The 273,066-nt window shown below is 44.8% G+C and overlaps 37 protein-coding genes and 6 long non-coding RNA genes across 89 annotated transcripts; 23 read left to right on the top strand and 20 right to left on the bottom strand.

The window, feature by feature from the left end:
* Positions 1 to 18,271: 18,271 nt before the first annotated feature.
* On the top strand, positions 18,272 to 19,859 carry LOC133393883 (zinc finger protein 91-like). Its single transcript, XM_061660831.1, has 3 exons — positions 18,272 to 18,554; positions 18,615 to 18,748; positions 18,812 to 19,859. The coding sequence occupies exons 1-3, from the start codon at positions 18,426 to 18,428 to the stop codon at positions 19,836 to 19,838; spliced, it is 1,290 nt and encodes a 429-aa protein (XP_061516815.1). The 5' UTR covers positions 18,272 to 18,425; the 3' UTR covers positions 19,839 to 19,859.
* Positions 19,860 to 20,143: 284 nt separating this feature from the next.
* On the top strand, positions 20,144 to 21,730 carry LOC133393884 (zinc finger protein OZF-like). The gene is made up of 3 exons (XM_061660832.1): positions 20,144 to 20,438; positions 20,498 to 20,631; positions 20,701 to 21,730. The coding sequence occupies exons 1-3, from the start codon at positions 20,310 to 20,312 to the stop codon at positions 21,692 to 21,694; spliced, it is 1,257 nt and encodes a 418-aa protein (XP_061516816.1). The 5' UTR covers positions 20,144 to 20,309; the 3' UTR covers positions 21,695 to 21,730.
* A 387-nt stretch (positions 21,731 to 22,117) lies between these two features.
* On the top strand, positions 22,118 to 27,823 carry LOC133393882 (zinc finger protein 135-like). 4 transcript variants are annotated; one of them, XM_061660830.1, is made up of 7 exons: positions 22,121 to 22,476; positions 22,536 to 22,669; positions 22,741 to 24,624; positions 24,687 to 24,820; positions 24,895 to 26,366; positions 26,434 to 26,567; positions 26,668 to 27,823. In XM_061660830.1, exons 5-7 carry the CDS (start codon positions 26,238 to 26,240, stop codon positions 27,734 to 27,736), a joined length of 1,332 nt encoding a protein of 443 aa, XP_061516814.1. In that variant the 5' UTR covers positions 22,121 to 22,476; positions 22,536 to 22,669; positions 22,741 to 24,624; positions 24,687 to 24,820; positions 24,895 to 26,237; the 3' UTR covers positions 27,737 to 27,823. The 4 variants fall into 4 exon arrangements, 2 of the variants coding, with proteins under 2 accessions (XP_061516814.1, XP_061516813.1); XM_061660829.1 differs by having other exon boundaries at positions 22,732 to 24,624; XR_009766456.1 differs by lacking the exons at positions 26,434 to 26,567; positions 26,668 to 27,823 and having other exon boundaries at positions 22,118 to 22,476; positions 24,895 to 25,948.
* Positions 27,824 to 27,900: 77 nt separating this feature from the next.
* LOC1277979 (WD repeat domain phosphoinositide-interacting protein 2) lies at positions 27,901 to 55,353 on the bottom strand. 4 transcript variants are annotated; one of them, XM_061660825.1, is made up of 5 exons: positions 53,635 to 55,351; positions 32,903 to 33,071; positions 31,868 to 32,813; positions 31,581 to 31,712; positions 27,901 to 31,031 (listed from the first exon to the last, which is right to left on the bottom strand). In XM_061660825.1, the coding sequence occupies exons 1-5, from the start codon at positions 53,703 to 53,705 to the stop codon at positions 30,919 to 30,921; spliced, it is 1,431 nt and encodes a 476-aa protein (XP_061516809.1). In that variant the 5' UTR covers positions 53,706 to 55,351; the 3' UTR covers positions 27,901 to 30,918. The 4 variants fall into 4 exon arrangements, with proteins under 4 accessions (XP_061516809.1, XP_061516808.1, XP_061516811.1 ...); XM_061660824.1 differs by having other exon boundaries at positions 30,622 to 31,034; positions 53,635 to 55,352; XM_061660827.1 differs by lacking the exon at positions 31,581 to 31,712 and having other exon boundaries at positions 30,622 to 31,034; positions 53,635 to 55,353.
* Positions 55,354 to 56,364: 1,011 nt separating this feature from the next.
* LOC1277981 (uncharacterized) lies at positions 56,365 to 62,143 on the top strand. Of its 3 annotated transcripts, XM_061660835.1 has the most exons (5): positions 56,365 to 57,668; positions 57,729 to 57,910; positions 58,752 to 58,885; positions 59,139 to 59,799; positions 59,879 to 62,143. In XM_061660835.1, exons 2-5 carry the CDS (start codon positions 57,907 to 57,909, stop codon positions 60,067 to 60,069), a joined length of 990 nt encoding a protein of 329 aa, XP_061516819.1. In that variant the 5' UTR covers positions 56,365 to 57,668; positions 57,729 to 57,906; the 3' UTR covers positions 60,070 to 62,143. The 3 variants fall into 3 exon arrangements, with proteins under 3 accessions (XP_061516819.1, XP_317501.5, XP_061516820.1); XM_317501.5 differs by lacking the exon at positions 57,729 to 57,910 and having other exon boundaries at positions 56,368 to 57,668; XM_061660836.1 differs by lacking the exons at positions 56,365 to 57,668; positions 57,729 to 57,910 and adding an exon at positions 57,919 to 58,648.
* Positions 62,144 to 62,222: 79 nt separating this feature from the next.
* Positions 62,223 to 65,033, bottom strand: LOC1277982 (cysteine-rich with EGF-like domain protein 2). 2 transcript variants are annotated; one of them, XM_061660834.1, is made up of 4 exons: positions 64,875 to 65,033; positions 63,667 to 64,668; positions 63,487 to 63,582; positions 62,223 to 62,476 (listed from the first exon to the last, which is right to left on the bottom strand). In XM_061660834.1, exons 2-4 carry the CDS (start codon positions 64,496 to 64,498, stop codon positions 62,343 to 62,345), a joined length of 1,062 nt encoding a protein of 353 aa, XP_061516818.1. In that variant the 5' UTR covers positions 64,499 to 64,668; positions 64,875 to 65,033; the 3' UTR covers positions 62,223 to 62,342. The 2 variants fall into 2 exon arrangements, with proteins under 2 accessions (XP_061516818.1, XP_317502.4); XM_317502.4 differs by lacking the exon at positions 62,223 to 62,476 and adding an exon at positions 62,581 to 63,230 and having other exon boundaries at positions 64,875 to 65,032.
* Positions 65,034 to 65,357: 324 nt separating this feature from the next.
* Positions 65,358 to 67,948, top strand: LOC1277983 (inactive selenide, water dikinase-like protein). Its single transcript, XM_317503.4, has 3 exons — positions 65,358 to 65,971; positions 66,081 to 66,615; positions 66,698 to 67,948. The coding sequence occupies exons 2-3, from the start codon at positions 66,109 to 66,111 to the stop codon at positions 67,379 to 67,381; spliced, it is 1,191 nt and encodes a 396-aa protein (XP_317503.4). The 5' UTR covers positions 65,358 to 65,971; positions 66,081 to 66,108; the 3' UTR covers positions 67,382 to 67,948.
* Positions 67,949 to 68,093: 145 nt separating this feature from the next.
* LOC1277984 (ATP synthase subunit gamma, mitochondrial) lies at positions 68,094 to 70,055 on the bottom strand. 2 transcript variants are annotated; one of them, XM_317504.4, is made up of 3 exons: positions 69,636 to 70,055; positions 69,190 to 69,355; positions 68,094 to 69,091 (listed from the first exon to the last, which is right to left on the bottom strand). In XM_317504.4, exons 2-3 carry the CDS (start codon positions 69,351 to 69,353, stop codon positions 68,362 to 68,364), a joined length of 894 nt encoding a protein of 297 aa, XP_317504.4. In that variant the 5' UTR covers positions 69,354 to 69,355; positions 69,636 to 70,055; the 3' UTR covers positions 68,094 to 68,361. The 2 variants fall into 2 exon arrangements, with proteins under 2 accessions (XP_317504.4, XP_061516805.1); XM_061660821.1 differs by having other exon boundaries at positions 69,190 to 69,358; positions 69,636 to 69,817.
* A 15-nt stretch (positions 70,056 to 70,070) lies between these two features.
* LOC1277985 (tudor domain-containing protein 1) lies at positions 70,071 to 72,030 on the top strand. 2 transcript variants are annotated; one of them, XM_317505.4, is made up of 4 exons: positions 70,071 to 70,247; positions 70,338 to 70,519; positions 70,593 to 71,693; positions 71,774 to 72,030. In XM_317505.4, the coding sequence occupies exons 2-4, from the start codon at positions 70,343 to 70,345 to the stop codon at positions 71,906 to 71,908; spliced, it is 1,413 nt and encodes a 470-aa protein (XP_317505.3). In that variant the 5' UTR covers positions 70,071 to 70,247; positions 70,338 to 70,342; the 3' UTR covers positions 71,909 to 72,030. The 2 variants fall into 2 exon arrangements, with proteins under 2 accessions (XP_317505.3, XP_061516799.1); XM_061660815.1 differs by lacking the exon at positions 70,071 to 70,247 and having other exon boundaries at positions 70,379 to 70,519; positions 70,706 to 71,693.
* Positions 72,031 to 72,102: 72 nt separating this feature from the next.
* On the bottom strand, positions 72,103 to 74,280 carry LOC133393880 (probable serine/threonine-protein kinase clkA). Its single transcript, XM_061660820.1, has 2 exons — positions 73,897 to 74,280; positions 72,103 to 73,831 (listed from the first exon to the last, which is right to left on the bottom strand). Exons 1-2 carry the CDS (start codon positions 74,071 to 74,073, stop codon positions 72,956 to 72,958), a joined length of 1,053 nt encoding a protein of 350 aa, XP_061516804.1. The 5' UTR covers positions 74,074 to 74,280; the 3' UTR covers positions 72,103 to 72,955.
* A 280-nt stretch (positions 74,281 to 74,560) lies between these two features.
* LOC4578407 (uncharacterized) lies at positions 74,561 to 81,813 on the top strand. The gene is made up of 6 exons (XM_061660804.1): positions 74,561 to 74,867; positions 74,938 to 76,101; positions 76,170 to 76,280; positions 76,373 to 76,422; positions 76,488 to 76,763; positions 81,041 to 81,813. The coding sequence occupies exons 1-5, from the start codon at positions 74,646 to 74,648 to the stop codon at positions 76,744 to 76,746; spliced, it is 1,806 nt and encodes a 601-aa protein (XP_061516788.1). The 5' UTR covers positions 74,561 to 74,645; the 3' UTR covers positions 76,747 to 76,763; positions 81,041 to 81,813.
* On the bottom strand, positions 80,015 to 99,202 carry LOC1277988 (sarcoplasmic calcium-binding protein 1). 3 transcript variants are annotated; one of them, XM_317508.4, is made up of 6 exons: positions 99,096 to 99,202; positions 97,692 to 97,791; positions 91,449 to 91,615; positions 89,146 to 89,226; positions 81,086 to 81,238; positions 80,015 to 80,946 (listed from the first exon to the last, which is right to left on the bottom strand). In XM_317508.4, the coding sequence occupies exons 2-6, from the start codon at positions 97,741 to 97,743 to the stop codon at positions 80,824 to 80,826; spliced, it is 576 nt and encodes a 191-aa protein (XP_317508.3). In that variant the 5' UTR covers positions 97,744 to 97,791; positions 99,096 to 99,202; the 3' UTR covers positions 80,015 to 80,823. The 3 variants fall into 3 exon arrangements, with proteins under 3 accessions (XP_317508.3, XP_061516807.1, XP_061516806.1); XM_061660823.1 differs by having other exon boundaries at positions 99,017 to 99,118; XM_061660822.1 differs by lacking the exon at positions 99,096 to 99,202 and adding an exon at positions 99,012 to 99,030.
* LOC133393881 (uncharacterized) lies at positions 92,753 to 95,799 on the top strand. The gene is made up of 2 exons (XR_009766454.1): positions 92,753 to 95,645; positions 95,715 to 95,799. It is a non-coding gene; the product is annotated as an uncharacterized LOC133393881 (long non-coding RNA).
* A 6,417-nt stretch (positions 99,203 to 105,619) lies between the features above and the next one.
* On the bottom strand, positions 105,620 to 108,150 carry LOC1277989 (protein-serine O-palmitoleoyltransferase porcupine). Its single transcript, XM_317509.2, has one exon. The coding sequence runs from the start codon at positions 107,420 to 107,422 to the stop codon at positions 105,935 to 105,937; it is 1,488 nt and encodes a 495-aa protein (XP_317509.2). The 5' UTR covers positions 107,423 to 108,150; the 3' UTR covers positions 105,620 to 105,934.
* Positions 108,151 to 108,411: 261 nt separating this feature from the next.
* LOC3291621 (bridge-like lipid transfer protein family member 1) lies at positions 108,412 to 135,468 on the top strand. 6 transcript variants are annotated; one of them, XM_061660796.1, is made up of 21 exons: positions 108,412 to 108,560; positions 109,579 to 111,119; positions 111,304 to 113,613; positions 113,682 to 114,347; positions 114,638 to 114,785; positions 114,858 to 115,430; positions 116,625 to 116,726; positions 117,667 to 118,259; positions 119,149 to 121,066; positions 121,132 to 121,254; positions 122,415 to 122,637; positions 123,481 to 123,713; positions 123,792 to 124,863; positions 124,929 to 125,067; positions 125,136 to 125,507; positions 125,583 to 127,806; positions 130,175 to 133,355; positions 133,430 to 133,636; positions 133,714 to 133,844; positions 133,915 to 134,399; positions 134,471 to 135,468. In XM_061660796.1, exons 2-21 carry the CDS (start codon positions 109,678 to 109,680, stop codon positions 134,688 to 134,690), a joined length of 16,362 nt encoding a protein of 5,453 aa, XP_061516780.1. In that variant the 5' UTR covers positions 108,412 to 108,560; positions 109,579 to 109,677; the 3' UTR covers positions 134,691 to 135,468. The 6 variants fall into 6 exon arrangements, with proteins under 6 accessions (XP_061516780.1, XP_061516778.1, XP_061516781.1 ...); XM_061660794.1 differs by having other exon boundaries at positions 123,319 to 123,713; XM_061660797.1 differs by lacking the exon at positions 122,415 to 122,637 and adding an exon at positions 121,721 to 121,739 and having other exon boundaries at positions 123,319 to 123,713.
* Positions 135,469 to 138,077: 2,609 nt separating this feature from the next.
* On the top strand, positions 138,078 to 163,222 carry LOC5668197 (nucleolin). Of its 3 annotated transcripts, none has more exons than XM_061660817.1 (3): positions 138,078 to 139,753; positions 161,174 to 161,927; positions 162,001 to 163,222. In XM_061660817.1, exons 2-3 carry the CDS (start codon positions 161,217 to 161,219, stop codon positions 162,358 to 162,360), a joined length of 1,071 nt encoding a protein of 356 aa, XP_061516801.1. In that variant the 5' UTR covers positions 138,078 to 139,753; positions 161,174 to 161,216; the 3' UTR covers positions 162,361 to 163,222. The 3 variants fall into 3 exon arrangements, with proteins under 3 accessions (XP_061516801.1, XP_061516800.1, XP_061516802.1); XM_061660816.1 differs by lacking the exon at positions 138,078 to 139,753 and adding an exon at positions 160,767 to 161,089; XM_061660818.1 differs by lacking the exon at positions 138,078 to 139,753 and adding an exon at positions 160,783 to 161,102.
* On the bottom strand, positions 143,557 to 147,215 carry LOC1277993 (peroxisomal acyl-coenzyme A oxidase 3). Of its 4 annotated transcripts, none has more exons than XM_061660803.1 (5): positions 147,034 to 147,184; positions 146,253 to 146,364; positions 144,500 to 146,031; positions 144,272 to 144,426; positions 143,557 to 144,208 (listed from the first exon to the last, which is right to left on the bottom strand). In XM_061660803.1, exons 2-5 carry the CDS (start codon positions 146,276 to 146,278, stop codon positions 143,810 to 143,812), a joined length of 2,112 nt encoding a protein of 703 aa, XP_061516787.1. In that variant the 5' UTR covers positions 146,279 to 146,364; positions 147,034 to 147,184; the 3' UTR covers positions 143,557 to 143,809. The 4 variants fall into 4 exon arrangements, with proteins under 4 accessions (XP_061516787.1, XP_061516785.1, XP_061516784.1 ...); XM_061660801.1 differs by having other exon boundaries at positions 147,071 to 147,160; XM_061660800.1 differs by lacking the exon at positions 147,034 to 147,184 and adding an exon at positions 146,479 to 146,716.
* Positions 148,206 to 159,102, bottom strand: LOC1277995 (choline/ethanolamine kinase). Of its 8 annotated transcripts, XM_061660806.1 has the most exons (9): positions 158,482 to 159,044; positions 158,045 to 158,409; positions 155,923 to 155,967; positions 152,608 to 152,946; positions 151,479 to 152,035; positions 151,261 to 151,401; positions 150,917 to 151,187; positions 149,571 to 149,819; positions 148,206 to 149,493 (listed from the first exon to the last, which is right to left on the bottom strand). In XM_061660806.1, exons 2-9 carry the CDS (start codon positions 158,063 to 158,065, stop codon positions 149,368 to 149,370), a joined length of 1,749 nt encoding a protein of 582 aa, XP_061516790.1. In that variant the 5' UTR covers positions 158,066 to 158,409; positions 158,482 to 159,044; the 3' UTR covers positions 148,206 to 149,367. The 8 variants fall into 8 exon arrangements, with proteins under 8 accessions (XP_061516790.1, XP_061516792.1, XP_061516789.1 ...); XM_061660808.1 differs by lacking the exon at positions 155,923 to 155,967 and having other exon boundaries at positions 158,482 to 159,063; XM_061660805.1 differs by having other exon boundaries at positions 158,045 to 159,038.
* Positions 159,281 to 160,616, bottom strand: LOC1277996 (zinc finger protein 271). Its single transcript, XM_317516.5, has one exon. The coding sequence runs from the start codon at positions 160,401 to 160,403 to the stop codon at positions 159,312 to 159,314; it is 1,092 nt and encodes a 363-aa protein (XP_317516.5). The 5' UTR covers positions 160,404 to 160,616; the 3' UTR covers positions 159,281 to 159,311.
* Positions 163,223 to 163,284: 62 nt separating the features above from the next.
* Positions 163,285 to 167,181, bottom strand: LOC1277998 (E3 ubiquitin-protein ligase RNF10). Its single transcript, XM_317518.5, has 4 exons — positions 166,332 to 167,181; positions 164,462 to 166,257; positions 164,280 to 164,396; positions 163,285 to 164,207 (listed from the first exon to the last, which is right to left on the bottom strand). The coding sequence occupies exons 1-4, from the start codon at positions 166,399 to 166,401 to the stop codon at positions 163,788 to 163,790; spliced, it is 2,403 nt and encodes an 800-aa protein (XP_317518.5). The 5' UTR covers positions 166,402 to 167,181; the 3' UTR covers positions 163,285 to 163,787.
* Positions 167,182 to 167,753: 572 nt separating this feature from the next.
* On the bottom strand, positions 167,754 to 171,713 carry LOC1277999 (3'-5' RNA helicase YTHDC2). Its single transcript, XM_061660799.1, has 4 exons — positions 171,522 to 171,713; positions 171,050 to 171,409; positions 169,865 to 170,980; positions 167,754 to 169,783 (listed from the first exon to the last, which is right to left on the bottom strand). The coding sequence occupies exons 2-4, from the start codon at positions 171,243 to 171,245 to the stop codon at positions 167,826 to 167,828; spliced, it is 3,270 nt and encodes a 1,089-aa protein (XP_061516783.1). The 5' UTR covers positions 171,246 to 171,409; positions 171,522 to 171,713; the 3' UTR covers positions 167,754 to 167,825.
* A 495-nt stretch (positions 171,714 to 172,208) lies between these two features.
* On the top strand, positions 172,209 to 175,756 carry LOC1278000 (ubiquitin-conjugating enzyme E2-24 kDa). 6 transcript variants are annotated; one of them, XM_061654982.1, is made up of 5 exons: positions 172,209 to 172,339; positions 173,283 to 173,722; positions 173,797 to 173,944; positions 174,019 to 174,103; positions 174,592 to 175,756. In XM_061654982.1, the coding sequence occupies exons 2-5, from the start codon at positions 173,321 to 173,323 to the stop codon at positions 174,602 to 174,604; spliced, it is 648 nt and encodes a 215-aa protein (XP_061510966.1). In that variant the 5' UTR covers positions 172,209 to 172,339; positions 173,283 to 173,320; the 3' UTR covers positions 174,605 to 175,756. The 6 variants fall into 6 exon arrangements, with proteins under 6 accessions (XP_061510966.1, XP_317521.4, XP_061510971.1 ...); XM_317521.5 differs by having other exon boundaries at positions 172,265 to 172,537; XM_061654987.1 differs by lacking the exon at positions 172,209 to 172,339 and adding an exon at positions 172,569 to 172,703.
* A 1,345-nt stretch (positions 175,757 to 177,101) lies between these two features.
* LOC1278001 (uncharacterized) lies at positions 177,102 to 179,528 on the bottom strand. The gene has a single exon (XM_061662292.1). The coding sequence runs from the start codon at positions 179,484 to 179,486 to the stop codon at positions 177,102 to 177,104; it is 2,385 nt and encodes a 794-aa protein (XP_061518276.1). The 5' UTR covers positions 179,487 to 179,528.
* Positions 179,529 to 180,232: 704 nt separating this feature from the next.
* LOC4578411 (malectin-A) lies at positions 180,233 to 182,006 on the top strand. 2 transcript variants are annotated; one of them, XM_061654981.1, is made up of 2 exons: positions 180,233 to 180,629; positions 180,714 to 182,006. In XM_061654981.1, exon 2 carries the CDS (start codon positions 180,773 to 180,775, stop codon positions 181,709 to 181,711), a length of 939 nt encoding a protein of 312 aa, XP_061510965.1. In that variant the 5' UTR covers positions 180,233 to 180,629; positions 180,714 to 180,772; the 3' UTR covers positions 181,712 to 182,006. The 2 variants fall into 2 exon arrangements, with proteins under 2 accessions (XP_061510965.1, XP_001237938.2); XM_001237937.3 differs by having other exon boundaries at positions 180,234 to 180,596.
* Positions 182,007 to 182,341: 335 nt separating this feature from the next.
* Positions 182,342 to 184,793, bottom strand: LOC133392855 (uncharacterized). Its single transcript, XR_009765845.1, has 2 exons — positions 183,731 to 184,793; positions 182,342 to 183,290 (listed from the first exon to the last, which is right to left on the bottom strand). It is a non-coding gene; the product is annotated as an uncharacterized LOC133392855 (long non-coding RNA).
* Positions 184,794 to 184,867: 74 nt separating this feature from the next.
* On the top strand, positions 184,868 to 190,967 carry LOC1278003 (WD repeat-containing protein 75). The gene is made up of 5 exons (XM_061654967.1): positions 184,868 to 185,164; positions 185,230 to 187,655; positions 187,860 to 188,020; positions 188,120 to 188,320; positions 190,447 to 190,967. Exons 1-5 carry the CDS (start codon positions 184,989 to 184,991, stop codon positions 190,846 to 190,848), a joined length of 3,366 nt encoding a protein of 1,121 aa, XP_061510951.1. The 5' UTR covers positions 184,868 to 184,988; the 3' UTR covers positions 190,849 to 190,967.
* A 224-nt stretch (positions 190,968 to 191,191) lies between these two features.
* LOC133392849 (uncharacterized) lies at positions 191,192 to 192,848 on the top strand. The gene has a single exon (XM_061654968.1). It carries the CDS (start codon positions 191,192 to 191,194, stop codon positions 192,755 to 192,757), a length of 1,566 nt encoding a protein of 521 aa, XP_061510952.1. The 3' UTR covers positions 192,758 to 192,848.
* On the bottom strand, positions 192,808 to 195,050 carry LOC133392854 (uncharacterized). Its single transcript, XM_061654976.1, has 3 exons — positions 194,432 to 195,050; positions 193,926 to 194,360; positions 192,808 to 193,852 (listed from the first exon to the last, which is right to left on the bottom strand). Exons 1-3 carry the CDS (start codon positions 194,585 to 194,587, stop codon positions 193,190 to 193,192), a joined length of 1,254 nt encoding a protein of 417 aa, XP_061510960.1. The 5' UTR covers positions 194,588 to 195,050; the 3' UTR covers positions 192,808 to 193,189.
* Positions 195,051 to 195,392: 342 nt separating this feature from the next.
* On the top strand, positions 195,393 to 197,569 carry LOC1278007 (uncharacterized). The gene is made up of 2 exons (XM_061654972.1): positions 195,393 to 196,854; positions 196,947 to 197,569. Exons 1-2 carry the CDS (start codon positions 195,951 to 195,953, stop codon positions 197,399 to 197,401), a joined length of 1,359 nt encoding a protein of 452 aa, XP_061510956.1. The 5' UTR covers positions 195,393 to 195,950; the 3' UTR covers positions 197,402 to 197,569.
* A 966-nt stretch (positions 197,570 to 198,535) lies between these two features.
* On the top strand, positions 198,536 to 200,104 carry LOC133392852 (zinc finger protein OZF-like). The gene has a single exon (XM_061654971.1). It carries the CDS (start codon positions 198,536 to 198,538, stop codon positions 199,985 to 199,987), a length of 1,452 nt encoding a protein of 483 aa, XP_061510955.1. The 3' UTR covers positions 199,988 to 200,104.
* A 10-nt stretch (positions 200,105 to 200,114) lies between these two features.
* Positions 200,115 to 202,958, top strand: LOC133392851 (uncharacterized). Of its 2 annotated transcripts, XM_061654970.1 has the most exons (3): positions 200,115 to 201,306; positions 201,418 to 201,519; positions 202,185 to 202,958. In XM_061654970.1, exons 1-3 carry the CDS (start codon positions 200,415 to 200,417, stop codon positions 202,655 to 202,657), a joined length of 1,467 nt encoding a protein of 488 aa, XP_061510954.1. In that variant the 5' UTR covers positions 200,115 to 200,414; the 3' UTR covers positions 202,658 to 202,958. The 2 variants fall into 2 exon arrangements, with proteins under 2 accessions (XP_061510954.1, XP_061510953.1); XM_061654969.1 differs by having other exon boundaries at positions 201,418 to 202,958.
* LOC1278009 (sodium channel protein Nach) lies at positions 202,883 to 205,521 on the top strand. Its single transcript, XM_317530.4, has 5 exons — positions 202,883 to 203,010; positions 203,091 to 203,285; positions 203,355 to 204,013; positions 204,085 to 204,360; positions 204,444 to 205,521. The coding sequence occupies exons 1-5, from the start codon at positions 202,883 to 202,885 to the stop codon at positions 204,584 to 204,586; spliced, it is 1,401 nt and encodes a 466-aa protein (XP_317530.4). The 3' UTR covers positions 204,587 to 205,521.
* Positions 205,522 to 205,709: 188 nt separating this feature from the next.
* Positions 205,710 to 207,763, bottom strand: LOC4578421 (uncharacterized). The gene is made up of 2 exons (XR_009765844.1): positions 206,804 to 207,763; positions 205,710 to 206,469 (listed from the first exon to the last, which is right to left on the bottom strand). It is a non-coding gene; the product is annotated as an uncharacterized LOC4578421 (long non-coding RNA).
* A 69-nt stretch (positions 207,764 to 207,832) lies between these two features.
* LOC4578424 (uncharacterized) lies at positions 207,833 to 212,395 on the top strand. 4 transcript variants are annotated; one of them, XR_009765841.1, is made up of 10 exons: positions 207,834 to 207,941; positions 208,110 to 208,230; positions 208,419 to 208,584; positions 208,774 to 208,951; positions 209,142 to 210,695; positions 210,799 to 211,039; positions 211,091 to 211,272; positions 211,381 to 211,846; positions 211,946 to 212,195; positions 212,283 to 212,395. It is a non-coding gene; the product is annotated as an uncharacterized LOC4578424 (long non-coding RNA). The 4 variants fall into 4 exon arrangements; XR_009765840.1 differs by having other exon boundaries at positions 207,833 to 207,941; positions 209,142 to 211,272; positions 212,286 to 212,395; XR_009765842.1 differs by having other exon boundaries at positions 207,833 to 207,941; positions 209,142 to 211,272.
* Positions 212,396 to 212,576: 181 nt separating this feature from the next.
* On the bottom strand, positions 212,577 to 224,510 carry LOC1278013 (synaptotagmin 1). Of its 4 annotated transcripts, none has more exons than XM_317535.5 (9): positions 224,297 to 224,510; positions 223,940 to 224,102; positions 223,115 to 223,395; positions 222,733 to 222,831; positions 222,436 to 222,630; positions 221,809 to 221,985; positions 217,869 to 217,986; positions 217,568 to 217,701; positions 212,577 to 214,946 (listed from the first exon to the last, which is right to left on the bottom strand). In XM_317535.5, exons 2-9 carry the CDS (start codon positions 224,088 to 224,090, stop codon positions 214,755 to 214,757), a joined length of 1,347 nt encoding a protein of 448 aa, XP_317535.4. In that variant the 5' UTR covers positions 224,091 to 224,102; positions 224,297 to 224,510; the 3' UTR covers positions 212,577 to 214,754. The 4 variants fall into 4 exon arrangements, with proteins under 4 accessions (XP_317535.4, XP_061510957.1, XP_061510958.1 ...); XM_061654973.1 differs by having other exon boundaries at positions 217,869 to 217,977; XM_061654974.1 differs by having other exon boundaries at positions 223,148 to 223,395.
* A 544-nt stretch (positions 224,511 to 225,054) lies between these two features.
* LOC1278014 (serine palmitoyltransferase 2) lies at positions 225,055 to 227,333 on the bottom strand. The gene is made up of 8 exons (XM_317536.4): positions 227,191 to 227,333; positions 227,009 to 227,126; positions 226,866 to 226,921; positions 226,632 to 226,786; positions 226,400 to 226,545; positions 225,779 to 226,323; positions 225,440 to 225,702; positions 225,055 to 225,368 (listed from the first exon to the last, which is right to left on the bottom strand). Exons 1-8 carry the CDS (start codon positions 227,281 to 227,283, stop codon positions 225,152 to 225,154), a joined length of 1,593 nt encoding a protein of 530 aa, XP_317536.5. The 5' UTR covers positions 227,284 to 227,333; the 3' UTR covers positions 225,055 to 225,151.
* A 986-nt stretch (positions 227,334 to 228,319) lies between these two features.
* Positions 228,320 to 233,152, top strand: LOC1278015 (reticulon-3-A). Of its 4 annotated transcripts, none has more exons than XM_061654977.1 (6): positions 228,320 to 228,929; positions 229,534 to 229,569; positions 231,528 to 231,735; positions 231,799 to 232,007; positions 232,113 to 232,218; positions 232,288 to 233,152. In XM_061654977.1, the coding sequence occupies exons 1-6, from the start codon at positions 228,320 to 228,322 to the stop codon at positions 232,340 to 232,342; spliced, it is 1,224 nt and encodes a 407-aa protein (XP_061510961.1). In that variant the 3' UTR covers positions 232,343 to 233,152. The 4 variants fall into 4 exon arrangements, with proteins under 4 accessions (XP_061510961.1, XP_061510964.1, XP_061510963.1 ...); XM_061654980.1 differs by lacking the exon at positions 228,320 to 228,929 and adding an exon at positions 229,291 to 229,427; XM_061654979.1 differs by lacking the exons at positions 228,320 to 228,929; positions 229,534 to 229,569 and adding an exon at positions 230,333 to 230,734.
* Positions 233,153 to 233,607: 455 nt separating this feature from the next.
* On the top strand, positions 233,608 to 238,004 carry LOC1278016 (glycogen phosphorylase). Its single transcript, XM_317541.5, has 5 exons — positions 233,608 to 234,125; positions 234,959 to 235,190; positions 235,277 to 235,573; positions 235,716 to 237,322; positions 237,406 to 238,004. Exons 1-5 carry the CDS (start codon positions 233,883 to 233,885, stop codon positions 237,553 to 237,555), a joined length of 2,529 nt encoding a protein of 842 aa, XP_317541.3. The 5' UTR covers positions 233,608 to 233,882; the 3' UTR covers positions 237,556 to 238,004.
* A 69-nt stretch (positions 238,005 to 238,073) lies between these two features.
* Positions 238,074 to 241,790, bottom strand: LOC1278017 (NF-kappa-B inhibitor cactus). Its single transcript, XM_317542.5, has 5 exons — positions 241,019 to 241,790; positions 240,564 to 240,904; positions 239,526 to 239,614; positions 239,206 to 239,451; positions 238,074 to 238,774 (listed from the first exon to the last, which is right to left on the bottom strand). The coding sequence occupies exons 1-5, from the start codon at positions 241,402 to 241,404 to the stop codon at positions 238,703 to 238,705; spliced, it is 1,134 nt and encodes a 377-aa protein (XP_317542.5). The 5' UTR covers positions 241,405 to 241,790; the 3' UTR covers positions 238,074 to 238,702.
* A 264-nt stretch (positions 241,791 to 242,054) lies between these two features.
* LOC1278018 (large ribosomal subunit protein uL4m) lies at positions 242,055 to 243,221 on the top strand. The gene has a single exon (XM_317543.5). The coding sequence runs from the start codon at positions 242,345 to 242,347 to the stop codon at positions 243,146 to 243,148; it is 804 nt and encodes a 267-aa protein (XP_317543.5). The 5' UTR covers positions 242,055 to 242,344; the 3' UTR covers positions 243,149 to 243,221.
* LOC1278019 (uncharacterized) lies at positions 243,173 to 244,187 on the bottom strand. The gene is made up of 3 exons (XM_061657525.1): positions 243,803 to 244,187; positions 243,478 to 243,732; positions 243,173 to 243,407 (listed from the first exon to the last, which is right to left on the bottom strand). Exons 1-3 carry the CDS (start codon positions 243,894 to 243,896, stop codon positions 243,247 to 243,249), a joined length of 510 nt encoding a protein of 169 aa, XP_061513509.1. The 5' UTR covers positions 243,897 to 244,187; the 3' UTR covers positions 243,173 to 243,246.
* A 758-nt stretch (positions 244,188 to 244,945) lies between these two features.
* On the top strand, positions 244,946 to 260,458 carry LOC133393728 (uncharacterized). Its single transcript, XR_009766346.1, has 4 exons — positions 244,946 to 245,529; positions 245,643 to 246,149; positions 260,171 to 260,255; positions 260,328 to 260,458. It is a non-coding gene; the product is annotated as an uncharacterized LOC133393728 (long non-coding RNA).
* Positions 260,459 to 263,175: 2,717 nt separating this feature from the next.
* LOC133393084 (uncharacterized) lies at positions 263,176 to 264,395 on the bottom strand. The gene is made up of 3 exons (XR_009765996.1): positions 263,857 to 264,395; positions 263,716 to 263,787; positions 263,176 to 263,555 (listed from the first exon to the last, which is right to left on the bottom strand). It is a non-coding gene; the product is annotated as an uncharacterized LOC133393084 (long non-coding RNA).
* Positions 264,396 to 273,066: the final 8,671 nt, after the last annotated feature.

The raw sequence follows: 273,066 nt of genomic DNA, 5'->3' as shown, positions 1-273,066 counted from the left end.
ACCAGCGTTCCTACCCTGAAGACTAATAAAATCTGGCTGATGTTTGAATCGTTCTGGAAAAGCCATCACATTTTTGGTAAAATAAAACAAACAATCGTTTTCCCGAACATACAAGTAAGATGTCTGGCACTGTTCATAACTTTCAATTAAACAATGTGGCCCACTACTCAATAGCGGATTTTTACTACGACGCAACTCCTCTATCGCTCATCTAGCCGTAGTTTGACTCAACCGTCCTCCTATCGCTTTATTTGTATACTTCAGAAGCAGTGTCCCTAAGATCGAGAAGCAAATTTCGGTTAGTTCAGCAACCGTCCAAACAATGACTTCTTTCACGCATTCCCAGACCAATGAAATAATGATTTGACGGTTAGATGTAATGAATTATGATTGAAAAGTTGAAGATGACGCCATACTGAAGCACACAGAAAGGCTCCGTTTTCTAATAGTACTGCATCGTTGACAGGCATGTGCCAGATTTGACGAAATCATCAAAATAGTCTTATTTCAATCATTCTAAACCCTGGAGGATAAATGTTGTCCCATAGCACTTGTCCTCGCCAGACCTCCAAACTACACCGTGTCTGGAACGCAACGCCATAAATTATGGGTTTTAATACATCAACAAACCACTTGTTGCCGTACTTGCGCAATATATAACTCAAAGTGCGCACAGAAGAGGCTGTAATTACTCACAGAAGAAAAGAAAAAAGAAATGCACAAAGCGGAAGCAAAATAACAAATATCTTTCTTTGGTTTCATCGCTCAACATTTCGATAGCTTCTTAGCTTCTAGCGCCCTTTTAGATGTACACACAAAACCTGTGTGTTTCAATTTTTCTTATCCCGCGCTTTCTTTTCGCTGCTTGAAAACGACAACTCGTTCTTCACACGCCGTACAGCAAAAGACTCTTCAGCCGAGAACCTGATAGATAGGCAGGACGCCAGCGATTTTGTCCTTCGTCCTTTATCTTATCCCAATTCTGTCTTCTCCTTAGAACAAGACTCTTCGTCCAATTCGTCTTTCACACTTTCAAAGTGGCTTTGGTGACTTTTTCATACACTGTCTCCAGTCCCGATGGTGCAGGAAGGCAACCTCCTCGCTGGTTCTACCATTTATCAACATCAGATGGATCCTTCTGGGAAATACCGACTAACCTAATTATTCTCACATTTTTACATGTCGTCATCCTATTTTCAACCATCAAGCTTGTTCGATTTTCTCCAAAAAACTGTATGTAAATAAAAACAAAACTGACATAGAAATGAATCACGGCAGGAAAAGACTGATCAACAAGTGGAGTGTTATTAACCGTGCATAATTAGAGGTGCCAAAAGGAATGCCTAATGAAGCATATTATTTTGTAAACATTCATATAATGCGTTTAATTTGGTTGCTTCTGTGAAATTTAAAATGCTAAAGAAAAATTAAATGAGTTTCAAATAATTTTCATTCATTCCTAACAAATATTGTTGTACATCAATCTTGAGGGAATGTTCATTGCCCTCAAGAAATGTCTCCCTAGCATGACCCGGTAAGTCACTTGTAAAGCAAACAGCCAATCACGCAACCGTTACCCAACCCGTTGGTGGTATGATTTATTGTACAGTTGCATGTGCAATGTCACTAAATATTCCACTCCACGTCATGTTGTTGGTCAGTGCACATGTGCGCACGCGAAAGCCCCAGGAACCACATCGTCGACGTCCGCGGGGCCTGCTGGGAGGGTGGAAGGGTACGTACGGAATTGTCAAAATATTTGCACAAATCCCTAATTTCCATGGTGTTCCACGAGGTCTGCAAACAGATTAAAACCTCTCCATACGCTCGATGCGGATAGGCGGCGGCAGTCGATAATGATAATCGGCACGCGATTTCGTGCCGCTTCTATCGGCAACCGGCACTTGGTAGCCCCTGACCGAGTGAAAAGCGCCCAGCGTCGACCGTTGGGCAGCAGTCGACGAGGGACCGAACAGGCCTGTCCTGGGATACACGTTGCCACTGAACGCGAAAGCTACATCTCGTGCTATTGCTGCTGGTGCTGGTTGTTGCAGCTTGCCCCTTAACCAACGATCTCTGCCCGCTGTGATTGAATTAATGTTCGATTTAATAAGCCAACGCACGGCATGCGACGTCACGACCATGGGGCTGTAGCAAAGACCCGGTGCATCGTCGGCGGCTGCGGCGTCGGGCGTGCTTTCCACACTGCGCCACACGATTTTCGATTTCGGCGATCGAATTCAATCAAATATGTTGGACCATGTTTAACATCGGTTCCCACCACTTTACCGCCACGCCAATGCCTTCGTTTCCTAATGGACGATCACAAAACGTTCAAATCAGATCTGATGGGACGGCGCTACTTTTTTTCTTTTCTGGTCAACGATTTTGCAAGCGCCAAGAAGCGCTGTAAGATGCGCGATAATGGAACACATGTTACTACCGCCGTCGGACTACACAGTGGCCAATTTGTTAATGCAATCCGTCCCATTCTACTCTGCGGCGCTCTTTGTAGCAGCATGTACTCGGGCAGCAGCTACTCGACACGCGCGACTTGTGTGTGAAGTGTCTACACAAAAGGAAAAATAAAACATTCAATTTTACAACTCCCCAGTACACAACACTGCACTACCTTTCGAGATGGTAATGAGGAACGATATTTGGCTGTTTCATTGCTGCCGGAACTAATTAATGAATAATTACTCGTGCTGCTACATCGTATCGATACCGGATGGCTACTGGAATCGCTGATGATTCCTGGGAATTGTGATGCAATGATAGGAAGGACTCAATTGATTGCTTCTTTAGGCATGCGTGACTTCTGTTATTTTTATATATTTTAATTATGAGCGAATCACAATTGTACATGACATGAATTTCTTCCGTTTCTTCCCGTCTAATTCGTAGTAAATAGTACATTTTCTAGAAAATCCAACCAAGAAGAATGTAATTTAACAATGGCAGAGCTCCCGTTACGGAAGAATGCTTACTCAAAGATTGCCCTCCCAGTTTGCATCCTTTGCGAGAAATGTCTGCCACGCGCATGTTTCTAAAAAATCAATATGGCAGCTATTTTATGTTCCACCCACACAGCAATGTTTACGATCCCAAAAAAAAGGAAGACGATAACATCTCGTACGCAGAAGCACCAGCACCAGCATCCAAAGTAGCTAACCGTGGCATTCTTCGTTGCTATGCTGCGCTCACAGAAACAATACTCACCGTTGCTAGTAGGAATGAATCTTTTGACTCATGGGGAAATAAAAAATAATTGCTCATCTACCGTTAAGCACGGAGAATAAAACGTGGCGATACACGTTCCGCGAAAATCAATCGATCATTTCCGTAGCAGGATCGAACCGTTGTCGTCCAAGCCAGAACTGTATCTTCCTTTCTATCGCCCTCACACCAAGCGACAGCCTCATCCACAGCACACACGGATCGTAAACTTTTATTAATGTCAATATAAACAGCAACGAACCTTTCTCGACCGACTTCTTCTCGAGCCGTGCCGTCGCAGGGCATGTCGACACACATAGTGATCGGGTGCGAGCATCATGGTCTTTTGCCTTTATGCCAACAAACAGAGCCGGGGTATTCCAAGGGTATTTCGACTCCGAGTTCATGAATCGTCGTTCACAATGCCAATGCTTCTTTGCTCGCTTTGCAAAACCCATCCAAAATTAGCCTACATCTTCGACGTTCCCGGATCATACGCTGGAAAGGTTCTCGAAGGCCCAAGAAAGAAAGTCGTAATGATATAAACAATTTTACGAGCCCGATGGCAAACGTCTTTTTTTACGATACCAGTAAAGATGCTGACGAACGGGCCCAGAACCCGGTTCCCTAGCCCCCGTTCTTCTCCAACGACTGGGTCCCGACTGGGCCAAGGCCGAGACGACCGTCGAGAATGATTATTACCATTCCGCCGGGCGGCACTCCTCGGCTCTGCTAGCATTTACTCCATGCTTTAGGTCCTGTCGTACTCTGTTCTGTCCTTTGCTACGCGACGCTTTAGAGCTGCAGTCATTATAGGTCGCTTTGAGAGGATGCAAAATAGAAATTAAAAGCCCGGTAGGTGGCAGGCAGCAGCACAATGCCATTTTACGGGACATGGTCACACGTCCTCCGTGTCATGGACGAGGCCCAACAGTGTTTGGGATACTCCGGACGCACCCAAACATTCACTCTATCTCTCTCTTTATCTCTCTCTCTCTATCTCTCTCAGTGATCCTAGCAATTAAAGCCCAAAAGGTGGAAAGAATTAAGCAGGTTCATTAAATCACAGGTGGAACTCATTCTTGTCGCAAAGCACTCTCGCACAGCTTCAGGTTTATCTTCCTAGTCTACCTTCGCGACGGGAACAGGGCGATGGGAGAATGGCGATACTTTCTTCCAGCCCGGTGGGACGATTAGTGATGTGGGATTTTTGGGTCGATTAGTGGACGGTTTACCTAGAGATCCTCGAGATGAGCCCCCCGGGAGAACATTGTATGTTCCTTTTGGTACACGAAATGGTTCTGATGGATCTGTCCGTGTTGTCTTTGTGTCGCGGTTTACCGAAAGTACCGAATCGGAGATGAGGTGAAGGTGACAACGATCCTAATTTTGGCAAACAAACGGACGGACTCTACGTGCTGAGGGTATTATTACTTTTCCTAACAACTCTTAGTTTTAGTAATAATGAGCATTATTTGCAAAAACACATAAACAACTGGTTCATTGTACATTAGCTAAAGGAAGACGTTTTTGCACCTCTCTTTCTCCGACTCTACCGCTTCAAATATGAGTACCCTCCTATCTGATCCAATGACAACAGCCTTGTCAACCGTAAGCCGATAGGTACACACAGGAAGCAAACCGTTTGAGCAAACAGTTCTGACAGCTACGATTCTGTAATATTTACTCTAGACGTAGCGGTTTCGTTAGCTTTGAGCTTACCGGCGTGTGCGTGCTTGTCACGCCCGGTGTTGGCCCTCCCCGCTGCCCACAGTCGGCATCGATGCACAGAGCATGTCAAGAGCTCCCCCAGTTCGTTTGGCGTTTGGAGCTACAGCAAAGCAAAATAAATTGGGTGCACGGTGCCTCACAAACGGGTGAACACAGTAATCGATAAGCCGATCGTGTTCGTTCAGCTTCTTCGCAAAGCGCTGGAAACCAATCAAACCCACCCAATTGCCCCCAATATGTTTACCGATGGACTAAAGCCGCCCGAAGCTCATAAATTCCATTCGCGCCCTTATCGAGCCGACGATTGGTGTTGGTGGCAAGCGGGATCGATTAGACACCACGGATCGGAACGCCGTAATCGTCGATTCACGATCTACTAAAACCCCCGTCCGACTGTGCTCCATAAATCCTAAAGACGAATTGCAACCCATTCGCCTTGGCCTAGGGGCGCGGGCTGTTTCGTTCTTGCTAGACCACCCTTTTTTTGATGTTCCGCAGCGCCCCGACGAGTAGCGTTTGCTCGAGACACTCGAGAAAGTCGCTGACAGGGCCTGTGTGGAGCTGTGAATACGGTAGCCCTCTGACAAATATTCCCCCAGTCCCAGGAAATCTACCGAGCCCCCAACCGACGCCGCTCGCGTGAGATCGAACATGGCCTCCAGTTGATAGCTTCGCGCGCTTCGGTACTTCAATTTATTTGATTTCCATTATCAAGCACCTTGTTGCGTCGAGAGGGTGAGGTGTACTGACCCTTTTCACCCCTTTTCCCGCCCGTCGTTACTGAAACGATGACCATCGATCAATCCGAAACCGAGATAGGGTGCTGTGCTGTGTGCGGGATCGCAACAAGAAGAAGCTTAATTTAAGAAGGTACAAGTAGCGAGCCACATGTCCGGCTACCGTTGCCGTACCGACCGTGATAACAGAGTTGTTGCAACATGTTGGCGGAAGTTAGTTGCTCTTCTGCTGAAGGGCTGATGTTACACCAGCTACAAGTAATCCCTATCAGAACGAGACTCGCCAAGAGCATAAACGTGACGCGATTCCTCATTCGATAAGCGCAGGCGACCGCAAGACGATCCAGCGTAGATCGCATTAGTATCGCATGCATTTGTCATCTCGTTCACAGATGACCGACTACTGTCCGATGTAGTGCGAAATCCTCGCACAATCTTATCAGCTCACGAGCAAAACAAATACTATTAGTCGGTAGCACATCTAAACGCATCACTTACTGGTCCCATAAGTGGAATTATGCAATGAGCTGTTGTAAGATAAGGGTGGAAAAAGGTGTCCTCGTTTACACGCAGCTTAGGGTTTGAAGTTGTGTATTAATCACCGGTAAGTTTGTTTTTTCCCGAAATGATCATTTCATTTAAATATTCCAAATTAAGTTCCAATTAACGTAAAACTCATTCCAGAAATTCAGGTTCCATCGAGATCTCATTTAAAATTATAACCACATTCAGCAGGGCCTGTGCGCACGTCTTCCCTTGCCGTAGACAGCCTTCAGAGTGAAACCAGAAGTGTGCCGTTTGAGTTTGATTTAAGGCTTCATCGCGAAAGATTTATTTCATTCATACGACCCATCCAAACTTTTATCCACCGATGGGATGATGACGATGGGGTAAAACTGGGGAAGAAAGGCATCACTAACGTTTGTTTGTTACGTCTTTTTTTTCAAAACTTCTCCAGTCCGGTACGAAAACTCAGCCAACCGTGCTGACCCGGGTGATGAATGGGCATTCCGATCGGATCGGAAAAGATCGATGTGAGGTCCGAACGGCACCGTCTAAAGTGCACCAACCAGGACGCAAGCGTCACCGCAGGTGAAGAACCACAACGAAGCCCACGAGAACAGGGTCGGGTCTGGTGGGTTTGCCAAACGGTCCCCTTTTTTCGCTCCCAACACACCAGCCCTTATCCCGCGCCCTCAAAACACACAAACACACCCGAACCGGGCGAAATATGTTCGTGCGCGCGCGGGATAATCAATATATCAATCAATCAACTAAGCCCTCCCTAAATGGGGCTGATTTATGTCAGGTATCGGACCTCGATCGCGTGTTGTGCCCGAAAAAAAGAGAACCTACACGATTTGTTTTTTCATCCCCCCTTTTCCCGCTTCATTCTTCGATTGACAATCGATCGCGGAAAGATCGCGAAAACGGCCACGGACGAAGTTGCGGAGGGTGATGGTGTCCGATGGGGATTTAGATAAATTCAATTACTAAACCATAATCGATTGATCAACGCGCCATGTCGTCAAGCGTCGTTGAATGGGGCTCGTTGTAAAACCACTCGATCTTTATGACGAGGGCGACGAGGGATTCGGAAAAGGATCCGATGAAACCGATTGACGAGCGCGAAACAAGACAGATCCGTGGGTCTGGAGACGTCGTCAACCTCCCAGCATAATCTCTCTTCGCTCCCATCCTGCCAACCCTCCTGCCCGGGGATCCACAGGATTAGGGCAACACACACACACACCAGTCAATGAGATCATCCCCCGCCGGGTTGTTGATCGTGTTGAGGTTTAGGCATGGTGTTGAACGAACTCGTATTCCACTTCCATTCATAAAACTCTCTTCTACCTCTTCATTCAAGCGGCCACAGCTTTTGTGTTGCCAGCTACTTCGGGGCCCCAAGACAAGCCTCCCGCGGGATCGCAGGCCTACATGCTGTTGCTAATTCGAATGAGAATGGAAATTTATGTCCCTATCGGATGGATGACGGCTGTTGAAAGCACCCTCTCCCTATGCCCAACGCTTCCCCTCCTCTCGCCCGGTATGTAGCTTGATATGCCTTCAATCGGAACCGGGTCCGAAGACAAAGCCTGCTCTACCCCATCTACCAACCGTCAACGACGAGTGTGGCATTAGTGTGAGAAAATTGAAAAACGAAATCTATCCGCTTGTTAGTGCGCCTCTTATCCGCGTGCGAGTGTGTGTTAAATAGAAGATTTTTTTTTAATTCCATGTCCGACCGATGTTTTCCTCCGCTCGAAAGACTCTCAATCTATAGATTTGGATGATCCAATCCACCGATCTGGCCCCGTACGCCCACTGGATCCGCCTGAAATGCGGGACGTCCGCTCATCGGTGCCAAAGAAGATGAAGGATTTATATCCCGAATCGAAGGATTTATCGTTCATTCATGCACGTTCGTCTGCGTCTAATGAACGAAAATATTTTATTACCACGTTTAATGTCAAACGCTTCGATGGACCAATAGCCCCTGAGAGCCCCTCTGATCAAGGTGACCCCAGTTCTTCAGAGTGACACGTACGTCCCTGAGCCGAGTGGCCCGGAGGTTATGGTTTAACCATTTCCTATTTGCTTACCACCCACGCGCGCACGTTATTTCCATGCCATGCCAACGACACTCCAGCCAAACTTTCCGAGGACGTCGATTAAGCTCGACACGTCAGAGTTCGAAATGGCCCCTGGCGTGCGACCAAAGGACATGTTCCCCAGCGCGCTCTAAGTGCCTAGCGTACGATCAGGCCCCGAGCAGAGCATCGGACTCGTCCTCGTCCTTGAGCGTTCGACTAATCCATCAAAATATTAAGCGCACTTACTCTTTTCCACCTCGAAGGTGAGGACATACACACAATCTCTTGCTCACAAGGACGCGCTGAACCGATATTCAGTGGATGATATCCAGAGCTCTGTAAGCTTGGGAAGAGTAAGCACTCACAAAACGTGCTGAAAATGTGTGTGCTCTTATGTTCCACCTACAAAGCGCATCGACACTATGTGCATTTGTTTATGTACATGCGTGTGCTTGTGTGTGTGCTACACACCTCTGTGTGAAAGTAGAAATAGTCAGAAGCGAAAGGCCACAATACGCACGACACACCAATGGTATGCAGATTGTTTTATGTTTTGATGATTATGATGTTTTCGTATTTCCACCCCAAAGCGTGCAATCGAAGCGGTGGTGCGTACGACGGCCGCACGAAGGCTCGAAGTTTACGAGATGGCAATTTAGGCATCATCGGGGACGAACGGCCTCTCCCTCACGTACTCCGTGCCGGCGAAGACACGTTCAGGATTAGGTGCTTTCGTTCGTCGAAGCAATTAGCTTTAATTACACAAATTTTCTCTGGTCGTGTGACCTATGGCCTTGGTTTAACTATTGTAGGTTTTAGTGAGGCTGCTCTTTTGAGATTGAGCCGATGGTTCGATTGTGGGATTATTAAATCGCTCGGCACATACCAGTAAAGCCCTCCAGCATTCGGTTCCAATCATCCGATATTCTATAGAACGACACAAATGTACGGAGCACGCCATCGGTATCGTAAACTACCTTTCAAAAAACTACCGAATACATCCAGGAAACATGTGGAAGCTATTGCAATGGAATAAATTCTAACTAATGGTAGCTGTATTCGAGAAGCCATTGCATATAAATTGAGTAACAACGCATCAATCGTAAGAAAAATCAAAGATCATGGCAATATGATTTAGTTTTTATCTCACGTATTCTCTCCAAGGAGACATTCACACTTGACTGCTTAATCCTACTGTCCCAAAAAAAATGACCCTAAATTGCTAATGGTTGCTTTGCGCTGCTTTAGAACGTTTTCACATGAGCCGCTTAACACTGTTCGACCACCAATGTGGACACCGCTTGGTAAGGTTAACCACATTTGCATTACGCAAACGTTATGCTCCGGATTTTCCAGGAACTCCAGAACGAACACACAGCCTCCCGAAACGATCCACACCGACCGGCAGAGCTCGACAAATTAAGACTTTTATTGTGTGCCGCGGCGGTTCCGCCGCAGACCTACAGCGTAGCTTTTCTTCAACCGTCAGCCTCCGGGAGTGGTGCGATGATGCAAATGTGATGTCCCAGGTTGAAGAAGGTGTCGACAGAACCTAATAAAACAAGCGACCTAACGGGCAACGGCGCACGGGCAAGCAAACACCCAAATCCAGACCGATGTCGGTGGTAAGTATCATGTTTGGTGTGGCGAGAATTTATGTCCGTTTTAGATTCGTTTTTGTTTTGCGCCGGCTCCGGTACAGAAGAAGAAAGAAAGGATTTAATTTTACGACTACATTAAATTAAAATGTTTCCCTTACCGGTTCTTTACCGGGCTGTTCGGGTCATTTGTATGGGTGACCTCTTCCCAGATCCCAGTCCAAAACGGCCGTTATGCGCCGCCCAACTTTAAGTGTCGTTTAGCAGATCTGGTATCTCTATCAACTTTCAGCCAGACAGATTCCGCAGATTCCCCAAAGAGTGTATCCTCACAAAGTTTGACACATTAGCAACATATCTGCTGCATATCCGTGTCCAATGTCACACACACAAAAAATGATCATCACTGGACAAGGTCACAAAACAGTTTGACTAACTTCCAGGATACGCATGGCCTCGAACGAGCAGACTCAACCACCTCGGGCGGTTGAATGTCAGTTATGTGTGTGTGGTCTTGACCTTCCTGCTAACGAGCCAGTAGAAGCGCGATCCGAATAATTACTGAAACATTGATAGAGATACCAAACAAACGCTCCCCAGGCCCGTAACACGAACGATCAATTTCGTTCCTAATTTTGGAAAATCACTTTCAAATCACTCTTCCCAACAATGACCCTGGTTGTCTGGTTGCCAGGGGTAACATAGAGGACGAGCCTCATTTCACGGCGCGTCACTACTGGACAGTGCTGCGGAGGCTGCGGGCAGCTCAGCAGTAAGCAACACACCGTGACGCCATTGTTGTGACAGCTCGCCTATCGCAAACCAGAGGACTGACCCCTGATAAGGTCCCTGATATCCTGCATGGCGTTGCTAACCAAACCTGGTGGTCGTCGCACTGTTGCTCTCCCTGCTGCTTACAGCATCCCGCTGCTCCGTTTTGTTGCACTCCCGTTCCCCAGACCCAGACTCTTTCTTCTGCATTCTTTCTGCATTCGGTAAGGATATTTGTTGGCGTTTTTTAAGATAATTTCGTAGAATCATAGCGGGAGCTCTCATACTGGTAGCGTTTGTGACGTGTTTTTAGACTACTTATGGGCACCCGGGACGGTGCGTGCCGAGAAGCAGAATACACCCACCCAGGGACTACGCCTGTGGTCTCCGAAAGGTTCAGGAATAGTGAAACTTTTGGTTTACCTCAGGTTGATCGTCAGTGGTTTGCATTGTTTCAGTCTCATTTTCCGGTTTGTTTTCCACCTAAAGCAGCCCATTGGGTAGCAACGATTGCAAATCAACATTCCTGCAACACCCTTCTTCGTTGGGATGAGTTCAGCGAAGTTTAAGCGACAGGTAGTTTCTGTGCTGGTTCCTGTCGTTCGTACCGATCCGTATACCGTAGTGTTCGGAGAAATCAATTTTTTTGCACAACTACCTTGCCTTTGCGACGCCATCGAGTGACACTTTTGGTCTGCCCGGCATGGTGCAATCGCTGGGAGGCGATCGTGGTGTAATGGTTTACCTTCTTTTGTTATCTATTTTGTTGAATGTTTTAGCCATTGGGCTTAAGAGTGTAAATGAATGAATGATTCCATTCACTTTATACTTTTGTTTCTATTTAACTTCTAATTTATAAGAAACGCATCGCTATGTTTTGAGGTTCTTTGAACTCAAATATCGTTCGGTTGAATTCTATAACATCACATACCATTACAAACAAGCTAATTGGATCTTTTTATTGCATCTTGTTGCTTCGTCCCCTTTCTACAAAACTAAACTAGATGTCCTTAAAAATCAATTCTTAAACATAATACCAAAAGAGTTAAACAGGAGAACAAAAAATGCACCCAGTTGAACCCAGCCCTCTAGGTATGGGCGTATCGGAATTGTTCCAGTAGCTCCAATAAAAAAACTGCTATCCATTTATCACCGGCCTGCAGCTAAGCATCACTGTGCCGAACCGACGGTTCACATTCGGAGGTTTTATAGGACCAATTCACTTGCCTTTTAAGAAACAGCCAATTAAAAATTACAAGCCTGCTCTAGCCCAAAATACGGCATACCGAAAAAAAAGGATGGAAAAAGTACCAACCAGCACCAACGGAGGTAAAAAAAATGTTTCGTACAGCAGTGAGGGGAAAAAAATCACACACCGAATTCAATATTCAACCTCCCTTAGTGTGATCGCTCGGGAGCTAAACTAAACATTGAAGTCATTTTTCCGTTCACCGACATTCTATCACCTCTATTCTGGAGCTCGATTACCCAAAAACCTTTCAGAAACGGTTTCCTTTCCCCGATTGCTCAAAGTGTGGCTCGCAAAGGACGTGCAGCACTCGTCGCATTGGGAAATTTTATCGTTTTAGAGCCGAAACTACCGACTTTACCAAATTCCGGAGGCGGAGGCCGTAGGTTCCGAGCGCAGTTGAAATAAAAAATAGAAACAATGTTCGATTGCAAGAAGCTTTCCTTTCCTGCAGCAGAGCGATATTACAAATGCAGAAGTTATGATAGATTCGTGTTTTATTGGCCCTGTCGTACGCCAGCTCCAGTAAAACCCGAACCCGGCCCTCGACCGTGGGTCTCGAGGTTCACCCGTGGAAAGTCATTATAGTTTAGGATTGAGAGGAATACCAGATTACGGCCCCGGTTCGAGCGGGTGGACTCGGCCGAACGGTACACGGACGGGATCCTAGCAATCGATGGTATAATAAATGGGTTTTTACAATTGTTTACTGTCGAGCGGCACAATAAACCATCCGTTTGCCTCTCCAATAAACTTACCAGCGCGTACACCAGTGCTCCGTACAGCATGGTTTGATCTCACTCGCTTGCAGCAAGAAGCACACGGGCCGAAACATTGGAAATGCAAATGTCCAGCAACCAGCTACACCAGCTCCAGCCACATCCACCGGAAGGTTCTTTTACAGCGCTTATCCGCCCCGCACACCCCGTCCAACCGAACCGTGCGATAAAAGGCGAAGGAAGCAAACCAACCGCTCACGCGACACCACTTCCTTCGAAGGGGCAACAGAACGTCGCTGGCGCATGGCTTGGTAGCCTATCCTTTCCGGTGGTACCGGATACCGATCAAGACCACTCCCGTTATTCTACCGAATACTTGCCCGCTGGCAAACGAGCAAAGAAAAATCCCTCTCACACACACATTTATACAAACTTGATTCTCAAACTCAATTGACTTGTGTGGCCTTTCGCGAACGATATCCCTTCAACCCCTTGGTATAGAAGGCAGTGGCCACGCTCCCTTCAGCAGCAATTCCGGGCGCTTTATAAGCGATGCCTATCATCACTGACAAGCTCTTTGAAGTCAAGCGTATCCCCGCCTAAATGAGTTGCAAATTTCAGTAAATCAAAGCACCGTCCTTCCTACCCGCGGGCAACCTGGCACCGTCCGCGCCGTTAAGTTCCGCGGCTCTTGGACTGTGCTTGCTGCGAAAATAAATGCTTGGGTAAATGCTATTACGCCCAACATGCAAATTGAATTGTCGAAACCCACCCAAAAGCGAGCGGTGCCGCACATTGGGGTGACAGATTATGTACATAGCTCCTCTTCGCAGCCACCTAGAATTCTGTCAGTTTCGCTTGGGCAATGGTTCTTTTTCCGAGATTTTTTACTATATTTTGCTATCAAAAATCGCATGGAACTTTTTCAGGAAGTAAGACATCATCAGTAAACTCATCTTTGTCATAAACTCATTTCTACCATTCCCTTCCTTAAAAAAGGGGTGGAAAATCGGCCAACCGTCCCTCGTTTTCATTACTATGCAAAACGCACTGTTGCTGCGACTACCTCAAGCTTAGCTAACTGCCTCGTTTACTGTGTGCCATGATGATAAGATCAGCGCGGGTTTTTCTTTTCCATGAAGCTGTGTTCATAATCGCGAAATGATGGTGATAAAGCCGAAAATTGACTGGCGTATTATGGCATCACGCGGAGAGAAGGTATTTTCTCCGAAACAAATGGCTAAATTAATTATTATTCCTAACCCTCCGGGTTCTGGAATTAATTGGAGTACAATTTTATATATTATTACATTTTTACAAGCTGCTAGAAAAAGCGGGAAGTACAAAAGGACATTCTTCACAGCGCAGACTGTTCAATAGCGACCGGGCAGGCAGGTGAAATCACTTCTCAACGCTGACGCTGGAAGGTGTTTTCTACAGCCGTAGTACAAAAGGTTCACGCGCTTGTTTCGGAGGGTTGATTAGCAGCTTGTAAAACAAATGGGTCAGGGTTCGGTGCTTGCCATGGAGGACACCGATTCCTTCCAAATCCCAATGCCCCAGCACACATCCATCCACTACTACCGCATGGTGTGAAAGCAATAAAACACTCACCACGCGCGGGGCTTTTCGCTCCCTTTGCTTTGTTCAAGCGGACAAGGGATATGCCGATCGGCAACACAGCTCTTTGTTGCTCCCGGGCTACACTTGATCGAGAGCATGCAGGGGATGTCATAAATTTCGCTTCTTTATTCGTGCCAAGCGCAATCGGGCGCGCGTTCTGAGAAGATGTGCCTGCACCTGAGCCGATCAAAAAGTCGGCCAACCACCGGACAGCTACAGCAAGGATTTCCTACGTTTGCCTACAGCAAGTTCCCCGTCTCATCAGCCCGACCATCCCGCAAACGCTTTGTATTTGGCTTGGCTAAACAACGTCGGCGGCGGTGGAGGCGTTGGCATGCTGCTTTTGTTAGCTTTTGTTGGACAGTTGCAGCATCTGTTCCAGTTGCACGGAGCGAGCACCAAACCGGAGCGAACTAATTTTTCTTCACCACTTCCCCAGTTTGTCCAATGGACCCGGGTGAGATGTTCACTCGCAAGGCAACCGCATCATTCGCCTTTGTTGTTTGACGAGTCGTAAAACTGGGACTGAAAATTATCCGCCCAACAACAAATTAATTTCCACCTTTTGTTCAAACCGCACCGGCTAAACAACGAACGAGGGCCGGGCAGGGATGGATTTCGTTTCGTTACCCTTACGGGGCATTCGTTCGTGTGATATAGTTTGTATTTTATTAGGCTTTGCTTTTTCTTTACTTGTTGTACGCCATTATGCAACATATAATGGCTTAATCCCGTATGTTGATTCTCATTTTACCTCCTACCACTTTACCTACACCATATGATGACTTAATCCCGTATGCTGGTTCTGATTTTACCTCCTACCAATAACTTTACTGAAACCGTGCTGTATAAAGAAAAAAACACTCACAGAAACTCTTTCGAATTATTGTGCCATCAATTCAAGAGCTTCACAAAGCCATCCACTTCATTTTTTGATTAATTTATTCTTTTTCCTATTTCTATTCCTCCGTACAAGATAACGCACAAAAGGCTTCCAGAAATCCTTACCGAAAATGCATTACATTATCTGCTCTGGCTCATCGGTTTGGGTCGAGCGGTTGGATAAATTATTAGGCAATAACATCCCTGCAAATAGCAAAACCGTCTCCAGGCATGATTCCAATCATGGTTTATTACTCTACATCAGCTCAATTCAGCTCTACTGAGGGCTACACCCAAGCACGGGAAGGATACAAACCCAGGTGACCTCACAATCTTAACCCGGGGTTCCTTAGAGTCCAATATCGTACCAAAACCACCATAGGTCACCCTTGTTGTAGTTACCACCTGCCGTGTTTGTGCAGAACCACACAAGGAGAAAAATCAAAATAAAAGACACAAATAATCATTGTAGCTAGAAGACAACGGGCACGACGGACCTCAAGCCGGTAGCCAGCCGTGTGTGTGTGTGTGTGTGAGATCGTTCTAAGAAGTGACGATTCTATCGCCTCGTCTTGGGTCTTCTTGCACAAAACATCGTTCTCGTCCAAATGGAAGTCTCTTATAAACCCATCAATCTTAATTACCCTTCATATCTCCATTCGAAACATGAACATGACGCACCCAGGACGCGCATGGACACGCACCGGGGTTTGCTGGCGTGCGCAGTGAAAGCAACAGTGTCGCCCAACTAAACAGGCTCTTTTGTGTGCTTCATTCTCTCAATGGGAAAGAAAGCACCGTGCAAACTCCACTCGTGTATGGCAGAAAAAAAGAACAATCGTTGAGGTTCGCAAACAACGCCGGACAACATGCCGGCAGCATAGAAACTCTGAATGAAAATCGTTCCTTTTGTCTGTTTTGCGAAGGTTAATAAATTTTAGAAAACACACCGATAATAAGCTGCGGGATGGGATGTTTGCTGACGCTATCGGTGGATTGTGTTTAATACCTTTGCAATAGAATCTTCCCCATTGATGACATAATAATGGTAGAGAAGATTTGCAGCTTCACGAGGTTTTCAATTTTTCAAATTAAACCGCTACTTCAGAGTCTTCAGACCTCATCAAACGAACATATTACAGGATTCTGTTTCTGACTACAAAGACCCTGACTACTTCAGCATACCCATTCAAAGTTGTAGCCGAATGAAGAAACGTTTAAGCCGATCAAATTCATCCAAAGTCCTGTTTATGGCCTATAAATGTCCATGACTTTTACTGAGAGTTATGCTGTGAAGCAACATAAACTTTGTATAGCTTTTTAATATACCAATAATCGATTTAAATATAACAAATAGTTAAGTAATTAACAATATTGATTTAAATCTATCAAGCGTCATTAACAGACACCTTTACAGAGTAAGCTCGGCAGTACGTCTGTACCACGTGCCATTTCTATACAGTAACATGTCTACCTTTTCCAGGTATCTTTACATTTCGATAATAACCATCTAGAACATCTGTTTTGCAGAAAGCACACTATCCTCTAGCAACAGGCCCACCAGGCCCACCTGCATGGACACGTGCATCTTGACATCATTTAGAAACAGCATCGCCCTTCCAGACTGACCATCTTAGCTTTATTCTAAACATCGTTCTCCCTCTATAGATCTAAGATCTGTTGTAATTGAAGATGATAATGAAAGGCGCATCTGTCCCACGTCCACGATCACTCCTTCTCGGGAACTCAAAGGAAAACTGCCCAGACTGCCAGGTTTATGGGTGGTGTAATTGTTGCACCGCGCTCAATGTTTACACGCTTGTGGTTCGATCACCCATTAGAATAGCTAAGGGCACATCATTACTAAAATTTTGCCCTCATTCAGGTCCTGGAAAAAAAGGATATTTCTCAGAATTAAGTCATCGTTGCAAATAAGGCTAGCAAAAAAAATACAAATACCAAAACCACCAGCGAAGCCCACAGCCAAGCCTCCCGGGGCAGGTTGTATGCGAGACAAACAAACGCAGCACGAGCCCAAACACATCCTGCAGGATACGAACGCCCACAGCCTACAGGGGTATTGGCAGAGCGCTCAATTCTGCTCTTAGGTGGCGCATAAATTAAACCATCTGTTCCGGAAGGTTCACCGCAAGGGGCCAGCATCTTGTCATCCCTGCATCATCGGGGAGCAACTGCGATTCTTGCCAGCTTCCATGCAAGCAAACGGGCACGACAGTGTAAGGCATTCGAATGGAAAGATTGCTTAATCAGCATGGTGCATCCTGGCCTCCCGTATCATGGACGGATGGGTCAGTATGTACATGTGTGTGTTTGTTCGCAGCTTGTCCTCAGAAAGGGTGTTAGGAAGAACCGAAGAAAAATACGAAGAAAACTAACAGGGCGTCCAATATGCGGGTGTCAGATACAGCATCTTAGGACCCTTTAATGAATCTTCCGAGATTGGTATCAAATCAAGAAAAACTAACACCCGCCAAGAGGGTTTTGTAGTGGAAACGAGCCTGTCACGAGCCGGGACCAGCTGCCGCTCTAAGAAAAACTATCACCACCATGTAACAAAAGCCCAAAGTCGCCCCAAAACAGTGTTATAAGCAGCAGTATCTTCCGGATTATTCAGATTATTGTTTTTTTTTTTTTTATAATTATTCATTGAGCATTTGTACTAATTCTAATGCAATAAAAAGTATTTACTATCTTACCAGAGGTACAAACGTTTCGTGGTCTTGATCTACAACAGAATTATCCGGAACCGGTCGTCCGGATAATGTGGCGCCACTATCCGCCAATACATTACATATGCAAGGTACGTACTAATTACGCCAATCTTCTTGAATTATAAATAGGAATTAAACCAGTCCAGCTTGATTCGTTTCACGTCAGTGAGATCATAGTACGATAACTTCTCTGTTCTTTTGATTACTGATTACTATTCAAACGATTTAAACAGCTTTTGTTTCTTTCAAAACATTTTCTCCGCATGCTAACCTAGTGCAACAAAAATTGTAAGGTCACAAACGCAAACACTACTGCGATTCCATCTGAACAACCCTGTGGTTGCTGCCCACCTTTAGATACGTTTCAATGCGGAACGAATTTAGATGCTATTCGAATCCCAGCTGATTTCCGTCAAAGTTGTATGTAAACAAACTTACCAGTGCGTTGCAATCGTACAACAAAATAGTCGCTATACATTTCATTTGCATTTACAAAAGTATTTCAAACATATTCATATACAAGCAGTGCCTCAAGACGATCCAAATTTCGTTCCTTCTCTTGGAAAGATGTTACCAAACATCTTTTGTCGTGTTTGTGCCACTACTGACACTGCGCTCGATTTGTTGGACATTTTTGAGAAAGAAGATGCATCAGAGTGTGTTGCGGATATGCTGCTAGAGGTGGCAGAAGTCAAGGTAAGTCCGCTCTGTGAGCATTTCAGTACAAATACTTTACGATTCGCATCCCTTCATCAGGTGACGGTTGATGATGGATTCCCCCAAAGCTGCTGTAAACAATGTCACACCGATCTCGTTCGAGCTGTGACCGTGAGACGGAAATGTATTGAATCAGAGAAATTGTTCCATGCTACGGTTGAATCTTGCTATAGGTAAGCATATTTTGGGTGCAAAATTTATAACGAATGAGTTCTTCATATTCTTTCCCGTTACAGTGTAATCGACGAGCAGTACGATGATCAATCGGATAGCTTGTCCATCGCATCGCCAAATCCCGAGCATATTGCTCTCGAAGAGAATTTCACGTACCGCTGCTGCGAATGCTCTATAGATTTCGGCGATTCCGAAGCCCTTAAAATACACTACGAATCAAAGCATGCCAAAGTAATTCACGGTTGGGAGAGCTTTGGACTCAGTGAAATCTCTCTGTTCGACACCACTGACGAAGAAGTAGAGGAAGATGCAGGCGCTTATCCACAGGCGCCCGAGCCGTTACAGACAAACAAGTTGCTGGAGCTATACCGATGCTGCGGATGCATGCTGATATTCGATACTGACGCAGACCTTCAACAGCATTCGGAAACCGTACATGCCTCCAACGCTTTGCAAGTGGACGGTGACAACGCGTGGCAATGCAATGTATGCTATAAATTGTTTACATGCGCAGCTGCCCTAGAAAATCATCAAAATACTGTATATTTTCTGCGATACCAATGTTACACCTGTGGGCTGCTTTTCGGAACGCAAGCTCATTTGGCGCGGCATGAATTTAAGCATATGCGTGGCAAGTTCACCTGCGAACCTTGTGAGAAGATTTTCTCCAACCCCCAATCGATGAGGAGACACATGCAACGGTTTCATGACAAACCGCGCATATTGCGAACGCAGGAAAAGCACATTTGCGGCGAGTGCGGCAAAGCTGTGCATTCCGCTGCGTATCTTGTATCCCACATGAGGCTACACTCGAAGGAGCTACCGTTTACCTGCACCTTATGTGGAGCCCGGTTCAAGCTGGTCCGCTACTTGAAATGGCACATGGCAATGCACAAGGGACTGTACAAGTGCAAGCAATGCGATTCGTCGTACAAGAGTCCATCCGAACTGCAGGAGCATATGAATCGTCATACCGGTACAAGGGCATTTTGCTGCTTTTTGTGTGGAAATGGATTTCACAACAAAAAGAATCTTAACAAACACTTGCGTATGGTCCATTCTCATTACGTAAGTAAAAAGAAAGAATAAACTCCAGTACGTTCTGTAAAACAGAAATCTCGATTAGTCTCAAGAAAGAATTACAAACTCAACCGCTGTGTGACTGCATTTAAATCGTTCAGATTTTTGACACATTTCAAACTCATCTAAGGCCGAAAATACACGGACCGGAATTTCGCGGCCGCGGAATTCCGCTTGCTGAAAAATGTATGGATATGACAGTTCGGGAAAGTTGCCGTTGACACTTTGTATATGGGTTTGACAGCAGGCGGAATTCCGCGGCCGCGAAATTCCGGTCCGTGTATTTTCGGCCTAAACCGCCACCCAAGGAAATCTGTCAATCTCGATGTAAACAAACAATCCTTGCGAACGCACTGCTCTGCATTTGTCCGGAGCTCACACAAAATCAATCTAGTTTTAAGCAGTGTATAGTAATGGATCCATCCACATATCCAATTTTCTAATCATATTTCATCCTCATTATACCATCTTCACTCAAATATGCTCCAACAATTTCTCTGTCGTGTTTGTGCCACCTCCGATGCTGCGTGTGTTTTGATGGACATCTTTGAGAAACATGGTGCTGAACATAGTGTTGCCGATATCCTACTCGAGCTAGCGAGCGTGGTGGTAAGTATTGTTAAACAACAAATGTATATGAACTTTAATCGAATCTTTTCCTATTGCAGGTGACGGTCGATGATGGATTTCCCCAACAGTGCTGTATGCAATGCCATGCAGATCTCGTTCAAGCTGTATCAGTGAGACGTAAATGCATTGAGACGGAGCAGCTTTTTCGAATCAAGATTGAACCAAATGCTTGGTAAGTATGCATTTTGCTGTAGCAGCACAATGACAAATTACCATTTATTAATGTTGATCTTCATTACAGTCACGCGGATGATGCATATGATGACACTCAGGCCGATAATGCTTCAATTGCCCCTTCTGATGATGGGGATGATTCTAACGATAAAAATCCGTTCTACCATTGCTGTGAGTGTGCCACGGACTTCTCCGATTCCGATACACTGCGGGAGCATTACGAGTCAAAGCATGCCAATACGATCTATGGTTGGCAGAGCTTTGGTATCAGTGAAATCTCCCTATTCGATAGCACTGACGATGAACATGAGGCCAAAGGTGAAATCTTGTATCGTCCCTTGAACGTTCCACCACAAAACAATCCGCCATATAAATGCTGTGGGTGTAAAGCTGTGTTCGTAACCGTGGATCAGTTGCATCAACATTCGACAGTACATGCGCGTAATGCAGAAGAATTCGACGAAGATAAACCATATCAATGCGACGTATGTTATCGTGCATTTGTCAGCAAACTCAGGGTGAGGGAACACCAAATGGGTAGATGGTTTGAACGCTATCAGTGTGCAGTTTGTGGCATGATGTTTGGTAGACTGAATCAATGCAATGCTCACGAAAGAAACCACACGGCCCGAAAAGTAAATTGTGTTGCTTGTGGGAAAGAATTTAACAACAGCAAGAATTTATACAGACATGAGCAAATTGTCCACGTAGATCCAAACTCAAGGAAAAAGTATATTTGCAATGTATGCGGTGCGAAGGTACTTTCGTCATCGTACCTAAAGGTTCACATGCGGCTACATTCTAAAGAGAATCCGTATTCGTGCAACTTGTGTGGCGCACGCTTCAAGGTAGCGAGATACCTCAAATGGCACTTGAGAAAGCATAAAGAATTATACCCGTGCAAGCAATGCGGTCTATCATTCCAGAGCTATTCCCTTCTTCAGGATCATATGAAAACCCATTTCGTAGGCAGAAAGTATAGCTGCTCTTTCTGTCCGAAGTTTTTTTGCCAGAAGCCAGGCCTAATAAATCACTTAAACAAAGTGCACAAAAGCGAATGAGCGAAAGTGAAAATAAATGCAATTGTGGAGTATGTATTTCGATCGTGGCATCTGGATAAGAACTGTATTGAATTCATTCACAATTTCTTCCATACTTAAGAACTTAAGAATTCCAATAACGATTACATTCCGGTTTTTAAACGTTTCGATCTGTTTCGCTGTATGGCGGTAATTAGGTCATATTTATTGTCATTACCATGCGCCCATACATACCGCCAAATAGCGTCGCGCCTTGAAACATGAAACCAGAATTGAATATATACGATGAGAAGTTCATAAAAAAGGCATTCATTTTACAACAAATATTTTCACACCAAGTGTTGACGCGTGGAATATTTGGTATTTCATCGAATGCTATCGCACCATGAAGGATACATACATTTAGGTGTGAAATATTACAGCCATGTTGATTTTGGCGTGATTTTCGCGCTTCACGTCGTGAAATTGTATCGGTATGTCTGGGCGCACATTTTAATCTCATCTAAACAACACAAGCACGATCTGTCAATCTCGATGTAAACAAACAAACCTTCATGGCAAACGCAGTGTGCATGCATTTTCAGGATCCGAAAAAAACGTTCTGAAATAGGATGAGTGTAGTTTAAGATTGATTGTAGATAAGTTTATTTAAACAGCTCTCATCCCATTTCACCATGTATCTAAACTATCTATGCCGCGTTTGTGCGTGCACCGAAACTACAAGTGTGTTGGTGAACATCTTTGAGAAACATGGAGCACAGGACAGCGTTGCCGATATTCTTTTCGAACTAGCGGATATTAAGGTAAAGGCGTTGTGTGCATAAATGCATGAATAGCAACATCTAATCATTTCCTATTTCAGGTGACGGTCGACGATGGATTTCCCCAACAGTGCTGTTTGCGATGCCATACAGAGGTCGTTCAGGCTGTATCATTGCGTCGTAAATGCTTGGAATCAGAGAAACTTTTTCGAATCAAGATTGAACCTGATTCTTGGTAAGCACAAAACTAAAGCACTACTGAAGAATTTACAAGCATACGTTAATTATTGTTGGTAGCCCTTTCAGTTTTACCGATGATCCATTCGATAATCAATCCGATAACTTGTCCATTGATTCTTCAAATCTCGTTTCGGAAAAGCATCCGATGTACCATTGCAGAGAGTGTTCCTTAGATTTCTTTGATTCAGATGCACTGCAGAAACACTACGAAGCAATGCATGCTAATGTGACCTATAGTTCAACAGGATCAATGCTGTCAGGTAGCCAATACGAAAACTTGTCCAATTCGAATAACCAAATCTACCAATGCCGTGAGTGTTCGTTGGAGTTACTGGATGCAGATGCACTGCAGGAACACTACGACTCAAAGCATGCTAATGTGATCTATGGATGGGAGACGATTGGCTTAAGTGAAATCTCTCCATTCGATAGCACTGACGATGAACCAGAGCCGAAAGACGACATCTTAAATTGTCCATCGGATGTGCAAAACAAAGCCAATCAAAACAATCCTACACTTGAATGTTGCGCCTGTAAAGCACGATTCAGAACTGAGACTGATCTGTTTTACCATGCTAAACAGGTACACGCCCCTAATGCCATCGAAATCAACGAACCAACCCCTAATCGGTGCAACGTATGTTATCAAACATTTACCACCGCATGTGTGTTAAAGGAGCATCACAAGGCTAGAAGCATCTTAAACTATATGTGCGTAACTTGTGGCATGATGTTCACCAGACAACACAAATGTCTTGCGCATGAAAGTACGCATATAGACCATAAACTTAAGTGCGATGTTTGCGGGAAGCTATTCGCCAATATGAAGTACTATGAGATACACAAGAATAAGATGCACGGCGATCAGGCCGCACGGAAGCGATACATATGTAGTATATGTGGTGCAAAGGTGGTTTCGACTTCGTACCTTAAAGTGCACATGAAGCTACACTCTGAAGATCATCCGTATTCGTGTGACTTGTGTGGGGCCCGGTTCAAAATAGTGGCCTACCTAAACTGGCACATGACTAGACATAAAGGTATCTACACGTGCCAGCAGTGCGGCCTGACTTGCAAAGGGCCCTCTGAGCTGAACGAACATATGAACAGCCATGGTGAAGCCAGGAAGTATAGTTGCAGTATATGCCCATCAGCGTTTCGGTTGAAACAAGCCCTTGAGAAACATTTGAGAAATGTGCATAAACGAAGGCGAAAGTAGTTTTCTTTTTACCGCGGATACGGTTTCTGTTGGGAAAAAGAATATAAAGGCAAATTTTACTAGCTACACACTGTATATGCAGCAGACCTACTCAATACAGTACTAACAATTGGCAAGTAATTGAATAAACTACAATACAGTTAGCAAAAATCAATACTTGACAGGCTTTTACGATTGGTGTTTGCTGAAATTGGCGTCCAATTCTCATAGGAAACAACTTTTACCAAATTATAGATAAATGCAGAGTACAACGGTAATTTCCCGAATTGATCATGTTTCGATCACATAAAATTCCGTGGGATCTCCAAATAAACGCCATGTAAATCGAAATTACGTTTCACAGCGTGTCCGATTAAATCGCATCTGATGAAGCACAGACACAAACCTCTATTTAGATGCATTTCATTTTAATCTAAAGTTTGCTGCTTGGGATCTGTCACTGGCAATGTAAACAAACATACTCGCGGCAAACGTTTTTCCACATTCGCGTGCAGTTCCCTACGAAATCAGACTGATTTCTTTTCGAGCATCAATTCTACAAGCATGGATACCACTGCTCATCCGCTTAATTGAACATGTTTGTGTTAACAAACTCGTCCAGCATGCAACCAGCCATCCAATGCCGTGTTTGTTCCACTTCCGATGTCGCGTGCATATTGGTCAACATTTTCGATAAACACGGCCAACATGAAAGTGTTGCTGACATGCTTTTGGAACTAGCGGATGTTACGGTGAGTGCCAATGTTAAACGTTAAACTGAAATCCAAAATTAACGTTCGCATCTCCTCCCCAGGCCGCTGAAGATGATCATTTCCCTCATGATTGCTGCACACAATGTCAACAAGATCTCGTTCAAGCTGTAACAGTAAAACGGAAATGTATTGAATCAGAAAAATTACTACGGATATGCATTGAATCTGGCTACTCGTAAGTATACATTTTGTTCAAAACTAAGCAGACTAACGAATGTGTAGGGAATTTAACATTTTCTTTGATTACAGCAATGAACAATACGACGATAAACAATTCGATAAAATGTCAGTTGCTTCCTCTGATCAAGAGAATGCAACGTTAGGGAAAAGTCCATTCTACCATTGCTGTGAGTGTGGCACGGATTTCTTCGATTCCGATACACTGCAGAATCATTACGAGTCAACGCATGCCCATGTCGTCCACGGTTGGGAGAGCTTTGGCATCAGTGAAATTTCCCTTTTCGATAGCACAGATGACGAAGTTGAGAATACTCCACCGAAGGATAATGTACCATATGAAGATAAAGGCATACCTCACCGCTGCTGTGGCTGCAAATATTTGTTCGATACTGAAACTGAACTGCAACTACATTGCGAGACAGTGCATCGGCCAAACGCAATGAAAGTCGACGAGGACAGACCAGCCCAGTGCAACATATGCTATCAAACGTTCACCACGGCGTGCGGTATGCGAGTCCATCAAAGGGCTATGCGCGTATTACGCTATCAGTGCGCTGTATGCGGCAAGCTGTTTGGAAATCGGGCAGCCTGTATTATTCACGAAACCAACCATGAAGATCATCAACTGTCCTGCGACCTTTGCGGAAAGAAATTCACAAATCAGAAGTATCTAAACATTCATAAGCAAAATGTGCACACAGATCCGGAGACCAGGAAGAAGTACGTGTGCAATGTGTGCGGTACGAGCGTTCACTCTGCTTCGTACCTGAAGGCGCACATGATGCTTCATTCTGAAGATGCACCCTACGCCTGCAGCTTATGTGAACATCGTTTCAAGATGGTCTTGTATCTCAATCGGCACATGAAATGGCATAGAGGTGTGTACACGTGTAAGCAGTGTGGGTTGCGCGTCAAGAGCGCATCCAGTCTGAGTAATCATATGGCTAGTCATACTGGAATTCAACAATATAGTTGCTCTATATGTTGCTCCAAATATCGGTACAAAGAATCCCTCAAAAAACATTTGAGGCGGAAGCACGGCCGATCAACTACAAGAAAGGACCGAAGCGAGTGAAACACGATCAAATAAAAAGTAACTGTCGTTTGATGACAGGCAATGTAATTGTACCAAATAAGAAAGGGCTAAAGAAAGAAAGAGGTCCAGCCGTTCAACTGCCGTCTTTTCATGTTAAAACGAATCCGTTCCTTTCGGTGCTTTTTAGAGCATATCGCGTTTAGATTACTTTCGAACTGTCAAACATCCCACAAAGGGAAACATCAACAATAACGAACGTATCGGTGCATCGCGCATAGCAAGAACATTTGCAGCCACATTCAGGAATTGACTTAAAAATAAAGTAATACTGCAAAATAGCTTTTCTCTACAGTATTACCCATCAACAAATCACACCATGTATCAGAACATTCTGTGTCGTGTTTGTGCAACGACGGAAACGGCGTGTGTTTTGGTGGACAATTTTGATAAACAGTGCAACCAGCCGTCGGTCGCTGATCTGCTATGCGAACTAGCAGGCCTTGAGGTATGTCACGGAAACCAGTTACCACCAAAAGCAAAGATACTACTACCATTTGCATCTTTTCCTTCAGGTGCGCGATGATGATGGGTTACCGCAACACTGCTGTATAGAATGCTACACCGAGCTAGTGAAGGCAGCATCAGTGAGACGAAAGTGTATCGAGTCAGATAAACTCATTAGAACTTACATTGAATCCAGCCTCGTGTAAGTGTTCGTTTTTTTCTTTCTTATCTCGGTAACGGTAGTGGACGTCAGTAGCTTCGTATGTACTTCGAAGCTAATGTTCCTCTTCACTATTTCACAGAAACGCGGAAGAGCTATGCGAAGTACAGATCGATGACGAATCCAATGTTTCCTCCGAGGACGAGCACGCTGCTGCAGCGGAGAAAAGCGGTTCACTCTATCGCTGCTACGAGTGTTGTATAGATTTCCACAACAGCGAACGGTTGAGGCAGCACTACGAATCGAAGCATGCCAGTGCTATCTACGGTTGGCATAGCTTCGGAATCAGTGAAACCTCTCTGTTCGATTCCACTGACGGGGATGTGGAAGACGAAGAGGATGAAACAGAAATTCGACCCGAGAGAAGAGCAAAGAGTTTGTTTGCTATCGAAAATCCGGAATACTATCGATGCTGCGGCTGTAAAGATGTGTTCGATACAAAGGAAGAGCTCGAGGAACATTCCGACCGGATGCATGCCCCGTTTGCAGCCATCCACACCAAGGGCAAACCGTACAAGTGCAACATATGCTACTCTGGCTTTAGCCAACTCAGAGGCGTCAAAGCCCACCAAATTATGTACAGTTTTCCGCGCTTTCTGTGCATAATTTGTGGTCAGCTTTGCTGCACACTGAAACATCTAATGCATCACGAGCGGACCCATAGCGAACCTTCCTACAGCTGCGCCGACTGTGGTAAGGAATTCGTGCACGAGATGCAACTCCGTAACCATCGGGAAGCCAAGCACCTTGATAAAAGCGCAAGAAAGAAGTACGTTTGCGATGTATGCGGCAAGGAGTTGCTTGCGAAGGTGTCGCTTAGAAAGCATACGTTGGTAGTGCATTCTGGGGAACGCCCGTACGCCTGCAACCTGTGCGACGCTCGGTTCCAGATCAAGGCGTACCTGACGAGCCATATGACGGTACACAATCGTCTGCACACCTGCGGGAATTGCGATAAGTCGTTCCCGTGCCAAAAAGCCCTTATCGAGCATATGCGCAGTCACACGGGTGAACTAGCCGAGAAATGCCCTCTATGTCCCGCCATGTTTCGCCAAAAGAACTCGGTTAGAAAGCATTTAAAAGCGGCGCACCAACCAAACAACGAGCGGAAACGGAAGTATGGATTCAGAAGAGTGACCAGAGTACGGTAAACGGCAGCAACTTAGTTTTCTCGTGCTCAGAATTTTCCACAATGTATCAACCAATGAACGAAAATACAACGAAAAGACAACAACGTCGCACTTGGTAGTAGAGTGTTATTTGTATGCTCTCTCTCTCTCTCTTTTGCTTCTGGTTTAATATCTTATATTTGTAATTCTTTTTTTTTGTATTTATTTTCAGTTTGTTGTTTTTTTGTTTGTTTGTTTGTTTCACTTTTTTGTTTTGTTTTGCTTTGTAGCTCGCTCTTTACAGAACTTGTTTCATATACTCGCGTGTACATTTAGTTTCTACTTTATGCTTTTCTTTCTCTGTTCTTTTCCGCCCCCCTTTCCTTACTTCTTCATTGTCTCTTCCTTTCTCTCTCGCTCTTTAACGTTTCACTTCACATTAGTAAAGCGCAATCATGGTGCTCGCAAAAGGAAGGTGGATTTCTATATGGGGTGGGGGGAGGACCTCTTTCATTCGAAATATAATGGTTAGTGGTTTTTTCAGTTTCCGCTCCCTTTTACATAAAATATACGATCAGACACACAGGACAAACCTAGTACATTTTGCAACGTTTTTTGTTAGACGTTTGTTTAGCGCGTTTCTGCGTGATGCTCTCTCGCGACGCGTATTCCCAAAAGTGTTGCGGATTTGCTCCGTTTGCGTTTTTATGCCGACGCGCGAATTTCGCTACTCTCTTACACACGGGGTGGTGGTGTATAGCTACTAAATGAGACATTGTGCAACATTTGTTTGGGTGTTTTGCATGTATTTTGTGTATGCGTGGGTGTGTGTGATTTGTTAGTATACATACAAACAGAAAAGCATAGAAAGAAGATACTTTTTTGTCTTATAGAAAAAAAAGACCGTAATTCGAATTAAATTTTGAATTAAACATATTACCAGAAGCAGCTGCTAAACGCCTTCTCCCCATCTTTTCTGAATAAACTTTAACACGATAATGCTTACATTTTTTTCTGTTTGTTTAGCATCGATCCAATACTTTTCAAAAGTTAAATTAAAACTACAGACAAACCAACGATCGATACGACACAAATAGAGACACACACACAAAAAAAACTAAAGATAAGCGCATTTAATTAACAAAGGTAAACATGAATGGGTGTAATATAAAACGTGTGTATGTGTGTATAGGTAGTAGTATGTACAGCTAGAAAAATCATCCTAGACCCTTTTCTTCTCCTCCTTCTCAAGCTTCCACCCACCAACTCCTTCAACTCATGATACCCCTCCGAGCAATGATGGGTTTTTTGTGTAATAAATTAAAAAAGAGCAGTATTTCCCCTTCACCCACCCCCTCCGTCGGGTGATCTTCTTCGTCTTCTCGATCACCTCCTCTCATCGGGTCGCGTATTGCCGCGGGCGGGGTTCTTTCTGCCTTATTTGTTGTTTGTTTCTTGTTCTACCGCAACTTAAAATGCTAACTTAACTTTGAGTATTTTTTTACGCTTTTTCCTTTTTACATTGTTTTTTTTTATTGTTTTTGGTATCATGCAGAAGTTTGTTTGTTTTTTTTTACATTTTATTCCTCCAACTTTTATCCAAGATACATGTGGGTATCATTCATTTCATGTGTTATCATTAATCAAATATATGATTTAATGTTTTTTTTTGTGTTGTGTTCTTTAGCTTTTAACATTTTTTTGTTGTTATATCTTCTCCTGCGGAAGTTTTTCATCTTCTTATGCGCTCCTCTTACACGATCGTTTGTTTCGCTTTTTTCTGTGTATATATGTATCTCCCCTTGCTCGTGCGTGTGTGTGTTAAAGATGTACCGATCTTTTTTTGTTTGTTTAAGAATAAACGATCAACATATCTAACGGAGCAACGATCTTACATTAAATAGACACTTGAATTCACCATCTACCATCTGTTGCTGCTGCTGCTTGCTTACTAGTTCTACTTTGTTTTTTGTTTCTTTTACTACGTTTTCTTTGTTCTTTTCGAATTCAATCAACAACTAGTTCTGCCTCGATCCACCGATTGAAACGACCACAAAAGGGGGAACACGGGCGAATGAACGGGAGCGATACAAAATCGATAGAAAGTACTCTAAATGGCAGCCAACGCCAGCCACCCATCGCCCACTGTCGCCGACATTCGTCGTCGTTCTAATAATGGTAAAGTTATTTTGTGAAATTGAACTTGCTTTTGTTGCTGTGTGTATTGCTTGATTACTGACCTAAAGAAACGCAACGCACGTGGTGTCCGTCCCCTCCTCTGTTTCCTGTATCTCTCTCGCCTATCTCGTATATATTAAAGAGGGAAGAGGACCGTAGTATAGTTTTAATAATTATAAACACACTTTTGCACGTGCACGGCGCGGCGCATGGCTTCCCCATGACAATTCGATTGATTTTTGAACCGATCGGTTTGTGTGTTCGATCTCGATCTCGATGCCAGTCGAATAAAACCATTGCTTTGCTGAAAGAGCGCAGGATTAAAATGATTCCCTACTACAAAGGGCGTGTGGACGTTTTCTGATGCAAGAAGATAGAAATTTGTCTTATCATGGTCTGTGTGTGTGTGTTTGTTAGTTAGCAGCAACAGATAGCGTGTGTAAATGTTAAGAAGAAGCAAAAAAACATAGTCATAGACGACAAACAGTTGCACGAACAGCTGTGAAAGCGAAAATTAAACGTAAGCACACGCAACAACGGGATGAAAGAGACGCCCCCCGAGCAGCGTGGGTCACATCCGCCATCCTAACTCCACTAACTGCTTAAGAGAAGAGAGTTGGTGTGTATAATAATAAATTAAAGAAAATAAAAACATCAACGGTACACACACACGCTCACGCAACATTTGCAGCGTTTTGCTTTTTGTGTGACAAAGTCAGCCCCACCATATCATCATTTGCTTCTTCGCATCTTCGCATCTTCGTTATATTCACTACTATCAGGTAAGGACAAAATATAGTGCGCTTTCTTGCATTGCTCCCCCCCAACCCCCTCGTACACTGTGTACTGGCTTTCCTACCATAAGCTCCATTTTCCCCACACCTTCAACCCTTGCAGCCAACGCCGGCTGCTGCCTTCGAGGGGAACGATTTGCCAGTGGGTCGCATCTTCGTGGGCGGATGGTGGTGGTGGTGATGGTGGTGGTGGTGCTGTTGATGATCACCTCCTTCCCGGGGGTGCTGCTGCGCTGCCGTGCCCTTGCCTAGTCACTCGACGGTGATCGGCGTCACCGGGGGGAACTGCATCTCGTCGTAGATCGGCACCGTCACCTTGACCGGATACTCGACCGCCTCGCGCAAATCGTGGCACCAGTCGGAGTCTGCTGAAATGAAACCGGCGGTGGTTTGGAAAGGAAACGAACGGAAACGCATGGAACCAACAGTGTGTGTATTGTGCAACAGAAACAGGAAAAACGGATAGAGATTATACGCGCATTTAAAAAATAAAAGGTTTAGTGAAACAATAAGCATAAATAAAATAAAATCAAAAGCCGGAACCGGAATCGGTGCGTGAGGTAAGGTGAATCGGTTAGAAGGGGACAAGGAAGGAGTGTGGCAGAGCAAAAGGAATAGGCAAGAGAACCGTATGGTGGGCCAAAACAATCAAAAGATGAGCAGTGTTGTTTGTGTGTACAGTCAGAATCGTTATCGTTATGTACAAAATCAAGCACGATCAAGGATTATTTTGTCGGAGAAATAATGGGGATAAAAAAGAGAGAAAAGAAAGAAAGAGATTCATCTTTAGAAACGGTTCAGTTCGCAACAGGGCACAGGACACGATGCGGACACACGGATGTCGCTCTTTTTCTCTAAATTGCTACGGCTTTTACTTTACACGCGATTTTGGATTTTAGTCAAAATGCACTAACCTGACATCCGGTCGGCCGGACGTCCCTTCAGAACGCCAGCGTACGTGCCCGGCGCCGGCAGCATCGACTTCGTCATGTTCACGTTCAGGCTGTTTGTGTTTTCATCGTTCTCATTGCCGACGATGTCAACTTCTGCGGGCGGACGGTTCGGTTGAGGTGAGTACGGAGTGTATGGAGAAGGAGCACAAGAAGTAGAAGAAGAAGCAGGATGTTAACATTCCGATTCCAGTCCGCTTTCCCTATGTTTTCCCCCCGCCTTTCGCTCGCTTTCCCCCTACCCCACTTACCGGTAATGCCGTGCAGTGGCGTACGGAGATCGTGCGCACGAATGAGCTTACATTCGCCACCCTTCGAGTCCTCGAAGCTGTAAATGTACAGAAAGCCGTCCTCGCAGGCCAGCAGCAGGCGCGTCTCCTTCTCCAGCTTCGCCATCACGCACTCGTACCGCAGCCCCGGCTCCGCCAGCTGTATCGTCGCGTACGCCCGGTCCTGCGTAAACACGTCCGTCACCACGTTCGTCGGCAGGTAGCTGGTGACGGCCTTTGCCAGAAAGCCCATACCCCATCCGCCGGCGGCGGCGGCCCCCGCTGGATCACTGCCACCCTGCGTCTCATCGTCATCGCTCGAGCTGCCCGTACTGGTGGCCGCCGCCGCGGCCGCATCGATCGCCACGCTCTGGCGCCGTTCCGCCTGCTCGATCGCTTTCGGATCGATCCGGAAGATATGTACGGTTTCGGTGTTCGAGCTCGCGACGACAAAGCTCGCGCAGGTGCTGAAGTACAGCGAGCCGATGCTGACGTGCCGCTTGACGCCCCGCCGGAACTCGTGCACCCGCTGGCCGTTCTTCACGCAGAACACGCGAATCACCGTTCCCTTTTCCGAGGCGGTCGCCAGCAGCAGCCCGTTGTAGGAGAAGTTCAGTGCGGACAGCGGCGAATCGTGCGCCTTCAGCTTCAGCCGGCGCAGCTGGTTGGCCGCGTCGAAGATCTGCAGCTCGCCACAGTCGGTCGCCACCGGGTAGGCCAGGTGGGACAGCAGCGAGAGCGTGCACAGGCCGCTCGGGTTCGGCGCCATGTTCTTGATGGAATGTAGCAGTCTCATATCACGGATGTTGTGAATGTAAATACTGTCCACGAGGCAGACGACCAGCCGGGAGCGGTTCAGTTTCACCGACAGGATCTCCGACGGGTAGCCGTAGTTGCAGATCTCCGCCCCCTTCTTGAAGTGACAGACCTGTGTGTGTGGGGAGGAAAAAAGGAAGGCGCCTGTTAGAAGCAACTCTCTAAACAGAGCCGGGGGGTTCCAGCCCAGATGGCTTATACCTTAAGCTTGTTCGGTTCACTTGCGGTAACGACCGCAACGAGGCTGCTGCTGAACAGCCGCTCGGCAATCTTTGTATCCTCGTCATGGCTGCAGAAGATTTCATCGACACGATCAACGGATGTTAACGAAAACAATCGATATCCCGTCCTGGATACCACGGAGAGCGATCTGGAAGCAACAGGGGAAGAAAGAGGATACGTTAGCACACAAAAAAACACGTTGCTTGAGAATGGCTAAGTGAAATAATTCTACTTTGTAATGGGGTTTTGAGCTGACAACGAAATTAACGATCGCGTAAACAAACGATCGCTGTCGTTGGCTCTGTCGGGACACAACGCTCAACACAGACCAGCCCAACCGAGAGAGGAACGACCTGTTGCACAATGGATATGTGGTATGAAGGGGGAATCACCACCCCACACTCCTTGGCCGAGGACACTTTGTCATCTGTTTTAACAATGTAAGATCCGAGGATGCCGAGATCCCGAGATGTCATCACCGCCCGACCTCCGCGCCGTCCGTTGGAAAGAAAGCAAGTATTTGAACTTTGCAACAGAGTGAGGGGGGTTTGCTTCTTCGTTCTTATTGTAACTTGGTCATTGTACACAAAATAACAAAAAACCCGATAAAAATAAAATTAAAATTAAAATGAGTTATCGGTGCGACGGCAATTACATGGGAGCATTTCTTCCCAAGGACCACAAACTGAAGAGCATCAATTCTTATCTAAAGCATTATTTGTTACCATATAACTCTTTTTACCCGCAAAGTACACGTATGTATATGCCTTTAATATTGATTAAAATGTTGTAACTACAAGGCAACTTCTTCTCGCTTTTGCAGCTCTCTCCCACTCTGTCTCTTTCTCTCTCTTGCGCACAAACCAATGCCGAACCAATGCCGAGCCTCTGCCGTGAGTGCAGAGCACAAGCAACACGCATGTCCGAAAAAACAGAAAATGCATTTCGCAGCGTTGCACACAACGCAACGATAAATCATGTGTGTGTGTGAGTACTGCTGTTTCAAATTAAACATGACCTGGTTCTTCGCTGCACAACGCGAACAAAGTCCCTGGCGGGGTGGTTCGCAACCTGTCCCCGCCTGCGAGAGGTGTTGGGTGAGGAAGAAAATGTAAATAAAACAGCCTAAAAATACATATACACCCCATGCGTTGGATGCAGTTTACAAACAAATGCTTGGCGATCTTTGGCGCAGCGATATTCAATCACTCCGCGTCCGTGTGTGTGTGTTGCCATTTCGCCAAACTTTGCCAACCTGCACAGTGTTTCGTTTCTCGACACTCATGCCGCCTCCACCCCAAAGGGTGATTGATGGCACTTGTGCGTGGAAATATCCCTTTTGCCCAGTGTCCGTGTGTGTGTGTGTGTGGAGCTATTTTTAGGGGCCAGAGCACCATAATTTTCCATTCCAACCCGACGAGCAACGAAAATTTTCCATGGCCACTCCCGCGTGTTTTCTGCGCGTGCCGGAACGGGAAGAAGGTGTAAAAAATACACACACTCCTCCTCTCCATTTTCCCCCAACCTGCCCAGTGCGGCAAGGTCATGACCGGGGTTTGTACGAAGGCATGAAAGATCAGCAAAAGATCAGATGATCGCAAAACCTACTGTTCTAATTATAACAAGCAAACGTGGTTGGTTGTGTTGCAGCCGTGCTTGTATGTGTGTGACGCAATTAAAAATGGCAAACAAGCACCAGGCAACACCAGCCCAGCGGTTGGTAATTTTCCGTGGAAATGTGACCTCCTCCTCCTCCTCCTCCTCCACCACCAACCACACAGGCAAACAACGCCAAAAATGCTGTGTTTTCCCCCAAAAACATCTGATCCGTTCGTTACACAAACCCTTCAAGCTGCTGTTACACACATGACCGAACACCACGCCGTTTAAGGGCCGTGACACAATCGAGGTGTTGTTGGTTGTTTTTTTTTCGTACAGAATGAGGGGGAAATAAACACCCAGCGCGACACCTTGAACCCTTCGGAGTCACTGGACATTGACACCTACTCTCGATACACAGACAGACACAAACAGAACGAAACACACGAAGGGCATACACAATTTCAGGTCTCGCATCATCGCACCCAGTGATTGGGGAGGGGGCACCACAAGGGAACCTTTATGGACAGGTTTGGTGGACCTGAACAACGACTCATCCAACGGACGGCCCTTTTGTGCCGACTAATGCTTTGTGTTCTGAGAAATCGAACACTCTATTCCACCCCAACTCCTCCAACGTTTTATATCTACACAATCGATACAGGCGTGCTTATCGACTTTGAGCATTTCAGGCGGACGCGATCGTCGTAAATTAAATCACAAACGAGTAGCCAGCGTGTCTAGACGAGACGAGCCCAGCGCGCAAACGGTTTGAATAATGTAACCGTTGTGTGGATTAACATTTTCAAAACGGTTGATGGGAAATGCAGCTGCGTTGCTCAATGAACGTTTGAGTTGTGTTGGCGAAACTCCATAAAGACACACACACACACGGAGAGATGATAAACAGATGATCAACAAATGATCTCGCCAGATCATTTCTTACATCGCCAGAGTGGTTCATCGCCGATAACCTTCACATAGGCCAGCACACTACACACTACGCTTAGAGCTCATTAAAATTCCGATGCATAACACGATGTTACACACCCGATGACCCGTGACCACCCCTTCCCCTTCGTGACCCTCCCGGAGACACCTAAAGCCCTACCATTAGCGAACAATTAGCGCACCACGATCGGTCGTCAGCCGTTAAGTCCATTACTTTTTACTGTTTGCACCGTTTTCCATTTCCGTCACGCTGGTCCGTCGATCGGGGCAGGTTGCAGGTTGCTGGAACTTTCCCCATGACCCGTGCTTCTTCCAACAAGGGGAACAAGAGTGGACAAGATTTCCCCAATGACGAACCCGATTTCCAGGCGGGACTGGAAAAAACAGCCCCCCCAGCCAACCAAAAGGATGTATCATTGGGTTTTATTGATCAACGCTCTCATTTGCAAACGGATCACACCACGCAGGGGATGGGGATGTCTTGTCCAAGAACTGCGCTTTTAATTATCCGTCAGCAGAAGTAGCAAACGGACAGTTGTTCCCCCCTTTGGGGCTTGTCTTGTGGCGCGGAGTAGCAGACAGCTGGAAGTCACCCGAAGGCACCAACAAACGTCAGGGAGACAGATTCGTCTCCGACTTGCAGCCCTCCTCTCTGGTCCAGCTAACCAGGTGGTGGTTGCGCGACTCCCCAACTCCCCACAACTCCACTACAGCTGGCTAATCCAGATCCGGATTCGTCAAACGGTTTGTGGACCACTCTTTCCATTCCGAGAGCCGATTGACACAGAATTGCCGTTCCTCCCTACTGCTCTGGGGCGGGTTGGCGGTTGTTGGTTGTGCATCATGATCATTGCTTCGCATACAGATGCACCACCGAACAAATTGCCAGCTCAATTACGGGAGAAATCTAACGGACCTAGCAACACGCGCCACCAAACCCCGGGTGCAATTCCGTCAATTCCGTTTGCAAAGCGCGGGATATGTAGTTGTGATGATGGTGGTGGCAACAAACACGATCACATCTTCCCGCCTTAGGACGCGGGGGGGGCGGGATAGACACGGAGGAAGGGCTGGTCGTTGCATTCGTAACATTAGCTAATTGCAACACTTGATCGCTTCTATAATGATTGAAGTGCTCCCGTCTCTCTATCTCTCTCTCTCTCTCTCTCTCTCTCTCGATTGCCCACTTGTTCGCCCTAAAGGCAACAGCTCGCAGGAGGAGAGCAATGGCATCGAAAAAACGGTTGTAAAACTGTTGTGGGAATTATGTTTTACTGTTGCCCTTGCTTTTTTTCGCGGAAACGCTCCACGAGAGTGATGGAAATCCACCGCTTCCAGTAGTGGCCTTGATCTTTCATCGTCTTTCGCCATCTTCGAAGCAAACAACGGAGTAGGCTGTGGATGCATCTGTTGCATTGGCGCGAGAGATAGCGCTCAGTGTGGTTGCGTTCAATGCACCTCATCCTCCAAGATTCGTTTCATTTCGAACACTTTATTGGACATTTTTATTATTGAATTCGAAAAGCAGACAACATCCAAATCGTAAGACCATCCTATATCAACGAAAACCCCGAAAGATATCGTCTGGTAGGTTTTGCTTTCGGACACCATAAATTATCGTTTTACGACCCAAGCTGGTTTCGACCACCACAGCACACAGCTCAAACGCGATGCATCTTACGTGCGTCAAAAACTCGAAACAAAGAACCGATCGACACTCTCGAGGGGTAAGCAGAGAGAGAACAACTTGCAACCGCACCAGGGGGAAGAGTAAATTGCACACCGAACACAACCCCGCGTTGCATCATGTAGGTTGGCCGTCGTCATCTCGCGCCCCACAGCGGGTTTCTCACTCACGCAACCGCGTTTCCTCTCGACTTCCACAGCTTTTGGCCCACGGTGGCCAGGGGAAACTCATTCCTCGCAGCGAACAATCGATGATTGGAGCGGCACGAGGCTGCCCCTTTCGCTCTAATAATGCCAAAGCACACAAGCGACTCGTCACAATCTACTCCTCAGCGTGAAAACACAGGTAAGAGGGATGACGGTGGGCCCTGACCGACCGTGTGTGCCCTCGACCTTGGTAGTGAACTTCCCCGTTTCGATTCTCCCCCAGCCCAACCAACGAAGTAGGCATTCCCAAGAACAAAAGACACCTTCTGCTGCTGCTGCTGCTGCTGCTACTTGGGTAGAATATATCTCGTTGCCAAAGAGATGAGGACTTTGTGCTTGTGTGGGATGCATCCAAGTAGCTGGGAAGTGGTTCTACTGGCGTGTGAGGTAGGGTCTGCTTTGCTGTGTGTCTGTGTGGACAGGAATTGGATCCACACACCCGCAGCCCTTTGGGGCCGCACCACGAACGTGACCGCAGGGTGAACTCAAACGAAGAACAATATCAAACCTAACGATTAGTGTGTGGGAGCCCCACCACTTGCTATCAACCACAACAAAAACAACACACACACACAGCTGTGTGCTGGCCAGAGCAGCGGCGCGTTCAGGTGTACGGCGGCGCTCGACTTGTCGTCCGTGAAGCGATTTAACCTTGAACAGTGCGCGGAGATGGAAGTCGAATGGCACTGGGGGGGTATGGAGGGACAGGGAGGATGGAGCACTAACGACACAGGGTGATGGTGGACGTGCACCACCGTAAAGCTGTGTTTCAACCATCAAACCGCCCCCTGTGTAGTGTTCTGCCAGTGCTTGACCAGCTGCTCATTTTCGCATTCGATGTCGTCTAACACACACGAATAGAATGATAATGTGACACACACACGGTCGCAGTGGAAAAGCTTGCAAAAGTGTGAGTAGGAATTCAACTGCAATTGAAAAATGAAATAATCCATCCCAAAAATGTCTTTTCAGAGAGTGTTCTAGCGTTGGCAACAAGTTTGCGCTCGTGTCGTTTTTTTCTCGTCTTTTACTTAAAACAAATAAAAACAGTTAAAAGAACGGCCACCCGCTAAACCCCCGTCCCGTGCAGCAGGTGGATGTAAAAGTGCAGTAGAAAACAGCAAAACGCCAACAATATTTGGCAGCGAAAAACCTTGAAGCATGCCACAACAAAACAACACACAGAAACTGTGCGCAAACCGATGCACTTCGTGTACCGTCGTCGTGCACCAAAATGAAACCGACAGAGGGTAAAGGTGGAGGGGAGTTGGTTTGTCGGTTGATCGATTTTATTTTCAATGTCAATGCCAAACGCGTGCACCGAAAAAAAACCCGCCCGGAAGGACACAACACCGAGCCGAGGGAAGCCCTTAAAACACAATCAACAAACACAGGCCGAAGCGATGAGCAGCTCCATCAACATCATTCTCCCAGGGCCCTCTGGCGGGCGAGCGAGCGAGCGATCGATTGCTGGCTGATCCAAATAGTGTGTTTCTGTTTTAGTGCTGCACGCGAAAAGCCACCCTTCTCCTTCCCAACCACCAGCAGAAGCTCGTTATTCATTCCGTGAGGTGCTTTCCGAAAATGAATTCGTTCGCTGCAGACCGTGAAGTAGTCGTAGCAGCAGCAGCAGCAGTAGCGCGTTTGCTCTAGCCGAGGCTTCTAAATTGGCCTCATAAATAGTGATATCACACACGCGCGCGGTGCATACCTGCCCACCTACCCACCTTGCACAGGGTAGCTGTGCATGTCCTTTGTAAGCGTGGTAGTTCTGAACCAACAGCCGACACAGTACACTTGTGTGCAAGGCAAATGCAAAACCTAGGCGCTGCTAGGCGCGCAAGAACAAAGAAGGCACAACCTTAAAACAAACCTCCACTCCACCAAACGGTGGGGGGGTTGCATCCGTGTGCGCATCTGCAAGATTTTACATCGAGCGTTCGCAAAACTCTCCCCACAACGCACACTTGCACACACACACACACACACAGCAATGCAGTGGGGCAGCCGCCACAGCAACATGCAATTAACTTCCCCCAACATGGGAAAGTAGCAGCAGCCAACAACATCCTTGGGATAAAAGGATAACGACATTCTCCAGCGTGTTTCAGCGAGCATTGCGCACACAGGCAAGAACAACAACGCCTCGCAACAGCAATTCGTACACCTTCACTTGTGTTCATTGTTTTCACAGGCACAGCTTATCGATCGGGAAAACGGAACGACCCGAACGAACCACCAACCCCTGCGAACATAAAATGTGCATCGAAGTGCATTTTTTTTAAATATTTTTGTTCCCTGTTCGTTCGCTAGCGTTTGCCCGTTTATGATAAGGTGTGCATTCCGGGCATTGGCTGGGCCTGGGTATGGTAGGTATGCTGCTGTGGCAAGCAGAAATCTGGTGCATTCGTCATATTTCCTTCCTTTTAGGAGGGTTTGCCTTTTTTTTGCTTTCAAAATGTCTTTATGTGACTTCCGTTCTGGAGCCGCTCTGGGTCCGGGAAAGGAAAGTGAATGTGTGCGTACTCGAGCTTATTTCTCCTACTCTAACTGAAGCATACGTGACTTGGCATACAAAGTGGTACAAAGTAACAGGAACACAACACAAAAAAAACAGACAAGGTAGAAGCGTTTTCAGTTTTCAAATTAATTTCAAGCTGTTTCTCTGTTAACTCCATCACACTCTTGCTGCAGTATGAGTAATGAAATCATGTCAATCGACATTATAGATTTAATTATTTAAAGTCCCTGGATAGAAAGAACTCATCATTTGCACAAAAATCGGTACCAACGGGTTGCATCATCATGCATGTTTACCCCGCACCATCAATGATTTGAAAAGCCCAATCGATAGTAAATGATTGCTTTTCTAGAGCTAAACAACTCAGGCTCCAGGTTCAGTCCAAGCAAGCCATGCTCCTCCTCCCCCCATGGCAGAGGTCTTTTCGACCTATTTTCTAACTATAATCATCCTCACCACGCCGCCACCGCCAGTGTGGCCTGCTGTGTGTATTCTTTTATTTTCAAACACTCAAATCTACCAGGCCCTTCGCAACACAACCCATCCCCCACGGGGCAAATGCTTCTTGTGTTGTTCATCGTCTATTTAATTTTGTTTTGTTGTTGGTAATGTGGGGGGGGTGTTAGACGGTAGTCTCATCCATTTCCTCGAACGACGTAACAACTGCATAGTTTACCGACAGCTCGAACATCATCAGCTGATATTTTCCACCCCCAACCCAATGGCTCCAGCCGCCTACTTCCCATAACCGACAGCAAACCGATTCCGTTGTCTGTCCGCCTCCTCTCTGTTCCTCTGCTCCGTACTTTTCCCCTACATTCTCTTGTCTTGTCCATCAATAACGGGGGAAAAGTTAATTGTGTAGCACTGTGCTATCTCTGGACGAGCTGCTTCTTATCGCCCTTGTAAAACCCGCAAAAAAGCTTCGTTACGGACACGATTTTTGATGCAAAAAAGCGTCATCGTCAGACGCATTAGACTGTACGCGGTTTTTGCTTGCATTTGTGCAAAAGGGATATGATTCCTTTCTATTATCAGGTGAAATCAAATTGATCCGAGGCCTAAATATGGTGCGTTTGTGACGTAGGAGTGCTGTGTTTGCAGTTTCCGTTACGAACGAGGGTGCAAATTTCTTGACACAACTGCAGTGCTGCAGATGTTTTTGTCCCCCCAATTCCCCCAAAAAAAATGTTACAAATCGATGCACCCAACAACCCCAAGTTCAATGCACTGTTGTGGCATCACCTGCAGCGTGTTGTGATAAGATAACGAGGCTGTTGGAGTTTGTGTGTAGGTGAGTGGAACACACGAATTGCAACGAATAAAATTGCTTAGGTCATGGTTTTTTGTACAATCGCGAAATGATGATGCCAATAACCTCTTGGTTGTACCTCAGAGCGAGAGAACGATCACCCAAATCTTGTTCTTTAAACTAACATTCTTCGCTGTCTTCCCTCCCCCGCCAATCAGTGGAATGCGATTGCCGGAACGGAATCCGTGCACTTGAACGTGCAAAAATCCATCAAAACAAACACATCTCCCCGGCCCAGCCAGGGCGGGAGTGTTTGATAATGAGCGCGATCATCGCTGTCTCGCGAAGCGCGAAGTGTTTGCAGCAAGTGCGCTGCTGCTTGTCTTGATAAGGTCTAAGGCAAGGCGCCTTTACGATGGAATAGTGTCGCATGTTAGTCGCGTGATTAAATAAGAACGATTTTACGCCTGTCGCTCGCGCGCCATCGGTTGGCCTCCACGGCCTCATGCAATGTGTGTTTTGCTTCCGCTTTCCTCGGTGTTTCCGTGTGTGTGTGTGTTTGACGCGTTTATTATCGCTAATGAACTGCACCAAGGAGACTCATATTTCGAGGTTCCAGCAACCTTTATTAATAGCTAACTTTAACTCTAGATCAGTTTTGACAGTCCGAACATTGATTTATTCAATAATTCTTCAAAAAAAACCGTTTAGACAGCAAAAGTTGCACAAGAATATTCTTGTCCATTAAAGGGACGGCACTAACACAGCCGCCCGTGTCAGTCAGTGACCTTATCGTGGTACGCCACCCTCTTCCCATCTCTCTCTCTCTCTCGCTCTCTCGCTTTCTGCCTCTCTCTTTTGCTCACTTTGCGTCATTTTGCGACAAAGGGAAAGAGCAAAAACAACAGCCTATCAGCAGCGAATCGATAGACGACGACCACTTGCCGCCCGCCAACTCTCGCCCAACACACCAGAGTTGCCTGTTATTGCACGCCAGCGCAGTGCCATCTCCTCTCCCCTCCTCTCTCTCACCAAAGATTTGGCTTATCGTGACCGCTACGACGACCGCTTATGTTTCCGGGGCCACACTAAAACTAGGCCATTCGGCGAGTGCGAGGGCTTGACGGTCGTGCCATTTCTTTGTCCTTTTGGTTCGGGCGGTTCGTGGCGCGTCGAAAGCAACGCTGCTGCAATCAGTCGATCGTGCTCGGGGCGGCCACGGGCTGCCTGGGTGGGTGAGGTACGCATATCAGCAGCAGTATGGCTGCTGACACATGCTGAACAAAAACAGGAACTACCGCCAACCCAACTGCTGCTGCTGGTGCTGGTTGATAGTGGTTAGCAGGAGGCTTGCAAGCAGAAAGCCTGCCGAACGACCTGAAACAGGGCCTCTACAACCTGTGTGGAGTTCGGGGGTAGGGACAGGACGTATGTATATGCAGGTAAATGTGCAACAGATAGCAACAAACCACTGGCCAACCACTTACAGCCCGACAGTTTGCATGCCCAAAGGGGAGTGGTGCGAGCCTCCCGGCTGAGCGGGACTGAGCTCTTGAACTTAAGACCAGAGTGCGCTTACCGTGCGGTCTGGCAGCAAAATTCGAGCCCTCCGCGACAATAAACCTTGGAAGCGGGTGGGTCTGTGTGTGTGGTAGGCACTGTTTGCCACTTCAAAACTGGAACTGGCACAAAGAATCGCCAATAAAAACCGACGGCACACCGGCAATCGGAAACGGGCCATGGCAATGCACTTTTCAGCAGGGGTATTATACCACCTTTTTGCCGATTTCGAACCCCCGCACCTCGGGTAGCTCCAAAGCAATCTGAAGGCACGGAAGGGAGCGTGAAGTTTCGCGAACAACTGTGAAACACTTTTCCCCCTTTCATTTCAATATCCAACTACGCGCGCTCCAATGCTCTCGCATCAGCTGATTGCAGGCCTTTGTGCACTTGTGCTCAGGCTCACAACACATACCCGTTTTGTTATCTAAAGTGCAGTCAGCTGGGATCCTGGATGCACCAGCCATCGCTCCCTGCACCAACCACCCCACACGAACTGGACATTATGGCACTGCGATGACGCGTGCGCGCGAGCGCACACATTCGTTATGTAAATCTTTGTCGTACAAGGTGATCCACACCCCGGACAGGCGCTCTCTCTCTTCTTCTCTACGTATGTGTGTGTGTGTGTCGACAAGCTTCAATTAGGAAGAGGGTGGAATACTGCAATACACGCTCAAACACATCCAGAACCATCAACACAACAGCCAAACGACGTCGTCCACAGCACAGATGATCGGGCAGGCAGCTGTGTCGAATAGCTTGTACTTCATAAATTATTAGTATCTTTGCATCGTGCATTGACGATTTCAATCCTACATATGCTGCTGCACTCACGTCATGGGTCTCGGCCAACCTCCCCCCCCCCCCCCCCCCGCCGCTCTTTATCGCCCTGCATCGATCGGCAGCCGACCTGCAGTCCTTCTCCTCCAACCCAGAGTTCTTTGTCTGTCGATCTCGCGCGACCTGTCAGATGGGAGGCGCAGCTGATGGGAGGTGGGAGGGGAGCAGAGTGACAGAGAGCGGGAGGAGGTTATGTGCCATTTAAAAACCTGTTCCCAGCGTACAGCCACACTCTCGCGTCTCATCAGCTGTGGCCGCGGCCAAGCGAAAGCCAACTGCGAGGATCACAACCACCAAACGACGACCCGGCCGTTCGTTCGTTCGTTCGCAGTGCACGATCGCGGTAGGATCTTGATGATCGTGAGGTGGTAAGAGGAGCGAAGGGACGGGTAAAGGTACAAACTGCAAAATCCGCGCTTTATTCTTAGATTCTGCCAAGCGCTAAGCGGGGATCATACCAGCCGTTGCAACAGCTGAGCTGATCTTCTCTCTAAGCAGGTCCTCCCCCTTTTCGCGCGATGCAAACACAGCGTTTGTCATATCACACACCCGGACTAACCCCCCCTTACGGGTGGGCACAAGTTTCTACAGCAGGAGAGAGAGAGGGAAAGAGAGTGATGATGAAATGTGTGCACAAACACACTCGAATGGCACACATACACAGTGCAATTGACTCGCGTGATGTAACTCACATGAAACCAGATGATGGGATGGACCCCGACCAGCGGCACTTGTTACAGCAGCAGTACCATCCTCCACCACCCGGCGACCCGTGGCACCAAAAAATGCAAAAGGAAATGCTATCTCTTTCACTCACCGTTTGCACGAGCCATTCGGAATGCCCTTTGAAGGGTACGGCACGGCAAAAGGGCCAGCAGATGGTAGAACATTCGGGCGGGGAGAATGCAGCTTTTGCACACGCCAGCGCATCGGTCATTCTGGGCCTCGCGCCGGCCAAGATCTAGAATTACCTTCCCCTCTTCCTCCTCGGTCCCTTTCACATTTATCTACCACCAAGTGGTCAAGTATCTCTATGGCAAAAGGGTGGAAGCGAACACGGGTTGGGCTGCTGCTGCTCCGTCGTATCGTTCCCTGGTTCTAATGTGGCTCTGGCTTGGCGGCCGCGGTTGTCCAATTTAAATTCTACTGCTCATCATGATTTCATAATCAAGAGCGCACTGTGCACTCGGACACGGACTCGTGGACACACACACACACAGACAGAGTATTATGATCCCGTGACAGACGACTCCAATTTCCATCCCGCGCGCAGAAAAGTGGGGACTATTGCCCCGCAGCGTTCATACCATGATTTGCCAACTGACATAAAGCGGGAAAGCGGGAAAACGCAACTTGACTGATTACCGAGCTGGTTGGGGGCATGAAAAATGCTTCCTTTTCGCAATCAGTTTATCATCCGCCCCTAAAGATCTCGCTCATCCAACTCAGCAAAACAAAAGTCTGGGAAGGAATGCAAAACCCACCAACCCATATTAGGATCTATTTCAACCCAAGGATCGATGGAGACGCGTCCCTCAAAACCCGCCTATCACGTCCAAGTTTGTGGCTCCATCTTCGTTGTGCCGTGACGCAAATCCATTATCCCCCTGCTCCTTCCGCAAATGTGTCCGTGTGTCCGTATCGTCCCCCGGTCATAGATGTCGCGCGTTCGTTGCATACAATGAAGCAGCGCTGGTGGTGCATTCGCGCAGGTAACAGTGCAGTCAGTGGCAAAAATTAAAGTGCACCCCCCCACTCCCTTTTCCAAAAACACAATCACAAAGCGGATGATGATGATGATGGTCTTGGACGTTCCATCGATCAAACGGAAAAGGAACGGAATGAATGGCCGACGGAACGCAAGTCCCCTTCTCCCCGTCGTCAGCCGTCGTGGCGTCTTGGGAGCCCCATTATTATTCTAGCCTTGAAGACACACTTCTTTTGAAAAACTAGTTTCTTCTCATTCGCGTGTAATGCATATCTACATTTGCTGGCGAAGGTTCTGGAGACTGGGAGCGTTTCGCGATTCATTTGCTCGCTCGCCCGGGTCGATGAGATTCGATCCGCGATCGAGAGCTTGTAGCTGAGCCGATACTTCAAAACTGTTATAGCAAGCTGTACTACTAAGGAGATCAAACCCACCTTTGCCGACGAAAAACTAAACATACCCAGTAGAACATGCGCAACTACTACTACTACACACACACGTTGCTGCGGCTGCTCGATGCGCAAGATCGATAAATAAAGTAAACTGAACCTCCTTCTTCCTCCAGGGCTCGTGTAAAGTGCACTTGGCTTCCAACTCTGAACGGTTTTCACCGACCGAGTACCTCTCGCCACTTCGCTGTGTGTGATTACTCTTAGTACCACCAAATTCAATTTCATTTTACGATCCTCAGCAACAAGCTCAGCAATCAATACACACATACACACCCCTGCTTAAGGCCACGGTAGAAATTAACAGTTTTACGATCGAGTTGCTGTACTCGATTTGCTGTACTACTACGCAAGAATCACACTCCGCAGTACGAAAGCAGCAAGAGGAGTGGAGTGATCACCTTTATGACGCGCGCGCTGGGCCCGCGTTCTGCGCAGAAGAAATCGCGCGCTTTAGGCAACGGAGTAAACAAAAAAAAACGGCGTCACGTTTTTAATTATGTTTACAATTTTGTGTGCTGATCTAGTAGCCCTGTTGGTCAGTGTATGGGTGACACTTCTCTATTTAGATGAGTTCGTACGCGATCGGTTGCTGATTCATTCACTCTCTTTTACGTATTACTTTCTACACAATCTCAGGCTCAGGAGTGATGTGGTCAGCGTCAAGCGGCCACTCTTGACTCTCCACCACCATCATCATCATCATCATCATCATCATGATCGCCATTGCCATCATTGCCGTTTTATGCTTTTGTTTTGTTTAGATGCGCACGTCCGCTAGCTGCTGCTAGCTCCAATACATACGCAATAGACGGGTTGATGGTGAGCGTTTGTGGGTGCTGGTTGGTGGTTTTTTTTGCGTGCTTTTACTTCCTTTACGATTCGAGCATATAGAGGGCGACTAGCAGTAGCAGCAGCAGCAGCAGAAGCAGCATGACCATGTTGCTGCTGCTACTGTGTTATGTTGCCTGCCTGCCATGACGCAGAGAGTTCAACGATTTTTCGCCTCGCTTTGTGTTCGCGCGAGCTAAAGTGGTCATGTTTCCGATACGATTTCACGATACCTAGGGTTGCTCTGTAGCTCCCCCCTTCTACTGTTGGATTCCGCTGGTCCGCAATACCGCTGCAGTGTTTCTAGCGAACTGAAGAAACCCAAGCCAACACACGCAAGACGACGACCAGCTCGAACCCTTTTCTTAGAACGGTGAATAAGTGTGTGTGTGTGTGTGTGTGTGTGTGTGTGTAAATGGGGGGGCAATGTACATATCACGAGCATCCGTTAGTGGCGGCAACGATGTCTAGTGTTTCTTCAATTATCGATGTACCTTTTAATTGCCTACCCATTCGGTGCGCGATAGCGCTTTGCTGGGCTTTGTCTTTGGAAGTGACGCAGTGTCTGGCCTTTTGCCTGCATTTGGAGGGTTGGAGGTTTTACATTAGAAAAAAAAACAACAACATCCATTTTGGGGAGGAGTAGGGGACCGATCAAACGAAATCGAGATCACGAAAATCAACCACCAATAAGGGCTCTGTAAAAGGTCATGAAGTTTAACGGGGACCACAGTCATCCCCCGTCCATTTTCCATGATTCAAGCGGAAAACCATTTAATGACAAAGGAGTAAAACTACTCCGTATCGCGTATATGAAGGGGAGAAGAGTGCTGAACAATGCAGTTGTACAATGCTGCATCCGGGCACACTAAACAAAGGCGCGATGATCATGCAAAATGATCGCTCTTGCGAGGGCCGAAGGGGGCGCGCACGCCACACAAAACAGCCACTTTATTAGCATGCATTTCCGAACTATGTCACGGGAAATCGGCATGAAGAGATATCGCTAACAGCCAGATTGAATACTCCCTCTCCCCCACTGAACAAACACACACACACACACGTTCGTGAAACCCTGTAATTAATACTCGAAGGAAGCGTCACTTTTTTGTGCCGAGATTCGCGTGCCGCAACACTGCGGGTGGATTGAATAGTACCGGTTATAAAAAATATAAAAAATTAACAAAAAAAATGTGAATAATTTATTATAAACCATAGTAAAGAAGATTTTGTTTCACATATTTATCGCTGTCGATGAGCCACACAGACTTCCTTCCAAACACTTATCAAACAGAAACTCGTTGCACTGTACGCGCGCTGCAACTGTGGGCCACGGGTGGGGCAGAAAGGTCTCTAGGCCTATGTGCGCCATAATGTATGCATGGCACTGGTGAGCACTCTGGCCACTATTGGCGTGGTTTGTGTGTGCGTGTGTGTGCATTTGTCTGTGCACGAGATACATTTTTTTCTATTTGGCTCGGTCAGCGTTACCCGCAACTCGTCGTCGTCGTCGTCGTATCCACACCACACAGGTTTCTCTTACAAAAAAAAACCACACACACACACAAACGCAGTGCTAACTAAACTGCTCCTCCACATGCACCCCCTGCCCTCTCAGCTCCATGTCCATAAAAGTGCGCACAAAACGTGCCCATTTGACGCAGCTGATTTCGCTTCGCTTCGCACCCCCTCCTCAACTACTCTCTCGCTCTCTCCCGTCCTCACCCGCAAACGCTTCTAAGGCAAAGCACTCGAACAAAGACCTTGGAAGCGCAAACGGCGCGCACGGTACGATGACGCGCAAATGTATGTCATCATCATCGTCATCCTCCACAGCTCGCCTCCCTCCCCAACTGCGAACAACACTACACGCGATGCGTCTAAGTTTTGACTACCGTTTTTCGTCTCGACTAGTGATGTGCTCTATGGAGCGCACCCACGACTGCGATCCGACTATTGTTAGTCCGATTTTGACTCCGGCAAAATGGGAACCACTAGATCCGCCCGGAGTCGGAGTTGTCCAGAGTCTTAGTCGTTTGGGTCAAAGTCGCCCGAAGTTGTCTGAAGTCGTCTGAAGTCGTCCGGAGTCGTTCGGAGTCGTTCGGAGTCATCCGGAGTCTTAGTTGTCTGAGTCGGAGTCATCCGAAGTTGTGCGAAGTCGTCCGGAGTTGTCCGGAGTTGTCCGGAGTTTGTCCGGAATTAGCTGGAGTTCTTCGAAGTCGTTCGGAGTCGTCCGGAGTCTTAGTTGTCTGAGTCGGAGTCGTCCGAAGTTGTGCGAAGTCGTCCGGAGTTGTTCGTAGTCGTCCGGAATTAGCAGGAGTTGTTCGGGGTCGTTCGGAGTCGTTCGGAGTCGTCCGGAGTCTTAGTCGTCTGAGTCGGAGTCGTCTGAAGTTGTCCGAAGTCGTCCGGAATTAACCGGAGTCGTTCGGAGTCTGTCGGAGTCAACCGGACCCTTCCGTTCCAATGGGCTTGTGATCAGGCATTTCATTTCGTTGTGTTTGCCTTTGTTTCGAGGTCGAATCCCGGCGACTCTGGACGACTCCGGGCGACCCCGGACGACTCCGGACGACTTTAGACGACTTCAAAGGTCTTCAAACAACTTCGGGCGACTCCGTATAATGCTGAACGGACCTGCCTTCCCTAGTCGGATCCGAGTCGACTCCGGATGTTTAGCAACTCTGCCCATCACTAGTCTCGGCCATGGTGGTGGAGATGGTGGTAATGTTTTTCAGCAGGGGGGTGGGAGTTTAAAGCACCCACAAAGCCCGCCCAAAATCAAACAAACAAAACGAGAGATGATATGTTGTCAACGACGCCGCGCCAGCTCGAATAGCGTTTGTAGAAGCGAAAAACAAAAAGTCATTGGAAAATGTAACTGCCCTGCGTAGGTGTTGTCGTATCGATACAGAGGACATAACATTGGCCAACATTAGAGGCCACTAGAGAACGAGAGAGAGAGAGAGAGAGTTTGTTTAACGCGTGTGTGTCTATGCGCAGGGGTAATATGCGTAGCAAATGTTGCATTAAGCATGTTTACCTAAACGCTTGGTTTCTCAACAACGCAACTCTTCGCGCTGCGGTCGGTACATGAGCTTCAACAACGTCTTAGGTGTGGCCAAACAAATGTAACCGCCTTAATGTACGTTAAGTTACTTTAGTAGATAAATTTACTGTAACATTAGATGACAAAAAGATTGAAAGAACGTTCCTAAAGTGAAGCTATTGCTTCTAACCACAAGATAAACAACCGTAACGATAATGAGACCTCTCTCTCTCCACTTATCGTCTCTGGAATTGCTACAAATGGTTCGTTTTTAACTTAACTTAGAGATTTGTTTACGTTTAATGCATTTAGCGTTTGATGTGCTGCTCACCGAAGAACAGCCCAATTGCAACATAAAGAAAATCGAACTGATGGGGAGAGGGAGAGAGAGAGAGCAGGGTCAGGGGAGAGTTCATGCTACACACACACACACACACACAGGCTCACAAAAGTTTGTGTGTGTGTGTTGTTTTCCTGCTTCCACCAACAAGAGCTACACACAGAGCAACGGCACCAGCCGAAAAAAGGAGGCCACAACCACAAATTGGCCCCGCGCGCTCAGCTGATGACACACACAGAGCAACGGACAGAGCAAGAAGCATTCCACCAACCCCGTCCCGCAGCTTCCGTTCCGTTTCCCTGCCCTTCCCTTGCCACAAGCCCTGTTCAACAACACCCCACACCACCCCATCATCATCATCATCAACGGGGGCCCAAGCCAAATGTAAACAAAGAGAAAATGTTGTTTATGCCACACTCGGTTCACGCATACCAACACATGATGATGATGATGACGATGATGATGACGGGGGTTTTGCGTACAGACCCTACTAGCAATGAGAATGTAAACCCGACAGACAAAGAGAGCGAAATTTACAGGCGAGGGGCATGTAGAAACAGGGGGAAGGGGTTCGGTCGATTTTGTATTGGCCGCCATAGTCGAGCGGAAGCGATTTTTTTCCGAATTGAGAGTAAGCGCGCGCAGCGCTCTCTCGTTTGCCTTCAAATTACATGGGGCGCTCTCGCGATACAAAACAGCTGATCAGCTGATACCCCCTCCCTACCGTTTTTTCCTCTCGCGCTGCGCTGGATGCGCGGATCAGCTGTTCTTGCTCTCTCGCGTTTCTTTCGGTTTGCGCTGCGCTGTTGCCGCACTTGCGCGCTGCGCTGAACACCCCCTCCCCCTCGTTTCTTTCGTTGCGCGTTGTGCGCTGTGCGCTTTCGTTCACTTTGATTTGCTGCGTAATAAAATCGCATGCATCGAAATAAATTAAATTACATCAAACTCGTTTGATATTTTTACACTTTATTGAAACTTAAGGCACAGTTCCACACATCGCTAACCACAATCTTGCCACAAAACCACACATATTTTTTATTATAAATATTTAAAAAAAAATCGTCACTTCAAGCACCCGCCTTACTGCCTGTATGTTGTTCATGTTGAATACTGTAAAAAAGCATTGAAATAAAGCAACATAATTTACATATTCATGTTGAATTATGAAAGATTAACGCTGCTTTATTTCAATGCGCACAACACTTTATCAATAGAAAATACGGCCGAGGCCGTAATAATGTGAATTGAAATAAACAACACTTCAACACTTCACTTCAAATTACACCGAGCGCCCGGGACTTAGGCTAAAACGCGCGCGGCCTCACACTGCGAAGGCTTGAACTGTACTGACGATTTTGTGTGGTAGCAAGAAAGGGAACGCACGAGGAACACTCGCTGCACTAGTGCGAGCGAGACACCGACACCAGCAAGCCGCTGCGAGAAAACCAAACTGAGCGCGCTGGCTGAAAGTAAACGCACACATCCACACTTGTGTAATTGTGTGAGTGCAGAAACTGTGTAGAAAGCAAAACACGCTCTCGCCGCCGCGTAATTCTCCGTATTCCCAACCGCCTCCCCCTGCTTCTACATGCCCCTCGCCTGAAAGACGCACACATTTACATTCTCTTTGCTAGTAGGGACGTGCCATCAGCATGCGATGGTATTGGTGCGATGGTTGACTAACAATTACTTCCCCTTTTGTATTTCACCATGGGTTGCTTGGTTTTGGGGAGAGGGGGGAGAGGAGGAAACATAAAAGTTAGTCACACACACGCACACGCACACATACACCATCCAAATGTTGCTGTGTTTGTTGTGTGGGATGTGTTGTTGCTGGACCACAACAAAACAACGAAAGCTCAGCCTACTGAATCTGAGCGCAGTAGGTATTTTTTCTTCAGAAAAGTGAAATAAGTCTCAGACAGCCATTAAAAACAACTCGCAGTGCATCATGATGCAGTTCACCTTCCAATGACGATGCATTTAGCTAAAAGAGGGAATTGAAGTAGGTCAAGATTAAATAAGGGAAGGTTTGGAAGGAAAAAAATACAAACTCCACAATCGATGCAGCTTTATTGCCCTTTCGATGGCGATAAACGGCTTTCAAAATAAAAACACACTTTTAGCAGGCTGTCCTATCGCACCACTCAAACACATTCCCCCTGTGTGTGTCATAAAGCACAAAGGTTGAATGGAGGGGGGTGGGGAGCTTGTTATGGCTTTTCTTAATTTCCATCACGTAAAATCATGCTCCAACAGTGCAACAAATCGCACATCACCTGATGCAAAAATGATGATGTTTTTCGATGGACAGAAACAACAAAAAGTACACACACATGCACATAAATTGCCATATAAGGTGGCATCATCTCGACCAAACCTCTCCCCCAGATGATGACGATGATTGTGGTTGATGTTTTCACAGGCTTCTTACAAGCTCCGACGCCTCTCCCTTCTCTCCCGCTGTGCTCATGCACAACAACAATACTCGACATCCTCCTTCTCCTACTCCTTCCTTCCACTACACCCCTCTGCCCAGCACCCAGAACGCGTTCCGTGATAAACACAGCGAAACAATTGCAAGGGCAATAGAAGGTCACTGTCAACGAGGGAGGACGAGAGGACGAGAGGAGGTGGAATCGGAAGCAAAAGTGTTTAAAACATAAGTAAGTTATGACCATTAAATATTACATAAACATTCTTAAAAGTAATGCTAAGATTAAATTGGGTTTAATTTTTCAAGTTCATATTTTATAAAAGGTTTCCCAAAAATAAACTATGTTAAACTTTCCAAACACTTGTATCACTTTGCAGCAATATTTCATCATCCAATTTAAAAATGCTCATCGTTACTACTACTACCACCAATACTACAACAACACCACCACCACCACCACCACCACTGATGGTATCTTCTTTTTCCAACCCCCCCCCCCCCCACCACCTCCCTCTCTACCACACCCCTCCTCTACCTCACTACAACTTGAAGCAATGCCAAAAATATCACGCAAAAAAGGAAACACCACAAAACGATTAAATGACCCTCCCCTCCCATCAACAAACCCCCTCTCCTGGTGGTTGGTTGAGTTTTCCAAAGGGTATTTTTAAAACTAACAAAAAAAACGTATCTTCAGTGTATTGCGTTGCAATGCTAAGGCAAGGAACGCAATTAGGGTTAGAAAAATCTCCAAACCAAAAATTAATGCTTAAATTTGTTGAAAAGTTTGCATACAAAACACACACACAGATAAAGGCAGCAACAAACACATGCCAAGGACACAACACAACAGGTAGCGGAGTAGTGTCTGCTGCCAGCAACAAATGAATAGAAGGCGTTGGAATCCTCAACTCACTGCACACATACGATCCTCCTCCCCACCCCTTCGATGTGTTGCTGTGTGCTTGTGCTGTAGCGTATGTAATATGCGTGTGGGATGCATTACATTCGAACGCATCGATAATGAAAGGACAGCGCACAATTAAGGAAAAATCAATGACTCGCGCATTTAATCAACGCATAGCAACGACACAAAATACATTCGAAAAAATGGACAACACTAAATCACTTCGGTTTCTTTCCCTCTCAAAAAACAAACGGAAATAGAATAGAAATCATTTCGCACACACACACACATATACACACTCACTGAGTATGACATCACACCGAATCGACACAGCACTAAAGGGGAAACAAAGCAAATAGCCGTTTGGCTGTACTTACGTATAGTCTTGATTAAAGCTTATAGAGAATCCACCATTTTTGCCGAAACATTTCTGACTTATATCACTCATTTAAACGATTGGGCGCAACGACGGCTCCGAAACTGGCGTGAAGGGCTGGCTGCTGCTGCTGCTTCTTCACACACTCACACGACGCACACACGCAAATGCACTCGAGGACTATATATGTATGGCTGTGTAGAAGTTTGTGTCCTTTGTTTTGCTCGCTTGCTGTTTTGCTGCTAGTTGCGTTATCTGCTTCTGCACTGTTTTCTATACCTGTTCTTCACACACGCACACGCAACGAGGTCTGGAAAGATGTCCTTTAGCACGCACGATAACAAACGTCACACGCACAACCAAGCAGGATTACGTAGAGCCCCAAAAAAAAACTAAGCACTGGACGACTGGCGTGCGTGGTTGCTTTTGTTTGGCTCGCTTTGCTGCTGCTGCGCTAGTGTCGGGGAGGACGTGATGCGTACGCTTCGCTTCAGTGTAGTGTACGCTCGCGCTCGCTCGTCGCTTCGTTCCTGTGTTGCTGCACGCTGCTGACTGCGCTGGCTTGCTTTCTCACTGACTGAATCGACCTGTTTGTTGTTGGTTTGTTTATAGTCGGACTCGCGCGTTCCTTCGAGATGTTTTTGTTTTCACGCTTCGCTCTCGCTCTCTCTAGCTCAACACGCGCGGGCGCGCTCTCTCTCTCTTTCGCGTGGTAGCCCTAACACACACACACACTCGCGTGCGCTCGCTCTGCACACACACGCACACACGCACACTCGCGCAGGGGTTTTTCGAGTTTTTGCCTTTTTCCCTTTTTTTTCTCGCAGCAAACACACAAAAGCACCAGAGGGCACCAAGATTTGTTTTGCTTCCTTTTTTTCGTTGGATGCACCCACAACCGAACGGTTTCTATTTTCCTCCCTCCGTTAGGTACGATTGCACTTTATACAGCCTTTTTTCCCGAATGGAGCACAAAATAATACACAATTGCCGAATTTTCAATATTCAAATTTTTTGAAGTGGCAGGGGTTATACAACGGGGACTGCAAAAGTTTTGTACTTTCAGGGGGATGAAAACACCTTTCGAACAATAAAACACAACAACTCTTCACCAAAAGGCGCCCGCGAAGAAGTGTGAAAAAGTGTTCTGTCGCTCTCGGGGAGATTTTCCAAGCTTTCCAAGCTCCTCAAAGCCGTTAGAGTTCCTTGTTGGCGGGTGGGGGTGAGTCTGAAGGAAAAATGTTCCGCGAAAACCGTCGAATCGTCACACAACGCGTCTCGCAATCGATCGAAAACCCGACAAACGAACGTCCTTTGCTGCGAAGTCAAAAGGACATCCACACACTGCACGACCAAAACTTCTCGATGGAGCTTCAGAAGCCAAACACACACTCACTCACGCACGCACAAAGTCTGTTTTCTACTTCCAGGAAAATCCAGGAAATGTCCAAGCGGTGCTTCTTCTGTTCGTTGTGCTGGCTGCGAACTGTTTTTTTATTCCCACTGGCAAGCTAGATGGCAGGCCAGAGTTTGTAACAAACACACGAATTTGCACAACGCGGTTTGTACAAACAGGGGTTCAAAAGTGTCCCAAAGTGGTCGAGCTGTGGGATGGAGGCAGAAAAAAAAGTAGTATTTCGATTCGTCGACGAGGGCGCGGATGCGAAGATTCCGTTCGAAACCAATTTTCCTTTCAGACTGGGTACGCTGGGAGCTTTTCCGATCCCAGCAACCAATGGTTTGCAGCCCCAGAGCAGGAGCGCGCGCGCACGCCCGCGCACATAAACAAGAGAGCCTTTGTTGTATCGATCCTACTACCACCACCACACGCTGGTCAAATGCTGGTTAGAAATGAGATTGTGTGCGTGTGTGTGTGTGTGTGTGGCTCGAATTGCATCGCGTTGTTTACTTCCCTCCGTCAGCCCTTGTGTGTCTTCAACCGGACCAACCCCTGATAAACCTAACGAAACCTACGAAATATGACGAAATTCGGCGATATCGCGCCTCGCAGCATAAACTGGGCGAAAGATAATGCGCCTCACCATATATTCCAGCTACCCCCGTCTTTTGCGTCGTGACTGAATTTCACACCACCAGCCCATGTTGTGGTGTGTGGGTATATGCTGAGGAAGGAAGCGGAGCATAACAAAGAAACTCATAAACGGGTCATCTGGAAAAAATCGATATGGCAAATATCGTTTAACATGTTGTTTTTTTTTAACCGAAATTTGAGAGCCGAGAGAGAATGAGAGTTTAAACATAAAAAATGTATCTCTATGGGCGCTCTGCAAACGCAGAAAGTGGTAGGGATTTTCAACTACCTTTTTAATAATTTATTTATTTATTTATTAGCCATTTTGTACAACTTTTTGTTACTATTATTAAATTCATACTAATTGTACTTGCGATAAACGTTGATAGAAGAGAATTCAAAAGCTAAATAGAAATTTCAGTAGAATAAAACTCACAAACGATACAACATTTTCCAATTGGATATTCCTATTGGAATGAGCAACGGACATTCGAGTTGAATCGCACTTTGCTTCTAACTCAAGTCAAACGATCAACCGCAGCTTATAAACCGAACCATATTCCCATACAGCCAGAGGCGTCAGACTCGTTTTGCAGCAACAAAAAAACCATATTTTTCCTTTGCCACACTACGTAATTTTCCAGCAGAAATTTTCCTTTTCTGCGTACCTTACCTCAACAACGCTTAGTAAGTGCTGTTCCTGACAAAAAGTGTCTCTCATCGAAACCGTGTGGGAAACACGTTCGCCACAGTTGCACACACCTGTGCTGAACGATTTTTATCGTTGCAGGGGTGAAACACACAGAGAGACACGCATATGGCAAGCAGCGGCCGTGGCGCTCGAAAGAACAATTTCAAACCCCCAACTCGCGAGAGACCCGTGCGAGAGAGCAAACCGTGAATTCGTGAAGCAGCAGTAGCAGCAGCAGTAGCAAGCAGCAAAAGCCGGCTGAGGTCGGGAAAGTGCGTGCGTTCCATTGCGGGATTTGCAGTGGAAAATCGGTCTTCGGTCTTCTTACGGACGCGCGCGCGGCCCTCGACTGCTGACGACACTTGTGGGTTTGAAAACCTATTTTTCCTACGGCCCACAGTAGGCTGATAGGCGTTCCTGCTTTTCAGAAGCAAAAGTGTGCGCGTGTGTGTTAAGGTTTTTCACGGAAAACTCGAAACCAGCCCGTGGGAGGTGCCGATCGAGCACGGGCGGTTAGGTGTGGACAAAAAGTGGCTCACAATATCGCATTACAGTTGAAAAAGGGGTTGTACGGGAAAATCGCTTTTCCCTGGCGCGCCCTACACAAAACCATTCGTGTGAAAACGTGTTTCGGCAGGGGTTGCTTTGCTCGCTGGACTCGTAGAGAGGTAGCACAGAAGGAAAAAAGCGGTATGCAAAACGTACCAACAAAGCAGCACACAGCAGTGTCGCCATTTGACGAAGGAGGGCGTTAATAGGATTGTGTGTGTCACGGTTAGCTGCCCCTCTGCGGGCACCACAAACGCGCCACAGCGAAGGATAATCGTAAGACGACGTAAAGCAGCTGGCCAGGAAAGGATCACTTTGGTGCATTTCCGTCGATAAAGTTCGCGGTATTCTTCTTCCCATCCGTGCGGCGCCCGTGTGTGTCAAACCGCGCTGCTGTTGAAGCGAAAGAGCGAACATTTGGGTGTGTGTGTGTGTGTGCTTGTGTGTATGTGAGTGCGGCTTGCGGTGGCTGACGGCGTGCGGACGTACCTACTACGTACACAAGCAAACGGGCAGCGCAGCGCCGCAGTGGTGGTGTAGTGTTTTGCCAGCCAACATCCGAAACGACCACGACGACCACGACAACGACGAAGACAACGGCACACCACACATCAAGGCGCATCTCAACCGTTCAAAACATCAACAATGACAACGGCAAGTGATGGGCAGCAGCAACAGCAGCAGCAGCAGCAGCAGCAGTCAGATCCAAAGATGTCACGGTTGCTGAAGCTTGCCCACAAGTTCAACTGCTTCTATCTGAACGGTAAGCGCTAGTTTGCCGATGGTTGGTGATTATTGGCTTCTTCCTGTGTGTCTATTGCAGATCCCCGGAGAGCCGGTGACGTCGGTCGGTGTGCTTTAGCTTTCCTTTTTCGCGAACAGAAAGGCCAATAAAATTCGCTTCTGTCGTCGTCGTCACAATCGGTGTGAAGGAACGATTGCATAAAACCGACAGCGGCAGCACCGAGGGACACAGCATAGCAAGATAAAGGGCGTGAAGAATGGGTGTGTGACGAAATGCGCGACCTCGTGTGGGCTCCAAAAAGTGTGAACGTGTGTAAAAATCGCACCTAACCCTCGAAAAAAAAAGGGGACCCAAGATCAATACCTGCCGCCGTCATGCTTGTGTGTTGGAAAGAGCAACACGGCTCTGTGTGTACACAAACACAAAATTGCAACGAGCAAGCGGGGGTCGCTCCGTCCCACCTGCAAAACCGCACGACCATCCCATCGTCGCCTATCCCGCTGCGGCGAATGCGAATTGACAGAAGAAATTTTAAAATAAACCTTTGCCCTAACAAATATGCCACGGACTCGGCACGGCCCCAAGCGCAGGCTAGCAGGAGTGAAAACAAGCTAATTAAACACTGCGTCACGTCACGCTCTACTGCCACGACATTTTCGTCCCCAAAACATCCCACCTCGTGCGCTGCGTGTGTGTGTGTGTGTGTGTGACCCTCGCGGTTGAACACCTCGCGCGCGGATCGGTGCGTACACCAGAACGAGGAGGCGCCAGCGCCAGCCACACACCCAAGCGACCGACGTCCCTTCGCGTTCGTAAAGTTCAGCTATGAAAAGTTCGAGTTGCGTTTATCAGCTGTTTGACAAAAACGATAAACAACTGTTTACTTTTCTCCGCTAGTGTTGCCGCCACACAACGTAGCGTGGTGGTGGTGTTAGAGAAGCATGGCATTCCAACGTGGCGCTTTAGAACACGCAACGCCGCTAATCGCTTTGCCATCTGTTACGTACCCATTCTAATCATGCCGCTTCGTTCTCGGCCCCTTTTCACCACTTCCTGCCCCTTTTCTCTACCAATCCCGCTAATGAGCATTGACTTTTGCAGGTTTCATGAAAGGCGACTGCCGCCCGTTCGTCGTCGACGGCCATCAGGTTGGACTGGTCAGCCAGAATGTGATCGAGCAGCTGCTCAAGTATCCCGAAGTATTTCACGTCCGTGCACCGGAGCATGGCAAGCAGGTACGCGCCTAACAAGGGAGGGAACGATACGATAATATACACACCCTATCAAGGGCTTTTGGGGTTGTCTATGCGCGATAAGCTAAAACCGCGCATTCTCAGCATGATACGGATGAATTTGTACCAGCGTTCGACAATCGTTTTTGTGTGATAGTGTTGGGCGAGAAAGGGGGGAAGGGTTTCTTTACTTTACGAGGCAGTCCCAGCACTTCACAGTTCTAATGTGAATTTGAGTTTTGTCCACCCCTTGCAGAACATTGTCGAATTGAATCCAGCGTTTCGGGATTACAACACGCGCTCGGAGCAGGTGGAAAGGATACTGCGCGAGTTCCGGGAGCAGGGCATGTTTGTTGCGCTGAAGGGATGGCGCGATGAGTGCTACGACGTCAAGTCGTCCACCGGCTCGCTGCTGAAGATGGACCGGTCGGCCACGTGCCTGTTCGGGGTGCGCAACTACGGCGTGGAGATTAACGGGTACGTGCGCCACCCGACCAAGGGCCTCTGCATCTGGCTGCAGCAGCGCTCCGACACCAAGCAGACGTGGCCCGGCAAGTGGGACAACATGGTGAGCGGCGGGCTGGCGGTCGGGTTCGGTGTGCTCGAGACGGCGATCAAGGAGGCGGCCGAGGAGGCTTCCATACCGGGGCATCTGATAAAAAATCTCGTGTCCGCCGGGTGCGTGTCGTTCTTCTTCGAAAGCGAACGGGGCCTGTTCCCCAACACCGAGTTCGTGTACGATCTCGAGCTGCCCGAAGACTTTGTGCCTGACAATTCGGACGGCGAGGTGCAGAACTTTCAGCTGCTGCCGGCCCACGAATGTCTCGAGCGTGTGTTTATGCCCGACTTCAAAACCACCAGCTGCCCGGTGGTGATCGATTTTCTCATCCGCCATGGTATTATTACGCCAGAAAATGGTAATGTACACACACGCACACCAGTAATGCACAATTGCGTGATCTCTAACCCGGTGATCTGTTTCTTTTTGCTTTTTAGAATCAAACTTCACACAAGTGATCGAGTTGCTGCACGTTCCGCTGCAAAGCTTGTACACCTATCGTACAACGACAACCACGCCAAATGATGGAGAGGCCAACGCCACTGCGGCAACAACGAATCAGCGAGATCTCAGCAGCGGCAGCAGCATCAACAATGTTAAAAACAGTATCGAAAACGGTAAGCTCTAATCAATCTAGCCAACAAAACCTGCAGCAAAACCCACTAAAAGTTGAGCCATGTTGAAGGGGTGGGAAAGGAACGCTAGGAAGTTCTTAATGTACGTAATGCATGCAACGATCATGAGAAGCCACGCGCTACAAGCGCTCACGTGTTTATAACACCAGCAGTAGGAAGGCAGACAAGACTCGATGGGGGAATGGTAAACGATTAAGAATGGGCGTTCACAGTTGCGTTTTATTTTACGACCGCAAAGTAAGATGCAAAACGATTCAACAGGAAAGCTCTAGCTTGCGTGCGTGCGTGCGTGCGCGCGTTATAGCGTTGTTCCTAAAACAACTTTCTTAAGCAAAAAGGCTGATAAAGCAAAACACCTGGACGGGAGTTTTAATAACAGTTAATACATTATTCTAGGAGCCGCGCGGATGCGACGCAGCTGTGCTTTACAGAAGAGATTCGCGTTTGTCTGGTGTTTTGTTTTTAATTTGTCTGTTTTTTGTTTTAATCATTAAGCCCAAAGTAATTTTTTGTTTCGTTCTATCGCAGCATACAATGCTTATCAATGAATAATTGAATTTAAAAAATATATATATGAAGATAAGCCACATTTATAGGTTAACAGACACACACACTCGAACAGCTGCAGTGGCTGCAGTGAACAGGAAAAGATATACCAAAATTCAACATGTTATCCAAGATAATTCAGAGCAGCGTACACTAAAGCGAAGGTTTAATTGCAACAACAAAAAAACGCTTACATGCGTCCCTTAACTCACACACAAACAGATGTATTAAGCCAGCAAGAGGGAGGATGTTTTAGTGCCCTTTCATCACATGAAAACGTAATGACAATGTGTGTTTTATTACTAATTAAGTTAAAACCCCTTTCACCCAATCGGACGGGGGCTCTTCACGAATCGCTAATCAGAATCAGAAGATACACTGAATAATCACGTCTGGCCAAAACACCCCCAAGCAACAACAACAACAACAACAGCAAGCAATCAATTAGTCGTGTTAAATAAGCAAGAAAACAATCGTGCATAATCACGCGTGCCACGTTCTTCTTCGGTATTATTATGTCCAATCAGAACACATCCGACGTAAAACTAGGTCTTTTTACACACTGTTGGTTTGTCATTGTATTACCGTTTAACAATCGTTTCTGATTATTTAGAATCACGTGTTGCGGCGCGCGCTCGCGCTCATCTGTAACGTTGATTGGTTTAGCGTTAGCTTTTAAGCATGTGTGTAGCGTTTAAAAAACAAAAGAAAAAAGAACGGTGAATTAAAAGTAGGACCATGGAGTAGGGTAATTTGATGGAAACGGATAGAGAGCGGAGCGATAGAGAAGACAACATTCGAATGAACAAGTTGAATAGATAGGTAAAATGGAACTTTTTGCATTCACACTTTTGGTTATAGTTTTTTGTTTGTTTGTGCAAAACACGACGACCGCAGGCGGAAGCGTATCTGTGTTCGGTCAAACTGTGTTCGACTTACTAACTTCACTGTGCCATCATCAGCCCTCTCAGAGCTTAGACACGACCTGACCAAGACTTTTACTAACCCTCTTCAATCCGCAACACACATGACGACGAACTTTAACATGATCGCATCACATTCACTGCTCGCTCCGTTGCTGTGAAAAGACACAGCTTGATTTGTAAGCGCTGACAATGTCTTATAATTGTATTATTTATAGTTACGCACAGATATATACGTATGTGTACCGTGTACCGTTTACAACTTGTTCCATTCGCAACCTACGAAAAAACTGTGGAACATTCGCGTCCCACGCCCAAGAAGGACTGAGGAAGGCTAGGATAGTATCCCCCCTTTTTTGCGTTGTAGTTTCATTGCCTATTACTCTATGCCTTTCGATATAAACACAAAAAAACACACAAAAACTATTAAGGAGAAAAAGCAAAACATCGAAACGTAACTTCACTCTGCGGGAATTGGGAACGTAGGGAAGAGGGATTGACGCGTGATTGGGAACGAGCGGAGGAAATATTTATTGTATTGAACCTAGAATCTGTTCTTTCTTGTATACCCATTAAAAACGATATTGAAAACAGGAAACGATGTGCTAGTTCTGCTCCGAACGGTCCTCACTTGAGCATGTGTCCATCGTGATCGCAGGTAGATCGAGCATTCTAAGTTATGATTTGTAGTTTGGTTTATTTTGCAATCGCGTCGGCATTCACTATTTACACTCTCATATAAGTTAGGTTGATCACATTGTCAAGATACTGCTTTGGCGCTGCTCCCAATGCTCTTGCTACAGCTCATCCTTTGGTGCGGCAGGATCTTCTCCATCGCTTAGCTCAGTGGGATGGGGCTCGCCTTCCCGAGTTGAAGAGATGCTAGACGGATCCATCTGTTGTTCCGGCACGCCCGTATCATCCGACGACGCTGCAGTAGTGGAACGAAAGAGCATACATCACACACAAACACTCGAACGCAAACACAGGAGTGTGAGGACGTTACCAAAGTATGGGAGAGTTTCTGTTACTGTTTGTTACGAGTTTATTTTATTCGTTTTACCTAAAATGTCACCCCTATGCACATTGTTTCACTCATTCACTCATCATTTCAGACTTAATGGCCGGCAGATGCCGTGCCATGGGATCTTTTGTTCTGATTACTTAGTCGTAGAGAAAGGATTCGCTTGGCCTTAAAAGTTTAATGCGCGTGGAAGAGAGACGATTCCATAAGTCTGATTTATCCAATTCAACATCAACACTTTGCTTTGCGAATCTCGCAACTAAAAATGGTCGTCCTAGGACAGCACCAAAAATAACCACACAACCTTCTTTCATAAAAGTGTCGAAGATAAAATTGAGCCTGTCTTCCCGTGTACCCACGTGTACCTCGGCGAATCATGCACGGGTGTGCTCTGTACAAGCACACGCCGAGTGGAAGTTGTTCTATTTTTAATGCTGCTGTAGAATCTCGTCTAAAATCCGCGGCGAAGGTGCCGCCGGTTGCTGCGGTGCCGTGTTGAGCCAGTACTCCGAAACGGAAATGTAAACCGCGACGGCCAGACCGACCAGCGCCGCCAGCCAGGTCGAGTTCTGTAGCACGATGCACGTGGCAATGCACAGACCGAGGTAGGTGAGGTAGCGCGTAAAGGTGGCGTACTGGTTGCGCTTCTCGTTGGACGTATCTGTTTGGTGTTGCGGACGAACAAAGGGCGTTAGTCACGCATCGGCCACGGCCAAAAGGCATACATTCCAGAGAAATAAAGCACAACAAAATGGGGGAAAAAATGGAACATTGCAAACAAAATTCAACTCATAGCTCAAACCAACAGAAAAGGTACAATGATAATCATACAAAGCAACATGAACACAAGAGCAACTTTCAACACTAATGCATGCAGAAATGGAAGGAAACGGTTTAAAACATGCCTCGAAGCTTACCTGTACACATTCCGTCCCGCAGCTCGTATCCTTCGGCACATTTTTCACACAAATCTGGACCATCGCCATTACAGCCATCGCACGACTTATCACACTCTGGAGTGAGAAACGAATGTAATCAATCATTAGCCAATCTTATCAGTAAAAGTCGAGTACCGAGGGAAAAGCCCTTACACTTACCCAAACAGCTGTACGAGCCTTCATTGTTCACGCAAAACTGCTTCTTCGTGCATGGAGCCTCCTTAATGCATTCGTCCACATCCACACAGCCACCGCGGGCACTGTCCATCACCCAGCCGCTGCGACAAACCCGGCACGAGTTGGGCCCGGCCCCGGTACAGCCGCCGGCCGCACACGCCTTATGGCACCGGCTGCACAGTAGCTTCGTCTCGTCCCGGAATGCCTGATAGTGCTCCTCGCTGCAGCTATCACAGTTGTCGCCCGTGTATCCCTCGTCGCAGGCACACTTCCCATTGCCCTTGCGGGTGCCGTTGCCCTTACATTTCCCGTTGCCGAAGCAGGTCGGGCACGGATCACAGTTCGGGCCGTAGAATCCGTCCGGACAGCAGACGGCGGCCTGCTCCACACACAGCCACCGGTGCAGATCGGGCTGCGTGGTTTGATGGTTTTTCCACCACTCCTCTATCTGCGTTTCGTAGTCTTCCGCCAGCTGATGGCACTGGTCCTCACCCCGCACTATGTCCGTGCAGAGCCGCTCCTGGATCTCGACCAGCCGCAGTTCGCTGGTTTTGTAGCTGCCCAACCGTTCCTCTTCCCAGGCCGCATCGCCACCATCGTGCTTGGCCCGTTCCGTTCGCTTGATGCCGTCACGGAACGAATTCACCAGCACGGTGCACGCCTTGCAGGGGGGCAGTTTTTCAGTCTTTAGTTTGTCCTTCTTGGTGCCTCCTCCGGCGGACAGCGAGGGTGGTTTCGGTATGTCCCCGAGGGATAGCGTTGGAAGCAGGGCCACGAGCAGCAGGCTGGCCACAATCGCTCTCGAATGTCGCATCACGGACACGTGTATTCTTTCTTTGGAGGTGTACGAGAAACGATTCTTCCACGTTGCCTTCTTTGTCGATGGTTCTGGATTCGCTACGGGACGGTGATAACGCACAGCACACAGTCAGCCGACCACACACCCTGCCTGGGTAGCTTTAGGCACGAAAGACGAACACAGATCTGTGGTAACGAAAAATCGATAAATATCGGATTTCAGGTACATGAACCCGCAGGCGGAATGTTGTATGAAAATTTGCTCATAATACCCGGAAATGTATATTTCCTTTACTCTCAAGCTGATGGTAGCTTAAGAGCAACTTTTTTCACCCTCCGGTTGGGGTAGTAAAGTACAGAAAATAGGAAAATTTGTCGTCCCAAACACTCACCAGTAGTTGGGTCGACAGCACGGAAGAAACACACGAAATCCCTTTTCTCTGCGCCCCGGGCAGGGTGGAGGAAGGCTCGATGCCGGGGTTTTGTTTTGTTGAACTGACGTGTACCTTGGTTCGCGCATTCTGCGAAAGGCTCGTCTACACTGCGTTGCGTGCCGCTGTAAAATTACTCCCAGTGCCGCTTTTATTTACATTGAAAACCCTTTTTTCTTAATCCAATTCATTATACAAAAATGCCTTATTTGCTTCGAAAGAAGCATTTTTGCTCCCAGAAGTGTCTTGGAATCTTTGAAAGCTTTTTAAAAGTGACAGAAAACTGTATTTTTAATTGTAAATTTCATTCTCAACGTTCGGTACCGACGTCCGAGACCACCACCTATTGGCACTATGGACTATTTTCAATGGTCAAAACGGTACACCAATCAAAAAATAGTAAAAACAATGCATTTTAGAAAGAATTAATCGGTGTGGTTGTTCAAAAGTGTTTCATTTAATTTTAATACACTGATCAATGCTAATTTTGTCGTTTAAAACATTCCTGTATCGTAGTTTTCAATACGTACCGCATCCTGCCAACGCAGCAATAAACCAACGCCAATGAACCCCTCGATGACGCGAGCCCACTGTGCACCGCCACAAGCGGGTAATCCAAAAGAAGCTTCTAGAATCTTGCCCTCTCACTCGCGCAGCAGCATCGACCATCGCCAGTGCGCGTGCATTTTACAGCGTTGGCCATCACTAGCGACGGTGGAACAATAATAGGTATTAACCTTAAATTTTGCCCTAGGAACTTTTGCGTCCACTCATCACCTCGGCGGCAGGGTCTGTGAAGCGAGTTGTTGTTAGTAACATTTAATTTCAATAAAACGTTTGCACCAAGCTAAGAAGCCACGCGGGACGTACCAGTTGGGCCCGCAAGTTCTGGCCCGCGTTGTTGCTGTGCTGTGCGTTCAGTGTGTGAAAATCTTCATCTAGTTGGCGACGCCACACCGCTTCGCTACCTCTGCCAAAGCTGCCCGACAAGCCGGCTGTTGAGATACAGAACACAGATACGATACGTGCTTCGTCAGAGAAAGGCAACGCGCTTGCAGGTGAGTAAGTAGAGGATGGCGAAGCCAGTTTTCGCGAATGTAACATGAATTATTCGTTGGCCACTGTTTTCACCCTCATGTGTTTGCTGTTGTGCTCTCATCGCCTTAGCTCAAACGCGTCGTGAAGCAACATCATCATGGGAGACTACCAACAAGATCCGATGGTCCATCTGGAGCTGACCGGTAACACCGGCATGGTACTGCGGCGTCCGTTCGATCCGACCGCACACGATCTAGATGCATCGTTCCGGCTGACCCGCTTTGCCGACCTGAAGGGCCGCTGCTGCAAAGTGCCGAAGGAGGTGCTGGAGAAGCTGGTTTCGTCCTTGCAGCAGGACTACATGCAGGATCCCGACCAGCCGTTCATGCCGATGTCTTCGCCCCGGATCGGCATCGGGCTCGACTGTTCGGTGATTCCGCTGCGCCACGGCGGGCTGTGCATGGTGCAGACGACCGACTTCTTCTACCCAATCGTGGACGATCCGTATATGATGGGCAAGATTGCGTGCGCCAACGTGCTGAGCGATCTGTACGCGATGGGAGTGACGGAGGTGGACAACATGCTGATGCTGCTCGCCGTCAGCACGAAGATGATCGAGAAAGAGCGGGACGTAGTCATTCCATTGATTATGCGTGGATTTAAGGTAATTTCGAGTGGAGCCGGACGCTTCGTGTTTGAGCGATCGTTAATGGCGGGCTTTTCGCAATGGTTTCGTTTCGTTTTAGGATTCCGCCCTGGAAGCGGGAACCAGTGTGACCGGTGGCCATAGTGTCGTTAATCCGTGGTGCACTATCGGTGGCGTAGCGACCACGATTTGCCAGCAGAACGAATTCATCGTGCCGGATAATGCTGTCGTCGGTGATGTGCTGGTGCTGACGAAAGCGCTCGGAACGCAGGTGGCCGTAAATGCGCACCAATGGTTGGACCAGTCGGAACGGTGGAACCGCATCAAGCTGGTCGTCTCGGAGGAGGACGTCCGGAAGGCGTACCACCGGGCGATGGACTCGATGTCCCGGCTGAACCGGGTCGCCGCCCGTCTCATGCACAAGTACAACGCGCACGGCGCTACCGATGTGACCGGCTTCGGGCTGCTCGGCCATGCCCAGACGCTGGCCTCGCATCAAAAGAATGAGGTATCGTTCGTCATCCACAACCTGCCGGTGATCGCCAAGATGGCTGCGGTTGCGAAGGCCTGCGGCAACATGTTCCAGCTGCTACAGGGCCATTCGGCCGAGACGTCCGGCGGGCTGCTGATCTGTTTGCCGCGTGAGCAAGCCGCGGCCTACTGTAAGGACATTGAAAAGCAGGAGGGATGCCAGGCCTGGATCATTGGTATCGTGGAGAAGGGTAGCCGCACGGCCCGCATCATAGACAAACCGCGAGTGATTGAGGTGCCGGCAAAGGATTAAGGGAGTGTGTTGGATTTCGTTTCTTTCCTCTTTTTAATTGGCTATTAGCTTATCATAATTCATTTGCCTGTTAACACATATACGTACGTACATTGCACTTTCGACGGACTACTACTCCGCTCATACGCGCGAACACACAAAATACACTTTCTGATCGATGCTCGTTGCTAGAGCAACCGGCAGAAATGGCGAAGTTAGGTTGCACACATTTTTCTTGAGTTACAAACGAAACTACTTTTGCAGCAAAATAAACTCTAGGATTGACGAAGCGGTGATACAAACATGAAAATGGGTCGAGGGGTGGACGACTGAATTATGGAACCGATGAAGATGCCAAGTGCGAGAAGGAAGGGAAAATGATCTGTACCATAGTGTACGTTCGTACATACATTTTACGATATGTCCTCTGTTTTGTTTTTACGTAAAGCCACGTGAACATTTTTTATAAAGCCAGGAAAATCGAGAGATAGAAAGAGTATGAAGAAAAGGAAACATTTATTATTAGCATTGCCCTTAGATTTAATCCAATGAATATCGCATAAATAAAACAAAAATCAAACACAACAACACCTTGCGAATGGATAGTTTGCGACTAAAAACGATGACTTCTTACTAAATTCAGAAGCACCAAAGAGAAACATTTTCCAAAAAGAAGATAATTTCTCATCTATGTTTCGAATGTATTCGCATAAAATCAATAACTACCGTGAAGTCTTGGGATTTTGTTTACTTTTATAGTACTATTTCTTTTCTGCTTGCGTTCGTGAAGAGATAACGATTTTCCGAAAGCACCATGCACATATATCTCGTCTTCTTACACGGCGAAATATTCGTTATTGCTCGAAAAAAGACGATCCGGCCGGTTCTGGCAGCGATTCCCATCGGGAGTGACGGCACGCAGCGAGGATGGCAGGAAACCGGCCAGCACGGAATCAACAATACACGCCTCCACCATCATCACCAACGGCAACTTCGGGCGCTTAATCCTTGCTCTCCAGAGCGGAAGCACCGGAAATAATTTCAATCAGCTCACGGGTAATGACCGCCTGTCTGGTACGGTTGAAGGTCAGCGTCAGCTTGTCAATCATCTCGCCGGCGTTCTTGGACGCGTTGTCCATGGCCGTCATACGGGAGGACTGTTCGGAGCAGGCGCCCTCCTTCATCGTGTAGAACAGCAGCGAGGCGAGCGAGAACTCCAGGTAGCTCTGGATCACTTCCGAGTCGAGCGAATCGTACACCGGCAGCTTCTCCGCCGACTCGACCGACTTGAGCGAGAAGATCGGAATGTCCGCCACTTGGTACGACACGACCGACTTGAACTTGTTGTAGATGATCTTGCCATCGGTGTACTCGTAGCCGAGGTTCAGGATGGCATTGCACAGCTTGGCCGCATCCAGGAAGGTCGGCGGCAGACGGCCGATCTCGTTCGCGACCATCTCGATGTTCTTGCCGTACAGACGCGACAGGATGGCGCGCGACTTGTCGCCGACGCAGATCACCTTGATGTTCGGGTCAGTGGCGAGCTCGCCGCGAATGTAACGGGCAACGCCGGTATGCACCGCACCGCACAGACCACGGTCCGACGTGATGGCAATGTACAGCTTCTTGGAGTCTTCCTCCTTCGGCGCGACTTCGGCCTTCTCGTAGAACTGCTGCGCACCGACACCGTACGGTCTGGCCTGCTTCAGATCACGCTCAGCACGGGAATACCTGTTGGGGCGGCAAGACGGGGCATTCTAACATTCGTACACTCGAAACTACGTACACTTTCCCCCTCCCCAATCCCCCTGCTGCTCGGTCATACGTACTTGGCGGCGGACACCATCTTCATGGATTGGGTGATCTTCTGGATGTTCTTGACCGACTTCAGACGGATCGAAATGGCCTTCAGCGTGGCCATGCCACGGTTCTGCTGACCAAGGCATAGCTCAGCTGGCACCTGCGACAGCACGGGCACGACGGACTTGAACATGGCTGCTGGAAAGAAAACCGGAAATGCCCGGATGGTACATTACAGCGATCATTTACGATAAGCCGCTCCGATTACACAACACTTTATCCCGTGCACGACCAGAGGGGTTGTGGTGGTGTGGCCATTGCTGTCCTGCAGCCGATATGCCGCTGAACCAAATGCCCACAACACCACCGGGAACGGTGTGTAACAGTGTAGGTGTTATGTAAGATTTTTAACATGCAAAAATACACTTTGCTGGGCGTATTTTCACTGCCGGCCGCTGTCGCTGATTATGCTTACCTGCGCTATTGGCGATTTCAACAGGAAAGTCGACGAATAAAGGTGGCCTTTTTCGGTCGTTCGGTGCAAAAGCGGATCAGAATTTTCTCATCCGATTCTACGGGTGTCAAAAGATGTCGTACAATCCGCGATTGTCAGCAGCGTTGCCAGGCTCGATCGAATGCAAAATGTGTTTTCCTATGAGTGTGTGTGTGTGTTTGTGCTTTGTTTATGCGATGAGGTGAAATACTTCAAACTGGTTTGACTGTATTTCGCATACATTTTTATTCATTTTGTTCGCATATGTGTATAAAATACTGCCCAAAGGATAGTTTCATTGTGTAATTTGCGCAATTCGTTTGATTTGGAATATTATTTGCGAAAAAGTGTTCGCCAAAAATGATAACAAAAGACCCACCAGCAGGCAGTGTTGCCAGCACCCAAGTGAATCTGTCAACTGGCAAACATCGTGCTCGGTTGCAATCAAAACATTCCACCAGGGCGGCCGCGGCTGATGCGGACGTATTGTGTATATATTTTACAAACGTTTTTCACTAACTTGTTATTTTATGTGCCTGTTTCGTTGAGGTGCCATTTCTATTTGTGCCAATCTGCATTAAAACAATCTTAAAGGTACAACGGCATGTGCATTCTAGGAACCGTTTGCTGCTGCGCCATTGCGTTCTTTTGTAAACACGGCATCCCTTTCTCACCGGCTTTCAGAAACAATGGATGAAATAATAACAATCATACGAGCACTGGCCATATCAAACGCTGGCAATGGCATCACTGTGGCACAACTAAATAAGGATTTTAAAAATCTCGAAGGATATTCCATCCCATACACGAAGTTTGGATTCCATTCGTTAGATGCGATGCTGCGTACAATGACCGATGCCGTACAGGTGAGTGGACAATGCTTTACAGCCTCGCTCTGTATGATTGTTCCTTTAATTTCATGCATTCCATTCGCTCAAGGTCAATGGCTTTGGATTGACCGCGATAGTACAACCGCTCACCAATGAGAAATCGCAACATGTACGAGAAATGGTGAAAAGAAGCAAAAACACTAGCAAAAAACCAATCTACAGCTACCAACCGCCACCGTACACGGCTACCCCAGTGAAAGGGAATAACAGTTACCACGACAAGCCCCAAGGAACCCAATTTACAAAATTCACGTCGAACAATGGCTTACAGCGGCCTCCGCCGAGTATTGACATGCAAAAGTTCCAAGAGGACATACGGGAAGAGATGCGAAGGGCAGAGAGGCAGAGTAACGCTCTGAAAGCGATCCCAAACGCGGATGGAACACAGAGGCAAACGCAATTGAACGGCCAAGTAGAACAACGGAAACCCGTACCTATTGGTGGTCACAAGCTGACCCCATCTCATAACAAGAATGTCCAAAGCAATGCGACAAACAGGGAAACCATCGCTGTACCCTCCCCAAATGTGGCAAGTATGATGACAAATGGTGTGAAAATTCCCGTGAGCGGTAGCACTGCACCGAAACTGAAAGACGAAAGCGTCATTCAGATGCCCGTTGATGCTATGACTGCAAGGGAAGCGGTTGCGGAAACGATTCTGCCAGCTCATTTGAAACCGAAAACCGTCCATAAGGCGGTTGTGACGGCAGCCCTCAATCCCAAGCATTTGCACGTACACTTGGCGGAACAAACAGAAAAGTTACAGAGCTTAGCGCCTTACATTGACTCCATCTACCGCACGAAGGCGTCCAGCGACGAATGGCTCGTGCCGGAAGCGATGGCAAAGGCCGGTCTGTACTGTGCAGCCAAATACTACAACCAGTGGTATCGAGCAAAGATTATGGGTGGAATCAATCACCAGCGCGTGCTGTTGCTGTACATCGACTACGGATACCTGCGGTACGTGCCATTGTGCGATGTGAGATTCCTGGACCGAGAACTGGCATCGATACCGCCACAAGCGCTCCAGGTTTCGTTGGAATATGTGAAACCAGCACACGGCACGTGGAGTGACGCGTGTTGTGACCAGCTTGCTACATTGGTTCATCGTAAAGTGCTGGATATGGTCATTGTCAACAGGAAGCAGGAGGTAAGTAGTACACGTGTGCTGGTTTCGATTCTTTTTTAGCAACAAAAAACCTAATTTCATCATGTTACGTACTTTTGCAGGATTGCACGGTGGATGTGATACTTACGTGTTCGCTTGACAGTCCAATCGATTCGCTGATACGCAATCCGGACGAGAGTACGCTGAACAGACAGCTTGCGCTGCGTAGTGATACCGCATGGTCGTTGGCGGAGTAATGCAACCGAACCGATGTTATCATAAGTGGACTTATTTTTTAGAATGTGAACAAAGCGACAAGGTGATACGGGCCAGGCCCGTTCGTTCAGAAATTGAATAAAATGACAAGCAATGAAGCGTACACTTGGGTGTTTTCTTGCGACTTTTGTGCTTAGCACGTTTGAGGAAATTTTGCCCTGAAGAAGAGGCATTATTTGGTGTAATAACATTTAAATGTTTTTATTAAACTCATCTGTATTTCTAGAGAAGAAACATTTTACAAACAGAATGTTAACACATTTACCACGCCTTACTAACTCAATCTATCTGGCTGTATCATTCCATTCAACTTTTTTTTTTATACAAAAACTACGAAGGAAGATCTACCTACCAATACTATCGTTCGTAACTTTTCCCGCGCTGGGAAAATTACATATTTCTGATATTACTTCGCACGCTTTCTGGTGTTTTGGTATTGATTCGATAGGTCGCAATTCTGGCACTTAGCTTTACATTTGACAGTATCAAACGGGCTCGTACGAATGCGAAAGTTCAAATAAATGATAGCGCAAATATTCTAAAGAACAAAAACCTGTTTCTATTATAAATTAATAAAAAATACGAAAATGAAAAAAATAAAAATAAGGAAACGGACCGATCTGAATTGCAGAGATTGGAAAAGAAAGAATCCATTAAAAGCATGGACATTATTATGAAACATTGTTTACCCCAAACCAGCTGGAGACACTACTGTTGTTCAGCAAATAAAACAAAGGTGGAATGTTTTTCCTAGTAGGCACTGGCCGAACTGTAGGGTAGCTGAGCGGTGCTAAGACATTAGGAGTTAAGATTTTTCCATTTCATTTTAACCACTTCATACGAGTGGTGCTATTCGAAGATCTGCACGGGCAACATGCGCTCCCACAGATGTGTTATTATACCCTCCTAAACTGCTCTCAAATTCAAAAGTGTACCAATTTTCATAAACAACAGGTTTCCTTCCCTTTGTAATAGGACAATTTTAAACATTTCATTTCAACTTTCCGACAATCCATACCACCTAAAATTTAGTAGTAATTATTTCCCATACCTTGGAGGAAGTACCCGTACTGATCGTAACCGTACGAGGCATTGTAATTACACTCCCAGGCGCCATCGTTGTACATGTTGGTCTGGAAGTTACCGTAGCCGTAGCTCGAATAGTAATTCTGCAGGCTCGGATAACAACCACCTCCAGAGAAAAAGTTGCCGCCGAAATGCTCATTCCCATAGAACTGCGAGTAGTAACTGTTCCAGCAGTCGCTAGTAAAATCGTTACCATTCCCGTAGAACGGCGTTGAGGCTCGCTTGTTGCTCCACTCATTCTGTCCTTTACGTCCGGACTTCTGGTTATTGGCGTGACGTTGCTGATTACCGTTGCAATTGTTCTGGTACGGTTGTGCGTTCTGGTAGTAGCCATACTGATTGCCCCACGACTGCCACTGCTGCTGATGCTGCTGCTGTGTGTTCTGACCGTACGAGGTATTAAGCACCGGTTGTATCGCATTCCAAAACATGTTGAACTGTTCGTTTACATCGTTGGGGATAGTGATGGTTAAATTTTCTGGCTTTTTCTTGGACGACGATGCCGTTGCAGGCCTTTTCTGACCAGCATTCGCGGCCCGTCCTGTACCATTGGGCTGGTAGTTGTTGTTAGTGTTGTAGTTGTTGTTGTTGTAGTTGTAGTTGTTGTAGTTATTGTTTTTGCCGTAACTGTTGCTCCTTGCCGCAACTACTGGTTTGGGCTTGGGCAGAGGGTTCGACGCTGTTTTACGAACGTAAGGAGCAGTGTATTTCGGTTTCTTCTTTTTGTTCTTCTTGCTTTTTTCTACCATCTCACGGATGTGTTGGGTTTTCTCCGACGTGACCGGATACACCGTGGCACCAGTTCCGATGCCCATCACCTGTTTCAGAAGCAAACGAGAGCAATTTGACAAATACAACAAGCACATTAAATGCACAAACTTACCTTTACGACATCGGTCATGGTACGCAGCATAGCATCCAGGGATTGGAATCCGTGTTCACGGAACGGTATGTTGCGTCCTTCAAGGCTTTTGAAGTCTCGATCGAGCTGATACTCGCTCATGCCCCGCTCGGCGTTGGAGATGACCAGCGAGCGTAGGATTGCCTTTAATTCCTTCATTTCGATGCAGACGGTAATACCACAGCCACTGTTCACTAATTTCAGTTAGTTTTAACCAGCTCTGAATGCTCTTCTGTGGGATTCAGAGGCAATTCCGGACGCAACTTCCAACTGCGCCAGCCTACGAACGTTTCAGTCAGCATACAGCAGTCAGTGCGCATCCTGCTCCGTTCCGGATAAAAAGTGCTGAATTTGAGTGCTGTTGTAGTGGTAGCAGCAAATTTGACAGCTTTGGGGTGCTGCAGACGGGTAAACTCCGTTTCAATGTCTGCTAGTTTGGGTTTATTATTCATCGCGTTGAATTTATAGCAACGGTAAGGAGAGATTTGAAAAGGCATGTGCCTATATAATAGTTTTTTCGTACTTTAGCAACTCCAAAGACATTGCAAAAGCTAAAACAAATATTGTGTTCAATTTTTATTGAAGCCAAAACGTGTTGTGTGCACAGCACCAAATCTTCAGCTGCAGCAGTCCGTCATCGTGTGCGATCGACACGCGAGTAAACAAAACAGGAGGCCATCTTGAATTTACAACAAAGCACATTCAATCGATCAGTGGTAAATAACACAGCGATGCCTGAAGTTCTAAGCAAAGGCATAATGGACCAAAGCCAAGAGTTAGCAAAGCTAAAGCCGGTAATACGATGTCTGGTAATGTCGCATCCAAATCATTGCTTGACGTTGACCGAGCTGGAACGAGACTTTCGGAACACGGAAGGCTACCGTATCCCCTTCGACCGGCTCGGTTACTCGAGCGTTTATCATCTGTTGTGCTGCTTAACGGATACGGTGCAGGTACGTGGCGCATGTGATACTCAACCAGAAACGTTCTTTTCAATATACCTAATTCGACCCTGTTAATTAGGTTTACAGTGCCAACGGCCGCACAATGGTTAAGTACGTTTCCACTCCGGCCGTGGCCCACGTGGAACAATTGCTGCAGAACACCCGAAGGTCTGGCCAACGAAAGGGGCGCCAGTTGCATGTGAGTTTCAAAGAAAACATACAAAAACACTGCTCAGCCACCTTTCGGGTGCCAGAAATACAAGACGTTAAGAACAATAACTATAATAGTGCGCAAAAACCGAGACCTAGTTCATCTGGTGGTGCAGGATGGGTACAAAATCACAGAAAAGCACATGTTGCACTGCCAATGGGAGCTAAAAATTTGAACGGACACAGCGGTCACGATAATCGGTCTCCTAAACAGCCTTCGCAGTCTACGCTGAAGATAGCTCCTGTAGAGAAGGTGAAAGTAACTCCTGCGAAACCAGTACCAGCTGCGACAAAAGGATCTAGTGCGAAAGAAGAACCTACTGCGACAAAAGGAACTATTGCGAAAGAAGAACCCACTGCGCCAAAAGAACCTACTGTGAAAAAAGCAGAACCCGTCACGGCGGTTATGGAGGAATCCTGTGAACATGTCGATGGCAGCATTGCTTCAACGAAACCGAGCAGCAGCGTGTGGGATTGGATCAACATGCTGGACATGCCCTCGGAAGTAATGGGTCTATCGCGAACCATTCCCAAAGTCGACGTGCTCAGTTACTTCGTGGAGCGAGAGATCACAAACGTACGGGTCCTGCACATGCTCAATCCCAACCGGCTGTGGTTGCGTAGCGCCGCCCAGGAGCCGTTGGTCGAAAAGTTGTACGACGAGCTGAACGAATGCTACAACCATATCGCATCCGATCGATGGCGCCTGGAGACGAGTAAGGTGCAGCACGGGCTGTACTGTGCCGTGCTGTATGAGGAAGTCTGGCAGCGGGGAAGAATCGTGGGACCACTGATCGGGTGCCGCGTGAAGGTGCACTTCATCGATACGGGCTTGACGGAGCTGGTGGATTATAGACATTTGAAGTTTTTGGCCACCTCGTTCGGCACTGTACCGGCGCAGGCAGTTCGAGCCTCCTTGGCCTGTTTAATCCCGAAAGGAGGCGTGTGGACGAGGGCAGAGTCCGACAGGCTAACGAGGCTTATTAATTTCGTTTCGCAACAACCTGCCTATATAATGTGCATCAACAATAAGGTGTGATAGCTGAGGGAACCCTTGAGAGTCGAAGATATACTACGGATTTAACGCTCCTTTCTTTGCAGCTCAATATTTTGGACATTATTTTGAAACAGTTTAACGGAGCCTGGCTGAATGAAAAGTTTGCTTCAATAGTATCTGCCCAGTGGACCGGGAGTACCTATCTCTCCAAGAGCGTAAGTATGACTTGAAGTCATGTTCGGTTGGGAAGTAGTAATGAAAAAGTGTGTTTTCTTCTTGTTTTAAAATGCATATTGCACACCCTCAGAAGGATGAGTATCGCAAGAAGAAGCATACCTACAACGAAAGGTATCCAAGGTAAGAGGAAGTTACTGGTTTGCAGTTGATCAAGCCGTTCTAAGCCGTACTTGTTGCATTTACAGCTTCTTTTGCATAGAAGAGGGCCATTTCCCTGTGATGGAAGAGATACGCAACGCACTGGCGCGAGGTTTCGATTATGAGGAACTGTATTCCCGCATACCCCACGTGCAAAAGAATGGTATTGTGGAGCGTATTACTCGCAATACCTGCGAACAGATGGTGCAAATGTTTGGCATAAAGGTCGTTTCGGAACAGAAGAAAAAACAGAATCAAAAAGAAAACAACACCACACATCAAAACGGTGTCGAAAGTCATCAGTGAGCTGTAAAACTGTCCTGGTGAGTGCATATTTTGAGATAATTTCTTTCCTTTCGACGTAGTAATACTTACACTGCACTTAGGAGCGGCTGGATTTAAGGTAATTTAGGTGAGAGTAGATGCAAACAAAGTGTTAGTGAGATCGCGATGTTTGGGAATAATTGATGTTGGTGAGATTGTATCTAAAGTCATGGGCGAGTTTGATGGCGCCTGATCTCACTCTATTCCTTTGTAGATGAATGGTCGTGTAATGGTTTAACTGTTGTTGTTTGGTTGTTGTGTGCTCTTCGATGTTGAATTTCCAAACTTCAATGATCCTCGTCCTTCTTCTTTGAACTTTGACCCTAAACGACATTTGCATCTACTCTTCCCTAGGTTCGGTTAGCATCGATCTTGAAATAAAACAGACATCTGTGCTGTTGGTTGTGTTACTTTGGCATGCTTCATCATATTTTCCTCTGTTCTCTATTTAATTTAAATGACTTTTTGTCGAATTTTTAAAGCTTCATCTTTGACATCAATTGGACGATCTTTTACCACAAAATGTGCCGGGTATGTGTGAATGTCGCGTGTGAAAAACAAAATCTTGCATGTTTCAAAGAGTCTCACTCCGTTAGCCAACCCGTCGCACAATGCAAAATGATGATAATATTTAAACGAATTTTTGTCGAGCAAAAAAGGGAAGTTGCTAACAAACAAGGTTTTCAAGGTTTTGTGGGAAATGTACTCCCTATGCTGCTGGTAATGAGATGCATCAAACATGGAACTAAGCACTAGATTTCTTTCGCTAGGTTTTCAATCATCAACTTTGATTGGAATCATGGTCGATGGAAGGGGAAATGCAAACAGCACAAAAGAAGCTAAACTACTCAAAGTATACGAAGTGACGGGATAAAATCTATATCAGCAATACAAACAAAAAATCACTCTTCGTAATAGTGGAAGGATTCTCTGCGAGCCTTTTCATTCGTGAAACATCGAAGATGTTCTCCGTGGAAGGATATCTGCCGGCTTATCATCTTTCTTGGCCTAAAAATAGTAGTACTAGGAAGTAGTAGTAGCAGCAGGGGGATACTGCCATTGAAGGGCACACAGAGGGAGTGCTGCTGTTGAGATGTTGGGTTTTTGGTTTCCGTTATCAGCTGTTTATTGACGGATTGTTTCTGGGGGCTTTTGCATTTCCAATCGCGACTTTGCAGTTTAGTTAGTTGTAATGATGGTGTTAAAGTTTTCACGCGTTTTGCGCGTGTGCTATCTGCCTTTGGATCTGCTTCTGCTCACTCTTTCTGTCTCTGTCTCTCAATCTATATATCCCTATCTCGATGTGCTTTTACGCCTACCGATGTTAATGGTAAAAGCATGGTATTATTATGTTTATTTCAATATATTCTTCCTGCTGTCGTTGATGTTACTGCTTTTCTATTCTATTCCTCAAAGATGGTATAATTGAATGGTATTACAAACGAACATTATGACATAACCTCATAGAAAAAAGATGTTTCTTGTTTTTTTTTTAGTAGTCAATCTCGATGTTGGGTGAGATTCTGGATGGTGTTTTGGGCGGCCGCGGAACAACCTCTGGTGTTTGTGCGAGGTGTAACCGCCCCATTACTGTTTCATAGTTGTCAAACTTTCAAAGAAGGAGGCGAGAAATATTTCTTAAGGGCGAAAAAAACGTATCATCTATAACAGTTTTCTAACACACTTAGCTATTTCAATGCTTAGATTATAGTACAATATGTTTTTTTCTGTTTTGCTTGTCTATAACCTAGTGAGTGAATAATATAACAATATGTAAGAGTAGCAAAAAACGAGTAATGTTCAAACCAAACAAGATTAACTATAAACATTAAAGAGTAAAACGATATCGCGTACTGTATACATTAGTACGTTGTTGTGGGCATTTTGTTGCTGTTTGTCGTGTGTAGTAGTGTAGGTGTTTGATTTTCTTTTTTTTTGTATTTTTTGCTTTTTACCTGGACTATTATCATTCACAACATCCCCATATACTTGTTGGGGGGTTGGGTTTGTTTGAACGTGTGAATGAGTAAGAATCAACACTGAAAACACCGTAAACACTAAAAACCATCTACGTGCTAATATGGAGGTTAGTAGCAGAATCGCGTTAAGTAGTAAACAGTGTTACACAGAGTATAGTAGTACAACGTAAAAGCTTTTCTTATGCTGAATTTCTCGGTTTGATAAACAAACTAGTTGTGTGGTTAATATAGTTTATGCAAAGAGAAAAAATTAAATGTAGCGTATAGCGTGGTTTGCAAGGCGCAGGGGTGTGTGTTGTTTTTCCCCCGCAAGCTACCAGCTCCAGAAGAAAAGGGAACACACAAAAAATATGTGACCGTTTTTCTGGTAGGTTGTATGGGAAAAACCCTCCCATCCACTACACGCTACACGCAGAGTAAGGAAAGTTGGCTGTACTATGTACACACAAGTGTGATCTCTAGAAGCTCGATCACACTGGATCAAACCAAAAACGAAATAATAGTAAAATATGATAGCTCTCATTTCGTCCCTGTTGTTTTGCGACAGAACTCCCCAGGGGAAAGGTGTCTTTGGGGATAGTTTGGGTAAAAAGTAGTTTGTCCTTCCATTGTAGCATCCAAGCAGAATGGAATGTGGAAGGAATTGGATGTTGGTGTTCATCCCATTCTACTGAACGGCTAAGGATGTTGTACTTTGGATGCTATTCTGTCTTGATCAGGCTGATTTATCGCCCATTTCGATCAAAAGTAAAATGGACGTAGTAGCTCTCAAGTACTTAGAACGTGGCGGCAACAGCACAATCCCCCTGATGTCCAACAGCTGCCTCGAACTCAGTTGAAGACGAAAACGCGAAATTGGGCAGAGAGAAGAGTCCTCACCGTGCAGTATCCTGGCAGACACGAACAACAGTGCTTTAGGTAGACGTTAAGAGAAGGGCTCTTCCCTCTGCCCTAACGTCTCAACTGGACGAAAACATCCATTGGCTCCTCGGGGGTTTTGCTGTTGCTGCTGGTAATCGATGGTAAGAAAAGAGCGTTCTGTTATTGGGTTATAATATTTGAGAGAAACTGGCCTGTGTTGTTGAGTTTATCCGGTAGCGTTTTGTTAGGCTGTTGTGTTATTTATTTGTTTGTTGCAAGTGTGTTGATAGTTCGACCACTGAATTAAACGGATGGTGGTGGTGGTGGTGGTGGGGCTCATTCGAATCTGAAGGCAATAGAGTAGTTTCTTTTACGAGAATTTAGTTGAGGCTTCATATATCCGCGTGATCTTGGTTGGTAGATGAATTGTTTTATTATGAAAAATCCATTCCGTTTTGTTTCTTTTCCATGTAAACGGGGGAAAAAAGCTGGTTTTGATTTCTTCCTTATCTCTCTCTCTCTCTCATAGTGGATGTTTTTGTTGGTATTTGGTTTTTCTTTGGTCTATATGCATTAACCGTCATATATAACTTGAAGTCTTCACATGCCTAACCTTCCGGCCAAACGACGGCGTTCGATGGCAACTGGTGCAAGGAACGCGTGTTTCGCGCGGGGATTCTACAGATCTCTGCTCCATCTATGCTTAAACAAACCAGTTTTGGGCACACGCTCCCAATCAAGAGAAAATCGCGTAGCTGTAAACCCCTGCCGTCCGATGGTGAGATGTTTTAGTATTCGAATCTACCAGATGGAACGTAGATGGATAGAAGTTGATTTAGACACGGCGCGATTTGAGGTTTCCTCTTAAAATGGGTGGTGCTTTTTTGGCTTTGCTGTTATTGTTTTGGTGCTGCGTGTACCTTCGCTACCATTTTCCGTTGCTATATTCCTGGATGTGTTTCAGTTGTTCATTGCCGTTCATATTGTATTGTAATAGTGTGCTGTCGTTCAGGATACACAGCCGCTCGCAGGATGGTAGGATCGAGCAACGGTGCATCCTGACGGGGGTACACACAACGTCTTAGCTTATCTAAGCATAAATGTCTAAAATGGTGGTGGTGGTGGTCTCTTGCCTCTACTCTATGGGTGGATGTGCCGAAGATGCTGATGTTGATCTTTTGAGCTGATGATGGGTATTAGTTGTTGGTGGAACAAAAATTTATTCCGGAATTGGGCCGTACAGGTAGATGGCCGGGCACTTGGCGTTCTCGTTGCCCATGAACTGCGCGTACAGCTCCTGGTATCTCTCCAGGGTGATGCCACCCTTCTTGTTGTCCTCCTCCTGTTGTTGGGAAAATTGAAACGAAACAAACACATTACATTTAGTGGAAAATGGTAGATACATACTTCTAGTGCTTTTTCTTGATTCATTCCAGCATATCCCAATTCGTTCATATATTCTAGCCGACAAGGATACTTACGCTGACCAGGTTGTTGTAGGAATCATCGACCAGCTTGATGTCATCAACAGCCAGACGGGTGATGCAGTTGTAACGGTACTCCTCTATGCTGACCAGACCGTCGTTGTTGATGTCCATCATCTTGTAGTGGGCATCAATGAAGGCCTTCATCGCCTACAGAACGATGTATAACGGAAAAAAGGGCGATACAGTGAACACATTCAGATGTAAAAGATAAGTAGCAGCAGTAGTATCGTAGTTTTTTTTATTAAGAGAACTCATAGAGAGATAGATAACGAATGGCAAAGCCATTGACCTATGACGTGCACATCTATTTTGAAAAAGGACTAAATTTCATAGCGATCACGAACTGTTTCTAACTGTGACATTTTTGTAAAATTTGAATTATTTTACTAGGTTATCAGGACATTGCATTCTACACTTTAAAGTGACATTTTTCCATTACTCTTATTACGCTTTGAAATAGAGCAGACATTTCTTACTAATTAGCATTACGCAGGCATGGCCGTCTAACGTAAGTGAGTTATTTAGCAGCGAGTTATGAAAGTCTTAGACGATTTATTTACTTTTTATGTATTCTTTACACTGAAATATCCTGCCCGACAGAATATTCAATGAGCTGACTGTGCTTGCACATAAAATGAAAATGCAGATACGACCGTTGACCGAAATAATGAGAGCATTTTAGGTGGTAAAATAAATTTGTCAAAGCCTTTAATATCTACAAACTTGGCTAAATTCACTTTTCCTCCATGTGGCCGCTTTGCTATTCATCGATCGCTGCGCTACACTGCCGCAGCCACTTTTAATTATGTGCCACAACAGCAGCAGCAGCTCGGTCGCTCCATTGTGTCACACGGGTGAAGCCTCGGCATTAACGTTTATGGTCAAACCAATTTGAGTGAGTGGTTCGTCGGCAGGCAGGCAGGCTACGAGGCGACGAGAAAAGCCACCGCTACTCGACGTGGCGTGGTTTTGAGGCCTTTCGTCGAGAAGCCTCATGGCGTCGGTGGTCTATCGTGCTATCGAACCGATAAGCGGCCACAAAATCACCCCCGGATTGATGAGCGCGCAGATATCCCCGCCGTTGATTGCAGTGAAAGTGTGTGAATAAATCCCATCGGCGGCGCGACAGCCCAACGAAAAACTAGGGTGAGTGTAAATGTCTTTTCGTCTCCATTTTCTGACACAATAATGTGGACAGGGTCGGTATTCATTGCGAACCGCAAAGTAGATATAAAATAAAAGCTATAACCAGTTTATATTAGGGCTTTTGGGGCTGTTTAGCTACATGTGTTCCTAAACCAAAAGCGCCATGTTTCGCTCTACGTACGTATGATATGGGTATCGGTTAACAAATACTCATAAACTACATCTGCAAACATCGACAGACAAAATCGGGCCAAATCGAAACGACAATCGAACAAACAAGCTTTGAAGTATGCTTTTGCGAAAGAGGGATAAAAATGTCGATCGATGAAGAGCGATGCGATTTAATATGTAACTGTTTTCGTGTTTGGTTGGATGCATTGGAAAACTCATAAAATGTCTATATTGATTTACTACTCTTTCTCTGACTCAGCTACGGAAGTAGTACTCAAAAGCGGTTACTTTTACGATAATTGACATTTTGAATAATTGTTTAACTATTTTTGAATTAATTTATAGCTATTAAAATCCATCAGCAGGAATAATGGAAACGAATATGCTTGGATCAATTGTGAATACCAATGACAGTACCACATTTGGTACACACTTCCATGCGGAATGCATTTATTGCTTGGGAAAACGGTGCAAAGCAAGTTTCACTTAATTGCACCATCTGTGTATCAGTAAGGTAAATGTACTTTTTTCCCCTAGAATTATGACAAGTTCATGGAACACTTTCATTATTAACCGGCGGCAGCATCATCAAAGTGCATGCATGGCTCTGGCGGTTGAGTTTTGTGAAGTAAATTCCCCCACAAATACACACACTTGCACATACCTCATCATCTGCCGTGACAGCCATCCATGTTGTTGGGGGCTAGGTTAAGTTCTACCGAGAGCGAGCGAATGCGTGGAACAATAAAATTGCTGCGTTTGCTATATTTACTTTACATTTAATACCACCGCACAGAGCGCACGGGACGCGGTACGGCGGGTCCCTGGGGCGCCAAGCCAAGCATGAGCGTATGAAGATGTTTCGCACGATTCCTCACACTTGAACGATCCATTCGGTGGGAAAAGGGTGGAGTGGAGGCCAAACGTTTGTAAAATAAACTTAACCCTCCGAATGTATGCCTCGATGCAGAGCACGAGCATTGGGTACTTTCGCCACCTTACCTTCATGCTTCGTTGGTCTATCTCTCTATCTCTTTCTCCCCTTTGTACTCCACCCGTACATCTAACACATTGTTGCAAAACGATCACTTACCTAGAAGGGGAAAGAAAAAAAATAATATGATAAATTAGTTAACGTGAACGGAATTTTGGTGCATGGGTGATTGCGATAAGTTTCGCGATATGTTGCGTACGCTCAAAAAGAGAGAGGATGTTGTTTAATAACCGTAAAAATAGGAGCTTATTAATGTGAGCTCTGTGATTCCATTGAGGCATAAGAAACCGTCGTATGAACTGGTGGATGGTATCACTTTCGATGCGTAAAATGTGGCCGTATTTACATTTCCAATGTCTGGTTTGTTCACGTTCCAATTGCGCTGAGCCTCATGTAGAGAACCATTGCTCTACAAATGGATGGGATTTAGAAAAACATCATTCCTCACATTATTGGCCGCAACCTTTGCCAAAGTCGCCTCCCATTCCTGTGAGATGCATACTCGGAACTGCGGAATAATGTGTGGACATTCGAGTTTTTTTTCTTCTCGAGAGACATCAAAGATGAGCATGGCTAGAAGGAGGAATAACTAGACAATTCTGCACACAATCCTAATCCGCCCCACAAAGCATGCATTGCATCGGGGCCAGGAACATTCCAATTGCAATGCAATCAATTTGCCATTCTAAACGGTGCGCTTCCGCATTGCGTTCGTTCTTGGGCCAAGAAAGGAATTTTGCACCATTTAATGTGTGTCCCATGGCGCATGAGACATCGAACTTCTTCGTCTCGCTATGCATTCGCTGTGCGATTTGTGTGCATGTGTTTTTAAAGCCGACCCTTTTGCTAATAGCGCTGGCGGTGTGTGAGCGTTGGCCGGAATACTATAAGAAAACTGGGCTAATGGAAACGGAGTTTGTTTCAGGTTTTATACCAAAATTACGATTCACTTCTGCGGCGGCGGTGACCCTCGTGGGCGACCGTTCCAAAGAAAGCCCGTTCAACGGCCGCCCCGACGAAGCTGCCCCACGGGGTATGGTAGCGCTATACAGCGCCCTCATTGGGCTTGTTGCTGGCATCATTCATTGTCCATTGAATTTATGGTCGAATGCAATTGGACCTGCTGCTCCTGCTCTCCGCTGGACACGGACAGTGTGGCGCTTAAGCAGCCTTGGGCCGTTTTTTGAACCTACACAAGCCTTGCTTTTTGGAACGAGAACGACGACGACAAAAGAGTCACTTGCCCGGTAGAACAAATTAAAATTCCGTTCCGTTCCCTACAGGCCCTACAAGAGATCCTCAACCGACTGATCTGCTCCATCGGGTTGGTGTCGTACTGTAGCTGTGTCTGCTGCTGGACCCTTCTGGCGGCGCCCCGCAAAACCAGTACGTCCTGGTTATGTTTTCATTCTTCACATTGCAAAGCGTCACCGGCTATGGTCCCCGGGCACACTAGAGTTCGCTAAACAACAGCGCGCTAAGAACGCTGAGCGTGTTCGTTCCACTGATTTATGATCCCTCCACTGTTGTTTGTGTGCCGGACGCCAAAAACAGGGAGCGGCAGTGGAGGAGCGTGTTTTTGTCTTGGTTGGTTATTTATACGTATTTTAGTAGCGTAGATGCGACCCTTTCCTGTGCTCGTTACCAGTGGTCTGTGATCGCGTTAGAAGTGATCAGGGTGAGGCGATTAATTTTAGCGACCTTGCGAGAAATTAGCCTTGCCATGCCATGTACATCGAATTGGCGGAATTTGAGCAGAAAACTAGAACAAAAAGTGCAATTTGTGTTGCTAGCTTTATCGCGCCCATGTGTACTGCATGCTCTTCTGCGGTCATGATACTATTTCTCTCACCTCCGAACAGCTCTATTGTGAAATGATGTTAAATGCGACGATCGGTCGTGTTAATGTTGTTTTCATCATTTCATCTGGCACTCGGTGGGTGGGGAGGGAAGCACGCGAAGCATCATAAATTTTAATTTATCTACTGACGCCGGCCCCGAATGTTTGTTGCTGCTGTGCGGTGGTGGTGGCGTTGGTGTCGACAAACCTTTGCGGTTCCTTCGCGTTTCTTGCTTCGTTTCCACCCACAGGCACATAATAATAATGCATTCTACACTTTCGCTTTCCGGGTGCCCTCCTCCTTTTTCATCATGCTCCTCCTCTTCCTCCTCCTCCTCCTCCTCTTGCTCAATCTTCAAGCGAGTGATGAACCTTAATACCGGTGACATTCTATTATGAGTAAGATGTTTCCCACTGTTTGTTGTTTGGCGGGGCGGCGTCAACTGAGGAGGCCCGGCCCGGCGGCTTCGGTTTCGCTTCTGTGTCGTTTGTGTTTAAATTTAAAAGGCTCTTTCGAAAATCAACCGACATAACGTACGCACCTGATGCGGTGGCCCACAGGGTGGCATGGCATGGGCATGATGTCGTGTTTTTGATTTCGGTTTGCTGTTGTTGTTTTTGGCTTTTGAGAACACGGAAGAATTCACCCAAATTTCCGAGTACTGGGAGCGTCGATCGCGTCGCGTGCGTGCGTGCGTGCGTGTGTGACAAAACGCGTGGACATATTTTTAGCTCACCTTCATTAAAAAAGCCACCCTTACAAACTCTCTGGGCCGCCGGCCGACCGGGGAGGAAAATAGGGTGTAGTATTCTTCCTCGGGTGATCATTTTTTGTTATTGATGGTGTTGTTGTTGTTGTGTGGATTGTGCAGAGAAGAACGAATCGTTTACATTTTGATCGTTAATTAGTCGAAGAATGAGCACCGCCAGAGCAAATGGTGACAAACTGGGGGAACTGTGTGTGTGTGTGGTGGGTGGACGAGATAACATATGCTTCACTCCCGACAACTTGCCACAAAATGATTGATTAACAGCAGTAGGGGTCGCCTACGAGTTGTTTCGCTTCTTCCGTGGTAAAAGATTTCTCTTACTCTCTTATTGGATTGAGGAGTCGAATCCTGTTGTAATCCACTATGCACAAACAATCCAATCCAAAGAACTCTTCTTTCGGCTCTGCTTTTCATGTTAAGGCATGGCCATTAAGGTCGTAGAACAATGAGAAAAAAACATTCAACCAAAACCGAAAACCACCATGCGTCTCCATCTGGATTTTCCTTTCGACGACAAATGGAGGCCAGTTTGGAGGCAAACAAAAAAATACATGACTCTATTCCGGGTCGAACACCGCTGCCCCATACCCGCCGTGAAGTCGATTATACAAACAGTTTAATAAAATATCAAATTTTACGGTGCCCCCTTTATGCCGAAGCCAAATGGTTAAGGACGGCATCCGCTGCCTCTAGGAGGTTTCCCCATCCCCTCCCCCGGGCCCTGTCGAAGTCCGACTCGACTCGCGTGACGAACGGTTATAGCTTTGAATGAGTCTGATCCGGGTAAACAAACCGATCGAAATGTGAAACCGAATATCGCAGTAAATCCCACCGCCGGGTAAAACGGAATCGGTTTAGTGTAGAGAGCGCACGGAGAATTCGCCGTGTGGAAATAAAAGTTTAGCTGTGTGTGTGTGTGGTTGAATGATAACAACCGGCCAAACGACCAACTAAACCGACGGTCTTGGGTCCGCGGTAGAGCCTTGCCCGTTGCTCTAAATACTGTCCATAATACAGCAATTTAATCACTCAGCAATCAAATACACGAGTGCATTTGCATAAAACAACAAATCGCTCCCGGGTCTGGTCCCGTCGTCGTGGTCGTCGTGCTGGAATTAATTTCCATCTGCCACTTCGTGGGACACATTTGCACGAGCGGCACGAGCGGCAGCTAAATGGCAAAACACGCTGATTTACAAATTCTTGTATCGATACAGCCCCGGTATCTCTTTGCCGCTCTTCCGCTCTGTGTGCTCTTCTTCTCGTGTGCTTCCATTCGCACACTAACCAAAAACCAAACTTCCGGTAAGAGCATCCTCCGCCGTCTTTCTCGCTCTTTCTCGCTCTCTCTGTTTGCGTGAGGAAAACTTTGTGCATGTGCTGTAGGCAGATGGCAGCTAAAGGTAAACGCGTGAGTTTGAGCCTGTTATTGGAAGCGTGTTATTTTAAACTTTGCCGGGTGCGGTTTGTCTGCACTCTGGGCCAGACTTTATGTGTGCCGTCGTATCGGTTTGTCCGGGGCGTTTCTTTCTCCCCCTCCTGCTCTGGTACAATGTTGGTACATTCACCCATCTCCGGCTCCATTCCCGACCAGCTGTGGCGGTTAGGCATTCGATCCCATATCCAGCTCCCAACTCGGAACGAAATCATTGCGGAAAGCGGTGGTTGAACACTCATGCCGCCAATACGCCCAAAGACGGACGACCCCAGCTGGTTTGCTGGATTAGGCGTTTCGAAATTCAACCACCGTTGTTCGTATCCTGTCCGCAGCGGGAAGAGAGAGCAAATGGTCTGTAATTTGTGCAATTGTCATGGCGCGTGTGTGTAGTGAAGTAACTTATCCCAATTAGACGAGGTTGTCAAGTTGATGGATGGATGCATCGATTCGAGCTGATGGAACCCGATGGTTACACGGCTAGCGAGTGTCGAATTGCCGTTTCAACCACGCTTCCAAATTAGCCACAACCAAAACGGACGAGCGTGTGTGGATTACATACTCACTAGCGGTGAAAGTTTCTGTTAGAAAGCAATTTGTCAAAAATGTACCGCTTCTCTGTGTGTTCAGCGCAAACGCCAAAGGCCATGGGGTAGTGTGAGCATTGTTTAATCAAACTACTGCTCCCCACTGGATTGTGTTGCAATAGTAAAACAATAGCCTTTGCGCACCTGTACGATGGCGCACAAAAGGTGAGAGTAACGCTAGTTTGACTCGGCGGGGACCTCAGAAAAGTACTCAAAACGGCGATAGTTCTATGCAAATTTGCTTGTGCAAAATAAAACCATTGCCATGCGGAATCCATTTGCCAGAGAAATCATGGTCGCCGTTCCCCTTGGCTCGGAGTTGTAGGTGACCGTGAGTGAGTCGCTTTAATGCCCGGGTTCAGGCTATCATTTCCACCACCCAGTCGGTCCGGGCTAAAAGCTGAAGCTATTCATTAAAATTGAAGCGAAAGGTAATGTGCGAATGAACGAACGGATGTGCGCGCCCCGACGACGGGAGGATCATCAGACTGGTTTTGTGACAGTCGAGTCAAAGTCGATCAAATATTTATGGCGTTTTCTTCGCTTCGTTTCGTACTTGATAGATGGAAACAGAAAAGGGAGAAAAACAGTTGCCAGGGGGGAGCTAGAGGAGGAGGGAGCCTTGTGAACCCAAGGAAGCAACATCTCAGTTGTTGAAATGTGTGTTTGCCGTACCCTAATGTCCCGATTTCCGCTCGCAAGCGACGCACAGAGCGAATGCGAAACACCAGTGGCAAGGGGCACAAATTAAACTCAAACATTTGTCGCTTGAGAAATGAAACAAAAAAAACAAGATGGAAAAGATCTCTCTCTCTATCTCTACACAAAATGGCACAACAAAATATTTTGGGTTTTGTTTTTAACGTGAAGTTCCCCTCTCGAGAAAAGACGATGCCTTTTGCTCAAAGTTTCCGGTGAAGGAAGAAAAAAAGAAAGAACAAAATGGAAAACAAAATAAGGACATAAAGAACTACGCTTCCGAGGTGTGCCTATATATTGCCGGCCTATCAGTTACGGTTATCAAACATTCATCCATCTTTGCGAAGCGGCTCCAGCGCACTTTTTTTGTGTGTGGGAAGGATATTTCTTTCCTTTCCAAAGTTACACTTACCTTCGGGAATTCGGAGTAGGGCTTGCCAACGCAGGTCTGCTTGACGGCCTGTTTGAATTCGTCGGTGGTGATTTTGCCATCCTGTAATGGGAGAAAGAGGGAAGAGCAGAAAAGTAGGGTTAAATTACTGTGCAAAAGACACGGTTCGCAGCGAACAGAAGCTATCGGTTTATAGCACATACACACACGCAGTTAGATCGGTCGTTTGTTGGAGATGGGGTTGTTTATTGGGACGGTGCCTGTGTGCGTGTGTCTTGCAATGAGGTCTGGTGGTGGTAATGGTTTTGGCATAGTGGCTGTAATGGGTCGTTGGACGTTGTCTGCAAACAACTCCAGCGGCAGAAGGGGTCAGACCACCGTTTCTGACTCGACTTGTGGTGTGCCCAGCGAACGTGGACATGTACAGGTACAGGCTAAAAGATGCATAACAGCGCTGTTAGACGCACTGTGATAAGTGGTTTTAGCGCTGAAGCTTATTCCGAGGTTTAGGGTGTGGTGCATTCAGCAGTTGCAGCAAATCGGAACGAAGGTTTTGCTAAAATGCTTCGCTTCAGCTGCTTAGCTTCTCAACTAACTGAGACAATTAAATTTCGTAGAATGTAAATGAGAATGCCACGAGAACCGTTTTTGGGGAGGCAGATCCAGTGGATGCGTGCCAAGAAGTCTAGGCGCTTTACTACCCTCGATGTACGTTTGATGGGTAATTTTGTTTTATGTTGTGAACTCATTGAGCGATGCAAAATAAATAAACACTGGTCAGAATGATCACCTACGAGGCATTACAGGGGCATCGGAAGAAAAGGAATTTGGCATGAAATATTCTGTTTAAATATATGATCTACAGCATTTGATAACTGTTAGCTTCTAATTATTATTGACATAATGTACAATAATTTTGCTTCAATTTAATTTAATTTGAAGCAAGAATCGGATATGAATTTCGATCCCATTACATGGTAATTATAAATAATTAACCTTAAAAAGGGTCCACAATTAGAGGGATGTCTTGCCGCCTGGCGGGTTAATTGGAAGCAAACAAGAATAGAACAGATCGAGAGTGGGTTTGCCCCAGGAGGGGGTGGAAAAGAAAAGTCTGCAACAAAGAAGAGCGTAAGAAAAATCGCAATACCTGCAGCACCGCAACACAGCGAAACGCACGAGAACCTGCGATTACGGCGCCGTACGCAGCAATCGCTAGTGCGCGCGCCCTCGAGCCGCGGGGCCGCAAGGATGGCGACGGCATGTACCTATTTGCCAATGGTTCGATAATTATTTCTCGTACCCGTAAAACATTCGCCAAGATCAATTACCGATCCGGCAATGGTGCGCTTAAACGGGGAGAATGTTGTTCGGCGCGCGGCGGCCTGCCTGTCGAGGTTGTTTAAAGTATCTTGCGAGTTGTACATTGGTCGCTGAAGGTGAAAAGGTAGGAGGTATGTACCGGGAGAGGGATATAGTACAGGTTAAATAAACACCGGTACAGACAGGGCACGTAGGCTTGAAGGAAGGGGAGTGATGGGGGTTGTGGAGGTCGAGAGGTCGAGCGAACACAATCGAATGGAAGAACCATCGGATTCAGTGAAAGTCGAGTCGCGCTTTTTGCTGTTGCTGTTGCTCGTTGTTTCGTGAGGCTTATGGAAAGTTAAAGATGACTTTTTCCACGCCTTCGAGCGCACCGGTACCAAACAAAAAATGGTTAAACATTGCACGAAACACAGCAAGCGACGAGCAACAACGCACGCAAGAAGCAGCAACACAACAACACAAGGGAAACAATGGCAGGCGCGCACTGTCGTCCACTCACTCCGTGGGTGAGTTCCCCCGAGGGAGGCAAAGAAATATAACAAACTATAGTTTCCACTGGACGGGATGGGGTGCCTGTTTTTCCGAACCGATCGCCACCACCACCCGGCGGCAGCATTAGCAACCATCGGCTGGTGTGGAGCGTGTTCAACCGGAAAGCACGTTTGCATGACAACCGGATGGTTCATGTTCATGCTTGGCAAACTTTCTATTAAGATATGGTTTTTATTTGCGGTTCGGGCGGGTTTCTCCTTCGCTCCAGCGGGGTTTTTTTTCCTTCACTATGGTGTGGCGTGCGTGTAAGAAGGGGGAGGGGGGGGACAAAACACCCCACGAAACGCACACAGAGTTTTTCCTGAACGCAACAGGTTGCCGGAACGGGAATGATATAATGAGCTGCGAATGGCTGCAACGGCCCGGTGCACGGATGAGGTGTGAACGGTTTGCTTGCTGGGTGTTTGTTTGTTTGCCTGTCTGTTCAAACTGCTGCCGAAACTTACCTTATCGAAATCGGCAAGGGCGGAGATCTCATCCCAGAGCGACTTCATGATGAACTTGTATTCGTTCAGACGGGCCGGGTTGATTTCGCCCTTGCCTTCGATGACGGTGGCACGGAGGGCCATGCACTGGAAATCGTTGTTGTCCAGGAAGCCATTGTTGTCAATGTCTGTAAAGAGGGAAAAGTAAAGAATGGGAGAATGAGCTTAGAGTGGAGAACTTCGGTACAAATTGACTCGTTTCAATCGTTGGCGTCTTATCGGTAAGGATATTAAACAGTGATTCGCGAATCGTTCGATTAGAAGCGATAGCGATCGCATCATTTCGCCGTTTCTTCGTACATCGCTCTTCTTTCGGCGCTTGAACGCAATAAAATCTCGCTGAAATTCGATTCTTCGTTTTGCTTTAAATTCTTCCCCGAACTCTCTTAACGAGCTCGTAATAAAATGACGGATGGCTTGCAGGAGGAAAGCGTGCTGCGAGTTTTGTGTTGTTCGGAATGTTCGTTGTTCGATAATATGCCATCCGCCGAAGAGACGACACATCGCAGGCCAAACTTCGCGATAGCTTCTTAACAGCCTTTCTCCGTAATGAGGCACCCGAAGAGATAGGGTAGCCATTTTGTCACAGTTTTATGCGTAAACAAGAGCTTATTTAACGAGTTTTTGATGCCCCGGCCATTTCGGAAGCGGGGCAAAATATTCGCAAGCGATCAAATACTCGAAGACTGATCAAATTCAGTCCGCTCCAAGGCTACACAGACGACGGCGCCCTCTGAACTGATGGTGATGTCGTCATGCGGAAAAAAGATGGTGGAATCGTTATTAACACGCTTCGGTTCAGCACTTTTGCTTTCATCGCAGCAAGCGATAATTTGATTCAATTTATTCAAACTGTCAAAAATGTGTCTGTGCGTGTGCGTGTGTATGCGTGAAAAAGGGCTTCTATCGAACACTTTGAAGTCCATTCGCAAGTCGGCGGCATCATTTGAGTTCGGTCGCTAGAGTTCCCTGGAAAGTATTGTTCGAGGTTCGTTCCTGTGCCGGTTTTTTTGTAGTTTCAGATTTTTTTTAGTTTTGTTCATACGTTCATGGCGATATTGAAAACAGTGGTAGAACAAATATCTTTGAACCAATTATCGGAACCATCGCTGTCCGGTTTTTGTGTGGCATGCTGAGGTTTTCATTAGATTACGAATTACAATCCACTGAAGACTCTGTTGAAGTGGGAACTCTTTCGACAAGCTGTCGTCGAACTCTGCTTGTCTGTCTCTCTCTCTTTCTCTCTCTCTCTCTCTCTCTCTCTCTCTCTCTTTTGGCTGATGCTGACCCGTTATGGGTGAAACTTTTTTAATTTAATTTTGTACAAATTTTGTGCACTGCCAACACTCTCTGTGCCAGTGGGAAGCCAGTCAAAGTGAGCACCAGCTTTCTGGAAATGGCCTCCGGAACTATCTGAATAATTTTTTGTGTCTTTTTTTTTGGTTAGTTCAATTTCAGCAGTCAAACCGGTAAATGGTTTTTCCTTTTCCGCTAAATTACTTGCTCGGAAGACACAGAGGTTGAGGTGAAGAGCCCCGACCAAAAAAGAGGTTCGACAACTTATCACATCATGATGGTTCGGGTACGGAACAGTTGCCACAGTGTTTGTTCCGAAAGTGTTTAAAACCATTTTGTACTTGCCAGAATTTAATTACCCACTGCACAAGAAAAAACACCGACCGTTCTGAAGCAGATGAAACCGCTGTAAACTGTATGCATACACCATATCCGGGCTGTGTGTGCCGCATGTCTTGGAGTTTGGGGAGATAAGAAGGTCCGTTTTTGCTGTCTTTTCTGCATTCCTGGATGCGAAAAAGGATTGCTCCGCTGGGTGGCCTTATGCTGCGCACGTATTTAATTAGTTGGATTAAGCCAACTCCGCTGTTCGCACGTAGACATTCACACCGCGTCGTAGCGAAGGAAATTGCTGTCGGAAATTGTACGTAAACCGCGATTAAGCTACGCATTAGTCACGGCTTTTTCCTATCTTTTCGACGGGGCGTCGTGATTGCGAGGCAGAGCGGAAGAGAAGCAGGGAATAAAATCAAGCCGCACGCCCTCTTTCTCACTCTCCGTTTCTGAAGCTCGTGCCGTTGCATTGACGCGTGTCCATAGCCCCCCCGTCTACGTTTCTTGGTCGGTTTCAGATATCAAAGAAAAGATACTTCATCGACAAAGAGGAGGAATGGGACGGTTTTCCAATTGTTGTTGTTTTCGCGTAAGAAGTGGTACTGCAGTCGTAAATAATCTACCGACGCTCCGTTTACCGTGGACGATCAAAGAGTTCTCGGGTGTGGAGGTGCTGAAATGGATCGAATGGACTGGTCAATGGCTGACCGGGAAGGTTGAAACGGTTGTGCTTCACTGCTTCCGAGGCGAGTAAGATAATTGGGTATCGCTATGGTTCCATTCCCCATGGTCAAGAGGCGGTAAATTGAAGATTATTGTACTGTATCTCTCACCACACTCTTTTGTTTCATTGTAGCATTGTGCTGTGCGGTTTGCGACAGGAATGACAGGAAACCGTGTCCTCTATTCGTGGGAAGACGTGAACATGCACGGTTCAAGCAAAATCCCTTGTATTCTGAGGATCTGCGTGCCTCCGGCATTCTCTAGTGACCAGCCGTACAGCAACAGAGCAGCATCCCACGAAGAAGGAAGTTTGTCTGTGACTGGTCCGAAATAAGCTCATTTCTTCTGCTGCAAAAGTATGCTACCGTGATTAACTTCAAGCAGTTGAAAATTTTCATTTCTTAGAATGGGACCAGAAAGAGAGAGAGAGAGAAAGAAAGAGAGCACATCGTGCAGCGGTGTCTACCTTTCCGTCCCAGGCAGCTTTCAAGCCCCGGCTTCACCGCGATGAACGATTTATCCTAAAACAACCAGCGCCCAATCGTGGCCTCCCCAAAAAGGCCCAGAGTCTCGCGATGTCATAGAAGCGAAAAATTCTTCGTACCACCCGTCCGCCGTTCGCTCTCGTGCCTTCGCGGTAGTTCGGTACAGCCCGTACAAAACCCGAAACCTTGCCATCGGGGGTTAAACACAGAGAGGGCTCCCCAAAGAAACAGAAATAGCAAAAAGCCTCCGAAATGCTCGTAGCGGTGGAACGAATCCTGCGGGCTTTTCGCGTGCAAACAGTTTTTCCCTCATCCCTGGGTGCTCTCGCGGTACACAGGAGGGAGAGAGACAGAGAGCTAGCGGGGGGGTAAAGTGGCTCTCGGAATCGGTTAAAAGTCAAAGGTCGAAAAGCGACGACGACAAGCAACGGGTGCGTCTTGCTAAGGCGCAAGGGATTCGAGGCATCCAAGTGGCAAACTAGCGGGTTTGCTGCCCTCAGTCAATAGCCCGCCCACCGCTCGGGCCCTTCTTATTCGACCGGATGTATGGCAAATGGTGCTGCTGGTGGTGCCGTTTACCTTGTCAGCTTTGAGCGGCTGCTGCTTGCTGACCGCATCGTGTAGCGTGGTTAATATCCGGCAGGCTTAACATTGTCCCGTCTCCGGGCAACAAAACGTCATGCCAATCATGCACGAAGGTATGCTTCGGGGCCAGACCGGGGGGAAAATGAAGCGCTCTTTGATTTTCAAAAGGGATCGATTTGAGTGATGGCTCTTTTGCAGCTCAAAGAAAACGTTTCGTTCTTTTCCACCGCGGAGGCTTTTGCTGATCCACTGCTGTGTGCTTGGTGTGTTGGTTCGGAAAATGAAACGGCTAATCCTTATGCCATTAGAAAGATTAGGAAACAATTGCAGATATGCTTTCATTACTGCTTGCGTATGATGTCGGAGCACTTGTACTAGTTCGCACGTGCCGGTTCTGCTGTTGCTACTGTAGCTGGTACGTGCCTAAATGCCGAAGGTCGTACCGCACGTAACGATGCTCGTCGGGGACCTTTTTCTTCTCGGGCGGCATGTTGCAGACCGAGTTGAACACACACACACGCGCGCGCAGAAAGTGAAGGAAAAAGTACTTTCGGACACTCAACAGGTGTTTAGGAAACTCAGCGCAGGATGTAACGAGAGTTTGTGCAACATTTGTGCTTCTCGAGCGCTGCTGCTTACCCTTCAAAACGATCTCACCTTCGGCAAATGGGACGGCGAGCGGTGGGAAAGTCCCCCAAAAAAAACAAATGGCATTGTAATTGGTGTGGTTGTTGCGGTAAGATTTCGCTTTCGGTGACTAGCAGAGGAAATGTGCTAATTAAATTAAAAAACACATTGAACATAGGTTGCGGCGTGAACGCGAACCCGTTACTGCTTGCATCTCATGGAGCCGCCTGGTGGCTGATGGTTTGGTTGCGTGAGTCGGCGAGGTTAGTATAAATTAGCATTAAACAATCTGTCCGATACGTTTTGAAATGCAAGGCAAATGACCCTTTTTGATTGGGGCGAAACTAATCAACATCTTCTTTTTTTCAGCAAAAAAATTAGCTAATCGAACATGTTCGTGCACAAGCGATCACGATTGCAATAATAAGGGAGCCAACAACCTGAGCAAAAAACCTGCAGCTAACCTTCCACACTCATGAATAACACATCGCGTAGCATATCAGCTGTGCATCATCGTCTTGCAGACTGGTGAGAGGCAATGAGGTAAGGTTTTAATCGAACGAAGCAAGTGTTACGTGCCAAAATTACCCCAAATTGTTTGGAATTGAGCGTTGGGTGTACAAATAACAACATCATTTAGCAAAATATCACAAACAAAGCACTCTCGCACGACTTCAAAGTGTGCCCGTTCGATTCTGCAAATATGTCACGATGAATAATCGGTTTAGTACCTCAGCGAAATGGCATGTAATAAACCGTTTTATTTAGCCGTGCGAGGGGGCATGTTTGTGTGTGGTCTAACCGAAAGTACGGTTGAAGAAAAAAAAGAAGGTACGCCCAAATGTATGCGGGGCCCGGTCGACGATGTAGGTTGCGGCCCGCTCGCAATCCAACGCATTCGATGGCAATTGTGAGTGGCCTTGCCATAAAGACTAGAATTAAGATGCTGCTAAAAATAGTCCGCCCAGCGGAGTACGATATACCCCCGTGAGAGAGGGGGGGGGGGGGGAGTTCATTGCGTTGTAATTCCTGTTGGATTGGCACAAACAAAGCAAAAAAGAAGAGGGGAGGGGGAGAATGAAACTGAATCGGATGGTTTAACGTTAGAAGGCGAAAGAGACTCATCTACCCCCCTGCGTGTGTGTGTGTGTGTGCCGGTCGGGTATTAATTGTGGGTCCCGTGCACAACAATTGCAGACCTCGCACCGGGAAGTGCCAGCAAAGATAGAGAGGGAGAAAGCTTTTCCTAGGATTTGCAGGTCTAACACGTTCGAGGCGTGCCGCCGGGGGCCTCAATAGTAAGCACGCCCAGGTATGTCGCTGTGGCTGCGATTATAAAAATAATTGGTTGCCCGGCAAAATTAAAATTAGCAACATTTTGTTCACTTTTCACCCGGCAACGTTTTAGTCTCTCTACCTCCCCATTGTTCCTCACCCACTCCCCCCAACATGGTACGCGGACCCTGACTGAGGATAGCTGGGAAATGTTCACTTTTTTGTGCACATTTTTTCCTTTTGTTTCCTCATTGTATTAAATTAATCTTGTTCTAATCTTCTTACTATCTCTCATCCGCGCTCTGCCCGTTTTTGGCGAGCGGCTTATTTTGCGTTCTTGAGTAGAATGTTACACCCAAGCAGAAGCAGCAGCAGAGCGAGGGTTGGTGTTTCGAAATGTACACAATTTAATATTTTAATTTTAGAACAAATTCTGGTCCCCGTTCGGAGTGCGCGGGGACGGCCATTTTACGGAATGTGCACACAATAGCAAAAGAGGTCTTTTTAAGTACCATCTTGTGCGATAAAAAAAAAGTCGCAAAGAGCTCTTTTATCTTTCTTTTTTTTCTGTGTCACCGTAAAATGGTCCGCGATCCGCGCTATTATGCTCTCTAATTATAACGCATATCGCACCGGACACCGGACGGATTTTTTTATGTTGAAAGAATAATTAATAATCTGCAAGAATAATCCTCCCCCAACAGAGAAGATGATGATCGTATCGGTTTGCTCGGGATTGGGGTTGAGGCTTTGCCGAGCGCAAATGGAGCTTTCCCAGAAGGGTGAATAGCAAAAACTATTGCCATAAATGTTGAGCCATTTACAATTTGTACAATAAAAAAGCTTTACGAATTATATTTTTTAGGGTCTAGACACTTACCATACATGTGACGGACGATGAATTCGACGCGCTGATCCCACGAGTAGCTCATTTTGATTTTGGTTTTGTGTTTGGAATTTAGATCCTAATCTGAAACTAACTACAGATAGACGACACACCGACGACGGGAAAGAGTTGAAGAGAAGATAAAAAAAATCGAATTTGTTAGACCTTACAGTGCTTGATCGTAGGAAGAAACATATTAGCAAAAAGCCTATTATTAGACAAGCAGAGAGAAAGCGTAATATCAATCACGTACGTTAGGGACATAGAGGAAATTGATTAGATTCATAGAGTTAAGCTATACACATACACACAGGTACAGTCGGAAGGAGGAATCATAACCCTAAATCTACCATTTTCACATTCATAATCATGCACACATCGCAAGAAGAGTGTTGTTGTTACACATGCTCACGCTGTAAAGTGATGTACATGAACACTAATTGTTCCCATTTTCTCTCTGGTCGTTCATGCGTGCTAAAACCCCTTTCTTCGTGTGTGGCAAGCTTTTTTAGCGGTGGAACCGTTTTGGGAATCGCTCTTCAAGATACTTGGCTGATCATTAATTATACTTTTTCACCGAACAAAGGAACCTTTCCTGCCCTTGGCACGCGGTTAGAAATTTTGGAAGTATTATGGGTTTATTAGGATCATTAGCACTTAGGTGAATAATTGATATCCCTTCCTCTATATCCACTGGCCCCCCATTGTTACTTGGATATGTGGTCTTTCGAAGAGATTACTCCTCAACGAAGGCACCACCAGATGAGCAATAGCGGAATGAGGGTACGAGGAAAGGAAGGAAGCGCGTGTGCTTGTACAGGCGAAAGGATGGCAGAAAGCACGGAATTTTCCACTATGTTGGATTGCTTTTCCCTGCTGCAGGTGTGTGTGTGTGTGATTTTGTTCTTTCCGAATCCCCTTTCCGCACACGGTGTTGAACCAGAGTTCTGTGAATTACGGAGCACACGGATCGACCACCTACACACACACACACACACACGTACAAGCACACAGACACACACAGAGACACAAACACCCAAACACACACAAAGAGTGCACACAGAACAGATACGGCGCAACGGGATCCGCCTGAGGTCCCAACAGGATCGGTTTGCCGTGCCTTGGTACAAACTCTCACAAGGCTAGTGGCAGTTTGAATTGTTTTTTTTTTCGATCGCTTGCTCAGTTCCGTTTCTGATGTTTTTTTGTTGCGATCTTTGGATTTTGAACACTTAGATTAAACAACACAGAATGCGCACTATTGCTTCGCAAAGTAAAGGTACACTTAAAACCACACAAGCTTAGCAAACAAACCACACCAAACAGCAAACTGCTACGCTATGATAGGCTAAACGCGTAGGCTAGAATAACTAAGGGAAAGTGAGTGTGGACTATTACTTGTCTAAACCAACTTCCGTCGAAGACTAAAACAATCTTAACCGGTACCGCGAGGTGGTCCCCTTTATTAAAAACTCCCGGCCCCATGTTGCACGCTGATAAAAGCGTGTTGCGCGACACCTTGGCCCGGATATTGCCGAGTCGGCGCAGTGGCGGTCGGCATCCGGTCGGTCGAGCGATGTTCGCTTATGGATGAAGGGGAGGGGGGGGGGCAAGTGGGATCATCCCCTTTCCCTTCCCTGTCCCCATGCTTTGGGAGGCTTTTTTGGCGCCAAAAGCGTCCTGATAATCATGCCTTTCATGTTACCGTTGACCCGAAATAGAGGGGGTCTGTACTCATTGATTTATGTTTTAATGTTACTTTTAGTTTGCACGAAGACAAACAATATTCCGCGATAAGAGATCGAAGACAATTGTGTTGATTGTTGAATGTAGTGTATAGAAATATCTGCTTAATAATATCCCATCCCATTTTCCCACCCCTATTTTGAGTGTATTTCAATGTGTTTTTAATCAGATCTGCAATAAATCTGCAATTTAAAACATTTATTTTCTTAGAATGAAGCTTTTATACAAAAAAAGACTTCTGTTACGATTACGCTTTGAAAGGAGTCGTTAGTGTAATAGGCTATTGCATCACCGCATACGTATCGAATATTATTAATATTGACCTCAGTACCAGCGGTTAAATAAGAAATTCTTTATAAAACCAATCAAGTGCAAAAGAAATATCATTAAATTTGTTTAAATCATTATTTCATACAGCCTTGATAATATATTTATTTTATAGTTGCTGATAGATCTTATTTCGATCGTTGGTATCTATTTTTCTTGTGTCCCTTTTTAAGAAAGATCATTCCGCTGGCTTCAAACAATTAGTTAGCGCCTGCGCATCGATCGGTGAAATGGGCTGGGGATCCGTTTAGCTCCCTTGCAACATCGGGAAAACGTGTTGCGTGCGAAACACCCGTACAAACTCCCTTGCAACAAGATCGGCTGATCCTGGGGATCGACCCCAGGGGGCCCAGCTTGAGGTTGATGTGCTGCCAGCAGAACGTCGAAAAGGGAAAGCGCGAGAATGTTTCCTCGTGCGTCCAACAACAACGACAACACACAGATCGCGTACACCAACAATGATCGTTCCCAAAAACAGCTTCGCAAAAAAAAAAAAGAAAAAAGAAAAGCAAATCAACACGATCTGCAACAAGCAACATATTGAGCAAGAGCAACAAAATCTTACACGAACAATAACACCAACGAACATAGCTCACAAAGAAGAGTGATCGCCACCGCGTACCTCAAACCGAAAGTGTAATATTTGTGCTCAAAGGGAAAATATAATGAGCCTGAGGATTTAATAATAAAAAAAACAACAACGATGTGCAGTTAACCGTGAATTAAATAATTAAGTGCGAATTGGCACGGGCACAATTTACGCCGGGGAAGTAGAAAAAAGCACCAGAAACCAGCACCACCTCGCATACGAGGGGAGAAGAGTCTGTCCTGCAGCCGTGGAAGATGGGACGGTGCAGATACCTCGCTGGCACGATCGCATACGATGATCGTGCTTCACTGGCGGTCAATCGCGTGCAAAAAGTATTTATTCGTATCAGTTCAATGTTTCAGTTGGTTTTTTGCCCAAGGTGCACGCGCCTCTTGGCACACGCCGCCTCCGTGAAATGTTGTTCCATTTGTTGTTGTTTATGTTTCAACTGTTTATGCATTGTTTTCTATTTTTATTGCTTTCATATTTGGGATGAACAGGGCAACATTAAATCATAATTATCCATCTTATCGTATGTGCCCTATATTTGAGGGTAACCTTTCACGTCCATCCGCGTGCTACTCTCACCCCTCCTGTCGCTTGTCACTCATTACGCTATGAAAGGAAGTTTATGTTTCCTCGCGGAAAGGTGTAAATAAATGGCGATAGTTTGAATTCTCCGCTCCGAGGCCGGTGTACTAAAAAGTAGCGACGTCGCTTTCCGTCATTTTCATCACATTTTATGTCCACGACGCGAAAAGCGTGGGAAGTGACATTGTCGTTGTATCGGCGTGCGGTGGTGGGACCGATCGTCGTACCCGCACGTGGGAGTGGACGTGCGCGAAGGTGTATGTGTCACGAAACAAGACAAAACACTCATGTTGCCAGTGTTGTCGTTGGGATTAAGTGTCACAGTTTATCACAATCGGCCATGATCGTGTGATAATCACCGCTAGGAAAGGGGCTGTGGCTGCCATTAGCGGTAAGAGATTAAACTCTGATAGCCGGGGAGTTATAATACGATCGACCCACTTCTATTTAAATTAATGAAATAGTGTGTGCTAAAGGCGAATACAGTTGCTAGTGGATGATTCATCATGGTTGAGGCGAGTCGAGACGAGACGGGAAAGGAATTTAGCGGACAGTCATTTTCGGAGTAAAGAAACCAGGAAGTCCTAGCTAATGTCTTCGCATTGCTTGGCACGGCTTCGGAGCTAATTGTCTGATTCTGATATCGGCATTCCCGGGAAGCAACATTTCTCTGGGTTCTTCCTGTTCCCGGTCGGGTCATGCTGTGCCGGCATAGCTCGCTACTAGAACGCGAGGACCGACGTTCTGCGAAGCTAAAAGTGATACAAAAAAGACTTCGCTACAGGAAGCATATATACACCGAAATAAATATATCATTGGTGTGTGACCGTGCGGTGGTCGTCCGGCATTGTGAGGGAAGTGAGAGGAAGGGAGACAGCGGGCTCTCGTCGCTCGGTGCGAAGAACATTGCGTAAATTAATCTCTTTTCAACAAGACAAAGAGAACATGAATTGAAAGAAGTACGGGCGAAATTACCTTCAGCAGTGCTGATTTTTCAGCACTGATGGCGCTTCTGCCTGGTGCTTCATTGTACTTTTGTTCACTATTATACCACACAGAGTGGATTTGGGAGGAGCCTAGAGTGTGGTGCACACGCCGAGGCATGGCGTTGGGTTCGGGCCGGTGAGATGGATAGCATCGGAACCTCGAGACCCAACCGACTTCAACCGACCCCCAGGCGGGTGTGGCACGGCGTTCTACGTGCCGTCTGATGAAGTGTACGAAGTGTCTAATTTTACTCCCAGGGGTGAAAATTATCTGGTACGCACTGGATGTTGACCCGCTGCGGTATGCTGGCTTTGCGAATCAAACCATAGGACTTTACAGATAGAGACATGCAATCTTGTGAGGCAATAATCTGGGACAGGGCAGAGGTCATCGATTTTTTACGATATGCAAATTATATGAGATTGTCAACAATAGTGCTGCAAACAAGCCCTATACAATGCGTCCTTTACTTTGTTATTTTGAAAGGATTCACAACGAATGAGGAAATAGTGCATCTTGGACCATGGTTTCGATCTTTCGCTTTCTTTTGGAAGATCGATCAAGGGCTGCCACTCTCTAGACCACTAGAGACGGTCAAGTCTAGACCACTAGTGGGCTAGACTTTCAGTGAATTATTGATTATCATATCGGGATAGTCAGATAGACGACATAACAATATCAGGGGCTTGAGGGGCTCCATTGGGGGGCTTGAACCCATGACGGGCATGTTGTTTTGTCGTACGAGTTGACGACTGTACAGTAAGACCGGCTCAATTCACATGATTGGCTTATGTTATTTTGGCTACAGTATGGCTTATTTTACAACCAGGAATTTAACGACCAATCTTTAGCATAAATAAATCAAAATACTCGATTGAAATTTCACCCGTGTAATATGAAATAATGAATCGTAGTTTAGTCATAATCTTTCTATCAACTACCGCCGAAGGAATCTTCTGGGCTTACCACCCTAAAATGGGGTTTCCGAGCAGGATCGCCCGATTGGAATTGCATGACCAGCCATTCGTAGACACCAGCTATGTGGTTGTTCGGTATAATTCTAATCAAATTTCTCCCTTATCAAGCATTTGATTATATCAAAGCTAACATTATCACTCGACTAATTAAAAGTTTGGTGAACAGTACGATCATTATACATCATGTACAGGATCTAGTGGTAATGATCACCTTTTATCCCATGTAGCATTTCAATATTCAGTAAAGATTTTCCTCGAGTTTCAAAGCCTCTATAAATCTTATAACAGGCTGGAGTATATGACATTACTAATAACCTTTGAAGAGGAACTTTACTTATGAGCTAACGATGATCCTTTCCGATCGGGCCTGGCAGTAAAGAAATACTGAACTCGCTGTATTTTAGATTTGCTAGATTTTGGTAGATTCTACGCCATAAAAGGATAGTAGTTAGCACAGGGCAATTAATGTGGCCGTTACAAAATATCCTGTCGGTCGATCCGTATGTGCCAACACTGCTGTCAGTTGGTGTCATGTTCTTTGTCAGTGTGTCCATCCGTCCGTCCACTCTTATCTACGGTGCGCGAACAACCGACGACAGGTGTGTATGTGTCTTGCATAGGAGATTGTTATGATTAAACGAAAATTCATAGAAAAATAATCCTCTTCCCTGCCATTGTTGGTAGCAAGTGCAGCAGTAGAATTTGTTCCCGCACGGATGAGTTTCTTTTACATCAAACTAACTTACTAGGTTCATCGTTCTACGAGGAGCAGCAGAATTCACCGAGACACAAAGCCAAATTCAAGAGTTGTTAGCATTTATTTTTGCATGCTCACACGTGGCTGGGTGTATGTGCTCTTGCCTCTGTCTTATTTATCGTCTTTCCTCTCTCTCTCTCTCACACACTCTCTCCCTCGGCCGATGGTGTTCGCGACGTTCGCGTTCAACAATTCGGTACTTAGTACGGAGCGAAAGATTTGCGGAAATAGCGCGAAAGCGTGCGTCCCAACCTCATATTGCAACAGAATGGGGTGGACACAAGGACTGATTAATTTTAAAAGATAGTACGCGGTGGGTTTTCTTTACCGCAACCCTTTCGTTCTAATGCTAGTGGGATGGTTTTAGCGATTTCATAGTGTTGTGTTGTCCCCGAGGCAGTTGCCGTTTGTTGGCAGGTCTTTTTCCCGGGTGTTTCGCAATGGGTCATGGGTGACGCAGTACGAGACGGGGACTCGCATGCAGGATGTTAATCAAACCCGTCCCTTTAGTAATGGCCTCGGAACGTAGTTGAATTTGGCTTGCAGACCTCTGGTGAAATGAATTTCAATACTTTATTTCTTACAACGCAGCAAACCTATCTCCTTGCTAAGAGTTGTTGGTACTGATGCAATGTTATTAAGGTTGTCCGTTACAGATACATTTCACTAAAAAAAATGGTTGTATCTTTGTAATGGGTAACATTTAAAGCATTTCAAGATTCAATGACGGAGAAACAAAAGACTTCATATATTGCAGAGAGGATTAATACGTTCATGAAGATCGGATACGTGCTGTGACGTGGCACACATGGTCGCCTGATCGCGTGGCACATGCGCCGGTAGATCCTGCATCTGCGCACTTCCGTACACTTTTCCTTTCAGCAGCCATTCGATTGATCTATTAGGCTTGAGGTAGTCCCACTACGTTTTGCCCTGCTTTTCTACTCAGTCACTGCTGCCGGCCTCCCACCCAACATCCCAATATTTTCCTTTTATCCTTTGTTTCTTAGCCTAGACGTCAACTAGAAATCTAAACATACGAAATACCGGTACCGTACGATCGTGCGATGATCTGCAGTCCAATATGTAGCTCTACAAATCACTCGATCGTAGTAAAAATGACATATTTTTGGTTTTATTGTAGCACCCGGCAATGCAAGCAACGGTGGTAGGATTCCTCGGATAGAAAAGCTGTTAAAATTACTACGAGCGTACTGAAAAAGAGGGAGCGTGAGGGACGATCCTCACAAACTAAGTGAACGGTTGCGGAACCAGCCGCCGTACAGGGAAACGGTCGAATGTCAGTGTTTTATATGCTTGCCGGTTTAATATACCGTATCGCACACAAGGCGGTGGTATTGGGTGAACTGTTCCTCGAATTGTCTGAAACCAAGCAAAAGAAGCAAACAAAACCGAAAAAAAAGTTTTCTATATTTCTCATCCTCTTTCCACTGTCTCACCGGGTCTCTTCGTGGCAAGAATTTGCGCTAGCGAGCGTGGTACGCGCTGCGGTCAAAAATAATCTTTGACACTTTCTGTTGCCTAGCAATAGCGTTACTATGTTTCGAGGTTGTTTTATTTTGTTATTCTTGTTCGCATTCGGTACGGTTGTTGTAATTATAAAGCGGTTTCCTTTGCCTGTGATCGTAAACGATCGTAAATGACCTGCGGGAGCATTGCACAGGTGGGAGAGGGATGTGCCATGTCATCTGCCATTGGTATTTGGTAGTATTTTGATTTTTGCGGTTACGCAGTCGAATTTTACGATTCGCAATACAAAGCAAGGGTTTGTTGTTGTTGTTGCTGCATATAGCTTCATACATTTTGATGTGCAAATCTGTCTTTGTGAACCTGCTTAATGGCTGCTTTATTAATGCTCGTACGCATTTGATACAGTAGGAAAGAAAATAGTGTGATATTACATTTTGTTTACTGCACGCACTACAAGTTACTGCTACAATATTGTAATTTATTTAAGAGAGCGTTTGCAAATACTTAACGGTAAATTTGTTAGTAGCTAGCAGAGTAATTGATTTTTGACAACCATTTTAAAATGACAATTCAAAATGACTTTCAAAACATATCACAATATTAGTAATTTGTGCTTCTCTAGAATGCCCTAAATTGACTGATTTAGTAGATGGAATCGTTTGCATATTAGTAATTGATCGCGGAATACTGTTTTGATGTTCATTAAGGAGGAAGAAATATGATAAGCTAATTAGACCACTTCAAACCCTACAACAACACGTATGACGCTTTATCAGATAACGAAATAGAACAGGTAAGCGAAGACTAATAACCAATGGGAAGCATAGTTGAGCTCCGTCCAAGGGCCAAACATCGATTTATCCTGCTGCACTTCATCCGGGGGTCCTTCGCTGGATTCAAAAATACATCCCAGATAAATGAGATTGAAGATGTTTAGCGCGAAAAAGAGCATGTTAATCACGGTGCAGAACACGCTGTTGCTTTTGTGCTGGTGTACCGTGCACGAACTGGGGCACTTGCCAACGAGAACGCACGCCGAATAGATGGTGGCGAGCTTTTTCCGTACCTCGTGTTCCACAAACGTCCACGAGCCGATGGTTAGCAGCGTTATCCAGAGCCGGTAGTGCAAACCGTGCAGCAGCGAAGATATGATGTACGTGAGCGCTATCGCAGTACCGGTACCGAATGGACGCTTCGTCGTGCGGAAGATGTAGCGCTTCAGCCAAAGATGCATCGGAATGTTCCATGCCGTTACCACCTGTACCAGCGAACGGGGAAACTCAACCGCCATGGGGGAAGTTATGCGGTACAGCGAGCTCACTGGCAGCATTATCGATCTTTCATCTTCCGCTCTGTGCCAATCGGCGGCAGCAGCCATCATGGAGCACTGCGAGAGGTAACCGATGAAGTAGTGACTGGTACGGAAGGAAAGGGCCCGGCCGTACGCTCGGACCCACTTCCAGCTGTTGATTGGAGCAAGCAGGTAATCGATCATGCAGTTGGAGGTAAGCAAAAACCCGACTGCCATCAGTGCGCTGGTTACGATCCGGAAGACGTGTATTAGCATTCGGCGACCGGATGGTGATCGGCATTGCTTCGGCTCAATTCCAGCCGGTGGTTTCCAGATGGTTAAGTAATCGTTAAACGAGATCCACGGTCCAAGGGCGATGTTAGCTGGGCACAGTATGTAGCCGGAGTAAGACAGCACGGTCAGCTGACTGCGCAGAGAATGGTTGTCGTCCGTATCGAAGGCTAAGGACAGTGCCTTCATCAGTAGGATCATCTGTGTTCCGCGAATGCGGTTCCACGTTTCTGGCGATGGTTCCAGCAGTTCACTGACGAGCAGATTACCAATGCCGTACGCTATAACGATGAATGGTGTTTTGATATAGCGACCCGTGCCGGTTAACCATCGATGAAGCGTCCATTGCACCGCGTACAGCGAGACAGCCAGCTGTAGGAAGTGGTAGAAACCATGGTCAATCACACGGTACACCAGAGCGGCACCGCAGCCACAGCTTAGTAAGTGCAGCGAACGTTGAGCGGTTGGAAATACTTTCCGCACGATCAGGACTAGCACACTGAACAGCAAGTTAATGGCGATGAAATTGGTGATGTACTGTGTGGCAAATCTAAGCGATGGATGCACGCAATTCTTGATCGTTTCTTCGATACTCAGGTCGCGATGGAATAATCGTGCCGCAGCCTGATCCGGATGGTCGTAATACTCATCATAATAATCATCGTAGTAGTAATCCATCGCGATACAGGGCCGGCAATGGATGTGTAGGGTGAACTGGTGTTACAAAACCGGTTGTACGCGATGCCAAGGTAAAGTGGACGGATGTGGTTCGCTGCAGTCGCAGATTAATTGAACTTGCAGCAGCTGTGATGTGATGTTTCTGTGTACGATTGCCTGAATGTCACAGGCATATTTGGGTAACTGGAAGCTGGAGAAGAAATCGCCGTCGAATCACGCAGAACATTTTACGTATTGAGCTAATGTTTGTTTCGATTGTGTTTCGATCACAATTTCTGTTCGGTTGCTATCAGTTCACTGATCATGAACGATAGTTTATTACGCCTAGTGATACTAAATGTACGAGTAATTGCACCCAAAGTACGTTGTAGGTATTTAAAACCTAATTAGAATGGATTTTGCAGTGAGATAGGGAAATGTTCCGGTTGGGATGGTTTTGGGATGAAAAAACAGGCAGTAAACAAACCCGCCGTCAAAAACCGGCTGTTGTTGTTTGACCAGCGCTGACAAGAGAACGTTACGCAGGTTACAACGCGTTACTATCGGTCGACAAGCAATCTGTTGTGTGGTGTGTTGTATGATTGATGTACGGTTGCTGAGTGTGTTTGATGTGATTGAGGGCATGACTACAACACACAATGTTAGTTTTCGGTGTTTTAGAATTAGAAAGCAGTTTCGAGGGGAGGCATTATAGGTCTGGCTTATATTGAGATAATATACCAACAAGACCCCCAAGAATTTGAAGAATGCGCTAAACATGTGAAACCAAATGAAAGTATCTTCTTTTAAAGATCATATATGTAGTTCAGAAGCGTTTCGATGCAGAATAAATGATGACTTCTCTTAAAATTCCACTAGCATCGATACAGATCAGAATTGTCGCATGTGTCGCGCGCACAAACCTTTATAAGGTTCCGTTGGTAATCGTGGAGTCGCACCTAAACATAACGCTGAAATAGCGTTACGCGAAAACTATAGCAGCTGTCAGCAGCCTTTGTTTATGTCAGGTTTTATCAAAATCCAAGATGGTGGCAGGGTGTGCTAGTTCGGACTGTGATGCTATTAGTTTTCGATAGAAATTGTGATTAAATTTAAGTTCATTATGTTGCTCAGCTGTACGCAAAAGGCAGCACCAAAGGTAGGCAATCGCGGAAAGCTGGAGTGCACGGTGGAATGTGTCGGGAAGTGGGCGAAAAATCAGTGGAAAAGTTACTACACCGACCCCTCCCAGTGCGGAAGTTCAGTGTCTCTGGTGCTGCCACCACCTTGAGGGCAAAGTGTGTCGATTATTGGTCACTTTTCTACCACAGCTGCAGCAAATGCGTAATATCTCGCGCATACCCCGCTGCTGATAAGCGTAATCAGCGTGATGGTGATTGGAAGAAACGGGCTGATTCATCGGTGATGATTTGTGGTAACACACACACACTGAGTGAATTTCATCGATCGAATCGCATTCTCGGTGTGGGTATCGATTTTTCACTTGACGGGTTTCTTCTTCGCCCGGTTGGCGTCGTAGCAGTGACGGCGTTCGGGAACGATTTCTGTAAACACCGGGAGTGGTGCGTACTGCGTCAGCGCGAATTTTTCTTCCCGTTTGTTGTGCTACGGCCATTCTCGACATACAGATCCGTCTTACACCACCACCTCCAAGACATAACAAACGGTGGGAGGGGGTAACTTTCTCCTCCTTTCGGTTGCCGGGAAATGCCTGCGTGCGCTTGCCTGCAGGAATTTCACCATCAGCTGATCGTGAATAGTTTCGTAGCAAGCGTGGTTTGTTTACATTTTTTTCCACGCTATGCGTCTGACGTTGTACGTAGTCTAGACGTGTTGTGTTGATCGATTTGTGTGTTGCGCTTTTTTGCTGTTTCGAGTGTTGCTTTTTTATTGCGCGAACGAGCGCGATGAATTAAAGAGTCGGTAATGAAATAGTTGTTGTGTTTCTTCACTCGCGATAGTGGGGAGGAATATGTTGACAGCTTTGACCTATACCACCGCAATGAGCGTTAAGCAGCGTTTTTTGTTGGTCAACTGAACAGCTTTATCGTCTGTTGGGACAAACATCATAATAAAGTTTTTTGCTTCTGCTGGTATCGTTTAACATGTTTCTCTGCTCTTTCTAAATACTTTATTCTTTTTGTGGTTACTTACAGGATATTTTTTGTGCCGAGATTTTAATCAACTAATTTGTGCCCCGGGTTCGGGTGCTTAACGCAACGAAAAAGGAACCAACCAACCACCACTAAAGCAAAATGAGTTACGAAGTGACGGAAGAGCCGGCCTTTAACGGCGACGATCTGATGAGCATGGGTCAGTTCAACATGACCCAGCCGCTCGAGGACATGAAGCTGGACAAGAACATGGTCTGGCTGTTGGTGTCGCTGCTCTCCTCGATCGTGTGGATGGTCTACATTACGTTCTACAACTCGCGGCTGTTCGGCTGCATCATCACCAAGCTGGCCAATCGGCTTTACGTGCGTGGTGCATACTTCAAGATCGGTTCGCTGAACGTGAATCCGTTGGCCGGCAAAATCATGTTCCGTGACGTGGTGTACGTGTGTTTCGACTATACGGTGCGCGTGCAGGACGGATACTTTATATTCCGCTGGTGGCGTTCGTACGTTCCCAAGGATGTGTCGGAAGATTTGTCCCACTCCGATACGCGCCTGTCAGTGATGCTGAACGGGTTCGAGGTGCACATCTACAACCGTTCCGATCTGTACGCCCGGTTGGAGAAAACGTTCGGCCTGAAGCCGTCGGTGCTGGTGCCGACGGAAGACATGAATGCGGAGGAGATAGCCAAGTTCAAGGAACAGGTCATGAACGATGAAAATCAACGGCACATCAGCGAAGCTTCGGCAAAGATTAAAAAGCCTCGGCCAGAGGCGATGACCGCGACCACGTGGCGTGATCTTATTCCGGTCATCAAGATCGACATCTGCTCAGGGCGTTTCGCGTTCGGCAATCGGCTCACACCGACGACCCTGTCGCTGTGTGTGGAAGAGGCACACTGTGTTTACAGCACGAAACCGGCAGTCTCCAAGCTGGACCACTTTATGCACTTCGTGAAGGCAAAGGTCGAGAACGCGAAGGTGCTGCTTGCACCGAGTCCCAAGTTTACCGGGATGGTAGATGAGCCACCGCGATACATGGGCGAGGGGTTCGTGGTCATGATGTCCAATTTGACGGAGCTGTACTTCTACATGGACGAGGCGGGCGTAGTGCCCGAAGAGCCGGTTACACTGACGCTCGCCAACGGAGACGTTGTGGAAGCGGCACCGCCCGTCTGGGGCATCGACATCAAATGCGGCAAGGGTACGGACTTCAGCTACGGTCCGTGGGCCGATCGGCAGCGTGACCACCTGTTCAAGTTCTTCTTCCCGCCCGACTATCAGCCGATGCCGGTGACGAAACCGCCGAAACCGGGCGATCGGCGTGAAGTGCGATCGTTCGACATTAGCCTGTGCACGCTGAACGAAGCAACGATCGATGTGTTGTTTTCGAAGAACAAAGAAACGAACGCAGTGCACGTGAATATTGGTGCGGGCTCGTATCTGGAAGTGACGCTGCCGTGGATTATACTGCAGGACGGAATGGCGACCAAGGTGACTGGACAGCTGCTGCACGTAGAAGCAACCACTAGCTTGCAGTATCGCAGTCTGGCCGAGTGTGAAACGCTGCAATTTAATGTGAAGTAAGTATTATCGCGCTCGACGCGATTATATTCAACCGAAGATAGTAGTGTACTTTTTGCAAGGGCTTGTTGACATGTTGATGAGGGTTTTGCTGCAAAGCAATTAAGTCCGTTCAATCTCTTGTAGTGGGGTTTGCAAGATAAATTTCCTTTACTAAATTTACAATGTTGCGCTTCTTTCCAGAGTGCATTATCCTTTGAAATGGAACGATCATCAAGAGTGGACGATAAATTTAACGGGCAGCAAGGCGACAGCGTACATCGTGTTCTCCCACAAGGAGTTCTTCCAGGATTTGATCGAAGATTGGGCATCGAAGGCAAGGCCGGACATTCTCAGCTTCGTTCCGTACACTTGGAAGTTCGGAGTGATCCTGAAGGAGTTTGAGATTCTAACGTTAAGCAATGAGTTCAACTGGATCGATTGCTCCAGCACCAATCAGGAAAATCACCACCTCGCATTCTGTGGCGATCTGTTCGATCTGAGCTTTTCCTTACCGTTCGACGATTTCTTGCCGGTCAAACTGCCGATCGTGTTTTGGATCCACGGCGAAGGGCTAGACCTGAGCATGTACATTCCGGAAATATCGAGCAGTCGCCCTATTCTGTTGGCGCTGGATGAAAATGCACGCATTCTTACGCGTGACGGTAGCGTCAAGAAGCGTTCCGAGCTAATCAACAAAAAGTGGCGGCGGGTTTGTCAACGAGCGGTCGGATGGATTGACTGCTGGACCGTGCCGATAGTGGCACTTTCGATCAAGTACATCTACCATCCGATGCCACCGCTGGGACCCGATCCGCAGGCCGACATAACGACACCGGAAAAGGAGGAAATATTGCTAAGCCCAATGCGCATACCAAAGATGCGTAAATCGCCCGCTATTGCCTGGACTACGGTCGGTGACGGTGGTGCGCCACGATTCGATCCAACCAGCTTACCCCCGGACCAAGTGTCGGTGGAGCTGGAAATTGGTTCATCGGTAATGCTCGCTTATGGTGCAATTCTGCGCAACTTCATCCACCTGAAGGAGAACATTTTCGGGGAAGATCAATCGTTTACGGATATGGAAAATTCGAACAGCAAGAATGCGTCCCGAAGCAGCCCGCTGGCCGGTGGGCATGGCAAATCGTCCGGGTTTTCAAAGGATGATCCATCGAAGTCACTGTCGGAAACGAGTCTCAACCCGGACGAGAAGCCAAAGCGCTTCGATCCGAGGCTCTACCGTCCGCTGGAGGTTATTGTGAGCGTTACGATCCACGACCTGCAAGCCCACGTTATGAAGAATTGCAACGAAAACGACCCACCCTGTCCGATTGTACTGATCGAACGGCTCGGGTTCGAAATGAAGAAGCGGTTTTACGAAACGGAGCTCCAGGTGCTAGTAAGCCCGTCGTTTTTGATATCGTCCGATAATGCGATTCGTCCGGCAAAGGACAAACATTTGCGCCAGGGCCATCTGCTGCTGTCCGCCGTGCAAGTTCGAGGCCATGCGATGTTCAGCAACGAAGGAAGACAGCTGGAAGAGGAAACGCTCGAGTACGCGTGGTTGCTAGAGGTACAGCTTGGAAAACTTTCCGGCAAGATGACGCTTTCGCAGCTGGCCAACGTTGTGACGGGTCTGGAAACGCTTGCCTTTCTCACGATGGATTCGGAGAATGAGTTGAAATCTCCGAAAACTGTACGCTACTGCCATCACGGTGTTCCGTCTAGTACGTGCCCCCATACGAAAGAGGATGCCAAGTACCGATGTCCCTCCACGGAGGACATCAAGTATCGAATGACTCGAGTAGCCGTCGATGCGGTCGATCTGTATCTGATCGAAAACGGGACCGCCATGCACACGTGGATATCACCGATCCGATTGGCCACGTGCAACTTGCATGGGCAGCAGGTCAAATCCGGCATAACGGGCCTGGTGCCTACCATACTGCTGCGTCAGTTTGTCTCTACCGGTGGACACTTCAGTCAGTACAGTAGTGGCAACTCGCACAGTAACACCAACACTACCGGAAGCAGCCGTTCGGCCAAGCTACATCATCAGAACTCCACGAAGCACGTGCCGGACGATGGCTACCGTAAGTCATCGGATGAAACCGGCCCGATCTATCGACGCACTGCGATGGACGATGGCGGACCGATGATCACGTCCACCGGGTCCGGGTCGTCGGGCGGTGTGCTAAAGTCGGGAAGGCGAGATAATGCAGTGGATCCCCCGTATCCGCAGCATCGAAAGGATTCGAAAGAACACCGGGACGATCCGTATGGTTCAATGTCGAGCAGAAAGGGCCGTGATCGGACGGACGATACATCCATACACTATCGCCGCGATAAGGAAGACCCATATGCATCGATACACTCTGCAAGGAACAGTGGACGTGATATTGATTCGAACGAACCGTGGCTGGAGGTGGGCTGTGTATCGCTGGGACCAATTATCATAGAAGCAGCCTCAGCTCTCCCCATTCCAGAGCATTGCTTGCATCTGGTACAACACAGGTGAGTTGAAACTAGGCTGCAATTTCGTACGGGAATAGGTCTCTTACCAATATCGCTTCCCATTTCAGCTACTTAAAAGTGCACGATGAAAAGAACAAGAAGCTGTGGTTCCTCTGGTCGAGTAGTACGGATCCGGTGCGATGTGGCTGCGTCGGTGGTTGTGCCTTTTTCGGTACGAATCGCAACGGACCGCGATTCTTCAAACCAAGTGCCCAAGACATCCAGGAGTTTATCAACATCGCCCGCTACCACATCCACCCGAACACGCGGGAGTACGGGTTCGGACAGAGTTTGCTGCACGAGGGTCAACTCGTGTTCCACACACCACCGTATAGCTTGCAGCCGGTCTCGTTGCAGGAATGCTACGAGTACATTGGAAAGCCGAACCTTCACCGCTCAGGCCATCGGCATCCTCCGGCACATGGCGGAGGGGTACCTTCGGCCTGCTGCGGTACCGGTATAGGGTTGGACAGCAAGTCACCGCATCTGCCGCAAAAGCATGACACGATGCTGTCGCAGAAAAACGCTTCGGCGGAAATCTCTCCCAACAACACACTTATTCGTGGTGGCAGTGGAGGTGCGTCCGGGCCCACGGGAGGCTCATCGCTCCCGGGAACAGGCCCTGGCGAGCGTTCCGGCAAATCATCGCTGGAACGAGTGAAGGAAAAAGACACCGGCTCACCACACGGTTCGGACCGTGCCCGTGGACGACGATTTTCCTACACCAGTGGAAGGTAAGAATATGAAGTGAACCAAGTGCTGTGTTTGTTTTTGGTGTTCGGTTCCTTGAATTTTGTCTAGAATGTGTTAAGCTTTGCGCATTGTGGAATTTTCTTTGTTTCTTCGTAAGAAAAGGAACCTATAGAACGGATAAACCGATAGTGGTACGTTCCAGGTGAAGTCTTACCGCAAGCTATTGAAAGACTTTGTATAAAACTACCTACATTCGCTTTGCAAAGCACGCCTTATTCTTCGCATGAGCAGCTTCAACGATGCATTAATTGTTTCCTGTCTTTAACCGTAGACAAAGCACCATACCACACGATGTGCCGTACTGCCGGCTGCTGGACTCTAGCCCCAAAACCACCGCCAACAGTTCGAAGGTATCCACCCCAACGCCTAGCCGCATGGATGGAACTGAGTCACGTTTGCTCACCCCGAAAGGATTCAAGGTGCTGAAATCTGTAGTTACTAACACGTACGCATCCGACTCGCGACTGACAGTGACTGGCGACTATTTGCAGGGCGAAATGGAGGTAGACGATCATCATCCGCATTCACAGCAGACGTCCGCCCATTTGCATCACCATCATCAGCATCATCAGCACTACCAGGGACAACATCATGCACAGTATCATAATCAGCAGCAGCAGCAGCAGCAACATCACCACCATCAGATGATGTTGGAAATGTCTCACTCTGCTCCTTCTCCCGGTCATCCATTGGCCTCCGACTCGGAACAATCGCTGGGCGGTATGGGTCTTCCCATGGGTGCCGGCATACGCCCGATGCCTTCGGATGATGTCATAATGCGCGACGTGCAGCGGACGGTGTCACTAACGTCGGAGAATCCTTCCGAAGCATTCTTTTCGGCGGACGAGGATCTGCACGCGTCCCGCAGCTCCAGCCTCAAGGCGGGCGGTGTCGATCACCATCCTCATCCGGTGGCGATACAGAAGAAGCGCTTCGCATCGGATCTCAGCATCGTGGGACCGAATGAGCTCGAGGGGCGGCTGTCGACGCATCGAAGCGACTACGAAATCCACACGCCCGAACACAGAAGTCTTCCGATGAGACCCCAGTCGACGGCGGAGCTGGTAAGTGTTGCGGTAGCTTGTACCTAGCTGGTAGATCCCCTTCTTTATTTCGTTGAGTTATTTTGTTGGTTGGGGGATTTGCGCGCACCATCCAACCTCTGCCGATCGAGTTGAGTGTCTGCAGGTTAGGATATTGTTTAAGAAAGAGTACCAAACTCTGCCACTCAAGCGTTGCAACGCAAATTTAACAGGCCACGGCGCAGTTCCACGTGCGTTCGTGTTAACAGTTTGAGTTCTAATTGAAGTTTGTTATGTTTTGTTATGGCTTCTATACATTTTCTTCGAAGAACATTCATCTAGCCTATATCGAAAAGCATTACGCTTATGTAGTGAAGCGCAAGCAGTATGTAGAATAGAACATTGAGTATCGTTTTGTTACCCCTAGCCTTCATCCCGTAGAAACTGTAGAATAATAGAATGAAATTTCACTATGATAAAAGCACACGGATCGCCCTGACTGTGTATAGTGGATCATAATCCTTTCAATTTGATCGCGATCGTGTTGCTTCTCTCACAGTGTAAGCTGGCAACCTAGAAGCAGCCAATTGTCATGTTCTTATCTTTCTCTTCTCATGTGCTCCTTCTACCGCCACTATTAATTTAATGACTCTGTATGAACCAAAAATCGTTATCCACGTGCGCAACATTCGATGTTCCGCACCTGCATAACAATTGTTGTGGATGTGTTTAACCAAACGATCTTCTACTGTGCGCCGTGGACGGAACGATGAAACATGATGAAATGCTGTTGCTCTTTTATCGCTGCGTATTCTGCAATTAAATTAATCATCCCGTACGATTTTGTCACCACCCATACGAAAACCAAAAACCTCACTTGGCCACCTCTCATGATCGGCGCACACATACGCACACGTACGCATAAACACAAATACCACCCATTCGCATCCTTCCTTCATACCTACATGTAATCGGGCAAAACGGCAAACCGGACACTCTTGGCTGTGGTTCCTCACTGCACCGAACCCCCCTCCACTCCTCACATTGGCGCGCGTGTATTGGCGTATGTTTTGGCCCCTTCCGTCCACAACGATGCAACCATGATCCATGATGTGCGTTTGTATGTGGTATGTGTGTATGTACGATGTGGGTTGGTTGGTGTGCCATGATGTGTATGCGTGTGTGTGTGCGTGTCTGCCTGTGGCCACAATCAATCCTGCGCTCCTCCGAAAACAGAACGAAGAGGAACGGCGGCTCCACGGTCTAGCGACACCGATGCGTAAGTTTAGCAACATTTCGCCCCGGCCCGAGTTCCGTCATTTTAAGCCGGTTTATGATGTGAGTAAAATTTCAATCAGGATTTCTAGCGTGACACAGTTTTTGTATTTCATTGTTTTGTTGTTGTTTTTTTGTTAACTCTTCGTGAGAGGAAAGCACGGATGCGAGGCACGTAGATGGTATGCGATGAAAAAGGAAGCGTCAAACATTAACTTAAAAGAAGAATTATATTCTATTGAATCATTCCTTTTTCGGAGCAGAGATGTTCACTGCCACGCATCCACTTATTGAATTTGTATTCTAATCTATTTTTTTAATCGTTGTTTTGCTTTTGACTCAATCAGTCACTATCTTTTTTATCTTTCCTACCTATCCCGTCGCCCTTTTTGCTCAGTTTTTTTCCGCTTTAAGTAAGGGCTGTTGATTTGATTTTAAGTTGTTGCTAATTTCGAACCCCATTTTCCGTTCCAATTTATGTATTTTTCCTCTGTGCTTTAGTGCTACTTGTGCCAGTTCAATGGTATAGCTTTTGGATAGCTTTGTTTATGTTTGTATGATTTTGGAATGAATTTTGTGTCGGTCTTGCTGTGGCCAAACCTGCCGTGTTGATTCGATGGTAAATATGCCGTAGTGCCAAAACCCTGTCGCTTAATATGTATGCATAGTTGGTTTTAATTGATTCATTTTATTCATTTGTTACATTTATATTTCAAGTTATTTATACAATAGTTTTAAATTGCATTGTTTAATTACACACTGACTGACCTTTTGCAACTAAACCACTTGTTCCGTGTGCCCTTTGTGTGCTGTTTGGCATCATAGTAATAGCACTAATTATGATTGCCTATTTGCTATAGTGAATGTGAAGGTAACTTTCGTCGCACTTTTCGTAGCAACAATCTTACGAATCTATTTTATTCATTTTTACAGAAGTATACGTTGGTTCATTGGCTCCGTAATAGGCTAATTTCGTTTCCATATTTCGATCCAACTTCAACAGGTTGATCCACAAGACTCGTCGGAATCACATTCGCTCTCTTCAAGTTCGTTCATATCGGCGCTCTCGTCACAGGAGGACATCACGCTGGTGAACTTGCACATGCAAATCAATCGACCGATCGTCGACTCACCCTTACTGATGGCTAGCTACGTGACGCATCTGACACAGTTGCGCTGCTCCAACTGGTCCCACTGCTCCATGCCGATGGGTGCCGACTCATTCTCCATGCCACTGTTTCAGCAAAACGAGGACGGCGGGCTGGTGTACATCGGAGGCAAGCTTATACCGCACTTTGACACGTACACCAACTGCCGTGAGGTGAAGATCGTTTCGCGGTACGATGTTCCATCGGCGGGAAGTGGCACCAGTGGCGGTCTCTCGGGTGCGGCCGGATTCTCAACCCTGCCCAAACCTCATCCATGGGACCCGAGCGTACTGGTGCGCAGTAGCTTCGACAAGCAGGAGAGTAAGGAAGGCGAAAACGAGTTCCTCAGCTCTCAAGGGGAGATAGCGACACGCAACTCAATCGTGGTTCGTTTCAAGGGACAGGTGGACGTTATGCTGACCCCACTCCTGCTGGAAGGATTGCAAAGGTAAGCCGGTCAATGGTAATCTTTATTTCCTAAATTGTATCTGTTGGGCGTTTACGGCGCACCAATGGACGGAAGGAGAAGGTGGATGTGTGAAACGGTTCCAAACGAGGAAAACTTTCATCGAGCGAAGCGGCATCAGTACTATCGGATGTTTGAGCAGGATCGTGTGGAAGGTTGTTGTAGTATTGATTCACTTCTTGTGGATTCTTTTGCCGAATACTGGAGAGTGACATACGTCCTAACATTTGCGCATATTGAGGAAACGTTTTGTTCTGGCGATATTTTGCCCTTAGAAAACGTATCCGCTTCAAGACATGCGATTTGGTGTCTGTTTCTTCGGACGATAATGCTGACCCTGGACGTTCATCGTCGAAAGTGCGCTCTGGATGATCAGAATAACTGAAGGAATCGGTATTATCTTGCATTGGAGGGTGAGTTGTTTGTCCTACGAGCTCACCTTCTCTTCCATATCTGCGATCGACAAGCTGCGATCGGGGAAAGGCATGGCTATTTTGATCGTTTTGTTCCGTTACAATTTTGCCCGGCAAAAGATCAGCATTGAAGTTGTGTAGCCGTTCCCACAAGGATTGAGAACTTTGTTCATCGGCGATGGTTTTCAACTTTTCCACAAATTCTATGACTTCCTTTTCTGATATTTCCTTCGAGAAATTCGCTTTCTTTGAATAGCTGCCTTGGTTGATAAAGATTGCAAATAAAATAATCAAATATTTGCAAAATTTCATCGTTACGATTACGAGACTAACGTTTTTGTGGATTCAAACTGAGCATTGGATACTTTGATTTGAAAACAGCTCTCTGTTGCCCTGATGCTCTCTTGAATCACTCTGATTTTACTGACGTTTTCCGTTCCCACTGATCTTTCTTCTAGGATGATCGAATCGCTAACTCCCACTCTGTCGACATTACACCCGCTGACCGTGGTGAACGACATTCATGCGTCATGCGTGCGGAAAGTCGAAGCCGTCAACATATTGAAGCGCGATCAATCGCTAAGCTACTGGTCGCAGGTGCACTCGAACTCGAAACGATCAACTGCCGAGCGCAATCTCCAAGGCCCCGGCGGACCCGTCTTGACGGACGTGTACGAGGAAAGCATATCGACACAGGTGCAAGGGTTGATCGTATTGCCGAAGATCAATGTTACTCTCATTCAGAGCTCGGTGGTTGAGGAAGTGATCTCGTTCGCTGCACTAGACAACGTACAGGAGCTGAGCTGCGCGTCCCTGTTGGCCGTATGCTTCGAGGGAGTATCGACCCGGTTCCATCTGGGCAAAACAACGAAAGCATCTATGCACACAGTCTACACGCAGCCGACTGTCCGTTCAGGTGGACTGAAGAAAAGTGGTCTTATCCGAGGCACTCGGGCACTGTTGGCCCATCTTTCGTCGCAGACCCGTCCGGATAATGTGCCCGGTGAACCGATCCTGTTGGAAACCTCGGAAAAGCAGCTAGAGGAGCTAATCATTACACTCGACATTGGGAAGGCCCATGCGCAACTGCGCCGGCTGAAGAACGAATCGGCCAATCTGCCCGAATCGCAGATCGTTATTACGGCGATACCGGCCCATCGCAGCCGCGCGATGTTCGACTGCACACGAATGCCAGACGAATCGTCAGCAGCCACCATGGAAGCCACTACGTCCGGAGGGCTGGGTTACATCATGTTTGAGGGCGGATTAGAAGGCGTTAGCGTTAAAATCGTGAAACGATCGCAGTTTGAAAAGTCCGAAAATGCGGAAGAATCGCTTAAACCCGAGCCTGAGTCCATGCCCACCGCGACCGTACACTCGGAAGCAAACCAAAGCAGCGTCACGCTGAACAATCCACTCAACTTGGTCACTTTGCTGAACGAAGCTGGCGGTAACATGGCAGCGGAGGCGCTGGCAAAGTTTGGAATGAAAAAGCCTGGTACACCGAAATCGGCCGGAGGCAGTGGCAAGGAACGTTCGTCGTTGTTCGACATCAAATCGAAGGATAAGGTTACAACCACCACAACCACCACCACTACTACCACTACCACAATCATCGGGGATGGTGGAAAATCGTTCAAAACGAACATTGTGCCCGACGAGCTAGATGCTGCAACGATGCGCGGATCTTTCGTTAATGATGTTTCGCAACCGGCAGCAGCTCATTCGGCCCAGATTCCCACGACGACAGGCACTTCCATGCAAGGAGCACAGGGTACACCCAGCGTTGGAGCTTCTAATGCGGGCCAGCCATACGCAACCGCTAGCACGAACGACTCTGGGTCAAAAGCAGATGCATCGGCTACAAAAGGAGGTGCGAATAGTGGCTGTAACACTTCTGCCGGTACCGTTGCCCCATGCAGTAACGATAACGGCAAAACGTCTTCGTGTGTGATCGACTTCAAAACGGTATGGTTCAACTTTGCCGCGCCTCCACGGGCGCCCATCACCCGGAAGATTGACTACACACGGTTGGATTGGAATTTGCTAAGTACGGCTTCCCCGGCTATCACGGCGTGGATGAATCCGTGCAATCGATTCGCCATTAAGGTGGTTGCCCTCATGAAAGCGATGTACATCCGGCGGACCGCAGTAACCGTGGCGCTTATGGCCGATGCATGGGAACGGCCATCGCTTCATCGGCCAGTGAAGAGCCGCTACGGTGGCAAATTTACGCCCCTCGCTAAAACGCTCCAGGAAGATCCAAGCTGTCAGCTGTGTACGGTTTTGCAGAAATTCGTGCTCGACGAAACGGCGGCCAAGATTGAGTGCATACTCAAGCAGCAGTATCTTCCACTGTTAAGCACGATGCGACAGGTTAGAATGCACTACCGTTAATACGAAAGAACGTTTGTAACTAAAAGGTTAATATTGCTTTCCAGGCTGTCATCGTTTTGAGTCGGCAATGGAAAAACGTCCTCTACAATCCGATGCTGTTTGAGCATCAGTACAAGGGGAAACTAGCCAAGCCGGTCAACGTAACGTTTGCTCTTCCGCAAGACGAGGTATGTTAAAGTGTGCACTTCATTCTATGTTGGTCGCATCTTAGATCGTACGATTATTGGTGTGATCGCCGACGTTCTTCTTGTACAGTACGAAAGGATTCATTTGCAAAGATTCGTCATATTGTCGATACGTGGACACTATTGTCAATCATACGTTTCTTAGACATCAAACAGAGTTCAAACTGGGGTTCGATATCACTTTTTTGTCCCTTGACACTACCACCTGTTTTCCCCGACCACCTCCCGACCACCCCTCTCTGTTCAAGCAACAAGCACACCAACAGCATTCCACTGTCATATTCATTGGGAGCATTCACGCAATCATGCATCCTGGTTCATCCTGCACTCGGCAGATAGTTTTCCAAGCAGTGTAACCAACATTAAATTGGTTCGCTTAATCAACAATTTTGTAAACCGTCTACAACCACTAGCACTACTTCATACACTAAATGCTTTCCTTTTGCAGCGTTACAAACCTATTTGGGGTAAGTGATAGAGAATTACGAGCAGTGGCATACATGATTTGTGCAACGCAAACAGAAACCAACACAGACATAATAACTCACACTACTATATACCAAAACAAAAACAGATACAGATTTGTGTTGTGTGGTAATAGAAGGTCTCTCTGTATAGATTTGTTTTCAACAACGTATAGGGAATCGCGTTTTACTTACCCCGTTGACCCTGTCCGGTGATTGTTTCATAGGGTTTAACTGTGCTTATGCGGATATCGTTTTATGTGTGCGCTTTTTGGGTACAGAAAGATGTACAGGTGATTTCGCTATGCAAAAATAGAAACGCTGTGGAAGCTTTATACATCGGCGGATTAGTTTTGTTGAAAAGGAAGTGTTTTCACAAAACCAGTGTGTATGTTTCGGATCTGTGGTGTGGTTTCGTATATACTTAATTGTAAAACGTGTTATTCGTATCACTAATCCATGTCATATCATCAAAGAAGGGCAGTTGGTTAATGTTGCTAATGAACGCCTATCGATCCCGAGACAATGAATCTCTCCATTATGAACCTTCCTTCGGAGTTCCCTTTGTCCACCTTTCCTCCTTTCTTAATCTGATCTTCTTAAGTGAATCAAACACGTTTTCATACCCAATCGGAACGGTTGGACGTTTGTTTTTGAACACCACGTTTTTCATCGTAGGACGCCGAGGATACGGATGATATCGATACGGATAACTACCCCGTTGGGGTGCGCGAAAACCATCCGCTGCTCGGCGAGGAAAACGAACACACGATGCTGCTCGGCCAGTGCATCCAACCGCAGCACCAGCAGCGTCAGCAGTCAGCCGCCTCGGCGACGTCCACGGCGCCCACCCAACATACCGGCGGCGGTCAGCAGCAGCAGCAACATTCAACGCATCATGGTAAATCCAATCTCTTCCTAACAGTGTCCAGACGTATTCGCCCAATCCTCTATCCCTCTCTCTCTCTCTTTCCCTCTTGTGGGTTAACGCATCTACCCACAACCCTGGCATCCTTGTATCCCCGATTATGCTTTTCCTTCCCCGTGGGTACTTTGTAGGTACTCTTTGGCATCTTATCTAATCTCATCCTGCACAGAGAACTGGTTTTATTGTGGTGTACTTAATTTCCTTCCCTTTCCTTTCCCCCACTTAACGAGTGTTTGTGTTGCTTTCCAGTGCATGTGTGCTTTATTAGTTGATTTTTAGCTCTAGCCTCTTGTATTTGTGCGTGTGTGTGTTTGTATTAATGAAAACAACTTTGTACTCGTGCTCATTTGTTAACTAACCACTAATACGCGAAAAGAACAGATAAACACTAACTAAACACACAACAACACACATGAATGAAACTAGCAGTGTAGTCACTTTGGTATTTTACAAAAACAAAACCGTAGCTGAAATTTTGCTTCTCCTTTTCTCCTCCAATTTCTTATTTCGATTCCTTTAATGCTCTCCACCACAAAAATGCAACCTAAAAAATATAACAATAATTTAAACAAAAAAACACCGTACAACCGTACCAATCCGCAACCCGTACTCGCGCTACTACGCCATAATATTACTACCCGCGCTTGCGCGCAGTAATCAAAATGCCCGATGAACCGCCGATCCCGTCCGCGGCGGCAGTGCACATGGCCGCCGCCAAGCTGGGCGATTCCCTTAATACCTCTCCCAGTACCACTAACAACTCGCACAACAAGCTGCGGAAGAAATCGTCGGTAAAAAGTTTCATTCCACCGGCAGCGCCACCGTCGCGTGCTAGCATACAGATGTTCCCGATCATCTTCGACAAGCAGGACCCCGTCGGGGTGGAGTACGGCGCACTGCGCGAAGGCTCCGCCCCGTCCGTGTGCAGCTCGTCCGACTCGATGGACAAGCCATGGACGCCGCCAGCGAACCACAAGGAAGATCTGTACTCGTGGATGGCAAAGCAGCAGAGCGAAAGTACGAAACAGCGGGAGAAGGATAAATCGACTGTAAGTGTTAGGTGGTTGCCCGTTGATTTGTCGGACATTCACCGAAACTAAACGACCGCTTCTCTTCTTATCCTGCAGCAAAACAATCGACCAGCATCGCAGAACCGGCCGGCAATCCATTCGGTGAAGTACATGCAGGATAACAATCGGATTCTCGATGCACATCTTATCTTCGAGCCGATGCTGACCTGCCTCGGGGTGATGCCCCAACAGATGATCAATAATGTGTCGAGCAAGGACGTTTCTTCGTTGGAAAGTTTGGGAACGAACCTTTCGCTCGTGTGCTCGTTCGATACGATTCGCATCGACATTGTTGTGAGCGAGGCAGGCGATAGCAAAAAGCCGCCGAAGCAGAAGGATCCCAAAAAGCGTGGAAACGGCAAGTTCACGATTATCATGCCGGGCGAGCAGCCGGCCTTCCTGTGCGAGCAGGTTGGCGTTGAGCTGGAAGTGCTGAAGATGACGGACGGGTTTCCGGACGATACCAAGCCGGCCATGCTGTACGTTTCCCGTGGTCAGCTGAAAAAGCACACCAGCACGGTGATCAACTTCAGCCTGAACGTGCGCTACATCTCGCAGCAAGTCAACATGCCGCTGTTGCGTTTGCTACATCAAATCACGAACATGTACCAAAACGTGAAAGACGCTCAGAATGAGTTGCGTGAGTCGCATCCAGAAAATGGGGGCAAACGCAGCGCCCCACTCAAGGACGAGTCAAGCCTTGCGTCGGAGATCAACGATCCGACGCTGATGGGATCGCTCAACGAGCCGCTCATGGCACATATCGAGACGTCCGGCATTTTCGACTACACCGATGAGCGGTACGACAAATTCAACGAAGATATCTCCACGATGCGCCACGAGCTGCGCCATTCGATTAGTCGTAGCAAAATGCCAACACTTGGACCGTTGATTCCGCTGACACCGTCTCCGAACTCTCGCAATCGGCCGCATAGCTTTGCCCAGAAGCTGCGCAGCACGAGCAAAACGGTGAAGGGAAAGCTTGGCTACACGAATCTGAATGAAACGATCAACACACCGATCAAGATGAGTCCCACGACGGCCGGATATTCCTTTGCCGAGGCGCACTCGAAGCAATCGCTTGAAGCCAAAAATTCGCTCACGGGTGGTCTTTCGAGCACGTTCGGAGGTAATGAGAGGTGATGCGCAGTGTTTAATGGGTTCCAGTGTTTCTGATAATCTTTATTTCTACAGATTTCACCGCGCCGTTTGATCGATCAACTTTCACGGGACCGATACACAGCATCCTGGACACGCCGAAGTGCTGGAAAACGGTTTACCATTTACTGGATCTGTACTCCGCTATGCCGGAAACGAAAACGATTGCTCATCGGTAAGTAAAACGCCTTTCTTGTGGTACAATTTCAGTCGAATGTCATGTATTATTCTTTCCCTCCGCAGTGTTTCTATTTCACCCGATGCGGTTGAGCAGATTAAGGCGCGAAAGTATAACTTGCTGCACGAAAGTAAAACCATCCGCGATGAGGAGGAGTTCATTGGTGGACATGGCGCTGGCGGGGCTGGAGCTGTGAAGGACGTTGGTGTAATAACGCAGGAACGAACCCGGCTGGTTGTGTTCGGTGTAGCGAAGATACACCGCACCAGACTGCTGGCGTCGTTGAGTGGTTTAAAGCTGGAAGCGGAAATAACGGCTCTGCACAGCAGTACGACTTGGCGCAAAAAATCACGTCCAGCATCGCTCGAGTGTTCGCTGACGGGACAAGTCGGCAGAGCGATGATAGTGTTGCTGGAAGGAGCGCAACCAAACCAGCAGTAAGTTTTTAAATCTATTTTATCGATATTCATCAAATTGTAACACGATTTTTCTTATTTTTCCCATGCTTTCAGGACTGTGGTGAAAGTGTCGATTGGCAAAAGTCAAACCCTGTACTCCAGCATAACACGTCGTGGAAAGGACAAAAACAATGGTTTGCTTTCGATTGGTATTGTAAACGTGGACATTCCACAGCATCCGGTCGCTCTGCACGGTATGATGACGAGAAGCTCGAAACAGATATCATCAACGCTCCAGGAGCTACGAGTGACACGTACATCCGCCCGTCTCACGCGTCAGAACGAGGAACCAGAATCGCCGCTGCATCACCATAACCATCAGCGCGATACACGCGACAAGGCAACGCCCTCGGCTACGACCAGTCAGCGCAAGCACAGTACCGCCACGATACGAACGATGACCGGTGCGACGGCTGCTGCCGGCAGCAATCCGAGCGGACTGCTGCAACCATTGGTTATGCAGTTTAACATCATACTGCAAAGCTTGTCGATCAGTGCGGCGCTGTTGCCGTCGCTACAGGCGCAGTACAAAATGGACCACGTCACATCGACGGGCGTAACGGGTGGCAAGGCGAAGTTTACCATCGATCTGCCGAACCATTCGCTCAGCTTTACGACCAAAATTCAAACCACGGAAACAAACCTTCCGTCGGAAGCGTGCATTGCACTGCCGCCGGTGCACGTTAGTGCCGAATACGTGCCGGAAAGCACCACCGAGGAGCACCCAATCGATGGAGAAAAAATCGATGAAGAAAAAATCGAAGGAGAAAAAATCGTATTGCGACAGGGTGGATATCTTGCTGCATCGGCTGAAATTGGCGTATTCGAGCGCTGTCTCACGACTGATCTGCTGAACCATCTGGTGTTTGTGCAGAAAGTGTTCATGAAGGAGGTCAATGAGGTGGTGCAGAAGGTGTACGGGGGCGAAAAGCCGGTACCGCTGTGGCTGGAGGATTCGGAAGACAATGGATCGACGATCAAGCGCATTCTGTTTTCGCTAAACATACGTGTGAAGCGCATTCAACTCACCGCAACGACCCCGTGCTCGTCTGCGGTACGCTTTGAAACGGGTCAGCTGGAGTTGCATCTTTCGAATCGCGTTAAAAACATCGCAGATGCTTCCAACACAAAGCTGTTCGGTAGGGCGCAGATCGATCTCAACCTTTCCCTGGGCCAGATTATCAAAAACATCATCTTCGACGAGGCGGAACCAGAGTTCCAGCAGCATGCGTTTTTCAACACCACCATCGGGTTGCGGAATGCGTTCCAGAACGAGATGCTCAATGACGATAAAGAGCTGGTGCTGATCACACTGAAGAGACCGTTGATTTATGTACAGCCGATAGCCGTCGATAAGGCGATACTGGTATGGCTGAACTACAAAAACGCGTATGAGTATTGGACGGAAAAGCGAGCAAACCTTAACAAGGAGGTCCTCATGGCAACGCAGCAGGTGCTGGAGAAGGTGCCGTTCGGACAGATCAGCCACCATTTGGCAACCACCGCGAACCTGTCCACCCTATTCCTACAGCTGACGGTTGAAGACATGGGAATCTGCTTACCGCTTAACCAACCTCCACAAATCTGGGGCAACCGCTCGGTACAGGATTTCGAGCAGAAGGGAGCGGTAGTGATAACGCTCGAGAACACCATCATTTCAGCCTGCAGTTCCGGTTCGCTCGTATCGAAAGGACGCTTTGCTGGTTTGTGCTTACGGTTTGCAGAAGATTTCGATTCGTCGCTCGATGAGTGGAAGCCCAACATGAACGATGCAAGCATTATGAATCTTTGCGTCGTGTCCGAAGGAACGTATGAGGTGTGCTCGCGAACAGTTGCCGCAAAACATCCAGACAATGCGAAATGGTTCCTGAACGTAAAGTGGCAGATGGAAGGCGTAGATATACATCTCGATGTTAACATTGGCAAGCAACTGTCGGCCCTTGGGCACACGCTAACGATGCTTACCGGCTCGGAGGATGACGAACCGATCTCGTCCGATACGCCGGACAGTGACGATATCGATGCTTCCGGCCATCCCGGTGGAAAGGATTCCAAGTCACGCAAATCGGTCGATTCGCTACCGTCCTTCCTGTTTGACACTACGCTGGATCCAAAGAAGCGATCACTGCTGATGGAGAACGAAATCAATGAGCAAACGAAGATTGTTAACGATTTCCGCACTCTTGGTGCGTCGGTGAAAACAATCGAGAATGAAGAACGCCGGCTGCAGGAGCTGCAAGCCGTGTACTACAAATACTTCCGTCGAGATATGATTCAGGTGAGTAGGGAATATGTAATTTTGTATTTAACTGTAGGGGAAAGCGGGGCAAAATGGGCATGTTAAGCAGTTTACTGAATATTCCTTTAAATATGCCACAAAACACAATTTTTCTTTCATTATTGTATGCCTCCACCCTTTATCTATGGATTGAAATTGCCACATTGAAAGAAAACAACTTAAAATCATGAAAACAATGAAAAATAAAAGTTGATGTTTTACGAGAAGCTATTTTGACACGCGGGGTAAAATGGGCATAGCCCTGGGGCAAAATGGGCATATGTAAACAAACTGCGAAGCGTCAAAACACTGGGGCAATATGGGCCACAACAACGGCGCTTAGGTGATGGTCTATGCTTTTGCGCACGTTTTGTGAAATGTATTTTCGTTCTATCTTTTGTTTTGCTGGTCAGAAAAGCCCTTAAAATTCTTCCAAAAATATGTTATCGACATTAAAACAATTTTTACACGTTGAAATCTACAAAATTGAAACTTTTCAAGCTGTGGCTGTCATCATTATTGAGGCGACAAATACAACACCATAGCCTCACCAAGCGCCAGATGTCAAAAGCATCTGCCCATTTTGCCCCAAGCGTAACTGTCCATTTTGCCCCACGTGAAGCATTTTTGTATTTTTTGTTATATTAGTAAAAATACGAATTCAATCGCCTTGATTGCTTCAGACAAATTGTAAAGAAATATCATATCTTTAAAAATATATCATGAAAAACTTCAACGCATCCCTGTGACACACGTTTAAGCTTATTTTCGAAGTGGGAAAAATTACATCAATATACTGCTAAACCTTATTTTGCATTTTTCTTAGTTATTTGTTATATAAGGGTTATGAAACTTACATGGTGTTCATAGAACACTCTAATGAATGCATTTTTAGCATTGGAAAGTATCTTTGTAGTCAAATAATGCTTAAATAGAGGGTGCCCATTTTGCCCCACATGCCCATTTTGCCCCGCTTTCCCCTACATCATTATTGTGGCATCTAAAGGTGATGTGGTGTTGTTCTATGTGAAGTGAATTTACAGTGAGGTTATGTTCAGCTTTAGAGGATATTTCTTATTTGTACGGGATACAAACGATCAAAGGACTCTTTGCGTTTTCACCCTGTACCACAAGCTAATCAAAGAGTGCAAAGATTTTTAGCAAAATTCGCACAAATATTTTCAATAGCTTGTTGGTTGGTTGGTCCAGGAATCCTAGTACTTTCGGCAAAGAATCCAAATTTAAAACGTTTTCAATCAAATTAACAAACGAAAACACGGTCAATAGCAAACACATTCAGGTGAAATGCCGGCTGTAAAAATCGTGTTGAAATTGCTTTGTCAAAATGTCGACAGTGGGCACCAGTGTCAGGTGAATCTTCGGCGTTCAATTTACGAAATTGACTCGGAAATCGAAGAAATTAAGCTTCCCTTACAAGCGATCGTAAAGCTGAAACGTATCCATCAGCCACAAGATTTGCAATCATCCTCGATGCTTCCAATGCACCAACAGGCTCAGCTTAGTCTGCCCGTCATGTCGAAGGTTGCTCTAATGGGCGAGAGAGAAGCTTACGGGTACGACGGGAGAGGTTCGAGAAGGTTCGATGACGATGGGCGCAGATCGACCACCATAAGAGTTCGCAAATCAAGCGTCAAAGATGGTGGCGTCAAAAAAAGTCGGTCGCAAGAGGAATTAAAAGAAATAAAAGCTATGTTGTTGGAAGTGAAGGAAAAACTGATGGCCAAAGGCAGTGCATCCGGCTCATTGGTTGACGAAGAACCGCCAGTTGTTGAAAAGGACAAATGGTTTACAAATTCGGTAGTGCGAAGGCTTAGCGAAGGTCTGAAGGAAATTAACGCCACAGAGAAAACCAACTGTCCATTCGTGCAGTACGTTCTGGCGAAGGAAGATGCTCCAGAGGGCAACATCGATACGAGCCTGCCACTATCTTCGATTATTGGCTCGTACTCGTTGGCGTATAAGCATGGCACCCCTACTGAGTCGGCAGGCAGAGCGGATCGTAGTTCAACAGCTATCGCTCGCGAGCACATCATGTCGTCCGAAAGTGAATATCCGAAAAGTACACGCGAAGATACCGATACTTCGACAATTCGGATGGGTATCTTGAGCAATGAAAGCGATGCGAAATACTCCTTGCAAACCTGTCCAGAACATCGGGCATATTCTATAGAACCATGTCCAAACGATGGTTCTTGTACGACAAAAGAAGAAGAGGAATAGAATAAAAAATTTAAATTGTTGCATTTAATTTTAATTTCTTGTTGTACACTTCATTTCCAGGGGCAGAGTCGCTAGATCTGTAATAGAGAACTCAAATGCAACTGACTTATCTTTGTTTTTTTTGCAGAAATGGAAGCGCCCTGCCATGCGAAAGCCAATGTTGAAGGCTGCTAACCGTTCCCGCTCTTTCGTGGCTCCTTCGCCAACCAGAGAGGATCTGATCGATGCAGGCTGCATCGATGGACCGGGTGGGCATGCGGGTACAGGTGGTGGCTGTGGAACGAGCAGCGTAATGGATGCTTTCACCGGCAGCGAAGACATGAGCAGCCTGCAAGAATCACCCAACTCAGGCCCATCGCGAACCGCTTCGCTCAGGGTAAAGATTCCACCCAACTCCTCACGGGTAACGTTCAGCGAAACGATGCGTCAGTCTTCATTGCCGAGCGCCGACTCGGATGTGGCTGGCTATTCCGATTCTGGGCTTGATTGGCCGCGTTACGATTCAAGTTCGGTCACGTCGGACGTGCCCCACCTGCTCGAGATCGATGGAGAGCATGTTGAGCTGCGCAAGAAGAGCCCCAGCCATCCGCAGAAGCAGCAGGAACCTAACATAGATTTCGAGCTAGACATTAAGGTACTGGTCAATTCGGGTAAATGCGTTCTGCATACCAAAGATATCCACGACGAACGGCTCTCATCGACAATGGGAGGCGGCAATAGCAATAACGCAAGTACTAACGCTGCAATGGCGGGCAATAACAACAGCTCCATGGCCGGCAAACATCACAAGCGCGAGAGAAGCACCGGTGGAGCAACGGACTGGGGTAGTCCAGTGCCGCCGCGTCGCAATAAGGATAAATCGCGCCTGAAGTACAACACTACACCCTACACGGCGTTGGTGGATTTGACTATATTTCACATTCCTGGTCTGGACGTAAAGCTGCAGTATCAATCGAAGACGGTGGGAGGAGACGATGCTTCTCCGCGGTTAAGTACCGCGGATCCGTTCGGTATCCCACGCAAGCTAGCGTCAAAGCGAGCCACCCTGTTTGCTTGGATGACGCTGCAAAGCATCCCCGAGGAGACCATCATTTCTCCACACATTCTAGAGTTTCTGGAGCAAACGTTGGAGCCGATACCTTCAAACAAGGGAGCGGGAGGATCGTCCGGAATGGGAGGAGGTAGCAGTGTCGGCGGTGCTAGCGCTGTTAATGGAGGTGGTGTGACCGCGGCCGGCGGAGGACCTTCAAATCCAGTGAATCTGCAAATGCTGGAACATAATTACGCTGCCGTGTACGCAAGCTTCCCCGTTGATGTGGTGGTTTACTTCCACATGCAACCGTCGACGTTCCGGTTTTCATGTCTTCCGGTATCGCGCGTTGAGTGTATGCTGCAACTACCCAGCTTGGACATCATCTTCAGTTCCAATCGACAGGACGACGATTCGGCCGGAGGTAACACTTCTTCTCAGATGGGTGAACCGACGACAATTCCTGGCGCGGACGGCAAGGTAGCGGGCGGGCTAAGTGTGACCGGGTGTCTGGCAGACTTTAACGTGTACATTTTCCACCCGTACGGTGGTAAGAAGAGCAACTTGAAAGAGGCGCACCAATTCTCGCCGCTTGCTGACAGTGAGCGGAAGGATTCGCTCAGCATTAACGTTGAGTTTGTGAAGTTCCACATAACGCGCTCGAAAAAGATAAACATCATCGAAACGAACCTAACATCCCGCAAACACTCTGACCAGACGTCGAAAGCGACCATTCGCTTCTCCACAATTGTCGACATTGGGTCGGCATCGTTCAAGTACGACATGCGTCGTTTGACGGAGATTCTTGCCTTCCCGAAGGCTTGGTATAGACGCAGCATTGTACGACGCATGTTCCTGGGCGATCTGGGCATGCAGCAGCCTAGCATGTGCGATCTGGAGATACCAATCATACCAGAGGGAAGCACAGATGGCAGTGGTATCTCGAGGACGAGCGATCGAGACCCGTCGATGGATGTGGAAGGCAGACTGGGCAGTCGAGTTGGCGAGGCGCTGAATCGCGATCGTTTACGATTGAGCCTGGAAAATATCGGCATGGGGACGGCGGGTGGTGGTAGTGGGGCGAGCAGTGCCTCGTCGACGGCCAGAATAAAGGACCAAAAGTCGTCCAGCCTTGACTCCACCTCGTCACCGTCGGACGTGAATCAGGTAACGTCCTGGGAAACGTTGGTGCTGTTCGCGATCAACTTCACCAAGCTTAACGTGCAGATGAACATGGGCAACGTGATGGGCAATATCGTCTGGCTAACGAAGGCTTTCCGCAGCGATGGGCGGTTAAGCATTGGCAGCACGGGTCACAAAAACATGTACATCGGTGTCGGCCTCGGTGGATCGTCACTGGATGCGAAGGGCGGTATCGTCGGAGGTACGATCGATCTGAACCGAATCGACACGTACATTCACATCCGCGAGGATCCGGGCTCCGAGCCGGATCACAAGGTCGGCATCAAGCTGATGGCACTGGAGCTGAAGTTTGACTACATGGGCACGAGCGTGCTGATGACGCGCGTCAGCTCGCTGAATGCGCAGCTGCGAGACGAGTGGAAGTTCTCCAAGGATCACGATTTCGGCAACAAACTCCCCACCAACTACCCGGCGATCATTCTCATCCATGGCGACCTGTCCTGGGACCAGCTGCAAATGATGATTTCCAAATCGACCACCGCCGACATCTTGAAGATGTTCTACAAGCTGGAGGAGTTCTTCTCGCAGCAGTTCAAATCGTCCAAGCGCGTGTTCTCCAGCCTGGAACCCCGGCTGGCCAATCCTTCGCTGAGGGCTAGTGTGCGGCGCCGCGAGGAGAAAAAATCGCTCGGCGCAGAAGCGTCGATCCATGACGCGCGGCACCACCGACACTGGCAGCGACCGCTCAAGCAGACGAAGGGTCTGTGGCTGTCGACGCTCGGTGTGCCGCTGTCCAACATCGGCACCGTACTGGGTGGCACGATGGAGCTGCACGGGCAGAACATCTCGCTGGCCTGCTTCCATGGCATAAACTTCAAGGCCAAATCGTGGGCCCTGTTCAGTCTGAAGGAACCGTGCATTGATTTTGCGACCGAAGCGCAACACGTCGAATCGACCGAGGAGGTGCACATCATCCAAACGCTCACGTTCGGGCTGGGCATGAACACGCAACAGCCACCGCAGCATCACTCGAACGCGACCGTCGTGCGGATGTCGCGGAACGTTATCTTTCCGCCACAGTTCAAAACGCTGCACGAGTGGTTCCACTACGCGTTCGCGAACAGTGAAATCGATGGTAAGTTACGAGGCCGAAGATAACAGACCGAGGAAAAGTTGTGTGTGACACTTTGCTTGCAATCTTCTTTGCAGCGGTAGATCGTTTCCCGGTGATTGAACGCGACAAGGAACACAACACCAATTCGATCGAACGGGCCCGTGGATCTGGTTCAGGCTCAGCGCCGCACCAGAAGCTGCAGGATCCGAACCACAATCGCGAGGTGATCTTTGCTCTACCCAGTTTGCAGTTACACTTCAAGACGGAGCATCTGCAGGGCATCTCTACACCGGACACAGCGCGTAAGTTTGCCCTCGACTAGCCTCGTGTGAGATTCCCTATCATGTAATGGTCTCCTATTTATATTCTTCTTCCACAGAGGACAAACCAATGGTGGAGTGCAGCTTCATAACGGCGTTCGAAGATCACATCTTTGTCACCGTTGATGCGGATGCATTTTTCTTCTTACATGATCTCATTACTTCTTACCTCAGCGAGAAAGAAAAAGTGGTATGTTATCGATCACACATCATTCAAGAAACACACTTACTGACCGTTCTTATTGTTCGGATTGTAATAGCTCGGCACCATTACCACCAATCGGTCGTCGTCGCCTAATCCCGTCAACGTAACGCCACCACCACCTGGCAGCGGAACACCAGCCGGCCTGTCGGTACTAAAGTCTGCTCACGCGCTAAAGTCCAGCACCTCCAATCTGATGTCTGCCGCGGCTCCCTCCATGTCGTCGCTCGGTACGCAGGACTCGACCTCCAGCCAATCGATCGCTAATGGTGGCAGTGCGGTAGAGTTGAACGATGCAGGCAGCTCCGGAATTGCTTCCGGTGGAACGGCTTCAACGCTATCCGGCACTAAGAGCGTGCCACGCGCGACAGACGACACGAAGAAAGGACCTGGAAGCACCGTGTCCAGCCCTGCCACATCCATGGGTGGGGTAGGGGGTAAGCAGGTAAATATTGTGGTAGAAAAATCGGACCTTGAATCGTTCATGCGGACCGATTGGCGACACTTTAACTGCAAAACATGGCATCTGGAACCGACTGTACGGTGAGTAGACATACACACGGACCATCTACTACAGAAGGGTGGCTAATTTCGACTTATTTTCAACATTACAGACTCCTTTCATGGGCTGGCAAATCGATCGAACCGTACGGCATCGACTACATTCTGAACAAGCTTGGATTTAGCCACGCGCGCACCACGATTCCCAAGTGGCTTCAGCGTGGCTTCATGGATCCGCTCGATAAGGTGGAAGCGCTGCTGATGCTGCAGCTGCTTCTGATGGTAAAGGATAATGGCACATCGGACGACAAGGACTCTAGTAGAGATAAATGAAGTGTAAGTGTAAGTGCAAGGTGCTAGAGCAGGGAGCGCAAGGGCTTGGGAAAGACACAAACATTGCCCGTGCCGGTGATGCGTTTTGTGGAATGTGTGGTACAATCTAATGTCTAACTATTGTTGCTTTTTTATAGCTTCCTAGCTATACAAACCCGTTGCCGCGTGGCACGTATGTGCACCGGTGCAGGATTAGAACGCATTTAAACTTTCCACGTAGGGATTTGATATTTGACGTACTCTTTTTCATCCAACGAACCAAAACAGGTCCGTCGCTGTGTTGCGCGGAATCTTTACTCTTTGTTTATCGTGTTTATCTCAACGTCTGCTCAACTATAACTATCTCTCTGTGTTATGCTTTGTTTTTTTTTTTTTGCTCGCAACCATGTGCAGCCCGTAACCGTGATCTAGTCTAAATTGGTATGTTATCTTCAAAACATACGGTTTGCTGAAACACCCACCCCAACTGCTGCTATTAATGGACATGATATTCAAAGTATGGTATGGCTCTATTGACCCGTGCTTTCGATACCATTTTCCCCTCCCGAAGGGACATTACAGTTCCTGCGACGTACCCATCGATATGGCTTCTCTAATATCCTGTTTAATGAGGATAGCGAATTACACTACTCGCGTATCTGGTGCATGTAGCCTCCTCCCCTCCACAAAACCAAGACATTACAATAACGAGACATAACGATCATCAATAATCGATTAATAATTAAACAAGAAATAAAAAATGTGATCTACATAATAATATCAAGCCGATAAATAAGAACGCCGGGTTGTTGTTTTCAGTTATAATTTCTATGTAATATATTTTTTGTTTGGTAAATAGTTGTTAAATATTTTAAGTTGATCGTTTTGCTTGCAACGATCCATCTCGTTTGATCAACATCACAAACACACCAGAGCTCGGATATTTGGAGACGTAAGGAACACACTGACACACTGACTGCACTTGTTGGTAAGTTTGACTTCCGACTGGCGACATTCTTTAACACGACAACGGTACACGCTGATCAGTGTGGGTGCAGGAGCTGACCGCCATCAGGGCCACATTGCGGAAGATGGACTGCTTCTGGCTGAGCATTGTTCGGCTGTGCTTGTTGGTCTGCTGATCGTTCTCGAGGAAGGAGTCACTTTTACGCTTCCGCTGTTCCTGTTGCAGCTCCTGGAAGCTTGTACTATCCACGCTAGTACCGGTGTTGTTGCTGGTTAAATCGACGTGAATAGAGCCGGCCGATCGGTTGTTGTGGCTGTTGCTGCTGGACAGATCGGACGATGATAGGCGCTCCGCCGCATCCATCGCAAACTCCGGGGCGGGTGAGACGGTCGGCGAGAGGGTCTTGTTGGTGCGCCGCTTGTACGGGCCGCGCTGTTTTCGCTGTGGCTTGCTAGCTTCGGCCGGGGACTTCTTCGAGTGTCCCTTCATCAGTGACTTTTGGAGCAGCTCGGCCTGCTGGTTCAGCAGATAAAGGGCCGGTGTAAGCTGATAGTCCAGATGTGCCTGTTGCTGCTGTTGAGCAAACTGCTGCTGCGCCGTCGGTCCGTGCCCGTAGGGGTATGGGTTGTAGAACATTGCGGCAGCTTCCGCGGGATAGTAGCCCATAATACCGGCGATCATTTGCTGTTGTTTTTGCGCCTGTTGTGCCTGTTGCTGCTGTTGTTGATAGTAGTACTGTTGCTGCTGCTGGTGGTATTCCGTACCATAACCGACACCGTACGTCGCACTGCCGTTTAATGCTTGGTTATACATTATCGTATACTTTGTATATGACTCACAGAGAGAGAGAGAAAAAAAGAATTCGCTCGAATATCACAGGATAAAACGCTGCTAAATGGTGACTTGTTGTATCGTCGAATGATCGAGCAGAACTGTGAGGAACCGGTATGCCGTCCAGGAACTTTATACCAAAGCTACAGGTAAGTACATTTGTTTGAAGGACACACGTTTGTAACGGGCGTAAAAAGGAGAAGGAATACTCTCTACCCATAACGTTCCTTTCGGAAAACGGAGATAGGTAAACGTTTGGCGTTTTTTTGCTACCTCGTGTTTTCCATGTTCTTTTTCCACTGTACCTGTGTTTATCAGCACAGTATTAGCATTTTACCATCGCTGTTTCGCTTCTAATTCAAACTGTTCAAATTCAAATTGTAATAAAAGACGTTACGCGTTGCAAAAAATCCTAATAAAACAATAAAAATGTAAGGATTATTAGCACCCCTTGTCCAGCAATCTACTTGACGTTGATGCTCGATCGTCATACATTAAATGAAAGATCAGTTGGAATTAGTCATTAAAATAAGCAAAACTTAGTGAAAAGTTTACAAAAAAAAACATTATATTTGGTATATGTATTAAACAAATTTTAGTGTTATTTTTTTAATTTATTTTTACCTTTAGTTTCTCTCTGCTCACAATATCCTGTCAAGTTTCGGATGCCTTTGTCTTTCAATTTACTCGCAACGCCCTCCGTTTTTGCCTCCCACAGGGCGCAACTAGGTATCGATCGAATCGTCTCCTTTTTCCGTTAAACCATAAAAGAACACGCCAGCAGCGCACAACCTGAGACATTTTTGGAGGCGTTCTTCTTCCACGGCAGCTGCTTTAAAAGCGCGAAAACTGCCAGGACCATATATGGAAACAGGTAGAACAGGAGGGGGTTTCCTGGTGGGTTACCATCCTCATGGACGTTAAAATAGTACCCCCCTGTACCTAGGCTCGTTCGTGCACTACATGCCCTGGGCCGTGGTTGGGCGGATCGAACGTCCCCTTGCGATACCCATATGATCGGCCCTCACAGCAGTACCCTTGCACAGTCCCGGTCAGCTGCTCCTCCCCGTTGCCAAAGCAATACGGCACTGTGTTATCCTTTTGGTTTAAAGAGTTAATTTTTCATGTAAACATTGGCCACACAAGGGCACCCAAACGGGCAGGGACAGGGGCAATCTGAGCGGCCGTAGCACTACCTGTGCCTCATGCATTGTTATAGCGGGAGCGAGAAAAGGAGAGGGAGACAAGGACCTTCACGATATTTGCATCGCTCAAACATTTAGACACATTAGCAAAACTCATCTTTTTAGCCGGTGCCTCCGGGCCGGGCCACGGGAGAAATTATATTGCCTCGTTGTTTCGGCTCGGACCGAAACAAAGAAAAAGTCAATTCTGATTTCACTGCCCCCTTTTGTTTCGGAATAGTTGCAAAGGTTGTCGTCGCCTCTCGCCGTGGCAAAGGTAGCCCACGGGCTCGGACACACTAAACAAATAGAACAATAGAAGGGAGATTATACAGAAAGGGATAGATAAATGCTCACACAATGGGACCGTACGGTGGGGATAAGCCGATTTAAACCACCGAGAGTGCGCTCAGTAGCCTGTATCCTCTGCCCTTTGCTGCTCGAAGGACACTTGTCGTGATTGTGTGCGGTAGCTTAGCAACCGATTTTGTTTTGTTCCTCAACCGTATGATCATTTGCCAGATGGGATCTAAAGCGCAGAGATTATTGAACTTTATCTAATCGTTCGCAAAGTTCCTTTATTATTCATTTCGTGTACGGTAATTATCGTATAAGTTAAATCAATATCGCATGTTTTTTTTTACTTCGCATTTTTGAATTCTCTTTTAGAGATCACTATTCCTGTGTTACGACGCTAGGTGTAAGTCTAGTGATAATTTGACCTACAGGAGCTCTGTGCCAGCAGTTCCACGCTGTGGAATATTGAGAATTGTCTTTAGTTAAATCAATATCGAATGTTTTTTTTACTTCGCATTTTCGAATTCTCTTTTAGAGATCACCATTCCTGTGTCACGACGCTAGGTGTAAGTCTAGTGATAATTTGACCTACAGGAGCTCTGTGCCAGCAGTTCCACGCTGTGGAATATTGAGAATTGTCTACCAGCCGCTGGTTGCTGGGTTACGGACGTTCGAAGTTCGGTACGGACACTGGTAGGGATCGAAACGGCAGCTTGCTGGCATCCAGGAACACTGCAACAGTTCGGCATAGCACCACCGGCATCACCAACATGCGCCATCCAAGGGCCGCCCAAGACGTTCGACGAACTGTGCGCCATCATCGTGTTCTGCTGACGGTTTAGCCAACTGTTTTGAAGATGATGATTGTATGAGACAAAGTTGTTACCGCCGCTGTTGCTATTATTGCCGTGAATATCGTGCCTCATCCGCTGTATCGCTTGCATCGCCCTCAGCTTTTGGGTAATTAACTGTGTCAGGTCCATCCGATACAACCCACCTGGCGGGCCAATTGGCGCCAGCGGTGGCGGCTGAATCGGATCGCCATCCGGACGCCCGGTCACTGTCCGCTTGGTGCGCTTCAACGATGGCGTCTTTCCAGCGCTGCTTTGGTGCTTTTTGGTGTACACTTTGTGAACCTTCCCTGCCGCATTAGTCATCACATCCTTCGCGTGTTTTGCGTTAGTGCTGTTGATCCTTTCGGTAATTTGCGTCACTGTCGATGGTTCTACTATCACGGTTGGCAGGAGCTGATCCTGTTGCGTCAAGTCGACCACTTTGGCAAGGAAGCGTACGTTTGCTTTGGTTCGCATTTTGGCGCGTTGTGTGTGCTTCCGAACGATGCGCGTACAAGACTGAACGGGTTTAGCAAACGCGCGGTTATTCGATCCCAGCAGCACCTACACAAGCAAGCAGTGCAGACATTGCTCCTTACGAGAGTGAAGAGAGCAGCCAATGTACGGTTACCGGGGAAATGAATAGAATTTTGTACAATTCAATATCGTGCGCGATAACAAAAGGACAGCAGCAGTGGAAGCAGCGCCGGTGACTGACCTAGGCAGATTGCTGTGTTGCCAGCGGGTAGAGACGGAACGGTGCGAAAATAATATTCTCGGAAGCGTAGGATGGCGCTACGATCGATCGAGTGGAAAATAAAGGATCGGCTGGTTGTAACGATTCGCAGAAAAATAGTTCCACTTCCAAGTTGAATCGGATCCGGGCGGATGTGAAGGTTAAGCTTATCCTTACCATTACTGGGGTGAAAGTGCGTGTGGTTGCAAGAAGTCGAACGTATGGACCCAACAACAGTAAGAATTTTAATTAGATAAACACTATCATTTTATTATTGATTTAGATATTGCATCTTTTTCCTTAAATTAATCTGGTCTAAGTACTAAATACAGTTAATTTCTACCCAACTGCAATGGTCCCATCGAGGCATTGCGTCATTATTAAGGAACAAGCGATTCTTGGCGGACATTCCGTTCACACGAATACTGCTATACGGTACACTCGAGCGCCTCTACGGTGGCCGGTTTGAGGGTGGACGCTGTCGTTGGCCCACTCGTTTGCCAATAACTTTGCGCTAGAAGCTCAACGTGGCGGAAGATCGATTCGATTCGCACTTTTCGCGTAGGATCGGTGGAATAAGGCACGGACGCACTGATCGATGGCTTCCGGCAGACACCGTTATGAGAGGCCCCTCCCGAGTGTGCGTTGATCGTTGCAACTCTCCTTCGCTTGGCCTGCTGCTCTGCTACCGGATATTGATTGTTCGTAATGTCATGCAGAGGTGCAGCCGAGGCAGGGTAGGCTCGTTTCGCGGTGCTTCGGTTGCCACTAGCAACAGCCATTTGATGCTGCTGGCCATAGTACTCGCTGTTCGATTGACGTTGGTGCGTGTTGTTCCAGTGCGATCTTTGATATGTAGATGCAGAAGAACCGGTGTTGTAGTATCCAGCAGACTGATTGTTCGTGGTGTATCCGTTGGATTGGCCGTTCCAGTACACTCCAGTACACGTGCCCGTCTGCTGGGATGTTGAAGATGCACAATTGTTGTAGTAGCTGGCCCCGCTGTACTGCTGCTGTTGTTGTTGTTGTTGCTGGTAAGTTGTGGTCGCTCCATAATACGCTTCATTTGTAGAAGCATTTGCACTTGTAATTTGCTGGTGTCCTTGCAGCGATATGTTTGCCATGATGCTTTGCCAAAATGTTGAACTTTACGGACGGAGCTGGACGGAGAGTACTTGTAACGCTTCGGAACGTTCACGGTGGAATGATTGAACAGAGTGCAGGACATCTCGCTTTTAAACAAAGGTAGTAAGCTAAAGGTAACTTAATTACACATCCCTAAGATTAGCAGTCCCCGATCTTGAATTGCGTCGAGACAGCAGACTGGTAGACTGGTCAAAGGGTTATTCCCATGTCTTGACAGGTAATGCAGGCGTGGGTAGTGCCGGCGATGTCCCTACCTGCCAATGCACCCAGTCCAGTCGCCAGAGCGATCGGTCAGTCTCGCAGATCGCTTCAGATTGTCTGCCTCCGCAGGGTAGTAAAAGTTGACCTCCAGTTTAAACAGAGCCACAGGGCACCATATTCCCATTGCGGTAAGGTTGAGCGTAGGGTAGTCAGCCTCTGGATGTCGTGTTACGTTTGCAAGCCATTTGGCAAACAGGGTCCTATCCTGGAGCGCTTGGCTAAGCAGTTAATTCATAATTGTCCACGTAAAAACCCTCTGCGACGGGGCTCAGGCGACGGGTGGGATTTTCCATGTTCCCTGTGTTGAGGTACAGTTGAGGTGGGCAGGACTTGTAGGAAAAGAGGATAGCGCATTAATCCATTTCCTAAGCTTGCTGGCCGCCAGCAGGGCGCAGCCACAATCCAATAGAAGGATTAACGTTTACACGATTTGTTGGATAGTTTTGAATGCCTTGTCAGCCAGAAATTCCAGCTAATGTCATCGTATCCTTTGACATTTTTTTTTACTTCCAATGGATTCAAAAGTTATATGTTTTTACAACATTACTGCAGGAAGTGGCTCGTGTGTCATTCACAAACTTCCTCAATAAACAATGATCCTATAAAAACTTCCGTTGCTGTGTGTTGAATGAGGGTTTTCCCTACAGGTTTCCCATTCATTATTCCGTTGGAAATTACATCAAACGATTTTTTTCTGAAGCGTAAAATAATGTAAAAGCCCACTCTCGGTATCTCCGCATTGAAAACAGAGTGGAGTTTCAAAATGTTGCGTATTAAATTCTTGATCGGAGTCGCGGCTGAAAATCCTGATTTGATTGTTATCTTCTTTTCGATGCAAATCACTGTCATCTCACTGTCTCCGGTTTTAATGTCCATTCATTGAATCTGGCTGAATTTGCTCCGGCTGGACATTGCCGATCAGACGTCCGTCAGCAATTCTAGACTGCTTACGTAATAGGACTTCAAACTTCCGTCTGAGGGGCCGGCACCTGCTCGTAGCACTTTATTGCCCAACGATCACAATCGATCGCGAAAACAGTAGGACGCGCCGAAGTTACGTCAACTTACGTCCTTACGATTGCCTAACATTTTTAATTGCACCGCGCTGTGGCATCGGCTGGAAAAGGGATCTGGATTTGCCGACGCACAGAGAGTCTGGCCCTGTATAAAGGCAGAGTTCCGCGTGTCCTGCCCTGCTATTGCTGCTAGTTGTTTGTGTTGTGCCAAATTGGGGTCTGGAAATGGTAATAGGATTATAAAAATTATACCCAAATTCGCACGCAGTCGGAGGTTTCCCCCTCGCCCTAAGTCAACAGGTAAACGGTGTCCCTTAACCGACTCTTATCCCTTGGGAATTAGGGTAAGGTTGGTTGGTCAAGGTTTTGCATCGGTCGAAAATTCCCGTCCCAGGATTACCATCATCATCCAGGGTCAGCTAATTGAGCTGATCACCGAGCCGCGATGTAGAGTGCGGCGGTCAAAGGTTTATGTTGCTGGTGGTAGGCTCTGTTCCTCATTTCGCCAAAAGGTGACGACAGGCGCGCACGGTAATAGAGGCATCCCGGGTTTGCCTTTTGCACTAGCATTTTCCCCCGGGGCGGGCGTCACGCGGTGGGTTTGTCGTTTCGAACGTAAACAGATCGTAAAACCATAAAACCAATTCGGCCATCCCGGCAGGAGCAGGAGCTGGACATGCTTTGTTTTGGACGACTTCGGGCGGCCGATTGTCGCATGCCTGACGGCGTATGCAAACAGAGCAGCAGAAGACGACCACGATTGCCCCAGTTGCAATCCCATTATACTGACCTGTTTCAGGTTTTTCAAGTCGGTACCTGGGCGTGTCCCGTCGGAGCGTGCAGTAAATCTAATTTTCACCATTCGGTGGAAGCTGCGAATAAAATTGTTTCGAATGCTCCGCCAATGTTATATTGCTGGTGATGGTGCAGAGACATCGGGTCGTTTTTTGTTTTTGTATCAACTGTTCTTACCCTACTATGTGCAGTAACAGTGTTCTTGTTGTGCTGTATTCGAAACTCACAGCATCTCCCGCTTACTCATCTTGTTACCTTGGCTATCGACCATCGATTCCCATTACCTTTTCCACTTGGTTGATAGTTTTCGTAAACAATCTCCACCCACCGGCGCGGTTCCTTTTGCAGAAGCTGCGCGTCCTTTACGGCGAGAAGGTAGCGAGAACGGCTGACAAGCTACCCCCGGTCGGTTGGTTCTTCTGGTTTTGTCACACACGGGTACCCTACCGTTGGCCCATTTTCCCAAAGCAACAACCTCCAAAAACAAAGGACGGTAAAAAGATGAATCGTAAACACAAAAAAGGACACCGGCCTGGGTTGGCCGGGAAACGATCAAAGCAATCGGTGTTTTATGGTTTGTTTACGGAATGCGTTAGCAAAAGTCTATGCGAAAGTGGGCGCAACCATCGGGCCCCATCATCCTCTTCTGCCTTCAGGCGCACAATCGTGGGGTAGTCGAAACGCGTGCGCTTTTTACATTTTCTTAAGGCTTTCTTTTTATCGGTAAGAGTGTTGCAAAAAATTTATTACCTTTTTTGTTTTGTTAGCGCGTTTGCGGTGATATAAAATTCGCACAAAAACACTGATCATGACGCGTATTGTTACAGTAGTAAAACCCGCAGCCCGCCCATGTACCCTCCTGTGCGTTTGTTCTCTTTTTTATTGGTTTCCCTTTCGACGGGAGCTTTGCTAACACAATGGAGGCTAAAAAAAGGTATGTGTCCGTAGTAAAATAAAAATAAAAATTAGTTTGCTGTAATTGTCACCCTCCCAGCTAACCATATGGTGAGTAATTCCATAAAATCTGGAAGCTCCCAGCAGCATGCAGCAGCAATATCTTGTCTTAGGATGGTGTTATAGCTTCGATTTGATGTACTCGCGATGCACCACGTCACGCCACCATTTGGGGCGTTCCAGCGCCTCCGGCGCTTGCATGATCGCCGATTCCATGTGCCGGTACACGTCACCATCGCTCATACCGAGCGGTGAGTTGACGATGAAGTCGGGCGGTGCGATAGCGTCCACTATTGCGATCGCGTCCTGCTTGATCGTTGGCAGCAGGTCGAGCACAGCTTGCTGCAACAGTGCCATTGCGTTTGGTTGGGATGCAAAGTATCCACCCTGGTAGAAGACGCCTACGTGGCGCAGGATCGCTCCGGCACCGTACAGTGAGCCGAGTCGCTCCAGTGCGGATCGTTCCGGACCGGCCTCAAGGTTGGCCAGGAACTTTGCATACACGTTCAGTAACATACGCTAAAAGAGAGCACAAATGTGTAGGGTTCTAGCTGAACGACTTCAAACGGTTCTACGTCTTACCTCTCCGTAAGCGATCGAAAGCGTTCGCGCAAAGAACGACTGTACATCATTACGAGCCTCGAAGGAGGATTTTCCGTGCCGCTTCAGCGATGACATCTTCTGGAAGGATTCCTCCAACAGGTAGCCCACTAGCCAGTCGAGTGCCTCAAGTTGATCTGTTGCAACATATTGAATCATGTCTCTTATTCTCTCCAAGCTCTTTGCCCAACATCTTTCCCAATCACTTACTTGCAATCGATGCCGCATCCGCCGGACCAGCCCAGGTGGCCCTTTTTCTGCTGAGCACAGCATACTGCGCAAGAAACTGGGCCGAACCGAGCGGGGATACTTCGGCAAACTTGTCCCAACCCTTCGCCCGGACGCTTAGCAACCAGTTCGATGCTTGCTGGATCAGCACATTGTTTTCGCCCTCGTACGTACAGTTGGGATCGTTATTGCCGCGCAAATCGCCAATCGTCGACAGCTTCAGGTATCCGTGGCCACCGCACGCTTCCCGACACTCCTGCACACCGTCCCGGGCGGCCCACGTGCACACCGGCTTGGCAGCGGAGGAAAGCGCGTGCACCTCCATCCCGGTCGCGCCAATGTTCTCTCCCCCCAGCATCTTCAGCTGCATGTCCCCGTACGCCTTGGCGAACCAAAGGTTAAACACCCGTATCACAGTGTTGCTGGCAAGGTGCGGAAACAGTCGGAACTGTTGCGACTGGTACTCTAGCACCGGCCACTCTTCCTCGCTGTCGTCCGGTCCGAACTGTTTGCGGCTGGCCGAGTAGCGCAGCGCGATCGTGATCGCTTTCGTGAGGTAAACGTTCGCAATGCCACAGATGCCGATGCGCCCGCCGGAGAGGGCACCCAGCGAAGCGCCGAAACGTTTGGCCGGATCTTTAAACGGCGATACGAACTCGCCCTGCTCGTTCACGTCTCCCGTGCGCGCGAGCAGATTATCCCGCGGAATACGGTACTGGCGGAACATTACGAATCCATTGTCCACGCCCTGAAGTCCCGCCTTCGCTCCCAGATCACCGACCGTTACGCCCGGGTAGGCTTGTAGTGTGGTCGGATCTCGCACCGGTACGACGAATGCGTTCAGCCCGTGGTGCTTACCATCGGCAGTGTACAGCTGAGCGTACACGATCACATGCGTGCAGGTTTTGCCTAGATTTCCGATCCAACATTTGGCCGCCTCGAAGTCGGGCGTGTTCAGTACGTACTCCCCGGCCGTCGGATCGTACGTAGCGGTCGTGCGCATACCCTTCGCGTTGGTACCGTGCGCTATTTCGGTCAATCCGAACGCACCCAAATATTTGCCCGTTTCGTTGCCCTCCACGATCTCGTCCAGCCGGCCCACATCGAGCGTGCGTATGACGGACGGGAACATGCCGAACCCGAGCGAGTACTTCACGGCCATGCTCGGTTCGTACGCAATCCACGCCTGGTGGTAAATGGTGGCCAGATCGGGTCGCTCGAGATAGTCGACCATGGTGAACATTTTCTCATTCTGTACCACGTACATGCGCTTGGTGGCTAGGTGGCGTTCCTCGTCCATCGTTAGCGTGCCGGTCGGATGCGCGAACAGTGGGTGCTTGCTGGCAAACTCCCACACCCGGTGCTGCAGCTTGAGGGACGGTTCATCGTGAAAGGAAAGCTTGAGTTTGCGCCAATCGATGGAAGCTTGCTTCCGGTACCGGGTCAGTGGGCCACGTGCAGGTGGATCGGGAAACAGGGTTTTATTGTCCAACAGTTGTCCGTGCGCCGAAGGACTGGAAGAATACATAACGGTCAGTTTGATAGTATGCGCACGTGCTATTTAAATTTGAACAACTCGTCCGAGTAGAAAGCACACTTAAAACATCGCATGCACCAATTGTGCGATGTTTTAGGCAACAGGCCATTGTTTTCGTTGGATGTTTAGAATTTCTTATTCAAGTAAGCACATATTTCCGAAGCTCGTTTGCATTAAATAACAAAATGAAACACTTACCGTGCAATTGTGTTGAATTCGCTCATATTTGCCGGCTTTTCGTTGCCACTTGCCGGTTGTACCAGTTGGCAGTAGTCTCGCTGTGGCGTTTGTTTACGTGCGACTTTGACAGCTGGTGAAACACACACAGAAGAAAAACATAGTTCACGACGAATGTAAAACAATGGCAGCACACTTTTGTTGCTGTTGATGCAGTGGTTGCGTGCGATGTTCTTATCAACTCCACCATCCAAAAATACGGCCCGATAGCTGGCAGCAATAGGTGATAATCTTTTGCAAATCATCGGTAGACGAAATGCGCTGTAACCATACTACTACACTAAACGGAACACACAAACAAACACAAACACACACACAGTGTAAACCCTGGCAAAAAGATTGCGGGCGCACCAGCGGACCACTCGGCGCAACAACCTCGCTACGCAATGAATGAAAGCAAAGTGGGCCGAGGCAGGCCACTGAGATGTAAAACGCGAACGCAATTTTACATCATCACCACTACTGGCGCAGTACGTCACTAGCGCGCAGTGTTGATGATTGTGTCAGTGTGTGTGTGCGCGCGCTAAAAGCATGACTTTAAACTCGGTGCGTAGAGTTGATGCACTTCGAACTCTGTGCACGATCGTTGTAAAGTTATATTGCCCTCTGATAACTATTTCACAACTTGGAAATTTTCCTGTTTTTTTCTGAATCAGTGCGGGAATTGTGAGAACTTGCAAACAAGTTCCAACCCGACAGAAAGAAGCCTCAACCAGTAAGAAAAATATGAATATTGCCCTACCCTTTTCCAATAAGGATTTCTTCAAACCCAATCTTACAAGAAACGGTGTACAAAACGGTATTGTACTTTAAGCAAACTTCCAGAATGTTAGAAGCGTGCTGTCACTACGAATTAAGAAAGAACACTGAATGGTGTAGAGCTTTTAATGAATGCTTATACCCCCAGCTAACCCGCCCCAGTATGACGGGTCAAAGATTCATCGGCGATTCACAACACCGATGTGGGAAGGGAACACACGACACTGTGGAAGCGATAAAGACCCTCCTCCCCATGCGGGGGGAACGATAGAAGCCGCAACAAGCGCGATAAAAGTCGAAAATCTTTCCTCCAAATCCATCGGTGTAAGGTGTACTGAAAAGGTGATTTTATTTGTATATAGCGATAAAGGAGCGTGAGTAGATTCTCTCTAATTACATTACTAAAATCCGTTTACATTACGACGCGATGCATAAGGGTTTCTTCTCACTTGGCTTTTTACGACGATCGTTACCAGTTAAAACATGGCGCGGTCTCCTAAATATGGTGCAAAAAGTTTAATTCTAGCGCTAGCTACGTAATAAACGGCCCCAAATTTGAACGATCGCTGAACGTGCTACACATTAGGCCCTGTTTTGTATGCGGTGTGATCTTAACAGGATGCGAGCATACGATAACATTGCATTTGAATTTGAATTTCATTTGTCTGTTTTACCGGTTCGTCGAATGCACTTGGCGAAACACGTTCAACTTGCTCTCTGCCTATTTCACACACTCCACCTAAACAGCATATATGTAATTACGTATAGCTTTGAATAACGAAAAGAAGTTTGATTTTGTATGTGACATTCAGTATAGCTCGTGTATGGTTTTCGATATGCTTGGGAATTTCTACACAACGTGGTGTGTGCATTTTTAGGCGCTTTTTTTTAAAGTGAGTTTGCTTTTTCCTCCTGAACATTCCGCCGCCTATCGCTACGCTTTTAACATGCCGTTTTCTCTATGTTTCATCACACCTTTGCCATCGGTCTCTACCCAAAAACATCTCAGTCATTAGGTCGGTTTTACTTAATTCCTTTCAGACAATACACATCACTACACGCGAGTACATTTATACACATCACACGGGTTTCGCTAGGATCTACTATATATGCTCAACTATCGTGTGTCCCAAAATAAGAAAATAGTAAAAAACATAAAACTCAAAATGTTACACATTTATTGCGAAAGAAAATAAAACTTATAAAAAATCTCCCCCCGGTTTCTTTAAGAACGACATTACACAGCAGCTCTAAGTTAGACAAGTTACTACTATCGGTATAAATTCGTCATATCACACCTTCTTTCCTAGTCTTTTCTGTTCGTCCCATTCCAAAAGGATGTGAGTGAAGGAATTGTAGTAGTAAAGATAGAATATGTCTCTCTCTCTCACTCTTTGCGCAAAACCGTACATCACAAACGACGCCATTTTGCGCCATTGAAAACGGTGGGGCCAGCGCGCCAGACAGGGAGAGTGTCGTTTGTACACATCTGACTCTAAAGTATACGTAAGACAAAACAACCTCAAATAAATAGTCATAATAGAAACAGCTTCGTTGTGGAGTGAATCAATATACCCTACAGGACAACACCGTACACGTACGTCGTACACACGTCTGTCTAGCAACAATACACCACCACAGCTCGTTAGCATCGCGCACTATGGGCAACTAATACTGTTTTCACCTAAAATGACGACCTTATCATACGCAACTGGACTGGACATTCGCTGGACGATCCTTAACCTAGCCTACTCCACAACCCGCGCAAAACCCTTTCCACAAAATGGTTGGCAACAAACGCTTCCGGCTAACTCTACTTCTCTAACAACTGGTCACACGTGCGTTGCTTAAAATCGAAATCACGTTTAACTCTCTGTTCCGCACCCGTTACCGTTAATGAGCAGCAGCAAGTTAGGCTGTGTGGGTGTGTGTGTGTGCTTGGTACTTGACGCGGTTAGAATTGTCGTTTTGACACAAAAAGCGGAAAAACGGAGCCTGAACGATATAAAGTTCGCCCATTCATAATTTATAGACTGGATCAGATTGGGTTTCTTGTATGTGTGCGCACGCCCGCTTACGGGTTAATAGGATCCGAGAGAGTCTTGTACAGCCAATGAGTTCCGACAGACACACAACCACCTCCCCCGTGGAAGGGAAAGTTGTTCCGACATTCTTTGATTTTGCAGCCTCTTCACAAACGGTTGCAGTAACTGACCGGGGTATGAGATTCAGTTTCAGTCTCAGTTTCAAAACGGAGACCCCACCACATCACCCTTCCGGCATATGTACCAGGCTACGCAGGGTTTGGACCAGCAGCTCATTTCTCCGGATCGACCGGTGGTGTCTGCTCGCCCGGACAACCGTTCCCGCCGTTGGGCATTGTCGTTTCGATGTAGCACTGTTTGGCCTGTTGGTACTGCTTTAGTCGGCAAACGGCGTACTCCTGTGGAGGGGGAAAGCGAGGGAACAAACCATTTTTAGAAACGGTGTGTCAACGTTGAACAGCGACGAGCCTCTTACCATGTAGCCAAACTCGATCTCTTGATACACGTTCACGATGGCCCACAGGCTCCAGAACAGATGGGACGCCATGGTGAAGCACTGCACTTCCCGGCGCACCTGCTCGACCTCTTCCTCCGAAACGCTGCCCGTCAGCGAACCGTACTTGGAGCGTTCCTCCTCCTCGGCCGAATCATCACGGTCGCCAATCTCCAGCCCATCCTCCATCGGTGGCGACAAGTGGCTCAGGTACTGCGTGATGAACTTTTCCTGTTTTTGGCGTTCGTTCGTTAGAGGAAGAGAGTAAAAATTGAAAGTAAACCACAGCAAATACGTTAGTGATCGTCACAAGAGGGTAACACAAAAAAGGCTTGAAAAGAGGCTACAGTTTATAAAAGTTGCACAACAAGTTTTTCATTCATTCGACTTTTCATTGTGTGAGTGTGTGTGTGTGTTTCTATTTCTTTAAATTATTTGTGAACAACATCGTGGGGATGAAGATTTGTGAGTGAACATAAGGTTGAAATACAGCATGGGGGGCCGTAAGAACGACTATAAACGCCACGAGAAAGTACAATTACAACACTCACAACACACAAGAGGTGCGCGGATGAATGAAACGGGGGGGAAAACATGAAAAATGATAAATGGGTTTGACACACAAACTCTACTTTGGTAGATTCGCTTTTGGTACAAATCGGTGAAGGATGAGCGGACGGACGATCAGCCGGGCTCAGCTGCTCGCGGTGTGTGTGTGTGACTGTGTGTTTTTGCTTGGTTTGCTGCCGCTGCCCAGAACCCTACTTCCTAGTCACTGGTACACCGCAGATGCAAAACACACACCCGCCGCGCGCGCTCGCACATTTACAGAGAGAGAGCGTGCGCACGCAGAAATCGGCTCCGGCATTCCGGGCCCCTTTCTAAAACGAAAGAAACCATTACTGATGCTCGATGGCGGTACGACTAGAGAGAGGTACCGCGCGACGACGAGGACGAGATGACGTGCTGCTGCTGCTGGACCAGAGAAATACTTTATCCTGTTTTAATGAGTTTTGAGTTTCTATTGGTTCCGGTACGCGACTTGGCGCTCTCTAGGCATTTGTGCTCGTGTGGCGGCATGGTGGAAGTGCCCGGTAGGCCTTCACTCAACCCGCACACGCACCACGCACCAGTATGGTGGACGAGAACGAGAACTGAAGAGAAAAACAATAGAAGAACGCAAAAAAGAGAGCAAAAAGCACGGAGGGCGCGCAACACGATTCGGCCCTGGTTACCTGACCACCTGCCGAGCCGAGCTCGAGTGCGCTGATGATGGTGGGCTTGCGCCGCCCATTGTGGTGTCTCCGAGGCTGGAGGCCGTTCCTTACCTGCTGTTCGGCGGTAGGGTACTGGTCCAGCTTGTGGTAGAAGTAGGGCGACTGCGTGTTGGTGTAGTCGAACGTCCACTCGAGGAAGTGGTTGGCCAGATCGAACCCGCGATAGTTGTAGGCACAGTACTCGAAGTCAATGATCATCAGTTCCGGCTCGCCGTCCGTGGAAGAGTTTGCGTCCGACAGGGCTTGGGAGTTGCCGCTCAGCACCGAATCTCGCGTATTGTCCAGATCGTTCTCCATCGAATCGTGATCCAGCGATCGCTTTCTGAAATGGAATGGGATGGGCAAGGTTCTTTAAGAATGGATGCGATGGAAACAAAAGACTTTCCCCTGCATACCTCGAGCTGCGATTGAGACCAATGTTGCCATCGGATGGAGATACCGATTCATTGCTAGAAACCACACCGCCGTTCGATATTAGGATGCTGCTGAAGTGTGAATCGAGCTGGGCCGATTCATCGAAATTGTCCAAAGTTGTGCTAAAGGAAAACCAAACAGAACAGATACATCAATGTTTGTGTCACGGAAATCCAGCACATCCTTTAGCTTAGCTTACCATTCGCGGAAGCTAGGTTCGCTCACTGTGGGATAATCCTGTCGCAGCAGTATGTTGCCCTCCTGCAAATCGTTGTGACAAAAGACGACCGGAAAGTCTTCGCTCTCAATTACCGATCGCAACCACTCGACCTCACCCGCCAGATCCATCGTGGTAATGATGCTTGCTTCTTCCCCCGACTGATCCCCGATACCACCGGCCTTCTTCACGTTGCCGTTCGCCCGATCGCGCTCCATCGTTTCCAGCGTCCCGGCGATACCCTTCAGCCACCGGGCCATCGTGTTCCAGATCCAGTCCGGTTCCTTCGACACCGGTATGTCCATACTGTGGATGGCGGCCATCTTTTCCGCTACCTTTATCGATATCTTTGCATCGCTCAGCTCCGCCGTCAGCAGGGCCCGGGCCGGTATGTACTGTTCGATGCGGCCGCCCGGAAAGATGCCGTGCAGTTTCGGGCCAAGCTTGCGCTCGCTCAGCAGCGTAAACACGACCGATTCGGTGAGCATCGTTTCCAGCGCATGTTCCCCGTGCGTTTGACCGTAAATTCTTAGCAGCACCTGCAACACGTGAGGTTGAAAAAGGACACGTTAAAGAATGTGTTCATTTAATCAAATTAAATCGAAATTACATCAAGATTTTAAACATTCTTTTCCACCCCTTTGCAAATGAAGACCTTGGGAACCGTTTTGCCACCGATGCGAAACGTAATAGATATTTGCCCTATCTTATCTATTCGTTGGTAATCGGCTGTAAATTGGCATTACCACAGCCCTGAACTGCTGCTTCGTAACGAGCAAATAGACTGTTGCGAAGACACACCGTTGTCAGTACAATGGCCAGAGTTAAAGGCCTGTGTGTCGCATGATAATTCTGGTTCGCGCCCTCCAAGCAGCATCGTCAGTAATTTGATCATCGATAAAGATCGGCCAATGCCTGCCCCCGCCGACACAATGGCGCGACAGTAGTAAAGATAATAATTAATACGTAACTTCCTAGGCACATGATGGAAGGAGCCAGAAAAGAAAAGGAATTTCTAATACGCGAGGCTGTTGTGCATCCTTCCCCTCTGCGGTGCCTGCAACTGTACCCGTCGTATCCTGTCTTTCGCTCATCGTGTCTCCTGGCTTACCTCCTTTGGTTCTAGCAAACTGGCGCCACTATCCTTTCGTGCCCGCTTGCTTCCATTTCGTGCCTTTGTTGCCGTCTTTGTCACGGTATGGTGATCCGTTGCGAACGAGCCTCGCCGTGAGTTTGGATGCGATTTCTTGCCACCATTGTTGTTGTTGTTGTTGTTGTTGTTGCCGTAATAATGATGCTCCGGCAGGCTGACGTAGTAGAGGAAGTTGGAGAGTCCACCGCTGATGCGCTTCAGCTGCAGCTCGTCGGCCGATATCGTCTTCCAGGCACCGGTCAGATAGTCCCGACAGATACGAGCCGCAATGTCCCGCATCTCCGTGGGAGAGTTGGCCTGCGATGGTGAAGGGAAAGAGAACACATACACACAAACACACAGACAACTATCATTAGTATGGAACGTTCGAGTGGTTTTGTGGGGGAAAATATACGGAGCGAGCGAGGGGAATACCGATGGCGGCTGCTATTATGAAACCTACCGTAGCCGTACTACAAATGAGACAACTTAAGAGGAAGCTAAGCTTAAGGTTTAGCGAAGGAATCAGTGTGTGTGGTTTTGCTGCTGGCGAGTCACACCCAATCCGCAATTTGCAAAAGCTTTGTACTACGCGTGTGTGTAATTGCCGTGTGTTGGTGTCTCGGTGGGGATTCACACACGGTCACGTAGGTGTTTTTTCTCTCTAAGGTTACAGCAGCGGGGTATCCTTCAGTATCAGTATATTGGCTGGTGTATTGAAACGCTAATGATTTGTTTCCTCCTTGATTAAACAGTGAACGCAGTTACGATATATTCGATCTAATGGTGTAGAAAGAACTGCCGAGCGTGTCACATACACCGCAGTACCTCTGTCTGTCGCAGCAAAAAGGTGAATATTTGGCAAAAATCGATCGCAAGGCTCTATCTTTGGCAAACGGCGGCCATGCGGAAAAGTATTGCGCTGACGCTGTCGTGGATTAGTTGTTGTTGAGAGTAGCGCTAGCAGAGATAAGTAAAAGCTCAAACACACTTTATAAATCCTTCAGATGGTGATGATTGCTTTGGCAAAGTATCCGGAAACTGAGCCGCTCCTGAACACCTAATCAATCGTGTATCTCCTTGACATATTTCTATGCTAATCCTAACAACTGCAAGTCACTTTACACTTTATCAGGCCTGACGACTGTGTGTTCGGAAAACAAACATGGATTCTAGACACCTTTCCACCGAGACACCTCCGGGGTGGATAGGTTACGATGCACCGCAAACACACTATTGCCATTCGACCCCGAAGAAACCCCGTCGACGCATGCGTGCCCGTTCGTGGCAAGGCAGGTTCGGGTAGACGAGCACCGCCGTCGGGTATCGGTCGGTCGAGCCGATCAACCTGCTTGCTGTTGTTCCTTTGCGTTTTGCCTGCCAAAAAGGTTGCGTTGCGTGCGGGCTGGCAGGCAGCCGAGTGTGTGTGTGTGTGTGTTTGGTTGCTGTTGGTGTGCGACATTCTGTGCCGTCCGGTTTCATCATCGCCAGCAGGTCGCTTAAAGGGCTCGGAGTCCGCGTAAACAACAGCTGTCTGAAACTGCGATCCTCTCCGCAGTCCGCTGGTGGAACAACAGAATAACACACACACACATACCAACACAGCCATGGCAGCAGCAAAAGGATTCGCGGCGTATCGTAATACATGACGTAGCGTTTCTGGGCCTGCAACGAAGCCGAAATAGGAGCGTAGCGCGCGCCGTCACCCGACAGGTGGCCAAGTGAGGAAAGTAAACAAAAACACGTGGCACCCAGCGAAAGCGGATCAATAAAATGACTGCAAGATTCGCTACGGCAATGGGCTTTTTTGGGATGTTTATTGATTCAATCAAAGGGTGCAAACAAACAAAGTAGGCATGGCGGGTTTGCTTTTGTTCAATATCATTAAGATGCGATTCGCCGTATGGTCCTTACAAGGCAACCATTATAGGGTGCCCTTACGGCACACAATGTAAAGCGGAATTTGCAAAACAATTCCTGTATAATTGCATCCCTTGCTGATTGCGAATTATATCAAAATTTATCTCACTTCTCCATTAATCTTTTTGAAATTCAAAGCAAAAGCCTTTCTCATTTTCAATCATATCTTCTCTGTCTCTTTTGATTGCAAATCAACTGCGCTGGACTCAACAAACTGTCTACAATTTTCTGCTTTAAATTATTCTACTATTGATTTTCTTTTACTCCTACTGTTCCACTTGCTCATCGTCATACAAGGGAACTGAGCACATTTAACACACCTCGCGGGCAAAGGGTTCGACATGCGACATGCTGGCAGCAATTTGCCACCCCGCCCCCTGGTGTACGTACACGGCTACCAACAATTTTTGCTGTAGGATAAGCTAAAATTATGTACCATTATGACCGTTATAACGGGCCCATTACACCGGCCGCCCGATCTACACGTGCAAATGTATAAGCGCCACCGTCTGTATATCGACGTGTACAGCACACTCCAACAGTGGCAGCATGGACCGATATGCATTAAGCACTGCACACTAGATTCGTCCGTGTACAGGCGCGCTAACCTTCAGCTGTGCCTTGGTGAATCGCTAAAACATGGCTCCGGTACTCTCCGGCCGTTTGTTTGTGTGTTTTTTTTTTGTATCCCCCGTACCGGTGCATTCGTTTTGTCCATTATTGATCCAACCGTCATTGACCGTCATATGCATAGATAGAAGGCAAACCAGACCGGGGCAAACCAGAAACCCTTACGATAGGGAAGTCCTGGGGGGAAATTTAGCCTGTATTGTATTGCGTTTTTTGTTCTCTAAAACGAAACATTCAAAATAATTTGAAAATGCAAACTATCTGCGTCGATCCCTTGTCCACAATGTCGTGTTTTGTGTCTCTCGCGGGATTTTTGCACACCTACAGCAATTAAATGGCGCGGTTTAGTGTCATGCAAATAGTAGTAAAAATAGCTGCCAAGCAGCTTGCCTGTGTGCGCATATGAGTAAGTAAGTGATGAATGCAATTATTAATGCGATTCGCGCCAAAATGGGGTTTTCGTACAATTTGCATCATAAAAAAGATCTCAATCTGCCCAAAGTGCAATGTGCAACGTGATCTCTGGCGTAGAGCCAAAGGCAGCTGATGTGTAGAGCTCTAGTGTGCCGTCTACGCTCAAACGCAATACCCCAACCAAGCAAGCGGTGCCGAATAATTTGTTGTGTGTGTGCAAGCAAAAGCTTCTATAGAAAGTGTAGAGGAGCTGAGAGAAAAAATCCGACGTGCGGGGAAATGCGCAAATAAAGAAAGGTTGACATTTTTTTAGCGACCGTCACACTTCACCTTCAATAACTGCTTCAGTGATTCCGCCACGGGATCAGGACGCTTCTGCTAGAACGGGAGGGGGGGGGGGGGGGGGCGAGGAGAGAAAAAAGAAACCAAAACTGTTGTAATCCACACAAAACACATTCGATTGTAATTAGATGCCGGATCACGGGTATACCGAGGGGGCTGCGTAACGATAGCCAAAGTCACACGGCACGGTATGTCTGGAACGTGACCGTGAAATGATGTCTGATGATGACTGTTCGCACAAATCCGTCACGGCGTAAATCTTTCCACGTGGAATAAAAATCTTCTAAATGTCATTAATGCAGTACACGTTTTGGACGGTGGGATGGGGAATACTGAGAGAGTGAAACCGTAGCCAACAGCTCCATACGAAAGCCGGAGGAAAGTTACCGCTTCGCTCGATACAAATGATTGAAGGGGCGGAGTACTAAATTGGTCAAACACAAAGCAGAAAGATAAGTGTGTACGTACACTTTGTTGCACAGTAAAAACGACATTCATATCAAGACGAATTTTTCATTACGGCGTTGATCCCTTGCCCTTTGTTGGAGAACCGCTAAGCAAACGACGGCCGCTCGCTCCACGAATTGTTTTATGAAGAAACGCATCGGGCACTTGTATTTCTAATATTTACGCCGCAACTATTCTACTGATAAGAGCCGGCCGAGACCCACCCAGCACCACCCTTCGCCGCCCGCACTTTAGGGGAAGAGGGCAACAGACTGGTGAGAGGAAACACATGCATAATCTCGAAGGCAATTGTTTGCTTAAACTTGACTTTCCTTACGCGTCATTTCCTGCCGGCCTTGATCGGGAAGGAATTGCAAATGGAATGATTGTGAATGCGTTACCTACTGTTTAAAAATTGCATTCCATTTAGTTGAATCGTTCACCAGGGAAAAGGTGTTAGTAAGCGATTAAGAAGCGTTGATAAGCTCAGAAGAGAGCTCCCCGAAAAAAAAGAGCCACAAACATTGACCGACCGACCGACCCCGTTCCAACAAGGGAAACACTTCCGGAACCATGGGAGACAACGGCGGAGTGAAATAACTTCCCTAGCACCTGCTCAGCCGTTTCCTTTCACGGTGCCGGTGAGTGCGAAATGGAACAACAAACTGCTAACAAAGCCATATCAACCGATCTAATTAGTCATGCGTCGTGACATTTTGCAACCGCGCACGAGTGGATCGATCGGTTCGGGAGCCGGTTCTGTAAAGTCGCTTTGCACCAATTTCATGTCTTGTCGTAATGTCATCGAACTAGGACCATTGCACAGAGCGACAAACAACTAGCGAATGCATTGATTAATCATTTCGAGATGATTCTACAGCGCTCATTCCCCTTTTTTACATTATTCTGTGATCTTCACGGACACGATACGATCGATAAAAGGCGAACCAAGAGACGCGTGGCACACGGTGGCGCACGTAATCGCTGGTTCGTCTTCTTCTTCCAGAGAGGTCATCAGCTGCGCGACGGGGCCATAGCTCGAAGGACAGACTGTAGTGGGGGGGGCGAGCCGATTTGTTGTGTCGATCTACGCCGTATTCAACCCCAACACACACCATCCGTTGATAGAAAGTCTGCAAAACGCATTCCCCGCATTGGCCGCGAGCCACCGGGGCGGGCTATCGTTTAGATTTGTTTTTCTTGCGCGTTTCGTGAGTGACTCATTTGTTTGCGTTGCTAATCCCCTGTCGGAGCACTTCTGTGTTTGTTTTCGAAGTTGTTGTGGAAAACCTATCTACGTCATGATTCACAGGCCCCTAAAATTAAATGTCTGTCCTTCTTTAAAAAAGCATGTTTTTAATGATATTCAGATGGTATGACGCACGCAAAGCGTCGAGACGCATTACTTATTGTGTCGTGCTATGAAATAATGAACATCTGGTTAACCACAAGTATAATGAGTGTTCCATCGTGTGGACCACCAGAAAGTGTCCCACACAGCCGCGGGCCGTTTTTAGAGGGCTTTCTCTCTCATGTAGCCGTAATCGATCGGTTGTCACGATCACGCCACCACCATACGCACACACACACCTTCTCTTCTATCATGGCCTACCTGTTGAGAGGGAGAGAATCAAAATGGCACTTCAAACTACACATCACTTACCTTCGCAATCAGGTTATTCATGTTGCTTCTATCTCTCCTGTGCTGCTGCTTCGCATAGAATCTTTCACTGCGTGCCGGATGAGCTACTAATCACCGTATGTGCACCAAAAATGTCACACCACTAAGCCTGAAGTTCGGATGTTCGGATGGGTGATTCGGTATACCTTTCTGGCGCACGCTGATAAGCAGGCACCCCTCTGGACGTGGGGATGATTTTTGGACTTTGTGGGTACTGGCCGGTCTTGCGCGCGCGCGCCTTTCGGTCGATGCCGTCCAACCTCGCTGATAACGGGATGCGAGATTTCGATTCGGTGGTAACAGCACAGCACCAGGCCCAGCGACGCGGGTATGTGTGTGTGTGTGTGCTTTAAATAAAAAAAAAAATCCGCTCAGCCAAGACGTCACTAGCGTCGCGTTGCGTCGTCCGTTCTCGGTACCGGTTCGAAAGGTGTTGAATGGTTTTCTTCTAGCCCTTTTCTTTACTTCACGAAAAGTAAAAATAGAAACAGCGCTACGTGAAGCGTACTGCAGGGAATCTATCACACTCACGCACTCACTCACGCACGCGAATCTACGACGGCGATTTATAATTTGTTTAAACAATTAGCAACGATAACTTAAAATTCACCAATCTCCAACCGAATCTTTGGTTACATTCCACAAGAAACGTGCTCTAAGCGTTTGGTTACGCGTGTCTGTTTGCAAAATGATGACCCAGCTGATGCAGATGTTTCGTTTTGTTTGCTTTTCACTTCTCTACCGTACACCGCATGCTACGCTCAGCAGCTTTCGGCAAACGGAGAACAATAAACTCAACTTTACGGAAATCTTGCATACACTTTGTGCAGTCAACTTTTTTTTTCTTCTGGGTGGTGCGTACCTAACACACAGGTTTAGTTAAGAATGATAACGTTTAATAACAATAGACACACAATAAAAACACAATGAGTGCACCGAACGAACAGACACGTCCTTTCAGCTTAACGGTTTGAATGTTATTATTTTCCCTTCGGCTCGGTAAAACGGTTGGACGGCGCAGACCGTATTATGCGTTTGACAGGAGGTGGGGGAAAAAACATCGCATGGAAAATTCATCGAATCGATAGTGACAGTTGGGATAGTGCGCAGACTGCACCATTTGCGTTCAATTAGCCCCTCAATTGTTGAAGAATTAACAGCGATTTTCCTGTTTCTTGTGATATTTTCCCTTCAAAATTAATTGATGATCGTTCATGATACGATACTAAACGTATTTGTTTTCTTTTTATTATTCGGTATGTTGTTCTATTTTTGACTTTCTTTTCCAATTGGGATGTTTCGATTTCGATCCGTTGCATTTTACCAGATGTTTGGTAAGGCTCGTATTTCGGGAAAACTTGCGCTGGCATTTCTCACACCCATAAGGATATTCACCGGTGTGCGAAACTTCATGCCGTGCCTTATCCGTTCGGTGACAAAACTCTCTGCTACAGTAATCACACTGAAACGGCTTTACGCTCGAGTGTATGCGCATATGGTTCTTCAAATTCACCGCACACACGAACGACTTTTCACACACCGGACACGGGTGGGTTCGATTGCCGGCGTGACGCATCGTGTGCATGTTGTAGTTATGCTTTTTGGCAAACGTTGCCCCGCACAGCTCACAGCTAAACGGTTTGTGGTTGCTGTGCAGCAGCGCGTGAGCTTTCATATTGCCCTTGGTCGCGAAACGCTTCTCGCATATTTCGCAGGTAAACAGTTTCTCCACACCGTGCTGTGGATATTGTTCGAGATCTGCTAATTCAAGCTTCTCATCATTCGATTCATCTTCCGCGATTTGTTGCTCTGCACCGTCACCATCTTCGGGCTGCTCTGTGTAAGTAGCTTCGATTAGGTATTCCTCGTCAAAGTACGCAGGAGCTAATTCTTCCTTCAACACAATTTCGATAGCGTTTTCTGATGTTGAGTCCTCGTCCGCCCCACTAGACTCCTTTTCATTCGCTAAACTTTCACTGACTGCGTTTGCCTCGCATGATTCGGTCTCTCGATCACTTTCCACGGTTTCGTCTGTCAAATGTTCCTGCTGTTTCACCTCTTGTGGCACACTGCAAGCGTTACTGCGCAGCAGTATTTTCCGCAGCTTTCTGTCAGAGGAAATACATTTCTGCCTGATACTGTAAGCTATCACCATCGCTTCAAGACAACTATCGCACACCAAGTCGGGCAGTCCATCGTTTGGATCGATTGCAATACCCGCGCATTCGCTGATTAGCGTCGCTGGCGTTAGCTCCAGTGGAATCTTGGCACAGTGCTCAAACAATGGCCAAACGTGTTTAACTTCTTCCATGCAAACTCGGCAAATTTCGAACGATTCCATGGAGGGTTATATTGAAATGAATTAGTTAGGCTTTATGGAAAAGCGAGCGGAACAACAACAATACTGTAGCTTGGTGGTATGTAAACAAACGAGCGTCTCTGATCTGTCAGCTATTTACGCTATACAGTCAGTACCCGAGATACGCATACATACAAACCGGTTCATTTTTAACAAACAATTTTGCTTTTATTTCATTAAAACAAGTTCATGTTATTGATAATATTGTGCGCCATTGATATATCAGCTACAAAATCAATACAAAACCTTATTTAAATCTTACTCTTATCGTATTTTAATTTCATTTCTATTCCTACCGGTTGAACTTGTAATCGAACCGGTTCGAACGGGCTAATCAACTGTCAAACTGAAAAAACGGCATCAAAATGCCATAAATATAAAAAAATTGCGATGAAAAACATGAAACAAAAAAATCCGTGAAAACGCTCCCGTATTTGTATATCTTTGTGCAATATTGCTTCCCGAACCGAGCGCATGAGAACAATCTCAATGTAAAGCTGGTTGTTAAACAATTCTTCCTTGTAAAGTAAGAATATTTGTGCCGTCCATCATTAATCTGAACTGCTGTTCGACGGTTCTCACGGCAGCATCGGTGCGACAGAAATAGGGCAGCGTAATCCAGAACGGGAATACAGGAATTTGCTTGCATTCCTCCAGTGTCGCCTTGGGTACGGGTTGCGGGTCAGACAGACTGCTAACCGGTTTGGCAAGTGTTTCAATGCAGTGTTTAATGCAATTTTTTAACTTTGTAGAAAAGAAACTTATAACTGTGTGCTTCCGTAATACCGAGACAAGATGCGTAGCAGAACGGAAATGGTGACCACCACCCTGGAGGGTTCCGATTTTGACGAGGAGACGGATTTCGAAGACTCCGAGGAAGACTGGCGACCGGAAAAGGGTGATCCGAAAGCGATGAAGCGCAAAACGCGCGACATACTGACCGGCATGGTCAGTGGAAAGCGTGGCGGTCGCAGTAATAGCAGCAAGCGGGGCCGCAAACCCGCCGCCAAGGGCCGTGGCGCTGGAAGAAAACGCAACTCCGAAGACTACGATGATGACGACGACGACGATGACGATGATGACGATGATGATGATGATGATAGTCGGTTCGATAGTGAGGGTAGTGGCAGCTCCACTCCACCGGTACCGAAACGGGGTCGAAAGTCCGGCGCCACACCGCAGCGTGTGTACGGGCGCAAAGGCAACAGCAGCAGCAAGACATCACCGTCCACATCGAAGGGGGGCTCGATGGGACGGATGAAGCAGAGTCCCAGCTCGGAGCAGTCGGTAAGACCGATCCAGCGCAAGGTTGTCAATACGGCGAGCAGTTTTCCGGACAAGAGCGGCTACCTGAAACTGTTCGTTAGCCGGGCGGACCTGGAGGAAGGCATACGGGACAATCTGAAGGTGTGTCTGTGGCGTCGGGACGGTTCCAGCTTGCTGCAGAAATACTTTCGAGATAAATCGGTCGACGCAAACACGCCACAGTTCACCTCCTCGATGGTGGTAAGAGTGTGTTTTGGGGTGTGGGTTTGTAATTTATATTGTTAACACGCTTGTATCTCTCTCTCCACAACAGTATTCCTGCTGGGAGGATAAACGGGCCGATGAGTATATGGAGGTGAAGGTGCGCTGCATCGAACAGACGAAACAGTTGCGCGTACAGATCATCGATGTGGAAGCGACCGAGATCAGGGCGAAGGAAGAGTACCAGAAGTACATGGAGCAGTATGGCAAATCGAGCGATTCCAGCCAGGGCAGTGATCGATCGAACGGCGGTAGGAATCGTTCGCGATCGGGTGCCGGCGGCAAGAAGACCAATCGCAGCACGGGAGAAGACACGGATGAGCGTGACGAGGCGAACGACCAGGAGGAGGAAGAGTACGACGAAGCGGACGAGGAAGAGGAAGGAAGTGAAATTCCTTCGCAGGAAGAATGAGATTCGGCTGGTGGGGGAGGGGATTCGGCATAAGAAGTAGGGGAATACCCGGGTGCTAATAACAGCCGCCTTCCCCACCAGAAAAGGACACGTGTGACACACAGCATATACTAATTTATATTATTTCGTACGCGTATTCCTCGTACGCTGCTGCAGCTCCGTCTCTGACGACTGAGGCATGAGATTTGAGACGAATTGTATCTTCTTCCTTCGGCACGAATGTTCTCAGCAGCCAGACAGAAGAAAAGAAAGCCACATTCGGCCGAACATACAATCCTGTTAGCATGTAATTGTATTAAGAAAAAACGCGTCAACACGTATTCTGTTACAAAAAAAACGAACAATACTTGCACACACTTACACGCTAGCAAAGTAAGATAGTAAGGCGACGGATACTCGTGTAAATCTTCACACATTTTAAATGTTAATGTTTATGGATGCCCCCGCGGCAGTGTACCACGTGCGTACTGTAGTAGTAATAGTAGGTACACACTTGACTGAACTTCTTGAGCATGAACTTTCGTAATTTAGTACTTTATAGTAGTTCCCTTCCCGACAACATCATGACACGCGCGTTTGCAGGCAGGCTTTGCAATGGCGACAGCCAATTTAAGGGTTAAGGGCCGCCGGATGTTTGCCAAAACGAAAGATCGATTTAATGAAGAAAAAAACACACACACATTGAATAATCATCTGCACTTAGGCATTTGATAAGGACGGAAATGGAAATGATGGGAGCGACTGAAGACGAACTCGTAGTGCAATGTATCTCGTCCTGCCCACTCTCTGTCACTCGCACGATTAATGAAATTATTAAAAATAAACGCGATTCATTGTTTTAAATGGAACTATCAATGGAAAATGACGGCGATTCGTTTGTGTGATATATGTATGAATTCGGTGCCGAAAGATAGTTAACTATTGTTTTTTTTTTGTTCACATCCGTTCTTTATTGTTTGTTTGCTATTCATGAAAGGTATATTTGCGTTACTTCTAAATTCCTATACGGGCGTGTAGTGGAATTTTATTCCGAACATACACCATGCGGCGGTTATTTATATATTAGTGTTTTGCATTAAACTGTCGTCCATTAACTTTTTTTTTATCTCTCTCCCTTTCTCTCTCGCTCTTATTATTGAAACGAATTAAGACGATACATTAACACATTACATATTTGTTGTAAAGAGAAAAAAACATTTAGAACGTTTACCAAAAGTTTTACCGAAAAATAACATACAGGAGTGATGACCAATTATCAAGAAATAATTCTTTATATGTGTGGAATTGAAGAAAACTTAACACAAGAGGGGTAGCTGTACACACACAAACAAAGGGAAAACAAATAAAACGATGCGCGCGTACAAGCGAAACATTGACTGCCATAGCAACAACCTAAACCCAACTGAGCGGGAGGGAGGGCAAACTAATCAGTTAAGATTCATGCCCGAGGCGAAGAGAAGAGTTTTCTTATTTTTCTTACGCTTTCCCGCAGCACCCGAACCCGAAGCACCGGCAGCGGCAGTAGCAGCGCCCGCATTAGATTGGTTTGGGTGGGAAATTTTCTTCTCCAGTGCTGCCTCGATCGCGCGGCCAAGATTGTTGTTGAATCGTGGTGCACGGGCAGCAATGAGCTCTTCGTCCGTTTCATCTTCCTCGATGTCGGACGATGCTGCTGGGTTGCGCCAACCGGTGCGGAAAGCGCTACTGGTTGAGGCGGTCATGCGACTCCCCGTGACCTGTACCAGCTTCGGTGGTGGAGCGTTTGACGACGTCGCTCCTGCTCCTCCTCCTCCTCCTCCACCAAGGGTGGGCCAACGTTGGCCGGATGAGGGTTGGGTGGACACCATCTAAAAGAGAGGAGAGTGGTGGTACCATTGTATAAGCTGTAGAAGGTTCAGGACAGCTTCTTGTGGACTTACTTTTGACCAAGATGACATCGCGGACCCGCTGGAGCCAGGAGAGCTCGAGATATCGCTTGCAACTGGGCTGCTACCGAACGGTGATGGATCGTCCAGGTAAGAGTCGGAAAATCCACACTACGATCAAGCAAAGATAGCATTAAAAAAGCAGTCCAAATCAATCAATTACCATCCACTCTTACCGAAGGAAACTGTTTGGTCGAATCAATCGATATGCGCGCGGATCGTGCCATCGCCTTGCCGAGCTGACGTTCGTTAAATTCAAAAATTTGCTTCTCACGCTTCTGCTCCGCCTTGGCACGCTTCTGTCGGGTGCGTTGGCGCATGGACAGCTCGTCGTGGAACAGACCCAGTACCTCCTCCGACACGAGTCCACCCGAAGCCGGCCCGAAGTCCAGCTCAACCACATCGAACTGCGTGCAGACGGGCAAATGCTCCAGGTACTTCAACCGGCGGCGCAAATTCTCATCCATCGAGCAGGAATCCTTCTGCACCACGCGGCCCGTGATGCGATGCGGGCTACGGTCCAGACTGCCGTACATGGTCTGCAGCATGCGGCTGTTGATGGAGTGCAGAAACAGTGGCTGCCCGTCCACGGACTGGTAGAAGTAAAAATGCTCGCCCGCACACTGTGCCGTCGGGACGATGTCGATATCCCCGACAGTGAAATTACTTTCCTCGTCAATCACAAAGTCCGGTGAACCTTCTCCATTACCCGGGCCAGCGGAGGCCGACCCTTCAACCGACCCTTCCTTATCTTCCTCGCTCTCTTGCGGTTGCAGCTCGCCAACCTCTTCCGATCCACTCGACGAGACAGACGTCCCACGGACGATCTTTTCCATCGCCACGGGAAAAACGATCGCTTTTGCCGCTTTTAAATTGGTGCGCTTTTCTGCGAGCAGCTCCAGCGCCTGCTGGACGAACATATTCTCCGGCTCATCGGCACCGTCCGTTACGAGCTGATTCTGTAGCTCCGTCTGCTCACGCTCCATAATTTTCAACATCTGCTCGGTGTCGGTTAGCAGCAGCTTCGTCAGGATGCTGTTCCCTGCGGTCGCGTCGAAGTGCGGAATCAACACCCGGTGATTGGTCGCCACCGTCGGCAGCTCATCGTTGACCTCCACCACCTTCATGGTGCCCTTCTCACGACGCATCAGCTGCAGCGTTACGTACTCTCCCGTACCGTACGCGTGGAACGGTTTCGAAACGGCCGACCTTAGGTCCGGCAGATGGATCGCTTCGTAGCAGATGGGGCACTTGCGCCAGCTCTTGTCCGACAGTGCCAGATAGTGCAGGATGCACGGCCAGCAGTACACGTGGCCACATTTGGTCATCTTGGCCGCCACCGGCGGATACAGACAGATCGGACACTGGGGTTCCTCCGAGCTGAGCACGTGGATCTGTTCCACCTTGCCCCAGTCCACCAGCTGATCCGGTGCGGACAGTAACGGTTCGTAGTCTTCCCCGGCGCGCACCACAAACTGACAGTTGGCCTGCAGGAACTGCTCCTTGTTATAGCTGCCGTGCGATTGGTTCGTCAGCTTGCGCAAGTTGCCCGTGCGCGTGAAACGTACCGGCTGGTCGCGTTCGCGCGGTGCGTAATGATAGTTCAGCAAGTGGTTCAGGCTTTGCTTTTTCGAGCCTGGTGTAAAAACCGAGTGTAGTTCACCACGAGCGCCGGTGGGCGTCGTGTTCGGCCGTGCCGGTGGCACTAGTCCGGCGGTTCCGCTAGCGGCCGGTTGCTCTTCGGCCAGCGCACTGGTCCCGGTGTCGCCGCCGTCAGCGCTGAGCGCAAGCTGATCTGCCGGCCGGCCAACACGCTGCGACCGTTGCCTAGCATCGTAGTTGTAGTTGCTTTGATTACGGTTCTTGTTTGAGTTGGGTACTTTACCGGTGCTTGCACCGTTGCGATGATTATTTGCACTATCCGACTGTTCGCCACGACGCTTAGACTGTCGGGGCCACTTAACAGAAACATCTAAAACGGAAACGGAAAGAAGTGTAAATAAACCCGTGCAACCCATATGGCATCGCAACAACAACCAAACTAACCTTGACCTTTCTTCGTCTCAGAAATCTGCCCCTTGGACAGATTCTGACTGGTGTAGCGATTCTTCTCCATGGAGGAAAGTGGCTGACTCTACAGCTTGCAAGTAGGACAATTCGAAAGCTTCTTCGTTTACGCACACAAAGCCCTTCGCTTCTCGAGGGACCTGAACGGGGGTATGGGTAGCGGTGGTAGTGGTGGCAGCGCAACAGCTGCGACGGTGGGTGCTGACGCTAGCGACGACGACGGCTGCGGCGGCGACGACGGGAAGTGAAACTAGTTCCTTACGTTGCGGCATCATTGTTTTTTTCTTCTAATAGGCCATGTTGGTCACCTCTCAAAAAAATCTGGAAGAAATACTTCTTCTTCTGGTGGGTGGGAGAAAACGACGGAAATGCAAGCAAACAGCTGACGCTGTACAGCGAAGAGGCAAAGCAGCTCTCGCAAGAGATGCGCTTTGGAGGCACGGGTGTGTCTGTGTATGTGACTTTTTACACGGCGATTGTACGCTTACGTCGATTTCCGTGACTTTTTCGACCGCCCGGGGGTCTCGTTGCTGCTTGTTCTTTTTATCTTCCTTTCGCACGAACACGAATATACGCAGCGATAGTGTCGGATGGTATGGTAGGAGCTCACACAGCCAAGGGCACTTTTCGGGAGGGCAGACGGCACGGAGAGAATGCAAATTTGGAAACACGAATGCCGAAATATCTACTAAAGCCACCGATGGGTGTAGAACGATAGGTGGTGGGTAAAATTTGCTGAAAACTTTTCACAACAGCACGAGCACCGCCACGACAAAAATGGCGACGAAAAATGTGAAGTACCAAACTCAACCCTGTGCAATCTAAACGCATTCTGACAGATCGATCGAAAATGCAGGGTTTTCGAACATGGTGTTGGCACTATTTTAACAAATTTTAATTTGCCCGTTGATTTGGCCCGGTTGCATGGCTAGCAACGGATCTCCTTTCATTTGATTACCATTACCTTACTTGATGAGCCATTAACTTACCTATAACTGATACTGGACTTACAACGGTCCTAAGACTGACACTGAACCCAAACCGGTTCACGAACCGAACACGAACCCATACCGATCCTGGAACTAACACTAAACCTATATCTGTCCGCAACACGATCGCAAACCTATACCGGTCTTGGAACTGGCAGTGAACCAATACCGGTCCTGTAACCAATCATGAACAAATACCGGCTTTGGAGTTGATAAGGAACTCACATGGGTCCTTGAATATATTCCTTATAGAAACTTTTCCTGCTCCTGTTCCGAATCCGCAACGGAACGTTAACCTATCCCAGTTCAGAAACCGATAATATAAGCAAAAAATGGATCAATCAAGCTAGTTAGTTTCATATAAGGAGCTATTAGCTTATATAAAAATGGTCAATTTTCAAAACTCAATCGATTATAAACTATCAAGCACTGGCTGAAATGAATTTTATTGCATAAATGTAAAGTAACATGATGTAAATTGGGTTTAAAACCTGTTGTAATGTTCTCTTCTTCTGTAATGTCGATGGTGTTGTTGTTCTTTTTGCTTATCATTTTTTGTGAAATACTCTAACTGATTCGTTACATCAATTGTGTGATCCTCTATTGCTAGAACTTTGCCCAACGCATCCAACAGCTTGCGTTCGTTCGAGTCGGATTGATGGATTCTAGGATTTTCGATAAACTTAAGAAACAACCCGTGCACCATCCTGCGGGTGTGCAGCACTGATTTAGCCACAGATTCTTTTGCCATTAAATTTATCCAATCATCTACTGCTATTCGGCAGTGGTCTTGCTCCATAGCGTCACTCTTCGTTATACATTCCGTATCATCTAACGACAAAGGTCCGGCAAAGATAGCGATCGTTATTGGTGATATCACTGTATTGCATCGTATCATGGACCCTCTACCCGATTTACATTTTTCCTCAAACGTTATCCATTCACTCGGCAAGCAAAGGGCATTGTCCGTAGTTTTTTGTTTTTTGGAAGCTTTGCCACCGACCACCGAAGACGGGTGGATAAAAATCTTCTTTTCGAACCGTGTTTTCATTGTTTTGGAATACTTTTCCAGATAACTCACGTTAGGATACAGTCCCACAAGCAATATCCCTTTTACGAGGCTCCAGTTGTTGGCAAACTCGTTCAAGTCTTTTACACTTCCCGGTCCGTACGATTTCACGACTCCGATGGAACATAAATGTGCATGAAGCTTGTTGCGCAACTCACTTACCATCGTTAGCTTACCGTGGTTTAAAAACAGTCGATTGCACAATTCTTTGCGCTTTTGAACAGACCGAGCATCTAACCATCGTTGGTAAGCACGAAGCAAACAGTAGCAATCGCTGTACGAATTCTCCGCCAAATCTTGCCGAACTTTTTTTGCCCTTTCTTTATCGCCTGGAAAGGGAGGTATCACGAAGAGATCGTTGATGCTCAATATACAAACAACCAGCAGGACGGGCTCATAGCATTTCAGCAGTATCCCGTAAAGCAGCATTTTCCCCAGCCTCGCATCTACCGGTAGCTCCGCTAGCGTGTAACCCAGATCGGTTACGCTCTCCTCATCATCCAAAGCGCCCACCTTTTGAAGGTATTTTATGCTTTGTTTGATGCTGGTTGTTGACGGTGCTGTTATTGCTTTGTTTAGAAACTCCTGTATTGACTCGTCTTTTATAATCAAAGCAGTTTGCAGACATATTTCCGTGAGCGGGACTCGCATTATTTCCGGCAGTGTGTACTGATCCATTTCACTGTGTCGCATTCGACTGTATAATCGGAAGCAAGTGCCGGGTCTGGTGCGTCCTGCCCGACCGGCGCGTTGTGTGGCGCAAGCTTGCGAGATCCACGTGGCAGCTAGCGAACTGGTAGATGTAAGCGAGTCGTAGTATTTCTGTTTCACCTTTCCACTATCTATCACGTACACCACATCATCCATCGTGATTGATGTTTCGGCAATATTTGTAGAAAGGATTATTTTGCGCACCCCCGAAGGCACAGGCTTGAACACGGAATGCTGGTCTGCTGTTTGCATTTTACTGTGCAACATGAACATTCTTATGCAGTGGATGTTCGATACTTTGCTGTTTAACAGCCCGTATTGTTCTTGTATATCTTCGAAGCCGGGCAGAAACACTAGTATGCCTCCTTCCGGATGTTTCCTGCATATATGTAGAATTACATCAATAATCAAGTTATGATCGATCCTATCGTCTCCGACTGAGGTATGATATGCGTCCAGTATTTGTTTTGTGCTGTGCGGCGTCAATGGCATAGTGCGTGGAACTGATAAACCCGATTTGTTAAGGGCTTGTTTAAGAATATCCGAACAGGTGCTGCTACCATGCACGAAGCAAGCCCAGTCGAATGCGTTGTAATTATGCTTCTCCTGTATGCTAGGGTCAGCTCCCATCTCCAGCAGCTTTTGCACGATTGCAATGTAACCTGTAAACAATGAAAAGAAAAGTTTAGCCCACAGCCGATACATGTCACATAAACAGATAAATGGGTAATGGGTGCCATTACCTTTCGCCGCTGCGATCATCAATGCAGTCATTTTGGTTTCCGTGTGTTGAAAGTCTATGGAAATGTTTTCTTCTTCGATTAGCGTAAAAAAGTTACGAAAATCTTCGGGATTGTTTTCGATCCAGCAAACTTCCAGTATATCATTCATCAGTAATATGGTTTCATCGTCCATATTTACAGTTATCGGTTTTGTCCTCTCTACGGCTTGCGCTTCGAAACTTTTCATCATCTTTTTTCGAATATCTTTAACATTGTGGTTGGATGTGTCGACGTTTAACAAAATATCCTCCAGGAAAAACGTTTCTATGGGAAACAATCTGCCCGGTATCTCAATGACTGGACAGTTGTTAAAATATTTCGAAAACGTGTCCGACTCTATGGTGGCAGACATTAGGATAATTTTCAGGTGGGCATTTTTGGACAATTTATCTTTCAACGCAATCAGTAGAAAATCCGAATATTGATCTCTCTCGTGCACTTCATCGATGATTATGTGTGTGACGTTCTTCAGAAATTTAGAACTATGCTTTCCCATCAAGCAGCGAAGCAATACACCGTTGGTGCAGAATAATGCATTGGTGGTTGATTTAGCACGACTTTCCAAACGTATTTGATAGCCCACCGTGTCTCCCAACTGCTCGTTCCGCTCAACGCAAACTCGTTCCGACACGGTCACAGCACTGATGCGTCTAGGCTGTGTGCAGATAATTCGGCAAGGTAGATTTTGTTGCGCAGCTTCTTCCAAGATAAACTGAGGAACCTGCGTTGTTTTGCCGGATCCTGTGTTTCCCGATATTATAATCACTTGATTATGCTGTATGCATTTCAAAATGATCTCGTGGAACTGGGCAATAGGTAAACTTTTACGCACTGCCAGTATTTCCCCAGAGCTGGTCGGAAACGGTGGTACTGAAGGCGGAAATGAAGTAACATTGATGGGATGCAATCGAATAGGGTGCCCTTTTGTCGAACTTGTGCCGGGTTTGCAAAACATGCCGCATTCCTTCTGTATTTCGTTTAGAATATCATTCGACTCGGGTGTTAAGTCTAGCACAGCATCGCCATGGGTAATATCCGATAAACTTGTTTTGTATATCGTTAAGTATCTGTTGGTGCCTGTAAAAATAACAAACATAACATAAAATAACCAAAATGATAACAAAGCGTAACCCGGAAGCTGCTTACCTTTTCCATGAGACCTGGACTTCAGGCGTTTGTTCCTCACATACTCGTGAATGTATGCGCGATGTTGATTTGTTAAATGTACCGGGAAATCAAACTCAACTTGCGTTTCGTCCTGGAGAAACAAGTCTATTTGTCTGTGGATTGATATTCTGATGTCTTCCTCGATTTTCACACTAATTTTTCCTTTGGATGCCATTTTCCACGCCTCTGGCAGACTTTGGGATCAACAATAGAAATATTATGACATCTCAAAATGCCACAGCAATTGTGATCATCTGCAGTGTGGCCAGATTATTTTGGCGGTTTTCGGTAGGCGCATCAACATTTTATCGGTAGTTTTCGGTAGGTTAAAACTCGTAACTTAAAAGAAGTAAAAACGAAAGAAGTGTTAAGCGGAATGGGGGGGGGGGGGGGAGGGGTGTGTTAATGCGCAAAATGAAAGTTCCATTTCAAGAGAATATGCATCATTTACCTAGGATACGGATTTGATTTGGTTCAGCGGTTACACAAATGAAGATTTTTCTGAAGTGTCGATCTGAAAATTGGAATTCTAAGCCAAAGAAGGACTAAGATTTGTCACATTTGTCACAGGCACAGACCGTTAAACGATGTACTTCCAGATTTAATCGTTTATATTGAACTATTGATGTGTGTATCTTGCGCCCATTATTTCACTTTCAATAAAACAATCATTCTACATCCAGCTTCATATTAAAAATAAAAAGAACAAAAGAAAATAAAACATGAAGCAGCCGGTGTTGAATGCGATAGTATAAACTTAACAAAAATGTCAAAACTGACATCAGCGTAAGCCAAGGCCAGATGAAGAATTAAGATACTTAGAGCTATGAAGATTTCATTGCAAACCCAAGAAACAAAATTTGTTTATTGCCAGTTTAATCTACTTTCTAAGAAATAAATAATCGATTACACAAATTAGCACAAACTAGTCTTATCTCATAACTATCGCTACATTTTCACGTTTTTTCATAACGGCTTTCCTGGGGCTTTTGCTCTCACGGCACTCTTTAAAATCTTTCCGAACTTTCTCTTCAGATAGCAATTGATTTAATAATAAAAACTGGTTTGAACTATATCCTGATCATGTGAGTTTTTATCTTCCAAAAATTGTATCGAAATTCAATCATAAAAACGTCACATCGAATTTAACATGACAATGTATTAATCTTGGTCTTGTACGACTTTTGATACGTTTGGCCATGGCACCACATTAAGCAAGCGGTGGTGAACAAAGCCATCGCATTTTCTGAGTTAGAAAAGGTCAAAAAGGTAAATCTTGATGGTGGTTAATATCATACATAAACCAAGAAATAATTCGTTTGGAACAGAGATTACCGCGGGGGTTCTTAATCTGCAAAAAGGAGTGTTTAATGTGGTGTGCCAAATAGCAATGACCGCTTTGTGTCTGGTTATAAAGGAGGAAGAATCGGTGTAGAAAGGTCGACTACCGGGGAAGAAATCCAAATGGTTAGCCTCCATGAAAATTAAGCTATATCTGTGATAAAGCAGGATTGAAATGAGTTGGGCTATCATTTGATCAATTGGATGTTAAATGAAAAAGAGCCTTTTCTCACATTGGTCGTCGTAAGAGAACATAGAAGGAACGGTAGTGCGCCGCACAAATCGTAACATGGTAGAAGAACTTTGGTTCCGTGGTGTCCGTGGTGTAATAGCAAAGAAGCTAAAGAGTAAATGACATTGCCCGGTTCATGGGTTTCCTCGATCGATCCGGCACAGTGTAAAAAAGACGCGTTCGTGCTGTGCTTGTTTCGTGAATTTGATTATTTTAAGTACTGTTATTTACTAGAAGTGTACATTTTGCTTACCTGATGTGTAAATATGGCAGTTAATAACCAAGCCGTGGGGTTTTAGCATCAATTGAAAAGAGAAAAAAGTCACAAGCTCCGTAATATAGCCAAAATGGCCGCTCCTACGAGACAGTAACAAGAACGTTTGTTTCTATAAATGCACATCAAAGAAGAGTTACATTTTGTTATTGAGTTGTTATTGAGCGTGGAGCCTATAAAGTGTGCTTTCAAGGAATTTATTTGTATTTCGATATGCCCGATCAATTACATCGCGAAGGTCCTCTTTACCTGTGCAATAATTAGCATGGGGATCGATGGAAAAAATCTTCGGAAAATATGAAAAATTACCTTAAAAGCTAAACTCAATCTTTTTACATATTCGTAAATGGGTATTTGTTTGCCAGCTTTTTTCTTTTAGTATAATCTGAGGAATACCTACGAAATGTCTACAAGTGCCGGTTCGAGCAGTACTGGTAACGGTGGCGGTGGAAGTGGTGGCAGCAGCAGCAATAGTGATGGAAACAACAGTGCTGGTGGGCGTCGTAATGGGAATGGCAGCGGAGCAGCTACTGGGTCCGAAACCACGGTGCCGAAGCCTGAAACAAAGGAATCAAAATCCAACCCAAAAATATCGAAAGCCCTAGGAACTTCGGCTAAGCGAATCCAAAAAGAGCTGGCAGAAATTACTCTTGACCCTCCACCAAATTGCAGCGCTGGACCAAAGGGTGATAACCTTTACGAATGGGTTTCAACTATTCTCGGCCCTCCCGGTTCCGTTTATGAAGGGGGTGTATTCTTTTTGGATATACATTTTTCACCCGAATATCCGTTCAAACCACCGAAGGTAAGTGTGCATTGTATGCATTGAATACGTACAGTGAATGTGCAGCAAACACTGATTAATCACACTTTCTGTAGGTAACCTTCCGGACCAGGATATATCATTGCAACATTAACAGTCAAGGAGTGATCTGTTTGGATATATTGAAAGACAATTGGTCACCTGCATTGACTATATCAAAAGTTTTACTATCCATTTGCTCCCTCCTAACAGACTGTAATCCAGGTAAGTAAAAATACAACCATTGTTAGGAGATACTAATGACAGTGATTAAAAACTTTATGCTTTTTTCAATGTAGCTGATCCACTTGTTGGAAGTATTGCAACTCAATATTTGCAAAACAGAGAAGAGCACGACAGAATCGCTCGCTTGTGGACAAAGCGGTAAGTGACCTTTTTTTTTGAAACTGTTAGAACTATGTGTAATTATTGTAACAACAGCAAGCATCATACCGATGGATATTAGTTCTATATAATATCCTCGTTTCCTGTTGAATCTTGAAAGCCTGTAAAGGCCGGCATGTCCGCGTAGGACGTTACGCCAAATAGAAGAAGAAAAATGTCCCCGTTTAGTAGGAGTAGTTCAACCGTCTACGTGCTAGGTGTAGATCATAACGTCTGGCCTATAATGGCCTATAATACCTGTATAGAGTCGAATGCATGCCTTTTATGATTTCTGAGATTAATTGATAATTGATTGATATTTACTGTTCGTATCGTTGTCCAAAAGTATGAAGAAACATTGATTCAGTTATACATAAGTCAGATAAAGAAAGGGTAGAAAGATGCAGTATGTTTATGATAGGAAAATGTTCAAAAACATTTATACCAGCGTTGTGGATTTTCACTAATGATTTGCATATAATTTTCAGATACGCTACGTGATTTCATTTCGGATTTGTGTGTAGGTTTTATGCGCAATTGATACTAATTTATGAATCTATCCGTAACGACAAAATCAACTCTACAATGTACTTCGCAAAGCAAACACACACATAATAGGCTGACTCATTAATCAACAATAAAAATTGACGGTGCATTGGCGGTTTGCAGTGCAATGAGATTATTGGCTGCGTTCGGTAAGAAATGAATGATGTTCTCAAACCCCCTCCAACGCTATCACTGCTGAATTTTGATGATTCCACGACGTCGTCACAACGCATCGGTGGAATTAAATAAGATCGTGCAGATACATTTAACTTACAAACCGGTTTGGCAAGCATCCTATAAATTCAAAAGTATTTTCAACGAAATTACATTCATTTCAACCACTTCTTTTAACAACCTAGTTTTCGCATTATTGAACAAGTTTTCAGCAAATTAGTTTTCTATCAGCTTTGGACAAAATTCAGCATGAGTGAAATTACAGCTCTACTGCATTCAATCAAAATGAACCGAAATTGAACATCAAGATTTATAATGCTAAATTTTATTTGCGAAAGTAGTAAAACAAGATTAAAAGAACACCGGTCAATAGCTACGATTCCTAATTAAAGTAAGTAAAGCTGCTGATAACTAGCAAATAATTAACGAAAGGACCCTCCCCCTCCCCTCCTCTCCCCCTCACCCTCTATGTCAGTACAGAGAAATAAAAAAAATGCTCATGAGGAATGAATACAAAAACATAGATTCCGTTTTGTTCTTTCCATGAGTATATAGGGACATCTCAAACATATTCTACGCAATAAAGTATAATCAGTACAGGTGTTTGCCATCATAAAATCAATTTATACTTATGAGTTTTGTATGAGTATTCTTCAGTGGAAGAGACCAGCTTTCTGAAACTATTTCATTCGTTTATATTAAGATAGTCGTTAGGGATACCATAGAATGAAGTAAACTAAACGCAGACGCAGTTTAGAACCTACCTTTAAATAAGAGAGCAAACATGCTTCCGAAAATAAGCATAAGGCAGGGAACCCCAATATAATCCTAGCAATGATTTAGTACGTTATGACTGAGATGAAGTAGCGGACTCGATCTCATTAGAAGATCAATTAAAGAATTCTAAATATATTCTTTCTGGTATGTCGATAATTATATTGTTATTCTTTTGTTTAGTCCTTACGCAGGCTCTTCCCTGTATCGTATATTCCTGTATGGTATGTAAATCATCATGCTTATCTTAATTTTCTTTGTTTACAGAGATTCTAAATTTTTAACTTTAACGTACTGACGCTAGGAAAAACAAATTACCATTACAATTGTTGTGTGAGCCGTACGAATTGAGAAAACGTTTTATTTTGATAATGTGCAGATCAGTGCAGATAGTGAGGTTGTAATACTATTTTTCCTTTTTTCTATGTCTTTCTACTGTATCATTATTGCTTTTGATTTGATAGGAGTCCTAACTGTCTGCTTATCCGATATTTATGGTTTAACTCGTAGTCGGAAAGTAGTGCCGTCTAACATACAGAAACGTTACGTATAACTTGCAAAAAAAAAACAAGCTTTGACCAACACTTATTATTTTTCCAGATAGTGGTGGCAACATCAACATGAACAGTTTTTTTGCGTTCAGATGAGTTGCCTTTTAAAATACTGGGAAAAGGAAACCAGGATTTTGTAATGCTTCAATGTATAAATCAGAATGATATAGAATAAAGCCAATTTATGTATTAATTGGAGATAAACATCACAGTCTCTGAATGAACATCAATTTGTACTACTTGCATGAAGAATGCCTCAAATTTAGGGCTTTGAATGAAACGTCCTAGTTTTTACTAGTTGTATACTATCTTCTCCCACGGCTAGTAATTGTCAGTCCAGTCCTTTCTGTGATTGCAAAGTTTGTTTGGCGATTGATAATGGTGTGTACCACATATTTTCAGTGAATCAATTATCAACAAACCAACTAGAATATACAGTATTCGGATGATTATTTAAATCATTTTTGTTTTATTTCGTTAATGAGAGTGAAAAGCTAGATTTTATTTCCATCCAAGGTCCATCCAGGGCTACAGCTGGGCGCTCTGTAATGCACATTAACAGTAAGCAGTTCGATATTGATTCAATGCATTCATTCGAAAAATTGAGTCATTACAGGTCATAGTCGAGTTGATATTAAATAGACGGAAAGAGTAAAACCACCATGGTTCATACGTCGGACCTTGGCTTACACTACCGAGTGGTTGAATAAAGGCTGGACAAATGAGAAAGTTGCATGTTACTAAAACTTAACAATTAAATGACTTCATGAATTTTACAAACTAATGTAATTTTAATAAGGTCGTTTAGAGGGTGATAAAACATGAAATCTGCAAATAATAAAACATGAAATATAAGTGTATCCTAAACATGCTATTCTGAAATATAAGAGAGTATCCTAAACCGTCTTAGGATAAACATTCGTCCTAAAGTATATTGGAATAAATTATAAAATTCATCCTCGGCCACGGAATACAATGCCATGCAAATATTTATCGAAAGCTGGGTTGTTTTCAATGTAATATCTCCAGTATATTTTCTCTACGACAAAGGCAGTTAAAGCTATCACGTAACCAAAGCAAAGAGCCACAATGCCGGCATACATTTTCTTCAAATCTATTATAGCTTCTTGTGGAGGTATTTCCACGTTCGATTGAAACTGTTCGATCGCATCCGAGAGCCACTTTCTGGTGAGCCCACCCTCAATTAGTGCTCGTACATATAGATCAACTTGATGCTTTAAGGGCGAATTTTTACCCAATCCGATCGATATAGGCATGTGCACTGCGCATTCCTGCATTATGTGTAGGGTTTGGCGAGCTTTTTCGGATTTCCTAGTGGATCGAAGCTGCCTCAACGAGTATATGTTTTCGTAGTAAGCGTACAGGCCCTCGCTAACCTTTTCGACGGCTTCATTGTGGTTGGGTGCATGCTCTAGCTTAGCCCCTATAGTTTGTGAATACTGGTCCTGAGCCATTTGAAAGAATAGTCTATTTTGTTCGCCCCAAGCTCCACATCGGACGGAGCTTTCGGCCAAATCCTGCAGCGTATCAATCGTCACCCGAGGTATAGGGTTGGCAAGTATAGCTGTGAATGAGGCCCGGTAGGCGACTACCACCAGCACACAATACACCCAATACCAGCCAGTCAACATACGAAGTGGCCACTTTTCTGGAATACGGGGTAGAGATACCAGCAATAACATACTGTACGTGTAAATGATGCAATCCGAAAACGTGTCAAACATATCATTTGCAGGTAGAGGATCATGCCATGGCTCTGGCTGTCGCTTGAAAGGAATCATTCGTAATTTCTTCAGTTTATTTCGATCATAAGCCGACAACTTACTCATGTTGGTCTGTTTTTTATGCCTCCACCGTTTTAACCTACCTATCACTTTTGATTTACGTGGCGTTGTGGCTCTATCACGATTCTTGCGAAATCTTGTCCAAAAGTTCCGTTTTTCTTTCCCCTTTCGGTTTCGGTGCCGTTGAAGTAAATCGTGCTCGGGCCGATAACCTCTCTCATGCTGATGAATGTACATCAATGTGTTCGAAAATGCATAAAACACAAACCCGACGGCGAACAAGGACAGTAGCACACCGGCCCACATTTCTCCATTGAACGGAAGTATGAGTGTTTTCCAAGAGTTGTCGCTCAAAGCTTCGGGCGTAAGAAACGTTAGACATTCTGTGTGGTAGGGAACGCTGAGATCCATAAAACCGAGATTATACTCGGTATGATGCAAATCCGCAAGGGCAAAATCTGCTTTACCTTCTTGCATCTCCTTAATTATTCCCGTAAGTGTTCCATTTCCACTGAGTCTGCCCCAGCGCTCCGTGTCAGCATCGGACGTTTCGTAAAAAACCATTTGAAAATGCATAGCATTTGATATTGCTTTCAAAAGTTCTATTTCAAGACCATAGTAGTTGCTTCTCGATTGAGTGCGGGATAGGGTTAGCTGATGCGCAGAAGCATTGTTTGAAAAGTCGGAATCATTTGTAGGCGAGCTTGCTATGGCAACGGACGTTGTAGCTGATTTGAAAACCGCTGGCGTATGTTCCAACACAACCACGCGCATCTCTTGGCGACGAAGATCTTTGGTTTTATCATCAAAAAACGTACTGTTTGCGAGTCGAAATTTCCCTCCTTGCCAAAAGTTTAAAATTTTCGAGAAAAATACTCCCTTGATTTGCATAGGAAACGGGACGGTGCTTAGCTCGTAAACTGGCGCAAACTTGTCATTGCCAGATTTATACAAATGAGCTCGCCTTTCCCTTAGCTGGCGTACAAACAGGACATTTACAATGCGCTTCCAAATGTAGTGCAGCTGCGGTACAAATAGTCGATAGTTGTGCATCATGATGTATCGGGCGCGCGTATCAATGATGCGCGTATCATCGCCAAACCTTAGAAGACGGGCCATTTGAATTCCATTCGCCATTAGTAATATGTAACCCCCGCAGCCAGCCTTTCTAGTACTCTCTAGAATGCATTTCAACGATGGCCGGGGATTGAAGGTGTCTTCGTCTTGTTCGATTTTCACGATGTACCGAGCAGCACGATGGATTTGGCGAAAGAATGCTGCATTCAACACACTTTCATACACCTCATCAAACAGCACAACATAACAGTGGCCATAGTCCATTTTTGCAGCTAATTCCAGCAACAACATTTCTAGATGTAGTTCCGTGCTGTATTCCTCATGATGAATAGATTGTGATGATTTTCTATCATTTCCTTTAGTTGCACTATTGAGCTGTTTATTTGCACAATGTTTAACACCAAGAATTAGCACAAATGCAGTTAGGATCCAAACCAAGCGACTTGTTTTGCACATGTTAGCTGAACGGAATGTGATTTTAAACTAAATAGAACAAATGTACGTTACGAAAACAGTTTGGAATCTTCTGATTAGATATGTAAATTGATTTTAAATATTTACATTTCTTTTGGGAGGCCGGTGCGAGGAGGAGGAGGCTATTCGAAACATGAAAGAACGAACTTTCAAATATTAAACATGGAATCTACATTTGGATTCAATGATCTATTCTCGAATGCAAATGGTGTGCTGTCGACAGAGATGTGTCTTAATTAACAGAACATTTTGTCTTAATTCTGTGTGTAAGCGCTGGATAAATATGTAGAAATTGTAATTCTTGTTTTTTATTCAGTTGAATGAAACGTAGCACCAAAGGAACTTCGCTGACCAGGTATGTGAAATATATCTATAATCATAGAGAAAATTAACTCCAAATGACCCGGTCGTCTTTTGAATAAACGCTTCAGCTGCAACAAAGCCAGACGGTGTTCTATTCCAATCTGGGCGGTAGCCTAGTAGCAAAACACCGTGTTACCCTTGGGAGTCTATATACATTTACTGATCAAATGATCGCATAGGTCGTTACGGGGTAACATGAAAAACATTTCCTCAAACCGTAATCTGAATATTTTTCAAATTGTGTAATTTTTGTATGCAATGCAGTCAACGGATCATTTGTTTCGCGATCACAAGAGTAAACTCTCAATTCGAAGAAGTAAACGCAATGTGGAGAAAAAAAAAACAACAAAATAATATGTCAACAGGAAACGTCAACATAACTTGTTTGGAGAAGTGTGCTATGCGATTTTCTAAGGAGATTCATTGTGTTCAAAGTTAGCGAAAACGAAACATTTGTTGTGCTGTAATTATACACTTTGTGCAAGCTTTCGTTTTAACTACTGACGGCAAAGTACGGCGGTGCCATTCGGAAACCTAAAAGAAGGGATGCTAAACACTCGCCTGAATAATGCAGCTGCACTAGTCAATCGTGAAATGCCACGTAATGTTGCCGGCGATTGAGATAATTTTAGCGTGTTTAGCAAACCAATTCGGCTGCCGTGAGCTACTGGATTAGCCCGTACAAAAACAAGCCTTTGGCCAAAATACATGGTAGCGGATAACGCAACGGTAAATGTCACTCACTATGCACTTATTTGTTAGGTAATTTGCTCCTGATGCAGATTATTGATTTTTTCTTACATCCCTTTAATTGTGATGCTATTCGTTCTTTTGCACATTTTTTAGACCGAATTAATCCACATTGGGTAAGCCGTCGTAGTCCAACGTCCGTGCATCCGTAAACAATGTTCAAGCATCGGCTCGGTAGAATCAGGATATTCAGCATATTGGCATTATTATTTTACGCTGTTAACGCGTCGACGGGGAGTAGTGCACACAATGTAATCTATGCGATCAATGCTGGCGGCGATGAAGTTACTGATTCGAACGGAATACACTATTCTCGTGATCCGTTGAAGGGGAAGGTTGGAACAGAGTCGGACTACGGAAGACAGCTACTATCAATCAATAGAGTCAGCAAGCAGGACGAAATTCTGTATCAAACTGAGCGCTATCATCACGATACCTTCGCCTACGACCTGCCTGTCTCGGGTGATGGTCAGTACGTGCTCATACTTAAATTCTGCGAAGTGTATTTCAATGGCCCAAACATGAAGGTGTTCGATGTGCTTCTGGATCATCATCTAATCATATCGGACTTGGATATATATTCGCTGGTGGGCAAGGGTACGGCGCACGACGAGCTTGTCTTCTTTTCCGTATCTCGGGGCCGGTTGTATTTGAAAGACAAACAGTCGGAAATCCGGGGAAGTAAACTAAAGTTGGAGTTCGTGAAGGGTTACAAAGACAACCCGAAGATTAATGCAATTCTACTGATTAAGGATTACGATGCATCCCTTCTACCCCGCTTGCCGCCTCTGGCGAATCAACATCAAACAGCAGGAGCTACAAATATGGACAATAGCATCGAACAACTCCATCCCCATTCCGATTTCCTATCTGACGATGATGGTCATATGCTGGAAGGAGGGGAGGATAACATAATGGACGACTTTTTTAGCACATCCACAGAGGATACAGCAAAAACCTCGTCAAAGCAGCGAAAAACAAGCGGACCAAAGCAACCGAATCCGTATTCGCTGGACGATTCGTCCATAATGTTACCTGTGTTCATTGCTATCGGTGCTTTTATACCTTTGTTATTTTGCTTGTGTAGGCTGTGATTTGTTAGGTTGTAAATGGGGACAGACTTTTGTTCCTACGTTTTCTTTAAAGTTTCTGTGTGGTATTTTATTTTATTTTATTTTTTTTCGGTTCCTCAACCTTGGTACTTACTGCAATACGTTAGGCAAAGCAGTTGAATAGCTTTAAAAGGGTAAATTAAACGTTTAGTTATTAACAAATTTCGTGCGGTTTAGGGGGATTGTTTAAAAGGTCGTAAATTGTCATGCAAAGCGCATGTAAGGTTCACTATGATAGCACAAACTTAAGTAAAGACACTCTCCAATACATTAAAAATACATTACAGCTGAGAGTGTATTTCTGAAAGAAAGGCTTCCATTGTTTGATGGTAGGTAATATAAGTTTTTCCTTCCTTAATGTGCATCCTGCCAATCTAAAAGATTGCTGCCACATAGCCATGTAACGTAAATAGATAAATAATACTTACACACAATGGCGGGCGTTGCGGCTTTACCGGCAAAGAGGACGCCCGTCGATTTGGGACAGCCCAGCACCCTCCCTCCGCTCAATACTTGCCCACCCCCTGTACACTTTAAATCCACCACAGCGCTTACAACAACTATGCTGGATATAGCAGAATTGACTAACAGTATTGACGAGGAAAAAAGTCGTTAAATTTCAAAGTAAAATTGTATATTTCAATTCAATCGAAATGACTCGATTAATGATCAGTTATTTTAAGATTAGCCTAAAGGATTTCCTCGAGTCGTTGTACTACTAGTTACACAGTTCAGTATTGACAAGCAATTCGGTGCTAGTTTGTTTTATGGAAAAAGTGGCCGTTTTGCTCAATCACAAAAGTAAACGAAGAGTATTTAGTGTTTGCGTTCAACTATAACTTGCACTGGTATTTCCTGATAGTCATATTGTCCAGGTGCTTGGATTGGTTTTAACACAGCATTACTACTAATGTGGGAAGGTTTAAATGTTGTTGTAGTCTTAGCAGTTGTCGAAACAGTTTGTTCTGACGGCAGTGACACCGAGGACACTTCCTGGGGGAGTGCATTCAATTCCGTTGTGGATTGAATGGTAGTAGATACCGTGGAAGCACGTGTGGATGACTGCGGTTTGCTATTTGTCGTCAATTTAGGTGGTTTGCTGGAGGTTATAGACACCGATCCTATTCCAAACAAGGGAAGAGGGCTTACAGTGAGATGAGCAGGATCGTAATCATAATCACCATAATCGTAGATGGTGTCGTCATCCAAACTGTCTTCCAATCCATCTCCATTTACAGCTATTATTTTTACATCCTTTATGTGAACACGTAGATTGTACTTCCCACTTTGGCGCTGATCGTACGCCGTTAGTGATGGCTGTGGTTTGTTGTCTATGCCAGTTATGGATTCAGATAAAGATTCCCTTTCATTGTTCATCTTTTCGGATACCTGAATTGTGGCAGACGATGCATTTTTTACATCACAGATAATTATCACCATTACGACCACCATAAAATGTATCATTTTTGCACAGCGTGTCTTCATTCTAAGCGTCGTATACCACCTCATTAACAGTTTCACAGATAGATATTGCAAAATCCGCCAAACAGACAGCGTCAATCTGCAAAAGTACACAATTTATAATGTTTCATTCAGGATTCAGGATGTTATAAGGACAATAAGGACAATGAATGATGATGTAATATTTTCAAGCATTTTAAAAAGTTCTATATCAACCCGTATAAAACCTGGTATAAAACATATGTATCTTATGTAACTGCAAATATAGTTTAGGATAAATAATACGGTTGGGCCGTCACTACTGAATAAAACATTAATAAATAAATAAATAAAGCTTGGGATAGTTGTGCTACATAATGAGAGCATATATAGTTAACTAGTTAGAACGGTTGAGCGGTATTGCAATTTGCATTCACATCGAATTTACGGTCGTCACCTTGAACTTGAAAACATGCACAATTTTCTCTAGTCACGCTATCGCGTTATTTTAACTAAAATATCCTATACCTCCTACATTCTTTTAGTGGCACTTATACTTACATTTTGTCCGGAAGCACTAAAAAACTTACATCACATAAAAATTTAACAATATTGCAGATTACTATGTCCTAGAATGAATTTCCATATCAGAGCAAACCAAACGCAGCCAATAGAACAAATGATTTGTGCAAAGTAACAGGAACGAACCTCAAGAACCGGTTGGAACAGTCCGTAGCGGATAACTGTTGTTTTTCGTTGTTGCTTTCGTTGTTATTCTTTCGATACATTAGTTGTTTTTAATCCCTGTTATTCTTCTTCTTTGGCGTAACGACCTACGTGGTCATGCTTGTCTTTACATACTTCTTGTGCGTACGCAGCCACGCAACTGGATAGTCAGTCCTTGCCGAATAGCGATTGTTATTACTACTCTACAGGTTGTCCCCGAGATATGCTATTAATGCGGACCGAGAAGAAATTTGCGCGTATGTCGAATATTGCAATTATCAGCCAAAATTTATAGATAATTAATGGGTACTGGTACTGGCAGGCCTTGACCGACATCGGTTGTTGAGCCAAAGAAGAAGAAGAAGAATGGGTACTGGTTTCACACCTGAACTGTTAAATTTAGAAAACCGCGTATTTCCGCGAACTGGGACTGTGGCTGTGAACAATCACAAACCACGTGTAGTGCAAACTCCGCTTCGAGTGCAAACTATGAAATGCCATGAATAGATCTTTTATTTTCCACACAAACAAGCAGACAGCACAACCGCTTTTGACCACGTTCTGTGCACAAACAAACACGTTTTTTGATGAAATATTATGTGCACATTGATTTACTATGAATAAGACACTTATTTTAAGAACACTCAAGTGAGCTGTAAAGACATGCGTGTGGTTGAAGACGATCTTTGCCATCAATCTTGTGCATTTCGATGCTTACGTCTCATTAACCACTGTAGGTTTGAAAAAATATGCATATGAATGAATAATGTTTTCCGGATTTTGTGTCACGGATTTTCGTAATGCATGAGTAAATGCATCCATACTTTTAACCAATTGTAGAGCCTTTTTTATCGTAACGGCCAAGTAGATCTAAAAAAAATTTAAAAATATGCTTAGATAACTGTCATGCGAGTTGTCCACAAAACTACAGTGTGAAGGGCTAGAGCGATGTCAAAATCCATGTGCTAATGACAGATAACCTAAAACCTGCACTGTTTACATCTGCATTGTGATGTGCTCGGAATAACACACCATCCGCTAGTTAATCGAGGAGGAAAATTATTAATATTGTGTCTTGTGAAATATATTCATAATGTGCATAGACACGATGTTTCAATCCAAAATGCCGTCCAAAGAGAGGGGTCAACAATCAAGAGAAAAGTTTGAAGAACCTGCTGTTTCATCGGACGTCGAAGAGGACCTTCGTATAAGACGGGTTGCCGGCGGATGTTTGGTGCAATACCCACCGCTGTTCTCTCCGGACGGAAAGTAAGAAACGATCATTTGAAAATTGCGGAATTAGATACCCGGTGTAACGTTTCGTGTCCTTACAGCTTACTGTTTATTATCTACGAAAATTGCATTCAAGCATTTAGTATAACAACGGGAGAGCTGGTTCATAATTATGAGAATTCGGTAAATGGTAGCTTTCTGATTGGCATGGTGATCGACCGAACGAACAGCAAGTATATATACGGCTGTACCAATGATGGGCTAATCATCTCGTGGAAAATCGATTCCGGTACATTGAGTGGAAAGATGGAAGTGCTGAAAAATACCAAACTTTTGGTCGAATCATTGCATATGATGTATGATGAAAACGGCGTTGGTTCGTTTCTAATAGCCGGTACATCATCTAAAAAAATGTTTATCCAATACTGTCCGCAGAAAAAGAAAATATTGCAAGTGGTAAATGCAAAGTTGCAGACCAAGGAAGGAGACCTTGATCATATCCATGCCAAAAATACTCACATGTTGGCAGCGCCAGGCGGTGATGGGCTGAATTATTTCGCGTACATTGCTCTAGAAAGGTGGTACTGGTGCCGCCTAAAGCCTTCGGTGTATGTGAACAGTCGTCCTCACTGTAGTGGTGTGATGCCGCGTGTGATTGTTTGCCATCCTACGGAACCGATCGTTGCTGTAGGCGACAGTATAGGACGCGTGGTACTGTATCGCAACTTTCTTGACCAAGGTCGTCCTATTCCTGAGACATACCATTGGCATTCGCTACCAGTGAAAACATTGGCGTTCGGCAGCAGCGGTACACATTTTTACTCTGGAGGCCAAGAACGTGTCGTGGTCAAATGGAATGTGGGACAGCACGATAAAGGATCGCTCATTCCCCGACTGTCCGATACGATTCTACACATCGTTGTGGGGCCAGAAAATCTGAAGCTGGTGCTATGTACCGCTGATAACGGTATCCAAATATTGAACGCACTCCACAAACAAACAGCAATAGTGCAGAGCTTTTCAAAGACTTCCAGCGACATTACTGAGAAACAGTTGTTCCCTGCCGGATTGCGTGTAAATCCCAGAACGCAAGCGATTGTTCTTAACGGAAGAGTAGGATGTATTCAATTTTTTTCAACCTACTCCAAAAATTTGCTTTACACGCTGGATATAACAAATCGCAATTACAACACCATGGAGGAAAAAGTGGTTATTCACAACACAGTGGTGACAAACATCGCTATTAATGCCTATTGGTTGGCCACCGTAGAAAACTGGAGCGATAATCAATATTCAATGGAAACGCGGCTAAAATTCTGGAAGTATGATGAATCGCACCAAACATATTCACTGAACACTAATCTAGAAAACGTTCACCATGGTGGAGTGAATGATATCGCCTTTTCCAGCAGCACTAGAGAGCGCGATTTACAGTGCGCTACCGCTGGAGAAGACCGGCGCATAAAAGTGTGGGCGCTAGACTCGGTAGAATTGAGTGATGGAACTGAGAAGCTTGTATGGACCTGCGTTGGAAGCGTACAGCACCGCAACCTGCCCGTGAAGTCGATATCATTTTCGCAAGACGCCTCCCTTCTGGCTGGAGGGTTCGGAAACATCTTGTGTACGTGGAACACAGAAACGTTGCAACTGAAATGTGCCCTTTCTACACCGAGCAGCTATGACGGTTGCGTCAATCGGGCGCTAATTATGATACCAACAACAGCAAACGTAAAGAAATCTGCAAAGAATAGTACAATGGAAAAGACATATGACGATATGCGCGAAGAGATCACCACCGAAATGATAGCTCTAATGAATGGAAAAGAAAGAAGTGTTGTGTTGGAAAAAATGAACACCAACCGCAACAAGTGCCAAAGAATTATTCGCACCAGGAAAAACACTGCAAGCGATAAAATCAACAGCCTATCTCAGGAACTAAAAAAAATGATTGTACAAAAATCTGCAGGAAACGTACAACTGAACATGGCACAGAGAGCTGAAATGTTTCACACGCTAGCAATCACTTGTCGAACAACGGATGATGCTCGAAAGATCATTCAACAAAAAATCCTAACATCCCGACGATCTTCACGAAAAATTAACAAATGTTTGGAGAAGATAGTTGAAAACATGGATAAACAGACTTTGTTCAAAAGCTATCGGAGGATGCGCAATTTTGAGCGTCGTAAAATGCCAACAATCAATGATAAAGATATTGAAAATGTGTTTATGACCGCAGTGAATTCAGAGCGAAAAAGCATGGCTAACACAAACGGAACCTTCCCAAACGCTATTACATCGGGAATTAAAAACAAAGACGGTCCAGTGAAAAGTTTTGCGCAAATTAAGAATGTGCATTTCTGCTATGGGCAGTTTTCGCACCTTCTGCTTATTTGTACCGAGAATCGGTTGATCATTTGGAATCTACTTTCGTTAAAAATTCAAGTATCTGTACTGCTTACCATCGACCAACTAGCGCTGGATCCCTTCACTAATTTGATCGCAACATTTACAAAAACCAATGAAGGTGAGTAGCTGCCGAATGATCCGTCCATGGGCATTAACAGTTGTCGTGAATCGATTCCGGAGCCGATTCCGAATCTGCTGCCTATTTCCGGGTTCAGGGGACGGAATTGGAATCAGAATTAGCTCCTGTATCAGATTCAGTTTTGGAATCGAAGCAATTCCCATCACTAATTTCTTTGCTAATGTTGCGCTTCATTATTTTCAGTGTACGTATTTCTTCCTAATATTCCTATGCCGCTTTATCATCGGACCAATATGCCAAAAGTATTTGGCGCAGCATGGATCCCTCGTCGTTACCCTCGATCACAGTCGTTCAATGTAGACTGGCAGGCAACTTCGCAACTATTTTTCTTGAATGAAAAACAAGTACGTAAAATGCACTGGGAATGCAAAGCATTTCAAAAGCAAAGTTCAATAGTGTAATTCCTTGTTCTATTGTCTTGTTTATTGTGCGTTTCAATGTAGGAACTTCTGCAACTGGTCTCAGATAGCGACGAGGAGTCACTAGGTCCCGTGGTATGCATGAACGAGTCTCCAATCAGTGCAAATACCCCTTTTGCTGCAATGCTGAATAAACACTCAAGTGGAAATAATGCGCTACCATACACCGACCTACCACAGCCCGGAACATTGTTTGATTTGACAACAAAATCTGCTGTAAAGGATGTAAGTATTCTTAAAAGATATTTATTTATTTATTTTGTGATGGCAATGTGAACAATGTGATGGCATACAGTATTTTAGCGTGTATAACAACCCCTTTTTAGATCAAAAAATACCAAAATCAGATTAGGGAGTCGGTTTTACATGGGTAGTAATGTTTCTATTACCCCTGAGACATTAATATACATTCGATAATTCGATAATATACAAAGATAGTCTGGTGCATGGGTATCCACAAAGATAATTCTGGGCAAAGCAAGGCATGTGGCCAAAGAAATGCATAAGGAGAAAGATTAGAAGAATGCATAAATTAGAAACTGAGGGAACAATTGATGATGTTACTGTATCATTAACCGATAGAACCGATGCCGTAAACTCTTGTCGCCTTAATAATTGTTGTACTAATGTGTTGTGAGTGGTACACGTATATTGTACAAAAATTCAACTTATTGTGCTCTTCTCTTGATCGATCTGTATACAAAAAAGCAAACATGTAGAAACATCAAATAAGGGAATGCGTGTACTGGCTCGAGCGATAGATTTTTCTTCGTTTCTTTCTAAAATACATTTGGATTTTTTTTATTGGTTGTAACGCTGTTGGATTGTAATATACACATTGTGGCACTAGCATAGTTCATTGGATTTACTGCAAGCTCATAGTATTGATTGGAAGTTGAAATACTGCCAGGCACGTCGTTAAGAAAACTAAACCTCACTGGGACTTGTGTATCACCAAAAATCAGATTTAATATTGTAATAACCTACAGGGTTCTGCTATCGTATGTTCCTACTTTTCTATTTAAAAATCTTATATTTCACTACCATCTTTGATGATTTGATTATACACACAAAACACATATCCCTTACTGTTTCTTTCGTTATTAGTCATTTAAAATTCCATCTAAGATGTTGTTTAGCGTTGTTAGCGTGCATCAGTTATTAACAATTCAAACTGATGTTTGAAACTGATTGAAGGTTTTGAAACTATATATATATAGGCATTATTGTGCGTACATATCGTCGCTTAGGGAATTGATAAACTAATATAGATGGTTCATGGTTCGTTCCGTATTACTTTACATCATATCAGTAGGTCTTCGCAACATGTGCATTCTATAGTTTCTACAACGACGCATGAGATGAATGTCATGCTTAAAGTATCGCAAGCAATGCCATTGAGGTATCTCCTTCATTGATAGTGCAGCCTGTGAATTGGAGTGAAAGGATGGAGGAAAATTGATATGACTGGCTGTGCAAACAGTCTTTACACAAACTCATCTCCATGCTGAAACAGATAGAGAATAAGTTTTTAACCGTGTTCAAATTACATACCTCTTCCGGATCAGCAAAAATCAGACTGTCCACCACCTCTGGATTGGTAACAGGCCATCCTGTTACCGTACATGCCCTGAATGCGCAGATCATAATCAGTACAGAAGCGATAAACCCGCACAGTCTCATATTCCACAAAAAGAAGGGTATATTTTTAAGATTACCACAATCCGTATATTTCACGTTTTATTTACGTGAGATTATTTTACACCACAAGCACCACAGCCGTTCTGAACATCTATTTGGGCAACGGATTCGAAATTTTAATGAGCGATTTATACGCTGTAAAATATAGCTTGAATAAACTGCAGCAATATTGAATGGGTGTTGTGCACACTGCTAGACTGTTGGTTGCAAATTGATACATTATTGTATTTCAATTTGGCTTATATAGTCCTATCTATCTCAGGGATAAATCTCAGTGCTCAGCGAAACGATAAACGTGCAGAAAGAGATATACAATAAATGGAACTACTGCTGTGCATGATCCGTTGCCAGCTGTCCATTGCATGCATTTCACCAATCTGCTCAATTTCTATACCATAAATGTAAATGTTGTTTTAGGGATGCATGCTTTACGCATTAACGCATTAGATGCTATAGTGATAAAAAATGTCGTAAACAGGAATGTTTTTTATCCTAAAAATTATTTAACTTAGTTGAACTATACATTTTACGGTGACTGTAGCGTCACAATTGTGTCATATCTAAAATTTAGTATTTTGTGGGTATTTTTGTTTTGTTTATTTTTACACAAATAATGCTAACGAATCTATAATTGTATAATTTTTATATAGATCATTTCGTCATCTTCTCACACCATGGCACCAATAAGCCTATTGTGCAAGGACTTTCTCCGTTCGTTGCTTATCGCGGAAGAGCGCCGTACTCAGCCGACCGCCACTCAGTCGACGAATCAAAGGACGCTGGTTGTGGCAGGTACAACAACAGCGGTAACTGACAATGACAGCGATTCGATTGCAGATGCTAAACATGATAGGCATGAAAGCGATGAAGAAAACACGATGAATGAAGACGACAATAGCGTTCGGCGGAAAGCCAGTAAGTCCTCTCGCAATGTTGCTCATACGGTTATTAATCGGATGATGAACAGTAAGAAACAAACTGACATCGCAGGAGCGGAAGAAACAAAGCTTAGAAAATTACTGAATGAATCATTGGATATGGCCTTTTTGTAATATGTTTCTACGTCACTTAGCGGCGATGTTTGCTTTTATATGTATACATATAAATGATGTTATATTTCTAAAACAATAATCAATAAAAACGTGGCGAAAATCTGCCACAAAGAGATGGAGATAGAGGAGGTGTATAACGTTAATGATACAATAATAATACCTTTTATTTTACAATCTGACGATAAACGTTATCACATATTTGCACCGTTGATTTGATCACGCTAAATTGTTTCCTTTCATGCAGAGGCCTTCAATTATTGAATTAAAATTTCCTTTTTCAGCCTTTTTATACAAATGCAATGCGAATTAAAGTAATATAGACTTTAAAAGCTGCTTCTTTACTATGTCTTACATTGTTTGTAATTTTATTTTGAATGTAAAACGTTTCCATTCTTCGTTTACCTTGTCGCTATTGCTCTTATCTGTTCCGCCTGGACGACTGGAGGCTTCTATACGCACACATAGTACGCAACAACACAAATACATTGAAATGTTGCTAGGTGACGTAAGGGCTCCAGCTTCACCGATAGGAAGAGGGAGCTTGTTGATGGAGTTGATGGTCTGCGATGATTGGCTTTCAGTTCGAAGGTGTATCTGTATCAGTATGGTCGGAGAAAGTGAATTACGTTTGGAATCTGAGAAATTGTGCCTTTCGCAAGATGATTTAAGCATAATTTGGAACAATTACTGGTCGTTTGAAAGCAATAAAGAAGCACAAGCCGAAAATTTGTTCCCAGTTGCTAAATTTACGGCCCAGCTACGACAATTCACAACAAATCGGGCCGGATATCTTGGAGACCATTTCATACTCGAATTGTCAACTGAACAATGCGACACTCGTTTACCATTGTTTTTAAAAGCTGCACCATCGTCTATACCGGCCCTTACTCGTTACCTGCAAGCAATAGGCACATCTCGCAAGGAGTCAAGAGTGTATGGCGAACTGTTCCCGAAGCTCCGAATCTATTCGCGCTTTGCACCGAATTGTTACTTTTCCGATAGAGGCAAGGGTACTGTGTTGGTGCTGGAAAACTTAAAAACACAAGGATTCGAAACTATTCCCAGTGACGCTACAAGAACGTTTGATGAAGAGCATATAAAGTGCGCACTTGCTGCCTTGGCAAGATTCCATTCGGCAACAATTCTGTTGGAGAAAGAGACGGGAACAAGTGTACCGCTGCAATTTCCGGGGTTGTTGGAAGAAAATGCTTGGATTAGAAGGGATAATAATCCAAGAATAGAGGAACTCAACATTGCCGTCGATATTTTGCTCGCATTTGTGCGAATCATCGAAAATGACAACCCACGGTTGATAACGATACTGCAAAAACTACCCTCGTTTGTAATGCAGATCTACGAGCTTGTTAAGCCTTCTAGCAAGTTTAAAAACGTTGCATGCCATGGAGACCTCTGGGCTAGCAATATGATGTTTCGCTATCAAAATAATGAACCAACCCGAACGCCACTCGAGTGCCTGTTAGTTGACTTCCAGTTTATGCGTTATGCGCCACCAGCGTACGATGTAAACATGCTAATCACGCTCAATAGCACTGGGGAATTTCGGCGGCAGCATTATGCTAAGCTAACACACTTCTACTATCAATGCTTAAAGGCAGAACTGGAAACGCATTCAAAACTGTTTACAAACCCCGAGACGTTATACCCACAGGAAACGTTCTTAGCGTCTTGTGAGGTGTACAAAACATCTGGACTGATTGAAAACTTCCTAATGAATCATGTTACACTATTGCCACGTAGCTACATCGATGATATATTTTCTTCCCCCGAGTGTTTTGAACGGTTTAGCGGAGCGGAAAAGATTAAACTGTGTTTGGAAGTGTTCCAGAATAATGTGAATTATCGCGAAAGAATGACGGGAATTATAAAAGATATGGTAGAAGTTTTGTGAAAATCAGCAATCATTCCAGTTCAGCAGTTGATGGACGCTCGACAATATCATAGCTTATGTGACAATAACCTTTATTATGTATTAAGAACAACCGTGTTGCGATGTAATTATTGTTTACATAATATCCGAAACGCTCATAGCGGATGAATATATAGAAATAATATAAATGTAAACTATTACCAAAAGCTTAAAAAATCGTCACCTGGCCAATCAAAGCGTTTACTAAATATCCCTGTTTTCGTAGAATTTAACTTGATATTATTTAATTTTCTTTTCGTTCCATTCTTGTTTTTAGCATTTTAATTGCTTAAAATATTGCTCATTTTTCGCTTGGACACAATTTTTTTAAATTAAACTTTGTTTAATTTTGTTTTTTTTGTGATCAACTACAGCGCCCACCTAGTATGAAGTGAATCTTAATTAATATTAGAGCTATTTAAAATCAAACAAGTGCTCTAACAGCTCGGTAACAATGTCATCTAACCGATCGTGAAAGAAACTATCACTATCATAATACTTCAAGATAAAATCGTCTCGATTCTCCATCGACATTCTTGTATATGTTTCAGGGTCTTCTTGGTGCAATTGAGCCAACATACCTTTGGGAAAGTTCACAAATCCGTGTAGTACGCCCGTCCAAACGAGACCAAGAAGCCGATAATGATCAAGGCTTTTTTCGAATTGTTCTCTTGGGAGAATAGATGGCCCATTCAGGCCTAGAAGTGCTAGTTTGTTTTGTAATGAATTGTAATAATACTCAACGTACCGGTCAGCGTACTGTGACCGATGTTCAGCGTTAGTTAAAAGATATAAAGCGCATACAAAATCCACACATGGTGGTAAATATCGCGCCAACTGAAAATCGATCAGTAAGCAGTCGGTCGGTTTTTCGCGCAAATCGTCTGTTTGATCGTACTTGAACATGATATTGTTGATCCATAGGTCACGATGAACTACGACTGAACGAAATTCTTCCGTATCTTCGGCGAGTGTATAAATTCGTTCTAAACAGCTCCACAACTGACTTTCAATGATTGATTTTTTTCGTGGATCATTTGAGTAACGATTTCTCTCTGAAGCGATCTTTTGAATTCCCTGAAAGGAAGAAACAAACAATGTTTTATATATTTTGAAACACAATAATTACCACACTGTAAGTTGATATTACCTTTAATCCAGCCACAAACCATCCGCTTGTTGAAGTGAATGTGGTTTCAAACAAAACATCTTCATTATAGATAGCTCCAATCGATTTTCCGCCCAGTTGGTTAATCTCAAAATGGATAGAAGAGGCATGCATTTGGGCTAAACGGTCGAACACTGCTTTCATGTGTTGTTCATTCAGCGTTGTTTGGAATGAAGTTGTTTGATATCCGGTACTTGTAAGATCTTCCATTACAAGCATGTTGCTTCGTGCAACAAAACAATCAGGAGCCCACTTGGTCACTTTCTTCGGATCTCTTTCATACTTATTGAAAAGAAGACTGTATAATTCAGCTTCCTTACGAAATATGCCCCAACTTTCCACCGCTTCCGTCAATACTGCGTCATGGTATGGAAGCGATTTCATGAAATATTTGCCCGACGCGGTACCTCCGTCCAGCTGTTTAAAATTATGAAACAATTAGGTTAGCAAAAAGGATCTACGTGCGTTTAAAAAAGTATGTGTCTTACCGTTTCATACGTGATGTTTAAATAATAATACTCTCCTAAATATCCCGGTTGGCCTGAAATATGTTCCATTTCAAACTTGATCACTTTAAAAAAGTCGCCACATGTCTTAGAATCACTCTTGATAATCATATTACAATCAGCAATGGAAAAATCCATTTTCTTTAGAAGAACGAGCTTGATCAGAAGATTTAAGAATCTTTTTCCTTGGCAATGTCACGATCAAGACTGAAATCCATTGAGAATGTTCGCTAGCATCTCCTGCTAGCGATCTTTATTTGCTTAACTCAATTATCTCAATTACCAAGACATCAGTTCGCACTCTGCTTTGAACCAAATGATAAAATGAACATATAGTGAGTATCCACAGCGTCTGGTATTATCTGGGACTGTGTATCCTGTTATGATAACATGCGTATTTTATGGTTAACTATTTGCTTTAGCATTTAGCTCTGTTCCTCAAATATCCCTAAGCACGAAAACTTTACTAACAAACCATGTACAACACTGGAGCTTGTTTTTATTTCTTCTATGAGCTATTCCGGTTATGTTCAAGTGTTAGAATCACGAATTAAGTCTTAAAGTTATACTTTAATATTAACCCCAGATATAATGATAATTTCATGTATAAGTATAGGGATTGACTTTTCAAATAACTTTTAGCCACTATATTCATTATGTTATTTTGAACGAAAATTTTACAAAACTAGTAATTTCTAGAATGGTTTTTAAAATTTGATACAATTGTAAAATATTTTGCATTTGATAATGGATACAGCAAAATCAGTACAAAACCGTGCTGAACAGTAGAAAGCCGCGCATATCCAAAGCCATGTAAAAGAGGCACCGCGTATCTTAGGGACTACCTGTATTTGAGACACGGATTTTCCCGAAATAACCTGCCTACTAACCCTGCAATACGCCTTCTAAATAATTTGTTACATGGGAAACAAAACAGCAGAATCAGCTGATAGGACTTTATAGCAGCTGTCAAAAGCATTCCTCAGAAAGACAAGATATTTGATATCAGCAACCAAGTTGGAACTCGTGTGTTGTATTTTCATTATGTTTCCAAAAAACTAGCAAAGTCTGTGATTCCAAAAGTTATAATTGTTAACTAACTAGAAATATTGAACACTGTTAAAGTGTCGGCACGCAAAGTTCGTGCAACAGGGCTTACATATTACACACATCGTTATCGGCAGCCACCGGAGTAAACTGAAGTGCATTCTTGAGGTGCATGGTGCAGCAGGTGCAGGCACGATTAATCCATGGTTGAACCACTTGCCACCACACCAAATTTGTGTGTTAGTTTACAACGAGATACGCGTGATATTTCAAGCACTGGAACGGTTGAAAGTTTTCCCCGTGATTCAGCAAGTTCGTGGACTTGATTACGTCACAGAGCGAGAAAGAACGCTTTGGTGCAGGCCAATGAGGGAGTCCGCACGAGTGATTTGTTAATTCGTGTCCAACGTCCGTGAAGTACAGTTTCAAGCGTAGATTCCATACTGGCAATTACATGGAGATAATGGATGCCCCCACGGTGCAAATCATCACTACGGAGGACGTGCAGTTGGTTGTGGAAAGGAGTAAACGGGCATCTTCAAAAGTGAAATCTTACCGTTTTAAACGAATAAGCGAAGAACCTATCGGATATTTGGCAGATCATCTTATTCTATCCGTTGAGCTAGAGGAAAGTCCTGCGCAAAAGGATACAGGACAACAAGATGATGACACTTCCGCCTCTTCAACGAGCAGGACTCAAAATGTTTCGTTCTTCATCAAGATGCTACCGGAAACAAACCTTAAGCTGGCAGAGTATATAACAGAGATGAGCTGTTTCGATAAAGAAATATTCATATACAGTAAGCTAATTCCCGAACTAGCTGATAGCTGTCAGGGCATTGGAGACGTTGTAGCTAACACCTATCTAACGAAACAAGGAAAAGTGATCATTTTTGATGATCTAAAACAGCAAGGCTACGGTATGATTGATGGAGGAACAAGTTTATTGAACCAAGCTCACATAGAAATGGCTCTAAAAACGATTGCAAAATTGCACGCGATGTCGTTAATATACGAAGAACGAACCAAAACATCGTTACTTGATTTATCAGTAAATCTGTCTGGGAAAAGCTCATGTATGCTAGAGGAAAACGTGTATATAAATAGTGAATCGTACGTGCGTACTACAAATCTAGAAAACTGCATCCAGGTTATGTGTGAAGTTGCCAAACGAATTGATAAATACAAAAATTCGGAGCAATTGGAATACATCCTTAAAAGTATTCCATTGACAGTGCGCCGTATTTATGATTTGGCGAAACCATCAAACGTGTTCCGGAACGTCTTAAACCATGGAGATTTATGGTGTAATAATATTTTATTTAAATATGACACAAACCTCAATGGTGCAAATAAAGGTAAATATTGAGTAATGATGAAATGAATTAAAATTTTGCTCAATATAATTCGATTTTCTAATTCAATGCATACACTTATCTATCCTTTGCAGCACATCCTGTTGATGCAAAATTGGTGGACTTTCAGTTTTCGCGCATCGCACCACCAGCATATGATGTGATGGCGCTCATTATGATATCAACGTTAAGCGAATTTAGAGATCCACTGTTAGAACAATGGAAGCATCTGTACTATGATAGCTTGTCATCCTACGTAGCGATAAATGGGTTGGATTTGGAAGTCATTCTACCGAGATCAATTTTCCTAGAATCCTGCACACACTATCATCTAGCCGGATTAATTGAAAGCTGTATGTACTTCCACTGGCCACCGGAACCGGATTGCTACGAACGTGACGACACTGTGGAGGATGATTTTGATTGTCAAACAAATACCGCCGTGTTTGTAAGGGCCAGTATACGAGGGTTTGAAAAGTATGAATCGTATCGCACACGTATAAGTGATATGATTACGCAAATTGTTGACAAATATGTGTTAGAACAATAAGATGTTTTGTTCCCTTCCGTTATCGTTAAAAATGGTTAATTTACATCAATGCTGCTGCATGAGTTCGATCAATCAATTGTTTTGTATGCTTAGAATAGTGCTCTATAGTGCGAATTGAAAATAAAGTAATAATCGGTTGGCAGGTATGCATAGAAATAATGATAAAAACTTTTTGGTTCTCTTTGATAAATACAATACTGATAATGTGTATCAAAAAATTAGCAAAACAAAAATGTAAACAACGATAATTCATAGTGCAATGAGTATAAACGGTTGACAATAATGTACCTCATTTTATCGGACTTGCTAATTAAAGTACCCAAATGAATGAAAAATCAGTAAACAGTACATTGGCTACATTTGGATTTTCTGTAATCCTACAAAACCGAGGAAAATAATTGTGTAAATTGCTCTCTTTTAGAAATAGTTCACATGAGTATTAATTAAGGAATGTAAGATACTATCTAGTGTATCAATGATAATGATACATTATTCACAATAAGGGATTATTTAATTTGTTGCATTTAAAATTGAAATTTAGCCAATTTTTGGAAAACAAAAACGGCGATCGAGTTTTAAACGTGACAGTGTAAACAGTGCTTCTTTGTTTTGCAGAAACTGTCATTTAATGTACAGTCTGCTCCCGAGTTACGCGGTTTGTGCGTTGCCGAGGAAACCTCGTAACTTGAATATTAGCGTAAGTCGAATTTCGCGGTTTTCGGCCAAAACACAGTTAATAATTTTTATATTATATATATATTTTTATTTTTATATTATCGATAATTTTTATTTAATTTAGTACTTTTATACACTTTATCACTTCTTTTATACGATTCGTGCCGAACTTCCTGATATTTTTAGCTATTAAGTCGATTAAATTTACTAACAAAAATGCAATTTATATTGGATTGGACAATTCTTGAAGTAAATTTTATTGATTTGAATTTTAATTTGTCAAATGTAGAAAACAGCGTGTCTCCGAATCCGCGTAACTCGGGAACTGACTGTAATGTTGTAAGGTAATGTAATGTAAATAAACATACTAACACACGGCATCGAAACCAGCAAAGATTCTACAGAAATTACTGAAATCTCGTGAAAGTAAACAACTATCCTATATCCAGTTACCAAGCAATGGAAATAATTTGTTTGTGCTGTTTAGCCGAAACAACCCCTACGTACAAAATTACAACAAGATGTGAATTTAGAGCGGAAGAAAGCTGTGAAAATAATCAGCCTGTTAAAACCATGGAGTTGGGCGAACTTTACACACAATTTACACAGCTTCCAGCAACGTTAGAAATACCATCAAGAGCGAACCAATTCATGTGTGACAACATTTGTTCGCGATGTGTTGGAATGCTTAAGGAATTCTACATGTTTCGGATGACAGCACTAAAAACCCGTGAAGAACTGCAGACGAAAGCAAACATTGCCAAAATTATAAGTAATTTAGAGCTTAATATCGACGAAGCAGTTGGAGCAGCTGACTATCCCAAAGAAGATTATGCACAAACCGTGCCGAAAATCGAGCACTGTGAAAGTTCGTCTAATAATGGCGATGGAATGTTTGGTTGTAGCATTTGCTCGAAAAGATTTAAGCAACGCAAGCTGTTGAAAAGGCACGCCGAGATTCATTCAGCGCAAAAAAACTACCATTGCCAGTACTGCGATATGTCGTTTGCAGCAAAGGTGTCCTGCTATAATCATGAGCTCAGAGTACACAGGAAGCTGTTAAAACCGAACGAAGAAAAAAAGAATGCTAAAAGGGAAAATTCGCTATCTTCTGTTAGCAAAAGAAAACTCACCAAACTTGACCCGCATAAAAAATCGAAATACCACGAAGAATCAAAACCGCTTATCCAACAACAAAAGTTCCAGTGTGAACTCTGTGGCAACAGATTTACTAGGAAATCTTCCTTGAAAGATCATAAGCTGATACTGCACGCTGGTGTGAAGCAACACTGTTGTAAGATATGTAATCGTACATTCGGCAGGGAAGATTCATTAAACACGCATATGGCATTGCATGTAGGTAAAAAATTTCGCTGCAAACTGTGCAGCAAATCGTTCGCAAAAGGCAACTTTTTGCGAAAACATCTCGAGGAACATGAGATGCCTGATAGCAAACGAAAGTATGCCTGCACAGTTTGCTCCAAAAAGTTCACCACAGTGAGTCATCTGAATGACCACGTGCTAATTCATAGCGACAAAAAGCCACACAAATGTAGCGATTGTGGTAGAAGTTTTCGTCAAAAGCAGCAGCTTAAAGTACATGCTTATCAACACGTAGGCAAACCTTTTCGATGCGCGTATTGTAATTTGGCTTACACATCGCGATCTCGGCTTCAAACGCACGTGAATAAACACCATTCAAATGAAGAAGTACAATCTGGTAATAAAATAGCTACTGCAGTAGACACTGGCAATTTGCTGCAACCTGATTTCGGAGATAAAGCAGTAAACGAGGAAATATTGAATGAAATATGCTATCAAATCAATTCCAATCCCATAATTTTGGAAAACATTGAAGCTGGTGGTGTTAACCTCATCTGCAACGAAAATATTGTTTTTTTGAACGAATAAATTATGCTTAGCAATGATATGGGGTTTGTTGTAAAACAATACAGCCATTTGTCTGTGTTTGCTGGTCCAAAATACGGAGGATAAAACATACAATAAAAACAAAGCAAAAAACAATAATATGAGCGTTTTTTATCTCGTTTCAAAAATGGTTTGACCAACCCACAAGGAAGGTTTTCTGTACGAGTTTTTACGAAGAGAGTAGGTATGATTAGTTGCTGTTGATATGCTTAAGATCCCTGGATCTACTGCATAGATCTAGTTATTACGTATGTAAAATTCATGCGATTTCTGTGGGGTACTGTATTTGTTTTGCTTATCTCTTATATCTCTGTTGTGTTTCAAACACCGTACGTGCCCTATAAAAGAATAGCTGTAAGGCTATGCAGAACATCATTTTCAGTGATTTGTGTTAAGAGAAACCGGTACGATGGACCCACAAACGATAGGATTGGTTGAGAGTGATATAGCTGAATCGGTGAAGTGTTACATTCAGGACAAACGAAATCGAGTAAATGGAAAATTTAGACTTGTTTCTTACCAAGTCAGACGGCTGAGTGAAGAACCGGTCGGTTATTTGGGCGATCACTATTTGTTGGATGTAAATTTGCGCGAAAAAATGGTCCACTATTCACCGGAAGAGGAAGAAAAGTACGCAGAAGAAGAGTATATTAGCTTCTTCGTGAAAGTTATCCCGGATAACGTACCAAAGCTAGCCGATTACATCAAGGAAATGGGTTGCTTTCGGAAGGAAATATTGCTATACAAGCACGTTATTCCGCGGCTCCAGGACGTTATGATTGGCACACGGCCATTTGTTTCTACCGCATACTTCACAAAGGGTGATAGAATGATTGTGTTTGAAAATTTGACTTCGGAAGGCTACAGCATAGTGGAGCACACAAAACATCTGCTTGACTTCGAACATCTGAAAGTGGCGCTGCAGGCCGTTGCTAAGCTACATGCATCGTCTCTCATTCTGGAAGAACGTTCCAAAACGCCAATCCCGAAGCTTTTTGTTGGCTATCTGAATGAGAACGCATACGTAGATGATGATGACCATGTACGCAAGATAAACCTGGAGAACGCGATACAAGTGCTGTGTGAGATGATCAAGCGAATTGAGAAATACGCCAGCTCAGAGAAATTAGATGAAATATTGCTTAAAGTGCCCGATGTAATACGCAAGATATATGACTTTTCCAAGCCGTCGACAGTCTTCCGCAACGTGTTAAATCATGGTGATCTGTGGTGTAACAACGTAATGTTTCGATACGAAATGATACCAACGAGCGTGGACAGTAGTTGCATCAATACTGAAGGTAGGAAGGAAAGGGTGAGATAATTTACAGTGGGCGCTACTGTGTAAACCTGTTACCGACCATTCTAAATTACCACATTTTGTTTGCTTTTTCATTATATCGCATGATAAGGGCACCTACCTGAAGGACGCAAAGTGACATCGGACCGTGAGGATCAAGCCGAAACCGGAAAAGACGCAGATGTTTCAAACAGCGCTCTGTTCGTCAGCAACGGTGAGCGCCGTGGCCGGAAGCGTTCGTCTATTAAAAAACCAAATCCTTGCGAAGTGCTAAATTTAGGCAACTGGTCCGCACCGGGAGCTTCTCGTCCTTCGAGTTGCATACTGATCGACTTCCAAATTGCGCGCTACGCACCGCCAGCGTACGATATTTTCTCGTTTCTCACATCGACGACGACGCGGGAATTTCGGAAACAGTACCTTGAAGAGCTGCTAGATATCTACTATGAAGCATTGCAATGTGAACTAGATTGGTTTCATCGGGATGTGCGGGAAGTGTTTTTGGACGGCTTTCAATCATATCGGCACTCCTGCGATCAGTATCAACTCGCTGGACTCATCGACAGCATCCTTTATCGGCACGTTACGATGCTACCGATGGAGCTGGTGGCTCGATGTCGCGAAGAGCACCGATTACCGGGCACAGTAGGCAGCCAATCCGAGAACGTGAAAAGGGACATCTGTCTAGAAGCCTGGTCACAGTATGAAGAATACCGAACATTCATGACGGACCTGCTGTCGGATTTGGTTGATCAATACATTCTGCAAGTCGGATAGCGCGTGCATCGTGCTAACGTGCCAAAATAATACTCAATTTAAACGCTATTATTATTTGTGGTTTCTGCCGACTATTTTAATGTTAGTATCTATATATTTTAGCAAACCACGAATCCAGGAGGCGTATTCCAGTAGAGGCGAAACTTGTTGACTTCCAGTTGGCCCGATTTGCTCCTCCTGTCTTGGATGTTTGGACGCTTATTATGCTTTGCAGTACGCGCGCGTTTCGACAGCAACATTTAACAGCGTTGTTGGATTCTTATTATCAAACTTTAGGTGATCTTTTACTATCGAATAGCAATATGAATATTGAACCTATAATATCACGCAACGAATATAGTGCCTCGTGTGACTGTTTTGCATTGGCTGGACTTATCGAGTCTTTGCTCTTTAGCCATCTTACACTGCTACCGAAGCAAGCAGCCAAAGATATGTTAAATTGTTCGGAAAATTTTGATAATTTCTTACGTGGCAATGGAAAACTCCACATCTGCTTACGATACTTCCAGCAAGACACCAACTATCGGAATAGAATGACCGAAATGTTGGAAGAATTGGTTGAATCTTTGAAGTAGTGTTTAAAATAACCAAGTGAACCAATCGATACATCGTGATGCTATCGCTACATGCAACAATCAATAAATCACGATATCATCTTACTTGACTGCAATCTATACAATAGTTGCGTGTGGCTCAGATGAGAGAGATACTGATCAGGATAATTAGACTATGTGTGTGTGTGTGACTTTCGGTAGTAGCTTTATGAATAGTGGAAAAATGCGTTAGTTCTAAGGTTGTTCATGTTCGAGTTAGTTCTGCACGTAGCACCAAATATGCGATTCACTGAAATTGTAAAAGAATATTTAATTAATTCCACTTTCCATGGTGTGAAATTTATTGCAGATGATTCATATCACGTAACAGAACGGTACTACTACCTGCTGCATGTCTTAAATGTGATCGTACACTATAATGATGCATAACATATGCACTACTTTTTCGTTAAAGCATATTTTGGATAGTGTGTGTTATCATTTCCTGGGTTGGTTCTGCCTTTCTCATCGATGCCTCACTCGAAGCTTTTCAAACCAGTGCCATATCATTCGTGGTAGAAACGAGCTACCGCGATTGGAACACTCGTTTTCCCTCGATTGTCGTGTGTGAGATGCGAAACATGGAAAGAATCCAAGCCATCGCTGATAGGTAAGCGTATGGAGGAGAGATTTATCATCATAATTTGTTGCCGATTTTTTGCTCCAACTTTCTCGGTAGGCTGTGGGGCGAAGATCATGATTTTGCGATGGAAGAAGTTTTAAACGAGATTGGATACTTCCGTGGCGAATCGTATCACACAGTGAATGAGTGTGCGGGAGAAGATATGGCCGAAAACTGTTTTTTCGACAACTTTACGGCATACGCTGAACTAGTGCGCAGTACATGCATGGAGACGCTCGAGGATTGTTACTGGAATGATAAACCGTTCGACTGCTGTCGATACTTTCAACCGATGGAAACCGAACTGGGACTGTGCTATGCGGTCAATTCATTACAAACAAGTGCAAAAGTTCCGATCAAGCTGAACATGATTTCGAACAAGCATACCGGGCCGGGCAAGCTAACTATCACCGTACTTACCGAAGCTTACGTCTATACGATTGGTGAGGAAGAGGTGCCCAATTTGATTACTCCCAAATCGGACGTTCTGCTTGTCGATCATTACATCGCTTACAAGCGGCACATCTCTATCAAGGATATTGAGAATGACCCGGAAGCGAAGCAAGTGAGCGTGTCCCAGCGCAAGTGTCGCTTTCCGGACGAAAACAATCTCAACGTTCACCGGTTTTACAGCTACAGTGCGTGCTCTGTTCAATGCCGAAAGGACAAGCAGATCAAAATATGCAACTGCACAAGTCATCTAATGCCCAATACAGGTAACATTATAACACTTTTCATTTCTTAGTATTGGAGAATAATGCTCGCTCTCTCTCTCACGCTCACACAGAACCTCACTTGAAGTGCAATATGTCTGGACTGATTTGTCTCAATGAGCATTATGAAGATCTTACGATCGTTATCCCTAAATGGTCGGTTGGACGAAGAGGAGTTGTGTGTGATTGTTTGCCTTCATGTACAGAGGTGGACATAGGAATTGTGCATGATTCACGCGAAAGCATATTTGATTCCGATCGTCGCTACTCGACAATTGAAATTCAGCTTTCCGCACTACCAACGGAACGCTACAAAAGAAATGTTGTACGCGGAAGGCTCGATTTAGTGGGTAAGTGTAATGCAGTTGATAACATTTGCAGGGTTTGTTTGACGTTGCTATCATTTCATCTATCTCTGTTTCGTAATCTCTAGTATCTGTTGGTGGTACTACAGGATTGTTTGTCGGGGCCAGCCTGCTATCGTTTGTGGAGATTTTCTACTACTTTACTGTACGACCTTATGGAACGAGATATATACTTAAAGTTAAACGAAATGTAGGGCCTTATAAACATTGAAACTGGTTAAACACATAAGATATCTGTTAAAAAATGAAAATACGCGTTACTTTTCGTATGTGGAAAATCCTAAATAATAAGAACTCTAGCAAACGTATGAAATGAGTCCCGATAAGCATCACCAGTGCGCGTCACTATCTATCGGGGACAATTTTTCGCTATACCAGGTGCATCCAGGTGTCCCCACAGCCTAGGTCATCAAGCAGGGTGTCGCCCGTTATCGCCCCTTCATTCTTTAGTACGTGCCGATGAGTCCATGACAATTCCACAATCAAGATTCAAGTGAGGGCTTACTGGTATTAATTGGACGGATTGTTGGTAATGTTGGACCGGTACTCTTGCACCGAACCGAACATCGATAATGTCTGATAAGCAACCACACATGTCACCATAGCGCTTCCTATGTCACCCTCAAGTGCACGCGTACCAATTTCATTGTTATCCTGAATCGACCTCCGTGATGGCAGAAAAAAGCATGCGTTGTATCACACACCTGGTCGACCCGGTGCTACATTCCGTACTATACGAAAGAAAATTTATAGCTCCTAGGCGGTGATTAATTGATTGGAGTTTTTTTTTTCGGTTCCGTGATAGAGCGTGGCTTTTATCGACGCATTTTGTCGGTCGCAAATCGAGGGGAAAAAACAAATAATAATGATAATTACATTCAAACCGAGCAAGTGAACTCCCGTACATCTGGCATACGTCATACAGCCTTAAAGCATATCTCCCTGAGAAGATGAGTACAGTGCAGGAGTACTTGTTTCATATCTGCACAATATAAATATCACACGATACTTCAATTTCTATTCAATCAGAAAAATCCTCGTCATATTCTTTGTGAATTATTTCAAAACAAATTTTTCAAAACTTTAAATGTTATTTTAATATATTATTAATTACGGTATAAACAACTTTACTACGATCCAAACAAACATCATCGCTTTTTATTTGAGTTTTGTGAGTTTTTTGAGTGAGCTCGAGAAATATTTTTTGTATTTTGCAACCATCCATGTACGAAAAGAGTGTTCGTCTCACAAATTGGACCTTATTTCGTTCCTGTTGTAAAGCAGTGTAATATGTAAACTTAAAGGAAGAAATGAGTTACAAATCAATGAGAAAGTTGTTTCTTAAATGGTTATATTTCATTAATTAAAAACTGTTTTTACTTAATAAATTTCCACTTTTTGACGCTCAATCTCCTTACTTTTCCTAGGGTTTCGCTTAGTTTCTTTACCTGTCTTTTAATATTCCACTTTATAGTATATGTATGATAAAATAGTACACGGGAAAGACGTATGATAAAACATTAGATAAGAGATAGCTGCAATGATCTGATTAACATCTGGTGCATTAACTTCCCTCTCACAGAAGTATTATCTAGCCAGGAATCACTAGCATGGTACTAAGTAGTAGAATTATCAATATATTATACGCAAAATATAAATGTATTAATTTATTTTTCCTGAATACGCATCCCATAGCATATATATGGTTGTTTTCTACTATTATCGGTGTTTTTGTTTAAACTATGTTCGTAATAAATACAAGAAATGGACAATACATATTCCTACTGATCACATCACAGATGTATGCAGATGATTAAAAAAAATGTGTTGCTGCATTGATAATTTCATCCTGCTTCAGCTGCTTCAATATTAATTGGATCCAATCACATTCCTTGCATCGTACAGATTCCTTTGTACATAAATTGTTCCGTTAAATCAAACATCTATCAAACGCAATATTCGAAACTCTGCTACTCCTCCCCGTCTGCCTTCTTGAAGTAGGCATGTTGGCCAATTCGACTTCATGTTGAGATCTATTAATCCTTCCATATATGTTTCTCTATTGCACAATTAAGGAGCAATTCAGACCGCGAACTGTAACAAGTAATAATGCAAACATTAGTAAACTGAAACATCGAACGCTTCAACATTAGAAAGATTGTTTAAAATACAGGGTTTCCCACGATTTATTGGTTGGTTCCCATCAATTTTTGGTACGTTCCCATATTTTTTTGGTGCGTTCCCACGATTTTTTGGTCGTTTCCCAGAATTTTTTGGTCCAATTGTATTGATATCCAATCGGAAAATACCAATAAATTATGGGAACGAACCAAAAATCTATGGGATACGACCAAAAAATCGTGGGAACGCACCAAAAAATCATGGGAACTGACCAATAAATCGTGGGAAACCCTGTAAGGTTCCTTACCGTGTACTGGTACACTCCGGCAGCTTCATTCCTATTCAAAGTTTGTTTTATGTTCTTCTTCAAATCAATGACTCTTGCATCTTGCCCGCTTGTTGTTGTACGTCTGCATCGGCTAGTGTATTTTGAAGCTCGCATATGTAATCGATAGCGTTCCGGATCACTTCAAGCTTCGACATTTTGCGATCCTTCGCCATAAAAGGGACCAAATCCTTTAGTTTTGTTAGATACACTTGTATTTCTGGATCATTTTCGCACTCCCGATAGCGTTGACGTACACGACCACTTGCAATCGCGGGGACGGAGGCACCCGTAGCACAATTTGCCGAAATAGATTTCATTTTTCACGATTTCGATACGTTTGCTACAGAAATCTGCACAATGAGTGATGTTTTACGATGGCTCACTCGTAGTGTTTCGCAACCAAATACACAGTCTCTGGCACTAAACAGCAATTAAACCTTTCGATATTAGACGCCACTTGTTCAGCCACTCACAGCGAAGCTTCAGTCAAGCTTTCTATCGTAGGTCTGCTCTTACATGCGCGCACATACTCGGTATTTATATTCTTCTTCGCGAATACACACTGTTTGTTGACGCAGAAGCACCAGCTATTGAATCGTAGAAGAAATGGTTGATTTCTTATGTTTTATTGTTTTTTTTGCAATACTTTCACTTTCTGTAGGGTACATTTATGATTTTCGTAGAGCAGTAAACAATAAACTTAAGGAAATCGATCAAAACACGCACCAAATTCTCAATAATTAGACGTACAGTACGTGTTCGAGTTACGCTTCTAATACATCCCCAAGAAATTAGTAAACATAAGAAGAAACAAAAAAAACAAATTTTATCTATGTCCTAAAATTGTATTTAAATTTCAATAGCATATCAAGAGTGTAATTATTACACAAAACACAACCAAATTTGGTGTTAATATGTAGTAGAAAACCATAAGGCTGGTTCATAGTGTGCCAATCAATTTGTGAATACAAGAAAATTCTGATGTGGGTTTTATATTCAAGATAGCGCTGTCAAATTACACCGATCTCACGTGTCAAACTATGTTGACGGTGTTGACGGCAAATGCACGTGCATCATTTGTTCATTTCCATTTCCTTTGAGACGGCGAATAGTCAAGGTAGGTGATCTTAATCAAACATTTTAAGAATTTCTTTCATTCGCACAATGATTGTAAGGGCGAAAGTCATAAGAATCCAATATTTGTTTTAATGTGAAATTTATAGATTTACACCTGCGTAAGCGCAAAGAAAGTTATTAACATCGTTCGCTTTACGTCATATTTCAGGATGCATCGAAATGAATGCAATACCAGCAGTGTTCAGTTGAATGGAGATAAAACATGTGGCTGCTGTAAACGGTTGCCTGAAGGATGAATAATTCTACTCATTGTAATAGTCGGAAAAATGGTAAGTAAACACGATTTGTACATACAGTATCTGATATTCCATTAACATGATGTTAGTAATCCGTGTTTCACCTGAATATATTTGATTAAAATCCAAACGATTTATCTGACTACTTCCTAGGATAAAATAGTACACTATACGTTTGATGAGAACAGATAAATTAATCAATGAATTGCTCTTTGTTACAGGATGCAACAGTATCCTGTTGTTCCTAATGCGATCCAGATGAAACATACGCCATGGTGAAGAAGGAATCAAACTGAAACATACGCCATGGTGTGAAAGAATCAAGTAAAATGGCGCTATCCTCACATCGGTTCATTCTGCTCAATGAACGGACCAACGAAGAAAATGGTAAGTAAACACCATCTAATCCAACAGTAGCTGAATATCCCATTTGCATGATGTTAGTAATCCGTGTTTCACCTGAATATATTTGATTAAAATCCAAACGATTTATCTGACCATTTTATAGAAGTAAAGAGGACACTAAAATGTTTTCTACAAAAGTAATCTTAATCATTGAATTGCTTTTTGTTACAGGATGCAACAGCAAATCATCACTGTTCCGGAAGAGATTCTTATGAGCCATACACCATGATGTCAAAGGAATCCAGATGATACTTGCGCCATGGTGCAAAGGAATTCCGATGATTCAAACGTCAAATGGTGCTATCCTCAAATCGCTTTCTACTCAATGAACGGACCAACGAAGAAAATGGTAAGTAAACACCATTCAGTACAACAGTAGCTGGCTATCCCATTTACATGATGTTAGTAATCCGTGTTTCACCTGAATATATTTGATTAAAATCCAAACGATTTATCTGACTACTTTCTACGAATAAGTTGAAACACTAAACCTTTTCTTACAAAAGTTAACCAAATTGTTTAATTACTTTTCGTTACAGTAAACCATCACCGTTCCGGATGAAACTCAGATGAAACGTACACCGTAAAAGGGATCCGGATGATACATATGCCGTAGTAGAATCCTCATAATACATGCGCCATGGTGCAAAGGAATCACTATGATTCATGCGTCAAACGGTGCTTTTCTCAAATCGTTTCGCTCGAATCAATGAACGGGCTATCGATGAAAATAGTAAGTAAACGCCATATCCCTCCATCAAGAATCCAAACCCATTTTTCCTGGAATAGGTTGACAATGTAGTAGTGGCACTGGGTCTCTATCCTTTCCAACAAAGCTAAATGAAAGGTTCAATAGAATGAGTGGATTAAGCTATTTATTTACATGCCATTTATTGATAGGGAAGAAAGGGCTACATGTATCACATTCTGGGAATAGTTGATGTACAGGAAAAGGATTATCGTCATGAAGAATAAAACAAAAATATCGTCTCTACATGTTTTGTATGAGTATTGAATTTACACCGTTTCGTTGAGTGGTGCTATCACAATTGAACTTGAATTGAAACACTATGTTCATTCATACCATATATACCTTACCATACCTTATCATACACTAGTGTTCATATGTATCATGTACACACATCCGTTTTATCATGACCATTAATTGTAAAATGCGAGTGAGGAAAGTAGCTACACATTGCATGTGGAAGTTAAGTTTGGTAATGAATTAAGCTACATATTTAATTTTGTATTTAAAACTGGCTTTTTGTCGTGATATTTTATTTTAACATCTTTGAAGTATGATACTTACACAGAACTGATAATATAATTTTCGGTTGTTGGCAGAATTTTAGAGTATGCAATAGAAATATTCAGTACACACATGAATTGTGTTTGACACTCCTGGCGCTTTAAGCATATTACAAATCAACAGTGTTTTTTTGTTGTTATTAAACACATATAGTCAAGATACTAGTAGTAGCATTCAAAAAAGCAGAACGAGAACACATGTATTAGTTGTTTTAAAATGTATCAGAAATACATTTCCATAAACTATACACATTGCTTTAATGTCGGTGCGCAGTGACGCAGAAAGGCAGTGTGTAGTGTATCAATACACTATTGGAGTATTAGTAACCGCCACACTTCAAGGTTACACGATTCTCGATCGCTTAAATGGTAAAGAGCTAATGCGATACGTGTAAATGATCTTCTAGACACAGATTGGATCGAACATCCGTTTAGCTTAGCTTCCTTCCGTATGCCATTCGATCATAATATTTGTGCGATCGATAATCAAAAATAACTCATTTGAAAAAGAATAAGAAAGATATGCCGAATTAGCTCGCTGATCTTGATCAATACAGCGATTCTTCTTTCAGCCCATCAGATATATCGTTCTGTTCGGTGAGACACGTTACGTTTATGTAACCACGTTCTCTGTAGGTCAAGTTACAGTAGCCGTATATAATTAAATATTTTAATAATGTTAATATAGTTGATCACATATTAAACCATAATAGAGAGAGAGAGAGAGAGAGAAAGAGAGAGAGTGGTGCAACAAATGCAAACGAGATCAATTTTCGTACTATGTGAGTGTTGCTGTGTTGCTGTTATTAGAGTACTGTCCTTTATTAATTATTTCTTTCAATATTACCGTTGCTGTTGCTGTTGTTGTTTTATGGTTTGTTATAGAAATTTGCTTGTGGACATTATTGGTCTAATGCTGTACCATCATCATCCTCGTTCAATGAGCTTAGCCGTGTGAGAAGACGTGAAGTGTTTGAATCTGCTCGCAGAGCAGTATATCAAAAGTGCGTCTACAGTATGTGAATGTGCATGTTGCTCACCCATTTCTATTCCTGTTTTTTTGTTGTTGTTGCTCTTGTTCGCTTTTACACAATTTTAAACATCGACACGGTTGTGACCGATAGAGGTATAACGGGTGTGTTTGGATGGATAGGAATACAATAAATTGTGATATTAGTATTTTTAGCGTGACCAGCTCTGATGCTTCCTGTGCACACATGTTCAAAAAAAAGCACACATTTGCTGCAAGCAAAACGCGCTGGTATTTTTAGAAATTTTATCTTTTCCATTCCGACTGTTGTCAGTATTGATTTTCCCTCTGGCTGGAACGCACCGAACAGGCGCGTTTGTGTAGCGCACGTAAGTATTCATAATTTCAACGGGTCAACGCGAACGGAATTATGTTTGAATCAAACATTATTATCTTCATCTAACCCTCCCCCTCTCCTGCGCACACATTGTTTTCAGTTGTGAACAAAGCAAAAAACCCGGGGACCTAACACCAAGTACTTTGTGTACAATGAGCGAAACTAGAAATTTGATGACTACCTTTTTCATCCTAATTTTTCTACTTCTGCTACTGTATCTCGTATACGAAGGCTTCTATCAGCCGGAAATGTAATTTAAACGGTCATTTGTTATTATGTTCTATACGTACTTTTACGGCTGCCCAACAAACTGCTGATGATTTGTCAAAAGACAAAACCAGTCATACAATTTATTTGAATTCTGAATCTAAACTGACGCAAAAACGTTTGGTTTGTTGGTGATTTTTGGGATATGGCTTTCACACCAGCGAATCAAAAGTAATATATCACGCGTGCACGCACACGCACTTTCATAGAACTTTCTGTGGCACTACCTAGCACTACCAACCAACCGAACCCTAAGATCACAAACTTCGCCAAAAATGATGGAACGCATGACGATGGTGGTAAGTGGTGTGGTAAGCTTGGTGTTAAGCGTTAGTGATTGAATATTAACTGCATTCTTGTGCGTGTTTCTGTGTTCTCCCTCTTTCCGGATTTTGCAGGATTCTCTGTTAAAACTTGACTTAAATGTCAAGCTGGGAAACCACATAGGGTCCAACTGTTTCCAACTCATCATCAACCATTATCCGCCCGAATCGTTTAGCGGCAGCAGAATGAAGAAGGACGATAAAATTACCAAGGATAAAATGATGGACCGAAAAGTTAGACACCCTACTGCATCGTTTTCTACCAAATCCATCATTATGAATCTTGTAATAGCATTTTTTCTCTATCTGCTGAGACGCACCATAGGTCTGTATTATTATACCTTTGCCCGAGCTATACCCGTTCCACCGCTCATACAACTGAACGTTATGATTAACTTTACCTTTTTTTTAGAAGCTGGTGGGAAAAGCGCCATAACAAAGTATAGTAAATTTATCAAATAAATTGCCCTTCTGTGCCGTTTGAATGGAATACCAATAAAATTGTTATGCCAGTCGTTAGTCGTATTTTTATCTTGTGTGTAAAGTTTGGTGTATGAGTTTAGTCCGAAATCTGCCACGAAAGTATCCCAGGAGGTCGTAGACATAACATAACTTTAAAAGTATAACTCCAAAGTACCAAAAAAAAAAGCAAAATTGCAAAACAATACGGTGGTGATTGTTGAAAACGACGGTACACTTAGGGGACTAATCTGGTAATTTACACTTCAATACTTTATTAGCGTTTGATTTACAATATCTTAATATACATACTCTCGCAATGCGTTCTTGATAGGTAAAGGTTATCTTATACATGTCTAATTATTGTTATATTTTTAAAGATCTGCTTACTTTCGTTCAACTTGTTTAGTGTTTTTTCAGATGTTTGTTTTGTTTTCTTTGTTTTTTTTTTTTTTATCGGTATTTATGTTGGTAAAAGCCGCTTTCTATCTTCTGCTCGCACTATAAGAGCCCTCTGCTATTATTCATAAACTGCTGTGTGTTGTTAGTGGTTGGAAATTGGATCCCTTTTTTTAATAATGTTTTCTGCTGCTCTTCTGCTCTTGCTTTCGAATCTTAGTAATGTAATCAGAACGCCGAAAACCAATAATATTCATTTAAATATTCTTTCTTTTCGCCACCTTCCCTTACAATAGCCGTAGTATTGAACACGCAATAATCTTCTAGCTTTTCCTATCGGTTTTCAACCATCATCAGATGACGGGATGAAACGCCCTACAATCTTTAAATGCTGTTTTAAAACGTTCAGTTAGATGGTGGTGGTTACACAGATATAGGAAATCTTCGTCGTGTCTCTATCTCTCTGTGACGCAGAGACAAAAGAAGAACTAACAACTGTTAACAGTAAATAAAACCGAAACAAACAAACGGAAAAATACTATGGAAATGTTTAATAAAACTTGCATTTCTTCGTACACATTTACGCTGCCGCCTACATGGAATGGTATATTAATTTATGCAAATACTATACTGCCGTACAATCTGAACTGATATTATTCTTGTACAAATACTGCCCTTTGCTTTGCTTTGCCTTGCCTTTGCCTTTGCCTGCTTATGTTTGCTCAGATATTATCAACGTTTTAATGGTTATATATGCCTAATATATGTTTAGTTAGATTATTTATTTAACAATAAATAGGTCAATAGCTTTATATTATTCAACAAGAAATACAGACGGTACCCTTTCCTTCTTCCCCTGTCTTCGCGACTGACATTAATCTATTTCGTTTTCCATCTTATTTGGATGCGATGAAACTATGTGTGTGTGTGTGTGTGTGTGTGTGTGTGTGTGTGTGTTTTTTAGTTTGCTTTTGCAATCTACTTTTGCATTGTCTTCTTTCTTACGTCTTTTCAGATATTCGTTAACGTATGTATTTTTTTAATGCTCATAATAAATGCACTGCACTTCTGCGCTGTGCATATGTTTTTAGATACGTTAAATGAGTTAGATAGATTAACTAAACAGACAACGTTTATGTTTTTTCTTTTAGATTATGATGATCAAACAAGATAAAGTCGTGAAAAACGGCGAAAACTAAACTGCATAACAAGTATTATGCAAAATGGTTTGTTTTTTAGTTTGAGTTTAAGGGACACAAGATTGTAAGTGAAATGAATTGAACTGGTTTTCTGATCACTGAAATGAAAGGTTTTTGGTTGGTTGATGGTTGAAGTGTCTATTGATTAAAACAAGACGTCCAGTTTCATTTAGCTTTGCAATTTATCTACCTATTGTTTTACTGCTGACCACGGGGTGGTGCTCTTTTCATCTTACTATCATGGCAAATCAAAAAGACTTCTTGCTAGAATGATTGATTGATTGATGCCATCCATTACTTGATTAGTTCGCTTTTGGGGTGAGACAGTAGGGATGAGATATTATGAGTAGTATGAGTAGCGGAGGGAAACAAAAATATACATAAATAGGTGCGTGTGCAGTCAGTTTGACAATACTACACAATATATATGTATGTATATATATATAATACTCTTTCTACGAATCATCCGTTGTAAAATAGCCTCACATTACATTACTCAATGACCTCTCCCTGCTCCTCGGTATCGTCAAAAACGCAAGAAAGAAAGGGGTGTGGTGTGCAATACGTGTATAGGAATAGTTTATGTTCGAAAGTTAACACAGAGCCAAAATTGTGCAAAATGGAATACCTCTCTCTTGTCGACTCTTTGGAAAGGTTATTTTACAGCGCAACTGGTTGTAACATGTGATGGAACATGTGCAAACATGCAGGGTTGCCAACCTTTCCTTCCGATTTGGGTGTTATAATCCCCAACTGATAATAATACCGCGCCGCACCGTCCTCGTCCGGGATCATCATCCTTAGTTGCTCGTTGATTAGTAGCCGCCTTAATCCTTCTTGTCATCGTCCGGATCTTTCAGCGTGTGCCACTGCGCTATCGGGCGCCTGGGGGAGGCCAGCATGTCCGACCAGTGACGTAGCTCCGTGCCGCTTGCATTGTAGCCTAGAACAACCTTTCCAATTGGTTCGGAGGTGCCGATGCGATCATAATCCACTACCGTTACGACAAGATTTACTTTCTGTTGAATCAGATAAGAAGTGATGGTTATTAAAGCTGGTCTGCCAAACACCCTCCCGGTCCTGGCCATTTACACACTGAACACACACATTACTGGTAATTATTTGTAAGGGTGAACAGAGAATTGAGTTAGTTTTGCAATTGAATGGTCAACTACTATGGCGGCAAGCGCGCGGTGTTGTTTGCGCTATCATAATGGACATTGTCCCATAGTATTTGACCGTTTTCTGCCATGCAATAGATTAGTTAGTTGTACAGTAGAGTTTTTTACATAGGCTTTGTGGTGGTGTCGGTGGGGTGGGGGGGACGGTTGTAGAGAAAAAAAATGTTTGCATGAATTGAAGTTGAGTTGCGTTGCGAATAGTTTGTTGTTGTAGTAGTAGTAGTAGTAGTAGTAGTAGTAGTAGTAGTAGTAGTAATAGTATACTGAGGTGTTATTACGGTTATTACTGTAGTTACTGCTCACAAATGTTTAGTAAGATATATTTTGTATGTATATTCTATAAAATGGGCCGGTCTGGTGGTACAGTCGTCAACTCGTATGAAATAATAACATGCCCGTCACGGGTTCAAGCCCTGAATAGACCGTGCCCCCATATACGTAGGACTGACTATCCTGCTATGGTAACAATAAGTCACTGAAAGCCTCACTTCACTAGAGTGTGGGTACAAGGCAGGCCATGACCGACAACGGTTGTTGTGCCAAAGAAGAAGAAGAAGATATTCAATGAATAATAAAGTAACAAATAAGAAAAAAAAACAAAATTAAATATCAGACAAAGGGATAAGTGTGTAACTATTGCTAAGAAGAGTGAGTGGTGTCTTTTTCCAGTAGTCCTAAAAACGAACGGGAAACTTATAAAAATCAAAATTAGCAACTCAAGTTCAACGCAAGTTTAAATGTTTTGCTGCAAACGCATTTTTTCTGCTGTAGTTGGGTATATTTGTACTGAGAGAGAGAGAGAGAGAGAGACATATTTGCCTACGTAAAGTCCTACTTGATTCGTAAGGTGTGTGTGTGTGTATATATTAAATACTGGTACACGGAAATGTATAATACTCGATCAAAACTGTGTTTCTTTGCTGTTTGCAATATGCTTATGTGAGGTGAATTAGATTGTGTGTTGCATTTAATCTTCTGAAAACCATTTCTTTTGTTTGCTTGTTTCCTTTAGTATCGCAGTACCAAAGGGGTAGTAGTAGTATTAGTAGTCCCCTAATGGATCTGCGTAGTGCGCAAGAATCAGTAAGACTTTCGATCAGCATATACAGGTCAAAATGTTAGCAAAATGGATGTTTAGTATGCCTTTGCTGCTGTTCGTGCCGTGTATCATTTTTTGTTGTTGTTGTAATGATAATAGATCCCGAGGTGTTATTAGACAATGTTGATCTGTTTTGTTGTTTGAAGTCAGACAAAAGCAGTGTCTAAAAAATGTAACGCTTATGGGGACACACGAACTTTAAAATCTTTCCTCTGCAAGACCGTCCATTCAAGCACGAAACGAAAGGTTAAGCTACATTTTAGCTTCTTATCAAAAGGGTGTCTTATGGGGTGGGGGGGGGGGGGATTTGGGTGGGGGATAATCGTTTCGCTGAAATGCCCAGAACAAACGAATCTTGACTTTAGGAGATTTTAAAATTGTCTGCGGCGGAGTTCGTTCTGTTTTCCTTTATTATTATTTTTTTCGCTATGCATGTATGAAGTGTGTATTTATATTTGTTTTGTTACAGTGTATTGTAAAAGTATTTTTTGGTTTGTTTTCAGTATTAGGAATTGTAGCACCGAATCGTGTTTTTTTGGATTGTTTCAAAACAATAAAACTGTTCATTTCTACACACAGAAAGTCTAGTGTATATATTATCGGTTACTCACAAACATTGCCATACTAATAACAAATTACTGGATACTGGAGAGATAGTTCAAAGGTTTAGGAAAGGTTTAGGACAAAGGGAACATTGCTACCACGTATGTGTTGTTTTGCATTTTTCGCTTTTTTATTCTTGGAATGTTATTAAAAAATACTGTTAAATATTGTGAAACCCTCAAACATTAAGTACTAAAATTAGGTAAACGATTTTTTCTTGTTTAATCACACCAACAAACAAACACTGTGGGATTCGGGGGTTTGTGAACCCTTTACATCAATTAGGACTTGAATGCAGTTAAACAACAGAAGATCCACTTGATGAAATACGATTTAATTGAAAAAATGAAAAAAAAGTTTGTGTTACTACTTAAATTGTCAATACTGTATTATAAAACATCCGCATAAAAGTAAATGCTAACAACTATAACACTCATATTATCATATTCCCCCAGAGTAATACAAAAGAACACATACGTTGCCACTGATACCGAAGCATACGCACCTAAAAGAGTATTAGGTGCGTAGAAAGAAAGAAGAGACATTGGTTCATAAGGATCATGCGGTTAGATACACAAAACAAAGTTTGCAAGGAATACTGTACAATACCACAATACCGTGGTTGTCCACGGAACAAAACAAAAAAAAAGGTCTGATAGAGGTTTCTATGGTTTTGGCTTGATGCGTAGATATATACAATATATAAATACAACACAACACAGAATTTTATATGATAGTAGAATACATTCTCGCATACTTGTATTTGTTCGAAAGGAACTTCAAATGAGAACGACTCATTGTAGTAGGGGTTTAGTGTACATTTTTTGATACTAGTCTTTTTCTTTTTCAAACGCTTTCCATTCTGCATCAGGGCTATCTTGACGTATGGATCTAGAAGAGAGAGAAAATAGTTAATAATTTACTTGATAAAGCACCATTTTTGCCAGTGGAATGTGGAACACATTCAACAACAAACAAACAAAAAAAAGCCTATATTTGTTAAGAGCACAATTATATATATATGAAATATTGCGATATGTCGTTATAGAATAGCCCACCTGATAAACCGCCAACATCCATCTTTTTGAGATTTTTCGCTTCCAAGATAACGACAGTTAATTTACCTGCAGTGGGTACATAGCGCAATGAGAAGCAAATGTCTCCCAACTTATTTTCCTGCAAAAGAACAGAGTAAATAAACGAAACGAAACCGATTGTAAAAATTTTGGTCAATTGTTGTATTAGCACAATATAGTGTATATATATATATATATATATATATATGTATGGCGAACGTTATTCTAGCGGCACAGTTATATAAAATCAACCAAAAAAGACATCTTTAGGATATCATGCTTTTTTGATCTATTAAAACCAGCGGCAAATTTAAGTAATAATTGGGATACTTTATCACTACGTGCTTCTAAGTTTTAGCATTTACATTTTTAAATGTTTCACTCAGCAATACTTGACTCAAACGATATTAATCAGGGCTTTTTTATGCGTTGTAAAAAGTCTTTCTCTCTCTCTATATATATATCATAAGGCGGATGCAAATCTATACAATATGTTGCAAACAAATGAGCGTATATTATTGATTTCAGGTACTGTTGGTGTTGTTGTTGGTATGGCTATAGTTATTCTGCTTATTTATCTTTGAATAAGTGCACGTTCACTGTACTTGCATGATTATGAGCGGTCTTCTCGGAGCAATTTATTACAACTTACTTGGTCGTAAAATTAATTTAAAAGTAAAATTCCTTCAGAACCGCCTCTGCATAATTTTTTGAGCAAGAAATACTCAATGTCTATCTACTACTATAGTTTATATATCTTTTCTGAAGCTATGCGCAAAATTGCGGTACAAAAAAACACGCAACGCACGTCCGCTTCAGTTTGTTAATGTAGAGTATTTGAGGATTGTAATTCGTTTAAAAAAATCTATTTTATCGTTTATCGAAACATACATGTTTCGCAACAAGTAATATCGGTACCTCTCTCTCTGTTTTATTTCAATAATTGTAAATCAATCCGCAATCATTATTAAAGCGCTACTATCAACATGCTGAAATTTATATTGGCTTTAAAATCCTATTGGTTTCAGATTCAAGCCATTTCGCCTTACAAAAAAAAAACATATCAACAAACACGACGTCTCATATGTATTACACATTATGCTTTTGGGCCCTTTTCAAATGCATATCAAATTATACGACGATGTACAAAATGAAAATTTTAACAAAAGGATTTAAATACTGCTTACTTATATTATATGGTTGTTAAAAGGGGCATACAATGCTATAAAACTCCATTTTCTACGGATGGCTTCATAAAATTCAGCTTTTTACAGCATCTTATGGTGTTGTTTTTTATATTATTGTTGTTGTTGTAACTATTGGACAAATGTACTACGCTAATAAGGGAATATATCTATTGGTATGGGCGATTCTAGTAGCACTGCTATTCTGATATTTCTTGAGTTCGGTGTAGCTAGCCGATACGCCAATATCGCCAACAAACGTGTGTCTCAAACGTGGGACTGAGACGTGGGGGGGGGGGGGGGGAAATATACACGGTATGCCTTCAATTGCATTCCATGTTTTCTATGTTTAGAGTGTATATCGTACGATTATAATAAGAAGACAAACACGGACTGGGGGCGGGGCGGGGCGGGGCGGGGCCGGGGTGGGTTTGGGGTATTGGAAAAAGTGGTATTGCAAAAATATGTACTCAAATATCTTCAAAAATAAAACATAAAAAAAACATACTTTCAGGAAGACACCCAGCTCAAATAAAATGATTAAATTAAGTTTTGATTTGTTTTATGTGAAATTTTAACATAAAAAGCATCGATGGGGGGGAAGGGGGTCAATATGCATGATGAAAGCTTAAAGTATGTGTATAAATTAAATTAGATAGTTCACAAAGCATTCCGCAACGTTGTTATGCAATGAGAGAGTAGGAAAAAAAAAGAGAGTAGAGTATCGTATTTTAACCATTGGTATAATAATATATCCTTGAATCTTGAAACTGGATAAAAATAGAACCAAGATCTACTGTATTATCACTTGAGCGACTGAAGAAGAGGAAGAAGATATATAACTTTATGAAATATGCATGAAATGATGATGATTAATGATGGTTTCTACAGTTTCTTGTAAAACAAAACAAAAAAAAACACAGTAAGAAAAAAAAACCAAAGACACTACTACATATGTGGCAGAGAATTATCAACACTACGCTAAAGCAACACCACTACATGTTATAAAACGGATACACATTTTTTACAATGGCTCGCACGATGTAGCTCAAAGGTAAGAGAAAAGGCTAGCATTAAAAAGAAAAACAAACACAAAACAAAAACAAGCGTCTTGAGAGAGGTTAGGTAATGCATCTTCTTCATGCAATACACATAATGAAAGTGGCTAGTGAAGCATTTGGAAAAGGGATGTATGGTACCATACAATAGAAGTAGATGGTTTTTTTTTCTCTCTACATTATGATCGCTTTCGTTGGCATTGAGTAGATTTCGTTAACTCGAAACTATCCACTGATGGCCGTACGAGACTGCCATAGTACGAGGGGGAGGAAAAACGTGTTATATTGCTTGTTAGAGAATTGCTGCCTGATCCAAGATCAATTCACTTAGATAGATCAAAACAAAACAACAACAAAAAAAAACCAGTGGCATGTTACAGAACCGATGCTAGGCAGTGCAACATCATGAAATCGATTAGTCCGACTTGATGCGCAAACGCTAAGCAAAAGAGAATTAGTTCCTCTTCCATTATGGTGGGGATTTTTTTTTAAATATTTTGGTTGGGAATCATCATTAAACACACATGTTTTACATTACACAAAGCTATACAAAAGCCAATACGATCAAACAATATACAGCAGCACTTTAACTTTGGGTAAGGTGGTATTGAATATTTCTTGATGGAAACAATACTTACGTGTAATGGTTTTTTTTATCGAGTTTATATATTTTGAAGCAGTTACATGCATATAAAATATGTTAGATATATTGTTTTTTTTTTTTGATGTAGACACAACCATTCACAGGCGTAAGCACAGCAGAGAAAATTTGAGGAAAAAGAAAAAAACGATTTACGTCAATTAAATTAGTTTTCAAAAATCAATCAATCGGACCACGATAGAAAAACTTAAAACTATCTCAAACAGTGTTTTCATTCAACTCATTTCAACAACTTCTAAGTAGTGGTAGTAGTAGTAGGAGTAGTAGTAGTAATAGTAGTAGTAGTAGTACTAAGCGCCGCGTCCGTTGCCTTCGTTTTAATTAGTTTTTTTTAAATAACTCAATGCTTCTTTGCATTGTTCAAATGAATTGAATTGAGTGTGTATCGATTGACATAAAAAATCATGTGTAAAGTGTTGAATACAGCTCTCAGAACAATAAATGTTTAAGTATGAAGCTGTTGAAGATTGAAAAATGAAGAAAAAGAATAATTCATAGTTTTATAGTATGCATATCACGTCAAATAGAAAAATTATGCTAACATGTAAGCAATATATGAGGAATGAAGAGATGTAATTCAAATTAATTCAAATCAATAATATTATATGATTTCTATTGTTGTCTATTTATCAGGGTTTTTGATCATTTCAAATGAGTAGGATTTGAACTGGGTGTAGGTTTTAGAAATAGAAAAAAGAAAGAAAACATACTTTCGACAATACGCAAAGAACGACCGGGGAAGAAAAAAACCCTCATAAGCTCTCCCCCACACCAGTACATAAATAATCCCGCAAGAGTAGTGTTTCGCTGTTCGCGAACAATTTGTATAGTTACAATGGAGCGTTGGTCAGAGTCCACATCCACTGTTAGTAATGGCAATTTTTTGATATTTTTTTTTTAGATATCTCTCCCTTAACATCTCTCTGAGCCATTTGCAAAGCTGTTGTCCAAAAGGTATTATTGAGCAACGCATCTTCCTAACAAAGAACAAAGAATGCTGTTTGGTAACGTGTACGTACCTGTCCACCTTCACCCTCAACGCTCTGCAATTCTCTCCATTCTTCAATCGTTTGTGCCAAATCAATCTGGCAAAGCGGTACCTTTACCTCTCCTATTTGGTCATGTTTGGAAAAGCGATCAAAGTCAAAAATGGCAAACACCAGCGTCTTGTTCATTGCTTCTGCATATGGGAGACTCTATTGAAAGAAAGAACACAAAGAACAAAGAACATATTATTTACATTGCTTACCGGACACCGGAATACTTACTACAATAATACAACATATAGAGAGATACACGTATATTCGGTTTAATGGTTTGTGTGAATAAATACAACTAGTAACTGGCGGCAAGTAGAGTAGAGTGGAGCTACAAAAATGTTAGATTGCATAGTTTACTTTGATGTACTTCTTCATGTTTGGCTTGCTACATTATTGTGTGAATGTGTACAGTACAGTACAGCAGTAGTGAATGCGTGCAGTGTTTTTGGCTTTGTGTTTGTTGGAAGGCTTAGTAGGCGCCACCATGTGTTCGGTGGGTGTAAGTTGTTTTGGGTTTTTAAAGGATACAGATTATAATATTACCACCATCTCTTCTTGTTGAGAGGCTAGTATATTGATTGAAGACTTCAACAGTGGTTTACTTACCTTGAAGGTAAATGATTCGTTAAACACTGGATTCAGCGTTTTACGGTGAACTTTCGTTTCGAATTTCTTCTTTTTGTCAGGTAATAGGTACACTTTGACGTAAGGATCAGAAGTACCTCCCATATCCAGGGCGGGAAGTTCCTCCGCTTGTATGACGGTTACGGTGAGAGCATTCGAGTTGAAATCATATTCCAACTGAAAGTGTACAAGATTAGAACACATAATCATTGCAGATTGAAGGGCATGAACGAACACGAAAGGAAGCTTCATTCGGTTTTTGCATTCACGGTGGTGTACCTTGTACTGCAGCTTGCCTAACTTTTGCTCGCTCTGTTTGCTTTCACCTTCATCTCCTTCTTCGGCATTTTCGGTAAGCTCTTCCATATCAGGTTGTACCTTTAAACGAGTTCAACGAGGAGTGTGGAGGAGGATACACGAATAGAAGATGGGAGGAAGCAAAACGTAAAGGAAAAAAAAGAAGAAATCACATGTTAGAATGGGCCATTGTGCCGTTGAGCAGATATGAGCTACATTACAACACAATTCTAACATTAACATTCATCTAAAGTTGGTTCAGCCTTAAAGAGGGTTTTACAACGATACAACATTTTTAGTGAGAATACACGATTACAATGCACCTGTACACTGACACTTAAATGAATGAGATTCTACTGAATACCTTTTCTTTGTATGCTGAACCTAATAATTGTACCGATTTCAAATCAACGCCTTTCATGCCCTTCTTGCCATCTTTGGATCGTCTCTTTCGGAAGCAGCGACGGATGCAGAAACCGCAAATGCCCAAAATTATCAGTACTACGACGATGATGATAGACACGAGCCCCCACGTCGGGATGCCCATCTCGTGGGCTAACGCCTCCGTCATCTCGGCCGCCTTGTCTCCCAGCTTTTCCGCCTCGCCTTTGGTTGGCGTTGCCGTGCTGAAATCCTCATTTTCCTCTGAAACGAGCGTACGCAAAATGGGCAAAAAATGCCAAAAAGCAGCACAATTATTTGCCGTGCCTTCGTACAAACGTGCACTATTTGCTCTCTAAATAATAATTTAAAACAAAAAGGTATATAAAAGATATGCCCATCAGAGTGCAATACTAAATGGAAAACTTTAAGAAACAGTAGCGAAGAGATTCCAGTCCAGCAACCTCTCTGCTTAAGTGGAAAAAAGTATATACATGTACATATATTTGTTAAGATATTTATTCTACACTAAGTATTGATCCATATTAACATAAAATCAATGACATGAATTGAATGAAGCTTCTTTTCGCACTCATCACATGTTAACTATTAAGCGCACAAAACAAGAAAAAAATGTAATACATATGTATATACATGTCGATTTCGACACACAGCTTTTAAATGCACGACCGTTTCATAAGAAAACTTTTGATTGAGATTAATTTTGAAACGTTGTCGTTATATAAGAGAGCAATAAACGGGTTTTGGTAAATGTGCAGAAGATTAACCCCAACGTCCCCAAACTTACCAGCGTCAAGCTCAGACTCCGTAGTGGTCGTGTGGTGCTTTTGCTTGTGTCCGAATATTTTTGTAGCTAGTGTACTGGCTACATCCGCAAGCTTTGCCGCATCAGACTCCACCTCGGCCTCTCTCTTCCACAAACGAGAATTGGGAGCCATTTTTAGCTTTTCCTGAAATTAACGCACCCATTAATCACTTCATGAAAAGCTTCTCCTAGTCACAGCACTGTTTGAAAACGCGTGAATCGTTCATATCGTTTACAGTTTCTAGAACATCAAATTTTCACGACCACCATTGTTAAAACAATTAATCCAGTAGGAAAGGGGGGAGCCCTTAACAAAACCCCAATTGCACTCAAATTTACCTTCAAACTTGCACGTTTGTTTCTTGCTAACGCTTCACTCCTTTCACTGTTGCACGCTTAAACTATCATCGTACTACTATCACGGGAAAGAAATAGTTCTTTTCACTTCAGCAGTGTAAGTACCATTCACTTGGAACTTGGAAAACTTGAAAGAGCAAAATTTTCACATCCTCAAGATGGTAGCTATTGAACATGAATGAGAAAATCGATGCATATCAGAAAAGATTGTAAATTAAGTACATGCGCATTTCAAACCTGCATGCGTACGCAATTCTTGACAACATGCAGAACGTCAAAGCGCGAGCTGTACTGTATCGAAAATTCAGTATAACAGTTTTGGGGGGTAAAATTTACAAATTTTAGATGCTCGTGGGCTTTTGCCATCTAAAATATATGGGCTAAATGGAATGTATTATAATACATTTAATGTATTTCAGAAAGACCATATTAAAAACAATAGAAAATCGGTGTATTCAGTGAAAACTAGCTTTTCTACATTTTATTTAGCATATCCTGCAAAAGGCGTAAGAGCTTTCACTGTGTTTTGTTTTCGAATACACAGAAAAAGGTGTCAATTCTTCTGATCGGTTTGATATTTCTTGTCTTTCTCCTTTTTTATGAAAACATCCATCATTTTAGATTATAAAACATTCCACAAAACATCTGAATGTTCGTTCATACGCCCTAACTAAGAATGCTGATCAATTTCTTTCCAGTTGTTCAGTTTGGTGTTGTTGTAGAAGAATAATTCAAAGGAATTCAAAGCTACTACCATGCATTTATTTGCAAATATGTTACTTGCATAGAACATTAAATGAATAAAAACAACATATTTTTTTTCCTGAAATGGTCCAGTTAATACGGAATGGGATTTAAGTCCTTAGCTTTACGGGAATACTTTAAGCCCAGCGTATTGCTGATATCATCGATGACGGCGAGTGCGTAGTCCAACTGTTCCTTTGTGTGCGCAGCCGATAGGCAAAAGCGAATTCGTCCTTCCATGATTGGGGTCGCAGGGAAGCCAACGCCGACCACTGCAATATTCTTGGAGGTCAATGTTCGAACCACGGCTCTGCAAAAAGTAATAAATAAATAAGGCATTAGTAGTTTGCATTATCGAGTGGGTGAGGTACTCAAAATTACCCAATTTTAGAAAACAGATACACAAGCATTGGGACGACGGGAGAATCCTCGTGACCATAGGTAATGACGCCAATTTGTGCCAAGCGTTTTCTGAAGTAGCGCGTATTTCTAGCCAATTGCGAAATGCGATTCTGGCCTTCCGATGATCCGTCGAGCCCAAGAATTATTTTCATGGAAGTTAATATTTGCTGCGTTACCGGAGGAGACATGGAACTCGCATAGCAATGAGCGTGACTGTGTACTCTTAGAAAGTTGATCAGTTTCTGAAAAAAAGAAAGGGATGGCCACAGAGGGGTTTGAAGATTTATCGTTTGCCACAACTGTGCGACTGCAACTTACCTTATTGCCCGCAATGTATCCTCCCGCAGAACCGAAGCTTTTTGTAAACGTACCCATTAAAATGTCAATATCGTTAGGATCTACACCATAATACTCTAAAATACCACGGCCCGACGGTCCGGTAGCTCCAATGCTATGCGCTTCATCAAGGTAAACGTAGGCTTTGTACTTCTTTTTTAAAGCAATGATTTCCGGAAGCTTCACGATGGACCCCTCCATGCTGAAAACACCTTCCACTATGATGAGAATCTTTTTCCACGGCTTCCCGCTGCCAGGCTGCCCCGCAATAATTGATTCTCGCAGCACACGCTCCAGATCGTTCATGTTGTTGTGTTTGAAGACCTTGGGCGTGGCTCCCGATAGTCGTAATCCCAATATGATTGAAGCGTGGTTTTTCTCATCACTAACAACCAAGCAGCCCGGCGTAATTAGTGTAGGAATGTTCAACGAGTTGGTTGCAAAGCCCATACCAAAAACGATAGCGTCTTCAACGCCCAAAAACTTTGCCGTCAGAGACTCCAGTTCAGTGTGCAGCGGATTTGTTCCTGCATTGTACAAAAAAAGCAATAACGTGTACAGGTATATAATTACATGGTAATTTTGCAGATCATCACTACTTACCGAGCTCTCTACGCGGGCTACAGGCTGCCAAACCGTACGTACGAATGCACTCCTCTGAATCATCAGCGCAGGGGCCTTCATTTTGGGCAAATCCTAGATAATTGTATGAACCTAGGTTCAAACATTTTGTTTCCGTGCCCGTAAATCTGAAATGATGCGTGAATCATAACGTTTAAATGCATTCTTTCCATTCGGTGCTTCGGTCGGTGCTGCTAGTAGCTAAAGAACGCACTCAAAAGACCAGCCATAATCCTTCGTAATTCTATCCTTCAGAACGACTTCGGAGCCGGGAACGCTGCAAATGGGCCTATTCCAGCAATCTTTCACACGTCTATAAACATAGCGTAGATAGAACTTCTCGAACGCATCGTAGAGCGGCACGTAGCCCTACGTAACAGAAGAGAACATTGGTTAATCTTTCGTTTTGATGGAACAAAATACAATATCGTCGAAGCGCTTTACTTACATCCCTGTGCTTTTCGGTAGCTACTTTCGGTGTGAAGAACAGTTGGTTTATGTATCCTGCGTGTTGCGTGTGTAAAAGAAAGCATGTTATATACAAAGCAATTTCGCAACATTTCGGCAGCAGAATTTAAGGTGTGTTCATACCCAGTATCATCAGCAGATAGAATCCAAGATAGGTAAAACAGGCAGTATGAAGCGGAACTTGCTCGTACGATGATTTGGGCTGTTCATGGCTCGTGATTTGTTGGTTTAGCCCATTGTACTGTGACGATAGAAAGTTTTTAGTTACGATAAGGATCTGGCACAGTGATTCATACCACACTTACATGCAGTTTTCTGGTTCCATTTGGTCCAGTATGGCCATGCGTCCGCATTGGATGGATTATGTCGCCGTTCCGTTTGCCATTTATGGTAGTCATAATAGATAACAGAACGATAATTCGCCTGTACGACGCGTTTCAAACACGAACTTAACTTTTACCGCACGGCACCTGAACTGAATTATAAAATGTCAAACACGGTGGTGCGACCAATATCTCTGTAATCTCGGCTCTTTCATATTGCGAATGTGTCGTTGTGTGTTAGTATTAGTGCGTGGTTCGTAATGCAGGGTTTGTAAGCATGTTTTACTCTACGCTAAACAGAATATAATTTCTTTCCTAGGTAGAACAGTGGTTTATAATATTCCAGTTAATTTAAATTTGGGTTACACTGAACATACTGACACATACACTGAACTAGCAAATGAATGAAAAACGTAATTAAATGGTTATTATCATGGATTGATCGCATAATATCAACCAAGTTTCTAACCCTGTATCAGGTAGGTTGTTCGCCGAAAACACACACACCCAAACAAATAAATAGAGTGCGTAGTCAGGTCGGGCCATTGCTTTGATCAACAAAATCGCTCGAGCCGTTTCACACTGGACGAACTTGACAGTGCACGCGTTCAACGAACGTAGCTCAGTCCAGCTGTAGCTCAATCTTATGAAAAAGACACGAACACTCTGCCATGTTCGTCCGGTGTGAAACAACTCTTCAAGTCATACGTTATTCTGACTCCACGCTGCTGGTTTCAAGCTGTTTTGGGCCGAGCCATGCATATGCAAGGCAAAGAGATTAGGCAGTCCTAGATCGACAACGATTTTTTTCAAGATAACAAGAAGTCTTGAAAAACGTTTTTCTTTAAATTAAATCGCAGTTATTATAGAAAGTTAAATTGTTACAATTTTTCAGCACCTCTTTAGCTACATGCTATTTGTTATGATGAACATTCAAAACGGACAAAGCTTCATGCTTCCTTCATTTATTTGACAACTGAAACATCTGAAAGTATCGTAATACGCATGCTCCACCTCCACCCCGAGAAGCTTTGCAAAATTGGTATCCTGAGCCAGCAGAGCTACTTGCTGAACAAACGAACAGTTGGAATCGAACACGGTAGCAAGAAATATGCAAAGTTTAACCATGGATAATTTCCAGGATAAGAGTGACAATTCTCTACTAGATTTGAGCTTCGAAAATATTGGTTCCACTCTTGGCACAGAGAGTACATTGAACAACAAATTTGGCATGGAAGAGAATCGTGAGGAAATCATGTTTTCCAGTAACACCGAACCAGAAGTTAAAGCAAAAGATGGTGATGTTTTCGATGAGTGTATGCCTATGATCCAGAGTACATACAAAGATGAAATGTTAAATGATAAGGACGAACCATTTTCGGTAGTGGATCAAATTTCGGCACCTCCGCGAAAGGCGGCCAATGAGTCATCGAATGCTGACCTCATGGATGAGGTTGAAAGTGACTACATGAATCCGTATGCAAGCATACGACCGCAGATAGAAGAAAAACCATCCTTGTTCGAGGAGTCAGCTGCTACTGTTGCTCCTTCTGCACCGTCTTCGGATGAAGTTCCAGTTCCAGAGATGAAACCACCACTTGAAGAGAAGAATGGTACTACAGAAAACAACACTAGTGAGCCAATAGCAGCCACCGTTACTTGCGCAACATCTTCCGAGGAATGCATAAAGATTGAACAAATGTTTAAGGATTACGGGCTGGGTGAGTAATAGAAAAATTTAGCAAAAAAAAAAAAAACCACACACATCATGCGTCTTCTAACACTAGCATGCCGGTACCGTGGGAAAAAGCTCGAGCCTACAGTTCGGGCATGCGCAGTGCTGGTGATTGCGCATTATCTTTTGCAAAGCAAGGGATTCATGGAAAACGTATCCTAGATTCGGTCAGTAGTATTTGTGCAACAGTGAACGGGCGGATGAGTTTTATTTCGCATGCACACAAAGGGAAATGTAAAAATCGATATTTAATTAAAATTATTGCATAGAGAGACACACGCTCTAAAAGTGGTAAAATAACTATTTGCTAGGTTAAGTTGACCGAAACTCTTGTCTGCAGTTGTCCTTGATATCAAGTGTGACTCATCTGAATTAAGCACTTCGAAACGTAAAATTGAATTTTGCCATTCACGCATAAGCAAGCAAATGGAAGAAAGCAGTCAATCTTCTAAAGCCCTTTTTATTTGCAGTGTGATGAATCCATGTACGTAATGATAGCTTAAAATTGTTAATAACTATCACATCATGAGATATCGAATAATTAATTTGAATCAAACCAATAACATTCTTTGTTACTTGTATTGTTACAGATACGTGGTTCAATCCGGCGAGACTACACCCTAAAGGTAAGCACTTTTTTCTAAACCGAGGGCATGCACAAATAATACATAAATACGTCATTTTTTTAATCAAGTGTTGGGCATGTGCTGAAGACTGCTATTGATTGTTGTTGATATTGGTTCATAGAACCTGGTATTTTGGTACATATTCACTTTTTTGACATTTTTAATTAACGCTTATTGAAAGCAACTAAGAGTCAATCTAAGTCCATCGCTTTGTGGAATTAGGTGTCCGAAAAGTATCATTTTAAATTATTTGTCAATGAAACTTTTAACTAACATATTACAACAAAACTGTGGAGGCGTACAGTCTAACGAAGTAAAAAAATTGTCAAGATGCAAAATCCGTTTTTCAAATTTAATGCTTCAATTGTTCATTAATAATTCAGTGCATTTAAACTATACGGGTAGTCTCCGAGATACGCGGTAGCTCGTATGCGTGGAATCGTGGATACGCAGTTTTCTAAATTTGACAGTTCCTCGAGTTTATTGAACTAATTTGACACATCAATTGTCGAATGTAAAAAAAAAAAATCGCTTTTGACTGAATTCCAAAATATCATTCAAAAAAGTACAAAACTACATTCTTAAATTATAATCATGTCAAATAATGAATGTTACGGTTAAACTATTCCACTTCATTGACAAACACACTAAAATTAGCTATATTTTGGCAGAGAAAAACAAAAATCAATCTGATAAATTTGATTATTAAAGTGTGGGACAATCGAGTGTTCACTGTATTACGAAAGATTGCTGAAATCTTCCATTATACCGATTGTCAAAGTGTGCCTACACGATCCTACCCGCCCGAACGTTTCAGATATCATGCAGCAAAGCCAAGATCTGTAAAAATAAAACAGTGACTAACATATAGTTAAAAAGAGTAAAGCTATAAATAAACGTTCTCCTTTCATTGAACGGAACCCTGCGGCAACACATTTAAAGTTCTAACGCGGTCCGGGCAGTAATTTTCCGCAAAGTGACAACCGCAGGGAGAGTTATTTGAACGCAAATTTAATTTGCCGTGCTGCACACAACCGGCACAACGCCGTGGTGAATCATATATTTTGTCAACAAAAAGCAAACTTATCGAAAAGTGAAACTATGGCGAAAAATGCTTTAGCAGAATATCTGGTTTTAGAAGCTTCTGATTTCACCAAAGATGGATGTAAGCAATGCTATTCATTCCATAAGTACAGACTAAAAAAAAATTATGTAAAAGCACGCGCCACAGACATTACAGGGTTAGATAGACGATATATGTGTCCCGTTTGGTTGTAATATAAATGTGCGATTAAACAAACACACACTATTTATAGTTTTGTGTTGCACCAGTGGAAAAGGGCATCCGTTTCCACTGGTGAGATTAATCCGCCAGGCAAAATGTGTGTGTGTTTGGTCAACAATAGCTTTCAGCGCCTACCTGAATAGGTGCAGCATAGGCTGGCTGTTTGGTTTATGCCAGACGTATGCTTCACGTTTGACACCTGCTACCTGTAAAATGAAAGCAGTTGCAGAGTTTGGGAACACTGCTCCAAGCTTGAAGATCAAGCACGAAGAAGGATGGATTAAGTGTTGAGTTGGAAGTTGGTCTTTCGTTACTCGCATTCGTCGACACATTCGCGGTGGAAGTAGAACTGAAATCAAAATGGTTAAACGACAAAATTCGCGTGTTTCCAATGGAAATGGTCATTACAATCGTCTAGATTTGCCGCCCCGCGGTCCAGGTAAATACAGGTTAAAAACTGTAAAAAAGGACGTTTCTGCAGGTCGATCGAGAAAGGATAGAGCAAGCGAGCGAGCGAGCAAGTGGCAACGTGTCAATATGGGCCCACGGGCCCGCGTACTGATAAGCTAAACGTGTGTTTGGTCAATCATCCGTGCATAAACCATTACTGCAATTGGCGAAGATTAGCAGTGGACATTACAATTATTTGTCTTTTATTATCTTTCTTTTGCAGTGGAATCTCTCATCTATTGGCGTGACGTAAAGAAATCGGCGGTGGTATTCGGAGGGGGCCTTGCCATCCTGCTGGCCATGTCGCTGTTCTCGCTGATCAGCGTATTTTCGTACCTATCCTTGCTGCTACTGTTCGGAACTATCTCATTCCGGATCTATAAGAACGTTCTGCAGGCCGTGCAGAAAACCTCCGAGGGTCACCCATTCAAGTAATTGTTCAAGTGCATGTAAGATGAGATTGGGCGTTTCTGAAACACTGCCTTCTTTTACAGGGACTACTTGGAACTGGATCTTACCTTGTCGCAGGAGAAGGTACAACAGCTGGCTACCGTTGCCGTGGCTCACGTGAACGCTTTAGTGACCGGATTAAGGCGCCTATTTTTGGTAGAGGATCTCGTAGATTCGATCAAATTTGGAGTTTTGCTGTACTGGTTGACATACGTTGGAGCACTGTTCAATGGAATGACATGCGTTATGATCGGTAAGTACATTTGCTTGGAGCTCCTCCTCCAGTGCCTGAAATCTGTACAATTATAATTTAACAACAAATGTGTTAACATTGTCCTATTTGCAATAATCTTTCTAGGATTTGTGGCTCTGTTCACCTTGCCAAAAGTTTACGAAAATAACAAACAGTCCATTGACACCCATTTAGAGATGGTTCGAAGCAAAATTCAGGAAATCACAGAAAAGTAAGATGAAACCCTCAATATAGTATAGTTGGAACATACGTAACAATTATTTGCTTTTTTTCTTTGCAGAGTGAAGGCAGCTGTCCCATTGGGCAAGAAAACTGAAACCGAGAAAACTAAGTAAAACCAAGTAGCCGTCGTGTTTGAAGGCACACACACTCACACACAGACAGACACACAACAAGAGTCATCAATGGAAAAGTTGCTAAAAAAGATATTATTAGCATTCGAATACTTGCTGTTGTTTGTACTTTGCTTTTGAAGTTTTATGCCACCTATTTTGTTTGAATCTGCTTTGTAATGCCATCATCGAACGAGTTTTACTACAAGAGGTGAAAATCAAAATTTAAAATTACCGTAGACTTCCGAACAAAACACTAATAATGCAGTTCTTAAATGGAACACGAACAAAAGCGGAAGTCGGGGCAAGAAGTCTATGGATGTGTCGCGTGCGCGAATAGAGTCGTCATTGAGATTATGTGGTTCGCATTCTTGGCGTAAGAAATAGTGTTACTCTCATAAGAAAATATAACATACCTTGAAATTGCGTGTGATTGTAATGAAATTGAGCGTTACGTATGCTTTATTGGCACGGCCTTAATGTCATGGTTTTGGTTAAACTCCTCACCATCATTACGTTGTTCGCGAAACTTTGACAAATCGTCGTTGTTTTATTATTATGTTTTTAAAATTTCGCTTGCCTTCCGTAACGACAGACAGATTTGATTGCAGAAGAAAAAGGAGCAAAAGCTATAGGAGGTCGATACAACACTTCATGTAGAATTTACAGCACATGCTTAAATTAAAGTATAGAAACATCGGAAACAAAAATCAATATAACAAATCTCAAATATGGATAAAATAATCTGCATTACAGTAAATGTTTCGCCATAGCTAGAAAATAAAACTACAGACCTTTCTATCTTAATAACAATCCCTTTCATACCGTGTAGCCGTTGCCATTGGGATATGGGGGTTAATGTGTTCAAGGGCTTGGAAATGAAAGAACCAATCAATTGATTGCTCCATCGGTTAACCAATCACGTAATAATAGCTTTCTTTTTACGTTTATTCAAAAGTTCCATTCCTCATTTTGGGAAAAGTGTTATATAAAATGTACACCAGAAGAAAGAAAGTCTCCTCGTGCCCGGCTACAATAATTGTAACCCCTTTTTCAGCTACGTCAGCATGTATATAAAAGCAGCTAAATATTTAAAAAAAAAATCATAATCCACAAAGGGAAAGCACGTAGAAATATATAAAAATGCAAAGATTTTAACAATTTCAAAAGCAACCATCATGCTGAAGATCGTTAGCAATCAATATGTGATATAATCAAATCAATTTCAACACACAGCAGCTGTCGCACGGAATCGAACACTACAAATGCAAACACTCTCTTGCGCTGTTGTAAGGTTCTTGTATTGACAGCTACAAAAACAACACAGCGCATGTTTGACCTTCACCAAGGTGACCGAAGAAGTAGCGAAACCAGCCTGAATCCCATTTTCTGAACACTAATCTCGAAGAGTGGTCCGCGGTCGGACTTCCAATTCCTCTGGTGATTCGTGTTCGTGTGGAGTGTGTGTGTGAGTGTCTCGGTTTCCCATAACGGTAGCTTGCAAAGATATTTCCAAGTCCAAGATCCTCCAACTTCCTGCAAAATGTCGAAGCCACAATCGGACGTCGATAAAAGGAAACAAATCAGTGTGCGCGGCATCGCCCAGCTGGAGGATGTGAACGAGATCAAGAAGGATTTCAATCGGCATCTTCACTACACGCTGGTAAAGGATAGAAATGTAGCCACCGTGCGTGATTATTACTTTGCGCTGGCTCACACGGTGAAGGATCATCTGGTTTCAAGATGGATCAGAACCCAGCAGTACTATTACGAGAAGGATCCCAAGGTAAGGAAATTCGCACCCGCACACTTCCTACTCGTTGCCATAATTCCTGTACGGATAAGCCCTACGAGTCGACGACGACCAAACACGAACGATCTCGTCGTGCTCCATGAACTCGATATTTGACCTCTAGTTGTCAGTGAATAGAATAGAACACAGAAGGGTGGTGGCGGCGAACAGGTGAAAGGGGGGGGAGGAAGGGTGGGTATCGGCGGTGTGCCGAGTGCCTCAATGGCAACCTGTATAACGAATGGTGGCGGTGGTGATCACGAGGACTTTATTCTGATTTAGTACCACTTTTCATTTTAATTGTGAACAATGATCCATCTTTTTTCAAAGCTTTACCAGTTGTCCTACAACGGGATGATTAATTGTGCAATATTTAAGATTAATCTACAGTTGGAACATGGTTTATCATTCCATCTTCATCATTAAAATGACCACCGTTAAATGAACAAATAGGGCAATACAACTCTTCCTCTTCCACAAGGACGCACAAGGGGCGCCTCGGCTAGAACCTTTAGCCCGGTTGCCAATAAGATAATCAGAATCATATGTGTGTGTCTACCGTGATAAGAGATTGTTTTGTTCTATTTGCGGCCACTATCACTAGTTAGCGTGATAGTGATAGGAATCGATGGCACAGTTGACTGGTGCATGCGATAACAATGACCCAATTATTATGTCTTACAATCGCGATCGCTAAAACAAACCCGTTTCCTAGCGGATCGCGGCGTTGTATTTGATTGCAAACTCCGTGTAGTAAATTAAATCAACTTTTACCGACAACGATTAAAATGTATTGTTTTTCCACTGTTTTTTTTTTTCTTCAACAGCGCGTGTACTATTTGTCCTTGGAATACTACATGGGACGATCATTGCAAAACACCATGATAAATCTTGGCATTCAAACGTCCTGCGATGAAGCCATGTATCAGCTTGGGCTGGACATTGAGGAGCTGGAGGAGCTGGAGGAAGATGCCGGCCTGGGTAACGGTGGTTTGGGCCGGCTGGCTGCCTGCTTCCTTGATTCCATGGCCACGCTTGGAATGCCCGCCTACGGCTACGGTAGGACGATTGTTACGGCAGCATTTATGTACGATGGAAATAATATTAACATTCATTTTTTTTCTTGTAATAATTCCAAATTACAGGCATTCGTTATGAGTATGGTATTTTTGCACAAAAGATTCGCAACGGCGAACAGGTGGAGGAGCCCGACGATTGGCTGCGCTATGGCAATCCGTGGGAGAAGGCTCGCCCCGAGTACATGATCCCGATCCATTTCTATGGCCGCGTGATCGACACACCGGAGGGCAAGAAGTGGGTCGACACACAGACCGTGTTCGCTATGCCGTACGATAATCCGGTGCCTGGGTATGGAAACAATGTGGTCAATACTCTGCGCCTGTGGTCTGCCAAGTCGCCGATTGATTTCAACCTGAAGTTCTGTAAGTATAGAGTACATACAAACGGGGCCTTTTCATTCGATGTTTGTTGAAAGCCTGCCATCGTTGTTTATGATTGAAATGCTGCTATTATGTGCGAGCACTCAAATGAACCGTTCTTTTTCTTCTTCTTCTTTTCCCACAGTCAACGATGGTGATTACATTCAAGCGGTGCTGGATCGTAACTTGGCAGAAAACATCTCGCGTGTGCTGTATCCCAATGACAACTTCTTCGAGGGCAAGGAGCTGCGCCTGAAACAGGAATACTTTATGTGCGCTGCCACGCTGCAGGACATTGTGCGTCGCTACAAGGCCTCCAAGTTTGGGTCGCGCGATGCCGTCCGAACGTCGTTCGATGACTTCCCCAACAAGGTGGCCATTCAATTGAACGATACGCATCCCTCGCTGGCAATTCCGGAGCTGATGCGCATTCTGATTGATGATGAAAAATTAAGCTGGGAGAAGGCGTGGGACATTGTGGTGCGCACGTGCGCCTACACGAATCACACCGTGCTGCCGGAGGCACTGGAACGCTGGCCGGTTTCGATGCTGCAGTCCATTCTACCACGTCATTTGGAGATCATTTATCATATAAACTTTTTGCATTTACAAGAAGTTGAAAAACGGTTCCCGGGCGATTTCGGGCGCATGCGGGCACTGTCGCTGGTGGAGGAGGATGGCGAGAAGCGCATCAACATGGCAAACCTGTCCATTGTCGGTTCGCACGCTGTGAACGGTGTGGCGGCGATCCATTCCGAGATTATTAAGAAGGACATCTTCAAAAGCTTCTACGAGATGACGCCGGAAAAGTTCCAGAACAAAACGAACGGCATCACGCCGCGCCGTTGGTTGCTGCTGTGCAACCCCGGTCTGTCGGATCTGATCGCGGAGAAGATCGGCGACCAGTGGCCGGTGCATCTGGAGCAGCTGCAGCAGCTGAAGAAATGGGCCAAGGATCCTACATTCCAGCGGGCCGTAGCACGTGTGAAGCAGGAGAACAAGCTGAAGCTGGCGCAGCTTTTAGAGCGGGACTATGGTGTGAAAGTGAATCCGGCCTCGATGTTTGATATTCAGGTCAAGCGCATTCACGAGTACAAACGGCAGTTGCTGAACTGTCTGCACATCATCACGCTGTACAATCGCATCAAGCGAGATCCAACGGCCAACTTTACGCCGCGTACGATCATGATTGGCGGCAAGGCGGCCCCGGGCTACTACATCGCAAAGCAAATCATCAAGCTCATCTGCGCGGTCGGTAATGTGGTGAACAATGATCCGATCGTTGGCGACAAGCTGAAGGTCATTTTCCTCGAAAACTATCGAGTAACGTTGGCCGAAAAGATTATGCCGGCGGCCGATCTGTCCGAGCAGATTTCTACCGCTGGCACGGAAGCGTCGGGCACGGGCAATATGAAGTTCCAGCTCAATGGTGCCCTTACGATCGGCACGCTGGATGGCGCCAACGTAGAGATGGCGGAGGAGATGGGCAATGAGAACATCTTCATCTTCGGTATGACCGTGGAGGAGGTGGAGGATCTTAAGTGCCGTGGGTACAACGCCTATGACTACTACAATTCCAACCCCGATATCAAGCAGTGCGTCGATCAGATTCAGGGCGGATTCTTCAGCCCGGGTAATCCCCATGAGTTCCAGGATATCGCCAATGTGCTGCTGAAGTATGACCGTTACTACTTGTTTGCTGATTTCGATTCCTACATTAAAACGCAAGATCGCGTGTCGGCCGTGTATCAGGTGAGTGATGCATACCATATGTTGTGTGCATTTGGGTGAAAACTACTCAAGACTAACCATAAAACTTGTATATTTCCTGACAGGATCAACCGAAATGGTTGGAGATGTCCATCAACAACATTGCAACGAGCGGCAAGTTCTCGAGCGATCGCACCATCGCCGAGTATGCGCGACAAATCTGGGGCATCGAACCGAGCTGGGAAAAGCTGCCCAACCCGGGCGTTGCAAAGTAGAGCGCTAAAAAGGCTAAAACGGTAAAATAGTCAACCAAGTTTGCGCCACTGCCGTTTCACGCACCACGCTACCAACCATCGGATCGGAATTATAGAGAATTATACTCCCGTAATGGCTATCTAAAGAAGGTTGCATAAGTTAGCTTTGCGATTTGAGCCTGCAATATACTCTTTTCTAGGGTGCCATCAATATAACTAACCACCGACACACCATAACACTAACACAAATATTATATTAACATACACACACACAATGGGGATTTAGTTAGCTCTTAGTGCATCAGAAACGTGAATTGGATGATTTTGTTATTCCTTTTTCTCTTATATGTTCAAAACACACAGTCGAACGTTATACGGCACATGTTATTTTATGAATAAAATGCTGTTGTTGGTAGTGAATGTTGGGGAAGATTGTTTTGAAATAAACCATTAAAATCGCATCCAGCAAACATCCGGCGAACATTTTGCTCCCTTAGCACTTAGCAATAAACTGTCCGATAAGATCGATGACGCGGGGATTGATTAGCGTTGTTTTTATTCCGTCCGTTTGCTCCACATTAATCATGGCATGTACATTATTTTCTTACAAGTTAATTTTAAACCATATAAATAATATATGTATACTGGTCTATGTCTATGCTGTTCTCTACGTCAGTAAGATTTTGTTTTTATTAGGTGAAGGCTTTAAAATGGCTCTGTGTATGTGTGTGTGTAAAGGTTTTAGGTGGTAATTCCTAAACACGTGTCACTTTTTTATATCGATTTGGTCAGGAACGGGCCGCTGCCAACAGGATGAATGAGGAAGGTTTACAGTTTTTTTTTTATCTCTCGCAGTTTTACATTAGATATTGTGTGACCTGTATATTACAATAATTGCGCTACTGCTGTTTCGTAACAGATGAACAAATCATAGTTCGTTACGGCTATGCAAAGTCCATCACAAGCCTTTGCAGGTGTGTATCTATCCTGTTCAATTTACATAAGGCACTTATTAGAAGGAAAGAATCGTCACATTTATTTTACATTACAGCTTTCGTTCAAGTTCTGTGCAAGTGTGCTTTATCAATTCGCGCTCTAAAAAGCTTTGTACGTATTATTGTTAAAGCGCAGCCGTTCGGGTTAATGATGACAAACATCAGTGGGCTCTCTACGACACATTGATTGCCGATAATCCCGAGAAAGTTGCCGAGAACGCACTCGCTCCGTAGTAGTTACTGATCTGTGGAATGTGAAACCATAGGTATTAAAATTCAAAGTAGAGAGCTACACTGATAACACAGGCAATATATTGCGTATTGCTCTGCATATAGTGGGTAATTTTGTTGAAGCATACAATTTAAAACAAATTAAAAAGGGGATTTGCTGGGCGCCTCTAGCCTCTCCACGAACTGCATCAAACCGTTGCTCGGGGGGACGAGTTTTATACCAACTACGCTTTTGTTTTTATTTTATTTCTCCCTAAGCAAACGTGCTTTAATAATAATAATAATAATATCCTCTTAGCTCACACTGTAACACAAACATGTACAATGTGTACATTATGTTAGATCTCTGTACGAAATATTGGAAGCAATTGTATCTAATCTTTCTACTACAGCGTTTGAACAATGTTTCTACTACCATATATATGCTACACACATTTTAGCTTACCATTTCATCTTCAGAGTCGGACTCGGAGTCGCTCGCAGGAAGGGAAATTTGCTCTGCTCCGCGTTTTGTGAGGTCACCAATCAAGATCCGCTTGTCTTGGATAAGTGCAAGCTGATAAGCCGTCATGCCAGCATAGGTAACAGCCTCTAAGCTCAAGAGTGGGCACTCATCCAGCAAAAAGTTAGCCAATGCTTCGTTGCCCTTTTCAATGCTGATGTGTAGAGCGGACATGCCAGATTTTCCTTCCTAAAATCGGGCGATTAAACGGAACGTTATTAGCAAAAAAGCTTGAAATTGCTTGAATAATCAGAATAGCCTACCCTTGCGTTTATATCAGCCCCAGCGTTGATTAAGCATCGAAGTGTTTCCATGCTGCCAGCTTCCGCAGCAAGATGCACGCAAGTTTTGCCTGTAAATTAAAGTGAATATTGTTAAATGACATTTTTAGTGTTTGTTAAACACATTCCCACAATATTCTTTGTGGAATTCCGCAAAAAAAAACCCTCACATCATCAATTAACTTCAATATATTTGGGAACAGAATAGTGTGGGAAGGGCAAAAGCAAGATCATTGAGCCAAACGCTCGGTTGGGTTGTGTTGTATATGTGTAAAAGCAACAAATAAAACCAACCCCACCGAGAAACGCTTGAAAAAGTCGTACAGGTGGACAACATTGCGATTTGTTTGAGTGTGTGCTTGCACAAATACCAATGGCCCGTCCACGCGCTCTCTCTTTCATGGTAGTGGTGTGTACACCCGTACTGGCATGACGTTTCACACAAAACAGTGGGAAAAACCCAACACATAACGTGTGTGGTGGTTCGACTGTGCTATTGCAATTCAAGAGCCCCGTATTTCCCAGTGGAATGGGTAGGATGGGATTTCTGTAAAGGTGGGAAACACACACGCGGGGCACGACGACGTAGAAAGTTTGGGTTTTCCAGACGCTCCAAAACCAGACTTGACAAACGGTAACGTTAATGTCGGGTTTTGGTTTCGGGATGGGTGGCCTGCTTGGATGCTTCTGTGTGCTGTGACCCCTTTGCTGAGAGTCGCATACTAGTTACATGATTCATTTTCATTCTTAAACTGTTTAAAGACACCAAAATAAACACGATTTTGCGCAGATGACTTGATCGCGCGCTACGTTTAGTATTTTTAGCGCCCTTCTTTTTATAATTAGATCGTCCGAACCCCATGATGCCCCCACTGGATGCGGCCATCTATTTTCGTTCCATATTCATAGCTGTCCTGCTCTGATGCAGCAGATTCGCAGCCGGGTTTATTATTAAAGAAACGCGACGCTTTGACCATAAAAGGGAATAGTGCAGGAACCGTGTTTTTGGGGGTGACTTACCGTCGTAATTCCACTGTTCCAGATCCTGGGGCAGCTTTGTGTATGATACGCCTTGCGAAAGCTCGGAACACGCCGATGGAGTTAGCAGTTCTTTGGCAATTTGTGCGCGCCCCAAACTACAGGCCAAATGAAGCGCAGTGTTACCATCCATATCCCGGATGCTTTGATTGATACCACCGACCAGCAATCGACGCACCACCTTTGGCTGTTCCGTGAGGACAGCCAAATGCAGTGCCGTTTGCGCGGCATCGTTCTGAATGTTCAGAAACTGCTGTGGAACGTTTGCGACCAGCTTGGAAATAAGGTCTTCATTCCTTTCGTAGACTGCCAGGTGCAGTTGACTGCAAAGCACACAGAAGGGGAAAAAACAATTCATGTTTACGCCACTGTCCAGAAACCAGTAACACGATTGTGATAAGCTGCTGGTGGGCTGCTGGTAGCATCATCGAACTTACGTTTCGCCAAATTCATCCTGCTGAAACGTTTTCATCCAGTCGCGCTTCATCAAACGGTCGAAACGTTCGCAGATGTCCATCAGGCCCAGATTGCCGGACTCTAGCTCTTCGTCTGGAATCATCCCGGAGTCTAGGTCGGTTTCCGTCTCGATGGGCTGTTTTTCACTTGCACCAACGGTGTGCGATCCAGCGATATTTTGATTATTTTCCACCGCACGGTGTTGTTCCTCCGAGACAATATCCTCAGACGAGTTGAGGTTATGCCCGGAAAGAAACCCGGAATCAGTATTTGCACTGTCACAGTAATCCTTTTTATCAGACATAGGCTGACCACTAGAATCTGTAATCGAAACGTTATTCATTGCCGATCCCCGCGTTGGATGCATTTTTTCACAATAAGCTTTATTCTTCTACGAAACTTCTACGCGTTTCACTAGCGACTCTAATTGGAGGAATTGTTTCGCGGGTGTGGAATGTGAATAGTGATTAATGTCATAAAATGGCGTACGTTGGGGCGTCAAGATTTTATGAAATACAACCACGATGGGCTCCCGCTCGTTACGATCGTAATGGATGTATAAAGTTGCTAGAATCTCACACGAACGACGTCAACACACAAGAAATAATTAACTTTATCTGGAGAGAGCACACGCAACACAACCTCGCGCAACCAACCAAAATCTATGTATGAGCATTGGTGTGTGAGTGTGAAGCATACTTCGTCAAACATGACGGAATCGTATGAACCAGGAGCATATACAGTGCGTACTCTAGTTTTGCTTCATGTAGTGCAGGAATTTTGGGTACTGATGGATATCTAAAACTTGACTATATCTTAGTTTACAGATTTGAATAGTTGTGCGAGGTAATATAATAAAAAAGATAAAAACCATTCGGCAAAGGTACGTGGAGCGGTAAGTATTCATTTCCAACAAAATATAAACATGTGCTATCACGCATGTTGGGAGTTGAGTGTATCAAATTATGGCCCTGGTTGTATTAACCCATAGTTTTTTATAGCCATCTGTCTTGCATTGCATACCCATAGTGCAACATAAAAATCATGCTTTTCTCCCTTTTCCAAACAAAGAATCGTGCACAAAAACGTGGCAATTGATAAAACTGTTTTCGCAGATTCTATGCAAATCTCTAAACAAACGCCAAATGGGTTTGAAATACGGAAAATAAGAGAATACATATCGAAACCCGTATCTTTGTTGTGACATATCGAATGGACGTCATGGAAATTTTGATAGCTCGCACATTTGTCAGTGGGCAAATGTTTGTTTACTTCCGGGAGTCGCGTTACGAAACAAAGCATTCGGAATGTTAAAGTTGGGGAATTTGTTGAAAATAACCGGTCTTAATGGGTTCGTTCGGTTCAACTCTTACCCGGCCGTTGCCACCGCAGCACAAGCCGAATGGCGACCGTCCCGGGCAGTGTGGTTGGAAAACATGGACACGGTAGAACCGGCTCATTCGGGAATCGTGGAACTGGACAATGCAGTATTCGGTGCATCGCCGCGAATTGATATCGTGCATCAGAACATCGAATGGCAGAGGAAGTATCGATTCGTTAGCTTTGCACACACCAAAACTAGAAATGAAGTGCGTGGTGGCGGAAGGAAACCGTGGCCTCAAAAGGGTCTGGGAAGGGCTCGCCACGGTTCAATCAGATCCCCGCTGTGGAGGGGCGGTGGTATCGCACACGGTCCAAGATCGCCGACCACACACTTCTACATGCTGCCCTTCTTCAATCGAGTCTTGGGACTAGTCTCCACGCTGTCGATAAAGCTGGCTCAGGATGATTTGCACGTAGTGAAAAACTTGGAAATCCCAACGGACGATCCACAGTATCTGCAGGATTTGGTTGCAGCACGGCAGTGGGGGCCTTCGGTGTTGTTCGTAGACGCGACCGATGTTCTTTCCCGAAATATATCAATCAGTGCGGAGAACATTGACCACATCAACTTGATGCCGACGTACGGCTTGAACGTGTACTCGATGCTGAAACACAACACCGTCGTCTTAACCGAAGATGCGGTTCGAAGCGTTGAGAGCAAATTGCTGGAGCACCTGAATCGCAACGATGCGCGTGCACAAATGTGCAAATTTAAGTATGACAAATAAAGCTCCCAAACCAGTGCATAGCAATTAATAATCATAAAAATAAAGCATTTTTATTTCGTCCTCGAGTATTGTATGTAGCAGCAGTTGAAGCGTTTTGTTTACTCCCCCAGTAACTTGTTCCTGATCCTCCAACGTAGTTCGGAATGATCATTTTCGCCCGGTAGGTTCTGTTTGAATTTATTCCACTCTTTTTTGTACGAATGGTACAGTTCGACTGGGTCACTTCGCTTGGTTGAATGAGAACTTTTTGGTCTTATCCCTGGGAAAGGGGAATACAACAATTAGGTTAGATATAGAAATCAACCAATCAACTGGTTGATGGTACTTACACATCTTACAGACAGTTTCACTGTTGTCCTTCACTGCTGTAGAAACAGTTCTAGGGTTTGGGGAATGATTTTCCTTATCTATAGGTGCAGCACGCTGACTATGCTTTGAAGATTTAGCCATTTTTGCCTGATAGCTTGCAGTTGTTTCAGCATGCAATCGTTCGAATACGCTGCCTTGTTCTGTATTATTTTCCACATTTTCTCTGTCCATCTGGCTGTACGGCTTCGCATCATACCGGATAAGTTTTTTCAAATCTACGGTTTTAATGGATAGTTGTGAAAACCCGATTCTGCTTTGGAATGGAGTGTGTTGTTTGCCAATTACCTTTTTGAAATTCTTTCAACTGTGCTGCGGTAATGTTGCGATAGCCCAAATGGTTCAAATGGTTGAGAATTTCCTTCGCATCCATAGCGTCCATTTTCAGGCTGGTTGTGATTATCGCGTGCTGAGCCGTTTAGACTCCGAGGTTTTGCAAATGGTTGTTTTATCAGTCAGATAAATGTTTTGTAGCAGTTGGAACCAATGTTTAATAGTTTGAGCAACGCAAATATAGATATTTAAATCAAATTAAATGAAAAGTAGTGGCCAATGGCTTTTGGTTTGTTTACAGCAAGCGCAAACAATTGAACAACAGACGGGAAACATTTCTGAAAACGCTAGATCGACTGGTACGTCATATGGGGATAATTTGACAGCTACCCTTCGTTAAATGTCGTCCATCTTTCGTTGAGATTCAGTTGCTTGCAGCAGTTTTGACGTTTATGGTTGCATTTCGAAAAAGACAGTACAACAGGGTGATGCAAAAGAACACAAGATGACGAAAATTTTTGAAAAAAATATAAATTATGGATTTCATAGTCAAAAGACGTACAAAAAGCGTAATAAGGAAACACCCTTATGATCAAGAGGAACTTACGATAAAAATATGCGTAGTTCATTGTTATAAATTGAGAACAAAACTATGGTTTGTTTAATGGGAAACTTTAAGTCGATCAATATTGAACGTTTCTATCATAGTTTATGTGATGTATCGTTCAAGATAACAATGTTATTTTATTTTATTTTCTTTTACTTTCCAGTGGAATCCAGTTGTTTTACGTCTTTCTCAATGTTAGATCATAGATTATAGATTAAATTGTAATGAATAGATCGTACCCCCCGAAAAACAAGTGTGTCTCTACAGACAGGGTTTCATAAGTAATGTGAATCTGGCATGAATAAATTATACACTGACATGCAGATTTGGAAGAATAATTCCATCCACCACAACACAACCACATAAAAGCAAGTATAAAGGCATTTGAGATTAAACCAGTACCATATGAATAACTGTGCAACGGAAGATATAGCACCATTTCATATGCTTAAATTTTTTATCGTTTGCTGCTTTAGAAGATTAATTTGTGGAAAGGAAATAATCAAGAATGGAATACAATTTGCAATTTATGGCACATGCTATATACCTAGCGTTTTGCGGCAATCTTCCCAAAGAAAGCAACTTTCGCGCAATAAGTGCAATAGTGTGCCGATGGCTTCGTAGTGACTGCTTATGTATAGAGGCGATCGCGTTTTTGTCGCGCACATTCCGCACGAACCGCGTGTGCAAGACGATATTGAATGCACTTTTATTTGAGCTTTGAAAATTGCAAAGGAAGTTTAGCGGCGTATGTTTAGCAACCGAGCAAGCCGAAGAAGAAGAAAAAAGTACACCAAAAGAAGCGCCCCCTATTGCGCGCTACTACTTCTCAGAACAGCACAGCAGATCTGGCAGATTGGCGTTGACTCCGCCTATACTCGGCGCATGCCGATACGGCCGAAGTTTGCCGAAGCCTGCCCGGGCCCTGCCCGTCCATTAGGTAAACAAACAGAAGGCCACGCAGGCCACCGAGGCACATCGGAGACACATTGGGCCGCGCCGTTTGCCGAAATCAAAAATATAATATACTAATAATTTGCAGGATGCACTTGGTGCTTAGTGGCCAGATATCACACGGTGGGCAAGACATACGGTGGTGATGTACATGTTCAAAACCCACGGCAATCACTAATGTGTATGTACCCCGAATTCTGCCACCGCTGCCGATGGCCGATGGTGTATAGCATTCGAAATCAAAATATAATCCACCTGTTTTTCTTTAATTTTCAACTTTCTTTGTAACCCTAGGACGGGAGAGAGAGAGGGTATGAAATATAGATGACGGAGAACGACTTGCGAGTACATACCGTTGGTTGGCATTTTTCGACACCGAAATCGAGATGGAGACGAACGGCCCGGCCCGGAGTCGTCGCTTATTCTCAGTAATAATTTTACACAAAGTGCTGAAGCTAAAGTGTAGAAAAAGGTTAAATATTTTCACTTAAGTGTGTTCACACAGGAATAAAGGCAGAGAAAACCATCTTTCTGTGGTTCACGTGCGTGTGTGTGTGTGCTATGAACTGTGTCTAGAATAAGGGACGTGTAAAAAAAAGATAATAAAATTATTGCTTTGCTTGTACTAAAGCGTGTTTTGTGAAATGTTTGTTGTAATATTGATACTTATTTTGTCTTGTTTTTTTTTTTTATGTGTTGGTGTTGTTTGTTCTCCCTTGAAGATGTTCAATACTCATACGAACGTTGTCTGCTGCCTCCGTTCAAAGCCTACTATTGTGTGTGCGCTAGATAAAAAGTAAAGTGAGTTGATATATCAGGTGGGCTTATCCAGTGCAATTTGACGTCTAAGAGCGTTTCTACATACACCGAGAATGCAGCTGAGAAAATAACTGACAGCGTGCTTTGACAGCGACTGACAGCATTTTCGGTGAGAGAATTCTCCTCGGCATGCAAAGAACGATGGAGCTGAGACAAAATTGAATTGGCAGTTTATAGCGATTGATCAATCATAGTTTGTATTTTTGCCGTCTAATAATCGTAGAAATATTATTAAACAATAAAAGAAACTTTTTTGACTTCATTTTAGCGATTAAAATAGATTTTTTCAACATCATTTTAAAAGTCTCATCTCAGCGCTTTTCAGAGCTTTTACACACACCGGCGTGAGAAACCGATTGTCAATTTTCTCACAGCCATCTCTCACCTTCAGTCTCGGTGTATGTAGAAACGCTCTAAAACAAAAATAGGAAGAACACCTAGTTTGACAGTTAGATCCATAGCAAACTGGATGCTTTGATGATTTTTCTATGGACTCACTCCTAACGCTATCCAAAACTTTCACAATTTTACTCGAAATTTGAGATCAATCGGTGGTCTGTTGAACAGGACCAAAGAATGTATGCTCTGATAAACTACTCACTTTCAGTATAAAATCATATTTGGTTCGGTTGGTACACTGCTCCTTGCTTACTGGCAGAAAGGATTCAATAATTGTTGCCTATGTATCAGAATTTGGCGAAGGAAATGTTCTTTTTTGGAATCTATAGCCTTCAAATCTTCGTTTTAATCCAAGAACTGGCTGCCACGTAAGTTTTTTTGGCTTCTTTCTTTGTGCTACGCCTGAGTAAAACCACATAAAATTTCTGCGAGATTTCGTTTAAACTTCAAGGCATACTAGATTTTGTTATTGAACAAACCGTCAAATTGTGAGTCGATGTATTGGTGAGAAAGAACACCATAAGCCCACCTGATATATACACGATCCACATGATATATCACTTTGATAAAAAGCAAAAACAGGATTGCATTTCCTTCTGCTTCCCACCCCCAGGAGGTGTTATAACCTTTGCTGATTGATAACGCAAAGCAAGTGGGTGCAATAATATCGCTACTCTCAGGTTCAGCTTCAAACAGCCATTCAAAAAAATGCAAAGTACTGCAGTAAGTGTGAACAGTTGTCACCTAGCGCTTTGAATGCCGCTTTGCAATTAATTGTTTTGCACTGATAAGCTGGAAAACATCAAACGGAATGTGCAAGAATCCGGTGCAAGAATCACACAGCCCTGGCTGAATGCTGACTGCAGCACCGGTGCCGAAGAGCAAGAAGCCAGCCAGCCTTTGGTGCTCAATTTGTCATGTATGCGGTTGTACGGTGTAGTTTCTTGTTTGCTATTCATCATCTTGTGTCATCAGACGATAAAACGCTCATTTCCTATTCAAAGGATTTCAATTAGAAGCCTACCCCGGTAGCGTAAGCCATCCCATCACTTCCTTCCTACTAATCTGCACCCCCAGCTGGTGTTGTATATGCATACACACTATGGAGCGCCTACTACGCCTTTGTTGATCGAAGGAAAGGTTTGTCACTCATCATAATAATCTCACGACGCAGGAGAAACACAAACGGGCTTTTTGAGGGGCAGTGAAGAAATGTCTAGCAAATATGCATTATTCTCACTTTGACCAATGGAAATGGTGAGGAGAGGTTAGAATCTCTTTTGTAATCACTTGTGCTTATCAATACAGCACGTTGTGCATATTCCGCTCTGGACTGGGCTCAATCATGTGAATGACATTCGAATATCGACACGCTGGACAGCAAAGAACATACAAAACTGCATACGCTAAAACACAACGCCATTACTCACCACCACGCTCTATAGACACATCAATGTAACAAACGACAACAAAAAAAGCCACGAAATCCTGTTTTATGTTGGTGGTGGATAACAGCAGCACCATCGAGTAGCAAAAGGTCGAGTAGCAAAAGGTTGTAATAAAGCGAAGAGAGAAACAGGGGCTTTCTGCGAGTGAGGAGAAAATACAAAATGATACAAAATTGATTTACCATTGCCCTTCGCGGTGGAGCGGCGTAAAACAGAGCTGTTTTTCCAAAAGTAATATACATTAACGTCAGCCAGCTTTAATAATCATTGCGTTGAGCACATCCATACATATGTGTCGGGGGTCGGCGGTCCGGTCGCTGGGCACACAAATTTATACCGGCCGTTGCCGGCCGGTTTTCCGGGACCAATCCAAAGCCTTGAAGCCTTGATTTTGTGTCGATGCTTTTGAGGAAGAAAGGAAGTGTAAGGAAGCAAAAGAACACGTCCAAAGGTCCAGGTTCCAGGATCGCAGTGGTACACAGTAGAGAGGCGATTTGTGGCCCTGCACTACTAGAGGAATCATTATTGCCCATGCGATCTCTTACCGAAGGATGTGGAGTGTATCAATTTTTCAACCACCACCACTGCGTAGTATTACAAAGTGCCCAAGACACACAGTAAGCTGTGCGTTTGATCGAAACATCTGAGACTGCAAACGATCGCGCGGTCGAGCTTGCTGATCGGGCTGCTGATCGGGCTGGTTTGCGAGCAAAATTGCAACGGCAAACACAGAAAACCAAGAAAATCACGTTTTAAAATGCAAATAGCCGTGGCGTTTAATCGATCATTTATAATGATAATTAATGAAAGTATTGCATAGTTTAGAAAGAAAAAAACGGAAGGTAAGTTGATAATTAGTTTTTGTGCACAATTTATGCTTCGTTTCGATGTCGTTCGATGCGACGGGACGGGTGCTGCCACGCTAAAAGGTGCTCAACGTTTGCAATCCGCTTGGTCGGCAGGTCCCAGGCAGGAGCCAAGCGGGGGGAGGGGGGGACCAAGTGTATAATTATGGGGAATGGGTGCCCTTCCGCTTCGTTTTTTTATATTTATATATTATAATAAAAAACCAATTTATCAATGAAACTTCTCGTCTTTCGTCAGACGGTGTGTTGCATTTTACTTGCGAAAATTGAGAATCTACATTATGCCAGCGACGTCTTTTATGATCAACTAAAGTGAATATATAATGAGCATACAATACCCAGGAGCCAACGGTTGGTCACTCATAGCTTTTCTGCTACACCGAGGGCTGTCGTCGGGGCAAAGCGGCCGGTTTGCAACGCAAAAGCAATCCTGTGCGCTCTGCCGATCGATTCCGTTTCGAACAAATCGGTTAAATCGGTGTGCGACTCGATCGTACACATAAATATTTAATGCAGAAAGCAGTGCTTGCTTGGATGCAATTAAAATAATTACTCGCTTGCTGCGAGTTCTGGTCCGTTTACGCAGCCCGAACCTCCGCTGCTTGTGCGCGCACAGTACTAGATCGACCTTAGCGACAACGCGATAAGCTTGATCATCCGTCACGTCATGCGAGAACGAAAAAAAAAGAAAAGAAAAAATGTCAACATCTTGTAACGAGTGCAATAAAGTCAGCCAGTAGACAGCAAATTTAAATTCACTATTTAAGCGACTGGCAGGCAAACAGTGCCCCCGCCTCACATGCGTATTACGCGGTGGTGCGTAAGCGCAGCAACTTCGGCAGCATGTGACATGTGCTTAGAAGATAATGCATTACTAACTGCATGGTGCAAAATCGCACCGAGAGTTCGAAAAAGGGGTGCGAATTCGAATTCTAGACAATATGGGCTCATTTTATACGGTGCACAGCATTTAGATCGATGCATTTGGTGCACATTTCATGAATGCAGGTACAAATGCCGAAAGAAAGACCGACCGATCACCACCGAACCGAACCGAAAGGGTGGTGGCAGGTTGGTGCAAACACGGCAATTGCACAATTAGTATGCAGATGGGAATAATTGCTTTCAATCTATCGAACTATAAAGGGCTTATGCACTCGGAAGCGGCCAAGGAGCAGTTGTGTGCATTTGTGTGTGCATTTGTGTGTGTGTGTGCACCTACGACAAGCGCAAATGTAAATGAGCAGGGATGGGAGCTACTAGCGGGCCCCTGGCGGACCTGTTGTGGTTTGCCGTTGTTACTGTGAGTGCAGTACGCGTGTGTGTACGTGTGTGCGTCGTCATGGTCGATGTTTGCCCGTTTATTTAACGCCTTTTTACGACGGTGCAATAAAGATTGGCTGTGCACTTTTGGTGTCATATGGCAAATTGATGGTAGGAAATGAACATTTAAGGGACTTACTTGCAACCCGGGCAGATATTGTGCATTATAAGTGCATTTTTAATCGATGTGTTCTTTTTCGATTTGCGCGTTCAGCGTCGAACTGGCGCACCCGACCAACACACACACACACACACACACACACACACGCGCGAACGGAAAGGGAGACGCGCGCGTGTTAGCAAACACCGGTTCGCACAAGGGAGGGGGGGGGGAGGCAAACCGTGAGCCGTTGGTGGTGGAAGGAACCGGTACGTACACCCCTTGTCGTGGAATGAGGGTGATGGTAGCACACACGCATATTTTTCCGACATCACATTCGGGCCACAGCGGGCCTCAAAGAAGTGGAAAGATCAACTGCCAACATTTGTTCGTGGCGCGAATCATGCTTGACGGTCATGCAACCCGGAATCTGTGCAGTTGTGCATCACAGAAGAAAGCCCTGCGAAAAGCTATGCTGCGCGGCACGGCTCTATATATGCTGCGTGCATGGCAACCAAAGGTTTGCTACGATTCCGAATGTTTACACGCGATATTTATGTTCTTTAACAAAAACCTGGTGGCTCTCGGGTGGATGCTCCGAGATTTTGCATGTTTCAGGTTGTTCTTTGGATAAATCATTCAAAAACATACTTTAATTTTCGGAGTCGGAGCTCGGATGCCTTCATGCTGGCCAGCCATTGTCGTTGCATTTGTTTCTCTGTTAAGAATTTAGCCCCCCTCGAAATGTCCGATGTTGTTCATTTCGGACTGTGCGTGCATAGTGTTTGCACCGCCACAGCGTACTTAGATCGGATAGACACAACCCGGTCGGCCCAAAAACATAGATTGATGGAGCATTGGAGAAGAAGATATAGCCGTTCGGGGTTCGGAGGGCGGCCGGCTGGTTGGCAGTTTGATGTATTGTGTCCGTGATTTGCAATCAATCTCACGCGAGCTTAAGCATGTCAAGCACTGGACACAGCAGAGCAGCAGCAGCAGCACAGCAGCAGCACACACAATCCAAAGCCGAAGCTCGTTTAATTCGCAACCATTTTTCCTACTCCGCATGCAATTTGCCACCGGTGGCCGGTGGCCGGTGTCCGTTTCCTGGTGGGGGAGGAGGAGCAAGGTATCTGCCACCCCCCTGTATCCGTATATGTAAATATGCGTGTTTGTATCCGCACTCTAAGTACGCACAATTAATTTAAAGGCAATAAAATTCAATCGGAAGTGCTCTAGCGTGTGTATGCGTGTGCGTGTGCGTGAGGAAAGACACATCCACACTGCGGGGGGAGTGAGCTGTGAGAGGTGGAGGAAGTTCACACAACATTTATCCCTCGTCAGTTCCGCTTTCAATATTTATTTCGTTTGCCTTTTTGATTGCAAAAGGTTTTTGGCGTGGTTTCGGTTCGGTTCGGTTTGGTCTCGGCGAAAAAGCGACCCCCCCTGTTTTTCCACGCCCGATGTGGCACGGGGCCCACGGGCCAATATGTTGCTGCTCTGCCTGTGCGCTGTGTCTGTCGGTCCCTGCTGCAAAGGGGGACGGCGTTTACTGTGCTACGGGAAGGGAGGTACCAGCACTCGATGTGCGTTGAATGCGTGGGAGAGTGACGAATGGGATGGTCGATGGTGTAATGTGTGGAGTGGAGTGGTTTGTGAGCTACAACTCGGTTCCGTTTCTCCATACACTTGTTGAGCAGCCGGAGCCGTTAGTGTTCACGCGAACTGAACAATTAACTGGAAAAAGGGTGCCTCAGCACTATATGTCTCTTGTTCATTTATAGTTCAGAGGTTCCACAATGCAGGGAAATAGATAAATAAATAAAAACATTCAATCTATTACTATTTTGCGAAAGAATACAATGAAATTTACATCAAATGGATTACAAGAAATGAAAAACATAATCTTTGCCCATTTGGGAATACAAATATTCAATGAGGCGGACAATAACTTGCCCTACATTTGCCTTTTCGAGGGAGCAGGAATGAGATGATGTCTGCATACGCCGATAGCGCACTAATCGGGTATCGAGTTCTTTGCTTTCGCAGTGGAAAACATTTGATTTTTCCTTTCGTAGGAAAATCACCCTCCCGGCCTGCTAGGATGAATGGGGCATGAGCGCTGCTGAAGAATAATGGAAATATAATAAGATACATAATGGTAAAAGTGGCCAGTCGAATAAAAGTAGGCGTCGCATTTTTTTCTTCTTCTTCTTTTTGCATCCATCCCATGCCCATTGCGGGTTGGTGTGGTATTGGGTGTGCGCGGCTCGATAAAGGAAATATTTTTTTTTATTATTTTTATTATCAAGCAACATCTCCTCGCAGTGCCTTTTGTGCGTGTTTCCCCGCAAACGAGTTGCGGTAGCCCAGTGTGTATGCTGATTCGAGAGAGTGTAAGGGACACACAGTTTCCCTCGGCACAGTAAGGGGGATGAAATGATTTTTCCCTGTCGGTTCAAGAGTGCAAACAATCATAAACGGGACAGTTTCATATCCATATTACACGACTGACTGGCTTTTTCTTCTCTCCTGGCCTCTATCTGTAAGAGCATTTTCTGGTATTAGCTGCCGTGGGGAGCAAAAGGGGTTTCCCCTGTAGCCGCTTCCGGGGCCATATAGCGCAGCCGAAATATCCAGTTGGAATTGAGTTACCGTCCAAGCAAGCGTTGCAAACGTTATGCTGGACGTTAGGATGTTAGAAAAGCAACAAAAAAACAACAAAAAAAGGTACTTTGCCCCGAACTGTAAGTAAAATCTAAGAACCGTAGAAGGAAAGGGGGTGTGTTTTCTCAGCGATGCATGATGTATTGAAATTATTTTCTTATATTTGGCGCCTGGGGCATACACAGAGTATGCGATTGCATTCCCTTTTATGCTTCCCCATTCCATCCTACAAAGTACAACTATTGATGCTTGTGGGTATAGTGATAAAGAGAAAAAAAAAACAACTCACAGGACCCCTTTTCCGAGGACACAGTCTCAATGTTTGTAAAACATTTCCCTCCATTATTGAAGCAGCTTGAAGCAGCTAAGATCGATCAACGTGTTTTAGCACGGCGCGCAACACTGTACATTGTTTATTTGTTGCTTCTGACACAGTGTTTTTCCTCCAAGCTGGGCTAGTCTTGCAAAGAATTGGGCAAAAATGCTTCCCCCCCCCGCTCCTACTATTAGAAGGGCCGCCGTCGTTTTGCCGTGCAGCCTTGCAAAGAATAGAATGATGAAAGCGGATACTAATGAATGTATTTGATTAACAGCTGGAATTGGAAAAATGTGGAAACGAACGAACGAAGCATCCAGCAATATCCCTGGGATTCCTGGGTGGTTAAAGGACCCTGGGACTGCGGGTGAGCATTTGCTGGCTCTACGCTTGAAATAAGATATAATTACTTCCGCAAAAAGTTTAATGAACTTTGAAAAATATCCCTCCGTTGCGTAGAGCTTCTTCTGCGTCATCAAAGGTTTTCGGTGTTGCGCTCGGGCGTGGTGTTCCCTCCCCGCCGCCTACTTCGAAGTACAAAGGTAGCGGTGAGCGGACTTATAATTGTGATTAAGTCTTACTCCTTTAATTACAATTGAATTTTCCTTTTGGTGTTCGTTCATTATTGGGGGGGGGGGGGGGGGGACATCTGACACAATTGTTTTCGGTATCGTAGTAGCAGTAGTAGGCCTTGGCGCAAAAGATAAGTGATTTTATTACGTTGGCCGCATTTATGAATGATGACATTTACTACCATTTCCAGTGTTATTGTCAGACGGGATGTGGGCAAAGCAAAGTTTTCGGAACATAAATAGCCATCCATTCACCGTGTGCAGTGTGCCAGCGAAACTTTGAACCATTTTAAATGGACACAGACGCATAAAACAGAGCAACTTTGGATCATTCTTCCGTTGTTTTTTTTCGAAATAACAGTCATTGCAACAGTTTGCACATGATGTTCGTGGTAATTGAAATAAATGCTTCTATTCCGTTTTTTACATCAAGGAAACACGCGTAGCTGTGATGTTGAGAAAGCACCGAAAGTACTGAAAATCAAATTACAAATGTAGCTACATTCCCGCACCCGCGGCCCGAGAACGATGAAGTGCTGAAAGTATGAAACAACAGTAAGGGCGGTGTTGTGTGTGTTGTGTCGCCAGCCGGATTTAAGAGGGAGCCGGTGATGTTTCGTATCTATTTTTTGGGAAGTGCGGAGAGCCCCGAAGACACGAGACACGAGTGGGAGAGAGAGAGAGTGACAAGTGCTAAAATTATTAAATTTATATTTTCGTGGGAATTAAATATTCCTGTTGAAGAGATTACATTAATGCTCACTCCCCTGTTTCAGGGGTTTTTTTTTGGTCCTAGCAGCAGTCGCTCCATTATTGTGTCAGGTGTTCAACAGTTTCGGTTAATGTGTTTCGGAGGCAATAGCAATAGAATTAGGTCTCAAAATGGCATGAGTAATGTGGCAGCAGGGACCGAGGTGCGAGAGAGCACCAAAATTTGTGGTTTAAATTAGGTCGTTCATAAAAAATGAATATCCAATATGCTAAGAGCATATTTATCTACCTTACGCCTACAATAGCAGTTGGATGCAGTTGGATTTACGGTACCATGGGTGGTGACTGTTTTATTATCGTTTTTCTGTCTTTGTTCTACACACAAACACACACACAGGACAGACACAGTGTCCTCGGTTAAGATGAGTTCATCTTCAGTGGCTTCCTTGGCGCTGAACGGAGTTGAGAGCCTGACTTTATGAGTGTGAGTCTCCCTCCCCATCCAACGATTCAAAGGCAAATCGGGTGTCAATCATCGATCCACCCGGGATCGAATCCGCATCCTGAAAATGTGTTGTTTCATGCTGCCTTTGATGCTGCCGATCGCAAGAATTGATCGCAAGAGTGCTGCTAACTCTCTAATACACATGCACCTAAACAATGCGATACACTGGAAGATCGAAATCAGCGGTCACGGTTACGGGCACATTACGAACTGTATGAGGAACTGTATGGACAGAAGTGAATTCATACATTCAATTGTATTGTTGTTGTTGTTGTTGTTGCGGTTGTTGTTGTTGTTGAGAGAATAGCTGTATCATTTTTAAACTGCAGCAACACAGGGCTGAAAAGGCTTTAACAGCATTGTAACTTGTAAGAGCCACCAGGCGAAGCTCATCCTTCACACACACACACTTCACAACCTTCCTTCAGCTCGCTCTCCTTAGGCTCCTTCGTTCGTTGCTATGGGTTGCTACGGGACGGTGGCGGCGTGCGAGGGATACTTCTGTCACTCAAGTCGCTGCGTGCCTAATAAATACATATGGAATTAATAATGATATAATATAATTGATTTAACAATAAACATCAATCAAATCAATCGGAATACAACAGAACTGACGATCATCATCATCGGCAATTTCGAGAAACTAGTTATGCATTAAAAGTAAGCGCCCTTTTATCGTACCGCTGCGATTGAGATAAAGGCGGAGACGCTTTACAAACCGAAAGGGGTTTCTTGCATGTACTTGTGTGTGTGTGTGTGTGTACATGACTCGGCTTAAAACGTTAGCGAGATCTATAGAACTAACTGACTGGCGCAACTACACAGCGGGAGCGGGAGCATAACGACACAAACGCACAAACACACAGCAGACAACGGCGAAGAGCACACCTCGATTAGAGGGGGGCTACAAAAGGCCGCGTCCATTTCCCTACGCCACGATGCCTGCTCCGGCAGAGTGAGTTTTTCCGATTCCGACCATTAGCGACGGCCCGGAGGCATGGAGCGGAGGTGGAAAATCGAATGAATGAATCGAATGAACCGTGTTGCTTTGGGGCACTCCGAGACACACCGCTAGTAGCTCTAGCGGGTGTGTGTGATTCATAAGGTAAATAGACAAATAATACGAGGAAGGCAGGAAGGCTGGCAAGGCAGGCTGGCAAACAACGGAAAATGTATTTATTTTGAAAGACAAAAGCTAAAAAAGAAAGACGAACAAAAGGGGCTTCAGCAACTATTGGACGCGGGCGTTATAGAATTATGCTATCCCCGATCGGCTTGTCCGGCATCTTCAACCGACCGCGGAAGGGGGAGGGAAGGTGTATACACACATCCATCAGTAAATGATTAGGCCGTTTTTTTATACCTTTTCTCCCGTTGTTCACCTTAGCCCGAAATGTACTCCCCCCCAAACCTGTCTGTAGCCATAGTAACCGCGCGCGCGTGACGTTTTCCTATATGCGCTTAATGCGCCGAAATGTATGTACAATCGTATTGTGTACGGGGGGAGTTCCTTTCTCAACGGCTAAAGGCCGTCGTCTTCTGCTTTCGAGGTTTCGATTGTCTATTATCTATTGTTTCGCCGACAAAAGGCGCGAAGCGCGAAACACACAGAATGATTTATGCATATCATATAGTGATTGAACTTTTTCCTTTATTATGACAGTAAAAGGGTGAAATAAGTGAATAAAAAACACCAATTTGTCTGTAATCACACGGCGAACGCGAGCGAGCGGGCGAGCGGGAATGGTGGATGGTTTCGTATGTTTGTTGAGCGCTTTACAGTTACTACTTCCTAGATGAAAGCAAACCCTTTTGCTGCCTCCTTGCGCCATCGTGTGCCGATCGTGCCGAATGGGCGATACTGACGTTTTTTTACGCGGCCGGAGCTGCGTTTACATCTCCCGAGATGAAGATGATGTTTGCAGGATTGGGCATGCAGGTGAAGAGGTGAGAAGGTGACAGGCAAGTCCATTTCGATCTTGCTTTGTAGTTTTGTGTGTGTGTGTGTGTGCGTTTGATCTTGGATTAGGCGTAAACAGAACGAATTCGGAAACCGAAACCATTGGCGCCTGGTTCTTAATGATTTGACCGGGCGCGTTTGCAAGGGCTGCGTAGTGGACTACGTTTGCGCACCGGGGTTGATCACCTTTCTTGCGTTTGGAAGCGTATGATCATGATCTCGTTTGATACCGCTTCTTGCGTTGCGTATTCGCGCTCCGCTAGATTATTGTTTTGGGTTCCGGATAATTGCACCATAGTTAATTGGTAATATTTTTGCGTTTTACTTACAGCACGAGCCATTCCAGCGTCAGCATTGTACAATGAACTGAACACTATTTTAAGTGCCGTTGCTAGTTGTATATAAGTACTACACTTATACGATGTATAATACAGACCCCTCCCATACAAGGTTGTTAAAATAAATGTACTTTTTGAGGCAATTAGCCGTAAAAAAATCTCAAAGATATGAAACCTGTTGTTGTAACAGGAGAAACATGTCTGCAGATATATTGTAGCACGCCGTTTTGTGTTTCATTTGCCGGATTTAGCCGCAAAAGTTGGCCAAAATTTTCACTGGTGCCTATCGCATCATGTAAATTGGAAGCGTAAAGGGGTGTGTTGGTTGGTTGGTTGGTTGGCCTGCGAGCATGTTTATGAATCGTCTAAATGATACATTTAAATTCTCCCTCATTTTTAAGTCCCTTTTGGATGTTTAATTAGTTTTCGGCAGGTTTTCGGTAGCAGCAATGAGTCGCCCAAAACCCTTGCGTGGCGTGGCGGTGGGGTTTTTAATAAAATATGAATGATCTCGAATTGCATCAGCGTCTCGGAAAAGAACTTGTAGCTTCGGTACCGTAAACCCAGGGCGGCAAGCAAGCAAGGAGGATTTTGTGTCGAAGGTAAGGCGATATAGGGCGAACCGTAAAATTGCTCATCCACCTGGGTGCCGGATACCGGGCCGTGAGGGAGAGAGGGTTAATGGTGTACGCTACCGCATTTGTACCGCACGCTTTTGTAGGAGAGTAGATTTTGTGGAATAATCAAACCGCACGCCGAATGTCGTCCTCGGCTCCGACAGGTTCTATGACAACAAAAGGGATACAAGTATTGTGTAGTTATGAGCGGGAATTGTGGTTTCTTCACATACGTCTTATGATGTGGCTGACTTCTTTTTCAACATTTCATTGAAAACGCTGAGGGTGTGTGTGTTTGTGCTATGTGTGAACCCTCAATGGGTTACTCTGCACATTCATTCGTCATCGTTGCGTTACTAGAAGCTATCCAAAAGTAACGTATATTTCTTTGATACATTTTTTATTCTTTTTCATCTTAGTACAACGAACTACGTGGAGAACGGTAACCTTATACAGGTGGTCCCTGAGATATGCGGTATCTCTTATACGTGGATTCGTTATACCGTGGATTTCTAAATTAGATAGGTCCTTGAACAAATTGTACTGATTTGATACATCAATTGTGAAATGTAAACTAAACTCACTTTAATTTAAATGTAATTTTTTGATCAATTTTTGATGTACAAGACCTATGGCTCTAGATAGTCCAAGTCTGTAAAAGAAACAGTCTTCTTCATCTTCTTCTTCTTTTTGGCTCAACAACCGTTGTCGGTCAAGGTCTGCCTATACCACTTGTGGGCTTGGCTTTCAGTGACTTATGGATTACCCTTCCATAGCAGGATAGTCAGTCCTACGTATGGCGGCATATGGTCCATTTGGGGCTTGAACCCATGGCGGGCATGTTGTTAAGTCGTACGAGTTGACGACTGTACTACGAGAAAAACGAGAGAGAGAGAGAGAGAGAGAGAGAGAGAGAGAGAGAGAAAGAGTAAGCATCTGAATATGCTGTTTCAAACAAGCATTTGAACAACATAGGAGGATACATTCCCTCTCGTCAAATAGAAGAAGAAGAATGAAGTTTCACAAACTATTTAGAAAAGTATTTAGCAAAATTGTAATCTTGTGTCAGAATTATATCAAATAATCTTTTTGGTAGCTAAAGTACAACACGTTAATCAAAATTACGAGCGAAATCTCTCTAAGATAAAGTTTCTTCAAGTTGAAATGCTGATGAGATGAACAATTTGAGAGTTCTTGTCATGGATAGTCCATAGCAACAAGGATATTTTGTATGCATTTTTGGACTAAACTCTTTCACCTTAGAGAGATTTGACTGTACACGAAGTTTAGTTTTGTTTTACTGAAAACCGTGAAACTCTACTTACGTGCAAATTCCGAATACAGCGAAATATCTCTAAGATGCAGTCTCTTCGAGATTAATTGTTTCTATAAGATGAATATTTTGATGGTTCCGTTATATTTTTAATACATTTTATGTCTATTCATGGTGAATATCTCCCTGAGGCAAATATCCTTCAAGCTGCAGATGCGTTTTGGCAGCCGAAATTCTCGTAGATCTTATTTTTGAATCATAGTTCATAAAAATTTTGGTCAAAGGATGCCATGTTTTCCCGTGATTCTTGAATTCTGCATAGCAACAACTTGATTAGTTAGCCTCAACATAAATATCTGTCTAAGCTGACGGTCCCCTGACGGGGGAAACGGTCTAGATTGGGAATTGAACCTATTTCAGCCTTTTCAGGACCCTCCGTGCTCCTGATATGATACACCTACGGTACAAAAAACATAACTAACGCATTTTAACGGGAAAAGTTCGAAGTATAACCTGATGCCTGATGGTCTTGCATTGTAGTCTCAGTGTCTGTACCAATGAAAAGGGTGTTGAAAAGGTGGTACAAGCTTCATCAGTCAAACTGGTCGAATTTATGATTGGGCTCTGTGAACAAAACACCTTCCTCTTCGTCTCGTCTCGTCTCGTCTTGCAGTCCAGCTAAAGGTAGAGATGTTAGCGCATAATAGCATCATAAAAGGGGCGAGCCTTATGCCTCGCGGAGGGGGAGAAATAAAGGCAATAGGACTCGGTATATCACTGCCATTGTTTGAAATGTTCATTATTTGTGCAAATACTACGTCCGTACCATGCACGCATGCCGTCGTCTAGCCAAATGGTAAGTCGATATGGTGATGATATATTTTTATTTCCTTTCATAATAAACCCAGGGCAACCCAGCAGTTGGAGTGAGAAACGCACCCAATAACAACAACACGAGCAGGAGAGCAGAGTACAATGCACGACACAGGCAGGGTGGGTGAAATCGAAATGCATTTATACAAAACAAATCCAGCTAATGCAGCGATATCTGGTTACGTTTGACAGAGCGCGTGTGGCTATCGAAATATCTCGTATCTATCGGTGTGGCAGCATCTTGGCGACTTGAGGTGGACGAAGCAATAGTAGGCTGCGGACGTTGTGAGTGCGCGTGGTTTCCGGGTGTTTGTGCGTGTGTGTGCGTGTGTGTGTGCGTGAATAAACAAAAGGACAATCGATGAGAGGGAGCAGGGGAATAGAGAACACCGTCCATTCACCATTTAAAGGGAGAGATTCTATTCGGATGTGGCACCACGCACACTGCACAAGCGCCCGTGGTACGTACGTAGTACACTTGACTGCCAAATGCATCCAACGTTCCAGGACTGACCACTATCGCTTCATTCATGTGCGGTTCCGTGGACAGGATACGCGCCCTCCCATCCACCCACCCTCTCGTACTGCACCAACAACGTGAACATCATCGATTGCAAAAGCAATCATAATGAAATGGATATTTATGCGATGATTGTTTGCTTAGACAAGATCACAACGTTCAAATTGGATAGCTTGATGATGGGCTGGCGAACTGGCGGCGCTGGTCGGTCGGTTTGGTTTGCCTTTCGCCTGTTGTCATCATGAGACCATCATCATGAGCGTAGTGGGCTTGCCTGGATACATCAGTATCACAGCGTTTACCGCCCGATGCGTATACAGCCACAGTCACTGCACGCAGTCTCAATTTACACATCGTTATGGAGAAATAAATAAATTTAAATAAATTAATGACTTAAAAGCATTTGTTAATTTGATTGTTTTACAAAGGGGAAATGGGAGGGTTTTGCGCGTACATCGCGTCATCATGAACGAATGGGGGGGTTTGTGGTTGCAGTTTGATCGTGATAATTACCTTTCCTTTCAAATTGTATCAAAATCAGCTCCAGTTTTCGAGCTTCGAATCTGTCTGTGGCATTACAGTGGGAGAGGCTTTTCCTAAAGGAATCCAAAAACGGGAAAACAAACGTTTGTATGTTACCTCGCAATTCCCCTCGGCCCTATCGACTGGCTAGAAAAACCCCGAGATCGCGTTTTGATTTACTAGGGCCAGACATGTGATAGGCATTCCCGAGAGTGTGTTGTATTCTCCGCAATCCGAGCACCGAGCAGGAGGAAGAGGAGGAGGAGGACGAGGGCAAGGAAAGCGAGGAATTTTTATTGCGTCCAGATGATTTCTTTTAGTGAAATTAATTGAAACGATAAATTTTCTTCGGTCACGTCATAACATACACAGATAGAGAGAGAGAGCGGCAGAGAGGCAATATGGGATGGGGTATAGGTTGCAATCTGAGAAACGGCCCATCATGCTGCGTTCTGATAGAGTCAAGGGTGGCATATGGAGACGGGCTGGTTGTTGCAACTGTGTTATTGTTATTAGGTTTGCCGAATAATGAAATAATTAAGAACCAGTGTGCTTGCACGGTTCACCCCGCAGCACACACTATAAATAAATGCGATTCTGATTCATTTATTTATCTCTCTTGCACTCCCGGATTGAACCTTCGAGGCCAAACACTTGAACACAGCATTATGGTTTGCGTATGTGGTACTACATCGGTGCGCAACATGCGGTGAGCAAAATGCTCGCCTTCATAAAGCGCAGTAAATTATGTCGCTTGCGCTGATATTACTACTGCGGGCTGTCGGGTGAGATTTTCACAGCATTACACCAAAGGTTTTGACAACACACACACAAACACATACACCAAACACCAACGCTGACTGGTGTGTAAGTTCGCTGCAGGACAATAAATCAAATCGAAGCAGCCTTTTCTTTCGACGACAACGATAGCGCGCTGGTGAAAGATATCACAAGATCTGCGAATTTGTGTGTGTAATTGTGTGCGTCTGACTGGGAAAAGAATTTGAAGCACGTCGTGCTTCCTGGCACAGGAAAAGAAATTCTATTAGATGTCACACGTGTAGGAACACAAGTGAGTAGAAGAGCGCTAGCAGCTGACAAAATGGGAAATTATGGTGGAAATTATGCTCATTTCAATCCCCGGTACGTTGAGCAGAAGCAGCTTTTAAATGCTTTATGTAGATTGATGGCATTGAAATAGGTGTAAAACGAATGTGCAGGTGTGTTGTAAGTCAAACGAAACGAATGTAAAAGCAATTAAGCTGGTAAATTATGCGTTTGATAATTTATTGCATGTCAAGGAATTATTGCAACAATAGAGAATGAACCAGCCCAGATCCACTGTTACTTCATTTTAATCGATAACGATAATTGTGTCGAATGATCAAATTGAACATCGCTCCTTCAATCTTCATAAATTACCTTGATATAATGCGATGAGAGACGAATGAAGCGCCCAAAAAGACTGCTTGATGCCCAACCAATGAACCAAACCTACCCTTATCCATATCCTATAGATGTACATGTACACAATCTAAACGGGTCACGCCTGGTCCTCGCTGGTTGGCTGTGTTGTATGGATGTAGCTGTACTAACACATCGCTGCGCTACGGGGTTTTCCACATTTCCACCAACGCGCGCCAAACGCGATGCAAATTGGGGTTGAAGGATTTGGGAAATTTGATTGAAACAAAGAGGTGGCGCTGTTTCGAGGTGTTCGAGGTTTGGCGAGGCGATAAAGGATTGGGAAAAAAGGGACAACAGCGTAACGGTAAGTATGTCATCGAATAGCAGCATCCCTTCTAGGGTAGCAGCAGTAACCCCGTCGCAGCGAGGCGATGAAGCTGAGATAGCAGAGGTTTCGTCCTCAGCTAAAAAGGAGGGTGCGGAAAAGCCCGCTCCTCGGTCTTTGCATAATGCCAGAAAACCGTAAAAACTTGAAAATAAACAACATTCATTGACATCGGTGGCAATCCATCTTCTTCATCTTTTTTTTTTCTCTCGCTTCGCTCCGCTCGCTCTCCTCAACTCTATCATTATTCAATCTGTACGGTTCAGCACTCTTTTTGCCACTCATCCGAAACCCGGTGCGACAGTTTTCCGAGTGGTGGAAAATTACACTTTCCACCACACGCTTGGCAGCTTGGCTTGGCAGCAGCGGCGTTTGGATAATGCTCACAAACCGTGCAACCCGGATGCCGTATTATTATTTGCCGTAGCAACAAATGGGAACGTGCTTTTGCATATTTAAATGTTATTTAATTCACTCGTCTCGAACTGGCTGTGTTTCTGTTTTTCTCCGTTTGCCGCCTGGTTTTGGCTGTCATCCTCCGGTACCGCTGTTATCAAAACACTTCACACAGCAATCCCAGAAAGTCCTGACGTTTAGGGGAGAGATAGAGCGCGAGAGAGAGAGGGAGAGCATGTGTGCTTATTAATCATTTTTCAAAACAGCAAACAGAACGTAGCAACTGTGCGTAGTAGGCCGAGAGCACAATCAAAAACGGGAGGTCAAAAGTCGTTCGCTTTGGTACTTACAAGTGAGGCAGAAGATGGTGGTCAGCACACACGGTGCCTGTACAAGAAGAGCCGGGTTTAGGTGGATTTTGGCTGCAAAAAGGAGTACATCCGTGGTTTTGAAATGTTTAGACGAAGTGATCGCAACTCAACAATGCTCACCAGGTAAGCTGCATTTCATCAATTTTCTCCTTGTTGGAAAGGTGTTCTCACGGGGCAGCGTTGGGGCGCACATCGACCCACCTAAGTCAAATGTAAAAGGGGTGTCCTTTTCAGAAGCTTCGTCCTGTGCGTGTGCGCTTCAATCGATATATTCGATTCTGTTCAACACCATCCACAAGAGCGTGGACCAGAGATCCAAAAAGGGCAATGTTTTTTTGTTGCTGCTGCTGCTCGTCTTTTATCGAAGCGTGCATTTGCCTTTGTGTATTTGCCGTCCCTTTTGCTCGCCGTGCACCGTCGTGTACAGTGTTCGTTTGTTTTTCCATTGACGACGAAAGCGACCGAGCGATATTTCACGGTGTGGTAAAGCAAACACACACACACACACCCTTGCCTTGGTGCCGCTCGAGCGATATTGAGTCGATGGAAAAAGGCGAACACCATAAGGAAATCAGTTTCTATGAGCGTTATCAATACGCATGCTTCATTAATTTTCTAGTGTAAGACGACGATGGACGGAAAATATGGTAATAAAAAGAACAGTGCGCAAGTAAGCAGGGAGGGGCCGGGGCCGGGTTTAAGGTTCTTTCGCTTCGCTATAATCTAAGGAAAATATTAACCATTCGTTAAGGGGGGTGGTGGGGAGGGGTGGGATGTGCGGTGGTTTGCAACCGATCGATGTCGATGAAACCGTTTTACTCGTTTCTTATATTGAGTCTGTTTGCTTGGTCTCACTTTAAAAAAGAAAAATGGAGCGAATGCACGCGACGACGGGGTGTGTGTGTGTTAATATTTACATTAAATTTTGTTACAGCAGGTTTTTAGCACGGTCGCTTACTCGTATGCGTCGTGCTCTTTTGATTGAATTGGAAACTGAGACAATTTTACCATTTACAGTTGAGGGGGAGTACTCAAAACTCTATTCCATACGATGAAAAGTAATCAAATCGAAATGGGAAAATTTCCTCTCTCCGTTTTATTAATCTGGAAGCAAGCTTGAGCATCAGATTGACCAGTTTCTACCAGTATAAATTGGTGAAAATTGCTCAACACTCTATTGGTTGCATCAAAAAGAATCAAAACTTCGCCCATTACTGCTTTCTCACTATCGATCGAAGAAAATCTGTTGCGAGACTTTGTTTGCATTGCACCGATCATTCTTGCTCAGCAGTATAATCAATCATATTTCACACACTCATCAAAAACTAGGGAGTAAAAGATAGATGAGCCCTATGCGGCCCTTTAGCTCTAATGAAACGCCCGGCAGCAGCGTGAGGTAGCAGCAAAATATTTCTTTAAATAAAACCCCCTAGCTCTGGGCCGTGGCCCTGTGCTGGAAGCGGCCTGCTCATGCGAAAAGTGCTGTAACCGGTTGCCGCCGGAGCGCTGTGAAAAAGCTGTGAAATAAAATAAAGGATTCCCTAAAATCATCTTCCGGGGTTTTGGAATCTTTTGCTTGTTTGTTTCTCATACGACGGAAGAGAGGAGGTTCCCCATATCATCGTCGTAACACACGCGCTCGGAAACGGCAAGGGCAAACGATATCGATTCGTTCCTAATTGTGTCGGATTTTAGGCTTTGTTGTTTTTTTGTTTGGTCTTTCATCCCTCCGTACTAAAGCGAACTTCCACCGAAAGAAAAGAGGAAGAAAGTGGCTATTCTCCACTTGTCACTATAGCGCGGTACAGTAGTTTTATTAATTTTTACTGTTAGTCGTTATAGTTTAGCTCCAATGCGAGAGGTGTATGTGCGTCTTCTCCTTCGTCGTCATCGTAGCTACCCAATGCCCAACATCTAGGATGATATTTTTAGCCACGTCTTGCGTTCCCTTTGTTCCACGGTGCCCGAGCAAAACCCATCCGCTCGGTCGGGCGGACATGTGACCGGCAAAGGTCTGGAAGATAAAAGAAACAATCATCATGTTCATTAAGCAAAAGGTAGCAGCGGTTGGCGCTGGTGATGTGCACGATAAAAGCGGGCCGAAAATATAATAATAATGAGAGCTAAAAAATCATTTATCTAAATTTCACCACCTCTCGCGGGGCTTTGATTGATACAAGCTTACAAGGCAACAGCAACAGCTTACCCACCCCGCAAGAAACTGGAGAAACCGTGTTGAGAGTTGGGGTATTTGAAAATTTTAATTATATAAATTTGGAAACGAAGCAACCGTTGCGTTGCTGTAACACAAGCGCAGGGAAAGCCGATGCCCCCCTCCGATGGTTGTGTTTGTTATAGTGGTAGTGGTTTGTTTTTTTTTTTGAAGCAATATTATCACGATACGGTATTGTGTCAATTTGGAGCGTTTTCAGTTACTAATGACACACATATTTGAGGACATCGTGTCGTCAAAGAGTATTCATATTCGTTAACCCGTGCCGTGACGTGGGAGGAGGTAGTAGTGGGAAGTGGGAACGTTTCATCTGGAAAGCTGAAAAGCGGGAGTGCCTTTCGCAGCTAATTACACGATTGTTTTCCCGAGACCGTCTTGCTATGGTAATGGCATGTTGTAATGTGCTAGCACTTGCTTCGATTACTGTGTGGAGGGGCATGTATGAGGATCATCAAGCAAACCATCCAATCAGCATTACAAGAGCGGATCATCATCACCGGCCCGGGCCTTGGGTAAGTATCGACATCATCGACATGAATAAGTTATGCGGACCGTTTAGCCAACGCAAGAGTGATGACAAACTGGATGCCCATTGAGCGCGAAGAGTAGATTGATTGTAAACGAATTTGTGGTAGGACGCAGTGTGCCATGAAGAGATTTCGATTAACGAACACGAGTGTTTTTCATACACATTCGCGAAGGGTTTCTTTGTACGGGTGTGTGTGTGTTTGTGCACATTTTTGCACATTTCATTACATTTACAAGAGGAGTTATGGATAGCGAAGCTGCCAACGAAGGAACAAAACCCCAACGAAAAGATAGATTGCAAATTCAATAGGTGCTGCAGTAGGTTGTAAAAATGCATCAAGCTGCATTCAGTATCGAGAAGGTAAATATTTGCAAACAAAGCGACATTTTACCACCGCCTCTAACATTGAACTCTCTCTCTCTCTGTGTAGTAAGGCTGTGTGTTGGAAGCAGTCGTCGATTGATAGACGCAGACCGGGTGCGCTCATGAAATAGATCATGCCCTCAGGGAATGCCTCTACTTGGAAGTTGGCGCAGTGGAAGTGGACGGAATATGTTGAAGGGCCATATTTTATTCCTTCGACAAGCAAGAAGTGAGAAGCGGATATACGGTACGCGGGAACATTGAGAGCGTGTCTGGCACACACGCTGCCCTTCCTGCACCGGAGAAAATTCTAGGAACGAATGATAAATCATTTATCATTTTTGATATCAAAATCAGATATGAAACTTATGTTATTTTTTATCTGCACCGTTTTGCAGTTGCGTGCGTGTTGTTGCTGTTGGCGGCAAATTGTAGCCGAAAAAGTCATCCACAACTCATCGCGCTCAAACTTTTCCGCAACTCCACCAGAGGAACCCCCTGAATGTGTTCCCTCTGCCCGCTTGTGTTTGTTTCGTAACGAATCAATCATTCGATGTATCGTGATATATTAGAGTTCGGGCTAGATTGACGATGTTGTTGTGCCTGTGTTTCATTCATCACACCACACCGTGTCCCTAGGAGCATTATGTTTTTATTGTTAGCAGTGGACTGTTGTGGGCCGTGTGGGATTTAATTTTATTGAGCAGAGTGTATTTAATTGAATTTGTTCCTGCTCTAGGCTTTTGACGGGAAGGGAAGGGACGGTGACGATCGTCCGTGCTCATGCTATGCTATCCCTGCAACTCCTCGCCTCGACTTTTCGATTCTGCCCGCAACCAACCGACCAAACCGATGCTGTTGTTCAAACCGATGTCGCTCTGGCAGCAACTAGGTTGTCAAAAAGTTTTCCATTTCCCTGTACATCCCTCCTTTCTATCTGCATGTGAACAGAAAGTCATACAACATAAAACCGACAGTCGAGTCCTTCGAGCCTTGTGCGGGATTGTCAAATCTAAGGCTTAAAGTTTAAAGAAACAAATGATTGATCGGTTCGGTACATTCGGTACAGATTGTGGTGTGGCTCGTCCCGTGTAACATGGGGCTGTAAGCGACTACCGTTTTGCGAAATGAGCAACTTTCCCATCTCGATAAAGCTAGCAAATTCGGCAAATTTCCCCGCTATTCCCAATCAAAAACCCATTAGCAGTCCGCCAGCCCTCCACGGCGCGGAAAATGGGTGCGGAAGAGCGTTCTTGAGAAACGCTTCGCAAAGGGTTGCCTGTCAACTGCATCGATGATTGAACGGGGGACGGGAACGGAACGGGACGGACGGTTATGACGGATTTTCGATTTCGCTCTCTACGCCCGTGAACGCTCGTGTCCCGCGTCTTTTACGCTGTAAACGTGGTCTAAAAATTCTTCATCTTCCCGTCTCGGAAGGAGCCACGGCAAGACACGGCGGGCGGTTATGTTATTACTTATCAAAAACTGGCAAAACCAAGGAATTTAAATTTGCTGCCAAAGACAAAGTGGCATTAAATGGTTCCCTTGCTACATACAATACGCACTTACCCGAAATCATGGGAATGGGGATGGAAAAGCAAGCGCTGGGAAATTCTGGGTTTTTGCCACTGCGCGATGGGTTGGGGGCGAGGAGGACTCACCAGAAGAAGAAGAATATGAAAGAGATATTCTCACATAGGTATCGGAAATGTGTATATGGAACATAAATATTAATGCAAACCGGAAAGGCAGCGTGCGGCATGCTTTTTACGGATATCGTGCCCGGGATGCGTGCGGCCCCGGCCCCGGAGATGGAAAGGGTTAGCGCGCACACGTGAAGGCACCGGTACCGAAAAACGATTCAATTCCGCTCCCTTTCACCCGGAATATCAACCGAAGAGCGTCGCACACAGAGAGCACACCGAGAGCGGGCAGAAGGGGTAATGAAATACCGAAATATTTTCGACGAAGAATTCGTTAATCATTTTGCGGAGTTTTGTCTACTACGACAAGTCCCTTCCGTCGTACGGTACGTTATGAAGTTTTAATTGCTTTCGAATAGCGATAAGGTATCTCGTTGCCTTCACTGTTGGTTCGACTGGTGGTGCCATATGGGGATGGATGTGAATGGTATTAGCTTCGCGAATGAAGTTGCACGGGAGCACGATTTTTGATGACTGTTTTCAGGTAATTTACGGTACTGTCTGTCGGTCTGTCTGTAACATCGGAGCCAACTCCGAGTATGATTGCTCAATATAGCTTCTCAAACGCTACTAATAATATTAATAATACTCTACCCCCACGAGACGACGTCCCCTTAAACGGTGTCGATTTCTGTGACAATCGTGCGGGGATTGAGGGGAGAATGCACAACAACAAAAAAACCCCAGGGCACCAAGGGTGGCCACGCAATGTGGTGTTAAAAAGTGCCGATTCGGAAAATGGGAAACCGTGAAAAATTATTGTTAAACAGCTTACTGAACAGAATGCCTGAAGTATCTGTTTGCCCCGGACCGAAGGCTCGTGACATATGCCAGACACTTGCAAGGGACTGTTAACGGGACAAACCCCGGGCCAAGGGGACTCGGGACTGTGTATCGTTTTTCCACACGCACACACCTACATTCGGAGTACCCCCGGTCGGTCAGATAACGAGAGCACGCATTCTAAAAGAATAAAGCAAAAGCGACGACATCGTTGAAATCTTTGAACTTTGCAAATTCTGCACCCACCCACCCACGCGGAGGGCGAGGAGCGGCTGCATGCAATTTAAATATGCAAATTAAGGATCATTTTTGGATCGGAAAAGTCATATTTGAATTTGTGTTTTATGTGTTTTTTATTGCCCGTAGTGGCGTTGAGTGCGGCTGGCTGGCCGAAGCGGGTGAACGGTTTGAAGTGGAATTTGAATATTTATCTTGAGTAATATAAGGGTAATGATGATGGGCAAGGCGGTGGCGGCGAAGTTTGTGGCCGGGCGAACATATTATGATTTTGCGATCTGTTCCACGTGCTTTTTTTTTGTTTTGCTCGGTGTCTGCTCTGTGTTCACAACAATTTGTCATTTTAGTGCGTATTAGTTGGGGATTTGAATTCAAGTTATTAATCATTCTTTGTAGCCTGCCGTACAAAAAACAAAAAAACAGCTGCCAATAGGAAACGCAAAGGAATCGCTATTTACCGCGAAAAAAAAGAAGCGATGTTGTCCAACATTTGCTTCTTAGAAAATGATGAAAAATCACAGTTTTATTCTCTTCGGCAGTAATGTTTTGCGTAAACACACATTTTTTGTCCATCCGCCGTGTGCCGCGAAGCCTTGTTAGGGAGCAGTGAGCAGCTGCTGCTGCGTATTTGGCAATGCGTTGAGGTAAATTAACATTTGTTTTAATTAGATGAACTGAGCAGGCGGGCTTATGTCTTTTTCTTTGTCTGCTCAGCTTTGGGTAAGAAGCACCATCATCAAGGAAGAGGTGCATGGAAATGTCTTTAAAACAGGGACTCGGTTTTATGGGACCAAGCATTAATTGAATTGTATTTACACGTCTAATTAAACCGGTAGAGGGAATGTCAGGAGGGATAGCTTGGGCAGGGAACGCTCGGCAGGATGTGCTCGGCGCGATGGTGGATTCATTGCAGGGTTGGAGGTGTTGGAATGTAGGATGTTTCTTGGGGGTGTAAAGATACCCGTTTACCTAGCTGGTTGGAGTTTTGCATCAAATGGTCCAAAGGGATCGATAGCTTAATAGGTTGCGAGAAGAAATGCTGTCGTCGTCGTCGTTGAGAGAGCAACTCCTAATTGAATTCATACCCGGGATGATTACTTTTGAAATCTCATTACCAGCTGTGATATATTTGATTATTCGCAATGCATTTGGCGGTACCTGATTGACCTGAGCGGGCCCAATGGGACCAATCTTTATTTTGAGCAAGCAGTTAGCATCCGCACTCAATCCGGCCACCGTTTCACACGCTATGATTGCAAAACCCGCCCCGCCCTGGTGTGCGTGGAACGTGTAAAATCGCCTGCCCGTGAACATAATAGGGAACTTTACTCGAAGAACCTGCTGGGAGGGGACGCAAACGCAACGCTTACACCGGACCGTATCGGAAGAGGCAAATTTATTTCCACTTTTCAATTTCATCTGCAATTTAGTATCCGACGTTTGACTTAGCATGTGACGGGTTTTGGCGTGTTTTAGCACCCGTTTCCGGTGCGGGTGCGGGTAATGCAATTTGATTTAGTGATTGGAATTGGAAGTGGTTGACCGTCCAATAAACAGGAAGGGACTGTAACTGAATCCAACGCGCTACAGTGGGCTGGTGCTGTCCAGTCGTGCAGGACACTCGTGTGCGCACGAAGGGATATATGCTCGAAGGTCGCCCTCCTCGCTGCCGTAGCGGGTAGCACTTTGCAGCGGGGCACAGGACACAGGACACAGTGAGACCGAGACCGACCGGGAGGACGTTCAGTACAGGACGTTTCGAACGGCAGCAGACGGCATTGCTGTGTTAGGCGCGAGGCTTAACTACGTGTGAGGAAGAAAAATATAGAGATCAAAAGCGAGCGAACGAATGAACAACGAACCCCGTACCGGGACTGGGGATCGAACTGGGAGACGACAAATTCCACCAACGACAACGATGAGACAAAAGGTTTTAATCAAGTTAATACTGAGCGATGTCTTTTCCTTTGCACACAGGGCGCGGCAGGGGCTAGGGCGGGGGCTTCCCCATGCTTAAAAAATGATCTACATAGGCAAATTAAAAGCGAGCGACCGAGAGAGAGAGAGAGAGAGAGTTTTGTAAATTGATAATAATAACAAATCTGGCTCCCTTCTTGTTTGAAAGCCTCTCATTTATCTCTGTAGCGCATGAGGCAGCTTGGCAGTAAAGGCTTGTGTGCTTGTGTTTTTCCCTCAGTATCAAACGCCCCGTCCCGCCCGCTCTCGGGGAAAATTGGCCTCCACGCTTCCCGCTGTAATGAAATTGCCTTTTGATCGCGATCCCTCGCGATTGACGCAATATCAAAGCGCGCGGGCGGGAAGGCAGCCATATCATCCAAATCGAAATAATAACAAATTAAAGAAAGTCTGGAACCTTTAATCATGACAGGAAGGCAAGAAAGCACGAACGAAAGTGCGTCTAAAGTCAGTCGACGTCAGGCGTGCCGAACAAATGTTTTTGCTTCATTCATTCAGTTGTCTAATCGTACGCGCCGGGGGTACGCACAACCATTACGGCATACGCACTACCACCGCCGCACACGGGTGGGAAGGTTAAAACGCGAGGGTAATAAAAGAGAACCTTTAAAATCAATCTGAACGTTCTGGTGTCTCACGCAGCGGGAAAATGCGGCGGCGGTGGCGGTCGGCTGCTGGCTGTACGGTGGAAATGCGGCTTCGCGCGCCTACATCCACCAACACACACAGAGAGAGAACAAGGCCCCAGTTAGATAAGCCCGGCCCGGGATCGATGGAGACGACGGAGCCGGGGCAGCAAAGTTAAAGATTTAATTTATGTTTGCTTTTAAATATTTAATCCGAATCATTGATTTTCTGATTTAAATTGAGGAAGATGTGTTTTGGAAGTTTTCCGCATGCTTTCCGGTTACTCCTCCGGCTTGCTGCCTCCCGCTTACATCCTGCTCGTGTTGTTTGCTGCTGGAACCGCTGCTGGGAGGGGTTTGGATGGTGCCGGTGCCGGTGCCGGTTGCTTTTAATTTTGATTGATAATGCTACGAATCGAATTAGTAAAAGAATGTTTGAAGACATTCGCTACATTTAGCAACCAATTTTTCCCCCGTTTTTCCCCGCCCGCCTCTCGATTCTTTCTGTTCTGTTCTGCGACCTTCCCGGTGGGTGGTTTGTTGATGACTTCCGTGCAGAAGCGCTGAAGTGATGAAACAGAGTTTGTAAAAGTGTTTAGTGTTTTCTTTTGATGTAGGCAGAGGAAAGCATCAACATTGTGGAACCGTAACTTGTGGAGTAGGGTAGCTTTACAGCAACGTTATGTGCCTATTCGCATATGGATTCTTAGGACGTTTGGAGGCAACACATTCCATTGCTCTTTTTTTTCCTAACAGCAAAGAGAGAAATGTGTAGAATGTTTATTCTGTATTGTAATATTTCCTAAGAAAGCGTAAACTTTCTTCACAGAAAGCCGGATACAGCCACTTTGAACGTATTTGCGCACAGAGAACGTG

This window comes from Anopheles gambiae, chromosome 3 (genome assembly GCF_943734735.2).
Source record: "Anopheles gambiae chromosome 3, idAnoGambNW_F1_1, whole genome shotgun sequence".
In the NCBI taxonomy this organism is placed as follows: domain Eukaryota; kingdom Metazoa; phylum Arthropoda; class Insecta; order Diptera; family Culicidae; genus Anopheles; species Anopheles gambiae.
Note: the sequence above shows the minus strand (reverse complement) of the source record. Positions and strands in the feature narration are given on the sequence as shown.

Bases quoted from the DNA above. Each gene is read 5' to 3' on its own strand.
- LOC1277998 (XM_317518.5), bottom strand. From the start codon at position 166,401: ATGGAGAAGAATCGCTACACCAGTCAGAATCTGTCCAAGGGGCAGATT. The intron at 166,258-166,331 runs GTTAGTTTGGTT...TTTCCGTTTTAG, and splicing joins TGAGACGAAGAAAGGTCAAG to ATGTTTCTGTTAAGTGGCCC. The intron at 164,208-164,279 runs GTAAGTCCACAA...CCTCTCTTTTAG, and splicing joins CGATGTCATCTTGGTCAAAA to ATGGTGTCCACCCAACCCTC.
- LOC1278014 (XM_317536.4), bottom strand. From the start codon at position 227,283: ATGACTACCATAAATGGCAAACGGAACGGCGACATAATCCATCCAATG. The intron at 226,922-227,008 runs GTATGAACACAC...CGCAACACGCAG, and splicing joins CTATCTGCTGATGATACTGG to GATACATAAACCAACTGTTC. The intron at 225,703-225,778 runs GTAAGTTGCAGT...TCTTTTTTTCAG, and splicing joins GATACATTGCGGGCAATAAG to AAACTGATCAACTTTCTAAG.
- LOC5668197 (XM_061660817.1), top strand. From the start codon at position 161,217: ATGCGTAGCAGAACGGAAATGGTGACCACCACCCTGGAGGGTTCCGAT. The intron at 161,928-162,000 runs GTAAGAGTGTGT...TCTCCACAACAG, and splicing joins AGTTCACCTCCTCGATGGTG to TATTCCTGCTGGGAGGATAA.
- LOC3291621 (XM_061660793.1), top strand. From the start codon at position 109,678: ATGAGTTACGAAGTGACGGAAGAGCCGGCCTTTAACGGCGACGATCTG. The intron at 123,714-123,791 runs GTAAGTGTTAGG...CTTATCCTGCAG, and splicing joins GGGAGAAGGATAAATCGACT to CAAAACAATCGACCAGCATC. The intron at 134,400-134,470 runs GTGAGTAGACAT...TCAACATTACAG, and splicing joins CATCTGGAACCGACTGTACG to ACTCCTTTCATGGGCTGGCA.
- LOC1277983 (XM_317503.4), top strand. From the start codon at position 66,109: ATGGGAGACTACCAACAAGATCCGATGGTCCATCTGGAGCTGACCGGT. The intron at 66,616-66,697 runs GTAATTTCGAGT...GTTTCGTTTTAG, and splicing joins TGATTATGCGTGGATTTAAG to GATTCCGCCCTGGAAGCGGG.
- LOC133392851 (XM_061654969.1), top strand. From the start codon at position 200,415: ATGGACCCACAAACGATAGGATTGGTTGAGAGTGATATAGCTGAATCG. The intron at 201,307-201,417 runs GTAGGAAGGAAA...TCGCATGATAAG, and splicing joins TAGTTGCATCAATACTGAAG to GGCACCTACCTGAAGGACGC.
- LOC1278016 (XM_317541.5), top strand. From the start codon at position 233,883: ATGTCGAAGCCACAATCGGACGTCGATAAAAGGAAACAAATCAGTGTG. The intron at 234,126-234,958 runs GTAAGGAAATTC...TTTCTTCAACAG, and splicing joins ATTACGAGAAGGATCCCAAG to CGCGTGTACTATTTGTCCTT. The intron at 237,323-237,405 runs GTGAGTGATGCA...ATTTCCTGACAG, and splicing joins GCGTGTCGGCCGTGTATCAG to GATCAACCGAAATGGTTGGA.
- LOC1278018 (XM_317543.5), top strand. From the start codon at position 242,345: ATGTTAAAGTTGGGGAATTTGTTGAAAATAACCGGTCTTAATGGGTTC.
- LOC1278003 (XM_061654967.1), top strand. From the start codon at position 184,989: ATGTGCATAGACACGATGTTTCAATCCAAAATGCCGTCCAAAGAGAGG. The intron at 188,021-188,119 runs GTACGTAAAATG...GTTTCAATGTAG, and splicing joins TTTTCTTGAATGAAAAACAA to GAACTTCTGCAACTGGTCTC. The intron at 188,321-190,446 runs GTAAGTATTCTT...ATTTTTATATAG, and splicing joins CAAAATCTGCTGTAAAGGAT to ATCATTTCGTCATCTTCTCA.
- LOC4578411 (XM_061654981.1), top strand. From the start codon at position 180,773: ATGTTCAAGCATCGGCTCGGTAGAATCAGGATATTCAGCATATTGGCA.
- LOC4578407 (XM_061660804.1), top strand. From the start codon at position 74,646: ATGCCTGAAGTTCTAAGCAAAGGCATAATGGACCAAAGCCAAGAGTTA. The intron at 74,868-74,937 runs GTACGTGGCGCA...CCTGTTAATTAG, and splicing joins GCTTAACGGATACGGTGCAG to GTTTACAGTGCCAACGGCCG. The intron at 76,281-76,372 runs GTAAGTATGACT...GCACACCCTCAG, and splicing joins GTACCTATCTCTCCAAGAGC to AAGGATGAGTATCGCAAGAA.
- LOC133393882 (XM_061660830.1), top strand. From the start codon at position 26,238: ATGTATCAGAACATTCTGTGTCGTGTTTGTGCAACGACGGAAACGGCG. The intron at 26,367-26,433 runs GTATGTCACGGA...CTTTTCCTTCAG, and splicing joins GCGAACTAGCAGGCCTTGAG to GTGCGCGATGATGATGGGTT. The intron at 26,568-26,667 runs GTAAGTGTTCGT...ACTATTTCACAG, and splicing joins TACATTGAATCCAGCCTCGT to AAACGCGGAAGAGCTATGCG.
- LOC1277988 (XM_317508.4), bottom strand. From the start codon at position 97,743: ATGAGCTACTCGTGGGATCAGCGCGTCGAATTCATCGTCCGTCACATG. The intron at 89,227-91,448 runs GTAAGTTTCGGC...CTCCCATTACAG, and splicing joins CCCTTGCCGATTTCGATAAG to GATGGCAAAATCACCACCGA. The intron at 81,239-89,145 runs GTAAGTGTAACT...ATCGTTCTGTAG, and splicing joins CCTACTCCGAATTCCCGAAG to GCGATGAAGGCCTTCATTGA.
- LOC1278000 (XM_061654982.1), top strand. From the start codon at position 173,321: ATGTCTACAAGTGCCGGTTCGAGCAGTACTGGTAACGGTGGCGGTGGA. The intron at 173,723-173,796 runs GTAAGTGTGCAT...CACTTTCTGTAG, and splicing joins ATCCGTTCAAACCACCGAAG to GTAACCTTCCGGACCAGGAT. The intron at 173,945-174,018 runs GTAAGTAAAAAT...TTTTCAATGTAG, and splicing joins CCTAACAGACTGTAATCCAG to CTGATCCACTTGTTGGAAGT.
- LOC1277999 (XM_061660799.1), bottom strand. From the start codon at position 171,245: ATGGCATCCAAAGGAAAAATTAGTGTGAAAATCGAGGAAGACATCAGA. The intron at 170,981-171,049 runs GTAAGCAGCTTC...TTATTTTTACAG, and splicing joins GTCCAGGTCTCATGGAAAAG to GCACCAACAGATACTTAACG. The intron at 169,784-169,864 runs GTAATGGCACCC...CATTGTTTACAG, and splicing joins GATGATCGCAGCGGCGAAAG to GTTACATTGCAATCGTGCAA.
- LOC133393880 (XM_061660820.1), bottom strand. From the start codon at position 74,073: ATGAAGGAATTAAAGGCAATCCTACGCTCGCTGGTCATCTCCAACGCC. The intron at 73,832-73,896 runs GTAAGTTTGTGC...CTTCTGAAACAG, and splicing joins CCATGACCGATGTCGTAAAG to GTGATGGGCATCGGAACTGG.
- LOC133392852 (XM_061654971.1), top strand. From the start codon at position 198,536: ATGGAAATAATTTGTTTGTGCTGTTTAGCCGAAACAACCCCTACGTAC.
- LOC1277989 (XM_317509.2), bottom strand. From the start codon at position 107,422: ATGGATTACTACTACGATGATTATTATGATGAGTATTACGACCATCCG.
- LOC133392849 (XM_061654968.1), top strand. From the start codon at position 191,192: ATGTCTTACATTGTTTGTAATTTTATTTTGAATGTAAAACGTTTCCAT.
- LOC1278001 (XM_061662292.1), bottom strand. From the start codon at position 179,486: ATGTGCAAAACAAGTCGCTTGGTTTGGATCCTAACTGCATTTGTGCTA.
- LOC133392854 (XM_061654976.1), bottom strand. From the start codon at position 194,587: ATGGATTTTTCCATTGCTGATTGTAATATGATTATCAAGAGTGATTCT. The intron at 194,361-194,431 runs GTAAGACACATA...AATTTTAAACAG, and splicing joins TAAACATCACGTATGAAACG to CTGGACGGAGGTACCGCGTC. The intron at 193,853-193,925 runs GTAATATCAACT...TCTTCCTTTCAG, and splicing joins GGTTTGTGGCTGGATTAAAG to GGAATTCAAAAGATCGCTTC.
- LOC133393883 (XM_061660831.1), top strand. From the start codon at position 18,426: ATGTTACCAAACATCTTTTGTCGTGTTTGTGCCACTACTGACACTGCG. The intron at 18,555-18,614 runs GTAAGTCCGCTC...TCCCTTCATCAG, and splicing joins TAGAGGTGGCAGAAGTCAAG to GTGACGGTTGATGATGGATT. The intron at 18,749-18,811 runs GTAAGCATATTT...TTCCCGTTACAG, and splicing joins ACGGTTGAATCTTGCTATAG to TGTAATCGACGAGCAGTACG.
- LOC1277979 (XM_061660824.1), bottom strand. From the start codon at position 53,705: ATGAGTGATATAAGTCAGAAATGTTTCGGCAAAAATGGTGGATTCTCT. The intron at 32,814-32,902 runs GTATAAGCCATC...CCACACACACAG, and splicing joins GTGAACCGAACAAGCTTAAG to GTCTGTCACTTCAAGAAGGG. The intron at 31,713-31,867 runs GTAAGTGGGGTA...GTCCGCCCGCAG, and splicing joins GCCACTGCACGGCATTACCG to AAGTTGACATCGTCGGCAAT.
- LOC1277981 (XM_317501.5), top strand. From the start codon at position 57,551: ATGACAACGGCAAGTGATGGGCAGCAGCAACAGCAGCAGCAGCAGCAG. The intron at 57,669-58,751 runs GTAAGCGCTAGT...TGACTTTTGCAG, and splicing joins CAACTGCTTCTATCTGAACG to GTTTCATGAAAGGCGACTGC. The intron at 58,886-59,138 runs GTACGCGCCTAA...CACCCCTTGCAG, and splicing joins CACCGGAGCATGGCAAGCAG to AACATTGTCGAATTGAATCC.
- LOC1278007 (XM_061654972.1), top strand. From the start codon at position 195,951: ATGGAGATAATGGATGCCCCCACGGTGCAAATCATCACTACGGAGGAC. The intron at 196,855-196,946 runs GTAAATATTGAG...TATCCTTTGCAG, and splicing joins CCTCAATGGTGCAAATAAAG to CACATCCTGTTGATGCAAAA.
- LOC1277996 (XM_317516.5), bottom strand. From the start codon at position 160,403: ATGGAATCGTTCGAAATTTGCCGAGTTTGCATGGAAGAAGTTAAACAC.
- LOC1278015 (XM_061654977.1), top strand. From the start codon at position 228,320: ATGCAAAGTTTAACCATGGATAATTTCCAGGATAAGAGTGACAATTCT. The intron at 228,930-229,533 runs GTGAGTAATAGA...GTATTGTTACAG, and splicing joins GTTTAAGGATTACGGGCTGG to ATACGTGGTTCAATCCGGCG. The intron at 232,219-232,287 runs GTAAGATGAAAC...TTTTCTTTGCAG, and splicing joins ATTCAGGAAATCACAGAAAA to AGTGAAGGCAGCTGTCCCAT.
- LOC1278017 (XM_317542.5), bottom strand. From the start codon at position 241,404: ATGCATCCAACGCGGGGATCGGCAATGAATAACGTTTCGATTACAGAT. The intron at 240,905-241,018 runs GTAAGTTCGATG...TGTGCTTTGCAG, and splicing joins CAGGATGAATTTGGCGAAAC to TCAACTGCACCTGGCAGTCT. The intron at 238,775-239,205 runs GTAAGCTAAAAT...CACATTCCACAG, and splicing joins CCGACTCTGAAGATGAAATG to ATCAGTAACTACTACGGAGC.
- LOC1277985 (XM_317505.4), top strand. From the start codon at position 70,343: ATGGATGAAATAATAACAATCATACGAGCACTGGCCATATCAAACGCT. The intron at 70,520-70,592 runs GTGAGTGGACAA...CATTCGCTCAAG, and splicing joins CAATGACCGATGCCGTACAG to GTCAATGGCTTTGGATTGAC. The intron at 71,694-71,773 runs GTAAGTAGTACA...GTACTTTTGCAG, and splicing joins TTGTCAACAGGAAGCAGGAG to GATTGCACGGTGGATGTGAT.
- LOC1277993 (XM_061660802.1), bottom strand. From the start codon at position 146,536: ATGATTTGCAAAAGATTATCACCTATTGCTGCCAGCTATCGGGCCGTA. The intron at 146,032-146,252 runs GTAAGTGTTTCA...GTATTCTTCCAG, and splicing joins GAATTCAACACAATTGCACG to TCCTTCGGCGCACGGACAAC. The intron at 144,427-144,499 runs GTAAGTGATTGG...ATGTTGCAACAG, and splicing joins GGATGCGGCATCGATTGCAA to ATCAACTTGAGGCACTCGAC.
- LOC133393884 (XM_061660832.1), top strand. From the start codon at position 20,310: ATGCTCCAACAATTTCTCTGTCGTGTTTGTGCCACCTCCGATGCTGCG. The intron at 20,439-20,497 runs GTAAGTATTGTT...TTCCTATTGCAG, and splicing joins TCGAGCTAGCGAGCGTGGTG to GTGACGGTCGATGATGGATT. The intron at 20,632-20,700 runs GTAAGTATGCAT...TCTTCATTACAG, and splicing joins AAGATTGAACCAAATGCTTG to TCACGCGGATGATGCATATG.
- LOC1278013 (XM_317535.5), bottom strand. From the start codon at position 224,090: ATGGCTCCCAATTCTCGTTTGTGGAAGAGAGAGGCCGAGGTGGAGTCT. The intron at 217,702-217,868 runs GTGGGCTATTCT...TCTCTCTTCTAG, and splicing joins GGATGTTGGCGGTTTATCAG to ATCCATACGTCAAGATAGCC. The intron at 214,947-217,567 runs GTATGCGAGAAT...CTGATTCAACAG, and splicing joins TTCCTTTCGAACAAATACAA to AAAGTAAATCTTGTCGTAAC.
- LOC1277982 (XM_317502.4), bottom strand. From the start codon at position 64,498: ATGCGACATTCGAGAGCGATTGTGGCCAGCCTGCTGCTCGTGGCCCTG. The intron at 63,583-63,666 runs GTAAGTGTAAGG...TTCTCACTCCAG, and splicing joins AGGCTCGTACAGCTGTTTGG to AGTGTGATAAGTCGTGCGAT. The intron at 63,231-63,486 runs GTAAGCTTCGAG...AACACCAAACAG, and splicing joins GCGGGACGGAATGTGTACAG to ATACGTCCAACGAGAAGCGC.
- LOC1277984 (XM_317504.4), bottom strand. From the start codon at position 69,353: ATGTTCAAGTCCGTCGTGCCCGTGCTGTCGCAGGTGCCAGCTGAGCTA. The intron at 69,092-69,189 runs GTACGTATGACC...CCGCCCCAACAG, and splicing joins AAGATGGTGTCCGCCGCCAA to GTATTCCCGTGCTGAGCGTG.
- LOC1278019 (XM_061657525.1), bottom strand. From the start codon at position 243,896: ATGGACGCTATGGATGCGAAGGAAATTCTCAACCATTTGAACCATTTG. The intron at 243,733-243,802 runs GTAATTGGCAAA...TTAAAACCGTAG, and splicing joins GTTGAAAGAATTTCAAAAAG to ATTTGAAAAAACTTATCCGG. The intron at 243,408-243,477 runs GTAAGTACCATC...CCCCTTTCCCAG, and splicing joins TGAAACTGTCTGTAAGATGT to GGATAAGACCAAAAAGTTCT.
- LOC1277995 (XM_061660806.1), bottom strand. From the start codon at position 158,065: ATGAATAACCTGATTGCGAAG. The intron at 152,947-155,922 runs GTGAAGTGTGAC...TCACCATCGCAG, and splicing joins CACTGAAGCAGTTATTGAAG to GCCAACTCTCCCACGGAGAT. The intron at 151,188-151,260 runs GTATGCAGGGGA...ATTCCATTTCAG, and splicing joins GGTCTCAATCGCAGCTCGAG to AAAGCGATCGCTGGATCACG.
- LOC1278009 (XM_317530.4), top strand. From the start codon at position 202,883: ATGTTCGAGTTAGTTCTGCACGTAGCACCAAATATGCGATTCACTGAA. The intron at 204,014-204,084 runs GTAACATTATAA...ACGCTCACACAG, and splicing joins TCATCTAATGCCCAATACAG to AACCTCACTTGAAGTGCAAT. The intron at 204,361-204,443 runs GTAAGTGTAATG...CGTAATCTCTAG, and splicing joins CGGAAGGCTCGATTTAGTGG to TATCTGTTGGTGGTACTACA.